General features: G+C 35.7%; 1 protein-coding gene, 1 long non-coding RNA gene, 1 other non-coding gene and 2 pseudogenes across 4 annotated transcripts; 4 read left to right on the forward strand and 1 right to left on the reverse strand.

The window, feature by feature from the left end:
• Positions 1–61,243: 61,243 nt before the first annotated feature.
• LOC139439307 (uncharacterized) lies at positions 61,244–178,277 on the reverse strand. Its single transcript, XR_011649244.1, has 8 exons — positions 177,904–178,277; positions 172,402–172,484; positions 164,808–164,866; positions 73,117–73,196; positions 72,321–72,390; positions 72,106–72,229; positions 70,854–70,920; positions 61,244–65,101 (listed from the first exon to the last, which is right to left on the reverse strand). It is a non-coding gene; the product is annotated as an uncharacterized lncRNA (long non-coding RNA).
• On the forward strand, positions 87,686–88,451 carry LOC139436132 (Y-box-binding protein 1 pseudogene; annotated as a pseudogene).
• LOC111758643 (max-interacting protein 1 pseudogene) lies at positions 88,812–96,001 on the forward strand (annotated as a pseudogene).
• On the forward strand, positions 110,503–110,638 carry LOC111760137 (small Cajal body-specific RNA 14). The gene has a single exon (XR_002793917.1). It is a non-coding gene; the product is annotated as a small Cajal body-specific RNA 14 (non-coding RNA).
• A 54-nt stretch (positions 178,278–178,331) lies between the features above and the next one.
• Positions 178,332–202,910, forward strand: ZSWIM2 (zinc finger SWIM-type containing 2). Of its 2 annotated transcripts, none has more exons than XM_058300524.1 (9): positions 178,332–178,559; positions 180,030–180,106; positions 181,595–181,635; positions 190,635–190,845; positions 191,706–191,957; positions 195,533–195,617; positions 196,971–197,083; positions 200,216–200,369; positions 201,334–202,910. In XM_058300524.1, the coding sequence occupies exons 1-9, from the start codon at positions 178,395–178,397 to the stop codon at positions 202,144–202,146; spliced, it is 1,911 nt and encodes a 636-aa protein (XP_058156507.1). In that variant the 5' UTR covers positions 178,332–178,394; the 3' UTR covers positions 202,147–202,910. The 2 variants fall into 2 exon arrangements, with proteins under 2 accessions (XP_058156507.1, XP_071072326.1); XM_071216225.1 differs by having other exon boundaries at positions 178,422–178,559; positions 190,646–190,845.
• The last annotated feature ends 14,316 nt before the right edge of the window (positions 202,911–217,226 follow it).

Genomic DNA, 217,226 nt, shown 5'->3' on the forward strand with positions numbered 1-217,226 from the left:
ATATCCACTGGATAAAGTAAAAAAATATTTTTTTCTAACACAAATCCCTACAATGAAATCAACATGCTTCAACAAGAAAATCAAGTTTGTTCTATCTCTAATTCCTTCTCCTTTGTCCAAGTTTCATGGAATATCTGTATGTGGCAGTGATATTGAACTCAGTGTATTTGCTACAATTGGGGGATTGGATTGAGTTTTCAGTGGGAAATAAAAAGGATGGTTGGAGAGGGAATAGGTTCACTAGTAAATTAGAGTGGAAGACAAAGTCAGGTAATGTAATTGCCAGGGGTGAATGATATCACAAAACTTTCTCAAAACTGAATGGCAGGGTTTGTTTGTTGCTGTTGTTTGTTTGTCTGCTTTCTTTTTCTATTTCTTTTTTGCCCTTTATCTTAGGTAGGATTCCCCAAAAGCAGGGCCTGAGATAGGGATTCAGGCACACATGATATATTGAGGAAAATTCCCTCAGGAAACACCTATATGGGATGCTAGGAAGCAGGAGAGGGAAGGGGAAAGAGCCATCAATTATGTCTCAGGTAAAATCTTGCCTAGAGGATAAATCACGCTGGCAGAGTTATCCCACCTCAAAAAAGAAAGGGAGCTGGACCTTTGTATCCTGTATTGGCCTGTCATCGGATACACTTCCCATGTATTAGCCAGTGAGGATCCAGTCAACCAAGGACAATTCTCCAGTTACCTGCAACTCTTATCCAGCTTGGGGATGGCTCGAAGATTAAGTAAAAACAGACTGGGAGGACACCAGTAATCTTCTACATACTTCTTTCCTTCCTTCATTCCTTCTATCTTTTTTCCCCTCTGTCCTTCCTTCTTTCCATTCCTTCCTTCCTCCCTCCCTTCCTTCCTTCCTCTATTCCCTTTAATATTTGCCCTTCTTCACATTGCTAAACCTCCAAATATTCAGGACTTATTGGAAATATACATCTATAATCCTTAACTAATGGAAAATTTAGTGTCTTTCTGCTCAAACTGGTTAACATAATCTGACATCTGCAACTAAACTCTACTTGATGCCATTATATAAAACATTCAGTTTCACACCGTAAATGCATGTTTTTCAAAAATTATAATCAGGTCTTGGTGATACAAGGATCAAATCCTGATATGTAGCCTGCCCAGCTATGATTTTTGCCAAATCAATATGCTGAATTCTATCTGTGTAATAAATGCTGCAATTTTGAAGCACCCTTCACTCAAAGCATGGTACCAGGTTGACAGGCCATTGATAATGCAATCACCTGAAAGTTGCAAGAGGAAAATTTTGGAAACATCTGTCAAAACATATATATATATATCTCCAAGTAGACTATGGGGTACAACTAAATTCTGAGCATTTTTTTATCCTTCCATAAACTGAGCTCAAGCATCCTTAAATATTGGTAGACAATGAATTTAGAATGTAATTTATTTACATTTTGCAGTAGAAAAATTCCAGATTGGAACTCAATATCTGGAAGACCTGTAACAAGTCACTCATCTTCTTATACTTCATTTCCTAATTTAGAAAATAAAGTTTAACAAACTGACCTAAAGAGTATTTTCCAGAATTAAAATGCTATAATTAAATAACTGTTTCTAATTTGATATAATATACAGGGTAGTACTCTGTGTTATGACATCATTCTTTGGCTACATTGATAATTCAGCTGTTTCCGTTCTGAATTAAAGGGTAATGTGAAACAAATGGGTTGTTTTCCCTTTGAAGAAGGATTAAAAATCTTATTTTAAAAATACCCTGTTTCTGTAATCACTACATCAAATTGTCACAATACATAATTTATGAAAAAAACATACTGGGTGATTCTCATAACTGACCAGTTAATTTCTTTTACTGTATAAAACAATAACTCATAATAATAATTATAATTTATGTAGATCACATTTCTTAACCCACTTTGAAAATATTTTTTTTCTCACAAAAATTCTTGTAATTTTTATCTGCATTTTATATGCAAGTAAGGGAATAGAGACTAAGGTCATATAGTATATCAGCCCTTGCAGCAAGATTAGAAACCATGATTCCAAAATTAGAAACCATGATTCCAAACCATGGCATGCCCTTTCATCATAGATCTCACATAGTAAACATTTCATGGGCATCACACAGTTAAACCACCTCTTACTAAGAAGAATTATTATGTTGATATTCATTTAGAAAAAAAATTTAAAGTTTCATAATTGTGCTTATACTCTTAAGTCAACTATGTGTGTAGGGCTAACATTGTCATCCATAGATCTGAATGGGATATTGTCAAGTAATCCATGTTTTCAGGTTCCCAGCATCTGTCTTCCAATATATTCTACTCCACTTGACCCACCTTGCTGGCTTCTGATAATCACTGAACTCCCTCAGGGCGTTAATTCTGAAACAATATAACAAGTTTCAAATTTTACTTCCCAATCACCAATTTGATTAAGAGTACAATAAATGAATATATGAGAATTGTGCATATGTTCAATTCATACGGTAACTAAAAGAAATGAGCCCAAGCCACTGTACATTTATTTTTTTTTTTTAAGATTTATTTATTTTATTTTATTTCTTGCCCCCGCAACCCCGGTTGTCTGTTCTTTATGTCTATTTGCTGCATGTTCTTCTTTATCCGCTTCTGTTGTTGTCAACGGCACGGGAATCCGTGTCTCTGTTTATTGCATCATCTTGCTGTGTCAGCTCTCCGTGTGTGTGGCACCATTCCTGGGCAGGCTGAACTTCCTTTCCTGCTGGGTGTCCCTCCTTATGGGGTGCACTCCTTGCGCGTGGGGCTCCCTTATGCGGGGGACACCCCTGCGTGGCAGGGCACTCCTTGTGCACATCAGCACTGCGCGTGGGCCAGCTGCACACAGGTCAAGGAGGCCCAGGGTTTGAACCGCAGACCTCCCATGTGGTAGACGGACGCCCCAACCACTGGGCCAAGTCTGCTTCCCCCCACTGTACATTTAATTATTTCATTTTTCATTCTGCTTCACATGTCAGAATCAAATTCAATTTCAAATCTAAGATCCCATAAACAAAAATTGTACCTTTTCAAAAATTATATGGTAAGTATGGTTATTAATGCTACACTATATAAACATTGGGTGCATAATAAAGTGAGATTGTGAGAGAAAATGGATTCGACAATGTCAGATAGCTACTGTGAATCATCTTTTCACAAGTCACATTCTATTGTTCAAAGTTCCTGGACATGCATGTGGTTTTCTAATAATATGTTTCCCTTTTCTGTAAATCATATACATTAGTAACTGTGGGTTACTTCTGGTAGATGCCAAATCAAAATAGCTTATACACAGTGACTTTTATTACCTCAAGAAAAGAAAAATTATAGGGATAGACTTCTAGTGTGGCTGTATCAAGATTTCAAAATATCACCAATATCCATATTCTTTCTATACATCTCTTGGTTTTTCTCTTCCCCATACTGACTTCACTGTCAGAGAGACTTCTTACAGCTAAAAAATGCTTCAAGAGCACAAGAACTCATTTACTGTAAAGTTAAAGCCTAGAGAAAAGAGTACAATACCTCTTCCCTAGCATTTCCAGTGAAAGTTTGTCTTTTGACAGTTTTGAGTCCCATGTCAATCCTCAACTAATCACTGTAGCCAGCGAAATGTCCCACACTGAATTTTCTAGGACTGGGTCCCATGCTCCATGCCTGAGCAACGGTGCAGCCACTCCCAAGCCAATGGGTAGAAGAGAAGAAGGAGTGGATTCCCCAAAAAAATTGATACTATTGCCCAAAGAACAGGGATTAGTGTCTGGAAACTAATGGCAATGTCCATTACCATAGCACTCTTTTAAAAAATGTATTTACCTTTCCCCAGTTCTTATATACATATTCTAAACTCTCAAGATGTCCAATCTTTTAAAATATGCTGAACACACTACAATTGCTATTCAAATGCCAAACCTGAGAATCATTTCCAAACCATATGTCAGAATTCTTCCCTCCCATGTTTTGTTCTTCTGTTAGTAAGATATTTAATTGAACATTGCATGGTATTATTCTTGTAATTTATGTCAGCATCCCTGAACTGGTTTTCAGGTAGATGATTCCTTTACTACATTATCTTATTTTAAATAGGTTTATCCAACAGTGCTTCACAAATTTTAACATGCATTTTTGGAAATGAATTCTCATACAAAGTATCAAGAAACATATTCAGGAAAATGGTTTCTTAGCAAATCATAATCTTATGAAATGTGAATAAATTACACATTAAAATATGAAAGGGCATTTCAGTCAGTGTTAATAAACATGCTTTTGTGTGGTCATAGAGTAAGAATGACTGAATTTCAGAAGTATTAGATTTCAGCAATGTCAAAGAAGAGTACAATTTAGATATCAGTACCTACATAGCTAATGCAACAACTTTGATTTTCTACCTTCAGCCTAAGTCATTTTAAGATAGAAAGCATACAATAATTTAACAGAAAAAAAAATAACAAAACAGGACATGAAGAATATGTCACAGGAAAAGGTATTCAAGGTTTAAAAGTGTTAGTTGATTTGTGTTTTTAAAAAAAGATGCTGTTCATGAAAAGGGGGACACATGCTTTGAGTTACATTTTCAGATAAGATGATTGACATGTATCCCTCTTCTCTTCAGTCCTCTTCATCCTGGGTAATTATTCACAAGGGTGTTGATGGGCTAGACTGTGGTTATGGACATAGAAAATAAGGAACTACTCAAAATAGGTCTCATAAACATGACTGTCGTCATTAACACAATAGCTCTCCACCCTTTTTGCATGTGGTTTTGACCTTCAGGAACCCTCCTGAGAAAGAAGCTCATTTACACAATTTGCATGGTTTTATGTGTAAGAGACAGCTAATGACCAATTGCTGCTAAAACAGTGGTTCACACAAAGGGGAAGTTCCCCAACCTCTGACGCAAATACATTTAGAAATGTCTGGAGACATTTCTGATCATCAAAACTGGAGGAGGGAGAAACTTCCAGCAAGTGTGGGTAGTAGTTAGAGGCTAACACATAATGCACAGGACAGTCACCCATAGTAAAGACTTATCTAGCTAAAAAGACAAAAACGCCAATAGCATCAAGGTTGAAGAATACTGCTTTAGATATGAAAATATTTTGTGGCCCTTGTATCTCACACATCACTGTTCTTGGGAGCAATTTCAAACCAATAGCAATAACCAATCATATTCATAGATAGGATGTACACAGGTGTTTGAGTTGGCCATCTAATGCACTTTTTTTTTTAAAGATTTATTTTTATTTATTTTCTCTCCCTTTCCCCCACAGTTGTCTGTTCTCTGTGTCCATTTTGCTGCATGTTCTTCTTTGTCCGCTTCTGTTGTCAGCAGCATGGGAAACTGTGTCTCTTTTTGTTGTGTCATCTTGCTGCGTCAATTCTCCGTGTGTGTGGCGCCATTCCTGGGCAGGCTGCACTTTCTTTCGCGCCGGGTGGCTCTCCTTACGGGGCTCATTCCTCGTGCATGGGGCTCCCCTACACGGAGACACCCCTGCGTGGCAGGGTACTCCTTGCACGCATCAGGACTGCACATGGGCCAGCTCCGCATGGGTCAAGGAGGCCTGGGGTTTGAACCGCGGACCTCCCATGTGGTAGACGGATGCCCTAACCACTGGGCCAAGTCCACTTCTACTGACAGCACTAATTCAATCTTTATGCATTTAGAGATGTGGTAAAAATCAACACAATTGAATATTATGCAATTAATATTAATATTTTGGCTGATTTTTAAATGATGTACATTATCTGATAATTAAAGGAATCATTATTTTTAAGTCTATTATAACCCTAATATATAGGTTTATATGTGGGTATTATATTTCACATACACATAAATAAAATATTCATTAAATGTCTATCAGTGATATGATTTACAAGTGATTTTAATTCACTTCTCTGTACTTTTTCAATTTTCATAAATGATTTACAATAAGTACTAATTCAGCAGAGTTGCAGTTCCTACTCTCTGATTTGTTGGACTTGCACAGGTTGGCTAACAGGGAGGTGAAGATGGTCAACCACCACACTTGGGAACCAAGACTGCCTACAACTGCAAGCAGAAGAATCACATCCATCAACCATGTGGGATCTAAGCCCCCTCTCGATATAGAGGTGGAGTGGACATCACCAACCCAGGTTCCACAGGATGGAGGATAAAATATGTATTAGAGTGAACTTACTGGTATTCTACTATAGAACTATTGTGACTAGCAATGGAAGAAACTGTAGCATTGATCTGGAGAAAGTGGCCACCGTAGTTGCTAAGGGCAGGGAGAGGGAAGAAGTGGTGTGATATGGTTGTAGTTTTGGGACTTGGAGTTGCCTTGAGTGATACTGCAGGGACAGATGCAGAACATTATATATCCTGCCATAACTCACTGAATGTACTGGGGGGAGAGTGTAAACTACAATGTAAACTCTAATCCGTGCAGTGCAGCAGTGCTCCAAAATATATTCACCAAATGCAATGAATGTGCCACAATGATGAAAGAGGCAGTTAATATGGGAGGAGTGGGGGGGGGAGGGTAGGATGTGGGGTAGATGAGAGCCGCTTATTTTTTTTAATGCAACATATTTTGTGATCTATGTACCTTAAAAAAAAAAAAAGAAACTGTGTTTATGGTATGTTTCTGAAAATGTTTTCAAAGTTTCTTTAGATAAATGTGGCTATTGCTGACACAGAAAATGGTATCAGCCATGGTAAAAACAAATTAAAGGGGAGCAGGTCTAGCTCAGTGGTTGAACACCTGCTTCCCATGTACAAGGTCTTAGGTTCAATCTCCAGTACCTCCTAAAAAGAAATAAAAGATAAAAATAAATTTTAAAATTTTAAAAACAAATTAATCTGTAAAAATATTTTGAAACAAATTGTTTCTTTCAAAATAGCATTAGAGGAAAGCGGACTTTGCCCAGTGGTTAGGGCATCCATCTGCCACATGGGAGGTCCACGGTTCAAACCCCAGGCCTCCTTGACCCGTGTGGAGCTGGCCCACGTGCAGTGCTCATGAACGCAAGGAGTGCCCTGCCACGCAGGGGTGTCCCCGCATAGGGGAGCCCCACGTTCAAGGAGTGCACCCCGTAAGGAGAGCTGCCCAGCACGAAAGAAAGTGCAGTCTGCATAGGAATGGTGCTACACACATGGAGAGCTGACACAACAAGATGATGCAACAAAAAAAAACACAGATTCCCGTGCCACTGACAACAACAGAAGCAGACAAAGAAGAGCATGCAGCAGATAGACACAGAGAACAGACAACTGGGGCAGGGAGGGGAAGGGGAGAGAAATAAAATAAATAAATAAATCTTTAAAAAAACAAAACAAAATAGCATTAGAATTTAAAATTGTGAAACACATAAGGAAAACAATTTGTAGAGGGAAAATGAGAAACATTCTCCTCATCCATTCCCCACCATTCCCGGAAACATTTAAATATAGGAATAGTAAAAGATTTCAAAAATAAAATCAACAAATAAGGCTGGACATATGCAAAGTCTCTTTAAGGAGACTTAATGGTTTCTAGGCCATCCAAATTTAACTATTATTAATTAGATGTTATCATCCTTATTGTAGAAGAGAGGTATTATTTACACACACTCACACACAAGCAAATACACATACACACACAAATAAGCCTTTTTAGCCTATTTTTACATGCAATGGAACCAGAAAAATGTTCACTATAACTGACTTCAAGGAGTCAGAATCTTCAAGGAGTCAGAATCTTAAGAGAGTCAGGGATGATTTATCTAGTTTAATCAAATTATCCTTAATCCTAGTGCAATGTTTCTTAAATAATGACTGAATAAAATTCAGATTTCTAAACCTCCTTCTCAGAAACAGTGCCAAAAGCCCCGGAGGTGGGGCTTAGGAACCTGTAAGCACTTCCTGCAAATACTCACAGGAAGCCCTAGGCCTTGAGAAGTGACCTCACAGTCCTCAGTGTTCTACTGAGTTGTCCACCTGGACGTCTCTCTTCCCTGCTTCCTCTCCCAACCATCAGTCCTATTAATCCCTTCTCTCCTTCCACAATATCCCACTTCCTCTGATGTAGGGACTACAGCAGGTACTTTGCTGTTCTTTCTCTCTGACCAGGTACTAAGCTGAATAGGGAACAAGATGTGAAACGTGGAGGGGTAAGCCTAAAGGTAGAGAAGAGAAGAGGTAAAACTACTCTCTGGTCTGGCCTCAGAATGGTAAATGTACTGCAAAGACTGACCTACTGCTTGCAAATATTTTAATCTTCATTAATATACTGAAAGAATCCAAATTCTTCCTTAGCCTTAGGGAATCGTTAAAAAAAAAACCTCTTTCTAAATCTTTAAACATTGCATGTACCAACCTCCAGGAAGTGGTAAAAACTCCCTAAATGTGTACATCTGAAAAGGATTCGCTCTATTTCCTTAATACAAACTACAGCTAAAAAAATAAATAAAAATTAAAAATTAAAAAATCCTTGAAACCATTTCCTGGGTTTACCTTGATTCTATATTCTCTCTCCACCAAACATCCAAGAAGATTCTCACTTTGTGAGATAAACTCCCTGAAATAAGTTGAGTGAGATGAACGGAGTGGTTTCTAAGATTTTCATATTGATCAAATGGGCATGGTTCAACAAGATTGAGATATACGGCTTGAGGGAGAAAAAATCAGACTGGATAATGGAGATAATTATCTAAATAATTCAAGCACCAAAACTTTCATTTAAAGGACTCTGAGGTTAAAATATACATCTTCTCATGTAAATTGCTTCATCCATCTTAACATCTCATGTAAACAAAATTGTACTTAGCTTCATAATTGGAAATATTTTTATATCTAAGAGTAGATACGGTGGTGAAACAACCAGAGGCTCCTTGAATATGAAACAAGAAAATAAGAAAAGTTTTAAAAAACAACAATAAAAAAAGTAAGACAAATAATCAATCCTATGATTCTAAGTCTCTTAAAAAAATGGATCAAAACATTTATGCTCTGAATGTGCGATGCTGGGAAGCAGATTTGGCTCAACTGATAGAGCATCTTCCTACCATATGGGAGGTCTAGGGTTCAAACCCAGGGCCTCATGACCCGTGGGGTAAGTTTGCCCACGTGCAGTGCTGATGCACACAACGAGTGCCCTGCCATGCAGGGATGTCCCCCACGTAGGGGAGCCACACACACAAGGAGTGCACCCCTCAAGACCCGTCCCTTGCGAAAAAAGTGCAGTCTGCCCAGGAGTGGCACCGCACACATGGAGAGCTGACACAACAAGATGACACAACAAAAAGAGACACAATCCTAGTGCCTCTAAAAGGAATGCAAGTGGACACAGAACACCACACAGTGAATGGACACAGAGAGCAGACAATGGAGGGGGAAGGGAGAGAAATAAATTTTTAAAAATAAATCTTAGAAAAAGAGAATGTGTGATACTAATACAAGTTTGTAAGAATAGAGTGGCACATGAGACAAGAATACATCTGATGTAACTAATGGATGACAGAACTATTTTAATAATCTTTCAGCAATTGTAAGAAAGGTAACTACTATTTTTAAAATGAACAATTATTTTTTCAATAAGTGCTATCATCAATAGTAGCAAATTTTCCACACCAATGCAAATGCAGAGTGTTGGTGTATGCAAATCCCATATTTTATGTATGATTGTTTTGTAAACTCACAACTTCTCTAATTTAAAAAATAAAAATAAAAAACATTTATGCTGGACCTTGGAAATACCCTTCAGAAAAAAACACTCAGATCCACAAACAGTCCCTGACCAAGAGACGAAAAGATGAAGAGCTAGACTTGACCACAAAACAGACACCCTGGTAAGTGAACCCAACAATGTCTCTGAAAACAACAAATATCCTGAGTTCTTGGGAATACTAATGATTTACTACTTTTGACAAAAGTACAAAAAAAAGTCCAAAATTATTTTGTGTGGTTAAATGACAAAACATTAGTGGGGTTGAGATGGGAACAAAATTATTTTTAGTGCTCCTAAATTTGTCCCCATTTAAACATATCAAATTATGTTTCCTTTTTGTGATCCTAGCTGTTTAACAAACTTTAGAAAAAAATAACATTTTGAATGCTTATTTAAATTACGAAATGAACAATTATGTTTATTAAAATTAACTCAAAATTTAGAAATGGTTAAAATTGCATTTGAATAATATTGTTTCTTTAATTTTAAATTGATTTTTGTATCTTTTGTAAAAAGGTACTAAATTCCTTTTATTCTAGATAGACAGTATGTTATAGCAACACCACTTATTAAATAAGCATCTTTTTCCCATGAACTAAAAAATGCCATTTTTGCCATACATTAAATTTAGCGTATGCTAAGATCAATTTCTGTTTAATCAATGTTTTTGAATACTCTCAAACTTAGCTTGAAGTTATTTAACCAATTCTTTATAAAGAAAAAACTATTGAGCTCAATTTGGAATTATATTAAGTTTATATATTAATTATGGGAGAATTGGCATTTTATTAATTCTATGTAAGAAACATGGATGACATTTTCATTTGCTCACACCTTTAATTTCTTTCAATTTTATAAAATCTTGTGATGCTCTTAATGAAGTTTTATGATTTTTATATAAGTACTCATTGCTTTCTTTTTAAATGTATTCATAAGTACTTTATAGGTTTTTGCTAATGTGAATGAAAAATAATTTTCTTTTTCCAAGTACTCATAGCTAATATAAAGAAAACCTATACTTTATATATTTATTTTATATGCATTTACCATACTAAATTATTTTATTATTTTTTTACTAGGAGCTCTATGTTTTGTTATGAAATGTACAATTCACAAAAACAATATAGTGTCATGAGCATAACCTCTGGAATGGGCTCCTGATAAACTTTGAAATCTCTTTCTTAGCCATAAAAACTCATTTGTATTTACCATTTCCCCCTTATGGTCAAGGTTTTTTTTCCAGGTGCATTGCTAGTTGAGTAATAATCCCTCAGTGCCAGAGAGGCTTATCCCTGGGAGTCATGTTCCACACTGGGGGTGGGGAAGGTTGTACATTTATATGCTGAATTTGACTTAGAGAAAGACCACATTTGAGCAGCAAGGAGGCCCTCAGGACATAACTCTTAGGCAACATGTAATACTAGGCTAAGTTTCAGTTTCATAAGAAAAGGTTCATAAGTACTATCACCAGTAATAAGGGCCCAGTACAATGGTCCTTCCACCTTCACTAGGCACTGCCCCTGTACTTGATAGATTCTTGCCCTCCCATTACAGAATGTAGCAGAACTCCCTAGGATGGGAATTCAATATTCTTTCAGTTATTGTGTGGATCTCCACCTACCATGACAATGCCCCATGAACACTGGAACACATTCACATGCCTTAGATGCATTCCCCAGATGAACCCCCTCCCATGCATCACCCCATCACCAACACCCACACAAATGATCCTCCCCGTCACAGTCTGTGACCCTTCTGTGATCCAAAATTTCTCCAAAGATGAAGCCAAGAAAATAACCAAATAAAAATAATAAGAAAAGGAAATGATAGTTTTTAAAATAACAAATACAATTTTTCAAAACTTTTTAAATAAAATAATTTTAGACATTATGTCTTTCATTACTGTAAAATCTGTTGTCTTGTATGTACAGTAACATTTTCTTCCATATATTCCCCTGGTGTCCTATTTTTTTTTTCATTTTATCTTTAAAGAAGCTTTAGGTTATGGAAAGTCATGTGAAAAATATAGGGGGGAAGGAGATGTGGCTCAACAGATAGGCATCCACCTACCATATAGGAGGTCCAAGGGTTTGATCCCAGGGCCTCCTGGCTCATGTGGTGAGCTCTCCCACATGTAGTGCTGCTGCATGCAAGGAGTGCTGGCCCATGTAGGGATGCTCCCATGTAAGGGTGCCCTGTGCACAAGGAGTGGTCTCTGCACAAGGAGAGCCACCCCACACGAAACTCCATCCCACCCAGGAATGGTACAACACACACACACAGAGCTGATGCAGCAAGATGACATAACAAAAAAAGACACAGATCCGCAATGCCACCTGATGAGAATAAAAGCAGACACAGAGGAACACACAGGGAATGAATACACAGAACAGACAATGGGGGGGGGGGGCAGAAATAAATAAATCTTTAAAATATATATATATATAGGGGATTCCCATATACCCAATACCCCCCCGCTTATTCTTTCCCCTATTAATAACAAACATTTTACATGCAGATGGTACACTTGTTATGATTGCTGAACAAATATTGAAGCATTGCTACTAACCATAGTCAATGATTTACATTATGATTTACATTTTGGACTGTATACTCAAATTTTGACAAAATTTAAAATGGCCTGTATTGTTATTACAAGATCATGCAAAACAATTCCAATGCCCTAAAAATGCCCTATGTTCCATCTATTCTGTTCTTCCCTCCTGCTCCCTTCAACCTATGGTAACTACTGAGTTTCACTTTTTGAAGAATAAGATTCATAGTTACTTGCAATAATATTGAAGGATTGACATATTGGTCTGTTTTCTTTTAAAAGGTACCGCATATGTTCTTTACAGATTCTTGCCCTTCTACTTGAGAACATAGCTCAACTCCTCAAGATGGGAGTTTAATATTTTCTTGTATATCTCAGCAGAATCTCATTGACTCCACAGTAAATAGTGCCTCAAATAGCAGGGCTCCTGAGGGCTCTAGAGATATCCAGACACAATAGGCAAGGCAGAGAGCTCAGGAGTTTGGCAGCCTGTCTGCTGGCCTAATTTGAAATATATGCTCCTTAGTGTGATAGAGCTGGACTCATTTGTGGTTTCCCTACACATGGTTCTTCTGCCCCTTCTATTTGAACCTATAGTTAGTACTAGACTTGATAGGTGTATGTCCAAGAGACATAAACCTTTGGTCTGTCCATGTGCCAGTTGGGCCCTGAATCTCAGCAGAGTTGTAACACCCAATCTCCAGTTCATTGTACTCACCTGGGACGATTAACAAGGTGGTGATGATGGACAACACCCATCCCAAGGAACAGAAAGAGTCTACAACTGCAAGCAAGATAGTCCCATCCATCTGCCCCATGGGATCTAAGCCCCCTCTCATTTAGAGGCAGAGCGGGCATCACCATCCCAAAATCCTCAAGTTTGGGGAATGAACAATGGACAAAAGTAGGACTTACTATTATTCTACTATAGACTTATTGTTAATCAAGCAATGGAAGAACTTTTATCATTGATGTGGAGGCAGTGGTCACCAGAGGTTCTCAGGGGAAGGAGAGAGAAAAATAGGTGTAACGTGGGGGCATTTTTGGGAATTGGAATTGTCCTTCATGATGTTGCAATGACAGATACAGGCCATTATATATTTACTTTACAAAATTGCATGGGACAGAGTGTAAACAATGATGTAAACTATAATCCATGGTTAGTGGCAATGCTTCAAATGTGTTCATCAATTGTAACAAATTACCACACTAATGAAGGCTGTTGTTAATGTATAAAGTGTGGGAGGGGAAGGAGTAAGGCATATGGGACTTCCCTATATTTTTTATATACCATTTATGTAATCTAAAGTTTCTTTAAAAAAATTAATTTTAAAAAATTTTTAAAAGATACACTTTCAGTTATTCTTTGCCAAGATCTGTACCAATAATTTTTATTTTCTTATTGAATTTCCTAGAGTCTCCAAAACAAATATTAGAAAATGCTTGATTGCAATTACATGATTTTAATGTGTTGCCCCTTTGAATAGTATTTGCTGTAAATTTTCCAGCTTTCATTAAAATTTATTTATTTCATTTTATTCTTACTTAACTCAGTGTTTGCATTAGGAATCCTTGTTCAATATTTTAAAGTGTTTATTCAGCACATTGATGAGACCATATAATTTTTCTTCTTTAATTTTTTTATATACTGCCTGATAAGTTCCCTGATAAGGAATATCCTTAATAAATTGTCATTCATGATAAATTATAAGGTACACTGCTAGAGTCTATTTACAAATATTTTATTTAGGCTTTTCCAACTTTTATTTGGAAGTCTAAATAAAAGGAACAAAATTTTCTTTTTCACTTATTTCTTTCTTTGAAAAAGTATCAGTTTTGCTTTTTGAGAAAATCTGTCTTTTAATGAGTGAATTAAGTTCATTCATATTTACTGTAATAACTGATAAGTATTTATTCTATTCCTTCCATCATTCTTTATTTACTATTTTTCTTTACTGTGTTGTTTTTCTTTTCATTAATTTTGCTGTTTTATCTAATTGTTATTTATTTCATTTCTCATTTTGTCCTTTTTTTAACGCTATTTAATTTCATTATTACACTTTTATTGGTTCCCTTTTCTTTATTTTTCCTGGCATCATAATCAGAACCATATTGTACTACCATTTAAAAGGAAAAAAAACCCTATTTCCCCCATTAACAAACTCTTCCTACTTGCTTCACATCAATAAGATGAAGCACATATAATAAATTTTCTTTTATCCTTTTTCATTCACAGTTTTCCTGAAGTAGTATTATGGTATTCCTTTTAGCATGTCCCCTCTATATCATTTTTTTGGACTTACTTTACACATTCTTGACCCATCACATTCAGCTGTAACTATACCCATGTTTACATTTTAAAGATTTTCACCTAATACTTGTTTCTTCTATTTATCTTCTTAAACTATGATGAGAATTGTATTTTGATTCATTTGTTGTTTAATTAGACTTGTTTCCTCAGCAGTTTCCCTCAGATAACTAATGTGGGTGATATACACTCTGAATACTTTTATATGCTCAACTATTTTTCTTTCCTTCTGACAGATAAATGTAAAATTGGCTTGAACTGCAGTTCTCCTATCAATGGTCTATAAATTTTTTTCTACCACATTCTAACAGCTGGGGTTGCATACAAGAAAAGGAAGGGTCATTTTGGTTTATTTTACCTCTTTACTAATTAAACGTTAAAAGTCTAAATGGGTAACTTTTATTGTGAAAACTGCGGAACATTATCTTTCTTTATCTGAGTGGAATTCATTAAATAATTGTTAATTATTGCTCCTCCTTGACATGTTCTCACTTCTAGAATCCCAGTAGTTATATTTTATCTTTATTTTATAATGTGTTCTGTCATTATTTTATTTTATTATTCAAACATTTTTCAAGTTTTCTACATGCATTGAGAACTGTCTGCCACTATTTTGGGTCTTAACATTAATCTTTTTCTTCAATTCGGTTCAAAAATAATGCTTTCTTAAATTAATTTCTTTAAAAAGTTCCAGGGAGCCCTTTTTCTATTGCATTTGAATTTTATTAAAGCTTAATTTGTTTTTTTTTATTTGTTTGTTTATATTGTTTTCTCTCACATCCAGAGGTTTCATTTACTTGATGTCTGTTTTGTAATCCCAGGCATAATAGGCCTCATTTCACTGTTCAGCTTCTCCTTAATGACTTAGAGGCTAGATGACATGTTTTAGGGTCCACATTGGTCTTAGCCTAAGAGTCAAGATCAAGCTATTCTCTGAATATTGATAATGATCCCAGGATTTTCCACCCTTCTCCACATTTTCACCTCACTTTTGTGTGAAATCTTTTAGGCAGGCTCAGCCAGTCAGACCTCTCTCATGGCCCAAGACCTCACATGCAGTGAACTGCCAGCCATCCATAAATGCTAAGGAATAGATTAATTTTGAGGGTGAACAAACATAAGAAATATCATAACAGGTTTCCATCTTTACATTTTGAATCTTTAACTTTATTTTACTGGGTTATAGAATAATTTACCATTTTGCCTTGGTTTCAAATAATCAGCTCTTGATTATATTATTTGTTATCCTTGTTTTCTCATTTTGCCTTTTATCTTTATCAGTTCTGTCCTACTCCCTTGTTTTGTTGTCTTTTTAAATGCTAATCATTTGAACACATTTTTAGTTGAGGCATTTCTTTGCATTTTTTCTTGCTTGTAACATAGCTACTAAGCAATTATTAATGCAGTTTTAGTCATATCACTAACTTTAGTTAATCTCATATTTCACGGTATATCATTTTTTTCTTAAATAAGTTTTAGGTATTTTTCCATTTTGCTTTCCTTTTAACCCCAGGAATTATTTAACAGAGACAGAATGCTATATTATTTATTTTCTGTCTTTTTTCCTAATTACATTATTTATTTTAAAGATTATTATATTATGGTCAGAGAACTGCACTGCACTGTTTATTCTCTCATCTATTTATTTATTTATAATTTAACCAGATTAGCATTGTGGCCCAAAACTTGGTCAAACTTTAATATATCCCATGGGCATTAGAGGAATCCTGTATTGAGCAAGAATGGGATGTCACAAATATCTGTCATGCTAAGCCATTAGATAGGAGCAGCCTGGGGATAGCTTGGCCTCATCAGTCACAGAGACAGTTATGGCTGGAGGCTGACAGTCAATTACACTCCCTGCTGCAGGTTTTCTTTAAGAGATTTCTTAAAGAAGATCATCTTCATGATGACCATACACAGGCACAATTTAACTGAAATACAAATTTTTATACCACACAATTAGGCATTTTGAGTTGAGAATTGTCTCCTAACAAGGAAGGGCAGAAATTTCAGCAAACAAGTTTATTTTGTTCTTTCCCAATAAAGTTTTTGTTCCCACAAAACTTTGGGAAGTTTCTGTATTGTTGGAAATGGACTTGGGAAATCAATCTTCTTTTAAAACTTAGAAAGTCTCTGTGAAAGGCTCATTCTAGTTTGAAGCATGTTCAGAGTAAAACATCACTGTATGTTCAGGTATACAGCATGCACCAGTAAAATCACTTAAAATTCTATCAAAGTGTATGCACTGAGAGAAGCAGTTAAGCTTCAAGTTACTAAAGAAGACTAAAAGGACCCAAACAGGCAATGCTTACAAAGTTAATTTCAAGAAAATTATACTATATACCAATAGCATTAAAGATGTACATCACAGCCAAAGGCTGTCTCATTGCAAAGTGTTCAGAGAGCCAGGTGGGAACTCCAATTGTCTTTCCTCTATAAGAGATATGGATTTCTTTGGGTATATCCTATTTGGGGTTTACTGAATTTTACCAATTTGGGGAAATTTTCAGCCATTATTTCTTCAAATAATTTTTAAGCACTGTACTCTTTCTCCTCTGTTTCTGAGTCTCAAATGACATGGATGGCAATTTGATATTATTGATGAATTTCAAAAAGAAACATTATGCTTTTAAACTGGTCTTTTCCTCCAGGCATGATACCCTTTGATTGTATTAAATGCAGAGGTTTCACTTTTACTTGATTAAATTAAGATTAGGGCTTTGATTCTGCCACGTCAGTAGAACACTGAGTCCCTATCCCCTTGGTGGGCAAAGACTCACCAGAAAACAACAGAGAGAGCTTAGTGTTTGATGCCGGAGTCCCAGGGAGAGAGTCAAACCATTCATCTGATAGTTTACAGCTGGCCTTGTAAAGAGAGCAGAGCGGCTGAGCCCAGAAAAAAATGAGCCCCAGGAAGAGAGAAGAGCTTTATGCCAGCCTACAACTGAGATCAGAAGAAGCTGGGACGATGGAGCCTTGAAAGGAAGAGGAAGAGGAATTCTGAACCCTCACAGAGCCCAGCAGCCATCTTGCTCCAACATGTGGCAGCAGACTTTGGTGAGGGAAGTAGCTTACTCTTTATGGTTTTGAGACTGTAAACTTCTACCCCAAAAGCATTCGTGATTGCTTAGCAAAGTATTTTACATAGCTGTGTTCAAGCCTTTGTCAAATTATCCCACCCTCTGTATCATCTTTGCATTGGTGTCTCTTGACTGTCTTTTTTCATATGAGTTTTTTCTGGTACTTTGTATACTGAAAAATTTTAGATTATAAACTGGACATTTTGAATATTATGTTATGAGACTTTGGGTCTTGTTTAAAACGTTTGGAGAATGTTAATATTTTTGTTTTCAAGGGCAATTGACCAAATTATGTTCAGACCTACATTCTGCAATCTATAGGTCCAATGTCAGTTGAATTTTCAAAGTACTTATAGTGCTAGTATGATCTATCATGTGTAAACCACCCAGTGAGCAGTCTGGGAACTGGTCAGTGCCCTGTTTGCTTCTCAAAAATGTTTGGTATGCTCATTCAAAGCAGGTATATGCACATGCAGCTCAGAGGTGAGCGCAGGCATTTTGTGTACAATTTTATGTGATCACTTACTCAATATTCTTTCTCTCCTTGATCTCCTGAGTTATTTTATGTTCCCTAGGGTTCCCCCTTTTTTGGGTCCAGGCCAGAAAGCTGGCTTTATTTACCCTGTTCAGCCACATACTTTCTCCACTGTGCTCATGTTCAGGATCAAGTGGCAGTAGGACCAGATGCAAAGAAATTGCAGATTTACTATGAATTTGTTGATTTCAAATGCTGGTCTTCTTCGCTGATCTGTCAATTGCTATTTACTTTTCACAATGCTCAAATAGCTGCTTCATGCATTCTTTCCAGGTTTTACAGCAGCATTCAGCAGGAGAGACAAATATGTTTACTCTATCTTATCTGGAAGTGGAAACTCAGGTTTTTAAAAGAGATAAAACATGATGGATATTTTTGAAACCCCTTCCATCCTATTCCATTTTCCTTGCTCCTATACAGGGAACCACTATCCAAAATTGGTATGTATCCTTTTTTACCGCATTTTAACCTTTTCATATGTTTGTTTCATAAAAACACATACAGGGGAAGCAGATGTGGCTCAAGTGACAGGGCTTCCACCTACCATATGGGAGGACCTGGGTTCAGTCTCTGGGGCCTCCCAGTGAAAAAGAAGAAGATAAAGCATGCCTGTGTGGTGAGCCACTGCCCACATGGCAAGCCAAGTGCCTGCACAGTGAGTCAGTGACCACACAAGCAAGTCCCTCAGCAAGGTAATGATGCAACACAAGAGAGACGGAAGGGAGAGTCAAGGTGAAGCACAGTAGAAACCAGGAACCGAGGTGGCAGGGAACCTCTCTCCACATCAGAGGTCCCCAGGATCAAATCCCAGGGAATCCTAGAGGAGAAAAAGTGAAAAAGAGAAGACAAAAAGAAATAGATACAGAAGATCACACAGCAAATGGACACAGACAGCAAAAAAAGCAGAGCAGGGGGAGGGGGCGGGGGAGAATAAATAAATACATCTTTTAAAAAAAAACCATACAGTGTTATTTGGTTTATTTTTAAAATTTACATAATTCTGATGTCATATTATATAACTTCTTAAGGAAATTTGATTTTTTTTCTTTCAACATTAGTTTTGGGTGCATTTTTATGGCACATGTAGATACGTTTTATTATTTTCAGTATCTTTTGAACAAACATTATTTTTAATCTATTCCCAAAGTCATTTAGATTTTTTACATAATATTTTTTTCTATGTAAAATTATCAAAGAGGTTTTGAACATCGTCACTCTCTCCAAAAAAAATCTTTGGCACTGTAAAAAATGAATGGGTAGATGAAGGTATAATATGGTCTTTGATATCTACAATATTACTCATTCCTTTAATCATTAATGCAAAATTCTGCTGCATTAGCATATTTTGTACTCAACTGCTCTTACTTGATGATTTAAATTAATAGGATAGGAACAACTGCATTTGAACCAGTATATCTTCTTTTTATAATGAGCCATTCATTATTTAAAATTACAGCTAATTTTCACTAGAAATATATATTGTATACAAGTAGACTGGACTACAGTTTTACCTATTTTAAAGGTGAGAAAAAGATTGTTTAGAGAGCTTATGCAAATGATCCAAGATCACACATCAAATAACAGAAGAGTCAGGACTCATATCCTAGAATAAGTTCTTAAATAGTAAAGTGTATTTACTATTATTGATTGATTATTGCCTCCAATAATCAATAAAAGATCCAAGATGGCAGAATAAGGAATGGTAGACTGGCCTCCTTCTCCAGAAACTGTAGGAAGGTAGGCACATTTACCTGACAAAAGGAAAGCTGTAGGACCATGGGAGCAATCAGAGAGGGCAGGTAGAGAAGGGGGATCCAGTTGGCCAGGGAAGAGGGAAGCTGTGGGAGATAGCACAGGAATACCTAATAATAACTATTGCCTAAATGTTACCTCCTAAAAACCACCTTGTTACTCAAATGTGGTCTCTCTCTAAGTGAAACAGCAAATAAACTCACACCTAAGCCAAAGGGGTGCTGATGCAAAAATAGCAGAAATTGGTTGGTTTCTATAAAGGGAATTTATTTGCAGTAGGAGCTTACAGATACCAGGCCATGAAGCATAAGTTACTTCCCTCACCAAAGATTATTTTCACGTGTTGGAGCAAGATGGCTGCCAATGTTTGCAAGGATTCAGGCTTCCTGGATTCCTCTCTTCCAGGCTCTTGCTTCTGTTTCCTCTGTAAGCTTACTTCCCAGGGCTCCGGCTTAAGGCTTCAGTGTCAAACTCCAACATCAAAACTCCAACATCAAAAACCCCAACTCTATCATTTACCATGCTTTTTATCTGTGAGTCCCCACCCCTTACGCCCTATTAGCACAAGTGTTTTATATAATTACTTAATCAAGTAAACCTATGAATCCAATATAATCTAATATGCCCAGAGGAAAAGATCAATTTACAAACATAATCCAATATTTCGTTTTGCAATTCATTAATAACATTAAACTGCTACACTCCCCCCAGCCCCACCCCAGCATAGGACATGACTCTGGGGATGAGCTTCCCTGGCACTGAGGGATTAGTACCAGACATCAGCCAGAGATGCATTTGGAAAAAGATTTTGACCAAAATGGGGAAACATTAAATACAAAAGAGTTTTTAAGGCTAAGAGATTTCAAAATGAGTCAGGAGGTCATTCCAGAGGTTACCTTTATGCAAGTCTCAGGCAGATTTCATTGACATACTGTAAACAAAGCCTTGAATGGGGGTGCTACCAGGAGCTCTAAAGTCATCCTGGGCAAGGCACACACCCCTTGAAATCAGCACCCTGTCAGTGGGCCTTACCCTGGAATATATGACTATCTATTTCCATAATTTAACAGAGACTCATTTATAACTTCACTACACATGATTCTTCTACCTCTTTTATTTGAGTTTATAATTAGCACCATAACCATTAAATACATGTACCAGAGACCTGAATCTTCTGACTGTTCATAGGCTGGTTAAGCCCTGAATCTCAGTAGAGTTACAGCCAACACCTACTTTTCAGTTCTTCAGACTTGCCCAGGACAACTAACAAAAGGATGATGATAGACAACCCCCATCCTGAAAAACAAAGAGTATCTATAGCTGCAAACAAAACAGTTCCTTTCACCTGCCCCATAAGATCTAATCCCCCTGTCAATCTGAGGCAGAGGGGGCATCACCATCCCAAAATCTTCAAGGTTAAGGAATGAACAAACAAAAGGGGGGAATTCAATCATGGACAAAGTAAACTTATTAATATTGTAGTAAAAGAAGAATATGTAACACTGATATAAAGACAGTGGATACTAGAGGTTCTGAGGGGAGTGGGAAAGAATAATAGGTGGAATATGGGACATTTTTAGGGCATTTGAATTAAGTGTAAACCACAGTGTAAACTATAGACCTTGGTTAGTCACTATGATTCATTATTTATTCATCAATTTAACAGATGTACCACACTATTGTGGGGTGTTATTAATAGGAGAAGATGTGGGAGGGGGAGAGTTGAGTTAAATGAGAATCCCTCATACTTTTGATGTAACTTTTCTGTAATCTAAAACCTCTTTACAAATAAAGTTTATTATATAAAAATAATAATTAAGGAAAAATTATTATCCATGATTTTTTCAAGAGAAAATATAGATGAGTGTAATATTCAGATTGCTATGGCCTAAAAGAGTCAGCATATACATTCATATATGTATACATACACACACATACATATATATAAAACTACCAAAATTAAACTACAATAGCTGTTCTTAGAATGTGTGATGGTTAGGCTAATGTGTCGACTCAACCAGGTAATTGTGCCCAGTTGTTTGGTCAAGCAAGCACTGGGCTAACTGTAATACAAGGGCATTTATGGACTTTAGTCACCATCGACTTTACTGCAGTGGTAAATCATAGAAAGCTGATTACAATTCCATTAAGCAGGGATACTGCCATCAGCAATGAGTGCCGCTTTATCCAATCAGTTGAATGCCTTAAAAGGGGCAGTGATTCCAGCATTGAGTGAGAATTTCCCAGCTCATCTTTGGACAACGAACGTCTCCCAGAACTCTTTAAGAACCTTCATTGGACTTTCATCGGAGCCTCTGGTTGTAGCCTGCTGCAGAACCTGGACTTGTGCATCCCCATGGTCACTTGAGAGACTCTTACAAAATTGACAGATATCTCTTGTTGATTCTGTTCCCTAGCTAATACAGAATGACAGTAAGGAAGAAGTCACTAGGAAAGTGACACATGAATTTTAGCAAGTCCTTTGATAAACAGCCCTTGAACATCAAAATAACCATTGTCTCAGAGGCACAAGGTTATCAACATAAATGTTTCTTGTTTCAAAATTAAAGATGCCTAAATAAATTTCAACATCGAAATTTAATGCAGGGGTCAGCAAACTTTCTGAAAGAGCCAGAGAGTAAATATTTTTGACTTTGTGGCTCATATGGTCTGTCCCAACACAATCTGCTGTTGTGAAAGCAGTCATAGATAATATGTAAATGAATGGATGTGGCTGTATTCCAATAAAACTTTATCTACAAAAAGAGGCAGCAGGCCAGATTTGACCCATGGGCCTTAGTTAGCTGACCCCAAATGTAATGAATAAGCCATAAAAACAGGTTTATTTAACACTCCTGGGCTCAAGAACAAGTGCTCTAATTATAAAATCTAACTAATAAATAAAATTTACTCAATTCTAGCAGATTTAAGTAGCATTATATGCTGCTAATTAGGAAAGAAGCAATACTGTTGTCATGGCAACTGTGCATGGACATCACATTGCAGTAAAATCAAGCTATTTTAAATGATATGTATTTCATAATATATGCCCAAAACAGTTTAGTAAAAGAAGCATTCTAATTTTATGCAATTATTAATGACTTATAGGATAAAACTGACCTGATGACATATTTAGATTACTGTTGTTAAAAATTATTTTAGGGGCCATTGTAAACCTTTCTCTTTAATGCTATTCTCCTTGGATATATACACATATATATTCATAATTATATATGTATAAGGAATACTGAAAAATCCAGTCATACATATTTCTATTTATTAATAGTTTAGAATTATCTGGGATTTTAGTTTAATTAACACTGAAATTTAGATGATCATATTATTAATAATTTGAAAAGAAAATAATTCCTCTTTTTAAGATAGATGCCAACAAATATACATTTCTACTAATGAGACTCTGGAAATAGCAAAGAAAATACAGATAATCATTTCCCAATTCTATAATAATTAGAAATTATGTTTTAGAAAACCTTTTTAACAATTTGGGAAAAGGTTCATGATATGAATATATAAAGAAATCACTGTAGCTATAAAATTTTTGAATGATGTCATTGACTCATGAATAACAAGAAAGGTGAGGGAAGATCTGCTTCTCACCACTCAAGCCCCCAAAATGCTTAAAAACAGAAATGAGCCCCTGTCTCAGTGGAAATGCCACAGCTAGCCAGCCTACACCTCCTTTATTTTTTATGATCTACTAATCCACCAATCTGACCTACAGGAATATGGAAGAAATTTACACTGACTAAGCCATTTAAGGGAAATAACTAGTTCAAAGAGGCAGACCAAGAAAAAGTAGAACAAGTGTGAGAATAAAAGGTTCCTATTTCTCTAGAAAAAGACTGTCTGTTCTTTGGCCATAGAAACAAGTAAGCATTGATCTAAGTGATCAATAACTGCTTCACATCAGCATACTTGCCCTTGTGCTTTGTTTACAGAGACTGTGTCCTACAAGCACAGCACTCCCATGATTAGCAGCAATAAAATCAGCTTTCTGTTTAAGATATTGAGTAGTGGCCTTTTCCTTCAACAGGTGGTCCCTATTAAATTAGAAGAAAGAAAGAAAAAAAAGGAAAGAAGGAAGGAAGAAGAAAGGGGACTTTGATATAAAAATCAACATGCAAAGTGATGAGAAGCTATAGGAAATTAAAGAACCAAAATGACTTGCTGAAGCCAATATCATGATTTCTGAATTTTAAAATTCAACAGAGGATGTAGGAAAGGGGATGAATACAACTTACAACTGAATTTGTGATGTGAGCAGATCAAGCATGGGCACAGCCTGCAACACTATAAAGAAACTGAAGTCTCAGAGGCCAAATCTTTGAGCTATCTTATGGATATTCTTTTCTGAAAGGAGTAAAAGGAACAGATAGACAAAAAACAATAATAAAAGCAATGAAAGAAGATTCTTGTTAAACATGGGAAAATGAATGCATGACTACTGCCTCCAAAAACCCCACCAAACAAACAGTAAAGGATTTTTTAAGTGATTGACCTATAAAGACAAAGAGAATGAGAGTAGATAAGAGCAGATAATTAAGATTTTGAAAGTTGAAGATCAGGTGAATGAAGACATGCCAAAAGAGACCAAAAAAAATAACTTTAGCCCACAGGTGGAAAGAAACCATAAATTCATATCTAAGTTTTAGCAATAAACATGAATTTCTCATTTAAAAACTGTCTTTTAAAGATTTTTAAAACACACAACTAATTTATTTAGAAATCGGGGAAAAATTGCCAGAAACATTCCTTTCCCATCCAGGATTAAACTTCTACAATATCATAGAAATTATTCCATTTCATGTATCTTAAATTCAGTATACAGTTAATAATCATAGAATTTATAACATTTCTTAGCAAGAACTGTTATATCACAGAACATGAACCAACCCAAAACAGAAGTTGATTTGGTTTAATTAGTTTTCATTCTTAATTTATATGCATCTGTTTACTGAAATGTTTGTCTTTTCCTTAGATATAACTTCATATTAAGAATTATATAGATGCTTACAAAGTAACTATCAAAAGGACCCCTTAAGGGAAGCAGACTTGGCTCAACGGATATAAGCATCTGCCTACCACATGGAAGGTCCACTGTTCAAACCCCGGGCCTCATGACCCTTGTGGACCTGGCCCGTGCGCAGTGCTGATGCGCGCAGGGAGTGCCCTGCCACGCAGGGGTGTCCGCCTCATAGGGAAGCCCCACGTGCAAGGAGTGTGCCCCATAAGGAGGGCCGCCCAGCGTGAAAGAAATTCCAGCGTGCCCAGGAGTGGCGCTGCACACTTGGAAAGCTGATGCAGCAAGATGACACAACAAAAAGAGCCACGGATTCCTGGTTCCGCTGACAAGAATAGAAGCGACACAGAAGAACACAGAGCAAATGGACACAGAGAACAGACAACTGGGCGGGGGGTGGGGGGGGGGTGGGGGCAGGTAAAGGGAGAGAAATTTTTAAAAAAGGCACTCCTTAAGAAACATTTGGCGTTGTCTGCAAAGATTTATATACAATTTTCATTTCAATGCTATTTAAGATACCAAAACTTAGGAGAAATATTCAGTTAGAAGAAACAGATTGATTAAATTATAGGATATATAGTAGGGAATACTAAGCAAGCATATGAAATGATATTGTAGAAAAATAATGACATGAAAATATGTTCATGACATAATACAAAATAATATCCTAGTACAGCTTTCTTTAATGCATAAACTATATATGTATAAATGTGTATATGTGTATATGCATGTATGCATTGGTAGGTATATATGAACACATGTATAAAATATACATGCATAAAGAGAACAGAGGAGGAGGAAGAGAGGGGAACAGATAGAAAAGAATACAATAAAATGCTTAACTCCAAGGATGACAGAAGTGTTAGAAAGTACAATAAAGTCATGATAACTAAACTCTTTTTAAGTAAAAAAAAGTATGCTGCTTTCTACTGTGCTGGAGTTGTAGTTGGTGTTGGGGTTTAAGATATATTTAGGGGATCTGAATCTCTGGACTGACAATGTGATAGCCAGACCCTGAGCCTCAACAGACTCCAGCACCTACAATCTGATTTATTGGACTCACCTCACTCAGCTAAGATGGAGTTGAAGAAGGACAACCACCACACCATGAAGCCCAGAGTGCCTACAACTGAAAGCGGGAGGATTGCATCCAGTATCCATGTGGAATCTGAGCCTCCTCTTGACATAGAGGTGCAATGGACACAACTAATCCAATGTCCACAGAGAAAAGGTGGCATTGGAGTGGGAAAAGTGGACATGGTGGCTAATGGGTATGGGGAATGGCAGGAAGAGACGAGATGTGGCGGCGTTTTGGGGACTTGGAGCTGCCCTGGATGGTGCTTCAGGGGCAATCACTGGACATTGTAAATCCTCACAGGGCCCACTGGATGGAATGGGGGAGAGTATGGGCCATGATGTGGACCATTGACCATGAGGTGCAGAGGTGCCCAGAGATGTACTTACCAAATGCAATGGATGTGTCATGATGATGGGAATGAGTGTTGCTTGGGGGGGGGGGGGGGGGAATGGTGGGGGGGGGGGGAGGGTTGAATGGGTCCTCATATATTTTTTTTAATGTAATATTTTTACAAAATCAATTTTAAAAAAAAGTATGCTGCTAAGCAGTTATGTAACTCTCTGACCTTGCAATAACTTTAAGTACATTGATTTGCTCTTTTCTCCCTCTACTTTAAGTCACTTTGATCCTAATTACTTCCCTTCACATTTTATTTCCCACAGTTCCTCATTTCAACTGCAATATCAATATGCAAATATCCTGAGTTTCTTTGCTCCCTTCTTTTGCATAATACTCACCTGTAAGAGCCCCTGATGCCTTTATCTGCCGGCAACCAAATTTATGTCAATAAATGACAAAACTACATAGTATCAATAAAATTGCCTCATTATCAGCCCCAGATAGCCAAAACAGCCATGAAAAAGAAGAACACTTCTCAATTTCAAAACTTATTATTACACAAAGTTGTAGTAATTAATATAGTGTGGTACCGACATAAGGATAAATATGTAGATCTATGGAATGTAATTGACAGTTCCAGAAATAAATTCACATATCTATGTGTCAATTCATTTTTTATAAGATCATTCAATGAGGAAAAACTAATCTTTTTAACAATAATGCTGGGACAACTGGATAGCCACATACCAAAGAATGGGGTTGTACCCCTACCTTCCATTATATACAAAAATTCATTAAAAATGGGTCAAAACCTAAATGTACAAGCTAAAATTATAAAACTTTTGGAAGAAAACATATGAGTAAATATTTGTGATTTTGCACTAGGCAATGGTTTCTTAACCAAAAGCATGAGAAAAAAAGAAAAAAATAGATAAATTAGACTTCATCAAAATTATAAACTTTTGTGCAAAGGATACTCTTGAAAAAGTGAAAAGACAACCAACACTTGGGGCAAAGAACTACAAACCATATATCTAATAAGGGTCCAGTTCCCATAATATATAAAGAACTCTCACAGCTCAATAACTAAACATGAACAACCCAATTTTAAAACGAGCAAAGAATTTAAAGAGACATTTCTCCAAAGAAGATATACAAATGGCTAACAAGCACATAAAAAGATGCTTAACATTTGCCCTTAGGTAAATGCAAATCAAAACCAGGATGAGATAACATTTCACATCCACTAGAATGGCTACTACATAAAAAATGGAAAGTAACAAGTGTTAGAGAGGATGTAGAGATATAGGAACTCTCAGACATTGCTGTTGGGAATGTAAAATCCTGGAAAACTGTTTGGCAGTTCCTCAAAAAGTTAAACAAAGAGTTATCCTATGATCCAGCAATTCTACTCCTAGGGATATAGCCAAAAGAACGAAAGCTTAGTTCATGGAAAACTTGTACATAAATGTTCAAACAGCAAAATAGCCAAAAGGTAGAAACAACCCAACTGTCCATCAACTGATGAATTAATAAACAAAAAAATATTATTGGAATATTAGTTTTAATGAAATATTATCCAGCCATAAAAAGGAAGAAAGCACTGATATACAACATGGATGAACACTGAACTTTATGCGAAATGAAAGAAACCAGTCACAAAAGATCACATATTATTTGATTGCATTCATATGAAATGTCTAGAATAGGCAAATCCATAGAGATCAAAAATAGATTAATTGTTGTCAAGGACTGGGAGTTTGAAGAAATAGGAGTGACTCCTTAATGGGTATGAGATTTCTTTTTGGGTAATGAAAATATTGTGGAATTAGATAGTGGTGATGGTTGCACAATGTGAATATACTAAATATACTAAATATACTGTGAATATACTAAAAACCACTGAATTATATACTTTAAAACAGTTTACATGGTGCCTTTTATATTATGTGAGTTTTACCTGGATAAAATATAAATAAATAAAAAACTGTCCAGATGCTCCATGATTTCCTGAACCAACATCTCCAGCCTCCTCCTATGCTTCTAAGAAATCAGATTGTTCTCTCAGTCATTAAAATATGACTCTACCTTGCCTTGGCAGTTTCTTTACAGGCTGTTTCCTCTGCCTTGAATACTCTTTCCCCCACCTTGTATTTACAAATTCCTACTCATCCTTCAGGGCTCAGCTTAAGTTTCGTTTTTACAAAAAACCTGTCTTAGGTTTCCAGGGTTGCTGTAACAAAAGTACCACAGAAAAGTTGGCTTAAATAACAGGAACTTATTGCCTCAGAATTTTGGAGGCCACACGTTCAAAATCAAGGTGTCAGCAAGATCACTCTTTCTCTACAGCATTCTAAATCTATAGTGTTCTGGAGGTAGCTTGCTGGCAATCTGTAACTCATTCTCTGCCTCACGCATATGGTCATCTGTTTCGTTCTGTCTCTTACTCCCTGTGCCAAATTTCCTCTGCTTGTAAGGACTCTAGTCATATTGGATTAAGGCCCACCTTGATTAAGCTGGCCTCACCGTAAATAAGAAGATCTTCAAAGATCCTTTTTACAAATAAGGTAGTATCTGTAAGGCCAGGGGTTAGGACTTGAACATGTCTTTGTGGGAGACAATGATTAAAATCCATAATATCTTTTTTGAACCAAGAGCTTACATTGGGTCTCCCTCTTTCATTCTGCCATAGAATGGTATATTTTCCTCTATATTACTGTATTCATCAAATACATGATTATTTGTTTAGAGTTTATCTTCCAGGAACAGAGTTCATATTGTATGCTGAAGTATTCCAACACTGTACATGCTTGGCACATAGAAGGTGCTTTATACTTGCTGAACAGTGATGCCTATACAGAACTTGTTTGTAACAATATCAAAGAATCAGATCTGGGGGAACTGTCCTTCTCATATAACAGTTAAAATTATATTGGACTAAATGTTTTGTTCCAACATTTTCACTACTTTCCTGCCTTTTAAAATTTATGTCTTAATGATCTAATAGTATTTTGGACACACTCACACATTTAACACTACCACTGATATAGAATGTAACTTGCATGGTTTTGGGATCTTGAATTAGAAGCAAACTAAATATACAATAAACCTTACCAGCTAACTCTTAATGGGAAGAAAGGCAACCTAGCAACTATTGTAAAGCTAAAGTGATCATCTTTAGTGCATACTCACCATACTTCAACTGATTTGTAAATAACTGCCACACAAGTTTTCTTGGACTACATTTGGCAAGTTTTATGGGTACACTTAAAGGTAGCAGTGCCTGAGCTAGGTAATCTATGGGCAATTCTGTGGATGCCTGGTTATAAATGTCTATAATTTTTAAAGTTCAGGTTATAAATCATACTTATAGTATATTATAATATAAACTATAATTTAGTGTAAGGAACAGAATATTGGGACAGTATTTATCTATGTGTCTGTATATTGGAGAAGACGCAAATCAACTTTCTAAAGAGTATCTTTGCCCATAAGTCCTTTGACTCACCTCAAACCAAAGATGGTACGGTCTTCTCTTCAGGAATATATTCTTCTAAGGGTACTCAGAGTCCATATAATTGTTTATCGTACATCCTTCTACATGCCCACTAGCCTTCTGTACTTATCATAGCACGTATAACATGGTGCTACAATTGCCTGTTTAGTTATCTGTATTCCCCAATAGATAATAAAGCTCTGGGAAAACAGCATCATTTTCTCTCTTTTCTACAATTGCAATTCATTCTCTAACACAGCACAGTGACACAGTGAAAAAGCTCAAGATTATTTGAATGGCTCTAGTGAATAAAATGATACATGTGAAAAATAGTGCAAAATGTAATGACAACTTCTTGCATAAATATTCAGTTCAAATGGTCAATTAAAATATATTTATACATTAACTTACACTTTAAAATGCATTCTTATGTCAAGAAAATACAAAAGAAATTACAGAGAATGAGTAGCTTCAATGATTTATGTTCATGCTGTAATCAAAAATAAAGAGTTGACTAAATTATGGTTTTCACATGGCAAACTCAGATTTTAGGCATGTAATCAGATATACTGATGAGACCTATTTTATAATCTAAGTGAAAAAGCATTTCCATGCTTTTCCTTTGTTTTAATCAAGGATATCATCTGTTTTTGCTGGATATTAGAATGATATCAGATTGTGCCAAAAATCTGATTTTAAATGTGATGAAAAGGAGAAAATTAAAGGTTATATTCTATAAATCACAGTAACACAATGAAATATATCCTGATTTCAGAGATGCATGACCATTTTTATAAAGATAGGCAATTTGAAACAACATCCTCCAGAATTTTTAGCCAACTATTTACTATGCAATTTTTCAGAAATTTACTATTATAAGAAAGTTTTTTAATGTGGTCAAAAATGTAGTGAATATAGCTCATCAAAATCAGAAATACTAATGTTTATCATAGTAATCTTTTGAGTCAGGGTAAGTGTCTACTTAGCAACGGTTGCATTTTCAGATGAGCTTTAAATCCAAATAGATTGTCTAGGTGAAGTAGTAGAATCAGAGATCTATCAAAATATATTAAGATCTAAGATGTCAATAATAGGGGAAACTATGTATGAGGTTGTGGTGTAAAACTTATTGAAGTTTTCCAAAACACTATGGGTCCTTACGATGTCCTTATACCTTGTGAATCCAAAGGGGGTTGGAGGGATCATCTGATAGATTGTAAATTCCTTGAGAAAAAGATATGTAGTTGACTCATTTTCTTTTTCAGTTTCTAAAGATATACAAAACTAGGATCCTTGGCTACAGTTAACTTCACATTTATTAAATATCTGTATTCAAATTGGAGGTCCATAACTTAATAGCAATATGACCATGGATAAACTGTTGAGGATTTTCTGAGCCTTAATTTCATCAATGGGAATGGGAATCTGTCTCACAGTTTTGTTGTGAGTACAAAGGAAATTCTGCAAACAAAACATTTAGCTCTATCTCACAGTTTCATTTTGAGCATCAAATGAAGTTTTGCGAGGGCGGCAGACTTGGCCCACTGGTTAGGGCATCTGTCTACCACATGGGAGGTCCATGGTTCAAACCCCGGGCCTCCTTGTCCCGTGTGGAGCTGGCCCAGATGCAGTGCTGATGCGCGCAAGGAGTGCCCTGCCACACAGGGGTGTCCCCTGCATAGGAGAGCCCCATGCGCAAGGAGTGCGCCCCGTAAGGAGAGCTGCCCAGCACAAAAGAAAGCGCAGCCTGCCCAGGAATGGTGCCGCACACATGGCGAAACGACACAACAAGATGATGCAGCAAAAAGAAACACAAATTCCTGTGCCACTGACAACAACAGAAGCAGACAAAGAAGACAGAGCAAATAGACACACAGAATAGACAACCGGGGTGGGGGGGGAAGGGGAGAGAAATAAAAAAATAAATAAATCTTTTTTAAAAAAATGAAGTTTTGCAAACAAAACATTTAGCATGGTACCCAGTACATTATGAGCACTCAATCAATATTAGCTAGTAATTTTTAATATTAATTGGTTATATAGTTCCCCTTACCTTTCATAATACACTACACTAACTAGTTATCTCAGTCAATGTGGTCAAACTGATAAAATTCTGCAGTCAGAGTCAAGAGTTGGAGAGAAAGTCCAGTGTGGAACTTTGGGGAGCTAAGTGTAAATGTTAGTCTACCTTTGATATAAGGACTTCAGCTTCAGACTTTTTACTTTGTTTCCTAAGCTTATATTGAGGAACATCTTTATAACCAATATTCCCTGTTTCTTAAAGGCAAAACATATCATTATTTTTAAATTTCTTCAGAGAAATTGACAATATAAGCCAAAAGAGATGAATTATACAAGAAAATAATTGGATCAAGCAATTGAGTAAATGTAAAATCTTAATAGTATTTGGAAATGTTCAAGGGGGTGTTTTTATGAAAACTGAAGATTTCAAGAAAAAAAATGTCTTGACCACAGTTCTAAGTAATAATTAATAAGAGTAATTGTACTAACCATAAAAAATAAGTTGGCACATTATTTGTAGTAAAATTTAATAGGAATTTCAAAATGCAGTCTCAACCCAAACCTTCATTATCAAAGTTTTAACTTATTTTTACCAAATCAAAAGATCTCAGATACTTTTTTTTTCCCTTTTCCATGGAAAATTTTAAAAACACACTAAAAAATAGAGGAAAAGGTACAATGAACCACCATGTACATATTATACATCCTCAACAACCACCAACTCAACCACACTACATTATCATATCCCCAAAATTAACTATAATTCCTTATTATAACCAAATATCTAAACGAGGTTTGTTTTCCCAATTATCATTTAGTTAGTTTGAACTTAAAAAGGCTCATATATTTTAATTGTTTGTTACATCTTACCTCTTTTCTCTACAACCTTTCTCTCTCTCTCTTCTCCTCACCCTCTCTCCCCCTCCCACTTCACTCTCCCTGTGTCCATCTCTCCTTTTCCTTGAATATTATTTGTTGAAGAAATCAGGATCTTCAGGCTACAAAGTTTCCCCCAGATTGGATTTTGCTGATTGCATGTCATTCACCATCAATTCACTTCTGTTTATAATACTAGAAATTATCTTTATCACATTATTCTCAAACATCGATATTAAAGGAACATAAAACTTCTATTTCACTCAGATGTAAGAAGAAATCTCAATTTCTATACATTTCTTAAAATATATGAGTCTTTCAAGCCTTATTTGCCAAAGACTAAAATAGAATAAATTTGCATTCCACTAATACTCAAACTCAGAGTCCCCACAATATAAACACAAGAATCTTTCCTTCTCCTTTTAAGGCCTTTGACTGAGTGGATGAGACTTCTCTCATTATTAAAGGCAATCTCCTAAGTTGACTGTAGTTGTAATCAGCCATAGATGTAATCCACTTACGGATAAATTAAATCCATGAAATGTCCTCACTATAACAATCAGGCCAAACAACTAGACACCATAACCTGACCATGCTGACACATGAGCTTAACTAACACACATGGATTATAGATCTAAATGTAAACACTAAAACTATAAACATTTTAAAGAAAATATTGAAAAATATCTTTGCAAATTTGGAATAGGCAAAGATTTCTGAAAGAGGAAACAAAAAGCATAAACCACTTAAGAAAAAAAAGAATAAATTGAACTTTACCAAAATTATAATTTTCTATGCTTCAGAGCACACTGTTAAGAAAATTTAAAGGCCAAGCACAAGCTGGGAGGAAATTCTGAGTAATTTGGTTTTAAATAATACTGTGATATCCATCAGATGGATGATGCCCATCCCAAAAAACAGAGAGTATCTACAACTGCAGGCAAGACAGTTCCATCCATATGCCCCATGGGATCCAAGTCCCTTCTCAATCAGAAACAGAGTCGGGGGAAGCAGACTTGGCCCAGTGGTTAGGGCGTCCGTCTACCACATGGGAGGTCTGAGGTTCAAACCCTGGGCCTCCTTGACCCATGTGGAGCTGGCCCATGCACAGTGCTGATGCACACAAGGAGTGCCCTGCCACGCTGGGGTGTCCCCCATGTAGGCAAGCCCCACATGCAAGGAGTGTGCCCCAGAAGGAGAACCGCCCAGCGTGAAAGAAAGTGCAACCTGCCTAAGAATGGTGCCGCTCACACAACAAGATGACACAACAAAAAGAAACACAGATTCCCGTGCCACTGACAACAACAGAAGCAGACAAAGAAGACACAGCAAATAGGCACAGAGAACAGACAACCGGGGTGGGGGAGAGGAGGAAGAGGAGAGAAATAAATAAATAAATAAATCTTAAAAAAAAAAACAGAGTCAGCATCACCATCCTAAAATCCTCAAAACTGAGGAATGAACAAACATAAGGGGAGAAATGCAACTACGGACTCAAGTAGGCATTATTATTCTAGCAATGGAAGATCTTGTAACACTGATATAAAGGCAGTGGTCACCAGAGTTTCTGAGGGGAGGAAGAGGGAAGAATGGGTATAACGTGAAGCATTTTAGGGACATTGGAATTATTCTGAATGACATTGCAATGAGGGATACAGGCCATTATACATTTTATCAAAACCTATAAAAATGTGAGGTGCAAAGTGTAAAGTATAAGGTAAGCTGTTGACCATGGTTAGCAGCGATGCTTCAATATGTGTTCATCAATTGTAACCAATGTACACACTAATGGAAGATGTTGTTAATGGGGAAAAGTGTGGGAGGGGGCGGGGGCGGGGTATATGGGAATCTAAAGTTTCTTTTAAAATAAAAGAAAATAAAATAAAATTTAAAAAATAATACTATGAGCAAGGGCATCAGTAATCCTGCACATGTGCAGTACAAATCTACTATTACAGTCCCTTAAAGCATGATGTAATGCCTGCTTGACCTTCCCAGAGACTTCTGCCTCAGCTCCTCTTCACTTGTGAGCCATGTTGATAAAGTCTTTCAACTGACAAGAACACACTTGAGTCTGGGCATATATAGATTATTTAGAAACGCAGAGGTTTATTAAGTATATGGCTAGCCAGCAGTGCAGTGTTTGAGTCCAAATTTTAGAACTTAACCCTGACACAAGCCTTCTGTCCTACCCAAGAGTAAGGAAACCTCTAACAATTATTTACTGAGTACTAAACAATCCATCCACAATATAAAAACTGCTTGAGAAGACTATGAAATAAAATCTCAGCTGTGCATAAGGGACACCTTGTCACCAGCTGCTCTGAGAAATATCATAATCCTTGGTTTATGTCATATTTACTTTTCTGTTTATATCTGATTAAATATATTGGCCAATGCAGTGGCTATTAATTTTCAATGTATTACCCACAATATGGTTTCAGCAAAGCAATGTAAATACTTTACCTAAGCAATTTACCTAATCAGGTTAGTGGGACAATATAACCTTTTTGCTCATATTATATAATAGTTATTTTATAGAAATTCCATAAAGAACTTAAGCTACACTAGCCAGGACCAATTCCAGCCTATCCCTCAGACTGAACAAAAATAACACCCACATCTCTACACGAAACTAAAACCAAGCAAAGGAAATAGCTTCCCAAGGAAGCAATAAGTCTAAAGAGACATAACATTGACTAACCTGTACTTTCAACAATTTATATTGTCATCAGAACTCTTAGCATCTTAGGCATATACATATACATTCTAGTTACTTCACACTTTCACCCCAGCAATAGTTGGATACTTTCTTTAAAATTTTTTAAGTGAAGGGACACAGGAGATCTTTCCAGAAATAAGTTTTACCTGAAAGGTGAACTCAAGTTCTCATATTCTGCACTGTTTACAGCTAATAAAAAGCAGTTGTTTGGATTTGGTTTGTTTAGGTTCTGGTTTAGTTTTGTTTTCTTCTTTCAGCTTCACCCCATCAGTGTTTGGCAGGAAAAAAAACTGGAAAAAAATGACCACATTTTTTGTTAGTGCACCCTGTTACAGAAAAATAAACAAATGCAGATTCCCCTGAAGAACACTTGGTTCTCTGCTGAGGAGTTTTCTAATTAATGGAAACTTCATTTTTAGTTTTAACATCAAAACTTTACATCAGCTGGGAAAATAAATAAATAAAAGGAAAGAAATATGTGGTGTTTGTTTTGGCTTTTTTCTACTTGTTAAACAATGGTCACTCTCAGTATATCAAGGGGATTGGGGACAATATTTTCTCATTTTAAATATTGCCCCTGGGAGATAGCATGCTGTATTGGAAAGAAATGGGGCGTTAAAATGAGAAATGAGTTCTAACCCTGAGTTTCCCTTAGTTAATATAAGCTTTTCTGAGCTGTAGGTTTCTTGTTTGTTAAATGGGGATAATTATATCTGATAAGGTTGCTAGGTGATAGGGAGACAACTGAATATTCATCCTGCCTCAAATAAGAACTAGCTCTTTGATTATGATATTTTTATCTATGGGTTTCCTAAAATTTTATATTTTATCTATGCATAAAAAATTTTTAAACCTCCAACCTTAACAAATCCAAATTATTATGAAAATAATCAATATTTTCATTATCATCTTTAGGATTCCACTGAAGGCTTATCCAGATGACTATTTAGCTGACTCAGAATCATTCCCCCTAACCCTGAAGTAAACAATATTTTATTAAAAAGTTTCAAACATCTTAAAATGGTACCTTAGGCTGTACAATTCTAGAGATAAGAACCCTGAAATAAGAACCAAAACCTTTCTCCAAAGACTGATTCAGCTCAGGAAGAAATAGGAAGGACCAAGTTTATACTTCAAACAATGTTTTTTTACTGTGAAATAATTATTTAAACTAAACATTGGAAAGTTATGGAACAGTTCAACTTCCCGGAATGACTTCCCCAGGCTAGATTGCAAGAATATATTTTGCTGAGCCAAAAATAATTATATTCTAGGAACATTCTATACAGCAAATTTTACTGAGCAAAACAGTGAATGCAATAGAAGGAAACAGTTTTTTTTTTAAAATACCAGTTTTACAAAATCTGACAAAACTCTATTCCCCTAGAAGTCATGTTATATATTTACATGTAGGAATGATTACCTTGGTCTACTCTAAACAAATTCTTACAGTTCCATGCATGTGAGTCAGCACTCTTTAGCCCTGTGCTAGGTTCTTCCTTCTGTCTAGCTCATGTGCTCTCCCTGTTTCCATATCTACTGTAACATCGATTCTTACTTATGAAAACCTCAGATCAACAACTCAAACTGACATATTTTTCCCTGGACCCTATCCTAATTTCCCAAGATAAGAATATAGCCCTCTTTATATTCCAATTATTTTTTGAAAAATTATCTCCTACCATAACAATTCAGCCAACATTTAAACAAATTCAGTTATTTTCAACTGGGAAGAAAGGATAATAAAAAAGAGAGGGTGGTTAGGATACCTCATCCCACCCACACATATATTTGGGAGGAGTATGTCAGAAGGTTTGACAGGCTATATTCAATGTTAATATTTGAAAAAATATCCATATTAAATTTGAAAAATCTTAAAAGAGATATTAACATTAAAATATATTTAATACATTTTAAGAGATAGCAGACCAAATATTAGTATTTTAAAATAGAATTTACGGTACAAGAATTATCCCTTTCCAGGATAGACTATACCCAGACTATTTTAAAACAAGTGTAAATGTTTTTCCATTGAATAGATGCATTGCACATTTAATAGTACTAATGTTATAGCATGGTGAACAAACCTAAGCATATGGTTTTTAATCAGATCAGTCTATTTACTTTGGAAGGTCTGTTTTCAAAACTGTTATTGCAAGATATGTAGAAACTTTGAGACTTGGTAGGGAACACATTCAAATTTTGGATCCAGAAAGAGGAAATAAAACCAGGGTGAAATGGATAATGGAGGAGATGCCCAGGGTCCACATGAAATATAGATGATGAGGAGGGTAATGTTAATCTTATTTTGATCAACATCGCACAGCCATATACCAGACCAAGCACTTTACATGCATTACTTCATTTAATCAATTTTACACAATAGGTACTATCATTATATCCATTTTACAGATGAGAAAACTATGTTCCAGAGATAAAGTGATTTTCCTAAAGTCACCAGCAAGTAGGAGGTAGAAATAGAATACAAACACACACCTGTCTAACTCCATTTAACCCCTTTAGAACACTGCCTTCAATAGACTGATTTTCCTGGGTCCATGGGTGTTGATATGTGGGAAGAGTAAAATCATTATAACTTGGGGAACAGGAATCATTGAGGCTGTTGAGACACAGCCTCAATGTCTGAGCCCTTTCTTTAAAACAATACTTTCTAGATGTTTGCTGAGGTACAGCCACCATGTTTTAAGAGAAAGACATAATGCAGAAAATGGGTCAAGCGGAGCATATGTGGGAGCTGGTCAGAATGACGAGAGGACCTGCTGCCGTATCTTTTAAAGGACAGATGAAGAAATGTGTGGTGATTAGTTCAAGAAGAAACATCTATAAACATAGGACAGCTGTCTTAAAATATTTGATAGACTGTCACATGAGAATAGCATTAAACTTATTCTAATGTAGCTATAGACAGGAAACGTAGGAAAAATGGAATGATGTTAGAGGAAGATTTTTTCTGGAACAATAGAAAACAAATTCATAAACATAACAGGGTTTCATAACATTGTTTCATGCCTTAAGCCCTTTGGAAATTTGGTAAAACTTATAAACATTTCTGAGAATAATGCTTTGAAATGCATAAAATAAAATACAAAAAAAGATGTAAAAACTGTAAATAAAAATTATATAACTTTTTAAAAATACATAAATTATATAATATGAACTGTACCAATATTGACTTTATCACCTCTGAACGGTGGGTGAGACAGTTGGCCCCAGATTGTTTAATGCTGTAATAATTTCAAAAGTCTAATTCCCAGGTTTTACTCTCCATTGTGAATAAGCCACTTCAAGTTAGTTTAGTTTATTATTTCAATTAGGTTTGTTTTCAAAATACCCACATTGATTCACATTTTTCTAGGGTGAATTAAATACCCCAAGTATATTATTTATTCATTAGGAGCAGGTTAAAGACCTGTAAAGAACTATTGCTGACCATAGCCATGGCATGTAGAATGCTTGGTTAGCCTTAGATTGTTGAATAGTGTCATTTAAGTGTTTAACATCAGAGAGGATTTATGTATGGAAAGCAATACTTAAAATTGCTTGTGTTTTAGCTTATTTATTAAGATGAAAAATCTTTACTTAAATTTTTCTTAATCCATTAGGTCAACACAAAATTTCTTAAATCTATTTAAAATTAAAATGACAACTTTTAGCTGACCTTTAAAAAAATGTAATACAGCCAATCTTCTCTGTCACTCCTAACTCCTGATAAGGCAGATCTAAATACCTAACAAGCAAATTACTTCTAAGTGTTTAAGCAACTTTTGTAAATCTAATAAACTAAATATAAATATATATCAATTTCTCTTAAATATACAAATAAATTTCTCTTACACATTTCAAATTAAAATCTAACAAGGCCAACATATTTGTATTTCCACTCTGTCATGTTCTTTCAAATGTTTTATATGTTTTCATCAATATATATTCCCATTATCACTATTATTTAAATTTTAAATACCAAAATATTTGCATTATGGGATGGTTTTACTTCAGCGTATATCTATTTATTTTTCTTCTCTTCCTAAGTTTCAGTGTCCAAACTTATCTAACCAAGGTGAACACGTTTATTATCTCAGTCTGGCTAAGTTTATCACGACTTTTTTTAAAAACATTTGTCTGATCTGAACTGATGAGATTATAAACTCTTACTGATCCTTGGATTCTGCATCTTAATTTGTCCTGCAACCACTATTCTATTTTTCAACTTTCAGTCACTATTCTATAATCACTTTATTGACAAAGGAGTTATAGCTGCTAAGGTATGTAGCTTGCAAAAATCAGCTTGCTAGCCATCAGGTTTGGGAAGCACACATGATGATTCCTTGGTACTACCTGTCTCAGCTCTAGACAGCTGAACATGAACTCAGTAGTGTAACTAAATCCTGAGCCATCAAGCAAGTCTAGCTCTATACAGTAAATGGGACAAGTCATAGGAATGACCAAGACTCTACTTCCCCTTCCCAAAGATTCTTATCATAAATCAGATTTGAGTTCATTTTCAATTCTCAATTTAAAATATAAATAATAAAAATACAGAGCTGAATATCTCAGTATGACAGGAGGGGAGTATTTGAAGGGGAAAGGAAAATAAGCTGATACATAAGACATAAGGGTATAGGGAGCCAATCACACAGCAACTTATTTGCCAGTGTGACCAGCTGAGCTTGGAGTGGAGCCAACAAAGGATTTAGCAAGAGGAGGGAAGTGGTCTAACTGCAAGTTCAAAAGATCATATTTCTGTTATACTGCTCAGGACAAAGTCAGCTAAAGGGTGGACATTTGCCTTTTCTTAATCCTGGGTTTTGATTAATGAGAGTTCTTTCAAGCAAGTAGAGAAGACAAGAAAATGTGGATATTTAATTATGTAATTTATTAATTAAAATCATTCTCACCAAAGTTAAATGAGAAACTAAGAGGTATCAGATAACTTAATTTTAATTCCAACTGGTCAGACTCCAGCTTTGCTTGTGAGTAAAAAAAAAAAATTCCTCTTTTTCTCTTTGTTTTGTCCATCAGCCTCTTTCTTTCCTCAAAATCTGACTTACTTGCATAGTTTCTCCTACATGTATGGGTTCTACTCCTGCTTCTAACTAACCTTAATGCATTTCTTTTCCACCTATACTATATAATCACAATTTGGTTAGTACTTATCAATACTACTGTTTTAGTTTGCTAAGGGCTGCTAAGACAATATGTTTGCTTTTATTATTTTCAATTTATTAGTTTGAAAGCTTACAGTTCTGAGGAAAAGAGAGTATCCAAATTAAGGCATCATCAAGAGATGCTGACTCACCAAGTTGCAGCTGTAGGCAGTCAGGCACATGTCTCAGGATGCTTTCTCCCCAAGCTCAGCTGTGGGCGATCAAGCACATTGGAGTAAAATGCCTGCCGTCTCATCTCTCCCCTCTCCGCCAGGCCTAGTCTCTTCAGCTTTGAGCTACTCCATGGACCTAGCCTCTCAGGAGCCTCTTCCCATGCCTCTGTGCTCTGCTGATTCCAGCTTCCAGCCTCCAGAACCTCTTCTTCTGTCTCTGAGACTTTTTTCAGTGTGTCTCTGCATTTAGTCTTCCAATTATAAGGACTCCAGGAAGATGACCAAGATTCACCCTGGCTCACGCGTCACTGAAGCAATCCAAACAAAGGGCCCCCACCTGAGCCCAATCCAATCAAATGCCCTCCCCCTCACAGGAATGGATTAGCTTCAAGAACATGGTCTTCTCTGGAATCCACAAAAGCTTCAAACTGTCACAACTACCACGTCAAGTTCTTATTGTCAACTTTGTCCAAGGAATTTCATCAAAAAATAACCAACTACTTTTACCTATATAGTGACTACCAAATTGGAATATTCAAATTAATTATTGCCCCAAAGTTATCACTATGATGGTCATAGATACACAGCTACATTTTATTGTTGTACTATTTAAATAAGGCTCTCTTATCCATAAATATTGCCTATGTTGGAGTTTATTTCTAGTGAGGAACATGTGAAAACAGATGTAATACACTATTTTTTTCTTAACTATGAAACCCTACATATGCTAGCCAGTGAATTAGGCACTGGATATGCAGTCTGAACTACCAATCCCTTGTTTGACTCAGCAATGTAGGCAGATGAGCAAAAACAAAGTTAAAACATAATATGTTAAGTAACATCCATTCATTCAACCATTCAAGAAACGTTCATTATGCCCACTTTTTGTTTTAGGCCTGAGGCTAGGGATATGAGAAGACAAATTGATTTCAAAAAGGCTGCATGCTAGCTAAGAAGAGAAAAGATGAGTAAACCAAGAATTAGACTATGAAGTATGTAAACTATTCATTCAATCACTCATTCAACAAACATTTATTGACAATTACTTTGTTCCAAACAATGTGACAAGTGCTTGTTATATAAAACTGTAATTCATGATCCTTTCCTTCACATGGAACCCATAGTTTCTAGCACATTAAGATATGGCAAATTTGTGCAAAAGCACAGAGGCAAGAGAAAGCAAGGTACATTCCAGATTAGATTAGAATATAGTACAGAGTAACTATAAAGAAATAGCAAAAATGAGGCTAGATTAGGTAGAGACTAGATTTTGAAAGGATTTATACTAAAAGAAAGTATGTTTATATTCTCCAAAATCTACATATTTCTAGAAACTTTTTCTCACCACATTACACAAATATTGTTTACTTTATAATTTGCATAGATATTGTAGAGTGTCAGGAAATGGATTTTAGGTTCCCCTTGAAAGCAGAGGCTTAACCTAGGAGCTGTGTGCAGGTAGTTTGTGAAATGATTCCAAAGAAAAGAAAGGGACCAGGTAGAGTGAAAAAGGAAAGGTGGAAGGCCAACTTGAGGGTGTGTCACTGGGTTGGCACCACTGTCGGCAGCCAGAGCTCAGTCCCACTTGCACTTTTTCTGGGGAGCATGTAGAAGTATTCAGCTAGCAGCTCCCGTGCCCTGCTGTTGATAGGTGCCCTAATCCCCCCTACTCTTCTGGGCTGTGTTCATGTGAGCCAAGCAGGCTCCTTTGGCATCCCCTGCTGCAGTATCAGAGAAGACAGAGGTAGGAATTAAAGGTAGTGTAGTAGAGGAAAAAACAAACCAATACTGTCAATGCGAAGTAAGTCATGAAATTCCTAAGGGACTAACTGTTCCCTAGACTGAGGCTAGTATCAGATCTGAGACTGAGAAGGATATGAGAAAGGAACATTAACAACATCCTTCATTAGTGTGGTACATCCATTGCAATTGATGAATACATTTTGGAACACTGCCAATAAGCATGGATTAAAGTTTATGTTGTAGTTTATACTTTCTCCCACTCAATTCTGTAGGCTATGGCAAGATATGTAATGGCCTGTATCTGTCATTGCAGTGTCATTCAGGACAATTCCCAAGTCCCAAAAATGCCGCCATTCTATACCTGTTTTCCCTTTCTTTCCCCTCAGAGCCTCCAGTGGCCACTGCCTCCGCGTCAATGGTATAATTTCTTCCATTGCCAATCAATTGCAACAAATGTACCATACTAATGAAGAATGCTGTTAATGTGGGAAAGTGTAGGAGCAGCAGGAAGTATGTAACATTTATGTAACTTAAGTATCTTTTAAAAAATAAAAATATAAAAACAAAAAAATTTTTAAAAAGGCATGAGATGCATCTGATGTACTCGTTATTTTACAAACATATACTTGAAACGTCCCCACAAAATGTGACAGAATAAACTTTGACCCCCTCACCCTGAAAATAGTATTTGTCTCTAGTGTTAACCTATTCAAGTAAACTTTTTTTACTTTTTATTTTTTTAAAGAAGGTTTAGATTATATAAATGTTCCATAAAAAATATAAGGCATTCCCATATACCCCAGTCGCTCCTCCTCCCACACTTTTTCACATAATATCATTAGTGTGGTACATTTGTTACAATTAATAAAAGATTTCTTGAGTAGCAGTGCGGGGGGTGGAAAAGTTCAATGACAATGAAACTGAAAGTATTAGGGTTTAAACCAAAGGAATGGCAGAAATATAAAGATCAAAAAGCTTCTTTAGGAGATAAAATTAATAAGCTGGAGAACAATTCACATAGGAGAGAGGTATAATTCATTTCACACCAGAGAGACCCTATGCAGACACACACAACATACAAAAGTTTTGCAAATAACAGCTACATTACTACATACAATACTCTCTAGCATGTTTTACATTCTGTTGTTTCTTTATTAAAATGTTGGCTGCATAAATTGATTATATTACCACAGTTTTTAAAATGTTGATTTAGGGTGATTCCAAGCTTTCTAGATTGGCAACGGGGAAAATTTGATGAATATAACATCAAGGTGAGGAAAAGAGAAGAAGGAAGGAAGAAAAGTTTTTAAGGGAAGAGTTCAGCACTGGGTATGTTAGGGACTTTTACAAACGTGTCTTTTCATCTTTAGAGCAACCCTAAAAGTTTTTATTCTGATTTTAAATATGAAGAAATTAAGACATAAAAATTATGGTAACTTTCAAAACTTGTACAGGCAGAAAATGTAGAGAGGTTTTAAAACTCATTTTTTAATTCCTATGTTAAAATCAAACACTTTTCATGTCCCCACTTTAAGTTAACTAATAGGAACCTTGTTTTATATTTGAAAAGCTAAAAATACAAATAAATAATCCTATTAAATATTTGGCTGTCTCTATAGTCTATTAGTAGTAATGCCTTGTTAATTTATTACAGTTTGGTAAAATAAATTATTTTCTAGTTTTTATGTGTCACTCTTCATATGAAAAACATGAAATCATGATTCTATTTGTTCTGTGAATAAGGTAGGAATGAGACCTGAGCTATTTTTTTCTCTGTACTGTCCACTTTTATAGCATATTTAAACTGGAAGAGACTATAGAGATCATCTCATTGAGACATTAATTCCTTGGCTTCACAGAAGAGAAAACTGATATCGTCTGTTAGTGGCAGAACTGGGTGTGTAGGAAACAATAGCAAATAATGTGTTCTGCCATTTAAAAGTTGCAATTTTTATTTAACTCCCATCTCGGTTCTGGAAACCTTCTAATTGCTCTTTCCAGAGAAAATATCTCTAGTGTCCAGATCACAAAATAGAACACCAAAAAAGATTAAACATCAAGGAGGAGGAAAGGGTGGGGTTATTAATATCCTCCCTCTTCCTCCACTGGGTTCAAAGCTATTTTTTTTTCAATCCTACTTCAGTACAGACAAGCTGAATCATCCATGAATGGAGCCCACACTGTTTTATCTCTAGGTCTTAGAGACGGAAAATTATTTCTTTTTGTCCTGATGGTTGTATTCAAGAGACTGGTGTTCTGCTTCACCTTTCTTTTTCTCTTTTTCCCTTCCACTTTCTATTTAACTACTACAGGTTTGTGTTCATTGCAACTCTGATTCCATGGGAAGCCCTTGACACAGGACCTCTGATTCTACATATTATAGAAGGGTAGAAAGCTATAGAGAGGTCACATACAGAGGTATTTGACTAGGCCTTAGGGAACCGTGTTGTGTCCTCAAAACTCAAAATATGGAGAATTCTTTCCAAGCTGTGCATTAACTAGAGTGAAATTATTTGGGGCACAAAAGTGCCCTGATCACCCAATATGTCCTAGGTGTTTGCAAAAGTTTGTACATGTGGACTGTGTTAAAACAGTTGGATATTGTGAATGTTGAATTCAGCTGGCTAATGGCCAGCTAATTTTTCTTCTAACAGCCAGAGTAATTCTCTACTATCGTAAGATAATGGAATTGTCTTAAGTTAAAAGCCATCACTATGGGGTAATTTTAAATAAACAACCATTTTAATTATTTTAATTCATCTGAACAGCTAATTCTGGTAACACACACCTATTTTTTGTCAATAATCACTTGATTTTATATAAAAGAAAAGAAAAATCTATGTAAATTTTTGGATTCACATTTGATACGTATGCCTATGTGTTTCTGAGTGAGAGTTTAATTGACAAAGATGGAAACTAAAATTTAGCATTTTATTTTTGAAACTCTTTAACTCAAACATATATAAAAAAATCAGGGAATTTAAAGATTTAAATGCAATTGCAACATCAATACATTCACTGGGTTATATACTTTAAATTACATAGAATAAAATAATTCAGGAAGAGATAATAAAACTACTCCATATATTAACATATGCTTTTCTAGGAAACAAAGAACAGTATTTTTCTCCTAGCTGTACTTTGCAAAAACTTTGAATTTTCTAAAGAGAAAATTAAGTTCAAAAAATACTAGCAAAATGTGATTGATTAGTATAAGAAGCACATGGTTACATGAGTTATGTGAAGAATTATATAGGTATTTGGTTTTTGCTTTTTTTTTAATAATGAAAAAAGGCAGTAACCTCTCTTACTGTTGTTTTGACTTCTCAAGTTTATACATTCCCTCTGTGAGGCTCAGCTCTGGTTCACATGTGCAATCAGCAGAAATTTGAAACTCTTTTCTGGTCAACACTACAGCTAATAGAGCTGTACATCCTTCAACAACACAGCATACATAGAAAATTGTTATACCTCTAATCTATTTTCACATTTTCCCCTTTGTAAGAAATATTTCAAACATTTAGCAGTAAGTTTCTGCCCAACACCCAGATTTAACAAATGTTACATTTTTAATTATTTCAGAAGCTTTTAAAAAGAAATGAAAAAAGGGCATCTACAGAGATTTTAAATCCTTTTATATCCTGTCTTTTTAGCGCTATTCCTCTCTATTTACATTCAGCCCAGAGATAATCAATACGTTGATAGAAAGCACATCCTTACTATCTAGGTTTTTATTACTTTTACCACATATGCGTACAGTCATCAAAATTATAGGTATTTTATATTTAAATTTCATTTAAATATATATTTGTAACTTAATTTGAAAACATAATTTCACAGTTTAGCAAAGTTGGTATATGTGAACCTATTCATTTTAACTGCTGATTGTATTCTATAAAATTAACAGGCTATATTTACTTAATCAATTATAAATAAAAATTTAGGTGATTTCCCAATTTTTTCTCTTAAAAATAGTGCTTCAGGGAGTAATCTTGTAAATTTTTCCTCATGTACACAGCAAGAGTTTCTCCGGAGCCTTGTTTTCATTTTCCTGAGCTTCTACCAAATAACACACAATGGGTTTGCTTAAACGAGGAGAATTTTCTGGCTCACAGTTTCAGATGCGCTGGCTAGAAGGCTTGCTTCCTCCCAGATCACTAAGGTCCTGGCGCTCAGGCAGCCAGGCACAGAGCTCCTGACTGCTGCCTGCTGACTTCTGGCTCCTCCCTGTGGCTTTCCTGGATTCTGGCTTCCGGTTTCTTAACTTTATAAGGCCTCCCTCTAGGCATCCAGATTAAGGCCCGTCCTGCTTCTGTCTGCCACATCTTAACTAAAAGTAACACCTTATTGCGCCCTATTTACAATGGATTCATACCCGCAGGAATGTAGATTAAGAAAATGTATAAATGGGGGTACATAAATTTACCACAAGCATTTAAACAGAAGTAGAATTTCATACTCCATTTTGCTTGGCACTATCTAATTTTTTTTCCAGAGTTGCTGCCTAATTTACATTATCATCCACAGGTATGAGAATTTGTTTCCCCATATCTCATAAAGCTGGGTATTGTCAGAGGTTTCAATATCAACCACTGATGGATGTGAAATGGTATTCTATTTTCAAACTCATGAGCATTTCCCCCAAAACTATTGAGGTAAAGATCTTTTCATATGTCTGCCACTTAGTTTCTTTTTTTTTAGAATATTTAGTTCATATTATTTTTCTTCTTTTCAATTGGGTAATTTGTCTTATTCTTATCCATTAAAGGGAGACTTTTTAATTATAACAGGATATCAATTTTTCTTGTTTATATGTGTTGCCAGCTGCTTCTCTGAGATCACTTTATATTTATGATCTCTTGTAGAACAGAGCTTTGCATTTTAATAGGGTCAAAATTATCAATGTTTTTTCCTCAAAACCTATGGTCCTGTTTAAAATAAGATATTCTAATATTCCCTCCCAAAAGTTTTAAAGTATTGTTCTCACATTTGTGTCTCTGATACATCTGGAATTTATTTTTAATGTGCTGTGAATTGTGAATTTGTTCATAAGAATATTAATTTTTCCTAACACCCATTTATTTTAAAAAAATTTTATACTATTTAGTAATGCCACCACAACCATCTACTGAGTTCTTATATATCCATAAGTTGTTTTCTTTTTCTGGGTTCTTTATTCCTTTCCATTGGTCGATCTGTCTAGACCCCTACCAATAGTAAAAAAATCATAAAACTTAAAATTTTTAAATTTGTTTTTGTATTTACAAAGAATTGCTTCTTACACAAGAGACTTAGATATTCTTATCCTTTTCTGTTCTATAGAAATGTTAGAGTCAGCTTAACTGACACTGTATAGGATTTATAAATTAATTTGGAGATAATTTATTTCCTTTTATATTGTCTTCCCATCTATTAACATCCATTTTTCTAGCATTTTTTATGCCCTTCAGTAAAGATAGAAGTACCTTTAAGTTTTCGTTCCTCTTATGACATTGGTCTTAAATTCTATAATAATCTAAGGGTGCTCTGAGTTAATTTTTGTGTATTGATTCTGTAACTAGCAGCCTCATATTTTATTAGTTCAATGTTTATATGGCATCAAAGTTTTTATATATAATTATGTCCTCTGCAATTAATGATCTAGTTTCTCCCTTTGTTTCTTATTCCTCATACTTATTTTCATTTTCATATTGTGTTGCTTACAAATTTAAGTAAAATTCTTGTCCATCTCTCTACCTAAGTGAAAATTTGTAACATTTCACCATAAAGGATATTTGCTACAGGTTTTTGATTGATATGCTTTACCAGTGTGAGCAAGTCCTATCTATTCCTTTCTATTCCCAATTTATAAAGTTTCATCATGAATGCGAGGTGCATTTGTTGCATAGGTTTTCTGCATCTATTGAGTTGATCATAATTTTTCTCCTTTAATCTGCTAATATATTTATAAGGATTTTTTTATGTTAATCATCCTTGAAATCCTGGAATATGCTCTATTTTGATGTGTTTTAATACATTGCTGAATGTGGGTAGCTATTTTTTATTTAATATTTTCACGTTTATGTTCATAAATATATTGAATTAGTGTTGCTTTTATTCACTGACCTTTTCTGGCTTTGGTATCATAAGAAAAAGAAAAAGAATGTCTAACATTAATTTTATACTTACTATAGGTCAGACACTTCTCCCAGCATCCTTTTTTTGTCACTCAATCCTCACAGTTCTTTGATGTGAGTACTATGGTCAATATCCACGTTTGGCCAATGGGAATTCTAAGCATTTATCTAGTTGCACAGAGCTAGTAAGTCAGCTCTCCTCAGCATCTAAAGGCCAGGCAACGCTCCACAGCACGTGGGTGAGCCTGCCTTCACAAGGAGGCCCCGGGATGCAAACCCAGGGCCGATGGGAGCCCAACTAATTGAGCCACAAATGCCTCCCTTATTTCATAGATTTTTGACTACTGACTGATTTCATTTCCTTAATTGATATAATTATATTCAGCTTTCTATTTCCTCTAGAACTAGTTTTGATGTGTATATTTCTCTATAAAATTGTTTAACCTACATTGTATACTAAATTATAAATGAATTATTTACTATTAAAGTTGTTCAGAGAATCTCAAAATTTTTAAAATTTCTAGTGAATTAGTAGTTGCTTCTCATTTCTCATTGCTAGTATTCTATAAGTGTTCTTTGGTTTACTTGATTAATATTGTTAAAGATTTGTATATATTTTTAATCTTTATAAAGAATAAACTTTATACTATGCTGATTCTCTCTACTGTGCCTTGAATTTTCTAGATTTACTGATTTATATTATTGTTATTCCTTTCCACTTTCTTAAGATTTGCTCTTTTTCTAACTTTTTGACTTAAATATTTAGCTCCTTATTTTATGATCTTTCACAATATAACACTGAAAAGTTTTCCTTATAAGAGTAATTTTTGCTTTCCTTGTTTTTCAAGTCTAAGTAGTTTATAATTTTCAATGTGATTCCTTCTTTGAACAATGAAATAATTGGAAGTGTTTTTCTTATTATCTTCTTATTCTACTATCTTATGTCAGAGAACATGGTCTGTGTACTATCAATTCTTGGTGTCTTTCTTTGTGGGCAAATGCATGAACAGCATTTAAAGATACTCCATGGATGGAATTCTGGTGCTATCCAAGATGGAGTAAGCCTGCTGCAGCCTATCTTCCTCACTAATTACAACAAAAAATTCTAGGCAAATTACAAAAAGCAGCTATCTGAAGACTCTGAAAAGTAAATAATGAGAAGCTTGAGGAGGATAAGCCAAAACTAAAAAAACAAAAGACCAGTACAGCAATCATGAGTTTCCAGAGATTTTTTTTCCTCCTTTATCTTCTGGCTTTGACTGAAGAATGGGCAAAATCAGAGAAGAGCACAGCAGGCCCAGACCGCAAGAACTTTGGGAGAATCCTGTTTTTCTTGCCAGAGAATTAGACAAAGTAGCCCAATATATTTTCTCTCTCTCCTCTTTGTCCCCAAACTCTGTTCAATGCCAGCCCTAGTCAAGAACAGCTCTGCTGTGGAATCAGCAGCAGGGGAGCAGACACCTAAAATTCAAGGAAAAACTCATCTCCCTAGAAAAATCTCTCTATTTTCTCACTACTTCTTCCTGGCATTGAGCAACTGTGTGTTTGGCAACAACTTTGAGAGAAGCCTATCTTTTTGGCTAGGGGAATTAGGGAAACTGGCCTCTGGGAGCCAGAAAATATGAGAGAAAAATCCTAAAAGTAGAGAACTGGACAAGAGAATTTCCAGATTCACCCAAACTGCAGGTGCACGGAACACCCAAGGAATCATAGCAAAAACTTCAAGAACTCATGGTCCAGTCTCAAAGTCCTAACTAATCCTCGAATGGTTCAGATAGCATAGTAAAGGCTTTAAAATATCAACTGATATTGGAACCACCACAGAAAGTAAGATAGAACTGGCAGCCTGAACCTAACCAAGCTGATTAATGGGTAAAACAAAATATTCAACATGTCACAATTTTAACAAGATGCATAGCCTCACAACACACTATTCAAAATATCCAAAATAATATCCAAATTACTCAACAGAAAAATCAACCCTTTGGATGAATTGTATACTTTATTAACATGTATCAATAAAATTGATTTGTTAAAAAAAAATCTGACCAACTTTCTGGGGAAACAATGATCAACAGATGCCAAATCCAAGATGTCCCAAATGTTGAAATAAAGATTTTAAAGTTGCTAATATAACCATCCTCCATGATGGAAAGTTGAGAATTCTTGAAATGAATGGAAAAATAGAAGTTCTTAGCAGAAAAATAAAAACTCTTAAAATAAGAAAAGTAACCAAATAGAAAGTTTAGAACTGAAACATACAATATCTGATATTTTTTAAACATATGGAGGTTCAATAGTGGATGATGGAGGAAAAATCAGTGAACTTAAAAAGAACAAAAAAATTATCTAGTCTGAAAAGCAAAGAGAAAAGAGGTTGAAAACAAAAATTATTAGAGTTTATAGGATATATGGACAATATCAAAAGATCTATTGTTTGTATCATTGGAACCTACCTATGAAGTTGAGGAGAAAGAGATTGGTGCAGAAAAATATTTGAAGACCTAGTGGGAAAAGTTCCTCCAACTGTGGTGAAAAACATAAATTTACAGATTCAAAACATAGAGCAAACCCAAAATAGTTTAAATAAAAAGAAAAAGTATGCCAGATACAACATAATAATACTCAAAGTTAAATAAAAAATTATGAAAGCAGCTGGGTAAGGGGCAGGGAGCAATATTACATATAAGGTAAAAACAATTTAAATAAACATTCATTTCCAGTTAGAAATCATAGAGGTCAGAAGACAGTGGAATGGAATATTTTTAAGCTGTTGAAATAAAAGAACTATGAACCAGAAGTCTATATCCATTGAAAATATCCTTCAGGGATAAATGTAAAACAAAGACATCTTCAGAGGAAGGAAAATCAAGAGAATTCATTGCCAACAGACCTGCTCTAAAGGAAAACTAAAGGAAATTCTTCAGTTCAAAGGGAAAAAATACCAGAGGGAAAGTTGGAACTTTAGAAAAGAAGGAAGAAAAACATAAATGGTAAATACCTAGATAAATATAATTGGCTGTTTTTATTCTCTTAAATTTATTAAAATATGTATGACTTTTAAAAGCAAAAATTATAACATTTTCTGGGGGAAGGGGTTCAGTGTATCTGCATATAATAAATGGAAAAGCAAGTAGACAGAAAATTAGCAATGCTATAGACTATATCTAAACCTATTGAAAATTTAATTTGTAGCTAAAATCCTTCTAAAACAGAAAATTATTATGAACTAACTTAACCTAGTAAACCGTAAATATTTGTAGGGCACTTCATCCAATAATCAAGTATACACTTTCACCAAGAGAGACCATATCCTGGGCCACAGAACAAACCTTAAAAAATTTAGAAGTATTAAAATCATATAAACTATATTCCCTGTACATAAGTAGCAGTAAAATATCTATATAGCACCTAAATATTTGAAAATTAAATAAAACATGAGTCAGGGAATAAGTCTCAAGGGATCTTGAAATATATTTAGAATTGAATAAAACTGAAAATACAACATATGAACATTTATGGGCTGCAACTAAATTAGTGCTTAAAGAGAATATTGTAACTTTAAATGCTTACATTAAAAAAAGAAGGTCTCAATTCAATAACTAAGCTCCCACTTTATTATGGAACAAAGAAAAATAAGGGCAAATTAAACTAAAATCAAGCAAAAGGGATCAAATAATAAAGAAAAGAGTAGATCTCAATAAAATTGAATACCACAAATCAGAAGAGAAATCAAAGAAACCACAAACTGATTCTTTTAAAAATTACAGTAAAATTGATGCACATATATGCAAAGAGGAAGAAGACACAAATTACCAATATCAGGAATGAAAGAAGAAATATTCCTATAGATTTTGCAGATACTAAAATGATAAGTGAATATTACAAACTCTAAGACAGTGATTTCAACAATTTAAATTAAATGAACCAGTTCCTTAAAAGACACAAACTACCAAAAACTACTCAATAATAAAAGGTCTATATCTATACCTATTGAAAATGGAATTTGTAATTGAAACATTTCCAAAACAAACAAACAAACAACAACAAAAAATAACTCTAGACCTGGAGGATGGCTTCACTGGTGAATTCTACCAAATATTTAAGAAGGAAATAATACCATTTCCACATAATCTCTTACAGAAAACATAAGAAGAGGACACTTCCCAACACATTTGAGTCCAGCATTACCTTGGTACCACAAATAACCAAATAAAACTACAGACCATATCCCTAATGAATATAAACAAATTCTCAACAAATTGAACCCCGTGATATATTTTTAAAATATTATATGAAAATTAAAATTATAATGAGATACCAAAACACATCTATTAGAATGACTTAAAAAAATGTAAAAACTAAAATAGACAATATTAAGTGTTAGGAAGAAGAGCAACTGGAACTTTCATACATTGATGACAGGAATGCAAAATGGTACACCCATTCTATAAAAAAGTTTCTAATAGAATTAAACATCTACTTACTATATGACCTACCAGTCCATACTTTGGCAAGTGAAACAAAAAACTATATTAAGGGAAGTGGATATGGCTCAAGCAATTGAGCTCCCACCTATCACATGAAAGGTCCCTAGATCAGTTCCTGGTGCATCCTAAAGAAGACCGCAAGCTGGTGCAATGGGCAAGCATGGCAAACTGACACAACAAGATGATGCAACAAAAGAAACAAGAAGAAAAACATAATAAGAAACACAACAAAGTAGGGAATGGAGGTGGCTCAAACTATTAGGTGCCTTTCTCCCACATAGCAAGTCCAAGTTCAGTTCCCAGTGCCTCCTAAAGAAACAAGGAAGACAAACAGAAACAGCAAGTACAAATAATGAGGGGTTAGGAAGAAATAAAGAAAATATTTTTTAAAATTACAGTAACTTTAAACAACTGTATTAACTTTCATCACAAACCAGAAATAACACAAATGTCTCTCATGGATAAATAACAGTGGTACATCCAAAGAAGGTAATAAATAGTGTTACACAATAAAGAGGAACAAAATATTGATACATACAACAACATGGATGAATCTTAAAGGCATTATGTTAACAGAATGAGGCCTTACTCCAAAAGTGACGTATTATTCCACATAGATGACTTTCTGAAAAAGGAAAAATGAATCTGTGATTTACCAAACATTAAAATAGTGGATGAAATGCTTGATGACAACATGTAGCACTAAGTAATATTTTGGGGGGTGATGGAACTTTTCTAAATCTTGGTTGTGGTAGTGATTATACTACTGTATGCATTTGTCAAAGCACACAGTATTATATACAGCAAATTTACTGAATGTAAATTTTTAGAATTTTTAAAAATCCATGTATGTTTGAAAACAATTTGCATCCTCTATTGTGTAGTGTTCTATATGCTAGCATTTGAACAAATTTGTTAACTTTGTTATTTAAATTTTCTGTAAACTTTTTAATTTTTTAAGTTATTGAAGTATATCGCTCATACATGAACATGCATAAACAATGTGCATAGTAATAGTTGTGAACTTACAAAACAAACATACATAACATCATCCAGGGCTCTCATACCTAACCCTATTATCAATATCTTGCATTGTTATGAAACAGTTTTAACTAATGATTAAAGAGCACGCTCAAAATATTACTATTAACCAAAGTATTTTCCCCCAAACCACCCTACTATTTTTTATATCATTTATACATGAACATACATAAACAATAAGTATATAGTAAAAGTTGTGAATTTGAAAATCAAACATGTATAACATCATACAGGGGTCCCATACATCAACCCTTCAGCAACACCTTGCATTGTCGGGAGACATTTGTTAGAAATTATGAAAGAATATTATTAAAATCTTACTAATTATAGTCCTTTGGTGTATTTTTCCCCCAACCCACCCTATTATTTTTTTTTAAATATATTTTTATGACGGAAGTTGTAAACTTACAAAACAATCATACACATCTGCGGAATTCCCAAACAACTCTATCAACACACCATACTGTGGTGGAATATTTGTTACAGATTATGAGATAATATCATCTGATTATTACCAAGTCCATAGGGTACATTTGGCACAGATTTTCCATACCCATCCCATTATCAACACAGTACATCTTTGGCATAGATGCAAAGATGTAATATTACATCTTTGTAATATTAGTCCATAGGTCACTACAATTGTATTTTTCCCATGCTTCTCCACATTCTCACCACCCTGCAATAGTGATGTACATTTGCTCTAGCTCACAAAGGACACTCTTTTTTTTTTTTATTATTGATTTTGTGATAATATTACATTAAAAATATATATGTGAGGTCCCATTCAACCCCACCCCCCCACCCCACCTCTCCCCCCCCCCCCCCCCCCAGCAACACTCATTCCCATCATCATGACACATCCATTGGATTTGGTAAGTACATCTTTGGGCACCTCTGCACCTCATAGTCAATGGTCCACATCATGGCCCATACTCTCCTCCATTCCATCCAGTGGGCCCTGTGAGGATTTACAATGTCCAGTGATTGCCTCTGAAGCACCATCCAGGGCAGCTCCATGTCCCAAAGACGCCTCCACCTCTCATCTCTTCCTGCCTTTCCCCATACCCATCAGCCACCATGTCCACTTTCCCAATCCAATGCCACCTCTTCTATGTGGACATTGGATTGGTTGTGTCCATTGCACCTCTATGTCAAGAGGAGGCTCAGATTCCACATGGATGTTGGATGCAATCCTCCCACTTTCAGTTGTAATCACTCTAGGCTCCATGGTGTGGTGGTTGTCCTTCTTCAACTCCATCTTAGCTGAGTGTGATAAGTCCAATAAATCATATTGTAGGTGCTGGAGTCTGTTGAGGCTCAGGACCTGGCTATCACATTGTCAGACAAAGGACACTCTTGCATCTGTACCATCAACCACAATTCTCATCCACCTCTGAGTTCACTGTGCTATTCAGTCTCTAGATTATTCTCTAGCATTATGTCAGCTGGCATTTACATCCCTAGACTACCATTTTCAGCCACATCCCCATTTATAAACCAGCTGTTACTGTAATGTGTTACCATCAACTCCGTACATTTCCACACTTTTACAGTAAAGCTCATTAAAACTTCTACATACATTAAACATCAGTAGTCCATCTCAGTCCTTCTCATATCTCCTTTAAGAATCTTACTACCAGGACTTGAAATTTTTCCTAAATTTTCTTCTAGAAGCTTTATGGTCCTTGTTTTTATATTTAGGTTTTTCATTTTGAGTTAACTTCCATGTAAGGTGTGAGATAGGGGTCTACTTTCCTTCTTTTGGCTATGGATAGCCAATTCTCCCAGCACCATTTGTTGAATGGACTGTTCTGCCCAAGCTGGGTGGGTTTGACAGACTAGTCAAAAATCATTTGACCATACATATAAGAGTCTTTTTCTGAACCATCAATTTGTTTCCATTTGTCTATATGTCTGTCTTTATGTTAGTATCATGCTGCTTTTACCACCTACCTAGGTAATATGATTGAAAGTCCATAAATGAGAGTTCTCCAACTTTGCTTTTCATTTTTAAGATATTTCTGGCTATTCAGGACCCCTTACCTTTCAAAAAATTTTTGATATTAATGTTTCCTATTTATTTTTAAAATGCTGGTGGAACTTTATCAGGATTTCATCGAATATGTATATCAATTTGAGTAGCATTGACATCTTAATGATATTTAGTCTTCTAATTGTGAGCATGGAATGTCCTTCCAATTATTTAGGACTTTTAAAATTTCTTTTAACAATGAGTTGTAGTTTTCTGAATACAAGTGCTTTACATCATTAAGCTTATTCCTGAATATTTGAGTTTTATGGGTCATATTTTATTTTCACCACTCTTTTGACACTTTTAGATAATTTTATTGATATAATCTTCATTTCTAGACTCTCTTCCAGGCCTCTCTTTCCTGTCTTTTCTTTTCAGGCTCTAGCACACCCTTTAGAATTTCTTGCAATGTCAGTCTCTTGGTTACAAATTCTCTCAGTTTCTGTTTATCTGTGAATATTCTAAACTTACCCTCATTTTTGAAAGACAATCTTGCCACATATAAGATTCCTGGCTGGAAGTTTTTCTCTTGCAGTACCTTAAGTATATCATACCACTGTCTTCTTGCCTCCCTGGTTCTGGTGAGAATTTAACATTTAATCTTATTGGATATCCCTTATATGTTATGGATTACTTTTCTCTTGCTTCTTTCAGAATTCTCTGTCTTTGGCATTTGACATTCTGATGTTTCTCAGAGTTGGTCTATTTGGATTTTTTCAGATGGGAGTACATTGTGCTCCTTGGACATGGAGATCAGTGTCCTTCAATAGGGTTGGGAAATTTTCTACCATTATTTCTTCAAATATTCCTTCTGCCCATTTTCCCTTCTCTTCTCCTTCTGGGACACCCATGACATATATGTCTCTTGCTGTCATTTATTTCCCTGAGAACTTGTTCAAATTTTTTCCATTCTTTTCTTCATCTGTTCTTATGTATGTTCACTTTCAGAAGCCATTTCTTTAAGCCCACCAATCCTTTCTTCTGCCTCCTCAAATCTGCTATTATATGATTCCACTGTATTTTTAATTTCACTAATTGTGCCTTTCATTCCCATAAAGATCTGCTATTTTCTATGTATGTTTTCAAATTTTTCCAATGTCTTCTTAAAATCCTTAATCTCTTTAGCCATCTCATTGAATTTATTAAGATTTGTTTGAACATCTATTGTTAGTTGCCTCAACTCCTTTATGTCATCTGGAGGCTTATCTTGTTCTTTTAACCAGGCTATGTCTTCCTGTTTCTTGGTGTGGATTATAATTTTTGGATGGTGTCTTGGCATCTGGCTTACTAGTGTATTTATCCTGGGTACACTTTTTCTCTTTAGTTTAGGGCTTCCTACCCTTTCTTCCTTGCTCATTTTGTAGTAGGAGCCAAGGATATAGTTGGTGCTATAAGCTGTAGAGGCTCAAGCTGCCCGCATTGTGCCAGGGACCAATGAAGCTTCTCCCAACTTTCTCCTTCTCCAGGGATGGGGATAGAGCCACAGCTGTATGGAATAATCCTAGTAGAACAGACCTAGACTGTAGTTACCCAGTAGTTTTTTTCTTCTCTTATACCTCTCCAAGTGGAGGAAATGTGATGTCCCTCCTTAAAGCTAGGAAAGGGAGAAACAAAGAGAATCACTAAAACAAATTAGTGAGGTCCACAGCATTTATTTTCCTCTTAGTCTGGTACTCATGAATGTCCCTCATCTAAACAGCCAAGGCGCTGGGGTCAGGAAAGAGCCTGTTGTTAATGGGTGTGAATCACAGAAAGGAGAAATCATGAAGATAAGAATAGAGAAGTCAGTGAAATGGTGACACTTCCACCATTTCGCTTTACTGGGAGTGAGTTTCTCATCATTTGCTAAAGGTATCTGGCCCTGAGCTGTCTTTTAATTACACTCCCATGAAGTAAGAGCTGTAGTAAGAGCTAAAGAGGAATGAAGATATTAGAACTGAGTCCAGATGTCCATATTAGAGACAATTCAATGGAAAGTAAGTTTAGGGATTTACATAGTTCAATCCGAGCAAGTACTTAAAATAAAATTGCAATATCTCAATAAACAAATAAAATCTAAATAATATTTCTGAAAGGTATAGAATCACAGGTTTCTATTTTTGTGTTTGCTGGGGCCCCAGTCAATTTCTTAACCTAGTTTTGTGTGTAAAATATGAATGAAATCAATGGCAAAGTTTAGCATTGGATTAGGTTTTAATTTCTCTGAGATAACTGTTTTTCTTCTTAAACATAATTCCTGATTTAAAAAAAAATTACTCCTAATTCTTTAAACTAATGGCAAAATTTGGCTAGCCTCTTTTTCAGATAGAGAAGACCTTCCAAATTTTGTCTTTGAGCCCTATTGCCAATCCTCATTTAGATGCTAAAATCACAATCCTTAATCTTTAAGGCCTATCTATAAATCATACCTCCCTACTACATAGAACCCCATGATTTCAGCTCCCTCTTATTGTTTTGGATGGAAAGTCCCTCCTAATTTCTGCCACTTGAGTACCTCTGTTTTTCTTTAACTATATATTGAAAAAATATATATTTATATTTATCCATCATTTGTATGTTGTGTCAGATCAAAACACCAAATATCAAAAGCATGGATTTGTTAGTTAATGCCTTATATCCTCCTGAGATTGGGTAATAACAGTATATTTAAATAAGCTCACAAACACATAATTAACTTTTTATAAGTGAGCCAAATTAATGATATTGTTTGAAATGCTTTCAAATTTTAGGCTCTATGGCAGATTTTCTTAAATAAAATATCTTCAGTGGAAAATGGTATTTTGATGTTAAATGAAATTTGTCAGTAAAAAAATTAAAATATCACTTGTAACGGTGTAAACACACACATGCATGCACACACACATTTACACTAAATTGTAACTGGCTTCAACTGCATGCTAGTTGTCTCCAAGATTGGGATGTCGCTCTCATTGCAGTCTTCATTGAATTTCTAAACTAAAGAAAATGAGAAAATTTTAATAGTAGCTAAATTCATGTTCCAAACAAGCAGTTTTCAAGTGCTGTTATTTCATCACTGGACTCCTCCCAAATAGAGTTTGCCAAGGGTCATTCTGAAATCAACACAGAAATTCACAGAAGACCAAATTCAGGTCATCTGACTCATTCCACTTGTGACTTAACATACATTTGAACCCACATTTTCAGGAGAGAAAAATTAGTTACACAGTTTGCAAATCAACTAATGTCACTTGTTTCAGGGTCTTTAAAAATTTGAGTTGGGGAGGGAGCAAGGTGGAGAGAGAAGAAGAAGAACGAATCTTTTTAAAAAGAAGATTTACAAATAGCTGAAAATAATTGCTTTTATATCATTTTGGAATTTCATCACCTTTTTAATAAAATATTATAAATCATTTCTAAAACAAGAAAAATAATATTTTTATTAAATTTCCTTTTTTGATATACCATTTCTGGGTACAAAAGATGCACACTCCAAAAGATCTAGAACTAAAGTGTTAAACATTCATAACTGATTTATCCTTCTCTAGATGAAACCTCATATCCTTTAGTTTTACACAGTTGCATTGTTAGAGAACTATTATTTTAATTATGTTTATTACACAAAAATATTGGAGTTAAAAGTAATATTCAAAAGCAATCATTGATATCGTTAAGTCATGTATTTCCAAAAATATAGTTAAAAGTTACTAGCAATCATTTCTACTTCAGACACATGAGATTGTTGAAAATCAGATCTTTGCTTCAATGTGTTATTTTGTGGCATAAAAGACAATCCTGAGAGTAACTGAGAATGTTCTTCTCTAGGTTTGCTGCACTACAAAACCACTGTTATAAGACAGAGATGAGCTTTTGTTATTGAATTTTCTGCCACTAAAAACATTAGTAGAACAATCAATTTTATTTGTTCATTCTTGTCTTTGCTTAAACTCTTTTCCTCATGCTTCCTTTTCTCATCTTTAACCCTGTTGTCTCCTGATTCTTTGATGAGTATTTCCTTTCCTTCTTTATTTTCCTCCATATCTTTTCCTATTCAATCAGTTATTTTGCTAGCATAAAGACCAAAACATCATAATGTTGTAATAACAATCTCTTTTCAAACAGATTCCTCTTCTTCTTTTAAAGAATAGCTCTTTTATTGAATGACTGATAGTGGATATGCAAGTGCCAATTCAGCTGTTCACACAGTAAAGCTGATTAAGTTATTCTTCCCTTATCATGTAAGTATATTATTTTTAAAAAACAAATAAAAACTATGTTTTATAGGTTCTTAAAAAGTCTTCCAAGGATGATTGAAATATTTTTATAAAAATTATGTTATGTATTTCCCTAAAGAGATTAAAGGTGCATAATTATAATACTTTTCTGTTAGCTTCTCTATGATACCCTCTGAAGAGGTACTTTAAATGGTCTTTATTGATGGATGAATAAGCAACAGTGCTGTAACAGGTCTGGGAGAAGAGAACAACCTGGTATGGAAACTGATATGTTTTTCTGGAGAAGTGCCACTAATGACCATGGAGCCACTCTCCAACCACTTCCTATTTTCCAGGTTCTGAACTAAACACTATACACACATTATTGCATCTCATCCCTCCAACCAATCCTGCAACTACATGTATTTTTATCGAGAGTTAATAGATGAGGAAACTGAGCCACAGATAGGTAGGTAATTTCTTCATAGTCAGATGACAGCAAAAGGAGATTCAATCATAGGTCTTTTTGTCTCCAAAGACCATGTTCTTGGTTGCCAGGCAAATCACCTCCCTGCTGGAATGTGGAGAAGTAAATTCACTATACAACAGGAAAAAGGAAAAGCAGCTATGTGAGTCTAAATCATTCTGAAAGGTAAAAACTGAAAAAACAAACCAAAAAAAAGCCCCAAGAACATTGCAGAAATAATATATCATTTAACTTCCAAGGCTAGATTTAATGAATTCTTGACCAGTGGCAAACATTATTTATATATAAAACTAAAAACATGAGCAATTCAAATTCTTAATGAAAATGTAAGGCTTTTATTTAAAAGGTCTCTCCTATATAATAAAAAGATATTTATCCTTTCATAATTCAAAAACAATACTTCTATATTAAAGCAGAATAATTAGAAGATTTACAAAGTGTTCAGGACTTTAAACTTTGGTCAATAACACCCTTCTGTGCATTCCTTGCACACAATATCAAAATTAGTTATGAGTTGTATATATATGTTTAAAATCTCTAATTATAAAGAATACAAAACTGCTGATCAAAGGTTATGGTTAATTTTACTGTTTCCCATATTTTGCTATGCTTTTTTAAAAAAGCAAGATAACAATCACTTTACTAAAACATAATTGTAAAAATGTCCATGGGTGTTGCTAAAATATCAAAAAAAAGACTGATTTATTATCATTTAAAATACACAAGCTAGTGAGAGGGAACATTTCCTATATATATTTATTCAACCATAATCTAAGGGAGTCCTCATTTGTAGCTTATTAAGATTGGAACCATCTAGGGAACCTCAGAGTAACAATCGAAAGAATGGGACTCTTCCTTTAAAGATAATTTTCTCCCATCAGGAAATTAACTGTTTCTCCTGGCAGCAAGCAAAGTACACAGAAGAATGTAGGCTCACACGTATACCTCCTCAGAGCTAATCACAACCAGGGTTACCCAAGGTTCAGAGTAAAGGGAGGGGCAGCCTCACTCCTTTTATATTATTTAAGCATACAGGCCAATTTATAAGTATTAGCCAAAAGGTGTTTTTTCCTATAGCAGGACTTTATGAAAGATCTAATGCAGTAAACTATAATTATACTTTCTTTATATTGCTAAGGAGGGGAAGGAACAAGCATGCGTCTTAAAGAGGCCCCAGGTTACAGTTTGTGTTTAAAGTTCTAATGTTCGAAGGGATGTAAGGACCCACAATAAGTCAAAATATTTATGTAATAAGAAAATATGAATGCAATAGACAAAAGTGAAATCTGTTGGTCTAGGCAGAGGTGGTTTTATACAGAGGAAAGAGCAATGGATTTAGAATCAGAGAATCAGTGAGTAAATGTGGTGTCTGTCACTAGTTACCATGGCAACTTATGAATGTTCTATAGCATTTCTGAACCTCAGTTTCTTCAACTACAAAAAAGTTGACGTAATAATACCCACCTTAAAAAAACTGTGAGGACAAAATGAAATGACAAGGTCGGAGCATTCTACAAACTGTCCACTATTGTATAAATGTAATATAGTATTACCAGTAATAACTGTAAGTAAGAAAGTGCCATATCAAAAATTAAGCCAGATAGATACATGAAATCTAGGAGAGTATACTTTATAGAAAATGTGCTCTCTCCTCAGGGCCAACACTGCTTAAATAAATGTCTCCTTTCTCTGGAATCTAATACAACTTCAGGCTGAACTTGTCCATGTGAATAGAGAACAAAGTGAAACTGGCACTAGAGAGACATCTAGTGTTTGTCATAGCAAAAGATCAGATTTGGAGATTGAAATAATTTTTTTAAAGGAAATAATCTGTAGCCAAAGTAAAGCCTGCTTTCAGGGAATGCACTGAATCACTCTACTGCCTCATATGAAGTTACCTCAGGTTTATATAAAGAATGGCACTGCAAAGATTAAAACATGCTTGAACCCTTATAACATTAAATTAGCATTACAATAGTGTTCCTACACCATTTAAAATCCTCTAGAAATGTCAAAAATTTTAATTAAAATCTCAATTCATAAATAGTTATTTTTAAGAAGAGTCAGGAGTCAAGAAAGATAATTCCAGAATCTCTCTTTTTAAGACATTTACCAACTAACATGGTAGAATTTGGAGCAAAGGGGAAAGCAGATAGGTCTGGAAAGAGGATTAATGAACAGCAGAGGGAGATTTTGATAGGCATAAAATTTGGTGAAGAAAACTAATTGGGACTGATTTTGTGGAAAAGGTGAGAAGGGACAGTGGGAGAAGACTGGGCAAGATTATGCACTGCTATGAGTGAAATTTGTTGACTGCGATTTAATTAGCCTCATGTAAGTAGTGGTGCATCAAGAGTAATTTAGCTTACAGATTTGTGTAAGTAAAGATCAATGAAAACAGGCTACAACTTAAATAGTCAAGAGATTCTATTAGTAGGATCCCAGACTCCTTCTAGATATTTGGGAAGCATCAATAAAAAGAAAAATCAAACAGATAAAGATCCCTATTCACGGAGCTTCCATTCTAGATAAGAAGAAAGACAGTAAGAAATAAACATAACAGGAAAATAAAACACATAGTATATTAAAAGGGACAGTAAAGGGAATAGAGAGTGATTGGCAAGAGGGAAAAGGCAATGCAAGTTTAGCTAAGGTAACTGAATACCTAAGAGAATACTAAGAAATAAAAAGTTTGAATAAACAGAATAAGTTGTTTGTCCAACCTCAGGCCATCAATGCCAACAAAACTTGATAGTCGCTGTTCATGGTAGCTATTCAAGGTTTTTTTAAAACAAGTTAAAAGATAAAGCAATTGTATTTATCTTTCATTCCTTATGGAAGTTTTCCTTATTTCAAAGTTCTCAACTGACATTTTTCTAACTTCTTTTATTTCAATTCATGCACCTATCAGAATGCCCTGTCCACAGCAATGATTCTGAATGGATTTTGATAATAGTAACAATAAATCAAGAAACTTTTTCCTTTAAGTTACATATTTGATTAATGTCTATGAATATATTTTCCTAAATACATAGACAAAATGTATTACTTACTTTTTTCTTTCCTAAACTCTAAGAATTACTTAAATATAGTAACACCAAAGAGAAGGGGAGAAAGATGGCTTAGCTTTTCGATAGCAGAGCCATTAATCTGTGAATTAGGAGCTCAAATTGATTGGCATCTCCAAAACTCTGGAACATGTATATATGTCATTCTCAGAATATCAAGGTACATGATAAATATCTAGAGAAACTATAGAAATCTCTGGAAATCACCTATTATCAACTAAATTAAAAATAGCAGTGGCCATGGCTTTACTTAATGAATATAATAGATTGCATGACCCATTTCAACCAATTAAAAATAAAATGTTTCATATCTGAGGCAATTGCATGATAGGAGATCATATCAATCAGAACAGTAACTGAGGCCATAAAACAAGATCCAGGAAAGATAATTTTTACAAGAGAAATAAAGCTTGGTGAAATATTGATAAGCATAAAACTGACCCAAACCTTTGAAATACTTATACCTTTGCATATTCAATAAACATACATGAACTACCCAGGTTTTAAGTTCCCAGAGTTGACAAAGTATTTCTGTCAAAACTCAAACGACACTAAAAAAGCTGACACAAGCTGGTATTAAACACCAACCATGGAATTGTGAATATATGTAAATCCATAGTTATTACATGGTAAATATAACAAGAATTGTAGAATCACAAGGCTTGTTTTTCTGTTCTCTTTCTCTCCTTCTGGAAAGGCTGATGACCAATCACCATAGCTAAAAGCCAAAAGCTTATCAAACATGGATTTTATACCAATTCACATGCACTTTTAGTCTTGCTTTCATGTGAATGGATATGTGTTTTTGAGTAGAATTAGTTAACTTCTATCCTAGACTCCATCCAGTGGACATTGGAGAGCTCATGCAAAAGATAATTACACCTGTAATGTTCACAAAAAGTATTTTTTTAAATAGAGAGGAAGAATCTAATTTACTAAGGATAATGATTCTATACACAGTGATATGCTGGTTTTCTTAAGTTAGTTCATCTCATTTATACATAGTTTATTTATAACTTCAAAAGCAAGGGAGCAGGTGTAGCCAAGTGGTTGAGCTGCTGTTTTGCACATACAAGGTCGTGGCTTCAATCCCTTGTAACTTCTGCCAAAAAAAAAAAAAAAAGTTGGTTTGATTTTAACTTTTCCATAAAAATGCTTATTCTCAATTAAGAAAGGTATTTAATTTATAGCTACCCTCATGAATGTTTTAATGTAGGTGTCTTGCAATAGCCAACAAAATAGAGAGACACTGAACAACTGTAGGGAAACACTGAGACAAGCATAATTTATCTAAACTGAAAGAGAAGGCTATTTTATTTAAGGAAATATATGATTAAAATGCAGTGAAACTCATTCTGGTATTTAAAAAACTCTTAGAAACATTGGTTGAAGATATATGTTATTGTTCTTTGGCATCAAATCATTAAATTTATAATACATGAAATACATAAGGGACATATATATGTGTATCATTATTGTAAATATCAAACGTGGCAAATATTTTTCAATAGCTTTTAAGATAGTAATTTTTGCCTAAAACATCTGGAAATAATAATATAATCTCTCTACTACAAAAGGGCTTTTCTCCATCACAATGGGGTGTTATTCTATAACATTGTCATTTTGCAAATGTATATCCAAAATGTTCCTCTTTTATAGCTTTCATCTCTCATAAACTAACAATGGACATAATAATTTTCTGCTATATATGTGGTGAGAAGTGTCATGACTATTTTTCGGTGAACTTCGGCTACCACATTTTCTGCATTCTGCAATAAATCCCAGATTGTAAAGTTCAATATCTAAAACCCAATACCTAACAATTTTGACCAAATCTGCCAAAACATTTTATTTTTTCCTTTCATTTGTGAGAGAATTTACTAATATAACTTTAGTAAATTTTAGAGTTTTCTCCTCTAAAATGTCCATTTACATAACCAAAAGTACTTAATATGCACAGAAGTTCATAGAGAGCTCTATTCTTGCTTTTAATTACTTATAATGGAGTTATATTTATTGATTCAAAAATTTACTATATACATTGTGTAAAGTATTATATTTCCAGTTTCCCTCTGGTCTCAGGCATGTAATGGATATTTAAAATTCAAAATGACATTCAGAAGTGTCTAATTGTTAATGAGAGAATTGAACTTTTCATTCTGTCAGTAAGTGGCATTTATCATTAATCCTTTTCTCTTCACTTACAAGAGACACCCCCTTATAATTTCAGACTCTGTAGCAGAAACACACACACACAAATATAAACAAGGAACAGAAATTTGAATAGAACAATTATATGAAATTCTCTTTTCTAAAATTCAGAGCATTTCTTTTCATGATGTAATCTGAAAGAGGCTCATCTTTAATGTCCTTTTATCTTGAGTTCCTGTCCAGTAGAAATGTCATTTATAGCAATGAATGTCATGTTTAAAATGGGAACATCACTGAAATACTGACCTTTTGTGCATCCTGATATGATGAGATTCTTTTTTATGACTTTACTTAGCTATGGAAGATTCTAAGCTGTTACAGAAAATGACTCATTTCCTATGTTATCTACATAATATCCATCATAAAAAATGGCAGTGTAGGATTTTTTTAAGTTAACAGTCCTGAGATGTAACATCATAGAACTAAATTCACCACTTATCAGAAATGCCTTTGGAGCATCCCTGCTCATAACAGAGGCTATGATAATCCCAACATTAACATTTTTGGCTGGTCCTGTGCTATTGAATCCCACTGAATCATACAAAGACTCTCCTAAGGCAAACTATTGGACAGGAAGCATCTGCCTACAATTATGGAAGCTGATAATAAAAATGTACTTATCTTGCAGAATGGTTCAACCATATACTTACGAAAGAAGCCCTTAAATAATGTGAAAGCTGTGGATCATCTAAAGTTGAAATTTCAGAACAGGACTAGATGTATCAAAAAATCATTACTAAGAGCTGTGTAACCTTAATTCACTTCATAATTGGATACTTACAGGCTTGGCCAAATTGCAAGATAAACAAACAAAAAACGTTTTATCTATTTGATTTGCTGGTTTCATGTCTGTAATAAAATTACATAATAGAACTAATAATACTGGAGCACATTTCAACCACCTACTCATGTATTATTATCATTAATTATAAAAACAATAATCACAGCTATGAGTGAGCAACATGAATCAATCAGAGAGTGATGCATTTTAAGACAACTAAACTCATTTAATAATCACAACACCCTATGAAGTAGATACAATTCCTCTTCTTACAGAGGAGAAAAATGAGACAGAATTTAAGCAAATTTCCCAACAAGGAACTAGTTGGCTGGATTCATAATATCTAAGCTCTGTTGTCTCCAAAACCTATATCACTAACCACCATACTGTACTGGTGTCAAGAAATGAAATGAGTAAATGTCAATATCTAAATATTCATACCTGAAACCTAGCCTTAATCTTATGTCTATAAGAGGTATCAAAAGTTGGAAAACAAAGGGAAATGGATGTGGTTCAGGCAGTTGGGCTCCCGTTTACCATACAGGAGGTCCAGGGTTCAATGCCCAGGGCCTCCTGGTTAAGGCAAGTTGGCCCACACGGAGTGCTGACCCATGCAGGAGTCTCACCCTGCATGGGAATGCTGCCCCGCGCAGGAGTGCCACCCTGTGTAAGAGTGCCAACCAATACAGAGAGCTGCCGCAGCAAGATGATGTAACAAGAGACACAGAGAAAAGGCAATAAGATGTAGCAGAATAGGGAGCTGAAATGGCACAAGAGAATGATTACCTCTTTCCCACTCTGGAAGGTCCCAGGATTGGTTCCTGGAGCCACCTAATGAGAATACAAGCAGACATAGAAAGAACAAATAGCAACTGGACAGAGTGGAGACAATGGGAGTGGGGGGCGGGGGGGGGGGGGATAAATAAATAAATAAATAAATAATAAAGTTGGAAAACAAGTTAAAATGCAAACCAGAAAGTTTTGTCCCTAGATTAATGCTCCTGGTGTTCAGAGACACAAGCATACAGTAGGCACTCAATAAATGACTGAAATATTGAATAAAGTTATCCATCAAAAGGTAAATTTGTATTGCTGTATTCTTAGGGACAAAGAGGCACAATGGAATAAACACCATATTAAGCCAAGCCTGGCTTCTCTTAGCAGTACCACCTACCAGCTGGGAGATCATAGGCAACGAACTTAAACTCTATTTGCCTCCATTTCCTCAGGGAATAATAAAATCTATTTTATATTTTGCAGTGAGGATTAAGTGATGCTATTACATAAAGCACAGTCAGAAAGTGCCATGAGTATTACTATCTCTAAATGTGACTTTTGAAAATAAATGCATTTGTGAAATTTTATTTAAATAATTATAGTAATGAGTTTATGACAAAAGAGATTTCAAAGTGAGTTGAGAGGTCATTCCAGAGGTTACGCTCATGTACATCTCAGGAGGCTTTCATTGACTGCCACAGTAAACAGTGCTTCAAATAGCGGGCTTCCTGATGGCTCTAGAGACATCTGGACACTACAGGCAGCGGCAGACAATCTCAGGAATTTGGCATCTGTCAGTGGACCTTACCCACTGTAACAGAGTTAGACTCATTTATAATTTCTCTACACATGGCTATTCTGCCCCCTTTATTTGAACCTATAATTATAGCACAATACTCATTAAATATATATCTCAGAGACGTAAATGTTTGGTCTGTCCATATGCCAATTGAGCCCTGAATCTCAGCAGAGTTGCAACACCTATACTCCAGGTCATTGGACTCGCCCAGGACAACTAACAAAAAGACGATGATGGGCAACGCCCATCCCAATAAACAGAGAATATCTACAACTGCAAGCAAGACTGTCCCATCCATCTGCTCCATGGGATCTAAGCTCCCCTCAGTTAGAAACAAGTAGGCATCACCATCCCAAAACTGTCAAGATTGAGGAATGAACAAACATAAGGGGGTAATGCTGCTATGGACTAAAGTAGACTATTATTATTATTCTATCACTGGAAGAACTTGTATCATTGAATAAAAGCAGTGGCCACCACCAGAAGTGGCCTCTTCTGAAAGAGGGAGAGAGAAGAATAGGTGCGACATGGGGGATTTGGGAGACATTGGAATTGTCCTGCATGACATTGCAATGACTGATACAGGTCATTGCACATTTTGTCAAAACCTATTAAATTTTGCAGTGCAAAGTGTAAACTATAATGTAAATTATAGACTATATACTACAATGCTTCAATATGTGTTCAACAATTTTAACAAACGTTCCACATGAAACATGAAAGATGTTTTTAATGGGGAAAGTATGGGAGGGATTCTGGGTGGGGTATATGGGAATCACCCTATATATTCTTTTCTTTTTTTAAAAAAAGATTTATTTATTTTTCTCTCTTTTCCCCCTCCTCCTGTTGTCTGCTCTCTGTGTCCATTTGCTATGTGTTCTTCTGTGACCACTTCTATCCTTATCAGCGGCACCAGGAATCTGTGTTTCTTTTTGTTGCGTCATCTTGTTGTGTCAGCTCTCCATGTGTGTGGCACCATTCTTGAGCAGGCTGCACTTTTCTTTTGCACTGGGCAGCTCTCCTTATGGGGCACACTCCTTGTGCATGGGGCTCCCCTACGTGGGAACACCCCTGCGTGGCAGGGCACTCCTTGCACTCATCAGCACTGCGCATGGGCCAGCGCAGGCTGGGTCAAGGAAGCCCAGGGTTTGAACTGCAGATCTCCCATTGGGCCAAGTCTGCTTCCCCCCTATGTTTTTGATGTAACATTCATGGACTCTAAAGCTTCTTCCAAAATAAAACAAAATAAAAAATTAAACATTGAATTTTGCAAATCATACGGTTATTTTTTAGGTCATATGTATTTTTTAACTGTTGCATTAATATATAGATTAAACTTATGGTTCACACTGTAGTATAGTTTTATGGATTTTTTAAAAAATTTATTCTGTTACCATATACATAATCTAACGTTTCCTCTTTTACTCATTTTCAAATATAACTTTCAGTGCTATTAATTATATTCACAATGTTGTACTACCATCACCATCCATTACCAAAACATTTCCATCATTCCAAGCAAGAACCCCGTACACTTTAAGCCTTAACTTCCCGTTCCCTATCTTTATTCCATTCCCCTCTAGATTCTCTCAGTTTGTTTATTCTAATTGTCTCAAATCAATATACCCTTTTGTGTCTGGCATATTTCACTCAACATGATGTCTCGAAGGTTCGTTCATGTTGTATATATCAGGACTTAGTTCCTTTTTATAACTGAGTAATATTCCATCTTATATACATACCTCATTTTGTTTACATATTCATGTTTATGGACACTTGGTTTGCTTCCATCTTTTGGCAAATGTGAATAATGCCACTATGAACATCGTGTGCAACTAGCAGTTCCAGTCCCTGCTTTCAATTCTTTGGGGTAAATACCTAGTAATGGGATTGCTGGATCTTATGGTAGTTCCATATTTAGCTTTCTGAGGAACCACCAAACTGTCTTCTGCAGTAACTATATCGTTTTACATGGTCACCAGCAATGAATGAGTCTTCCTATTTCTCTGTTCTTTTCAACACATGTTCTTTTCAATTTTTAAAATAGCAGCAAGTACAATGGATGTGAAATGGTATCTCATTGTGGTTTTGATTTACATTCCCCTTTGTCCCAGGGGTTGAAACAAGGGCTGCTGCTGCCTTTATCTGGGGCAGGTTGAAATGATAGCTGCCCTCAGAGCCAGGACCCAGGGATCCAAATTCACTGATCAAAAGTCTTTATCAGTGATCTTGGCTATGCCCACCACTGTTCATTCAAAAGAAGTTTCTTATGTCCTTTTCTGTTACCTGCAGTTTGCCAGAGACTGGACCCCATAATGGCCTGCCTTGAGAGTGGCGTAGGGTGCTGGTAGCCCTGTGGGAAAAGAGCAATTCACAGTTCTTTACTGTAATTTGTCAACCTCTTCCTCCTGCTCTTCCCTGGAAGCTGTACAGTGTACAGGCCTCCAGAATTTCAGAATAGTTGTTTCAGACAGTTACTGCCTGTTCAATAATTATATTGTTGGAAAGACTGAGTCCTAGAGCTCCTTCTGCCTACTCAGTCATCTTCCCTGGAAGTTCCATCCAATTACATGAAAATTTTGATCTGCTGAAAATTGATTTCTGAACCACAAAATTTTCATCAATCTTATCTTTCTAACAACAAGCCCACTGATATGCTGAAAATACCCCCAAAATCCTTTAGCTCATCCACCACGTTTTTACAGAGAATGGAACATCAACCAGAGATTAAGTAATTTTCCCAAGGTCTCACATCTTTCTGATTCCTTATCTAGGGACACTTCCTCAAATAGCCTCCCTTTTAAAATGCTTTTTTTTAAAAAAATAATAATTTTAGACTCAAAGGAACCTGAAAAAATAGTATATGGAGCCCTGTGTACCCTTCACCCAGCTTCCCTCAATAGGGCATCTTTTATAGCTATATCAAAACCAGAAAATTACATTGGTACAATACTGTTAAGTAGACTACATACTTTTTTTGGTTTTCACCTTTTCTCACATGCATTCATTCGTGAGTATGTATGCACACATAGTTAGTTGAAATTTTATCCAATGTAGTAGAGGATACTTTTGCAAATGCAGCTAATGGTAAGAAGCACTGACAGCTGGATGACAGGTGGTGCCAGAGGACTGGACTGCTTGTTATCTTAAGTTTTCATGTTTCATAAATCAAGTCATTATGTATTTACAAAATTTACTCCCACCCCTGATTGGAAAAGTCTCCACAAATAACTAGATTAAAGACTTTGAATGTCAATTTTCCATTCCATGGATAAGAAAATTATTTTAAAACACTCTGGTTAACAGTAGAAAATTGGTCATATTATTTGAGGCTATCTTCATTAGTATGAAAAGAAAGAAATTAGACGATGATGCCTTCACACATGCTTTATCTCCAGAAAGTCTTGCCTCAGGCTTCTGTGTGGAGCACACTGCACTGTCATCTTATGAGCTGAGCTCCATGTCTTCTTTGCACTGCCTAAGAGAACAGGTGACTCTTAGCCGCCTTGTGTGTTAAACTTCATACCCTTGACAGTACCTCCTGTGTTTTTTAATTTCTGCAGATGTATCACAAGAAGATTGAGTCGATCTATGTTTGGCTCTTTCTATAAATATCCAAGCTGATTTTATGAAAGCATATGTAGAAAATAAAATACTGCCTCCTACAAACACAAGAAAACATTAAAGTGTTATTTTGAGAAAAGTATTTTGATAAATAATGATAATAAGTAGTTCAAATGAAAAATATCTTACTATTTGTTAATTATTTGCAGAATGGGTTTCTTCGATGCTCCCTTTTCTGCATCCATCATATAGATTCTATCTGAATAAAAAGATATTTATTGCGCTGATTCCTATGATGAATTAGTAACCAAATTGAAGACTTCTAAGGAATGTATTTATCACTGTCTAATTTTTATCACCCATCTACTTATTAGGCCTATAGAGGCTGAAAAGTCTCCAGATTTTATATATGTGTGTATATGAGTGTAAAAATTTGTTCATATAGATTTAATATAAAAATAAGACACTGTTATTTTATGTCATCTTTTCAAAGATTTGAGAACTATTTAACCACAATGGATAGTCTAATGAGTTGTGAGGTTAAACCTCAAAGGCATCAATCTAAAACCACTTTTGAGACTTTATCTCATTAAAACTATTTTGTAGATAGCTAATAAAATAATAAGACAACTAGGCTGTTTAATATGTTTTTAATGAAAATGACAATTTGTTTTGATAGTTAATTGAGAATAAATTAAGGAAATGAATGGGGGAAAATCCTTATAGTCACATAAGAGAAAAAAACCTGATAGACATAGGTTTCTTTTTCAAATAATTTATTTTCATTAATCAGCAATACCTTTATTCAATCAAGACACTGTTCATTGAGAAAGGGCTTCACCATGAAAGATTGTTTACACTCATGTTTTACAGTTTAGATCAGAAAGCTATTAACAATTCTAGTGTTTTTCAAAACTTTCATTTAATTATTCATTAATTCAACAAATATTTATTGAACATTTATAAATATTTATTGAGCACCTACCATGAGCCAGGCATTGGGCTGATTCTGAGCATACAGTGGTAAGGCAGAAGACAAGGTCCTTCCCTCAAGAAGTCTTAAATCTAGTAGGGTAAGCAGAAAAGAAAAAAAGACGTCACCCTAGAGCTTAATAGCATTGAAATAAACATTTATTTTCAATTTAGCCCTCAGTCTCTTCTCTTAGGTGTCTGAGATTATTCATAATTCAATTTTCTTAATTGAAATCCTGGAACTCTTACACTTGTAAAAGCATAGTGCTTTCAAACAGGTTTTTAGTTTCCTATGGTCTTTTAACGGTTATGAAATATCTCAAATTATTTCTATTATTTGACATATGGTTATCAAACATAATTAAGTGATATGCAAGAATTTGAACTATTCTTACACTTATGTGACAAAAGGTTATTTAAGATAAAAATGCCCAAACATTTTTGTCTCTTATTTCCCAAAGACTTCATTTCTCCCTGCCCTTTGTCTTCTGTTAAAATGCTCTCTTGATAGTAATGAGGAAGAAACTTCCTCTTTCAGAGATTTAACTCCATTTTATGTTTTCATCTCTTTGCCTTTCAAAACACTTATTTTAAAGTTTAGCATGAGTGGAAAGAGTATAAAACCCATAGTAGGCACAATGACACTTGAAGTCATTATTAAATGATATGAAGGACAGAACCTAGGAATACATGTATAAGATGTACATTTGAATAATCCTTTTGGACTCTGTCTTAGGTCAGAGCTTCCACTGTCAGTACCTGTGACTTCAGACCAGATGGGGAGAGAGTAGTAAGTGGGAAGGGAGAGAAGCCAAAGCATTAAAGACAGAAATCTCTTCCTATCACCATCTCACCTAACTCATTCCTCTTGAGAATACTGGTCCAATGCTGAGTCACTAACCCACCTGGAAGGCACATCCTTGCATTCAGATGTGACGTGTAATGACATATGGAAGGATATAGTTGTTACTTCAGCTTAATGCAGTTATGCTTTGAAATTTCTGCTCTCATAAACTAAAGATGAAAGGTTTAAATATCTGATATATTAACAAACCCCCACAGTTTATGAGGTGATTCACAATCCCTTAAGTCCCCTGCTTGTGTTTCTTCTGACCCCCCCAAAAAAATGCTATTTTTGTCCTGCCTTTTGACGTTGCCTTAAACCTGACAACTTTGCTTTCTGCTGAATTCCTTACTTTTGTCTCCTAGCCACTCAAGTATGAATTCTCTGTTACTATTATTTATTTCCAAAATCATTTCCTTCTACCCATTTCACCTTAAATATTAGCTTCCCTTTTAACCACATATGTTCTTACTTATGATACCTTGGACTCTACCTTGTGACTAAACATATATATTTTCTGAATGGCTTCTTTCTTGTATCTTTTCTTAACTACCAACCTATAAATAGTTACTAGCTCTAAATAGGATGCAGGAAAATATAAACATGATTTGATACCTGTGAATTCATATAACACTGATATACAGAATTACATCCTAAGGTAGAAGCCAAAATACTGAAGATGGGTAAAAATCATTTTAAAAATCACTTAAAATACAACTTCCAATAGCATTTTGTTTTATCTGTAGAACATATTATACTGAACATAAACAAGGGAAAAGAGGGGAAATGATAAATATAAATGTTTGTAATTGTATTGATCTTGGGGATAAAGAAATATAATAATATCTGAAGAAGAACCAAAAGATCAATTATTTTGACTATGAAAATTTATGCTGAGAAGATTAAGAAGTTTTATCTGGTCAGTGTGTTTTTTGCTGATATAGCCTAAGTCTTTGAAATAGAGCTTGGCATAATATATTCACTCAGTAAAATTTGTTGAATGAACAAATAATTCATTAAAACACTACATGTTTTAGTTAATCATCCCCTAATTAAAGTTTTGCTTGTATAGTTGAGCTTTGCTTTCATCTTCTGAAGAGCCTGTTTATTACTAACTCTAAACACCATTGCAAAAATAAATCTCTTAGAACTAGATTTTCTAGTCATAAAATTATTTTTATTTACTATTGCAAGTGTCTAAATTTTGCTTAAGGGTTTATGATGTTAACATTTATTCTGTTCTGAAGAAATTTCATTAACTGTGACTAATACTGACCTTTCAACTCGGGACTTTGTAAATAAGTCATTCTTAGCAATTTTTATTTCTTGTTAGAATGGGTCATGTTTCTTATGGTTTTTTTTTTTTCTATTTGATAATAATAAATATGAACACTCATATTTTTCTTAAATTCTTTAATTTGTTGTTTTGAAAAAGAAGACTTTGAAGCCTAAAACTATGGTTAATTTTACAAACCACTAGGGGAAAAAAAAAAGTATTCAGACACAAATTTTTAAAATTCATATGTTCAGCATTAGAGGAAGGGGGTGAGGTGGGGCAGATCTGGACTTTTAAGTCAAGGTATTGAATGACTTTGAGTTATCTCTAACAACCATAAAGTATACAAAATTAACAAGCAAAATTCAGTAATGGAGATGACAAGATTTGACAGGATCTTTTTAAGGAAACTAAATTTCTCTTGAAACTTTCCTTTTTTCCTATCTACTTTTTACTCTCAGTATTAAATTCAATCTCTTTTCCTTTTTGTCCCTAATTAACATTAACTTCCCTATTCTTCACTCTCACAAAATCCAAAATAGCAATTAATGGTAGAGAATATATTAGGGAAAACCATTTCAGATCATTTACCCCCACTTAAATATCTCATTCATTTAAAGTATTCTTATCAGCTTAATATTTTATGAGTAAAAAGATAAATATTAGATCATTTTAACCAATTTTTTCCAGCCAGAAGTAATCTACAAAGAAAAGCAAGCACATTTTCCATATATACATAGCTGTTTCAATAATATTTCCTAAATTTTTAAGATATTAGAAGCACCATGTAAAATTTTTCCTCAGGCAAAGAAAAATTAGAATTCAGTAAAGTAAGGAGAGATGTTTCTAGTGTGATACAAACACAGATACTATGATGTTAAATAATGAGAGATGAAATTTCACAAATATTTAAAATATCAGAGCAGAAAAAATAAATTAATAACATAGAAAACAAATCCAGGGAAAACGGACTTGGCCCAGGGGTTAGGGCGTCTGTCTACCACGTGCGAGGTCCGCAGTTCAAACCCCGGGCCTCCTTGACCCGTGTGGAGCTGGCCCATGCGCAGTGCTGATGAGCGCAAGGAGTGCCCTGCCATGCAAGGGTGTCCCCCGCGTAGGGGAGCCCCACACGCAAGGAGTGCGCCCCGTAAGGAGAGCTGCCCAGCGCGAAAGAGAGTGCAGCCTGCCCAGGAATGGCGCCGCCCACACTTCCGGTGCCACTGACAACAACAGAAGCAGACAAAGAAACAAGATGCAGCATATAGACACAGAAAACAGACACCTGGGGGTGGGGGGAATTAAATAAAATAAATAAATCTTTAAAAAAAAAAAAAAGAAAGAAAACAAATCCACTGCTTCTGTCCTATAATATTGATGGCTGTATAAAAAGGTATGATTTTTCTGGAGCACTACGTGGTTACATTACTATAGTTATAGACTCAGGTATTAGATTCAAAGGTAAATACTGATACAGATTATGATATAGACATATATACAGATATTTAAACTATGTTTATGCCATGCCCCCAGAAACACCACTTTAAGAAATTTATCTCAAGGATATAATAAGAATAAAAAGACATTTAGGAAAGAAAAATTTATATCAGGAAAAATTAAATTAACCGAAGTATCCAACAAAGGACGATAAGTTAAACATTGAACATTTATACCTGTGTTAGACAATAATGCAACCATTAAAAATGTTGATATAGTTGTGTTTTTATGCATCTACATTATAACGTTAATTTTTAAAACTTTGTGAACAATATATGTTAATTGTATCATTCTAGTTTCCTTTTTAAAAAGATATTTATGTGATTGTAAATGTGGGCACACATGTAATAAAAATATTCTGGAATAATGATAATTGAAATGCAAATAATGGTTATCTCTGATTTGAGAGTTGATGGGTAATTTTTTCTTTCCTACTTTTTTCCCTACTTTTTTTCTTGTCTACTTATATCTTTCTACAAACCTGATTTTTTCCCAAAAAAATTTTTTTTTCACATTGGGAGAAAAACATGTGCAAGTAAAATCAATGCTTTTGAAAGCAAAGTTGGTTTGTTTTTTTTTTTTGGACTATATATCTAAGTTCTTCTCTTTTTAACATTTTTATTCTAATATAATTTAAATATTTTACCATTGATTATAACATAACACATTTTCATTTCATTATTGTGCTATCTAAATTCCTTATTTTTTTAAAGTTAAACTTATACAGACATTTTAAATCCTTTTAATATTTGAATTTCTTAATTATGAGGTTCTCAAATCATACCCTGAAAACAAATCTACTTTTTTCTCTTCTTTCCCTTCTTTTCACTCTTTCCTTTTGAATGTCCCAGAACTCTATCCCACAATCATCTATGATTTCCTAGGTCCTCAATGATCCTTGAAATTATGCTATATTTCAGAGATCCCTGAAATTGTGTTATTTGTGCTAGCAAAGTGAGGGCAATAAAAGACAATAATTATGCATCTCTATAGAATATAAAAATTTAATAATACTTAGCAACATTTGTATTTTCTCTTTAAATATGAATTATTATATATGCTTTTATTATTATAATGCATTTTTCCAGAATGCTTTCCAAAAATTCTTTTTATATAGTAATTAAAATACCCTCACAGATCACAGCATAGTACTTATTTACCACAGACTTCCTAATGATGCCTACCAATTCTTTATTAGAATAACTAGACACTCACAATATGTCAATGTTTTGCATTCATCTGATATTTAATCTTGTTGGAGATTTGGACCTGAAGGGTATCAGGAATGAAAGAAAGAGAAAAGGGAGAGTGAAAGAAAGAAAGAAAGAAAAAGAACGAGAGAGCTGGGATCAGGGGGTCTGTGAGGAGAGACTCATCAGACAACTTTATTGTTTACAAGGGGCTCTCTATGTACCCCAGTCTACGTGACAACAAGCAGGAACATGTAACCTACATGACAACAAGCAGCAACACATAGCCTACGTGACAACAAGCAGCAACATCTGGTTAACTATCAGCATTACTCAAAGCCTAAGTGATATAGCCTGTGCATAAATTCAAAATTGTTTCCAAGTATATCTAGTCCCCAAAAAGCCCAAATAAGTAATATAGGCCCTACAGTCTTTGAATGTTCAGAAAGGATGTAAGACTGAAGGTGTATTCAAGGTTGCATCCAGATGGAATGTGGAAGATATGCTAAATCCAAGCTGGCCTGGAATGTGGGGAATATGCAACTCACCTGGAGGAAATAACCTATCTGATACTCAGATCAAACACTGAAGAAACTAACCAAAGGTCTGTTTGCATACCATCACCCTTTATAAAAGGGACCGAAAAATGCTATTTGGGGCTCGGTTATTATTAGGACAAGAGTGCGTCGAGTCCAGCCGGTCGAAATAAACCAACTTCCTTCTCAGAGTTCTTGTGTCCTGGCCTTCAATACTGCGCACACCCCACTTCTCTACAACATAAGGAATTTAAAAAATTCTTATCTCAAGGTACAGAGTCTAAGTATTCTATTTACTACAAAAGGTATGTGCTCATCTTTTCTTTCAGCCTTTAACATCTTTATCCCATTTGTCCAGAACTCTTAATTACTGCATTCCTTAGGTTGCAAGTGTAGCTATGGAGACAGCACGTCTCTCCTTGTGAGGCCACTGTGCCTCACTTTCCAACAAATCTTCCCCATCCTATCTTAAAGATAAAGAAACTATTACTCAGAGGAGTTTTATAACTGTTTCAAACTGGAAAGTGGAAAAATCAAAAGGTCACATCTAGAGTTACACAGCATACTATTAGATAATTTTTGGAAAAAATTTCCTATTCCAGGTTTGTATAATAATAATTGTCAGAATTCCCTTCAGGACTCTAATTGAGAATAAAGGGAAACATTAAATACCCAAATTCAAAATAAGTTATGATAGCAGACCATTCCAAGCAGCTCTGCTCTCTATTTTTTAATAAAACCCTCACAGAGAGCAATCTTTATCCACAAAATAAGAGCTGGCAATTTTACATCAATTTAAGCCATATCTTAGAATAGGAACAAAAAGTCTGGAATGGATTCATTGCTCTTTTCAACAGAGATGGCAAAGCTATCAAAATTAGTGAGAAAAGAGTATGGTGCTACCTAGAAAAGTAAGGGAGTCAGACTTGCATGTGAACTGGTATGCTTCAAAGCAATATCATTGTCATTTGTTTTACTCTTGCCAGAAAACTAGTTGCTGGCTAGTGGGTCCATAGGGCATCTTTAAGTCTGCAGAGGAAATTAATGGCAGAGGTTCACAAGTAGAACTTTTGGGATCTGACTATATGGACAACAAACAGTCACAATGGATGCTGGCCAAACACAGGAACAGGTTTTGAGTAAGGAACGTCTGAAAGATGTACTTCAGGAAAAGTACAATGGCTGTAGAAGGAAAGTACAATGCAATAGGAATAAGGAGTTAAAAAAAGAGAAAAGAGTTGAGCAAATCTAAATACACATTGATTGTATAAAACAATAATAGTGTCCAATTTGTGGGATTATGAAAAGCAGCATAGAAATAAAATATTGGGCAACAATAGCATATCATTTGAGATAAGAAAGATTTAACTAAAGCATATTAAAATCCTTAAACAGTTTGGGGGAGTATAAAAATATTAAATTTATAACAATAAAGTAAAATATGCATTTTTAAATCTCCAGAATAATCTCTAGGAGAACAAAAAGAGATTATATAATTTCAAAACAAATTAAGGGGGAAATGGAACGGTGAGAAATTGTAATCATACCGTAAGAGGTAATAAGGGAAAAGATGAAAAAAAAGAGCAGAAGACAGGGAGGGGAAGAAAGAGAGAGAGGCAGGGAAGAAAGAGAATTACCTTATATTCAAACACATAAGTATATTGAACCTAAAATGATGGAAAAAAGTATACCAAGCAACTATCAACCAAAGGAGAACTGAGGTAGCTGTACTAATAGCAAATAAAATAGACTTTAAGCCAAAAACTCCTATGAAGGTCAAAAAAGGTCAATATATACTGGTATGGGGTCAATTCAACAATAAAGCATAAAAATTACAAATATATATACACCTAACATCAGAGCCCAAAAATATATGAAGTATATATTTGAATGAGTTATAGATGGTTCTACATTAATGGTTGGAGACTTCAATAAACCACTTCCAATAATGGATAAACCCTCCAGACAGAATATCAGTAAAGAAATAGAAGACTTGAATGATACTTAAACCAAATAGACCTAAAAGACATATATAGAACACTTTGCCCAATAGCAGCAGAATGCACATTCTTATCTAATGTGCATGGGTCATTCTCCAAGATAGACCATATGTAAGGTCATAAAAAAACTCAATAAATTTTCAAATATTGAAAGCATACAATATATCTTCTATGACCACATAGAATTGGAATGAAGCTAAAATTAAATACCAGAGAGAGTACTGGAAAAATCACAAATACTTAGAAATTAAACAATGCACTCAAAAAAATCAATGAATCAAAGAAGAAATCCAGAGAAATTAGGAAATATCTTGAGGAGAATGAAAATGAAAATACAACATATTAAAACTTATGGGATACAGCAAAGGTAGTGCTGAAAGGGAAATTCATAGCTCTAAATGCAGACGATCTAGAAAAAGAAGAGAAATTAAACTGAAAGCATGCATTAGGAAGGAAATACAAAGATTAGAGCAGATATGAATAAAATAGATAATTAAAAAGCAACATAGAAAATCATTGACACCAAAATTTGGCCTTCGAAAAGATAATAAAAATCAACATACACCATGGCAATCAGAAATGAAAGGGGGGACACTACTCCTGACTCCACAGAAATAAAAAGAATTATAAGAGTATACTCTGAACAACCATATGCCAACAAATTAGATAACCTAGATAACAAATAATTCAAGAAGAATGGACACAAATCCTGCTCAAACACTTACAAAAATTGAAGAGGAAGGAAAACTTCAAACTTCCTACTGGTAGTTTGAGATTATTTATGAATTCCAAAAAGACAGATTATGTTTGTAAACTGGTCTGTTCCTCTGGGCATGATAACCCTTTGATTATATTATTAATAGATTCAGCTGAGATATCTGGTTAAATTATGTTAAGATTAGGGCTTTGGTTCAACCACTTCATTCAAGTGTGACTTAGCATTGAGTCCCATCCCCCTTGGTGGGCTGATAAAATAAACTCACATGGAAATACATACACGGAGAAGAACAACACAGAGGAAGAAAGACAGCTCATTTGACATGGCAGAGGCCCCAAGAAGAGAGATGACCTAGGCTTTAATTTGCTTTACTGTAAAGGTATGGAATGTATAAAGTGAATGGTAACACACAGTGAGTAACAGCTAGTTTATAAATGGGGATGTGACTGAAAATGGTAGTCTGGTTATGTAAATGCAAGTTGACAGAATGCTGGAGAATAATCTAGGAAGTGGATGGCACAGTAAACCAAGAGTTGGATGAGAATTGTGGTTGATGGTACACATGCAAGAGTGTCCTTTGTTAGCTACAGCAAATGTATATCACTACTGCAAGGTGTTGGGAATGTGGAGAAGCATGGGAAAAATACAGCTGGAGTGACCTATGGACTGTGGTTAGTAGTAATAATATAGTATTCTTGCATCTATGGGAAAGATGTACTGTGTTGATACTGAGGCAGTATGGAAAATGTGAGCCAAATGTACACTATGGGCATGGTAACAATCAGATGATACTATTTTATCTGCAGCAAATGGCACACCACATTCTGGGGGTGTTGTTTGGGAATTCTGCACATGTGCATGACTGTTTTATAAGTTTACAATTTCTATCATAAAAAAATATATTTAAGAAATAATAATACGGTAAGTTGGGGAAAAACACACCAAATGTAAGATAGGGACTATGATTAGCAGTAACATTTTGACAATATTTTTTCATAATTTGTAACGAATGTCTCATGATAATGCAAGGTGTTGGTGGAGGATTGATGTATGGGACTCCTGTATGACGTGATGCATGTTTGCTTTGTAAGTTCACAACTTTTACTATACACTTAATTGTTTATGTATGTTCATATATAAATGATATAAAAATAATAATGAGATTGGTTGGGGAAAAATACTTTGTTTAGTAGTAATATTTTTACAATTCTCTTTCATTATTAATTTAAAAAGTTTAAAAGCAATGCAAGTTATTGGTGGTAGGGTGAGATGTTATATAAGTGTGCTTGATGATATATGTTTCTTTTGTAAGTTGACAACTATTATACACTCATTGTTTATGTATGAGTGATATATTTCAATAAATTTTTAAAAAATACTATTACAGCAAAACTGAATCCAACAACGTGTTAAAGGAATTATACACAGTGATCAAGTAGGATTTATCTCAGGTAGGGAAGGGTGGTTCAACATGAGAAAACCAATTAATGTAACACAGCACATTAAAAGAACAAAGAAAAATAGCACATGGTTATCTAAGTTGAAACAGAAAAGGCATTTGACAAAACCCAACACCCCTTCTTATCTTATATATATGAAAATTTTTAATGAAAATAAAAATGTCTAATCAAGTCTTATAGAATGTAAATTCTTCAAGAATAAAGATTTTCCCATTTTATTCTAAGTGCACCATTAACAAAAAAGTATTAGTATTGCTAATAATAAAGTATGCTATATAGTATAGCATATTAATAGCTATCATTATAATAACTTTAGTATATTAATGTACACTATAGAATATATTTTTAATAATAATAATAAAAGCTATAATTTACTAAGATTATTGCATGCCAAAAACCTTACTGAACCATTGCATGCACTATGTTTTGAATCTCACAGAAACTCATTGAGGTATGCAGGAAAAATCCACAATTTTCCAGATGATGAATGTGAATTACAAGAGTGCTCTTTTATAGAAAGAATCTTCCTGCTCCTAGGTCACTGTAACTTGCACCTCTCCACACCAACAAGCCACCTCACTCTGCATAATGCTGGGAATAGCTTATTGAATCTTACTCCAAAGCTACTTTAATGATCATAATATACATTTTGATTTTGCTATCCTTTTCACAGAGGGCCTATATTGTTAATAGTCAGCCGAAGGGGTGCTGATGCAAAGTACCAGAAAAATGTTGGCTTTTATAAAGGGGACTTATTTGGGGTAGAAGCTTACAGTTGCAAGGCCCTAAAGAGTACAACTTAAAGTTACTTCATCACCAAAGTATGTTGCCGAAGCAAGATGGCAGGCAACATCTGTGAGGGTTCAGCCTTCCTCTTTCCTCTTAAGGCTCTGTGGGCCCCCCCCCCCCCTTCTTCCTATTTCAGCTGTAGGATGGAGAGCTCATTTCTTTCCCGACCTGCTTATTTGCTCAGGGCTCTAAACTCTTCAGCTGCAAACTATTAGGCAAATGGCTCATCATGCTCCCCTGGAGCCAGAGGATCAAAGCTCGCTCCTCAGCGGGTCTATAGAGCTCTCTTCATCCATTGTGTTTCTTCTGTATCTCTTTGACTGAGTATTCATTTACATAGACGACAAAGGGGTCAGGGACTCAAACTAAGTCACTCTAATGACTAGTCAAATTAAAGCCCTAATCTAAATTTAATCAAGTAATCAACACCATAAGTGACAAAAATCCTGCAAATATTCTATGGTAAAATGATCAAATATTCCAAAATATATAGTAAAGACTTAATTTCAGGGATCTGGCCCTGCCTTCCTCAAAAGCTACTGAAAGCATCCATAACTTCCAATATTTTGGCATCTAAACAATACAGCAACTGTGCTGCCTCTCATACTAAGAAACAATATACACATTCTTTAATAAATATGCATTCTGATATTTTACTACAGTAAACATATAGAATTTGGCCTAAGTATTTTGGTGGAAGAGAAGGGGAATTAAAAATATAATTGTTAAAACCTGGTACCAACATGTATCAAATAGATTGTGGATATTCATATATTCACAATGATTTTTATGAAGAGTCTAAAAAGCAATGAAAAATGTGGATCATATGAAAACAAATGAAAAAGAAGATATTAAGTATATAAGCAGTGTGATCTCAAATATGTTAGAATATGAAGGCATATTTTTTAAAAGTACTAGAAAATACCAAAATGGTAATAGTTATTTAACTATTATATCTTAATCTTGGGATTTTGAGTAATTATCACCTTTTTTAAACTTTTGTGCATTTTCAATATTTTTATAATAAAAAAAGATGGTCTAAATTAAAGAAAATGGATAGCTTATCAAACAAACTTTCACCACATACTTTACATCACTAGGGATATTTTGGAAGGTACTGTGGCCTCAATTAAATTCCTTTCCTTTGCTTTTTAACAATTACTAAAAAAAGGTTATTATGGATATGTATATTATAGAATTTGTCATTTTAACCATTTTAAGTGTACTGTTCAGTGGCAAAAATTAATTACATTTACAATGTGCTACAATTGCCACAATCCATTACCCAGTCTTTCTTATTACCCCATACAGAAACTCTGTACCAAATAAAGAGTAACTTCTCATTCTTCCCTTACCCGCCTTCCTGGTAACCTTTGATCTACTTTGTGTTTCTATGAACCTGCCCATTCTAGTTATTTCATATCACTGAGTTCATACAATATTTTTCCTTTCATTTCAGGCCTTTCCCCTCAACATGATGCCTTCACTGTTCATCCATATTGTTGCCTATACCAGAACTCCATTCCTTCTTGACTAAATAATGTTCCATTGGATGTATATGCCACAATTTATTCATCCATTCTTCTGTTGTGGACACTTGAGTTGCTTTCACCTTTTTGCTATTGTGAGCAATGCTTCTAGGAGCATTGGCATACAGGCATCTGTCTAAGTCACTGTGAAAACTATCTTTTTTTTTAACATATCCATTTTATTGATAAATATTAATGAAGCATATATCCACACAAAGTGTACAATCAATGGTATTTCGTATAATCACATAGTTGTTCATTTAGCTCTTCAATTATTAGGGCATTTATTATTCCAATAATAATAATAGAACAAAAAAACAGACAAACAAAAAGAACTCATCACTTTCTCAGTTTCTCTTTGCTTCCCCTGCCAAACATAGCTGATATTCTGTTTCAATCTCTCTAGTTTATTTGTATTTATATTTTGTAAAAAAGTCATGTATGAAGCATTACCCATATTCATATTTCGCATGAAATTTCACAGTTATGTAGTTCCATGGTACATTTTTTAGCTTTCCTTCTAATAATATATATATCCTTAGACTTTCACTTTCAACCACCATCATATCATATACTAGCTCTGTTGGTTACAAACACTATGATATACTTTCATCATTTCTATTCATTTCGAAAGGTTTACAACAACCTTTTTACCAATTCCACATAGATTAACACTCAGCTTTCCATTCTCTCCCCTTCTTCTATTTTCTGGTGATCTTGTTGTAGAATTTGAGAGAGGTTCAATTATTTGCGTATAGAAAGCCCAGGACTCTGGAATGATTTTGAGAAGGAAAAATGTTTATTGACCGCTGCCTCAAATAATATTTTCAAGTTCCCTTTATACAGGGTGGGGAGTCAAATGGTGCTTTTATCAAAGTAAACTACTTTCTTTGTTAGTTAAGTCTTTGCCTGAGTACCAGATAGATTTTGAATTAACATATCGCCCACATCTCAGGTGAGCTTGAATTAGCATCTTGCCCACGTTCTGTCTGGATGCAACCTTGCAACCTTGAATACCCATTTAGTCTTACATCCTTTCTGAACATTCAAAGCCCATATCACTTAACTGGATTTCTAGAGAATAGGCACACTTGCATACAGAATTAGATAATTTTGAATTTATGCACAGTCTATATTATATTTCCCATTTGAGGCCAAGTCCAAGTTCCCTTAAGTTTTGGCATCACCAACATCAGTTTCCCTGGACTGACTGGTATGTATATAGAGTTTGCATTGCTAAATGGCCTCCCAGGACTGGAGTTGTTGCCATGGTCACCAAGGGCAGGACTGCAGCCTCTTATCTTCCCACACCCACAAGTCAGGACAGACAGCTTAGGTTATTTCCAAAGAGACAAATAGCCTCCCACCCCATAGCCCACATAAATCTATATTATAACTATTAATTCCATGAGTTTATACAATATGTTTAGTTCATAAAAGCACAATCGTTTCCAATGTGCTACAATTGCCACAATCCCTTACAGTATCTGTCCTTTTGTGTCTGGCTTGCTTCACTCAACCTAATGTCCTCCAGGTTAAACCATGTTGTCATATGCTTCACAACTTCATTTCTTCTTATGGTTGCATAATATTTCATCATGTGTATACACTACAATTTGTTATCCATTCATCAGTTGATGGACACCTGGGTTGTTTCCATCTTTTGGCAATTGTGGACAATGCCACTATGAACATCAATGTGCAGATGTCTGTTTGTGTCACTGCTCTCAGTTCTTCTGGATATTGCCAGGTCACATGGCAACTATATATTCAACTTCCTTAGGAACTGCCAAACAATCCTCCACAGTGGCTATACTATTCTACATTCCCACCAATAACCAACATCCCTTCTTTATAAAAACACTTGGAAAACTAGAAATAGAAGGAAACATCCTCCACATATAAAGGGGCACACACGCACCATATATATCCCACAGCTAACGTCATACTCAATGGTGAAAGAATGAAACCTTAGTCTCTAATATCAGGAACAAGACAGGGATGCCCACTGTCACCAGGGTTATTCAACATTGCACTGTGAATTCTAGCCAGAGCAATTAAGCAAGAAAAAGAAAACGCATCAAATTGGATGCTTTTGCAAATGACATGGTCCTATAAATAGAAAATCCTGAAAAATCAACAACCAAGTTACTAGAGCTAATAAACTAATTCGATGAAGTGGCAGGATATAAGATCAACACACAAAAATCAAAAGTATTTCTATACACTAGCAATGAACAATCTAAAGAGGGTATCATGGGGGAAAAAAATCTCTTTACAATAGCAACTAAAAGAATCCAATATCTGGAAAAAATTTAACCGTGAATATAAAGGACATGTACGTGGAAACAACAAAACATTGCTAAAAGAAATAAAAAAACACTTAAATAAATGGAAGAATATTCTGTGTTCAAGGACTGGAAGACTAAGTATTGTTAATATGTCAATTCTACCCAAAGCAAGTTACAGATCCAATGTACTCCCAATCAAAATTCCAAGAATCTTCTTTACAGGGATGGAAAAGTCAATCATCAAATTAATATGAGAATGGAGAGCCGACCCCAGAGAGCTCTGAGCAGACCCACCTCCACCACTGGCCTAGTTACCAGCACACCCCCAGGAAGATCTGCAGCTGCCACAGCTAGCCCCATTCACCATCACTACAACCACGAACTGAGAGGCCAACGCCTACTCACAGCAGCCACCCCTAACTACCACCACCCCCATCCTCACCACTGCCAACACCATGTCCTTCATAATGGACAATATCTCACAGAGCAGAGGTCCAGGATGTCCTCATTTCAACAGCACCTGCCAGAGGGGACAAGGCAGTCATCACAACAAAGGTTTGGGGAAGAGTAAAACAGTTTAATGTAAGAAATGTATATGGTTTCATCAACAGGAATGACACAAAGAGATGTATTTGTACACCAGACTTCCATAAAAAAGAACAACCATCGGAAGTACCTTCACAGTGCTTGAGTTGGAAAAACTACGGAGTTTGATGTTGTTAAACCTGAAAAGGGTGTGGAAGCAGTAAATGTTATAGGTCCTGGTGAAATTCCAGTGTAAGGCAGTAAATATACAGTAGACCATAACCATTATAGATGTTATCCACATCCTAGGGGTCCTCCACAGAATAAAAAGAATAGTGAAAGTTGGGAAAAGGAGGGATCAGAGAATGTTCTGAAGGCCAGGCCCTACAGCATCAACTCTATTGTAGGCAACAGGTCCTATCTTACCACATATGAAGACCCTATGAACATCAACCACAGTACTCGAACCCTCTTGTACAGGGAGAAGGGATGGTGGGTGCTGACAACGAGGGTACAGGAGAACAAGAACAAGGTAGACCAGTGAGATAGAACATGTATTATTGGGATTATAGACCATAATTCTGCAGAAGCCCTCCTCTCTAAAGATAGCCTAGAGAGGATGATAATTATGGTGGCTTACAGTTACGTGCCCAAGAAATACATGTTCTTAATCTTAATCCATTCCTGTGGATATGAAACTATTGTAAATAGGACCTTTTTATGAGGTTACTTCTATTAAGGAGTGATCCAATGAAATCAGGGTGGGTCTTGATCCTATTACTGAAGGCCTTATAGAAGACCACAGAGAGAGAAGCCACAGGGAACATCTAGAAGCTAGAAGTCAATGGAACCCAGAACAGAAATAAGACACCACTGTGTACATTGCCATGTGACAGTAGAGCCAAGGAATCCCAAAGACTGCCGGTCAGCCAGAAGATACCAACCCATGGAGGAAGCAAGCCTTCTAGCATCTGAAAGTATGGGCCAATAAATGCCTGTTGTTAAGCCAGCTCGTTTTATGGTATTTGTCTTAGCTGATAGGAAACTAAAACAGCAATGAAGAGGATAAGGAAAATCAAGATGATGAGAAACAGTCAACAGCCACCTCAAAGTTGGTACTGCCATAACTCCAATTACCAATGCAAATGCATATAAAACCCTAAACCACATGGTGGCAAAGAGACAAAAGCAACTAATCCACCAGTTGAGAATTCAATAGTTCCCAAGGCAGAGCAGGATGGGGCTAAGAAAATGCCGGCTTACTATCTTTACTATTATATGGTTTAATCGTCAAGTAGATATGAATAGAATTCCAACAATAAGAAATGAACAAAATATTGGAGCTAAACACCTTAAGTTGCTTGCTTTTTGCTGACTGACCAGATGACTAGAACTATCTGCATTGTTCTTTCAGCATGAGGTTTTTATAATTTTTTCAATACACTTTAAAGAGTTTTTAAATTGTTTCATATCTGGTCAAGTTGAGATTTTTAAGGACATCATTTTTAATTTTTAGTAAAGGCTTACTACTTGACTTTTTTCAAATGAAAATAAACTGCAAGCACCTGTTAATAGAAGTATAAATTAATAATAATAATAAATTTATATGGAATGGCAAGGAGCCCTGAATAGCCAAAAACATCTTGAAAAAGTTGGAGGACTCATGCTTCCTGATTTTAAAACTTATTGCACATCTACAGTAAGCAAAAAAGACAGACAGATATATACACCAATGAAATCACATTTATAGCCACCTGATTTTTGATGAGGGTGCAAAGTCCACTCAATCAGAAAAGAATAAGTTCTTCAACAAATGGTGCTGAGAAAACTGAGCATCCATATGCAAACAAAACAAAACAAAAACAAACCCTGCCTCATATCTTATAAAAAAATTAATTCAAAGTGGATCAAAGTCCTAAATATAAGAACCAAAACTGTAAAACTCCTAAAAGAAAACATGGGGAAGCATCTTCAAGACCTTGTGCTAGGTAATGGTTTCTTAGACTTTTACACCAAAAGTATGATAAACACAAGGAAAAATAGATAAATGGGACTTCAACAAAATTAAAAATTTTCATGCATTAAAAGACTTGATCATGAAAATAATAAATAAAATTTAGTAAGGCCAACATGAAGGCAGTCATCCTAGGCCCCATGTCAGCCAAATTTGTTTCTATTTCCTATAAATGCCCAGCTTAACCAGGAAACAGAATTTAAATCAGCCAGTCAGCTATCACCAACTCCCTATTCTCATACCAGCTAATGTCCTCATTCCTAAGCAACTGCCTGCACTAACTATATTTGGAAATGTAGTCATCATTAACCAACGAAGATTTCCTCCCAATGTACTCCCTTTTTCTGTCTATAAAAGCCTGTGGCTTTTTTTGTTCAGTGGAATTCCTCTTTACTTTATGGTGATTGGAATCTCCCCAATTCATAAAGTGATTCAATAAAACATTGAGATCTAGGCAAATTTGCTCAAGGTTTTATTTTAACAAAAGTAAAAAGACAACCTACAGAAATGGAGAAAATATTTGGAAGTCACATAAGTCATAAGGGTTTAAAATCCAGAATATAAAGAAATCTTACAACTCACCAACAAAAAGACAACCCAATTTTTAAAATGGGCAAAAGACTTGAATATATATGTCTCTTAAAAAGATATACAAATGGGGAAGCAGCTGTGGTTCAATCAGTTGGTCTCCCATCTACCATATGGGAGGCCCTGGGTTTGTGGTCCGGGGCCTCCCTGTGAAGGCAGGCTCGCCCGCATGCCGCTGAGTGCCACCCAGCCCACAAGTGCCGTGGAGAGCCAACTCAGCAAGGTGACCCAACAAAAAGGGGGACAAATAAAAAAAACACAGAAGAGCATGCAGCAAATGGACACAGAGAGCAGACAACAAGCAAGCCCAAGGGGGGGTGGGGATAAAAAAAAAGATACACAAATGGTCAAAAAGCACATGAAAATGAGTTCAACATATGTTTTAGTTTCCTGGCAGCTAAAACAAATACAAAACAATGGATTGGTATCAGTCTTGAGCCTAGAATTCCAAAATAGAAGTTTAAACAAGGTGATGCTTTCTTCACAAAGACCGTGGTATTCAGGTGCTGGCTGCCAGGGATATTTGGTGTTATTTTGTTCTTCTATCACATGGAAATGCATTTGGTGTTCTCTTCTCCTCTCTTCCCAGGTTCCACTGTCTTCCAGGTTTTAACTGCTCCCCATGGCTCCTTCTGCATCCAATTCCCTTTTCTTACTTCTTATCAGCCATATTGTATTAAGGCCTATCCTCATCCAGTTTGAGCCCACCATAACTAACAACATCTTCACAGGTCCTATTTACCTGTGGGTTCACACCCACAGAACCAGGATTTTGGACCTGAACATCATTCTTGCAGAATGATATATGTATTCACTCTTAAGTTTTGAATTTATCACACAAAGGCCCTGTCAAGAGTTTGCATTTTACCATCAGATTAGCAGATCCTTGAGGACGGACAATGTCTACCTTGTTCAATACTACTGTCTGCATCTCAAAATATGTGCACATAAATTATAACAACCCTATCATGAAAGCAGTGGAGATATTTTAGCCCAACCTGACTGAGGAATGGGACTAGAACTAGGTGTCCCCATCCCGATTCAGTGCTTTTACCTCTCTTGAGGCCAGGCATAGATAATTACACTAATACAGAAAAATGGATATTGCTCGTACTAATACAATTAGTAACTAAAGGAAAATAAAAGGGAACAGGAAATCATTTGTTAGGAAAATGAAATATTTTTCTTTGATCATTTTTCTCAGTGATTTCTGGAATGAAATTATCCAGGACTCTTAAAATATTTGTAGGATAGTAACTAACACTGACTAATCCTATACAAAATGGGGACCCATGAAGTGCTTTAGCTCATATTGGTTTTTGGTTTTTGGTTTCAGTTTTTTCCCCCTTAATTCAGTGTTAGTATAACATACCAAAATATGTCAAAATACTTTTGAAATTTTACAATGTATTCCAACAAATCACCTCACTCCCTCTAACCTACAGCTGCCTCCAAATACAAATGCTACTTTTATCTTAAGGGTCCAGGATATCTGAAGAAAAGTAAAGGCCTGGTCAGCATTTCTTTCATTTTAGGAAACTGTAAAATTCCAAAGACACACCATACAATATGACTCTTATTTAGAAAAGGAAGAGAAACTGAAGACATGAGACAATATATTATTTGTTTTTAGTGTTTCTTACACTCAAATTGACTTCAAGCTGCAAGACACAAGGAGAGATAACCCCATATGAAGCTCCCCTTAAACTTCAAAACTCTGCTAAGGGTTTGAGGACAGATGTAGGATGTCTGCTGGCTTTGATAAGAAACTGTAAAAGAAAAGACAGAGCCTTGGGAAGTGGAAAGAAACACAAACGTGTATTCATACCCAACTTAGTAAAATTATGATAAAGAACTGTTGCACTGTTTGCTAGGAGAAAGTTAGCTAAAATTCTTAAATCCAGAGCATGCCTTTGTCCCAGCAGCAAACTGAATTTTAATAGGAGGACAAGTAAATATCCCTCTTTTTAAAACTTTTTATCAAATATGCAAAATTATAAACCTTATTTCCATTGATTTTATTACTTAAAAATAACTGAAATGAAAGTCTTATATGGAGAAAGTTGTAATACATTTTATTCAAGGCTTGCTTTTATTAAAAAGAAACATTTTTTTAAAACTTTTTTTTTTCAAATATACTTCTCTCCAAGGATTATGCCAAGTATGAACTTCAAAACCTGTTTCTCTTTGATGAGAGCTAGATACAAGTCAATCTATTGTCAAGGGTTCTTGGAATTCATTCACAACACATTCATTAATCTACTAAAAATATTTATTGAACAACTACTATAGGTCAGGCACAGAGATTGCACTATAAAGATGGAAAAATCTCTCTGTCTCATATTCTCAATATCAAAAGCTTTCAATGTTTGCTGTAACACCAAATTCTTCCACACTTCACTTTTTATTGATATGTAAGGAGGGAAGAAAATAGCAAGATATATTTTTCCAGAGAATGTGTGTAAAATATTTAAAGCTATAAGTATTTGTCTCTCAAATACATTTATAACTAACGGCAATTTTCACAGTCTAAAATAAATGGTTTTGCTGTTCCCTGTGTGTTTGATTTCATAGACAGTGAATAATTCACAGTACTAAAATGAATTAAATTATAACATTGAGAATTTTCTACTTATTTGATCATATTAGAATTGTACATGATTTTTTTTAATGTAGAGTAGTTTAGTTGGTTGGATTACTTTCTTTATAATTAAATACAGACAAAACAAATGCTAAAATGAAAGTAAATATAGATCAATACAGATAAATAATTTCAATTTAAAATTTTTTAAATTATAATTTTTAAAATATAATTTTAACATATAATTCTAAGAGCAAATTATCTTCATGGTGGAAACTATTCCCTTTTCCAGAATTTGAAATAATTTTTCATTTAACTTAGATATTAAATCATTTTCTCCAGTAAAAATGACATAAAATCACACTCCAATTAAAGCTTTTAAAATATTGACCTAGTATAATAAGGTTATCTAGGGAAACAGAATAAAACAGGAGATATCTGTAAATAGTACGAGATTTTATTACATTCTCTCACGTGACCATGGGGATGCACAAGTCCAGATTCTGCAGGCAGGGGCGCTAATGAAAATCTAACAAAGGTCGTAGATGAGTTTCCAGGGGATGTTGGCTGTCCAAAGACAAGTTGGGAAATTCTCTCTGTGTCCTGAAATCACTTCCTTCTTTAAGAGAGATATAGGAACAGAGAATGTGTATACTATTGAAGCTAAATTGGTATCTTTTCAAATTACTAAGCTATAAATGTACATTGTGTATCATAAACCCCAGGGTAACCTAAAACAAAATATATTTAATATACAGAAACAGAAATGAGAAAAGGATAGTCAGATACATCACAAAAGATCAACTATCAAAAAAGGAGGTTGCAATAAAGAAAAAGGGAGATGAAAAAAGATATGACATATAAAAACTAAAGGACAAATAGCTAAAGTAGGTACTGCCTTTACAGTAATAAAATCGAATGTTAATGGATTAAACTCCCCAATCGAAAGACACAGAGTGACAGAATGGATAAAAAAGCATGGTGCAAATATATGTTGTTTACAAGAAATTCACCTTAGACCCAAAGATACAAATAAGTTGAAAGTGAAAGGCTGGGGGAAAAAATTCCATTCAAATAGTAACCAAAAAGAGCTGCAGTAGTTATTTTAATATCAGACAAAATAAACATTAAGTCAAAGACTGTTATAAAAGTCAAAAAAGACACTATATATTAATAAAAGGGGCAATCCACTAAGAAGAAATAACAATCATAAAAATTAATGCACCTAATCACTGGACTCCAAAATATATGAGGTAAACACTGGCAAAACTGAAGGCATAAATAGCCACCTCTACAAAAATTGTTAGAGACTTCAATACCACACTCTCATCAAGAGATACAACATCTTGCCTGAAGATCAATAAGGAAACAGAAAACTTATAATAATATGCTAGACCTCACAGACATATAGACTATTGCATCCCAAAATGGAAAGAACATTCTTCTCATAGTGCACATGGATCATTCTCCAGAATATACCATATGTTAGATCACAAAACAAGTCTCAATACATTACTGAAATTATGCAAAGCATCTTCTCCGACCATAATGTCATGAAGCTGGAAATCAATAACAAGTAGAGAATTAGAAAATCTGCAAATATATGAAAGTTAAATACATTCTTAATCAATGGGTTAAAAATGAAATTGCAAGGGAACTCAGTAGATATTGTGAGATTAATGAAAACAAGGATACAACATATGAAAATTTAAGGGATGCAGCATAGGCAATGCTGAGAAAGAAATTTATAGCCCTAAACAAATATTTTTAAAAAAGAAAGAGCTAAAATAAAAAACCTAACTACATTTCTAGAGGAACTAGAAAAAGAAAAATAATCCCAAAGCAAGCAGAAGGAAAGAAATAATATTAGAGCAGAAATAAATGAAACTGAGGGGGAAAAAAATGAGAGAGAATTGACAAAACTGAAAAGTTGGTTCTTTGAAAAAGATCAATAAAATTGACAAAATCCTAACTAGACTCACAATTAAAAGGAAAAACAAGAAAAAGAGAGAGAAGACACAAATAAATAAAATCAGAAATAAGAGTGTGGACATTACTACTGATCCAACAGAAATAAAAAGGATCATAAGAGGACTCTATGTACAACTGTACACCATCAAATTAGACAACCTAGAGGAAATGGACAAATTTCTAGAAAAGCAAGAACAACCTAACTGACTCTAGAAGAAATAGAAGACCTCAAAAATCAATCACAAGAGATTGATTCAGGCATCAAATATCTTCCAAAGGAAGATATTTCTGGCTGGCCCGCCTGCCCTCTGCACTTGTCCCAGGCGCTGGACTGGAGTCGCCTGCGGCGCTTGCTGTAGTGGAGGAAGGGGGTGTGGACAGGCCCCAGTCGCCACCCGCGGTGCCCACGCAGAAGGTGCGGGTGATCAATGTGCTGCTCCTGCTGGGGACAGACGAGTTTTGCAGCAGCAATAGCAAGAGTGTGAATATGGTTCTGCCGCAACGTCACTCCGTTCTATACCAAGCCCAGGGCTGCAGCATTCAAAGCCCCCACGGAGGTTGAGCTAGGCGCAGAAACACAACAGTGGGAGCAGCAACACCAGCATTGCCCACAGGCTACACATGATGAGCTGGAAAAGAATTGACGTGCTCACCTGCGCCGGTGTTTAAAAACGCTTAAAGGTACTGATTCCACTAGGACCAGACTGCATCAGACATAGAACACTCGGATTGTGCAACAAAGCCAAAGCATACATGAAGAAACTTTAAAGAAGCTAAAAGGAAGAGCCAGCACTAGCTTAAGAACTTGGAAGGAGAACAAAGATTTTTAAAGCGGCGATTGGAACAGCAGCAGGTTCCTCCGAAAATGGAACGAATACAAATGGACAGCACTTATCAACTATTTTGTCAGATCGATCTGATTCAGAGCAAGAGGAAATTGAAGCTGATGTTGAAAGCACAGAATTCTCCCGTGGAGAAGTAGACAATACCAGTTCCAGCAGCATCAGTGTTGTTCATAACCACAGCAGCCTCTGGAGCATTGAAAGTGATGATTATTCCAGGGCCAGTGTCGCACTTTCCTTCCCTTCCTAACTCAGTGCAGGGCAAAACAGTCACTGGGCCAATTCAATCCAATTTCTTAAATTGGGTTCATGATGCAGTCTCCTCTTTAAAACTAAACAAAACTGTTCTTGAACAAAAGAGTCAAAAGACCTGTATTTAAGCAAATACTTAGCAAAAGTGGGGCAGAACCTCCCCAGCAGAGCAAATACTCATAATATTTGTATTTGAACAATCACAATTTCTAATGGCAGCAGAAAACTTTTGTGAAATTTCCTTGATTATATTTAGTTGATTGAAAAGAAGACATTGGAAATTCCATCCTCTTTTTCTTTTCTGGCTTGCTGATAGTGCATTGAATAGACACGAATAGGATAGGATTATGAACCCTTTCTCAGCTTTATGCTCCTTAAAAGAAACAAGGTCAAACATATAGTAACAAGACAAGATAATCAGGCATTAATCTTGGATAGCCTGGACTATTACAACTCAGCCTGGGACAGCTTATCATGAAGCCTGTGGATGATCGATTCTTAAAAGAAAAAAAAAAAGCTCATTTCATGTTCTGCAAGAGAGACTCTGCAGGAAGCCACTTGAAAGAGATCATCATGCAGCTCAACTTTCTTTGGTAAGAGCCATGGCTGCATTTTTATTTCAGATTTTGATAACTGTTTATATGTGTTGAAAACCAAACTGACATCTTTTTAAAGCTTGCCCATTAAAAAACATAGATGGGGAAGCAGATGTGGCTCAACCAGTTGGGTGCTCACATACCACATGGGAGGTCCTGGGTTTGGGTCCTGGTGCCTCCTGGAGAAGGTGAGCAAACAGTGAGCAAACAGACGAGAGGACATCTGGGGGAAGTGGGTGATAAATAAAGTAAATAAATAAATCATTTTTAAAAAGGTATATTAAAAACTGCCATGCCCCAATCCAGGCAAGACTATTGATGGCACGGATCATTCAGGAATGAAGGTTTAAAATAAATAACATGTCTTTTACAGTGGAAATACATATGGGAAAAAAACATTTATTTTGAGGCAACATTTGATTATGATAAAATACTTCACACCTCACTCTTTATAGTGCACAAAATGACTGAGGTCTGGGCTAGGGAGAAAAAGGGTCAATGCTTATGTTTTTGTTTTCATTTAGAATCCTTTACTCTTGGCCAGCTTTTAACTGTCTGATATTTCTAGTGGATACACTATCATAGTTAACATAGTTAAGTTCAGGACTTATCTCATTTTAATGTAAGAATTTGCTTTCATTTCCTACAGGCAGTTTTCTCCTTCCTCACAATCCTACTGTGCAAGTGCTATTTTTGCTCTTATGAATATTTCCAGAAATGCTATTTTCTTTAAAGTTTTCTTAAAGCCTTTTAAAGCCTACGCTTTGATGTTATGTGTTCACTTTGTCTTTTAAAATCTGGCCTTCTCCTTTACCCCAGGAAATCTTCTTGGAGACCTTACCCCTGGCTGTTTGAACTTTGTATACTTTATAATCCAACTACCCTTAATTACTTAAAAAAATTTTTTATGATTTTCATAACTCATTCCTGATTTTAATGGGTTGTTCATTTCAGTCCTTTAGTTTTATTTTATGTTTTAGATAGGGCTGGGCAAGGAAAAAGAAAATAAAGACAACAATATTTAGCAGTGTGGTTGATTTGCATATTAATATTAGACTATCCTTTGTAAGTAGCATATAATATCATTCACTGCTTCTGTATATGAAGTGTACCACCTTGGTCATACACAAGGCCTCAGCATACACTTTCCTGCTCCTGTGTTCTTCCTGTCCCTCCCAAAGTATTCTGTCTTTGATTGTGCTAAGTTTGAGGGGAAGAAATTCTTTGAAGTTGTTGTGTGTGAAAAACTACATGCCTTTAGAAGTTCATTATTAGAACTTGCTCCTTCAGTTGCTGGGGACTTAATGAAAAACATGATAAAAAAAAATTCATTTCTGTGACCCAGGTAAATTATTTCTGGTTTTGTTTCCAGCTGTTGTTCTCTGTATTTTCTTACTTTTTACTTCCCCAAGGGAAACAATTTGAAGGCCATTCTAACGACCATGGAAAGTAAATGGAAGCCAATGACCAAGGTTCCATTTTGTTATTCCCTGGATATTCATTTGTGTCATTTGGCCTAGGGCTGGAATTTGGGACTTCATTCAGGTGAACTTGAGATGCTGCCATTTTGTACTATATGTACAAGACGGTGTGCTGGAAAGCCTTTTTATGAACCTGCAGTACATATTTTAAATGCCTCCTAAATTACTACTTCCCTGGTTCTGTTTTCCTTGGTGGGGGCGGGGGGGGGCATAAATATTTTATATATATATATATATATATATGATGAGTAGTAAGTAGTAATTTTTAAGTGACAAATCAGTTTGAAGATATAAAACTTTATTGCAAGAAATAAAAATTGCAAGTGAAGGAAAAAAAAAAAAAATACAAAAATCTTCCCAAACAAGAAAAGCCCAGGGCCATATGGCTTCACAGGTGAATTCCAGTCATTTCAATAAGAATTTAATACCAATGCTGCTCAAAATCTTCCAAAATAATTGAAGAGGAGGGAAAATAACCCATCTCTTTTTATGAGACCAACATCACCCTAAAACCAAACTTAGATCAATACCCAAAAAACAATAGTGTTTCTATGCAATAGTAACGGGCAGTCTAAAATGGAAAGTGAGGGGGAAAAAATCCATTTACAATAACAGCTAACAGAATCAAATATCTAGGAGTCAATTTAACCAAGGATATAAAGGACTTATACACAGAAACTACAAAACATTGCTAAGAAAAAATCAAAGATGACCTAAATAAATGGAAGGATATTCTACTTTCACGGTTTGGAAGACTAAGTATCATTAAGATGTCAATTTTAACCAAAATGATTTAAAGATTCAATGCAATCTTAAGCAAAATCCAATAACCTTCTTTGCATAAATGGAAAAGCCAGTATCAACTTTATTTGGAAGGAAATGTTTTGGTAATGGATGGAAAGTTGGAAAAATATCTTTAAAGAGAAAATAGAAAAGAATGTCCACTTAGAAATGTATAACCAGTAAAACTACCTTTTAAAAAAAGGTCAAGGTGGTTTATCACCAACAGAATTTCATGAAAGAAAGAAAGTAAATGATCCAAGAAGGAAAGTCAAAACTATCAAAAAAATTCTTGTGTGCTGCCTTGGCATCTATCTTATTTTGGCTAAGCCACTTGCCTCACACTGAACTTTGGCCTGCTTAATAAATGGTTTTCCAGCCCTGAGGCATAAATACCCCAGAACCCAAGCCCACTTCTGCAGCCCCACAAACACCACCCATATACTTCACCCAAATCCCACAGCTGGTCCGAAATGATAAGCTAATCGTCCCTACCTCTCAAACCCGGCAGCCCCTTTCCCCCTGGCTTGTGTTTGCTTTAAACTAACCAATCCCTGACTTCTGTGTGAATCTATTTCTCTATCTTTTTTTGTGCATCATGGCCTTGGTTGCCCATTGTTTTGCACCTGACCTCCACCAGGACCCAAATTTAAAACCCAACTTTAATTCAAACCAAGTAAAGTCTGAAATTGAAAAGAAATGGGAGGAAATGCATGAACAAATATTGCTATGAAAAACAATAAAATAATGCCTAGTTAGGGGGATTAGGAGTACAAATTAGAACTGTATTACTCGACAGGCTGTACATTAGTTAAGAGGGAGTGGTCATTGTTAAAGAATTATATAAATGTCATCTTTGGGACAAGGGAGCAGAGATTGAATTTTTACTTTCTTAGATAAAATAAACATGTCAAAGTTACTAGGGTAACCAAAAGTGGGGGATGGGAATGCAGTTAATCCATAAAATGGCAAAAGAGAAAATAAAAATATGCCTAGAAACAGCAGTATAAATAAAAATAAACTAAGATGTTAGAAATGATTACAAAGACACAAATATTCACAATTTATGGAAACAGACTAAACCCAACAGTCAAAAGACAGATATTGGTAAACTGGATAAGCAAATAAAGTCCAATTCTTTTAGCACACCTAAAACATAAAGGATGAAAAACTATTTACCAGGTTAAAACAATGAAAATAAATCAAGTGTGGGAAAACGGACTTGGCCCAGTGGTTAAGGCATCCGTCTACCACATGGGAGGTCCGTGGTTCAAACTCCGGGCCTCCTTGACCCGTGTGGAGCTGGCCCATGCGCAGTGCTGATGCGCGCAAGGAGTGCCGAGCCACGCAGGGGTGTCCCCGCGTAGGGGAGTCCCACGCGCAAGGAGTGCGCCCTATAAGGAGAAGCCACCCAGCGCGAAAGAAAGTGCAGCCTGCCCAGGAATGGCGCCGCCCACACTTCCCCTGCTGCTGACGACAACAGAAGCGGACAAAGAAACAAGATGCAGCAAATAGACACAGAGAACAGACAACCGGGGGAGGGGGGGTATTAAATAAATAAATCCTTAAAAAAAATAAAATAAAATAAAGCAAGTGTGGTTATGTTAGCACACAAATTTTAATATACAAAATTAAAGACATAACCCATTATTAGAGATAAAGGATAATACTGCATCATAACAAATGTTTAAAATCCCAAAATAGTATATAAAATTTATTAACTAGCAATAAAATAGATTTAAAATTTTGGGGAAAACCAAAAGAACTGCAAGGAAAAAGTGACAAATCCATCATTACAAGTAGAGATTTGGCACCTTTCTCAGTAACTAGCAGTACTGGAAAAAAAAAAGTATAAGGAAGATTTAAGCAATGCAAATAAGATTATTTCTGTATTTCCTTCAATCGAAGAATTAATATCATCTCATAAATTTTAAAAAAAGAACAAATTAAATCAAAAGAAAGTTAAAGAAAAAAGCCAGCAAAACAGGAATTAAATAAATGGAAAGAACTATAAAAAAGCAAAAGTAAGTTTTGAAAAATTTAACAAAATCGATAAACTCATAGTAGGACTGCTAAAGACAAGGAGACAGTATTAAATATAAAAATTTCTAAGATGACCACTAAAATAATAGAAATCAAGTACATAAATTCCAAAACAACAGAGGGGGTGAAGGAATGATTAAAAAAAAAAATCCAAAAAAAAAGCAAGAAAGAATAAATTTTTTAAAATGGGTCAAAAGAAAACACAGAATGATATAATAGAAATGAAATTAAATATATCCAAAATGTCAGTACATTATAAATGGATTTAATTTACAGTTATAAACAAAAATTAACCAACTGGCTATTAAAAACCATTCTCTAGGATAGAAAATAATGTACCAAACAAATATAAAGCAAAAGACTTTAACTATAACTACAAATAAAATAAAATAAAGGTAAAAATATATCAAATGATAAAGGTATCAATACATATTTAAGGTTCAATTTCCCAGAAAGTATAATAATTTTAAACAAATAATGTAGCAGCAATGGACTTGAAGAAAAAAATTGGCAAATCTATATCACAACGGGGTTTATTTCTCATGGTTCTTGGTAACCATAGGTTAGGATATACACTATTTGAAAATCACATTTAACAAATTTGGCCTAATGAATATTTATACAACCTGATAAATATAGAGATTTTAAGGAAATATTTATGATAAATGAATGCACACTAGGCCATAGAGCAAATCTCTATACATTCAAGCAACTAGTGATATCCTTTATCCCACACAATTAAATTTGAAATTAATAGAAAAATTGCAAATGGCTATTAAAAGATAGCATGCAATTAGAAACTTACAAACCCACATCTAAATAAAGAGTTGAATAAATTTCAAGAATAAATTAGAAATTGCCAACTACTGAATGGTAATTTAACTGCTACATACCAAGACATGCAGAATGCAGCTAATGTGGTTTTTAGAGAGAAATATCTTGTCTTAAATGCTGATATTAAAACAGAAGAAAAATCTGGAAAAAAGTCACATACATACAATATAAAAATTAGATAAAAGGAAAAAATAAAATAAAACCAAAGACAATAAAAAGGAAAAAAAATCACAACACAAGAAAAAATGTGTTAATGAAGTGGTTAACAAAGGCAGAACATTATTCTTTAAAAAGACTAATGAAATTGACAAAACTCTGGCAAGACTAATGAAAAGAAAAAGAGAAAAGCACAAATCTACAAACATGACAGAATTTGTAAAATCTAACAACAGAATAATATTTGTTAGAGGTTTGCAATAATTAACAAGCTGTAGCTCAATTTCCCCTGATATGCACTGGGGAAAGGCTAACCCCATCCCCCATAAGCCTACATGTCCAAGGGCAAGGCACTTCCCCACAGGTTAAAGAAGAAAACCACATAGAGATGGGAGTAAAGGGAAATGGAAACCTACCCAACCTACACACCAGAGGGAGATAAAATTCCCACAGAACAAAGAAACATCTGCTCCTACAGCATTCCAAGAAACCATAAATCCCTAATCCACTATCTTCTAGTCACTCTCAGGGAAAATTTTCATCTCTAAGACCTTCTATTGGCCCCTGCACTTCACTCGGACCCTCAACCCCCTCCCACCAACTATCATTCCCCTGCCTAGGAAAGTTCTGTATAAATTCACCCCCCCTCCCTTCCGGAAATGGGCTGAAGTCTGTTCTTCAAACCCCCTCCGTTGGGAGAGCTTCTCAATTAATCTTCCTTTGTCTATAGTCATTTCAGTCTCCATGTCCCAGTAAACATCGTATTTTCTCCAACAATATTAAAATTATTTGACAATATTGGAAAAAACTGGAATGAAATTGAATATTTCCTAGAAAAAATATTACTTAAAATGACAAGGCATTAAAATCTCCAGTGAATTAATAAGGAAAATTTTCTTTTCTTTATTAATTCAGTGGAGTAACATGGGCAAGAGCTATGAAGAAACATTTCACAGAAAAGGAAACACAAGTGCCAATAAACATATATAAAAAGATGTTTAACCTTATTAGTAATCTTTACAATACAAATAAAAGCCACAATAACAAATAATTTTGTTCCTGCTTGATTATCAACAAATAAAAAATCATAAATCTTCAGATGTGGAGCTATAAAAACTCTCATATAATGTTCATCAGATCTGATAAATATTCTTTGGAAGTTACCGAGTGTTAATCAGTCAAAGGGGTGCTGATGCAAGATACCAGAAATTGGTTGGTTTTTATAAAGGGTTATTTATTTGGGATAGGAGCTTACAGATAGCAGCCCACAAAGCATAAGTTACTTCCCTCATCAAAGTCTATTTGGAGCAAGATGGCTGCTCATGTCTGCAAGGGTTCAGGCTTCCTGGGTTCCTACGTTCCTAGGGCTTGCTTTTCTCTGGGTTCAAGGTTCCTTTCTTCCTGGGGCTGGCTTCGCTTTCCTCTGAATGTTGACTTCCCGGGGCTTCAGCTTAAGTCTTCAGCATCAAACTGCAACATCAAAACTCCAACATCAGAAAACCCCCAACTCTGTTCTTTGCCATGCCTTTTATCTGTGAGTTCCCACCCACCAAGGGGTGGGGACTCAATGCTCTAATCATAACTCAATAATGTACAGATCAGATTACAAACATAATCCAATACTTCTTTTTGGAATTCATCAATAATATCAAACTGCTACACCTAGTATATCAGAAAGTGGTCAGAACCCATAATCCAGAAAACCTACTACTAGGTATGTATCTGAAACAGGAAAACTCTGCAGTTGGGAACTCAGAACATGATATTGAAACAAATTATACAGCATGGATTTTTAAGAACATGTAACAGATAAATAAAAACTAGAAAGTCAAGAAATATATGCAAATGCACATGGAAATACAGTGTATAACATAGAAGGAAACTCTAGAGTATAGGTTACTAGGAAATAGAATTTGGGTTGAGAGTGGGAGCTGATGTTCAGTATATGCAGAATTTTTATACAATTTATTGCAAAGAGTTGATGGTAACACATTATAGTAAGTATAACTAACACTGCTGATTTATAAATGAGATTGTGTCTGAAAGGGTAGTCTGTGGATATAAATGTCAATTAAAAGAAAACCAGAGAATAATCTAAGGTATGTATAACAGTGATTTTGGTGGTAGATGATTGTGGCTCATAGTATTAATACAAGAATATTCTCTTACAAAGTGTTAAAATATGGTGATATACAAGAAAATTACAGCTACTGTAACTTATTGACAATAGTTAACAGTAATATTGTAATATTTTGCAGCAATGGCAAAGAAGATATTTTATCAATATTAAGAGACAACTATGGGGGGAGGGCTATAAGGAGGTATGGGATTTTCCCTTTAGGAGTAACAAAAATGTTCTAAAATTGGCTGAGCTGATGACAGCATAACTCTGTGAAGAAAATGAGAGTCACTGAGTGCACACTTCAAATGGGTTTTACAAAACGTGGGACTGTATAATACAGGGAATCCAGTGGTGGAAAATGGATTGTAGTTAACAGGACAAATATGAGAACATTTTCTCATGAAGTATAGCAAATGTATAGTACTAATACAGGGCATTAATAATCAGGTGGTGTTGGGGAAAAATACACCAAGTGTAAGATATGGGCTATAGTTAGTAGTAATAGCTTGACAATGCTCTTTCATAGTTTTTGACTAATATTTCACAACAATACAAGGTGTTGGTGGTGGGGTGATGTATGGGAGTCCTGTATAAAAATATGCTTATTTGTTTTGTAAGTTCACAACTTTTAAAATATACTTATTGTTTCTATATGTTCATGTATGAATGATATACTTCAAAAAAATTTTAAAGGAAACTACTTCAAAAATAGAACAGAAGAAAATGCAATAAATGAACCTAGAAAAATTTGATAAAACTGAATTCATACTTCATGTCTTACATTGATAAATTTAAAATGGATACCTGATTTAAATGGGTAAAATGGAACGATGGTAATTATAAGAAGAAACACTTTGACTACTTTAAAATTCAGAGTAGAAAAGGCCTTTCTAACTATGGTACAAAACACAAGGCTAAAAAAATTTTACTATATTTTTTAATGCATGGCAAAAAGTGCCTTGAGCATAATCAAAAGGCATCAAAAGAGAAAGTATTCACAACTCATACCTCTCAAATACAAATAGCTCCTAAAACTCCATAGAAAAAAGACCAATACTGAATATAAAAATAGACAAAAAAATATGTACAGTTCACGAAAAAGAAAATATACTTATGCAATGTCATTAATATGAGAGACACAAATTGGCCATGCTGAGATACTATTTTTTACCTATTAAATGTGTAAACATTGAAATTGATTCTATTGTCTAATTATTTTGTCTCTGCTGCCTTGGTTATTCAAAATTTTAGCTTATAAATTAATCCATACTATGGGGAAAGTCTTCTAAAATGTGTCCTCCTATCAGGTAGTCCTGGGAGTATAGTGATTTTTATCACTACATCATGAAAACCAGCATAGATTTACAAAATCTGGTAGCTACTGATTACTACATGATATTCTGAGATATCACGTCAGAATATACAAAATATCTGCTTCTGGAAGCTTAGAATCCAAGAGTAGAAACTTCTGAAAAGTCAATAAAATATTAATATTAATAATTGTAATAATTATACATCATCATCTAACAATATAATCCCATAAATATTAATGTTGAATTCATTACTGAGAAAGATATAGTCTAATTGTGGGTCTAATCTAGAAAATTTTCATTGTTCTAGAGGAAAGCAATATAATTTGACCGAGAAAAGTGGGAAATCATTCATAAACAAAAATGAGAATATTTGTTGTTCATTGGAAATGAAAATTCCAATTTTAAAAATCCTTTAAAAATTAAAAAAAAAATAGAAAGGGGTTCTTCTAGAAGCAAATTCTTACTCTTGTGAAATTTTATATTAATGTGTTCAGCATAAATACTAGATAAAATTGTTAATTTCATCTCACTAGCACAGCCATTATATTGTCTATACTCCTGCCCCAAAATAGCCACAATGATGTTTGGGTTCAGCATAGTTCATTTTGTAGTTGTTTTTCAAATTGTTGGAAGGAACATCTGGGATGAGTATGTGATTTGCTATTCTGTGGAAAAGAAAACATCTCCATGCTCATCATATCATGGTGTGGCCACTCTGTATTCAAGGATGGAGATTGCTATACAGGATAGTAAGCACACACTACATGCATCATTGAATCAAAATCATTGTATGCCTGATGATGTCAGCTCTAGCACTGACAACATGAACCATTAACTCAGGGACATATATCAAGAACCATATAAACAATTTGTTACACCTGGATCACCTTCCCCTACCCTATTTTAAAAAGGGGGGTTATGGGTGTACAAGAACAGTTATTCATGGTTAGGAGAGAAGCTGGTCCTGCCACTCAAAACAGAAACATTGTGTTCCTTTAATTGCCCTTCCAACTAAATATGTTCTTATAGCTAAAGCATTTCCAGCTCCATCAACCTCTTCAAATAAGATGACTCTAAGGTCCAAGCAAAGCCACGTCTGAATGAATACCTAGATTATTATCTTGAAGTCTGGTTATACAAACTTAAACAAAGAGAAGAAGCTAATTTTATTCAGTTAAACATGAAGTGCATCAGCTAACAAGTGCTGGGCAAGTACATGAAAGCTTAAGAATGGTTAGTTTTATCACACTGATAACCAATAACATAACATATCTAATGCTTAAAAGGAACTCTTAGCATTGCACAGAAAATTCTTGTGAAGACCACAATACTTCATGTGACCTACCAAAAGCACAGTCAAGATAAAGGGGGAGAACTTGTTTCACTTAATTCCAATCTTTTCATTTTAGACCTAGAAAAGTTTATCCTAAATCAAACATTAATTTTTTGTTCTGCCTTCATTGCTCTTCCGTATGATCCTATATAAAATCCTATTCTTAAAGATTTTTCTAGCCATTATGAACTATTATCTAACAACATTATGAGGACCATTCAAAAATTTATTATTTGTTCTTACTACTCCCAGAAGCTTTAGAATTTAATCTAAAAATGCATCTAGAATTTGAAAACACTAGGGAAATGGTGATATTCCCAATTCCAAATCTGGAGAGAGCTTTTTGGTTAGTGGGGACTTACCAAGGGTTGTTTAAAGAACTCCACATGAATGCCTGACCTGTGCATATGCTGTTCTTGAAAGGAAGGCAATAGTATAGCAGGAAACTTTCTAGGTCTCAATTCTATTTTCTAATCGATAAGGTACTTCCCTGATCTTCAGTTTAATGTATTGCCTCAAAATTATCTTAACTATTTTACTAGGATAAATAAAGTAAGTATACTAAATTACTTTGTAAACTAAATGAAAAGCATTTTCATATTTTTTAAACATTTTCTCATTAAAAACAACAGCAATACTAATCAACTATGAAGACTTGCTACCGTTTTGTCATCATGAAAATTGAATCTAATAAGAATATGGATCTGAAGCATGAAATCCATTCAGACTGAAATTTGTGATTGAATTTTAGGCAGCATGACACTTATGAAACAGTCACAAAGTAACTTTATATTTTGTAGGAAATGAGTTACTAAACAGAAAAGTGTGAATCTATTGTCTAATTAGCTTCTAACAACTAGAATTTCATAACTCTTATCCCAGCAATAATGCTTAAAGCTAAAAATGTTGGCTGTGTGTTTTTACAATATATTCTACTTGGACATAAACAACATTTATCAGTACTCTATAAACAGCCTCCTCCATCATTAGATGGACTTATTTTTTTTAATTTCTAAAATAATTTTAATAAATTTCTAATAGAATTAAGATTCAAACTTCATAAACTTTAAAGTCTGAAAGCATCTTGACCTTTCAACAGAATCTAATCTCAGATGGTTCAATTTATTTAGGCATTGGAAACATTTAACATCCTACTGGAGAAAAAGTTCTTCATGAGGAAGAAACAAGCTACTAAATGTTATGAAGAAATAGTGTAATTTTGTAAATACATTCATGAAATGTTTAACTTTACAAAACTTTAATTTCCCTCATGCTAAGTCTATGTTACAATGATTATTTCTCTGCACAAAAAACACAAATATGTCAAAATATGTATAAATATAACTCAAATGAACTGTCATCCTGAAACAATCATAAGTTTTTACTTTAGACTGATATTAAAGATTAGAATACCTTTGTAAATGAGGACAAAAATTAACCACTCACAGGTTAATAGTACAAATGCAAGAATGTCCTTCTGTGAACTAGAATGGATATATGTCAATGCAGGGTGATAGGAATGTGGAGAAGCATGGGAAAATACAATTAATGTAACCTATGGACTATACTTAACAGCAATACTAATATTCCTGCATCAATGCCAAAGATGTGCTGTGTTAATAAAAGGGGGGTATGGAAAAAAAATATGTCAAATGTATGCTAATGGGCCATAGTTCATGGTAATAGTCTGATGGTATTATCTGACAATCTGTAGCAAATATTCCACAAAGGTATCGTGTGTGGTGAAGTGTTGTTATATGGAAATTCTATACATGTGCATGATTGTTTTATAAGTTCACAACTTCTGTAATAAAAATATATTTTTTTAAAAATTAACCACTCACAGGTCTAATATCTATAAAGAAATATAACTCATGGCTATAAGTTTTTAATAACTTAGTGATGATAGCACAATATTGTGGATATAATTAATATCACTGAATTGTACACCTGAAAGTGGTTAAAATGGGAAATTTTGAACTGAATATATGTTACTACAATAAAAAATTAAGAAATTAAAAATATAAAAGCCTTTTGTTATGTGAAGTGGTTTTTGATACAGGTTAAATAAGAAGTGTAATTTTTACCATATTATGAATTTACTTATAAACAGGTATGGAAAAAAGTCAACAGATACAAAAAAATAGGTTATACATTTTATAAATCTATGAAAGTTCTGAACAATATTCAGCACTTTTATACAGTATCAATTCGGTAAAGTATCTATAAACACATGGTGTAGTTTGCTTCATTCTCAGCTTAAATAGCCATTCATTTTAAGATATTCTCAGAAATGACTTTCCTGATCACCTCATCTAAACCAGATTCTCTCTTTATTCCCTCTGTTTCCTTCATCAATTATTCCAATTGTGTTTGTTTACTTACTTACAGGTTCTGTTTCCTACTAGGATATAAACTCTGAGGGAGGGGACCTTGTCTTTCTTATTTGCCACAGGATTCTCAAGGCATAGTTTATAGTCTGTGATCCGTATTTGTTGGTAAACTCTCAAGTATGATTGCAAAAAATGCATGCTGAAGAGAGCCCAAAGTGCTGTCAAGATGGGTTTTGCTATCAAGAGTTCGGACACACTCCACAAACAGACTCACTACCTTCACCCTGACATGGGACATGACACACACAAATTAGGCTCCCAGGCACCGAGGGATTATTTCCAAGCAATAACCAGCAATGCATTTGTAAAAAGACCTTGACCAAAAGGAGAAAATATTTTTTAAAATAGAGTTTATATTCCAAAGAGATTTCAAAGAGAGCTGGGAAACCATTCCAGAAGTTACATTTTTGCAGGTCTCAGCCAGATTTCACACCCTGCAACAGTAAACAAAGCCTGAAAAAAGAATTCTCCTGAGGGCTCTAGGGACGTCCAGACACCATAGACAAGACAAGTGGCCTCATGAAATCAATAACCCACAGCAGGCTCTATCTAGGAGTATATGAAAAGCTATTTCCCCAACGTAACATATTTATATTCATTTATAAATCCACTAATAATGATTCTTCTATTTCTTTTACTTGAAACTATGAGTTCCCATTTATGTTAAGTGTATTTCTCAGAATCTTAAAGCTTTTGAATTGTTCCTATGCTGGCTGACCCCTGAAGCCCAGCGGATATGTGGCCAACCCTCTCTCTACAGTTCTTTGAGCCTATCCTGGACAACTAACAAAATGATGATGATGGGCCAGTCCTATCCCAAAAGCAAGGGGTACCTTCAACTGCTAGCAAAACAATTCCGTTCCTCTGCCCCATGATATCTACATCCCTTCTCAGCTTGAAGACGAAAGAGTAGACATCGTTCCAAATCTCTCAGTATTGAGGAATGAACAAAACTAAGCAGGGGGTGTGGGATGGTGAAACTGCTGACCAAAGTGGATTTATTGTTATTGCATTTATTATCTTGTATTAACGAAGTAACTTGTAACACTGATATAAAAAATAAATTTTTAGATATGAAAAAGATTCTGGTGCTGAAATACTTACCCTTATAGAAAATACCTTATAAATCTTATTTCTGCATAGGTTTCTTATATTTTACTGCCAAATTTAATATTATAGTGATCTCTGATCTCAACAGCTCACAAATAAAAGCTGTAAGCCTTTACAAGATTATGACAAAGTAAAGTAAAATATTGGAGCAGATGTTTGATTTGTTTTATTTATTACTTTTCTTGAAATTTTTAGTGTCCTGTTTCTGAAATATATAGCCAACATATTAGCAAAAGTAATTTTTGCTTTGGATACAGTGAAAAGAAACTGTATGAAAAATTTGAAGAGTTGGCTCACTTTAAATGAAATCCAAATTTATCTTTTGGGAATAAGAATATGTTAGAGGCATGGTATTGATTGTGTTTGTTAGTTGTACAATGCAATCATAGACAAGTCACACATATTAAAACAGATGGTTCCTGCCAACAGGGTCTGTATAGTCATCAGATTTTCTGTGTGATGGCTCCATATATATGTAAGGAGAAAAAAAAAAAAAAGAATATGTTGGAGGTTCACAAATTGTCTTGAAGATACAAACAGGAAAGTTACTCCAGTTATCAGAAGAATGGCAATATTTTTCCCTTTTTGGCAGAAAATTACCTCATGCCCAGAATATACAGCTTACACACACAGACATGCACACACATGCACATGTGTGTGTACATATATATATGCAGCACATATAGCAAATATACACAAATAACAGATACTACTTAGAATGTCACAAAGTGATTCATAAATATAAATGAGGAAATTAAATTATCTAAATTAAAGGATATCAAAAGTGATTCAAAAGCCTATGGAGGGCAGCAGATTTGGTTCAGTGGTTAGGGCATCTGTCTACCACTTGGGAGGTCCGCGGTTCAAACCCCAGGCCTCCTTGACCTGTTTGGAGCTGGTCCATGCACAGTGCTGACGCGCGCAAGGAGTGCCCTGTCACGCAGGGGTGTCCCCCGTGTAGGGGAGCCCCACGCACAAGGAGTGCACCCCGTAAGGAGAGTCAACCAGCTTGAAAGAAAGTGCAGCCTGCCTGGGAATGGCGCCACACACACAGAGAACTGACGCAGCAAGATGATGCAATAAAAAGAAACACAGACTCCCGAGCTGCTGACAACAGAAGCAGACAAAGAAGACACAGCAAATAGACACCGAGAACAGACAACCAGGGTGAGGGGGGGAAGGGGAGAGAAATAAATTAATAAATAAATCTTAAAAAAAAAAAGCCTATGGAGGGGAGTGGATGTAGCTCAAGAAAATGAGTGCCTGTTTCCCACATGGGAGGTCCCAGGTTTTGTTTCTGATGCCTCAAAAGAAAACAAAAAAACAAAAACACTCAGGGGAGCCAATGTGGCTCAGCAGTTGAGTGCCAGCTTCCCACACATGAGTTTCAATCCCAAACCACTAGTACCTTAAAAAAATATCCTATGGAAAAAGAAGCAACAGAAAAATGTATACAATTTTCAAAAGTATTTTGGCTTTGGGCAAGTTCATTTGGGATTGCTAGGAGATAGTAGTAAAGATGTCTAGCAGGCAGGTAAATACATGTCTGGAGGCCAGGGAATATTTTCAGATAGAGATATGCACGTGGGAGATACACGTGGGATACCCCATCATTTAGACAGCACTTAAATCAATGGAAAATGATAGCATTATCTAGGGAAAGCAGGAAGAGAGAAGGCATCAGTGAACCAAGTCTGAGCCATGAAAGATTTAGAGCCATAAATACTTAGAGGCCAACAGTCAATAAGGAACCTGCAAAGAGTCTGAAAAGGAGCAGCCAGTGAAGCAGGAGAAAATTCAGGGAAGTGTAATGTGAATGGAATCTGAGAAAGCAGAATGCTTCCAAAAAGGAGGGAGTGGTCAGTTGTGTTAAACGCTGTATCACAGGCTGCTCTCTGCCTGATTAGAACAGAAAAGAGTTGTTGGTTGCTGATCACTTTGACAAGAGTAGTTTCAATAAAGTAGTGGAGAGGAAGCTGTAGCATACATTTGAACCACATATATGGGGTGAAAAGTGTAGCTAATAAGGATATACTAATCATTTGAGATGTTTGGATGTGAAGAGTAATATAGAAATTATTATATATGAGTAGCTGGGGAGGAGCATGGGGTCAAGATTTTCTATTTAAGACAGGAATTACTAGATCATGTTTGCATTCTGAGAAGATGATTCAGAAGGAAGGCTTGAGGTTAATGATGTCAGGGGGTAAATTAGTTATTGCCTCAAAAGTTTTAAAATATGGAATATCCGTTTTTGCATTTTAAGCTTCTGTTATTTCTTTTGTTTATCAAGTAAATAGCAAGATGATGGGTTGGAATTAATTTATGAAGTCAACTATGTGCTAAGAACTCTTCTAGGAACTAATGAGATAACAATCAATAAGTTTCTTGCTGGAAGGAATTTACATTTTAGTGGAAGGATAAAAACCAAAAAATAAATTTAAAAGATAATTACTAAGCACTATTAAAAAGTCATCAGGGACAACCAGCAAGATGGCAGTGGAGTAAGGAGCTCCTAGAGTCAGCTCCTGATACAGGGCAGTTAGTAAATACCCAGAGCTATCTGGAGCTAGCTGAAGCACCTATTTGGGCACTTCGGGAGCCCAGAAGAGCATCCTGCAAAATACCTGAAGGAATGGAAGAAGACTGCCATCTGCAGAGAAGACTTGTAAGTAGATCGCTCCACGCCACAGAGGCTGGTGCCCATCCTCCACTGGAGGCACAAGTCGCCTCGGGAACTGTTCTGCACCTGGAATTGAAAGCTCCACTTCCCAAAAATGGGGGAGAAAAAGACGGTTGGGCACCAACTTCAGCTACGGATGAGTAAATTTGGCAGGCTAAAGTATAATCCTAAGAAAGAACAGCTAAAGTTTGAGCCTGTCCAAGTCAGAAAGAGGTCAGTAGCCGCCATCTTAACTCTGTGCCTGGCACGAAGGGAAGTGGGGCAGACTGAAAATCAGTGCTGGTAGGGACCGGCTTCTTTCCATCCAGGTCAGACTGCAGCTGTAGCCAAGGCCCCAGTGCCACCCCCAGCAGAAAGGAAGCTGCAGGGATCTGTGCTGGCCTCTCTGGGAAATTACCGGTCAAGTTACAGAGGCCAGTTATTATCCTACTCTGGTAGCTCCACTGCCCTAGGAGCTATTCTGTGGCTGGAATTGACAGCTCCATTTCCCAAAAACAGGGGATGGGGAGATGGTTGGCTGCCAATTTCAGCTACTGATTGGTACACTCAGCTGGCTAAGATATCACCCTGGAAACAGCTGGGGTGTGAATCTGCCCAAGTCAGAAAGAGGCCGGTAGCTGCCATTATGCCTGAGGGGAAACCAGGCTGATGGAAAATCACAGTGATGGTAAACCAGTTTCTTTCACCCAGATCAGCCTGCAGCCCTAGACTAGATTTCAGCCCCACCTCTGGCAGGGAGGAGCTGGCAGGCCCTGTAGCAGCCTATCCAGGTAACTTCAGGTAGCTTTGGCTGTCACAGACTGAAAATTAGAAGTCTGCCAGGGCAACTGTGGTCATCTTGGACCTGCACTGCGTAGATTGCTCCCATACCTGCAGCTCCATCCCTGTCCCAGCCAGGGAAGAGAGGGATGTGAAGCTTTACCAGTCTCTCTGGCCAACTACAGTCTAGGCCTGTATGACTTGGATTATTCCACAAAGCTGTGACTCTGTCCCTAACCCTGGCAAAGGAGAGAGTTGGGCGAAGCCTCATTGGTCCCTGGTGCAATGAGGGCAGCTTGAGACTCCACAGCTTATAGCATCAATTACAACCTTGGCTCATACTGCACAACCAGCAAGGGAGAAAGGGTAGAAAGCCCAAAACTAAAGAGAAAAACTACACCAAGAATAAATACTCTAGTAAGTCAGATGCCAAGACACCAAAAAAAAAATTACAATCTAAACCAAGAAACAGGAAGCTATGGCCCTAAAGAAACAAGGTAAGCCTCCAGATGACATAAAGGAATTGAGACAACTAATAATAGATGTTCAAATAAATCTCCATAATAAACTCAATGAGATGGCTAAAGAGATTAAGGATATTAAGAAGACACTGGAAGAGCACAAAGAATTTGAAGGCATATATAGAAAAATAGCAGACCTCATGGGAATGAAAGACGCAATAAATGAAAATTTTAAAACATTGGAATCATATAATAGTGGATTTGAGGAGGCAGAAGAAAGGATTGGTGAGCTTGAAGAAATGGCCTCTTTCTTCTTTTTATATGAAAGTGAACATACAAAAGAACAGATTAAGAATAGAAAAAATTGAACAAGGTCTCAGGGAACTAAATGATATTAAAAGGCATGCAAACATATGTGTCATGGGTGTCCCAGAAGGAAGAGAGAAAGGAAAAGGGGCAGGAGGAATATTTGAAGAAATAATGGTAGGAGATTTGTCAACCTTATTGAAGGACATAGATATCCATGTCCAAGAAGCATAACATACTCCCATGTGAAAAAATCTGAATAGACCAACTCCAAGACACATAATCATCAGAATGTCAAATGTCAAAGACAAAGAGAGAATTCTGAGAATAGCAAGAGAAAAGTAATGCATAACATATAGGGGATACCCAATGAGATTATGCACCAATTTCTTACCTGAAACCATGGAGGCAAGAAGACAAATGGTCTGATATATTTTAGATACAAGAGAAAAACTTCCAGCCAAGAATCTTATATCCAGTAAGACTGTCTCTCAAAAATGAGGGCAAGATTAAAATAGTCACAGATAAACAGAAACTAAGAGAATTTCTAAGCAAGAGACCAGATTTTCAGGAAATAGTAAAGTCTGTGCTAGAGCCTGAAAAGAAAATACAGGGGAGAGAGGCTGGGAGAGAGTCTAGAAATTAAGACTATATCAATAAAAGTAACCAAAATTGTCAAAAAAGCAGTGAAAATAAAATATGACAGATAAAACTCAAAGAGTCAGGAATAAACTTAACCAAAGATGTAAAGCACTTGTATTCATAAAACTGCAACTCAATATTATATCAAAAAAGTCCTAAATAACTGGAAGAACATTCCATGCTCATGGATTGGAAGACTAAATATCTTTAAGATATCAATTCTACTCAAACTGATAAACAGATTCAATGCAATCCTGATAAAAATTCCACCAGCATTAAAGAAAAAATTGAAAACATATCATCCAATTTATTTGAAAGGGTAAGTGGTCCTAAATAGCCGGAAACATCATAAAAACAGAAAAGTGAAACCTCATCTCCAGACTTTAAATCATATTACCCAGCTATAGTGGTAAAAACAGCATGGTACTGGCATAATGACAGACACAATAGACAATGGAACCAAAATGATGGCTCAGAAACAGATCCTCACCTGTATGGTCAAGTGATTTTTGACTAGCCTGTCAGACTCACACAGTTCAGGCAAAACAGTCCATTCAACAAATGGTGCTGAAAGAATTGGATGTCCATAGCCAAAAGAAGGAAAAAGGACCTCTATCTCACACTTTATTCAAAAATTAACTCAAAATGGATCAAAAACCTAAAAATAAAAGTAAGAACCGTAAAACTTCTAAAAGAAATTGTAGGAAAATATCTTCAAGACCTGGTGGTAGGTGGTGAATTCTTAAAGGAGATAAGAGGAGGACTGAGATGGAATACTGATGTTATGTATATGGAAGTTTTAATTAGCATTACTGTAAAAGTGTGGAAATGTATAGAGTGGATGGTAACACATAGTGAGTAACAGCTAGTTTATAAATGGGTATGTGGCTGAAAATGGTAGTCTAGGTATGTAAATGCCAATTGACAGAATGCTAGGGAATAATCTAGGAACTGAATAGCAAAGTAAACCAAGAGGTAGATGAGAATTGTGGTTGATTGTATGGATGCAAGAATGTCCTTTGTGAGTTAGAGCAGATGTACACCACTATTGCAGGGTGTTGGGAATGTGGAAAAGCATGGGAAAAAATACAGCTGGAGTGACCTATAGACTGTGGTTAACAGTAATAATATAATATTCTTGCATCCATGCCAAAGATGTACTGTGTTGCTAATGAGGCAGTATGGAAAATGTGAGCAAAATGTACACTATGGACATGGTAACCATCAGATGACATTTTCTTATCTGTAGCAAATGTTCCACCACAGTGTGGTGTGTTGATAGAGAGGTATTGTTTGGGAATTCTGCACATGTGCATGATTGTTTTGTAAGTTTACAACTTCTGTCATAAAAAATACATTTAAAAAATAATAATACGGTGGTTTGGAGAAAAAACACACCAAATGTGAGATAACAACTATGATTAGTAGTAAGATTTTGACAATCTTTCATGATTTATAACACATGTCTCACAACAATACAATGTGTTGGTGGAGGGTTGATGTATGGGACTTCTGTATGATGTTATGCATGTTTGCTTTGTAAATTCACAATTTTTACTCTACACTTAATTTTTTATGTATATTCATATATAAATGATATAAAGATGATAATAGGGTTAATTAAGGGAAAAATACTTTGGTTAGGCGTAATATTTTGACAATGCTCTTTAATCATTTGTTAAAAAGGTTTAACAACAATGCAAGTTATTGGTGGTAGGGTGAATTATGAGAGTCCTGTGTGATGTTAAATATATTTTGTAAGTTCACAACTATTATTATACACTTATTGTTTATGTATGAGTGCTATACTTCAATAAATTAATTTTTTTAAAAAACTTATAAGATTGTGTGGTGCAAAGTGTAAACCATAAAGTAAACTATAGACCATAGTTAACAGCAATACTTCAATATGTGTTCATCAATTGTAACAAATATATCATACTAATTAAAGATGTTGTAATAGGGAAAAGTGGGGGGGAGGCAGTGAGGTACATGGGAATCTCCTATATTTTTGATGTAATATTTATGTAATCTAAAATTTATATAATAATAATAATAAAATAAGTTAAATGACAAAAAAAAATGTCATCAAGAATATGTAAAAGAGAATGCAATTTTTTTAAAAAGATTAAAAAAAAGAAAACATCACTAAGTTCAAAAACAAGACAAATATCTCCATAGATCAGAAGCAGGTAGTTAGTAGTTTAGAGCTGGCCTCTTACAGGGTATAAAGCATAAATATTCTCTGTAAGGCAGGGACAGGCTCACAGCTAGAAGGCACAGGCCATAATAGGGTTTTTCTGCTCTTTATGAAAAGAGCCTGAAAAAGTGGTGACTTGTTCTGCTGTTTGGTGCCGAAGGCTTACGATTCAAAAGCAAGTGTGCAGAAGCTATCCAATTGCTCTATGTTTGCATCTGTGAGGTCTCAATGTCACTGCAGAGTAAAAGCGTAAAATCATACTCTATGATCCCATTCTGAATGGGAACCTCCAGAGGAGGGAGAAAGAGAAACAAACAGTAAAAAGAAAACTGCCACACAAAATGAATTTGCAATCTAAAATCCCAAAAGAGAATTTAAAAATTAATGCTATGGAAGACACCCAAGGAAAAAAAACCGTAACAGGAATTTATTCCAGATGACATTATTTTATGAAACAGACTCATGGAGACTAACAAGTATGTTTTTGGTGTTCAAATAGACAAAAGAGTGCAGTTTTTAAAACAAGCAAGATAGTATAAAGCACAAATAGGAAGAAATAAAGTAAGCCCAAGTAAGCCTGAAAAAAAGAAAGACCCAGCTAGAAAAATTGAACAAAAGAAATGAAGACACTGAAAAAAAATACAATAGAATAAACCCTGGACGGGACACAAAGAGCACTTTAGTAAGTTAGAAGATAATTCACATTGGCCATAATATCTAGTTTTGCTGCTATTTAAACTACAGCTTCTATTTGAGCTGCTTTCCCAAAATTTAACTAATATTCAATAAAAGACAACACAAATCTAGCCAATCTACCCACATCCAATTCTTTATATGAAAACCGAATAGCATTACCTGTCAAGAATTAGATTCCAATAAATTATATATACTATCTTCCTGTATATCCTACACTTATCCCCAGCAATTATCTGACTCATAATCAAATCACAAAGTACAAATAACAGGGACTTGAAGAAAAAGTGAAGTAAAACAAAAAGAGAATTTATTTTAAGACGATATACAGGGAAGCAAATTTGGCTCAACTGATAGGGTGTCCACCTACCACATGGAAGGTCCAGGGTTCAAACCGTGTGGTGAGCTGGCCCACATGCAATGCTTCTGTAGGCAAGGAGTGCCGGGCCATGCAGGGATGTCCCCCGCATAGGGGACCCCCATGTACAAGGAGTGCGCCCCGCAAGGAGAGCCACCCTGTGCAAAAAAAGCACAAGCTGCCCAGGAGTGGTGCAGCAAACACAGAGAGCTGATGCAGCAAGATGGCCCAACGAAAAGAGACATGGATTCCCGGTGCCACTGATAAGAATGCGAGCCAACCCAGAGCACACAGCAATGGACACAGAGAGCAGACAGTGAGGGAGGGGGGGCAAGGGAGGAGGGGGAGGGGGACAGGGGAGGGGGAAGGGAGAGAAATAAATAAAAAATAAATCTTTAAAAAAAAGATATGCAATCTTCTGTGTGTGTCTAACTGAATTATCGGTACATTAAAGGCAGTAAACCATATTTTATTCTTTGTGTCTTTCCAAAAACCCGAATACTGACTCAAAATTAAATCCATTGATTGGCCAAACAAAAAAAATTATCTGGGAGTTTCTTCCACATTATGTCCAAGGACTGGTTTTTTATCTATAGATGCCATTTGCATGTTCTGCTTCTGTTACTTAACTCCCATCACTGTAAAAACCTGACATAAGTACATGGCCTACAAAACTTTTTGTGCTGGGACCAGTCTGCCCATCTGATTCCATATACAGCCACTGCCCCCCATTAGTCCTTCCCAGAACCCACTCTTTATTTTCCAATAATTCCAAATGATTCTAAGCATTTCACCCAAACATGCCAAACTGTCTCCCATTCCTCACCTGCGCACATGTTCTTCCAAACATCTAAAATCTTTCCGTCATCTTTTCCACTGGACAAGCCTTAACTCATTCTTCAAGTTTCAGCTCAAATTCTGTGATGACTCACCAAGCAGCATGGGCTGCTCTTTTCCTTGCCCACCCTGTACACTGAAAGACTCTCACTGTACCAATTATTTTACTCTTATAGCAATTTACTTGCTTCTTTATTTCTGGCACTAGACCATAAGTTCCCAGACGGCAGGAGATCTGTTTTCATTTTTCGGTGTTCCCAAAACTCAGCAGAGTGTTTTGCCCATGTTGCCTGCAAAAAAAGTGCTTGTTTCACCTTCACTCAGAAAGAGCCAAACAGCTCTTAATGGAAAAACACCAGTCTGGTCAATCTGATTTTTTGGCTTTCTTCATCACATAATTTTAAAACTGAAGGTGCTCTTAAAACCCAGTTTTTAATATTGGTATTTAACAAAGGCTAGTTAGTGGTTAAGAAGACTGGCTTTCAAGTCCAAGAACTCAGATTTCCTTATCCCAACACTGGCAATTATAAAGTAACCCCAAGTAAAATACTTAAACATTCTAATCAATAATAGCTAACATTTACTGAACACTTAGTTTTCCCCAGGCACTGTTCATTCATTAATTTCATCCCTCCAATAAATTTGTGAGGTACGTGTTATTTACTCTACATTACAGGTCAAGAAACGGAAGCACAGAAAAGTTGGGTAAATTAATCAAGAGCACATAGTTTGTATGTGATAGAGCCAGAATGGAAGCAATCTGGCACCAAAGCCATCATTTAAATAGGGACCTAATTCTGCATCTCTACCATAATATCATCTGCCCCATAAGGTTATTATGAAGATTAAAGGAGATAGATACATAGCTTAGCACATGGTAGGCCCTCAGCAAATGGAAGTTACGCTTATTATCAAATCAACAGATCAGCCTTGCTTTTTAGCTCCAATATCAGGTACTGATAATTCTGTATTTTACTTAATGCTAAAACCAGTGGTTAGGGCGTCTGTCTATTACATGGGAGGTCCGCGGTTCAAACCCCGGGCCTCCTTGACCCGTGTGGAGCTGGCCCATGTGCAGTGCTGATGTGCACAAGGAGTGCCATGCCACACAGGAGTGCCCCCACGTAGGGGAGGCCACGCGCAAGGAGTGCACCCCGTAAGGAGAGCCACCCAGTGCAAAAGAAAGTGCAGCCTGCCCAGGAATAGTGCCGCACACACGGAGAGCTAACACAATGAGATGATGTAACAAAAAGAAACACAGATTCCTGTGCCGCTGACAACAGAAGCGGACAAAGAAGACGACGCAGCAAACAGACAAAGAGAACAGACAACTGGGAGTTGGGGGGGTGGGGGAGAGAAATAAACAAATAAATAAATAAATCTTAAAAAAAAAAAAAAAAAAAACACTAATGGCTTGGGTATTACTTATGATAGATTTTGGTCCTAAATGGTCTTAGTAGATCTATGCACATAGAACTCAAGCTATGCCCAATAAATTCAATTCAATAAAATGTTAATAATTGAAATGGAAAACATAAGCCAAAATATTGATTGGATTTGTTTAACAAAACTTTCTCTCTTAGTAAATTTCCAAAGTTGTCTTAATATCACTAACAATTTGAATTTTGAGCTTTAGAAGTGTTGAAGCTGGCAGGCAGTGTTAAAAGCATAATTTCCACTCTAAAATCATTACTAAAACCTTCCAGAGTTGATTTCAGACATAGGTCGGAATTAGAATATTCATGTGATTCAAGGTTAGAGGTGAGATAATTACAATAGGATAGAGCTTTGGACAAACAAGTGTAGCTGGAAGTACAAGAGGAGAGGGAGTGTTCATGAGCTATACAACTCCCTGGAGAAATCAAGCAATCCAATAGCCTCATCTAAGATAATTGCAGCACTGGAGTCTCTGCCCAAAAGAGTTTGATTCCCACACTCGCAGGGTGTGCCCACTTGGAACAGAAAATATGTAAGCAAATGGCAGAAATAGCACCAGGATTCCCTTTCACAAAAATTTCTATGGTAGGAAGGAAGATATGGAAGATGGAAGTGTTTCTACAATCTCAAATTTAAACCTGTGGTTTTATTAAGTAACTAGAACTAGATTATCAGTACTGTTTCAGAGATAAAAAACAAAACATTTCAACATATTGTATATAATAGAATTGACAGAGTAATTGACTATTGTATGAGCAATATATAAATAAGCCCTCACATGGAAACAATAAAAGGTAAAAGGAAAGCTACTAGAAAATTGTGTGGAGATTTTAATTGAATTGATTTAGACTAGAGTCACTAAAAACAAGGTTGAAGTTTGGTTTTTTTTTTCAATTTTTCATGTGTTTTTTTTCATATACTTTTTTATTTTTATTTTTTAAAGAAACTTAGATTATATAAATGTTACACAAAAAATATAGGGAATTCCCATATACCCTACTCCCTAGCCCTCTCATATTTTCCTACATCAGCAACATCCTTCATTAGTGTGGTACATTTGTCACAATTGATGAACACATCTTGGAGCATTGCCACTAAGTAATGGTTATAGTTTACAATGTAGTTCACACTCTCTCCTGCATATTTTTGCAAGTTATTACATGAAATACAATGGCCTGTACCTGTCATTGCAATGTCACTCAGGATAATTCCCAAGCCCCAAAAATGCCCCCAAATTATACCCATTTTCCCTCTTCCTCCCCTCAGAACCTCCAGTGGCCATTGCCTCCACATCCATGATGAAAGTTCAAGGTTGAAATTTTAAACAGTTCCATGTTATATGTCAAAAAATAAGGATTAAAATGCCAGATTAGTTCTTTAATTTAAATAAAATTGCATGAAGCGAGTGGAGATATGGAGCTTATAAAGTAGTCAAAACAGCAAATTTTGATTGCAAAAGGCAGTGAAGCATACATCAGCCACTTAGATTCTGATTCTGTGTCACTTACATACCTATATCTTTAAGCTACAAAGTATATTTCTTTCTACTTTCTGCCACTTAAAACAAACTAAATATTATTCTATGATTTTAATGCGAATTTCACAATCAATAAAGAAATTGCAATGTGTTAGTAGATGCTGGTTTTAAAAGTCTGGTTAAATAATTTTCAAACTAATAAATGAGTTTTTATGGGTGACAATAGGAAGTCTAAGCTCTCCATTATCACTGACCCTTGTTCTTATCCCATTTTCACCATTCTATTCCACATTGCTTAATTTAACTGGAGAAGAAAAGCAATGTCAAAGCTATTCAGTATGCTTGAAAAATAATAATCATACATATTTAAGAATGTCATTTTGACTTCCATAGGAAAAAATGGTTTATTTCCAAACTGAATTCTCCTTCTATAGAGTCTACCTCAGTTAGTGGTGGCATCATCAATTTATTTAATCAAGCAAACTAGAAACACACATCAGTTCCTACTGCTCCATCATCTCCCACAGCTAAGCAGTCATCATGCATTGGCATTTTATATCTTAATTTTCAAATATGTTACTTTCTCATTCATTATTTACCACTTTACTAGTTAAAGTCTACCATCTCCCAATTGTATTGTAGGAGCCCCACAAGTAATTTCTCTTCCTCTAAATTTGTCTTGTACAGCTACCATACCAATTCCTCTAAAACACAAGTCTAACCTGCTCAAATTCCTGATTAAACTACATGAATGGTTCCCATTACCACCAAGATAAATTACTGTATCATTAATAGGCTACTGAAAGGCATCTGTGTTGTAATCTGAGCCTGACTCTCCATGATGGCACAGATTATTTATATCTCACTCCCCATGGTATCCACAGTGCCCAAGAAAGTTTATGATGAGTAATAAACATAGCTTTGTATTAAATAATAGATATTGCTTAATAAATTTTGCTGATTAAATACATGTCTCAGTTTTCCAGGCTGCCATGACAAATACCACACAATGGGTTGGCTTAAACAATGGGATTTATTGTTTTACAGTTTTGGAGGCTAGAAGGCTTGCTTCCTCCCTGGGTTGATAGCATTCCCCTGGAAGGCTTGCCACAGTGCTTGAGGCTCCTTGCCTTGAGCTCCTGCCTCCTGTCACATGGGATGTCCTCTCTTTTCTCTTCTGGGTTCACTTGAACTACAGTTCTGTTGGCTTCTGGCTTTGGCCTCTTCTTGTGGCTTTCTTTACGTCTGAATTTCTTCTGCTTATAAAGGACTCCAATAATCCAGATTAAGGCCTGCCCTCATTCAACTGGGCCTCACCCTAACTAAAATTAATATTTTCAAAGGGCTGTGTTTACAGTGGGTTCAAGTCCACAGGAATACAGATTAAGAATAAGAACATATATTTTGGAGGGTACATCGTTCAATCTACCACAGTACATGAATGAATAATTCTCTAGGGGTCATTGCTACCATTCCCTATTAGCAATTTGTTCTCCAGCAACATTAAAGGGCTTCTAATTCTCTACACAATCCAGGCTGTTCTTCTCTGCAGTTCCTTCTCCATCTTCTTTGCCTGATTATCTCCCGTTTAGCCTTTGACATGCAGCTGGAACACTTGCTACTCCAGAAAGCTTTCCCCAAATTCTCCACCCTTCATCTGGTCTCCCAAAATACCATGAAAATTTTTCATAACTGAACTGAAGATGTCATGAAGTTATAAATCACGTTTCCATCTTCAACACCTATCTCATGCCTAGGACACAGTGAATGTCAAAGAGGTGGTTGCTAATAAATAAGTAATTCAAATCCAAATGTTTATATTTATATATACATATGTTTCACTTATTCAATGTTAGAAAACAGCTAAAAATCATAACTGTTTCTTCATAAAATTGCAGCATTCTACAAAATATAATTAAATTCATAAATTCTGATTTAATATTTTCAAAAACAAAGATCTAGGCTTTGGTTTACCACAATCAAATTTTGATCAAAGGTTTATATTTACCATCTCTGATTTGGTCAATATTCTTAGAACAATCCATTTATGTGATATTTACACAATCTTAAAAGTGCAAGGAAATAACCATGGAATTGTTGTTGCTAATACATGTTTCATATGCCTTTCATGTATCAAATATGTGGATGTAATCATTCCTTGGTCACTCAGTTAAGACCATTCCAGTTCCCAACCACTGATTCACCCAGACACAGAAGAAGATATACATAAAATACTATAAAATTAATCATAGCATGGATTCATGTTGAACTCTCTTAATTTTATAGTACGCTGATATGTTCAAAATATCAGTTTATATAAATACATAAATACTAACACACTATAGAGATAGGCATAGAAATAACCACCACAGATTGTTTTTACAGATGTACAAAATACTTGATTTTCCTATTAAATCCAAATTTAATATTAATTTCTTTCATAAGTTATCTCCAAACATAATATTGGAAAAATAATTTTACTATATATATAATTGCCAAATTTTTGCAATGAAAATTAAAGAACATAAGTGCAAATTGGTATTTTCACAAAATGCCTACTCAGCAGGAAACTTAAAGGCATATTACTTATTTAAACTGCCCAATTCATGTATTTGATGCTTTCTACAAGTATTTTTCAACACATATTATGTTCAATGCATAGTCCAGTAAATACCCAGAAGCAATAAAGAGAATAATTTGAGGGGACAAGACCAGCTGGAACGACTACAGCTCTAGTTCAACAACAAAGCAATGAGGACCTGTGGGATTATATTAAAGATGGATGATTATGATCTACCTACAAGAATTTTTTTTTTTTTAACCTATTGGGGATTGAATCCCAGACCTTGTATATGCAAAGCAGGTCCTCAACCACTGAATTACACCCACTCCACATTATTATGTATCTTTAAATAGCATCAAAAATCTTTTATTTCCTCCTCAGAAACATTTTCCCCACAGCATTTTGTGTGCACACAATACTTTGTCTTTACTTGTATCTTATCACCTACTGTGTCTATCTCCTTAACTAAATCACAACTCCTTGAGAACAAGGACTGAGCCAAAATCATTTTTGAATTTCCAAATGACTGCAAAGAAGTAGAAACTTGCTATAAAAATGTCATAGAAGATGTTCTGCATTAACTTATGCAGTGCCATCTCTATGAGAACTCAAAGGAGAAACTGGATTATTTTTATCTTATGAACAATTTAAAAAATTAAGTTGCATTTCCTTCTTTTCCATTGACTGTTAGAAAGCTTAAAACCTAATTTACACTCCTCAGTAAGTCGAAAGTATGCTGTGGCATTTATTTTATATAAAAAGCTCATTTCCTGTGTCCATCTTACTTTTGCTTCCTTATTTCCACTTGTTTCAATCCTTCCACTAATTGTTCAGTTATTTACATTTATGTAAATCATTTTAAATTCATTTTTAAACAAGCTGGATTAAAACAATTAAACAAATGGCAGGTGTTATACAAACATATTTTCAAGAATTGAATACATTATGAATTTAAAATTGAATTAATTTTCTTTTGAAAAATCTCTTGACTCAGGTAAACTCATAATTGTTCTTTAACTTTTGTCATCTATACAAGTTCAATAACAAAAGTAACAGATATAACAAAGACCAAGTACTCCATATAGGTATTCTATTCTAAATTTGTAATATGTAATGAAAAAATTCAGAGTATAATTCTAGTCATTAAACAATTCACTGAACAATGAGATTTTGGAATTGTGCTATTTAAAATTAAAACTCGTATTCTTACATGTAAAATAACTGATCTAACTGCTCAGACCTTTTATTTAGTCATTTCTTTTGAATTTTTATTACAAATGACACATCGTATTCCTACTTTAATAAGTTTAAACCACATGAGAATTCTTTTTAACTGTGGGAAACTTCAGGAGTAGTGGGTGGAGTGGGAAGCACTGACATTTCTTCAGAAGAGTCAGAAGCTTGCATGGGGTTAGCCGACACATATAATAATTATGGCCTTAAAAGCAATAACATGTGCTTCTTTTGCAGTTTAAATTTCCTACTACAAAAATAAGTCTACAGAGAAGGAACAAAATTTCTAGACTATTTGATATCTCATATTTAGCCAAAAGAGAAAGTACTTATATACTATAAGTATTGGGGAATTCTTTCCTTAAATAGGTATTAGATACTTGAGAGAAACATTTTCTTTTATATGTGAGGGGAAAGAAGAAATTGTTAAGAGGAAATTACATCCATTCGGTCAAAGACTACAAAGCAAACACCCAGGTGTTATCTTTTGAAGACCTAAACTCTGAAGAAGAGATTGCACAAATTTCCATTTCCTTAGAACCTTTATGAAGGTCAGAAATGAGGCCCAACGTATAGTTTCCACAAGAGATATTTTAAACTTTTATTCTAAAAACTACTCAATGGGCTGTGAAGTATTAAGGTACATGAAATGATTGGGCACACTTTTGCACATAGTATTTTTACTACAGACATCCTAGAAAAGGGAATTTCACATGTTCTCCTAAATACTTGCTTTCCACTTTTGCAAAATATTTCATCATTCTCTTGAATCATTATCAATAAAACACATATTTGTTTGCAATAGCTTAAAATGGTGAAGTCATGGATGTCTGCCTCAGGCATGGTAGTCAAATAATATAAAAAATATATTCACATCTTTTCAGATCTTTGACAAAATTATCCTTTGTTAAATGTAAAGATTCTAGTAGTTTTTTGAATTTAGCCTTTATTATTTGTATGCAATGTTGTCAGCTGAAAATTAAGGACTGATAAATGAGTCCCTACATAAATTAGGCAGAGAGATCATATTATCATTAGAACTCAAGGGGGTTCTTTTCCACAACTTATCCTGGAAAAAGTTTGAAAATGCACAATATTTAGCAGAGCTCTTACGCCCTCTTGTGCCAGCTCAATGAAATATAAATGCTGAATCAGTGTTGCACTTTCCATGAAGTGCCTCAAACCTAGCTAGAATATTAATGTTAGGTACAATTATTTTCATATAAAATACTTTACACGAATCTTAAGAAATATATGCAGGGCAAGATGGTGGCTGAGTGAGCGCACCTGATAATCTCTCCTGCAAAGGAGTGGCTGGGCAGCGTTGGAGATTCTTCAGGACCAGGCTGTTTTGGGATTTTGCAGGGCAGGAGGTGTATGGACATCGATTTGGTGGGAAGGAACGGAGAAAATTCGTGTATAAGATAAAATTGAGGCTCTCTTACACGGAGGTGGGGGCTGCGCGCAGAATGCTCCCTCCTGGGGTGGGTGGAGCTGAAGCACCAGCACTGCGGTGGTGATTCCTGGAGGCTCTGAGGTACTGGGGAATTCATAAGCCCTGAGCAGACTATTGGGGGGCTAACAGGGCAGAAGGCCTTCACAGACCGATTTGGGGAGACAGACGGGAGTTTTATTGTGAGGCGGGGAATTTTTGATTGCGGACACAAATAATACCACTTCCAGCTACAGCCCGGCCCCCAAGGCCGGCTGCCGATCTGCAGCGGCCTTAAATTGCTCGCAATAAAGAGACGTCACCAGGAGGCTGTTTCAGGGACTGGCAGGGTGGGAGACGTCTGGAAGCTGATTAGGGGAATATTTTGCGAAGTGTGGGAATTTCAGTTTCGGACTCTGATATGGGCATTTCTGGCTGGAGCCCCGCCCCCTGGGTCTGGCTACTGATCCCCAGCATCATTAAATTGGCTGCAGTGTAGAGGCGCCCCCAGGTGGCCGTTTTGGGGGCTTACAGGGCAGGAGGTGTCCTGAAGTCAAATTGGTGATACAGCCACAGAAGAGACCCAGGTAAGAGGGTAAATTGCGGGGTTCTGACACATAGGTCAGAGTTTTCAGATGTGACCTCCCCCATAGGGCTGGCACCCAGTGGCGGGGATCCCTGAAGCCTGTGTTGCACTGCGATGCTCCCAGGCTCCCTGTTAACCAGATTTGAGGTTGCCAGGTCTGAGTCCCCTAAACCCTGGTGGCCCACACCCCAGAGACTCACACCTCTTGAGTCTGCAATATCATAGACTTTCCATCCCTGAATCCATCATGCCCTGAGGTCCATCTGAGGTCCTTGAATGTCCTAGCCCTCAAAGTTTGCATTTTTTCTTTTTTGTTTTGTTTTGTTTATTTTTATTTTATTTTTTATTGTCCTGATTGCTAACATTGCATTATCTCCTAGTCTTTTCTCCCATCGTATCCCCCAAAGTCTTTTTTTTTTCCAGTTATTTAGGGGGATTTCTGTTGTTGCTGTTGTGGTTGTTCTATATCTTTTTTTCTTTTCCTTACTTGTTCCCCTCCCTTTACCTACCCCCTTTTTCTTTCTTTCTTTCTTTCTTCTCCTTTTTTTTTTCTCTCTTGTCCCTCATTTTCTACTTATTTTATTTTATATTAATTATACAATAGGTGCTGCAGGGAACAACTCCCGTTTGCAAGGTTTCCTCATCCTCCGTTGCCTCATTTCTGTGTGAATTGATTTTGGCTACCTACACTATCCCCTTTCCCCCACATCTTGATATCCTCCATCATCTACTGTCTCTCCTATAGTCCACCTCCCTTTCTTCGATCCCCAAATTGTCTAACTCTTAATTTCTAATACCTTTGTTTTGTTTTCTGTCTTTTATCCACTCTTGAAACTATTGCCTTTCTTTTCTCTTTCCCTCTCTCACAAAAACACACTAGCTTTTTAATTCATACCATATTCCTCCCATATTCAGTCGACTACCTCATTATAGGTACTCTACCTACTGCTATAACTCTACACAACTTACATGAATCTAATATCCATCCTCCCAGATCTCATATTGTTGCTCTGTTAACATTTATTACCAATACTACTTTACACATTTTCCTTTCTTACACAATTGCCTTTCCCTGACCCTAATACTTTCCTTCAAAGTAAACTCAGCCAGCAATAAGAAATTAGAATAAGAAGAACAAAGTGACAAAGAGAAGATATAACACTTATGCAAAAACAACAGCTAATTAATCCCCAAGACTAGACAAAGAAGCTAAGGAACTGATTAAACCTGTCAAGATAAAATGATGACCAGACAACAACAAAAATCTACAAACCAGACCAGCAATCAGGAAAACATGGCTGAATCCAATGAACAAACTAAAAACCAGGAAGGGGAGCAGAACTTTGCACAAGTAATTAAAGATCTCAGAACATATATCACAGACAAATTTAATGAAGTAAAGGAAGAGGTTAACAATATGCAGACAACACTTGGAGGGGAAATGGCAGACATACGCAAAAAGATAACAGATATCATGGGAATGAATACCACAGTTCAAGAAATCAAAAATACATTTGCAGCAAATAACAGCAGATTAGAAGAGGCAGAGCAGAGAATCGGTGATGTGGAAGACAGTACATCAGAAATCAAACAGATAGTAGAATTGATCGATAAAAAGATAGAAAAAATCCAGCTAGGACTTAGGGACCTGAATGACAATGCAAAGTGCACAAACATACATATTATAGGCATCCCAGAAGGAGAAGAAAAGGGAAAGGAGTCAGAAGAAGTGTTGCAGGAAATAATGGCTGAAAACTTCCCAAATCTACTGAAAGAGACAGATGCACATATCCAAGAAGCACAGCGCACCCCAAACATCATAAACCCCAACAGGCCCACCCCAAGACACATACTTGTCAAATTACCCAACGCTCAAGACAAAGAGAAAATTCTGAAAGCAGCAAGAGAAAAGAAAACCATGACATACAAGGGAAGCTCCATAAGATTAAGTGCTGATTTCTCATCTGAAACCATGGAGGCAAGAAGGCAATGGTATGATATAGTCAAGGCACTAAAAGAAAAAAATTTCCAACCAAGAATACTCTATCCAGCTAAACAGCATTCAAAAATGATGGAGAGTTCAAAATATTCGCAGATAAACAGAAATTGAAAGAGTATGCCAACAAGAAACCTCCCCTTCAAGAAATTCTAAAGGGAGTTCTACAGGAAGAAAGGAAAAAACAGGACAGGCAGAGTTGGAGGAGAGTGTAAGAGCAACAAAAAAGACAAAAAGAGAAGAAAAACAAACAAAATATGACAAACACAAGTCCAATCAAAATATGGCTAACATAAATAATTCCTTGAAAGTAATAACACTGAATGTCAATGGATTAAACTCACCTATCAAAAGATTCAGACTGGGACATTGGATAAGGAAATATGACCTATTTATATGCTGTCTACAAGAGACACATCTTAGACCCAGAGACTCATGGAGGCTGAAAGTGAATGGCTGGAAAACAATCTTACAAGCAAACAATAACAAAAAAAAGGCAGGAGTAGCTATAGTAATATCAGACAAAATAGACTTTAAATGAGAAACAATTGTGAGAGACAAAGAAGGATACTAAATATTAGTGAAAGGGACAATCTGTCAAGAGGAACGAACAATCATAAATATTTATGATCCTAACAAGGGTGCCTCTAAATACATGAGGCAAATGCTGGAAAAACTAAGTGAAAGAATAGATGCATCTACAATTATAGTGGGGGATTTTAATACACCACTATCAACTCTGGACAGAGCATCTCAAAAGAGAATCACTAAAGAAACAAAATATTTGAACAGTATATTAGAAGAGCTGGATCTAATAGACATATACAGATCATTACACCCAAACACAGCAGGATATACATTTTTCTCAAGTGCACATGGATCATTCTCCAAGATAGACCATATGCTAGGCCACAAAGAAAGGTTTAATGAATTCAGAAAGATCAAAATCATGCAAAATAATATCTCTGACCACAGTGGAGTGAAGCTGGAAATCTGCAAGGGCCAGAGGCCCAGATTTCACACCAAGATATGGAAATTAAACAGCACACTCTTAGAAAAACAGTGGGTCAAAGAGGAAATCTCAAAAGAAATCAATGACTACCTTGAAACAAATGATAATGATAACACAACATACCAAAATTTATGGGATGCAGCAAAAGCAGTACTGAGAGGGAAATTTATAGCCATAAATTCATACATCAAAAAAGAAGAAAGAGCAAAAATTGAAGAACTAACTGCACATTTGGAGGAACTAGAAAAAAAACAACAAAGTAATCCAACAGCAAGAAGAAGGAAGGAAATAACAAAGATAAGAGCAGAACTAAATGAAATAGAAAATAAGAAAGTACTTGGAAACATAAACAAGACCAAGAGCTGGTTTTTTGAGAAGATCAATAAAATTGACAAACCTTTAGCGAGACTAACAAAGAAAAAAAGAGAGAAGATGCAAATACACAAAATGAAAAATGAGAAAGGGGTTATCACCACTGACCCCACAGAAATAAAGACTGTCATAAGAGGATACTTTGAAAAACTATATTCCAACAAAAATGACAATTCAGAGGAAATGGACAAATTCCTAGAAACACATAAGCAGCTCATATTGACAAAAGAAGAAATTGATGATCTCAACAAACCAATCACAAGTAAAGAGATAGAATCAGTCATTAAAAACCTCCCAACTAAGAAGAGTCCAGGGCCAGATGGCTTCACAGGTGAATTCTACAAAACATTCCGGAAAGAACTAACACCAATCCTGCTGAAACTCTTCCAAAAAATCGAAACAGAAGGAACATTGCCTAACTCCTTCTATGATGCCAACATTACCCTAGTACCAAAGCCAAATAAAGACACCACAAGAAAGGAAAATTACAGACCAATTTCTCTAATGAGCCTAGACACAAAAATACTTAACAAAATACTTGCTAATCGTATTCAACAACACATTAAACGAATTATACACCACAACCAAGTGGGATTCATTCCAGGTATGCAAGGATGGTTCAACATAAGAAAATCAATCAATGTAATACACCATATAAACAGATTGAAGGGAAAAAATCACATGATTATATCTATAGATGCAGAAAAAGCATTTGACAAAATACAGCACCCTTTCTTGATAAAAACACTCCAAAAGATCAGAATACAAGGAAATTTTTTGAACATGATAAAGAGTATATATGAAAAACCTACAGCCAACATTGTTTACAATTGAGAAATCCTAAAATCCTTCCCTCTAAAGTCAGGAACAAGACAAGGATGCCCACTCTCTCCCCTTGTATTTAACATTGTCTTAGAAGTACTTGCTCGAGCACTGAGGCAAGAACCAGATATAAAAGGCATTCAAATTGGAAAGGAAGAAGTCAAAATTTCATTATTTGCAGATGACATGATCCTATACATAGAAAACCCTGAGAGGTCTACAACAAAGCTTCTAGAACTCATAAATGAGCTTAGTAAAGTCGCAGGTTATAAGATCAATGCGCAAAAATCAGTAGCATTTCTGTACACCAATAATGAGCAAGATCAGGAGGAAATCAAGAAACGAATACCATTCACAATAGTAAATAAAAAAATCAAATATTTAGGAATAAATTTAACTAAAGATGTAAAAAACTTATACACCAAGAACTATACAAGACTGTTCAAGGAAATCAAAGAAGACCTAAATAAATGGAAGAATATTCCCTGTTCATGGATAAGAAGACTAAATATTATTAAGATGTCCATCCTACCAAAACTGATCTACACATTCAATGCAATCCCAATAAAAATCAACACAGCCTTCTTTAAGGAACTAGAAAAACTAACTATGAAATTTATTTGGAAAGGAAAGAGGCCCCAAATAGCCAAAGACATATTGAAAAAGAAAAAAGAAATTGGAGGAATCACACTACCTGACTTCAAAACATACTACAAAGCTACAGTAGTGAAAACAGCATGGTATTGGCATAAGGAGAGACACACAGACCAATGGAATCAAACTGAAAGTTCTGATATAGAACCTCATATATATAGCCATATAATATTCGATAAAGCCACCAAACCCTCTCAACTGGAAGAGAATGGCCTATTCAACAAATGGTGCCTGGAGAACTGGATATCCATATGTAGAAGAATGAAAGATGATTACCATCTCACACGTTATACAAAGATCAACTCAAGATGGATCAAAGGCCTAAATATAAGAGCCAAGACCATAAAGACCTTGGAAAGCAGTGTAGGGAAACATCTACAAGACCTTGTAATAGGAAATGGCTTCATGAACATCACACCAAAAGCATGAGCAGCAAAAGAACAAATAGATAAATGGGACTTCCTCAAAATTAAAGCCTTCTGCACCTCAAAGGAGTTTGTCAAGAAAGTAAAAAGGGAACCTACACAATGGGAGAAAATATTTGGCAACCATATATCTAATAAGAGACTTATAACTTGCATATATAAAGAACTCCTATATCTTGAAAATAAAAAAAAATTTTTAAAAACCATTTAAAAAATGGGAAAAAGATTTAAACAGACACTTATCCAAAGAAGAAATACAAATGGCTAAAAAGCACATGAAAAAATGCTCCAAATCTTTAGCTATCAGGGAAATGCAAATCAAAACTACAATGAGATACCATCTTACTCCCATAAGATTGGTAGCTATGAAAAAAACAGAAGAATACAAATGCTGGAGAGGATGTGAAGAAATGGGAACACTCATCCACTGCTGGTGGGAATGCAGAAGGATCCAACCATTCTGGAGGACAGTTTGGAAGTTTCACAAAAAACTAACCATAGATTTGCCATATGACCCAGCAATATCACTGCTGGGTATATACCCAGCACAACTGAAAACAAGGACACAAACTGATATATGCACACCAATGTTCATAGCAGCATTGTTCACTATCGCCAAAAGTTGGAATCAACCAAAATGTCCATCAATAAAATGTGGTATATACATACAATGGAATACTACTTGGCTTTAAGAACAAATACAGTATAAACACACGTGATAACATGGATGAATCTTGAGAACCTTATGTTGAGTGAAGCAACCCAGGCATTGAAGGACAAATACTACATGACCTCAATGATATGAAATAAGCAAGCTGCCTTGAGAGCTAGAGACTGGAAAATAGGCTTACAGGAAATCAGGGGGTAGAGGAAGGATGTAAGCTGACATCTACATGGGTGAAATCTATGATAAGCTGGCAGTAAGTATGTGCACAAGGAAGAGATAAAATGGGGGCATAGGGTTACCTTTGAGTGGGGCTTTGTGGGTTTGAGGGGGGCTAGGGATGGGCAGATGGGTAATACTGCCCAAGAAATTGGGGGGAGGCAGGGGCAACATACGATATTAGGAGATTGTCAGGTGTTGGTTGAAAGTAAAACGCTGAGAAAACCTTTTCAAAATATAATTAGGAAAGTTACCTGTTTAAGATACTCAAAGGGGATAATCTGATGCAGGACAGACTCCTAGGGAATATCTGAATGCTCATTTTGCCAGAGTGGGTTTTACCATTGGGTAGAGACCCATATAATGAGAGTGAAGGTAGACCCACATCCTAGGGAGGACTAATGTCATCAAATAGAGGGAACTGTATCTCTCAAGAGAAAGGGTGGCTCCCAGGGCATTAGGGCAGTTGAGCAAGTCAAGCCCTCAACACTGTTGCAAGTATCTCTGAACATGGCTCCTCAAGAAATGAAGATCGACTGTCACTGTGGGGCCCAAGGGGAGGGGGAAATAGATATTGAATAGATGGAACCAAAGTAAATGTGAGGGCAAAAGAAGTGTTTCACAAGAGTACACAAGGGTGGATATAAAACATGTAATATTACAGCAAAAACATATAGGGGACGACAGACTAAAAATGTAAAGCATAATGTAAAACATAGGATAACTAAAAAATTTAGAAAACTGTATAGCCTAAAGTATAAACCACAATGTAAACACAAATGTTACCTTGTTTGAAAGTTATTGTCTCAATATCTGTACATCAGTTTCAGTAAATATGATATGAATAAGTTAAAAGATTATCGCTGTGGAAGGGAAAAGGTTTTATAATGGATATGTGGGAGTACTGTATATTGTATATATGAATTACTGTGATCTAAGGCTCTTGTGAAGAGAAGCTCAATAATTAGGAAAAAAGAAAAGAAAAAGATAGGATGTAGAATTTTTCCGAATCAATATGTATTCTATATCTAACCATTAAACTCATCACTATATTCCATTTTACTAGTAAGGGAACCTGACATTATATTGGGCTTCATTTTTCAGGAAGTTTTGGATCACAGAGTGGTTCAAAAATGGCAGCGGAGGAATACTGGTATGGGATGTTATTGGCAGGCAATATATGGTTGACAGGGAGTTATACGGGCATGTGTCCAGGGTGCATGGAAATATTTGGATATACTCATAGTGGAAACAATTAAAAACAACAGCTGGGGGGGTACTGGGTTACTGGCCGGTGGGGGGGGCTCTGTCGTGGTCCCTAGGGGAGCAGCGGCAGTCCCCCAGGTGCAACGGTAAGGACCAGGAAGGAATGAGGGTCCAACACTGAGCCCGATACTAATGACTATGCTTGTGAGCCTATACACCTGAAATAAGAACAAGGCCTACAGCAGCACTGTGCCTAAGAGTTCCCTCCTGACAGCCTCCATGTTACTCAAATGTGGCCAGTCTCGAAGCCAAACTCAGCATGTAAATGTGGTGCCTTCCCCCCAGCGTGGAACATGACACCCAGGGATGAGCCTCCCTGGCACTGAGGGATCACTACCAAGTACCAGCTGATGATGTAACTAGAAAATGACCTTGAATTCAAGGTTCAACACGGACCAGCAGAATATCCCTGTCTACATATAATAACAGGAGTTAAAAATGCTGTTTGACCTAAAGTAAGGGGGAAATGGAAAGGACAAATGAGTTCATATGGCTATGAGTCTCTAAAAAAGAGTCTGGAGGTTGTCAGAAGGATTGCCCTTATGCACACCTGAGCAGAGTCTCAGAGACAGATAAAGTAGATACAACCCCAGGTATTGGTCCTTTTGAGGGCTAAAGAGACCCGCAGGTTCTATGGTCATGGCAGATGGGGTTCACTGCCATGTCAGTTGGCCCTTCTTTGGAGCTGGTGTTTCTGCGTGATGGAGCTGGACTCAGATGGGATCTCTTTTCACAAGCCTTTCATGCTACTTTACTGGAATTGTAGTTGGTACTGGGGCTTAAGATATATCTAGGGGATTTGAATCTCTGGACTGACAATATGATAGACAATATGATGACCCTGAGCTTCAACAGACTTCAGCTCCTACACTCTGATTTATTGGACTTACCCCACTCAGCTAACATGGAGTTGAAGAATCTCAACCACCACACCATGGAGCCTAGAGTGCCTACAACTGAAAGCAGGAGGATTGCATCCAGTATCCATGTGGAATCTAAGCCCCCTCTTGACATAGATGTGGAATGGACATAACCAAGCCAAGGTCCACAGGAAGGAGGAATACAGTAAGGATTAGAGTGGACTTAATGATATCCTATTCATGAACTATCGTGGTTAATAATCAAGAAAATGTGGCATTGGTGTGGAAAAAGTAGCCATGGTGGCTGCTGGGTGCGGGGAATGGGAGGAAGAGATGAGATGCGGAGGCATTTTCCGGACTTGGAGTTGTCCTGGGTGGTGCTCCAGGGACAATTGCCAGACATTGTATGTCCTCCCATGGCCCACTGGATGGAATGTTGCAGAGTGTGGGCTATGGTATGGACCACAGGCCATTGGGTGCAGCGATGCCCAGAGATGTACTCACCAGATGCAATGGATGTGTCATGATGATGGGGGAGAGTGTTACTGTGGGGGGAGTGGTGGGGTAAGGATGGTGGGGGTGAATGGGGACCTCATATTTTTTTAATGTAATATTTTTTTAAAAATGAATAAATTGAGTAGAATTTGGAAAAAAATAAAATAAAAAACTTTACACTTCTTAAGACAATTCATGGAATAAGTTTGTGACTTAGTGACAATATAAAAAATTTATTTTTGCATGTTTTTTCTCCTTTTTATTTTCTTTCAGCGTGCATATTTTTAAATGTTTAAATTTCTTGATACACAAAACTAAATGAGAGTGCACAATAAGGAGTAAGCAGCAAAATTTTTCAAATAGATTTAACTAGAAATGTCTTGCAGCATAAAGTCCACCTTTTTGTTGCACTGTCTCCACAGACATTTTATACTTGGATATGGCTAAAGAGAGGTGGCAGGAAGAGAAGAAGGTTGTCGTAGAAAAGCCATTCTACCCAGAAGGACCTGGACTTGCAGAAATGCTCCCGGATGCAGAGATCTGGAGTCCCAACACAACTGATTCCTTTTGGGTTTTCTGAGAACAACTGAGACAACTCAGTTTAAATTGTTCTAATTTAAAAATACAAGGATTTTGAGATATATCTTAGTTGCAGTCTTTTCTGTTGAACAACCCTGTTCTGAGTCCAGCACTGAGACTTTATCTCCATTTCCAAGAATCCAATGTTCTCTAGTGACCCAGGACAAACATGAACATATAACTCTCACTTAAACAATGTTTTATAGCCCGAACTATCACACCATCCCTCATACCTGTCAAACGCTCATAGGGCACCTTATCCATTCCTTCAGTATCTGGCTCTCAGTATTTCTATTTCTTTAGAAAAGGAAACACACACACACACATGAACTGAAATTAACATGTAAATGTTTGCCTCTCACCTTAGATATTTGCATTTAACAAGGAGTTTCTGATGATATGATCCTTTAATCCAAAATAATTGTAGCATTTTAAGTACCCTTGTGAAAGCAGCAACAGTATGAGCACATACTTTATCAGATACTATATTCAGCTCTTTCACATACTATCTCATTTAACCTTCAAGAGATCCCTGTGGTACAAGGTTAATTATCTTCAGTTTATAGATGAAAAAAACTAAAGTTTATAAAGTAACTCACACAATATCACATGGTTGAGAGTGGATCCAGTTTATATACCCAGGTTTTTCTAGCTCAGAAGCCCATATTGCTTATATTTAGCAAAAAAAGAATTTTTTTTTGGCTCAAAAGATTTTTCAGGTGACTTTCAAACGTTAAATAAAGGTTGCTATCCACTCTACCTATACCTAATGATCATTCTGGTGAATTATGAGTCATCTCTCTGCATCAAATGTGGAAGAAATTTTCAAAAGTGAAAATGTGAGCCTGAAGTTACTATATTAATTTTCACATGAATCCCAGGGTTTTCATTACTATTTATAATCCTCTATTGGGTCTTTTATTGCATTATGAAATTCTGTGGAGTTCTAGCTGAATTTTTTTGTATGTTAGAAGCATTTGAACATTCACTTGAATTTATTTCAATTATTTATTGAACTCTATTATGAGCCAATTCTGTGCTAGGCAATGGAGATATAATGGTGAATATGTTTGTCATGGTACCAGGCCTTAGAGTGCTGACAGTTTAGTGGGGAATACATATGAGAAAATACTTTATTTCAAAACAGTGGGTAAGTATTCTGGTAGAGAGAGAAGAGCAAGGAGAGATAAAGCAAGCAGAGAGGTTTCGAGCCCCAGACAAAGTCAGAAAATGTCCTCCCAGAGAGAGTGATGCCTACTGAGTCAGTGAAGAAGGGATTCGAGGGGGACAATTTTCCAGGTAGAGAGAACAGTACTGAGAAATGAACTTAAATATTTAAGATATATAAGCAACAGGAATTTGAGATTTTTGACATAAGAAAGGAGAGAAAAGAGGACTTAGGGGTCATGTTCAGATTTCTGCCAAATGAATGAAAGTACCATTTGTAAGATACAAAAGAGAAGAAAGTTTAAGGGAAGGGACAAAAAATGAGAATTTTCAGGAGAAATGAAGTTAGTTTGAATTCTTGCATTCAGGTAGTAATTTTGTAGTGTGAGTAAAATGAAGCCAATTTTAAACGTGTTGTGGAGAATGAGAGCATGAAATGACTGACCAACCATAAAAAACTGAACTGGCATCAATGAGAAGCCAGATGTGATTGAAAATTTTAGGGTGCAACTCATCCTAAAATTTATGACCTAAGTGATTGTGATTTCTACCTCCAAGGCTCAGCAGGCCCCCTGTTAAGGCAAGGAGAGGACTAGAGTCTAGTCCAGGACAGGAGCTATGCTGGAGGAAAAGACAAAAAGTCATTGGGGCAAGGAAGAGAAGAAAATGAAAATGGGAGGCAGTTGAGGGTTCAATGGCCTAAACAGGCACAAAGAGAGTAACTGAATGGAAGGGTTAAAATTGTGGTTCTCAACCTCGACTGTATGTTGGCATCACCTGGGGACCTTTGAAAAATACTTCTTGTTTCTCACCTCCAGAGATGTTGATTTAATTAGCCTGGATCATGGCCTGGCATGTGTGAAATATTTTTTTTAAATTTCTCCAGGTAATTCCAATATGCAGCCAAGGCTGACAACCATTATGCTAAAAGATAGGAGATTGAGAATAGGTTCTTTGACTTTAACATTTGAAATGAGAAGTAGTACTGAGTGATAAAAACTTCTAAAATGAAAGTGAGAGAACAGCTGGTTGAAGTGCTAGGGAAGTAAAGGTCACTAAAGATGAGGAAGTTAAGCATCTGAACAGGGAGACAGATGGGTCACCTGCATGGACACTAAAGTCCCCCAAGGTGATGACAAAACTTGGAGTGGCAAAGATGGTTGTGAGTCAGATGCCTAGTTTAAGTTAAGCATAGATTAAAAGAGCAGGATAAACCAGGTGTTGATTCACCTTGCAAAAGAATACAAAATAACTCCTAAAATAAACCTTAAAATATTGTTTTATATGTATTCATTAAATATTTATATATTTTTAGGTATAAAAATAAGATAAAATGAGATGACCTGTAAAGCTAAACCTAAAGTATTAATAAAATAAATTCAGGTGACTATATTGACCTCTCCAGGGGAAAAAATATCATTAATCTATGAATCTATAAAACATAGTATATATAATAGAAAAAAGCAGTCTTCAGTATAGGCAAAAGTCCTATAATTAGTGTGGATTTTAACATGAATAAATGTATTTTTTTCAGAGCTTCTAATCACCTCATAAGAAACTGATTCTTTTTCTTCAATATTTACTTATCCCAAGCCACTTTGTCAAATTTAACTGTGGGAAGGCATTATATAGGCAGAAAATTTCTAGAAATTTGTTCCTTGGTCCAAGAAACACCCTCCTGATTCCAATCATATGATCCCCAGGGGGGAAAAAAATAACACTAGACATCATTTGACAGTATTAACTATTGTAACTGCAGTTAGTTTGGTTAGAAGTTAACTATTTGGCTCTTTACAGGACCATGTCATTTAGAAAGACTCTTAAAATGAAGTCCTTTGGACATTTCAATAGGTAAATTCCTTTGGTGAGGTTCAAGACTAATATTTTAATATTTTTGTCAATTCTGATATATTCAATGAAAGCCCATAATATGACTTACTTGGAACATATCTTTGACAATAATTGTAGAATTCAATTTCACAAGTATGTTTTCACTGTGTAAATATAGTTGTTAAAAACTAAATCAGGGAAGCGGATGTGGCTCAACTGATAGAGCATTCACCTATATGGCCTCCAGGGTTCGATACCCAGGGCCTCCTGACCCATGTGGTGAGCTGGCCCACGCACAGAGTTGCCTTGCACAAGGAGTGCCATGCTGCACAGGAGCACTCCTGCGTGGGGGTGCCCCACATACAAGAGTGTGCCACACACATGAAGAACTGACACAGCAAGATGATGCAACAAAAAAGAGACAGTTTCCTGGTGCCACCAAGGGTGCAAGTGGACACAGAAGAACACACAGCAAGTGGACACAGAGAGCAAACAACATGAGGCAGGGGTCAGAGAAATAAATAACATAAATCGTTAAAAAATCAATCAATCAGCACAAATCTTCCCCTAAGGTGGTCTAATACAACTTTTATTCTTATATTCACTCACCATAAATTGGAATAGCATTTAAAGACACTCAAAAAAAAAGAAAAAAGAAAAAAGAAAGATTGACTTGTAACTTGAGTAAATGTATTTAAAAACACAAAGAAAAAATAATCATGAGGAGTATGTCAACAATAAACCCAGAAAGACTAATTCTAGCACTGGCCCAACCAAGCAGTATTAAGTAAACAGGGTTGGCTAAGCCCAAACTGATTTCTTACAGAAATTCTCCTAAACCCTCAGTCAAGTATTTAACTTGCTCTGATTCCATGCTCACTGTAATGCAGGTAGAGACCCTGACCTGCCTTCTTCACCCATTGCAACGCTGGTGGTCAAGTCCAACCAATTTGATATTCCAGAAAAACCACATGGGAGCCCAGCAATGGTCATGCCATTATTACTTACTCATATACAGAACCTGGTGGCAGCAGATCAGGGGGTGCTCAGCCTACCTACAGGATCCAGTGGCAACTAGGCCACTGTATTCTGCATTCTGCTCAGCGCTGCCTACCAGCTTTCATAAGGTTACAAACAGTGGGACACAAGGGTTACTAGTTCACAATTACCAGACCTCCAGATTATTATCAAAGGTGTTCCTTCAATACTTATACCGAATTCCTTGTTCTTTAAAAGAAGAGATTGGATATAGCATAAAATATAGATATTCTTTCCTTCTGTCAAACAAGGTGTTTCTATGTTATCGACATAAACAATAAAACTGAACATTTACATTGACTTTCTTCTCCCATGATTCATTTACACAGCAAAAATCAGAAATTACCATAGTTACAGGTTGGTTTTTTTTTTTTACTGTGGCAATGCCTTTACAATAAGCAAATATTGTGTTTTCTAAAAGTGAAAGGATATCAAGCTTAATGAAGGGCAGATAATCTAGTGTATTTGAAGCCAAGGGTTTAAGATATTTTAATGGTATTATGGCATATGTCCAGAAATGGCTAAACCCTCTATTGCACATCCTTCCTTCTTGGTTGTGTGGCAGGAGGGGGACAGAAGAATTAACACAAGGAGCAAGAGGAGAATGAGAATCAATGATCACTTTATTAATAGCAGAACAAATACTGACCACCCAGTGCTGTTCTCTGTTCAAACTGTCAGGAATAAGGCCTGTGATCAGCCACAGAAGCTCCTTCTTTTCCCAACCATGTCCTCGATCCTCCATGTCCTCCACTCACACACACCAACTAAATATAAAGCTTATATACCTTACCACTTGTCCTGGTTAGCTGTATGGATAAAGAAGGCTGAGAAAATAAAGAGTTGACCATGGGTGAAATTACTATACAACTTTTAAAAGTCAAGAAGAGAAGGGAGCAGAGTCAGGTTCATGTCTTTTAAGATACAGGGAGACTTCCTGCTTAATTGTTGCCCAAACATATCTCTGTTTACTAACTGCTCCTCCACAGGGCATGGGGGCCATGAGTGTTGCTGGCTGCTGAGTGGTCAAGGGAGCATGTAGAGGTGGGGTTGGCACAGAGCAGGGGAGCTGACAGTGCTTCTGTGGTATAAAGGGAAAGACTTCAGATTTGGTTATCAGATAAACCTTGAGTTCAAGATCAGTTCACTCCTGATTAGCCTTATGATTTCTAAATGATCCTCAATTTCCTAATTTGTGAAATATGTATAGTAATCTCTACTAGGAATATTATAAAGATGCAAAAAGTGACCAAAAATAGTGGCTGGCACAAATTGTACAGAGTTTCTACTTGGGTTGATCATAAAATTTTAGTAATGAATGGTGGTGATGGTAGCACAAAACTGTGAATGTAATTAACAGTACTGAATTACATATTTGAATGTGGTTAAAAGGGGAAATTTTAGGTTGTATATAAATTACTAGAATAAAAATTTTAAAAAAACAACATAGGACTGTACAACACAGCGAACCTGTTATAAATAATAGACTATAGTTAATAGTTCAATTTTAAAATTGTTCTTTTCATTAACTGAAACAAATGTACCACACTAATGCAAGGAGTTGATAATAGGGTGTTACATGGGAACTATCTGTATTTTATGCATGATTTTTCTGTAACTCTCCAAATTGCCTAATTAAAATTATGTCTCTTATTATCAATCATTATGGGAAATTTGTTTGTGTGCTATATATATTTTGTTTAAAGAAGAGTTTATCTAAAAAATAAAGAACCAAACTCCTTTAATTTGTTACAATTCGTAATCATTTAGCATTTTCATCTCTACTAAAAAGCTTTAAAATCTTGAAAATGTCTTACCTTAGGTTTTATTTCTTTGACTTACTACCAAAATCAGCCTAACTAATAAGAATTTCACTTTTCTGTAATTATCTTAGAACTAAATGGTTCTCTCATATACATCATTCTCTATTAGTAGTTAAGAACTGCGAAGAATGTTCATTTTGCATCAGTCATACTAAATGTGTACTCAACCTACTATATTCATTTAGATAATTATTTTTGGTCACTAGATCATTTATTCTTCTCATGGAAATACAGGCAAGTCTTTTTTCATATTCTGAAAATTAATCTTATTCAACATCATCATCCCCTGGGATATAGAGTCATGCCAAAGGTTGCAAAGCATCACACATTTCATCATGGAGTTGTGAAATAAAGAATTAAACTGGCAAAGAGGTTCCTGGTAGAAAGTAGATGGTGAAATTCAATACCCTCTTACTAATGTATGTCCTCAGCAGCTTGTTTTTAAGACAGCAGTACCGAAGGTCACTGTGTGATTAAACTTGAATAAACCCTAATTTAAAGTTAGATTTTACCTAGTTTCTTTCCTTTATCATTATCATTTATCTCATATTTACTTTTATGTACAGAGACATCTCAAAAGAAAGGGTCGGTATGGTGAAAAAAATATCATAGGATTTATAGTTAGAAATCATAAAATTAATCTCTCTGGTTCCACAAATTCTAGCTTTGTGACTTTAGGCAAGTTACTTAACCACTCTCAGCTTCACTTTCTCACCTGTACAATGGAAACAACATGTACCTTACAGAGTTGTACAGAGAATTAAATAAAACATCTGTAAAAAGTCTAATCTGTATTAGGTACTCAACAAATGCTAGATTAATTCTTCTTTCCTTCCTTCCATCTTTTCTTTCTTTTCAATGAGAATAACTGCCTTGTCTATTTTATAGCTTTTTTTAGAATATGAAGAACATGGTCAATTTAAGGAAAAATCAAATTAAGAGCACAACTTTAGCTAATATCCCATTAATTTTCACTCATTTAAAACACTAATATCAGTTTTTGTTACAGAGAGGATTTATATATCTCAAAGGTTGTAAAGATAAGAGAGCTCCTCCAAAATACTGAATTATTTTAAATTTATATCTGTGCATGGCAATTGGCAAGTGGTCAATAAACATTTGTTGAAAGATTGTTTATTAAAGACTTAATGAACACATGAAAGTGAATATTCTTGGTAAACTGTATTAAATACACACACAGACACAAAAATATTCACTACATTCACAACTCCATAATAAAATAAATCTATTTAGATGACTCTTCCTCTTCATTTGTCTCCCTTTTGGTTTGACTTGAATGAAAAGTTACCTTGAAATACATACAAGGCCCCTAGAAATTACAACTAATGAAATAAATCTTTATGTACCACAATTACATCAATTACATTTTCCATGTATCAATGACGAGAAAATATTAATGGAACATGAATTGCTGGATGACTATCTAAAGCTTAACCTATAGTCACAATAATAGAATTCTATTAAATTAAATCACACTAACTATAGCAGTTTCATAAATAGCATCGATGTTCTCGTTAAACTTTTGCTTTTTCTTATTTCTGCATTCTACTCATTCTGTGAAAAGACTTTATAAGCTCAATAGCATCATTATATATAAAAGTTTTAATCTGATTGTCAAGCCTCTTCTCTAACCAAAAGAAAAAGAAAAAGGGAAGAAAAAACAGGCAAGTAGACTCAGCAATAATAAAATTTAATGTATTTTATTCCAACAAGGCACAGAATAACGTTCCTAGGAACCATCATAAGTACTCTCTACTAAATCTTTTTGAGTTTGCAAGATTAACTTTGCCCTAAGGACTAAGTCATTCTTTAAGTATTTTGAAACAGCTGCTCCATAATTCAAAGAAAGTCTGTGGCAAGTATTAATAGGAGTGTTTTTAAATGTTTTTAAACAAAGAATTACATGAATTGGGATTTTTTACAATTGCAATAATCAATACACTGATAAATAAAGCATCTGTAATACAAATAATATTCTCAAAATGTAGACTTCTTTAAACTGACAAATGAGTTGGAGATTCTTCTTTAATATAAAAATATTGGCATAACATTTGCCGTTTGACTTCTAAAAGAAAGTGTAACATTTCTCAAACTGGCTGCCAGCTATTAACTACATATGTGTAATGCCAAGAGAAGGCAAACTCTTTTTCAGCATTCAGGCTGTGTAGATCAGGTTAACATAAAGTCTCAAGAGATTACTTCCCAAGGAATGCGAGTGGGGGCGGGCAAGAGAAGTAAAGTACCGTAGACCTGCACCCCTCAGATCTAAGGACTCTTAAGCATAAGCACTCCACCCACACACAGCTGCATGGCCCAATTTAAGCATGTGATCTTGCTCTTGCGAGGAAAAAGTTGGGGGAAAATAACAAATTGCTCAATTCCAGAGATTTTTGCCAAAGTGCTTCCCAGCTTGCCCTAGACACCCCAGATCTTGCTGAAAGGGCTTTCCTTGATCTCCACAAAGCCAGAAGCAGGGTGGCTTTAGCAGCCAATTGATTCTCCTGGGTGGATTAGACCCAAGTTCAACAGCCTTGTAACATCTGGGATGCAGCAGAGAAAGATACTTCTTTTCTTTGTTGTTGTGTCCAGCATCAGCCCAACAAAAAACTTAAGTAGCTAAATAATATAATCTATTGTTCCTTTGATATTTCCAAGTATTAATTTCCTAAATGAAAATAGGGCAAGGTTTTTTTTTTTTCAATTAAGCAGTGGTAGAGTGGTAGTAAGCATCTCCATTTATTTATATCGTGTTTTTTTAAAATTACTTGTGATAGAATATTAAATATACTTACTTAATGGTCAAATATTTGAAAACATATGAAAAAAATGGAATTCTCCAATGGTAAAATCCTGGTGAGGAACAAAGGAAATTTAGAGTTATAATGGAAAAGCATTATTCTGCGACGGTTTGCTCGGTCGGTAGAGGTGGGGTCTGGCTGCGGACGAGGGGTCGGTCCAGCTTGGGACGAAGGGTCGGTCCCGCTTGGGATGAGGGGTCGGTCCCACTTGGGACGAGGGGTCGGTCCGGCAGCAGACGAGGGGTCGGTCTCACAGGGGTTGCGCGGCTTGGTTGACGGGGTCGCCTGGCGAAGCCGGCGACAAGGGGGTCGCCTGGAGAAGCAGGCGACGAACTGGGGACAAGGGAGGCCAGGCCCTTGTCGGGGGCTCTCAGGACTGGAGGGCGCACAGCAGAAGAACTACCGCGGAGACAAGGTAAACACGCAAGTCCAACTTTATTGAGGAAGAGGCAACAGTTTTATAGGGGCTGGGGAAGGCTGATTGGTCGAAGTCACGCTCTGTTCTGATTGGTTGCCGGAGAAAGGTCAGTGGTAGGTACTGGATGGGGGAGGGGTGGTGATTAGGGATTGGCTGTTGCTGTTGCTGGGGGAAGTGACAGGGTTTAGGGATTGGTGGCTGCTGTTGCTGGGGTAGAGGGCAGACTGGAGTTTCCCGCCCATGCCTGGCTGTTGCTGCTGTCGGTGGGGGGGAAGGGCAGACTGGAATTTTCCACCCTGCACCTGCGCAGGGAGAAAGAAGAAGAAGGGTGTTGCCTCATAAGGCATAATGTGGCGCTATCCGGGAGGAGGGGCGGCCGCGGAAGCATGGCTGCCGAGAAGGAGAGACCCAAGGGCACTCTGCGCCCATGCCAAGCTCCCTTCAGGGGTGGTGGTGAGTCCGACCAGCCACCCTAGCCTACTACGGCTGCTCCCCCGCCAGGCCAGCAAACCACACTTCAGCCCGAGGGGTGACCGCATTATTCTATGAAGGTTTTAACTATCATTTGCCTCCAAAGTCTACTCTTTCAGGCAAAAGATTCTCAATAGCATCAATGTATTTGAATTTTTAAAAATGTGGTTGTGAAGTTCTCTTCATTAAACAAAAATAAAAAAAAGAAGGAAGGAAGGAAAGAAAAGAAAAGCAGGGAAAGGAAAGGAAGGAAAGGGGAGGGAAGGGGGAGAAGTAAAGGGAGGGGAGGGGAAAGGAGGAAAAGAAAAAAAATAGAAGGGAAAAATAAAGTGAAAAACAAAAATAAAATTTCATTTGTTCCTGGAAATGACATGCACTCTGTGATAAATGTGTGATGTGCATTGGGAATTTTGTGTTGGTACTTCATAAGCAACAATCAGAGAAGATGTTCATCAAAGTTTGTCTATTAGAATTGGTACCCCAGAGCAAGAGAGCACAATCAAAAAGGATTTTTTCCAACAAAAATACATGTTTAAATATCATAAATGACCTAGTGGGGTAGGTAAGACCTCTAGTCAATAAAATAGGCTAACACACGATTATTCTGTTGAGAAATAAAAAGCATAACCTTTCAAAAAAAAATATCTAATGAACCACTCCTGCCCCTGCTTCTGTAAATCAGCCCATGAAAACATGTCCTTGCAGGAAAATATCAAATGACTCCTGCCTCCCTGGTTTCTGTAATCTAACAAACCACTCCTGCCCACCCTCACCCCACTTCAGTAAATCGGCTCGCAAAAGCACGACCTTACACCTGCCTTCTGTGTCTAAAACACTGCTTGCAAAATTTCACCTAGCAATGTTAGCCAATGGATAATAGTCATGTGGATCCCACATAAAATCCTATGTAAACCTACAACAACTGAAAAAAGGGGCTCAGAATTTGGAAATTAACTCTTCTCTGGGCCCGCATGTAATAAATCTGTTCCTCCACTTCTGTGAGTGCTGTTTTGGGTTTTCTGCCACTCAAAACTCCTGACTTTGCTGCAACAATTTTAGTAGTCTTTTTACTTATTAGCCCTTACTTTATGACAGGGGAACCAGCATAATTCTGCTCCAAGTGCCTGGATGATAAATATTTTAAGCCTCTTTAGCAGTCTACAAACTCTTGCTGCTTGAATACAAACTAGAAATGGATCCTGCATTTGAATGGAACCAAAACAACTCCTATGCAACACTATTAACACTCTCCTGAGCCTCTGTTTGCCAGGGCTGCTATAGACTGGTTGTCTTAAACAACTGGAATTTATTGTCTAAATTGCAGAGGATAGAAGTCCAAGGTCAGGGTGTTAGCAGGCCATGCCTTCCCCAAATCGGTAGCATCCTGGTGGTAAGTTGCTGGCCATCCGTAACGCAGTCTCTGCCTCTATCACCTGGCCATCTCCCTACTTCTGTCTCCTCCTTACTCCTACGAATGGGTCCAAATTTCCTGTCAGATTGGATTAAGGTCCACCCTGATTCAGTTTAGCCTCATTTTAACAGGATCTTAGAATATCCTATTTACAAACAAGTTCCTTTCCACAGGACTGAGGGTGAGGATTTGAATATGTCTCTGTGGGAGTCATGATTAAATCCATAATACCTAGCAACAACTTCCTATTTTACTATTTAATTATTTTACCTAATGGGCATGTACATTATGATAACTTCACTTCATCCAATACCTTCCTCATATGATATAATCCTTCCTGATCAGTCTCCATAATGTAATACAGGATATGTAGAGGCACTGTCCCTAAGGGAACCAGAAGATTTAAAAGTGCCCTATAAAGAAAGACATTTACACATTCCTACAATTGTTCACTTAATAAGTAAAATGGCTTGTTCAACTGAAGCATTTTCTAGCCATTAAAAATGAAGATATGAAGAAATACAAAATAACATGAAAATACTTATGATGTTCTACTAATTTATAAGAAAAAGCACTAATCAAAATTAGAAGTGTATTTATATATTCATATATAATGTATATGTATATATGTTTGTATATATATCTACAATCTTGAAAATATGGAAAGAAAATTGAGCAAAATATTCAGTGACTGTATCAGAGTGGAGAATTATATCATTAATTTGTTTCTCCTCTATTCTTCAAAAAGTTTTTGTAATTAATTTTATTTTATAGTTTTTTTTTAAAAGAAGGGTTTTGGAAGTCACTGTACAAAACTCTTCAGACCATTTTTTTAACTGGTGCACCAACAAAAAACTTTATTGGTAAAAACCTTTAGAATATATCCACCCCAACTCAGATAATTCCTTAAAACCAGATGTAAACCCCAATTAGAATATACAAAATAAAATCCCTAAGTAAAATGAGTCACTGGTTTACAAAAGGCAAAAGGCAAATTATTTATTTATGGCAAAAGTTCAATGACAAAATGGAAACCCCCTTTTCTTTGGAAATGAAAGAATATAATTAGGAATTTTGATCATACAAAACAGAAGGGAACAATTTCAAAATTAATAAGAATTTTTAATTGTATATTTTAAGTAATTGCTATTTCCTAGCATAACTGTTTTTATTTTAACTGTCATTTTCTTATTAAATATATGGGGTCATCTATTCCAAAGAGTGGAAGATAAAATGGCTACTATTTTTTGTATGTTTTTTTTCAATTTTAAAGATTCCTAAGACTTTACACTGAAATCTAATCAAATATATCCAGTTCTGCCTGTAATATTATTAGCATAATATTCTCCTAGCACAGCTCTACCAGCTTTTAACCTGCCTGACACTTTTCCTGTATTTGTGCTCTGTTTAACACAAGCAAGCCCACAACTTCCTGTGTGATGGTGATAACATATGCCTGGCTTTGTTGTTGGCTGCTGGAGTGAAGGGGAAGACAATGCCCTTTGACCTGTGTAAAGTAAAATGAAGCTTATCAGATCCTCTCCAGATATCACCAAAGGAAATGGGCTGAGAAGGCTGCCTCTGGTAGGAAACATATATTTTAGAAAACTGTCACTGCTAATCTTTTTTGTTATGCACTAAAAAATCACTTCTGCAAATTTTGATCCTTCTAGACAATGAAGCCATACCAAGGTAAACTGAAGAAAGTAACAAGAAAAGCAAAACAGGCAATAAATTACCCTCTTGTAATTACTATGGCAAATACTTTCACCAAAAGAAAGTACTCACTATAATTATTGAGTATTAGGTCTGGAGTCCATTAAGTGTTTAAAAGAAATAATGTAATAAAGTTTTATACACATATTTTACATAAATATAAATGTATATTTTTATCTATATTTGATTTTCAATATGTATATTCCTACTCAAGTTTATTCCATGAGGCAGAATACTGTTGGTCACACATTGAAATCTTTTTGCCTCCTACCCCATTCTGCCCTCACATTCACACCCTCCTACCCAAACTGTGCACAGGGAAGAAGCTATGCTGTTGGACTATGTCATAGTAGGTGGAACTGGGGCAAAATGAAGAGAGCATGCCCCTAAGTAAAGATGGTAGCTGTTATTCAATTCCAAACTATTGTTATCTTGAAAGAAATTTGAGTCCATTTGCTTAGATCTTCAGATAATTCAGAAGATTAGAATCCATTATTTTTCTATAAAAAATCCAATTTTTAAGTGTTGGCAATATATTAAAAATTATTTTTACAAACGCTGAGCTAGAAGAGCAAAACAGAATGGATTTGTAAGTTGAAATTGACCCCATTAGCCGCCACTTTGCAACCTCAAGCCTACAATGAACTAAATGACACACAATTAGATACCTTTTCCACATTATGTTGAATAGGGTGTCTCTACTCTTTGTGATTTATTTTCTTGTTACTGAGGCTAATGGGGTGTATTAGTCAGCCAAAGGGGTGATGCAAAATACCAGAAATCTGTTGGCTTTTAAAAAGGGTATTTAAAAAGATAGAAGCTTACCGTTACCAGGCCATGAAGCACAAATTACTTCTCTCACTAAAGTCTATTGCCACGGGTTGGGGCAACATGGCTGCTGACATCTGCCAGGGTTCAGGCTTCCTGGGTTCCTCTCTTCCCAGGACTTGCTTCTGTCAAGGCTCAGCTCCTCTGCTATCTCCACAAGGCCAGCTCTAGACTTTCAGGCAAACAGCTTCTTTCTCTTCCCAGGGCCTTTTCTATTTCCTCACAACCAAGCTCATCTGTGTGCTTCCCAGGGCTCCACCTCAAAATCTCCAGCATCAAGACTACAGCATCAAAACTCCAGCATCAAAACCTTCTTCTCTACATTGAAGAGTACAACTCAAGGTTACTTCCTCACCCAAAGTCTATTGCCACATGTTGAAACAAGATGATGGGTGATGTCTGCAAGGGTTCAGCCTTCCTCTTTGCTCTTAACGCTCCATGGGTCCAACTTCTTCTGATGTCAGATGTAGGCTTACACGGGGCTCATCTCTCCTCCCAGGACTCATTTTGTTCTGGGCTTAGCTGCTCTGTTCTCTTCCAAAGGTCACTGTAAATTATTAGGCAAATGGCCCATCTCTCGACAGGGCCTCAGAATCAAAGTCCTCTTCCATGTCAATGGAACTCTCTCTTTTCTTGCATATCGGCTTCTGTGTTCTTGATTGAGCATCCATTTATATAGCCCACCAAGGGGGTGGACTCAACCCTGCATGCCCCAATGATGTGATGGTGGAATCAAAGCCTTAATCTTGATTTAATCAAGGAAACATAAAGCCTATGAATTTAAATCAATCAAAGGGTGTCATGCCCAGAGGGAACTGAATATTTTATAAATATAATGAATATCTTTTTTGGAATTCAAAAATAATATCAAACTTCTACAGTACTCAACAAATTTTTGATATCTTACAAATGTTAAGTAAAAGTACAGTTCTTTTTCACTGGACCTCACCCCCTTCCCCAACTGACACTTTGCTCCCACTCCCAGCTCTAGGATTCTAGAACAGTGTTACACTTCTGTCTCTAAATCTGGCACATATTCATTCTAGGATCTCATATTCATTCTAGGATTTCAACACAATGAGGTGAATTATAGATACTTATTCTCTCCAGGTTTACATTATTTCTGCAATGCAGATTTTTCACTTCCAATTATATGTGCCTTGTTAAAATGCTACTCTGTCTGGTATTCCTCATGCCACATAAATAGCTCCAATAATCTCTTGGTAAACCTCTCTGCAGTCTCTACCCTCAGCTCATGACTTCCCAACATTTTAGTAAAGACTCTGTGTTTAATGAACCAATTTAAGGTGGAGAAGTATATGAGCAATCCCTCACAACCCAAAAGCTTGAAGAATACCAGACCTGAGTCTGAAAAACTGGAATGAGAAATTATACAATTATTAGTATCAAGCTTGCCCTCCATATATGTTTCTTTCATTGTTTAAGAGCATGACCTGGGTCAGACTACCTAAATTCAAATTCTTGCCCTACCACTTACTACCCACATGACTTTGGACAAGTTATTTTATCGAGCTAAGCCTCATTTCCCCAAGTACAAGACGGGAATTAAAATAGTTCCTACTCAATGAAGTTGTGGTGATATTTGAGATGCAAAGTGTTTACTATATTGCTTGTAGTAAGTGCTCAATACAGATTAGCTATCAAATTATTATCTCTGCTTCTTTCTGCGTATATACCATCGATTTTCCCTTAGTTCCCTTAGTTGAATCACTCTGGCCCCAAGTCTACAATCACCCAAAATCTACAATCACCACCATTGATCCTTCCCCCTAACTGGCTCACCAATCTATTTGAGCCATGCAACAGAAACAACGAAATGGCTAATATTGGTTCAGCTGTCCTTCGCTGGCCTAAATAACACTGGCCACAGACAGGATCATGAGACATGAAGGGTAGCCCTATCTAGGAGATGGCATTCTAAACTCAGACAAGCAGTGGAACGTACATAGTGTCCTGAATTTATAAACTACATACCCTTGGTAAGTTACGGGTCAAATTCACAGTCATTTTCCCACTTTTTCCAACAAATGTGTGGTACGTCTAGAGCTAGATCCCACGTGTCCTGATTCCTACTACAGGACTCTTTCCTCTACCCTAGGCCTCTAACTAGTTGTTTTATGTTAAGCAAGTTAGTTCACTCTCTGACCACAGACTTTTTCAACTGTAAAATGTAATTTATTTAGAACAGTGTTTCTCAAACTCTATTTCCATGCAACCATGTCAGATGGTGGCTCACAGGCGCAGTAGTCTCCCGTGGGCTGAGGCATAGATGAACTTCATCCTCTTTTCTCCAACTCAAGAGTATATTTATTAATAATTGAGTAATAGTGACATTTTAAAAATAAACAATTTACAAAAAATACACTGTCATTGGTTGTAGATTGCAGTTATTTCATAACTGATTTAACACATCAATAGGTATGTCAGAGCACTTGAAACCAATTAAATAGATGATCTCTAAGACCTCTTCCAGGTCTATGTGTTACAACTCTAAGGAAGCTCAAGACTTAATCTTAGAGGATCTTTTGAAAATCTAAAGTAAAATTAATTCTTTACATTCTCCAGCAATACGTTAGCCTTATTACACTAAACAAAGATCTGGATAAGTATTCACAAGAATAAGTGTTTCAGACTTACTGAGAAAAAAATCAAAGTGGTTTTCACTTAGACTAGTTGAAAGACTAATAAAAATCACAAGATTATTCCTTAACTAGTAATATTCGCAGAATTATTTTATTAAATATTGACAAAGAGATATGGAGTTTATTATTCAATCCCAAACCCAGCCTATTTCCTTATTCTTAGCACTAATTCGAAAAAATAATACCATGGAATATCCTAAATATAAAGGAATAATTCATCTTTAATATCTTTCAAGTTTATTTTTGGGTCCTATTTGATTATAGGACACTTCCTTCAAGCAAAAAATTTTGGCCCACTCTGTAAAACAGTTGACATAAAATAGACTTAAATCTAAAATTATCTTCCCTCTGAATTATTAGGTTTAAAATATTTTATTTAAAACTATGCTTTTATATTTTTTAAAAATGTTTTATTTTAAAAATATTTCATAGCTTTATATTACCTTATTCTAATATTTCTGCAGTGTCAATTGCCCTTTCAGAATATTCCCAGTGGGCATATCCCTGTGTTAATGGCAGAGAGAACAATTCTTTAAGCACAGGATTTCCTGTTCAGTGATTGCAAAATTACAAGGGCCTTGGTCTGGAATAACTTTGGGCCAAGAAACTAATAGTAAGTAATAATAGAATATCTTTGACAGACCCCAGATATAAATGAAAGTTTACCTAGAGAAATTTCATTCATTTCCTAATTTGTTTTAAAGACCTTAACTTATCTTCCCTCAACTCCCCAAAGTAAATGTTATATAGTGTTCTTTATCTTAAGATTAGATATGCTAAAGATAAGAAAATACACCAGTTGAACAATTCTATTTTAACCATTGTGAGAACACAATAATGGATAACATGGACAATATATTCCAAGCTAGACTCATTAAATGATATGTTTATTTATGTCCTCTTTTTAGAGAACTCTCTAAAAATCATGCTTAAATTTGAGTCCAGAAGAGAACGTAAATACCCTAATCGGTGAACCATATAGCTTTCACAGGTCTGAAAATGGCCCAGAAATTATTTGAGCAAGTTTAGTTAGTGGATCCCAAGGCAAATAGTAAAGGTTTGGAATTATACTCGTTTAAAAATACCCTGGTAGAATTACCCAGGGAAGGTCTTAGGTACAGCTATTAGAGGTACAACATAAAGTCACTATCGAAAGTAGTAATGGAGATTTCCTAACTATGATAATCAGAATTCTAAAAGTGCGAGCTCCAATTATAGCCTGAACTGGCTTCTAGCCTAGATGACATCTTTCTCAGCAAGGAACACCATCAATTATGAATAACATCATAAAGTGGCTTAAATAACAAAAGCACTCACTTATCTCACATAAGAAATCTGAAGCTAGGCAGTTCCAGGGTATGTTCAGCTAACAAGGAAGTTTCTATGACTTTACCTCTGCAGTCCTTTTGGCCTTTCCTTCATGATTGCAAGAGGCTGCCATAGCTCCAGACATCACTAGTCTAAAGGCAGGAATCTGGGCAGGAAAGGGAGGGACCAATGGGATTAATGTATGTTAATTTTGTGTTTCTACCTTCTTTGCACAAATAAGTTTTAAAAAAAAAAGTCTTTCCTAGATATTCTCTAATAGATTTCCCCTTCATTCTCATTTGTCTGAACAGAGTCACATGGTCATTCCTGAATATAAAGAATGATGGGAAAGGAGCTACTTGGACAAGGGAAGTGTGATTGTTATGATTGGCTCAGACCACTTTTGAGACTGAACAAATAAATTTTTATTCCATTAGCATTAAAAAGGGGTAAGGCTCAGCAAAAAAAAGGAATAAACTACTGATACAATGGATACAATGCAATAACATGGATGATTCTCAAAAGCATTTATACTAAGTGAAAGAAACCAAACTCAAAAGGCCACATACATATTAAGATATTTCCAAAAAAAAAAAGGTAAAATTAAATGAACAGAAATTGGATCCACCGTTTTCAGTTTTCAGGAATTAGAGGTCGTGGGAAGGAGATTTACTACATAGGAGCATGAAGGAGACTTTTCAGATAATGGAAATATTCTGTATCTTGAATGTGTTGGTGGTAACACAACTATATAAACTGTCAAAACTCAGAGAACTGTACACCAAAAAAAGGTGACCTTTACTATATGCAAATGATAACCAAATGTAAAGAAGAGAAGGGGAATTTCTCTTGCAAAGGAAATTCACAGTGATTACTACAACCCCCTCTTTATTTCTCCCTGAGACCCTTCAACATATTCTGAAACCCCACCTGGGATTCCAGAGTTAAATCAAATTTCTAAAACTCCTACCCCAAACATAGTCTCATCTATTTCAGTAGAGACTATTTAATTAAGAAAAAAATTCAGGTGTGCCAAAAAGTGCCTGGAATAATCCTAGCATTTGTTGTAGCCAAAATCTGGTTCCCATAGTTAACAGCAACATGTGGATCCAGACTTGGCCAGAAAATGCTCCTCTCTGCACTCTGTGTACAAAGCATTCAGAATCCCATGTGCCTTTAAGCAATGGCTAGTTAATATAATACTGTGATTTATTACACATAATAGCAGTCACATGTCAGTATAAACTTTTAGAAAATTTTAATCTTACAAAATTTCTTTATGTAGAAAACATTTTAATTTTAAGATGTTTCCTCTTTATATTCCAACTATTTCATTAATACTTTAGTTCAAGAAAATAAAATAATAAATATTTTCTTACAATAATTAAATGCCAATATTTAGCCTAATTAAGAGGCAAGATTAATGCTTGTTAGCTTATTTTGGATTTTGATGATGCCTATGAATCTACAACTAACATCATGTAAGATAAAATTTTAGACATATTTGTAAATGAGGATTAGCCATTTCATTTGGGTTTAATGTTTGAATGAAAGTTTTTACAATAGGGAATTAGAGCAATCTACTAAACTAGGCAACAGGCCAGAAGGCTTATAAACAAATTTCTGAACATTATTCCTTTCAGTTTGGTTCCTATGGAGTTTACAAAGTTACTAACATGCTAAGTATACAGAATAGTAGGTTTCAATAAAATATGAGAAATTGGATCATTTCTATGACTTTAAAAATCCAGAGGTTTAAAAATCACATAGACTAAATATTCATATATTTGAATATTTCTTCTTGCAATCATCCAGATGTTTTGGCATTTTCAGTCCATATTTCTTGCTGCTAATTTATACTTTTATTCTTGTACTACAGGGAGGAACAGGAAAAATAGGAGACACAGCAGCACCAAAATGAACCAAGTAGAATTTTTTTGAGTAAATTTTGAAAAACAGTCTCTAGAAATTTAAATGAACATATGTGTGTTTTTTGAAACAATTGACAATCTTTATTATTTTTTCTAAAGCCTGAACAGTAACTTACTACTACCATGTATCCATTCTCTTAAGGTTAATCTTGGAAAGGTCATTTAGAGATTAAGAGTACCTCATTAGTTTAGCTTTAAAATGTTCCACCAAGTTTCCCAAGCTTCTCTTCAGTGAGATATGTTAGTCCTAGCCCTAATAATCACAACAGTTCTGCTGAGTAACCAAACTTATACTCCAAAAACAAAGCATTTGTATTAAAATAACTTGTTTGGCACATCATTACAGTTGTGTTATTATTAGTTCCAGGCAAACAGATGTCTTCCTGGATAAAATCCAAGTCAGGCATCTTTTTTTTTTTTTTTTGGCAAGCCAGTAACATGCTAAATTATACTTTTTCCAGCTCAATAGTTTATAGCTTTAGAGAGAGATGCAATTTTACAGTCCCCTTGGGCTTGAATTTCTAACCTCATCTTACACAGTAAATATTACAAAATTTGATTCTTTACACAGGCAAGATAGTAAATTCCACCTTTAAAAAAAAAAAGGTAGACACACCAGCAAATGACATAAAAAGTATGAGACCAAAATACTTATAATCCTTTTGAGAACATCAATATCATCCTTTTAAACATTAAAGCAATGTTTTAATCTTCTTCCTAAAATGTGCATAGTAGTGTCAAAAATCATAGTATCCCCCAACAGTGTCACCATATACGAAGGATTTTAAAACATGCTAAGCATTTAAACTGCAACTTTTTCTTTTAATATGGAAGCAGAAATTTCCTTTTCCATTTTTCCATATAAATAAGAACATTTTAGCAATGTTTTTCATAGCAAAATCAACATTTAAAATCTATTCAAGGGAAACAGATTTTGGCCCAGTGGTTAGGGCATCCGTCTACCATATGGGAGGTCCGCGGTTCAAACCCCGGGCCTCCTTGACCCGTGTGGAGCTGGCCATGCGCAGTGCTGATGCACGCAAGGAGTGCCGTGCCACGCAAGGGTGTCCCCCGCATGGGGGAGCCCCAAGCTCAAGGAGTGCACCCGTGAGGAAAGCCGCCCAGCGTGAAAAGAAAGTGCAGCCTGCCCAGGAATGGCGCCGCCCACACTTCCCGTGCCGCTGATGACAACAGAAGTGGACAAAGAAACAAGACGCAGCAAATAGACACCAAGAACAGACAACCAGGGGAGGGGGGGCAGTTAAATAAATAAATAAATCTTAAAAAAAAAAAAGATTAAAAAAATAAAAAATAAAATCTATTCAAGTTCTTACAGCTAAAAGTTAAGCATTACAGAGACAAACACTTGTCACATTTGACATTCTTACCTTCTTTTAATAATAGAATCCTCCTGAATTTTAGCTCAACATACGTTTGGCCCACTAGATGTCATATTCCCCAGCTTCCCTTACCACGAGAAATGGCCATGTGACTACATTCTAATTAATTAGTGTTAGGGTTAGGGTATGAATGGAAGGGATATGTGCAAATTCTAGATCATTTCTTTTTTTTTTTTTTTTTTAGAAGGTACAGGGGATTGAATCCAGAGCCTTGTATGTGGGAAGGAGGTGCTCAACCACTTGAGCTACAACTGCTCCCCTGAATCATTTCTTCAAAGAGAATTTACTTTCCCTCTATTTCCTCTTTCTTCCTTCCCATGGGTTGAGACTGATTAACTACCTTTAGAACAGGGAATGAAAAAACAAAAAAATAGAAGGAACCTCAATTCTGGATTGGCCCTGTGAAGAAAAGCCACCTACATTCCCTGAACAACTTACCTACTCCTGAAATGTTCCTAAAGAGACAGTATTGTCTAAAACACTACATATTTAAGTTTCTTTGTTATAATTGCTAGTCTGTGGTACATCAGTTTTCACAACATGGTTAATCTGTGCTAATAAAAAACATTAAACTACTTTAGTGGTCATATTATTTTGCCTGCTAACAATCTATTTGGGGAGCATTTTTTATCCATGTGGTTCAGGTAAGCATGTCTCTATTGCCAACTTTTTTGCAAAGGGGTAGTGAGAAATCAACTCTGGTCATTCAGAGTATTGTATTCTCCTGATATCATGACTTTTTCAAGCTTGGACACACGGCCCATGCCTGGCTCATAAAAGCCCTCTCAGCTTTTTTTGTTTAAAATTGTCAGAAAAAGACACACATTCTCCTTCAAAGATTAAAGGCACTAATTACCAACCAAACTTGGAAATTGTGAGCCTCTCTTGGCCATGAAGCTGGGAAGTCAGCCTAGAAATGAGTGCGACAAAAAAGTCAAGAAGGCCAAGAGAGAAAGAAAGGAGGGGGTCATGATGATATCATTTAGGCTTGTACATTGTGCTAAAGCTAGATGCACCCTGGGTATCCCAATTTTATGAGCCAATAAATTCCACTTTCGGTTTAAACTAATTAACATTGGTTTAAACTAATTAACATTGGATTTCTATTATTTGCTATTAAATAACACCTGACTAGAACAGTTGCCAATTCTAGCCATTTTAATTGACAGAAAATATCATCAAGACTTAATCTAAAAATAGTTCTTAATTTCAAAGTCTTCCCCATGTTTCCAAGAATGCCATTTGGAGATTGTTGCTAGTCTTCTTACTTTACATGATCATTCTGGCCTATTAAAATCTATATCTGTGGCCTTTACAACTAAATTACACCAAATCTGATTAACTCTTTTCCTTAACAGTTTATGCCATATACAAATAATTTAATTATGGTGTTTAGAATGGAATTTAATATTATGAGTTGAATTATAATTTATGTTCTCTATTTATTATAGGTAGCACCTCTGTATCTTTTAGCTAATGAAGGAAATAAGTGATTTATTTGGAAGAGAAGTTTCCAACTGAATTATATAAACATAAATATTATAATTGGGCCAGATTGTCACCCCTTTCTATGTATAGTGAGCAAATAATATATAAATTCAAATAAGTTTCAATACAAATTGGCAATTTAAACTAGGTCCACTAAACAAAGATGGGAGTCTTGGCTACCTCCAATCACTGCCAATTCACTCAATGGAAAATAGTTGAGAACCCTGTGACAAGAGATCTCAAACAATGGGAAAACTGCACTGGAGAAGTTTTATTTCATCAAGAGGTAAGTTTTCTCAGATCTACTAAATCTTTTTCTCATGACCTGGTAAAGTTCTCTTCAGTATCCATCCATCCCATCAAAGCCTATGTTATCCTGAGTACCTTCCTAAAAGACACTAAATAGCTCCCCATTGGCCTTATAATTAGAATACCAAAGAAAGATAGAGTCACAGATATCTGACTCATTGGACTGCTGACATCACCTGAGGCCTCTTTCTATATTCACTTACAACCCCAAACCTGAAGGCACTAATTCCATCATATCACTATTTTCCTAGTTCAGAAGAAAATGCAAGTCCCTCAGTGACTTTCCTCTCACATTCTCTAATTTCCCTACCATTCAACACCTCTTCAAACCTGACTCCCAAGGTTGTACTCTTTCCCAGTAGTTTACTCGGTACCCTCTGGAATTCTTATTATATGGTAATTCTCAGACTCAGTTTCTTAATTAAAATGTTATCTCCATCCATGCTAACTCAAGTCAGTGTTTCCCAATTTCAACCATTCATATACCACCATCATTATGCATGACTTATCCAAGGATCCACTATTATTTGCATAACATATTTCTTTTATTTTGTTTTGTTTTTAAAAGATTTATTTTTATTTATTTATTCCACCCCTCCCCCGATTGTTTGCATCTTGCACTTGGCAAGATGGCTGCTGACATCTGCCAGGAGTTCAGGCTTCCTGGGTTCCTCTCTTCTCAGGTATCCATTTCTCTCTGGGCTCAGTTGCTGTATTTTCTCCACAGGTCCAGCTGTTGACTTAGGTGAATGGCTTGTTTCTCTTCCAGGGCCTTCTCTCTTTCGTCACTACCAAGTTCCTCTGTGTGCTTACTTCCCGGGGCTCCAGCTCAAGACTCCAGCATCAAAGTTCCAACATCAAAACTCCAACATCAAAATTTCCAACTCTTTGCCTTGTCTACTGATATGGACCAATCAAAGCCCTAATCATAATTTAATCATGCCCAGATACAGACCAGTTTACAAACATAATCCAATATCTATTTTTGGAATTCATAACTATATCAAACTGCTATATCATCAATACCAATTTTCCTTTTGTTTGGTGTTACAGTGATTTTTAGACACTGGGGGGATGAACACCAGAATGGGTATAGATGTGATTTGGTTTTGAAAGTGTGATTGTAAGAGGAAAGCAGGAAAAGAAAACAAGCATGATGTCTCAACCCAAGTTCTAAAGCCAATTAATATTGGGAAAGAATGAATATAGAAGTTGAGAACTTAAGCATTGCATCTCTTAAAATTACTCCAAGCCCATATACTTTTAAAGTCCTTGTGGACCTCAAGAAGTGCACATTTCTCAGTTTAAAGACTTCTGATACATTGCCACATAAGGTCCCAGGCTTGGATCAATTGGCTTTAACAAACCTTGAGCTGCTATGTTCTCTTTCACCCTTCTTTTAATATCCATGTTACATCAATATATAGTTTATACTCACTGGCTTCTATTCCTCACCTTCTACTTATTCTGCGAACTATAACCAGTAATTCATTCTCACAACTGCACTGAACCACCTTATGTGAGAATCACCAACAATTTACCAATTCATAAATCCATGAACTCATTTTAATTTTAATATGGCTGAATTGTTTGGCAGCATTTGACACTGGTGACAAATCCTTTTTTCTTGAAATTCCCTAATCTCTTATCATGCCTACAGCTTTATCCCTTCCTTTCCAACCTATTTTAAAGGACTGTCTTTCATTGTCACTCCTAAAACGTTGGTCTTGTGCAGGGCTTCTGCCTTGGTTTTATTCTCTCCTCATTCAACAAGCTCTGTTACCTCATCCATTTCTCTGGTCCCTCCTACATCATGAAGACTTCTATGTCTCTAGGGCAAACATTTCTCTGAAATGCATATATTTTTACAGCCAATGCCTGTCAGACATTGGCTGTCTTTGCCTTTACTACCTGACCTCAGAAAAGCCAAAATTGAGCTTGTTTTCTTTCCAGACAAACATGTGCCTCTTCCTGGAGTCCTGAATTTTGATGATTCTACCACCAAGGTTTTTAAATTAGAAAACCCCAGGTGTCTTTCAGAACTCCTCAAACCTCTGCATCTATAAGTGACCAAGTCTTACAGAATAAATCTCTTACACCTACATCTTCTATCTGGGCTTCATTAATTCATTCTTTTAACAACTTTTTAACAAACAAGAGATAAAGCTAGATATGTTTCTTATATTTTTGGAGGATATGATAGATATAATTTTGGTAATTTTCCATCTCAGAATTGTACTGTATAAAATGTCTTCAATCTAAATTTTTAAAAGACTGTTTTGATGCCTTTAGAGAGATCAATTTACCAAATATTTCTCTATACTCCTTCCCTATAGTATGGTATAATATAATATCATAAAATTTCTATAGACTTTATTATCTAATACTGTTTTTATTATATAATTGGTTAATTTCGTGAGTAAAGTAACACTAAAATAAATATTTTGCTATTAAAAAAAATAGCATGGAGAAGCAATTTCCTGTATATTTTGGGAAAGAAAGCCAAAGGAAAAACTCCAAGGTTATAATTGGAAATTAACTAACAAATGAGAGATTTACAAAACTTCATCAAAATCACAATACCCTGCAAATAAAAATTCACACTGCCCTTCCCCCTCACTGAATACTTATTAAAATGTTGACCATATCTATCCCAACACAGTACATTTTAATAAATTTTATGTAATATTATTTGAAAACTACATTGTCATGTTTTCCTTTGAAATACAGTGACAGTTGTATAAGGCAAAATGACAGATCTTATAATTAATAATAAAAACAGGACTCGATATGACACAACTCATATTCAGCTATTTCTGTCCTGTAAAGATATGACCCAAGGCACATACTCACTATTTAATATGCAAGGAAACGAATGTTCAGGTAAATCAAGGTTATAGCAAATCATAGTCAAGGCCAATGATGCTACATTAGATAGTCAAAGGAGAAAAAAATAAGTTAAAAGATCTAAGTTATGAATTCCCCAACATGTCCTCTTAACAAGAAAGCCAATCAGTCACCAGGACACTAAGCTAGTCAATTATTGCCCATATCCTTTAAAACATATCTATAAACTAGATAGTGGAAGAGAGAAATCTTATACTTTTGACCTTCTTCATCGGCCAAATGGCTTTCACAGCCTATTGCAGAAAAAAGCTGCTTACTGTAAAAACAAAATACAGAGGCAGGAAACATACTCATTACTGTCATTTCTAGTCCCTGGATGTAACTTAAGACCAAAGCTTACCTAGTTTGAGCACCTAGCAATCTAAATAGGTAAAGAACAGATATGAACATTTGAGTAGGTAATAATGATTACAATACACAAGACGATTTCATTATCAAATCTAAATTTTACTTCATCATCCTCAGAAAGATAAATAAAAACATTTACAAACAAGTAATGCTTTAATAATTAGTTCGCCATTTAAAGCATTCCATGTCCCTAAATTTACGGTTCTATGTTAAAATATATGGTGATATACTGACACCTAGTGGAATAAAAGCAGGATTCCTATGCTCCCAAGCAATCTATATTTTTAAGCCTATCACAGTTAAATTACCCAATAGAATAAATTAAGAATGCACACACACATTGACATACATGATAGAATTTTCAGAACTATATGGTAAAATACTAGATAGCTGGAGACCCACTTAGTAAGAAATTACTTGAAGCAACTGAAAGTGGACGATACTGGATCTCAAATAATAAAAAATACCTCACCAAGTTCTACGAAAATTAGATTATTGAAAAGCAGTCAGTGGAGTTTTCTTTATTTGTAACTTGGTCAAAGTTTTAAATGAACATAGTTTAAAGAATCAATGTTTGTTAAGCAAAACAATGGTCCCTGCCCCTCTACCTTCCAATTAATTCCCCATCCCCAGAGGCAAATACTTTTTAGTTGATTCTTTTTGTTTTTTACATCTATATCTTCAAATGGCTTAATTTTTCTATTGACTTCTCACTATGAAAGATAAGGATTTAGCTTTTTCTCTTCACTTCCTGACAACGGACATACATACTTCCCATCCTTTTAATCTCATAAAAGACATAATTTTAGTTAGGCCAGGTATTAGTCAGTCAAAGGGGTGCTGATGCAAAGTACCAGAAGTCTGTTGACTTTTATAAGGGATATTTATTTGGGGTATATGCTTACAGTTACAAGGCCCTAAAGAGCCCAACTCAAGGTTGATTCACCCAAGTCTGTTGCCAAGTGTTGAAGCAAGATGGCGGGCAACCTCTACCTGGTCTCTCCTACCTTCTTCCTCTTAAGGGTCCATGAGCACAGCCTCTTCCAATCTCATTGTAGGCTGATATAGGGTTCATCTCTCTCTCTGGGTTTAGCTGTTCTGTTCTCATAAGGTCAGCAGTAAACTATCAGGCAAATGACTCATATCTTTTCCCACGGCCACAGGATCAAAACTGACAAAGTTCTCTCTTCTGTTATCTATGGAGCCGCTCTTCCTACATGTACCTTCTTCTGTGTGTCTTCTTGAGTGTCAGTTTATATAGCCCACCAAGGGGGTGGGGACTTAAACTCAGTTACACCGTACTGATGTGGTCAAATCAAAGCCCTAATCTTAACATAATTTAATCAAAAACATCCCAGCTGAATCTAATACAATCAAAGGGGATCACAGGAACAGACCAGTTTACAAACCTAATCTCTTTTTCTGGAGTTCATAAATAATCTCAAACTGCCACAGGTCATGATTCAGTATTTCAAATATCATGAGTATGGAAATGCTCATCAGAGTCAAGCCATGTAATTACTATGATTATGTTTTACATTTCTGCACTGTAACTAAGAACTGTTGAAAAGGTCTTGTTTGTTGGTTTGTTTGCCTCTCAGCCCATTTCTGTAGAAACAAGAGCCTAAGGTAATACTTGAATGCCAATATTTCACTGAGAGGTGAACAGCCAGGAAAATAAGGGCAGGAAAATATTACAGAAAAAGCAAATATGAGGAAGTAAATGTTTGAACTGACCTCCACTTGGTATCAAGCTCAGCTGACTCCTTCATCTTGCAGGACCATCTTCAGAGAGTCTGTATTTCAAAACAGTCTGGGTCAGGGACTGGGGAAACCATTCACACACTAGTTCTTATCTCCCATTAGTTCCCTCAGGGATGTTAACTCCCCAGCATTTTTTAAGTCCAGTCCTACTGATTTGCCTGCATGTGACTTTCCTAGGTTTAGAGTTGAAAGTTCTGCATCCCAAGGACTCCTCTTAGTCTGCAGGAAACCAGGATGTTTGGTCACCTGAGAAGCATCTCACACCTAACAGCAATAGTTCAGCCCCAAGAATGGAAACCCAGAGGTGTGTGGCTGGACATGAAATGAGGCTCTTTTACTTTAGGATCACCTAAGGTCAGTTAGTCTGACCACTGCTGGAGTGAAACAGTGCCCAAGGATCCCTAAAAGGGCTAGGGCCAACATGACTGAAGTGGGATATTAGATGTGTCTAATGCAGTTTGTTTTTAAGTTTTCTGCCCTCCTCACTAATTCAACCCCAAACTCTGATAATTAAATAAAAATCTCAAAACTTTTAGACCCATCACATAGTCTATCAATTTCATGGAAAAAAACAAATCTGGAATTTACTGAACCACTCCAGTCTGGACTGTTTTACTTCTATTCCTTAAGCATAGTAATTATCCTGGGGATTGCCTTCACCTGTATCATCTGTTAGATTTCCTGTCTCCTGTATCCTGTGTCTTTCTCCTTCTTGGTTTACTTCTTTCTTTTGGTGGAACACATTCCCTGATAGCTTCCTAAGGTAAATATCTTGAGCACTTGAGTGTCTGAAAAGTTTTTATCCTATTTGCATAATACTAAATTTGTCTAGGTATAGAATTCTAGTCTGGGAATCACTTTTCCTTAGAATATTGAAGCGTTATTCCATGTCTTGCAACTTCAGTGTTGATGAGAAAGCAATTCTGATTCCAGATCCTTTAGTCTCTCTCTCTCTCTCTCACTCACACACACACACACACACACATACACATAACAGAGAGTGTAGGATCTTTCCCTCTCCAGGAGTATGAAATTTCACAGTCATGGGCCTTGGTGAGGTATGCTTTCTGACACTGTACTAGGCATTCAGGGCCACCATGTATAGCACACAGGCTCTGCACTGTGTAACTCTTCCACTTATGCATGTGGGGAGCCATTTTGGAGAGGTCCGGTGTCCAGCCTATACACACACCCTCAGCTGAAGTGTTAGACTTGATGAGCCCTTTCAATCAGTTCATGCCTTTTAGTTCCAGGAAATGTTATTGAATTCTTTCTTTAACGTTTATCCTCCCCTTTCTTTACTCTGGTCTATTTCAGGAATTTCTGTTAATTAGATAGTGGACTTCTTGTACTGTCCCACAATAACCTTTTCTGCCTTGAAATTTATTACTTTTTGTTGTTGTTGGTAGTGTTTTGTGGTTTTGTTTTGTTTTAGTCTTGGAGAGATTTCTTCACCTCTTACAATCATTCTGAGTTTTCTATAGATATTTTTTAATTTCCAAAAGCCTTTTTTCTCTTAATATTTCTTTATTAAAGTCTTCTATTCTTTTTTACAGTTTCAATAAACTGTTCTCTCTTAAAAGAGTATAAAAAATGTTTTCATATTTTCTTCTTCCTGCAGAGTCTCTGTTTCTTCCTTAAAGCATTTTGCTTTCAGCTTTTTTGATCACTATGTTTTATGTTAAAGACTTCCCTCAGGTTACTAACCCTTGGTTAACAGCTCATATTTTAAGGTGAGGAGTGGAAAAATCCAGTTGGAAACTCTGAGCGTTAGGTGGGGCTTGCAGACTGTAAGAGTCACTACAGGTGGTGTGACTAGGCCACATCATTGGGAGTCCCTCCTGGTAATAACTTCAGGTCTTTAATCTTGGTCTGGCAAGTTCCCTAGTAAAGATTTTCCTCTCCTTCTAGGAAGATAAAAGTCTGAGAACCAGTGGTACAGTTGTAGAGTAGAATAAGTATCAGGGATTCAGACTCTAATATGCACATGACTACCTAATACCAGTTTTCAATACCACCGCCTTCAACTATGCGTGGCCTCCCTCAGTGTAGAACCCCTCTGTTTTACCTCCTCTAAAGAATAGAGCTCTGCTGATTTCCCTGAGTAGACACAGTGGCCTAAATACTCAGATTGAAGGACATTCAGATTGGGATTTAATTTCTTCCTAAGTAGTTCTCAATCAATTTTCCTTATTTTAGGACAACATCCCACTATACACCCCAACTTCCAAAGGTAGCTTTGACCCTTTTATAATTCAAGATAAACTGGATTGGTTATCATCTTTTGCAACTCAAGTTCAGTACAGAGCTTTTACCAGCCTGCTTTGATACCTATGACACATCAGTAAGGCTATTTTCCAAAAATATGTTTCTGTAGTCTCCACTCTCATTCCTTTTGTACTTGTGGGCCTGTTTTTGTTTTGTTTTGTTTTTTTATCAACAGTAGATTTATTAGATGACCAAAGAAGTTAAAAAAAAATGGATGTTAACAAATTAGTGGTAGATATAAGCAAAGGAAAAACAATTTTCATGCACTCTTCTTGCTATATTATGCTTCCCTAAAATCTCATAGCCTGGGCCCCTATGGTAAGTCTCATAACCTATTCTATATCAGGAATTCTACAGACATTATTGGTAAGATAGTGGTGAGCATAGTTAAGTTTCAGGTGGTTAAACCTGTATTGAATTCTTCTCCAGCTCAGGTGCATTTTCTCAAATTAAATACTGATTCTGACTCCTCGAATGGAAGTGGGGTCTTCATGGCATTAGAAGCATCTAGAGATCTTCCACCTTGCTGCCTCAGTAGCACATGCAAGTGGAGCCCAATCTGGGTTGTTTAAGAGATTCTGGAGTGCCTTCAAGAATGCTAGAGGGAACGATAAGAAGAACCAGACTATGATGAGGAATGGGAACTAGAGTACTTTTGAGAAAATCAGAAGTTTTCTCCTATAGTCTCTGTCTTCCCAAATCTAGATCCTTTTTTGGTCATTCACTGATTTCTGCTTTCATTCTTCTTCCTGAGTCTTCTCTGCAGACAGGTAGTCTCCTCCTTCCACTCCTTCAAGGATGTTGCCAGATGCCCGCCTCCTGAAGCCCCCAAACAGGTGCTTCAGCTAGCTCCAGAGAGCTCTGGGTATTTGCTAACTGCCCTGTAGCAGGAGCTGACTCTAGGAGCTCCTTACTCTGCTGCCATTTTGCTGTAATCTCTGGGCCCTTGTCTCTTAAAACATTCCTTTGCTATAGCCTCATTGGGATTTTGGAAGGTTGCTTAAGTAGGATTCATGTGATTCATTTACCCAGAAACAACCTTGTATCTCCATTTAGCCAAAAAGACATTTTATTTCTTGGGTCACTGAAAATGAAAGCCAAAATACACTACAGATAACAGTTAATACATGTTTCAATGCAACAGAACCAAAGGTGATATCTAGAGAGTCCCATTGGCCATATCCACAACTAAATTACCCTGGAGACACCATAAGTTCATGATCAGTTCCTCAAGTTTGTGCCTCCAGACACACAATTTTTTTAGTGGCTCAGAAATGCTCAGTCCTTTGGCAACTAGCTTATACTAACAAAAATCACAAGGGATGTTATATAAAAAAGGATTATAATTTATTGACTTAAAATAAGAAATAAACTATCAAATAAAATATGTTCAAGTTTTACTAATTGCAATCTGTGCCAAAAGCACAGAAAAAGATCCAAATAGTAATGGTATTTTAAAAGAATGAAATCTTAATCATTAATGGCATATTATACTAGTTTGATGCGCTCTTACTATATCAATTTGCCATGCAAACCATTGTCAAAATCCTTAATTATAAACAATTCAATTTAAAAGAAGTTTCAAGTCAATTAAGACTGCTTTCTGGAAGAAAAAAGAGCTATTGCATGAAGATGAATCCAAACTGATTTTTCCAACTCTCTGATACACATTTTCACTGAAAGTCCCACAGGCACCACAAGTCTACCATGTTTAAACCTGGACTCAAAGTCTTCCTTCTCAACCCTGTACTTTCCTCTGTGTTACCCATCTCAAAGATTTGTGACTCATCTCTGACCCTTTCCTTTCGCTATCATCCATATCCTATTGGCTTCTAAGGCATTTTGATTTGATCTCAAATCTCTGAAACCTATTATTTCACTTATCTCCACAACCATTACATTAATGCAGAGCCTCATTTTAGTGACTCATTTGGTCACAATAAAAAACAGAGATTTACTTAAGCTAATTCAGCATATTGGGGAATCACACACTAATCTGGGAGGAGTGACTGCATATGGTCAGAGCTCAGTGACGCTAGAGCAGAAAAATCACAATCTTGCCATGAAGTGTGGATACCACCTGCCCAAGGAGAACATGATTTCAAGCCACCTGCTAAATCTGGTGGTCCTGTAGTGACAGCTGCAAAGTTTGTGTCAAAATTCTATAAGTCTGTTCCTAGAGATATTGTGTACATAAGTCCTAAAAATTATAGTGCAGTATTTAAACTGTAAAAAAAAAAAAAAAAAAAAAAAATCACCATCTTGGAGGCTAAAAGGAAGAAGTAGAACAGGATATATTTTCCAAACAATTTATACAAAATGAGGAACTGTTTTATTTAATATTAATTTAATTTTTATTTACATAAAACCTCATGACAAATATTTACACTGGTGATGTTATGAACCATGTGGTCCACAAGAAAGATTCTTCTATGAATAAAACACTTACTTACACATAGAATACAGGAAGTTGTATATATGTTTAGAGGAGTCTCAAAAAATGTTTTCATGCTGATTTTCCTTCAATATAATAACTAATATTTTCATATATATTTATAGGAAAGATTTATGAATGTTACTGAAAATTGGATCATAAATCTTTAAATGTGTCTTTCATGGCAACTGAACAGTTAGAGGCAGTGAGTTTATATAAGCTTTAAAACAACGTTAATCTACATAATTATAGACTCGAAGTTAATATGCCCCTTAGAAGATATTTAGACCAACCTCAAACTTGTGCAAGTAAACTTTCCACAGTTTTTCTGATATATGCTCACTCAGTATCCTTAAACGTTTTCTGTAATGGGAACCTCCAAATATCATAAGAAAGTCAGTTCATTTTTTGACAGCTAAAATTTATCCAAAAGTTCCTTTTATAATGAGCCAAGATCTGCCTCCTTAATACAAGCCCTTTAGAATAAGAGAGATCAAATATTCCTCCCATCACACATGCATATTTTTAAAAACTCTTCCCTCTTAAGTGTTCTAAGAATACCTTTTAAAATGCAGAGACTCCTGGATGCAGTTGACATCTAAAACAAAGGCATCTGACACTGCTTTATTCCTTCACGACATAAAGATTAAAGAAATACAAACAATGGGAGAAAATCTGGAACACTGAACCACAATATTTAAAGTGAACCATGCAACGGAAACCAGGAAAGAGGCACTGTATAGGCTATGATGGTAAGTAAGGGACTTTTCAATGAAAGTCTATGATTCTAACCTTGACTATGAGAGCTGCAGCAACAGTGGGAGTTACAAAAATGACTTCAAGAATGGAAGTGTCAGGAGACCTAGAGATAAAGAAAGCCACACAAAATAAAATAGTGCCATTAGTAAGGAGTTCCTCCCTTTAGCAACTTGGCTCTTCTTTGATGCTGTGGGCAACAGCCTTAGAAAGGTAAATGGACCACACTGGGTAAATAAAACCTCAGAAAAAAGTTTGTTCCCCAAGCATGAGAAGAAACCTCACAGAGCCAAGTTCCTTTATGGTATTGACCACAGCCCTAGCTTCTTCCTATTCCTGGATCACTGAACTGTGTTACAAGGCTTAAAAGAAATTACCACCATTAAGGACGAATTAGAAAGAAAAAAAGAGGGCACTAGGAAAAAAATAACCAAATGGCACCCTTCTTAAGAGGTAGAGGAAGGATACAGTTTTTAAAAAGAAATAGTAAATATTACATAGCCTCTGTTTTATATATGATAAAATACTCTAAACATAGACTCTTTAAAAAGAGTTAAAAGAAAAGGTGATAACTGTCTTAAATCACAAGATAAGTAGCAAAGATAAAAGGAGAACTGTGTGACAAACAGGTAGGAATAAGTGTGAAGTTTTGTGTGGTTTTTTTTTTGGTTTTTTGTTGTTTTTTTTTAAGCGTGGAATAAACATGCAATGGCATAATTTTCAAATTAGGATCAGAAAAAAACTCTCCCAGAAATCAGGGGAAAAGATTGAAGAAAAAAATTAGTAAAGACAAAATAATAGATAAAACCAAAAACAAATACATGAACAAAATCAGGTATAAAATAAATTATTTGTATTTCTTTAAAAGAATCTAAAGGTCTAATCCCCATTTCATTTTTGACTGCCAGCTGGCAGACACGCTTTTCTTTTAGAGGCCCCCATTATTCCTTGCATGAGACCCCTTCCATTTTCAAAGCCAGCAATGGCACATCATATCCTTCTCATGCTTCAATTTTCTGATCTCTCCTTCTGCCATCAGAGAAAACTCTCTGCTTTAAAAGGGCTCAAGTGATTAGATTAAGTCCACTTGTATTTTCTCCCTTTTGACTAACTCAGTCAACTATTAGTAACCTTAATACCACCTGCAAAATCTGTTTTGCCATAAACAATAATCAATAATATAGAATAAAACCCTGTGCTAATATCTAAAATTTCATATCAAAGATTCACCAAGTGCCAGGAAAAGTTAATGAAAAGATCTTGAAGTCATTAAATATAAAGAATTTATAAGCTTCCAGGAGGAAAAATGCTACTGATATATAAAGGTTGAAAAATTTGACTGGTCTCAAATGTATAACCTCTGTATAAAAGATCACTTGTAGAGTAAATAATACTATCTTTTAGGATTAGTGTTTCATAACCAAGCCAAACTGTCATTTGCCTGTGAAAATAATTTTAAAACAGCCCAGGTTTTTTCAAAACTACAGAAAGTATATTGCTCACATTCTCTCCCTATAAAAATTATTCAAGAAATTATTCAAACCAACCAAGAAATGATCCTGCTAAAAATATAAGAATAGGGAGGCACTGATACAAATGGACAGGAAGTGACAATAGAGACCATTTAAACTTAAAATTACATATCCCCAATTTTGCTGGTAAATATTCTCTGTGCATTATATAACATTTATGTAATCTAAAACTTCTTTAAAAATTAAAATTAAAAATTAAAAAAAATAAATGGGGAAACATGTAAGATTCTTGTAGATACTGGGGCCAAACTTTCAACTCCAAGCCCCATACTACTAAAATAACAGGTTCCTCAGTGTCAAAAGCAAATTACGATAGTGGGGTTTAGCAATAAAGACCAAAAGGATTATCTATTCCAACCAACCCAAAACTTCTTAGACCTTTTTACTGAAAAACATTCCTTTTTGCTTTGTGACTCTGCCCCCATAAATCTTCTGGGGAAGAGACCTGCTATCAAAAATGAGAAGCATAATTAGCTTCTTCCAAGAGGTAGAATTCTCTTTAGAATTCCACAAAAACACTGAGGCAGACCTTACATACTCTTTACAAACTTTAGTAAATGTTGATGAAATTACTCACCACACCACTGACCTCTCTGCTACACCAGAATCTTTATGGGCTATATCCGGTACTGACATCCTGGAGAATCCAAAGTGCCCAACCTATAAAAGTACAAATAGACATGTCCAAACCCTGACCAAAACTTCCTCAATATCCACTTAAACCAGAGGCCATTGCCAGCCTAACCCCAATAGTTAAAGACTCAGTATCTCAAGGACTAATAATTTCCTGCACTATTCCTTGTAACACCCTTATTTTACCTGTAAAGAAACTTAATTGTCACAAATGGCAGTTTGTTCACGATTTAAGATCCATTAACCAATTAGTCATCCCTCATTTTCCTGTAATTCCAATCCCAAATGCCTTGTTATCCCTGGATCCCCCTGATTCTAAATGGTTTGTGGTCTGTGTTATTCAGCATTCCAGTAGATTGAGATAGTCAATATCTATTTGCCTTCACATGGAATAATCAGCAATACACTTAGACCAAGTTTTTTAATTTACTAGGCTGCTGAAATGCAATAACCAGAAATGAGTTGGCTTTTACAATGGGAGTTTATTAGCTTAAAAGCTTACAGTTCTGAAGTCATGAAAATGTCCAAATCAAGATATCATCAGGCAATGCTTTCTTCCTGAAAACTGGCTGCTGTCAATCCTGCACTTATCTGTCATGCGGCTAGGCACACAGCAGCATCTGCTGGTCTCTCCCTTTTCTTCTGGTTTTTGTTATGGCACCTCTGGCTTTCTCTCACCTCCTGTGGCTTTTTTCCTCGCCATATTCATCCAGTTTATAAAGGACTCCAGTAAAAGGATTAAAACCCACTTTGGGTCACACCTTACTGCAGTAACCTAATCAAAAGTTCCCACCCACAATAGGTTTACACACACAGGAAAGGATTAACTCTAAGAACATAATTTTCTGGAGTCCATCCAGCTTCAAATTGTCACAACAGTTATGCCTCAAGGTTTTAATGAGGCATCTTCTTATTTCTCTCAAGTGTTACATGAGGACCCAAGCACCCTACAATTCTCTAATGGTTCTAATCTGTTACAATATGTGGACTATTTATTGCCCTGTTCCTCTGCGAAAGAGAACTCCTTTAGAGTGTCTGTTTACTCCAAAGCACACTCAAAAGGGACATAAGGGAGCAGATGTGGCTCAAGCAGTAGAGCACCCACCTCCCACATGGGAGGTCCCGGGTCTGGTTCCCAATGCCCCTGAAAAAACAAAAACAAACAGCAAGCAAAACAAATGATAAAACCAACCCAGTAAAGCTGATATGGTTCAGTGGTTGACTGCTGGCTTCCCACATACAAGGTCCTGGGTTCAATCCCTAGCCCCTGGTACCTAAAAAAAAAAAAAAAAAAGACAAAATCTCTAAGGAAAAGCTATAGCTGACTTGGGCCATGATTTGAATGCTGAAGGAATTCACCTATCACCCAAAAGAAGAAGACTGATCCAGTAATTTTCTAAGCCCACAACAAAAGGACAATTAAAAATATTCCTTGGGCTGGCAGGTTACTGCTGCTCTGGGTTCCAAATTTTTCTTTCTTGGTATCACCTCTTTATGAATTAACTAAAGCCAATACACCTGAACCTTTACCTTAGGCTCTCTTAAATAGGCCTTTGAACAACTTAAGATAGTTTTTAGTGCCCCCTGGTTTGGAGCTACCAAACAATTCTATTTACTCTATTCGTTCATGAAAGAAATGAACAGGCTCTTGGCTTACTAGCACAAGAACATAGGGGGAAACTAATACCTATTGTCTTAAAATTACATGCTGTGTCTCGAGCAGTAGCCGCAGGTGCAGATATAGAAGCACCTTCAGAAACAACACTAGACAATGATATATTTTTACAAACCCCTCATGTTGTCCAAAGCCTCTTAAACTCTGAATTTGCTCAGCATCTATTCTCCAGCCGATTGGCTTCCTATGAAATCCTTGTACTCTCACCTAATTTAATTCTAAAAAGATGCAATACCCTTAACACTGTTACTCTTTTGCCTTTGCCAGACAAAGTAAATCCTCAAAACTGTGAGCTGATTACCTCTCAGTTAGTGACTTCCCATCCTAATTTATAAGAAATAACACTGCATAATCCTGATCTTATTTTCTTTGCTGATGGATCCTATAAATGAGGAATTAATGGGAAACTTCAAGCTAGATATGCAGTCACAACCTAATTCAAAATAACTAAATGAGGTAACCTATCTCAATTTATCTCGGCCCAACAAGCAGAATTATTCACTCTTACTAGCACCTGTATACTGTTATCTCAAAAAACAGTTAGTGTTTATACTGACAGCCAGTAAGCTTTCATGATTTTGGAATGCTATAGAAATAGAGGGGTTTTCTTACCTCAACTGGATCCCCTACAGAAAACTAACTAGTCAGTGACTTACTAATTGCCATCTTACTTCATCAATCTATCCTTACTAAAACTGAGGCTCAGAGTAAAGCAAAACAACCAGAACACCAAGGAAATGCATTAACAGGTGTCCACACAAAGACAGCTGTAACCAAGCCTCTTCAGACGTATTCACTGAATTTTCTAATTTAGGCGGTTCAATCCCTAATTTTAATCAAATATGCTCAGAGCACCTGAGGGTAAAACAAGACAGGCCCTTATGGCCGTAAAACAAGACTGGCTAGATAAAGGATACAATTTTATTTTCAACAAACTTTTTTGGGAGATTAAGGCCAGCTGGCTTTATACTTCCCTCAATCTTTAAAGGAACCAGTCCTTAAAACCTTACACTCCTCCTCTCACCATAGTGCCAGCAAAATGGCTAAAATACTAATAAATATTGGTGGGGAAATTTTCATAAGGCTGCTACCTGCATTTTACAATAAATGCATAATTTGTCAACAGCACAACCCAGGGAAAACCATCCCTGTCTAGAGGTTATACACTGCCACCTTTTGACCCTTTTGAGCATTTACAAATAGACTTCGTTCAACTGCCACATAGCATGTCTCATTCATTGATCATTCTCAAGATGGACAGGGGCCTTTCCTTGTCTTAAGGCAAATGCTGTAACAGTTGTCAAAAAACTTAGAGGGGAGTGGGTGTAGCTCAGTGTTTGAGCACCTGCTTTGCATGTATGAGGTCCCGGGTTCAAACCCCAATACCCTAAAAAATAAAAAATAAAAAATTTTAGTATTCCCCACCTGGAGAATGCCTTCAATTATTTCTAGTGACCAAGGGACTCATTTTACTGGGCAGGTCATTAAAGCTCTAAGTAAGATCTTACAAACAAGTTGGCCTTGGGCCCATTCCCAAGAGGTAAACACAAACTCCTGTGCTCATTGCATGTTTTTCATCCTTGAGAACCAGAGCACTACATCTACTCCATCTATTTATCTGTCTCCCACTGGCGCTGCTATATATATTTCATGTTTAGACATGGCACTAAGCCAAAAGCTGAAGTTTCCTAATAGCCTGCACCTCCCTAACATGATTACAGAAGAATGCCCTGCCTCCAACCCTCCCCAGGTGTTCTCAGGTTTTCCCAAGCCTATCTGAATGTTTCAGGCCACCCCTTCACAAAACACTGCCCCCAACCCACCATGCACAGGTCCATGCAAAGAATGGTTGACTCCTTCCACTGACTTGTTAGTCTCCTTCCTACAATCCACCAGGACCTTTTCTTCCATGAAGCTTCAAGTTCTAATGCACTAAGGCCCAGCTTTTTATATGTTAAGTGAGAGCCATAATAATTTATTAAACCCTGTCTTTTATGACCAAATTGCCTGGCCAAAGAGGCTAAAAATTGATCCATGAGATTCAAAGCTTATCAAGGATTTCTTTATTCCTGGCAGTAACTACCTCTCACTTCCCAGAGGCAACATACCTTAAAATATACCTTGACAGGGAGCACTGCCAATATCAGAGGGAAATTTAATGCCCTGATTTCATATTTGTAAAATATTACTCCTGTCAAATACTCTTAAGAGATGAAATAAACATATGGGATAGTCACCTCGCTATAAAAATATTTTTAAACTCTTAACCTACAGATATGAAAAACAAATGTCTTACAGCTAGACTGAAGTTCTGTCTAGCAATCTGTGCTTTCTCTTTTTGACTTCCATGACAGCACAAATACTTTTACCACTTCCAACAATGTGGCCTTTTTCGAAAATTTTGTTGATCACTTACACATGGAGTAAGTACATTATCTAATTAAACAATTTTATTAATTATTTGCTTTTCTGTTTTTCAAGTTCCTTTCGAGCTAATTCTTAGTCAATTTATAAATAAAAGCGTTATGTGTATGTGTGAATGCAGAGAGAGCAGAGGAGAGAATGGTGGCTGAATAAAGTGCTTCCATTCCAAAACCCAATTTAACTTGCTTATGGAAAGTGTGGCTTGCTTAAGTTTTTAAAATTATGAATATTGATGAGTAAAATAAGTGTATATAAGTTTCATTTATTTTTGTTCTCAATATGAGGTTTTCTTCTAATTTATAAGGCTTCACTATAACATCTAGCACCACTAACTGATGCTAAAGTTCAGAGTGCTGTAATCCATACATGCTAGTTGCTATTAAACAGAACAGGAGAGTAGAAATAAAATAAAATTCTAAGTTAAGGTTAGCTCTGGGGCATGATGGTGTTTATCAAGATATCTCCCATATGAAAGCTGCCATGACCATCATCTTCTTTCATCTTGTGGCCTTTGCCATTTTCTCCTCTCCTGCTCTTCACATAATCTAGCTGTGGCTTCCTCATATTGAAAAATGGGACAAATTTCCTCAACCATGTTTATGTTACTGAGCTGCCAAGCGGTGCTACCTCCTGATTTCAATTTTTCAGAGATTACAGTAACATGGCTTCTTTACTTGACCTTTATTACGGCTCTCCCTCTAGAATGTGTTAACAAAGCTCAGACTATTTTAATTCTTAGATCAAAATTATATACTTAAAAATCTTATTCCAGGAGCCTGCTGTGGCTCAGTCAGTTGGGCTCCTGTCTACCATAGGAGGCCCTGGGTTTGCCTACCGGGGTCTCCTTGTGAAGGCAGGCTGACGACACAACAAAAAAAGGAAGATAAGTAAAAACCTCAGAAGAACGTGCAGCGAAAGGACACAGAGAGCAGACAGCAAACAAGCTGCAAAGGGAGTGGGGATGAATAAAAATAAATATACAGACATGGAAGAACGCACAACGAATGGACACTGAGAGCAGACAACATACAAAAGCCTCAAGGAGGGGAGAATTTTTAAAAAATCTTATTCCATAAAAAAGCTGTTTTATAAATTTAGGCCATATACCCATAGTTTCAATGGATTCCATCCCCAAAAACCACTCATACCCAAAAATACCATTTAGAGATGCTCCCTCAATTTAGGACCATCTCCCACCACTCTCGGTGATACCACCACTCTCGGTATCACGCCCCCCCCCCCCCTCCTGCCCAAACACACATCCCCATTTAAGGCTCTAGCTCCCCAGGAGTTAGATGTCTTCTACATCTTTTCCCTCAGCGACACTATCAGGATTAGAGCATGCACCTAGTGAGCAATCTGTCAAGGTCTGTGGAAGATAACCGAACGTCAACAGTCACGCTGGGCTTCTGATAAAGACGATAGATCTTCATGGAACGATTTCAGCATCCAGAGCCAAAACTGCGACCGGTTTTTCGACTGTCCTAACACATACACTTTTTACCAGCACTGCCTGCGAAGACAGAGCACAAAGAAAGTCGTCTGCAAGAGATTTCACTGCTATGCTTTCGGCCGCCAGATTTTAAATCAACCATTTGGTGATTAGAGACACTCGGCCAAGAAGACCACTTCAGGAAGGAGAGGAAGTCGGTCCAAGTGCAGAATCCACACCCACCCTACCTTGGCCGCCAGCCCTAGCTGGGAGCAAGGCACGCCGGGACACCGCGTAGCCCAAACGCCGTCACCAAGGCAACCGGCCGCTACGCTGTTGTCCTGGAGACCCGCGGGTGCTGCTGCTAGCCTAACCCACAGACCGCCTCCGCCCGCACAGAGATAAGATGCTTCGGGGAGGCTATAAGAGCTCTGAAAGGAGAAGGCGCGTGAGCGACCACCTCAGCTGGCAGCAAGACCAGGCGCTGAACAGTAGAATCTACCTCCTACGAGAGATGGGCCCCACAGGCTTCCTGCTGAGGGAGGAAGAGCCGGAGAACAGGGATTTCCGAGTAACTACCTCCCCCTACTCGCCTATCCTCTGCCCCGCCCCCGAGGCCAACCCTGTATTTTTCCTCACCCTCCCAATCTCTATGAATACTCCCTGCCTTGCCCTAAAGTCGCATCGCCGTGAGAATTCCATACTCCACAGATGTGCAAATTATAGAGGGAAATAGTATTTGTTAGGAAAGACTCTTTTTTGGAGCATAGGACCCCAGTTTGCATGCAGGTCTTTTAAGATATTGGCCCTTGATCTTTAGGCCAGTAAAAGTGGTTTTATATAAATACGTGATTTGCATAGCCTGCGTTCTTGGATCTGTTAGCGGTCCCTAGCCCTGTAAATCGTATGCTATGAAAATCCTGCAATCTGCTTACATAATGTAAATATTTGCTAAATAAATATATTCGGCTTGCTGACTCTGAAATCATAACAAGACCCTTTTTAAAGTATGGTTTAAAATGGCTGTGTCTTGGAAAAGTCTTAATGAATCAAAGTTCTTTTTTTTTTAAATTTTCCTGAAAAACTGCAAATATTTCCTATTTGTATATCACACCCTCACCACTCAAAAATCATTCACTGCACCACCTCCCAAGGGTTGACTTGGAAATTTTTCGTTTGTCCTCCCTTTTTTTAAAATAAAATTTTATTGAAGTATATCATTCATAGGTAAACACACATAAATAAATAAGTGTATAGTGGAAGTTGTGAACTTAAAAAACAAACATGCGTGTCATTATACAGCACTCCCATACTTCACCCCACCACCTTGCATTGTTGTGAAACATTTGTTACAAACTGTAGTGTCATCCATTTTAAACACTAAAAATACAGTTACTAGTCTGTTTATTTAAGATGTTCATTTTTTTAAACTTTGTTGTTCACAGCACAACTGTTTTAGCCAATGTAGTCTTAAAATGATACTAACTTTTCTTGAATACAATTAAATTTCAGAGAGGAAATTACCAATTCAAAAACACAAAACAAAAATCCAAGATGAACTACCTTACAAAAGGTCTTTAGCATACACACCCCTCTCAGAATTTCCTTACAAGAAGAATTTTAACTTTTTAAAATTAGATGTGTTTTCATCTGCCCATACAGGTCACTTAAATAGTGTCTTAACTGATAATGCAAGTTGTTGATCAAGACAAAGAATGTGGCAGTGAAAATCAGCATAGAGATTGGTTCAAGAGTTAAAATTTCTCAGTAGACTCTATCCAACCTCTTTTTTTAAATTTTTTAAAAAGTAATTTATTAAAGTATATCACTCATACATAAACATAAACAATAATATACACTTGTTTATGTATGTTCATATATAAATTATGTAAAGATAATAATAATCTATCCAACTTCTTGAGGTCACCTAAACCAAATTACCTTTTCAAATCTCTTATAATCCAATTTTTTTTCAACTAAGGTTTTCTCTAGCTCTGAAAATTAACAGGTACTTTTTTAAGTATGCATTTTTCTTTTAAAGGTTTTCCTAGGAAATCCTCATTCTTGTAACTGTTCCACATTTCTGAAAGGAGGGGATCTTTGTAAGCATATTTGTTGGTAAGTGACTCTGTACTAAAGATCTTCCACAGAGAAAGTGTTTTGTTTTTCTCATGGTATGAGCACTGCAAAATTACAGAAATTTGGTGTTCAAGGAATACAAATTTAAAATGGCCATAGCTTACAAATATACTTTTTGGTATTTTATTTCATTTTGCAAATTGAGTAAGGTTAAGTTGAGAAACATACCACCATCTCAACATGTTTTTAATAAGAAAAACAAATCAATTCTTAGATTCTCTTGATGCACAAATATAAAATCTAAGTTTAAAACTGAAAAAAACTACCAGATTCACATCACTGATGGTAATCCTCCAGTTCATTATGAGACGTTACCGTGCTTCAAGAACCTTGTGTTCCCAAAAACACATTTTGAATGGAAATTCATTGTCCTCATTTTCCATGTATAAACACAGGGAATTAAAGTATACACCTTTAACATACTGGCCTAGGTTGATCAAGTTTCAGAAAATTTTCATTTTTAATGAACATTTGATTATGAACCTTTCAAGATAAAATTAGAACTTTACTGGAGATTACTTCTGTAGAATCTGAAACTTTTCCTATACTGTCAGAACCAATTTGTTTATGTAGGGATCCCCAGAAAGAGGGAAAAAAATTTTTTCTCTGAATTTAGTTTAAATCCAATTCATTTGTTTCACCTACCTATTCTGATACCAACAATATAAAATATATTACTATAGAGAATTTATAATGATATTTGAGGGAAAACATCAAAGAGGAAATTGAGAAAGCAATGTATAATGTTCCTAGTGCTTTTATTTACCACGCTTTTTATTGAGTGTCTATTAAATAAGTTACCTACTCTACTTGGCACACAGATAAAAAATATGGTCTTTCTAAAACTTACAGTTTGGTATTATGGTTATACCTAAAATAGGGTTTTCCCATTTTTATTTTATGTCACCTTCCTCAGGGAAAGGGCATTCTGTTCTGATTTTTGTGGAGTGTATTTTATTTTGTACAGTGTATTAACCATAACCTAAATGGTAATATAATTCAAGTATTTAACATTTATTTCCCACTGAAAAAACAAAAGCCATGTCCATTTTAATTGATGAGATTTTAAAATATTTTTCTGTCTTTCATGAAAGTGGCAAATGTAGGAAAACAGTCATTTGATACTCCACTCAGAAAATTACTTCATTCCCAGGGACACATAAAGGACACTGTAAATACCTAAATTCCCTCACTAACTTCTCTCTGTGTGTGAAGAAATACCCCAACTCTTTAAAACCTCCTTACTGAAAATGTCTTTGGCTTCTATTAAGCACACTTTTTCTAACATATGCTTATTTTAAAATAAAATGTAATATTATAAAAATAAGGGTTTTAAATTGATTCATAACATTGCCGGCAATATAAATCTTATACTGTCATTCCTATTTTAAAATTAAAACTAAATAATGTCTTTTGAGGTTATGTCAGAAATATTTTAAATTTTGTTCTTCTACTTGTGAATATTAGGATTTTGTTGAAAAAATTCAAGCTTCCAAGGAATCATGAATGTAAGTTATTTTCTTTTTACTTACTTGATGTTAATAAATTTAAGAATTTTTTATTTGGACATGTTGTCAATTTAGACATTTTTCTATGGGATCTGATGACTATTGGTAGCCCAGCTTATTGCTTTTAAGTCAGAATGTTTTTCTTCCTTAATATAAAATATAACTTTCTAAGCCTTTTTAAAACTCAAAGGCACTTAATAAAAACGGGGTGAAAATGGTCAGCTACTGGGTTAAAAAAAAAAATTTCCTCATGTTCTAAGCAAAGAAAGAGCAAGTATAATTTTTTAGATCTCTGAAAAAGGCAGTTTGATGTAACACATAATTTCATTCAAAATATTTACTGACAAAAATTTTTATGCAAAATAATATTTTTTTAGAGTGAAAAATGGGTTTATGTCAGTACTTAATTATGAGTTTAGAGTCAGGAATATAGTTGTATGATTTTAAATTCCAGAGTCCTCAAATATAAAATAAAAGAGAAAAAAGAGTTTTTATCATTTAACCTTGCAAATTTTTAAATAAAGATATTGCCATTATGGAAATGTTCCCTGCAGTAGAGTTGTTCGACTTATACTAGACACATCTAAGAACCACACTGCATTTTATGTTTATTAATAGATGTTCATAAATAAATTGATAATCAGTCTTCAATAGTACATCTTCAGTTCAGAGTCTTGACTTGATTTTAACATGCTTCATTTTCCCTTTACTATTATATGTTATACTCATAGTAGCCACACTTAAAAGGATACTGAAGGTATACTAGATCATAAATAAATATGATTTTATTGTTTCACAGTGATTTTTCTTTTCTACTCTTCTCTCACTCTGTGTACATTCCCTTAGAAATGTCTCCCATTTTTGGTGCCTCCATCTTTGTGATTTCACATCTTATAAAGAACTCATTATTTCCAACTACCTTCTGGGCAGCTCTATTTCGTTGTCCCAAAGGCATTTTAAATATCTATTTTTCCCCATATGTGTTCACCTCTTGTATTCCTTTATCTCATATATTGACTTTGTTTTTTATTTAGTCACCAAAGCTAGAAACCTTGGAATGCTCCTTGATTTTTTTCCTCTCCCAATCTCATCATTTTTAAGCCATTCTATAAATCCCATTTTATATCCTGTCTCTCAAATATTCCCATCTCTCCAATCTTATTCTCACTTCTATTCAATTTTCATGCTCCCTTAATACAATTTTTGCGGCCTTTTGTTTCCAGTGCCTGCACTTCCTAATCCACATTGTTAGGCAAAAGGTTCTTTCTGAAATGTAACACTCTCCTCCATCCTGTCTCCTAATTCCTTCATGCCCAGTGATTAGGTTGTGTGATAATATGTGCATTTTTCATTTCTCTATTTTGTCCACCTGAAATTTAATTTTCACCTTTTCTCCAAAGTCTTAGTTGTTCTCTACATGTTTTCCCATAACATTTTGCACAAACATCTTTATTAGGACTGTCCAATAGAAATATAAAGCAAGCCACCTGTGTAGTTTTAAATTTTCTAGAAGTCACAGTAAAAAAAATAAAAACAAAAATTCCACTTTAAAAAATAAAGAAATAAAAAATAAAAACAAACAGGTGAAAATGTGTTTGATGATATATTAATAATTTAAATACTACATTTTAATTTAACCCAAATATAAAAATATTATAGTGTCAACACATAATCAACAAAAAAATGAGACATTTTACATTCTTTTTTATACTAAGTGATCAAAATCTAGCCTATATTTTACACCTACAGCACTTCTCAATTTATATACTATATTTTTATAAAGAACATTTGATCTACATTTAGACTTCATGAAATTAACAGTTTAAAAATAGATTCACAAAGTACCCAAATTGTTACAAACAAGAGTTTTCCAATAAATATAAATTATCAGTTTTGAAATTTAAATCCATAAATAATTAAAAAGTCAGTTTCTCAGTTATATTAGTTGTATTTCAGGTATGCCCACTGGCCACAAATGACTAGTGGCTACTGTTGGACAATACAGCTCTATACAATTAAATTCAGAATATATTTATTGTATCACCTATTAGCCAAATGCACTGCCAGGTGCTTTTTTATAGATTGAATCATATGAACTGCTAATATTTGAATATTTTTGACATACAAAACACAGAGTTTTCATATGGACCAATCTAATACTTTATAATGTATTAGCCTTTGTACTTCTTGAAAGCAGAAACCATATCTTATTTTTAGTTACTTTAAATACTTTTAAACTTTATTCTGTATGTTAATTTTGAAAATTTGTACTTCCTACTGAAATAAAATATTTTTCATATCTCATATACCTAAAGGAATTTTTAGTCAACTTTGAGAAATTCCTAGGTGCACAATGTAATACTAGAAAGTATAGAAATATTTGAAGAAAATAGAAGTCTTAGTTAATGACTTTGATATGTATCATTTAATGAAAGCACACACATTACAATTAAATAAAGCAATTTAAATAAAGCTATAAGCAATTATGCATTAGGATTATATGAAGTATGTACATAAGTATGGAGGGGATGATTAATAGTAACAATGGAGGGGTGTTTTCAACATCATTTGTGGAATTTTTTCTAAAATGAATTTGGAAACAATTATTTGCAGATGAGTTTAGCATATAAGGAATATGACTCTTATTTTTGAAGACCTACAAAGTTGAGTATATGGGAATTTTACTATGAAAATTACCAGTTTTTGAGCACTGAACATTCTTTTTCCCATTGCCCAACTAATGATTTGTACCTAATAGTGTCTTCTAAATACAATGACTAGTAAAGGCCATCTGTTCCTTTTTGTAATAAAATAAAGAATTGTTTTAAATTTCAAAGATATTATAAATTTTATTTTCTGTTTCCTTATGATTTTATATATATGTATGCCTGAGAGCCTGTTACAATTCTATGTTCTGATGATATCATACATTGTTACTTTATAAATATTTTTGATGTCATATAATCTCCATAATTAAATTCATCAATGGTTACATAATATTCCACTGAATATGTATATCATGACTTATTTAATATTCTTTCATAACTAGGCATTTAACTTATTTTTGATACTTGTTTTATTTGTACATGAAGCTTTTTCTTCTTTTTTATTATTTCTCTAGCCTAAATTCTCATTAGTTGAACTTTCAAATAAAGTATTAATGTTTTTATATCTTCTCCCATTTTTATTTCCAAATTGCTCTTTAAAATAATTGTGTTGATTTATAATAATTTCAGTAATATATCAATTTTCTGTTAGCTCTGTTTGTTTTTGGATTTATATTTTAGATACGTGTTTTAGTTTCCTAGGCTGCTTAAATTAGACACCATGAAATGGTTCAACTTGAACAATGGGAGTTTATTAGTTTACAGTTTTGTGGCTCAGAAAATGTCCAAATCAAGGCATCATCAAAACCATGCTTTCTCCCCAAAGACCAGCTGCTGGCCCTCCTTGGCTTCTCTGCCACGTGGCAAGGCACATGGCAGCATTTGCTGGTCTGTCTTCCTGTTTCATTGCTTTCAGCTTTTTACTTCTGTGCGTTTCTCTCTCTTTCTCTCTAATCATTTAGTAGGAAGATTAAAACCCATTCTGCGTTTCTCTCTTTCTCTCTAATTATTTAGTAGGAAGATTAAAACCCATTCTGAATGAGGTAGTCACACCTTAACCTCATCCAAAGATCCTGCTTACAATGGGTACACACACACAAGAAGAATTAGCTTTAAGAACATAATTTTCTGGGGTATAGACAGTTCCAAATAGCCACAGCACTTTTTAACCATATTGTTTAAGTGTGTGAAGAAAGCATTAACAGCATATTTAAGTCCCCCAAAGAAAATAAAGATATATAGAAACATTTTGACAAACTAAATATATTTTTATAATTTTAGAAAAAAAGTCACAAAAACCAGGAAAAGTGCCAAGTACAAGGTTCATAGTCATCTATTTATTCCTAGTAAATTAAATAAGAAAATAGTTTTTATTCTCTCAAACATACTTTTTTTTTTTAAAAAAGATTTATTTTTATTTATTTAATTCCCCTCCCCTCCCCCGGTTGTCTGTTTCTGTGTCTTTTTTGCTGTGTCTTGTTTCTTTGTCCGCTTCTGTTGTCGTCAGTGCGGGCGTCGCCATTCCTGGGCAGGCTGCTCCCTCCTTCGCGCTGGGCGGCTCTCCTTATGGGTGCACTCCTTGTGCGTGGGGCTCCTCTGCGCGGGGGACACCCCTGTGTAGCACGGCACTCCTTGCGCGCATCAGCACTGCGCATGGACCAGCTCCACACGGGTCAAGGAGGCCCGGGGCTTGAACCATGGGCCTCCCATGTGGTAGACGGACGCCCTAACCACTGGGCCAAAGTCCATTTCCCTCAAACATACTCTTAAAAGATCTAAAATGTTTTCAAAAAACTTCTAAAAATACAGCAAGAAAAAACAAAACATAACATTTTTTTTCTTGCTCTGTAGGTATTATTCAGTGCCAGTGCTTCATTCTTTTTTAAAAATTTTATTTTTTTAAAAAGATATTTAGAAAACATAAATGTTAGATAAAAAAATATAAGGGATTCTCATACGCTCTGCTCCCCACGCCGCCCACATTTACCCACATTAATAACATCCTTCATTAGTCTGGTACATTCATTGCAATTGATGAACACATTTTGAAGCTTTGCCACTAAGTATGGATTATAGTTTACATCATAGTTTACGCTCTCTCCCACACAATTCTGTAGGTTATGGCAACATATATAATGGCCTGTATCTGTTGTTGCAATGTCATTGAGGACAATTCCCAAGTCCCAAAAATGTCCCCATATTATACCTGTTTTCCCTCTCCCTGACCTCAGAACCTCCAGTAACCACTGCCTACACATCAATGATATAAGTTCTTCCATTGCTAAAATCACAATAAGTTGATAGTATAATGCCAGTAAGCCCCCTCTAGTCCATAGTTCATTCCCCAGTCCTGAAGTTTCTGGGGTGGTGATGCCCACTCCACCTTGAATTGATAGGGAGCTTCTGTCCCATATGGCTGATGGATGGGACTCGCTTGCAGTTGTAGACTCTCTGTTCCTTGGTATGGTGATTGTCCATCATCACCTCCTTGTTAGTTGTCCTGGGTGAGTCCAATAAACTGTAAAGTGTTGCAATTCCATTAAGGCTCAGGGCCCAGCTGGCACACTCAGTGCCAGTGCTTCATTCTTATTTTAATTCAGTTTTCTTCTACGTTAATGAAATTGAACATCTTCTATTAGAAAGTACTATTTGTACTTTCTCAGGTGTGAATTGTACTTTGGCTGTTATTTATTGGAATAAAATTATAAATTCATCCTAAATATTACAGAGATTAACTCTTCAATGCAAGTATTTTCCTAATCTGAAAAATTATAATTCTTTTCTGTATAGCTTCATTAAATTTTGTTATATGCATTACCTTATTTGTGTTGCTAAATCTGACCATTTTTTTCCTTTCCTATGTATGGTTTCAATCATTTAAAGGTATATTTTTTCCATAGTATTGATAAACAATCTTTGGGCATTATGTTCTCCTGGATTTCCTATTATTTACATTTTTATTCTTCATTATAGCATCCATTTGTAGTCGTGTTGATAGTGTTGATATGAGTTCGAGGTTGGTATTTGGTTTGAATTAATAAAATTTTCTTCATATTGCCACACAGTTATTTCAGTAACAGTATTAAATAGTGCTTCTTTTCTCTATCTCACAATGTTTATTATTTAGCGAGTTCTTATATGTTATTATGTATATTTGTTTTATTTACAAACACTTTCCCTACGCTCATTTCCCAGTAACCTCTAATCTGCTTTCTCTATCTGTGAATTCATTATTTGTATTCCTGTCTTATAAATGATATCATACAATATTGTGCTTATGTGCTCTATTTCACTGAGCATTATGTTTTCAAGGTTTTTCCATAGTACAGCATGTCTCAAACTTCATTCTTTTTCCTGGTCAAATAATACATACTCCCTTGTGTGTATATACCATATTTGTTTATTCACTTGTTGATGGACACTCTGGCTATATGCAGCTTTTGGCAATAGTGTATAAAGCTGCTATATATATCTGTGAACAAGTATCTGTTTGCAACCTTGTTTCACTCTCTTTGGGTATATATGTAGAAATGGGATTGCTAGGTCATATGGTAATTCTACATTTAACTTCTTGACGAACCCACCTATTGCTTTCAACAGTAGCTGCACCATTTTACATTTCCATGAACAATGCACTAGAGTTCCAATTTCCCTGCATCCTCTCTACCACTTATTTTCCATTTTTTAAATAATAGCCATCCTTGTGAATGTAAAGTAATATCTCATTGTGGTTTTGATTTGCATTTCCCTAATGGGTAACGATGTTGAGTGTTGACTGGCCATTTGTATATCTTCTTTGGAGAAATGTCTTTTCAAGTCCTTTGCCCATTTTTCAACTTTATTGTCTCTGTCTTGTTGCATTGTAAAGTTCTTTATATATTCTTCATATTAAGCCCCAGATATATGATTTGAAACTTTTTTCTTATTTTTTTTTTGCTTTCTTGATAATTCCCTTCAACGCCCAGAAGTTTTTAATTTTGATGAAATCTAAAATAGCAAATGTTTCTTTTGTTGCTCATTCTTTTGATGTCATATCTAAGAATCCATTGCCAAATGAAGAGTTTCCCCCTATAGTCTAAGAGTTTTATATTTTTAGCTCTTATATTTAGGTCTTTGATCCATTATGAGCTTATTTTTGTATATGGTGTGAAGCAGGGATATAACTTTATTCTACTGCAAATGGATATCCAGTTTTCCCAAAACCGTTTGATGAATATATTATGCTTTTTCCACTGCATGTACTTAGCACTCTTGTCAAAAATCACTTGGTCATAAATATGTGGTTCTACTTCTTGACTTTCAATTCTATTTCACTGATTAATTTGTCTATCATTGTGTCAAAACCACACTGTTTTGATCCCTGTCACTTTATAGTACAATTGGCAAGTGTGACTATTCCGGCCTTGTTATTCTTTTTCAAGATTGTTTTGGCTATTCAGGGCCCCTTGCAGGTCCATATCAATTTGAGGATTCAAAATTCCATTTTTCCATTTCTGAAAAAGAAAGGCTGCTGGAATTTTACTAAGGGTAGTGTTGAATTTGTATATTGCTTTAGGTTATATTGATGTATTAATAATATTCACTCTTCTAATTCATGAACCCAGGTTGTTTTGCCATTTATTTAGGTCTCCTTTAATGTTATTTAATGTTTATTTTTAGTAAAGTTAACTGCTTTGTTTTTCTCCCTCACAACATTCTTTTTTAGTTTCATACATTAATTTTTCCAAAGAAATTTCAGAAGAATTTGTTTCTTCCTTTTATTTACCCAATTCATGTTACAACTCAAGAACAGTGTTAATCTGCTCCTATTATGAACTTTCATGCCTTTATTCCCAAAAGCACAATCTTTATTATTCATTTTCTTCCCCCTTTTTAGGAGCAGATGTTGGTGTGTCTCTGTGACAAACAGCCCTTCTCCCCCAAATTAATAGTTAATTAAAATATGATATCCTCCCACATTTCACCTGCCACCCTACCCAGACAAGGAAAAGAGATTTCTATACTGAAACACAACTATCATGTTTTCAGTATATTTAGTGTTTAAGACAATGAAGGTCTTCCCAGGGAAAAAATGGAGATTTTCATTATCTTGCAAGTAATTTTTAATCTATATGCATTAAAGAATGTGTAAAATGAGTGGAACTTAGAGGGAACAATAACAGCTCAATTTAAATTATGAAGCGTCAGGAGACGAAGAGGAAAGGGAGCAAGCATGAGGATAGGCCAAGGACTAAAAAGTCTAGAATGCTGTGATCAAAACTGTAAGAAGAGCAGGATGGAGAAAATTAAAAATTCAAAGAATGCACATCTGAAGGGTACCAGCTGTATGGTTCCTGGTGGATTGTCCTGAGGGATACTGACCAATCTGTGAAGGATGTGGCTACTGAGACTCGTTTTGTCATTCCTGAGACAGGAAAAGAAGTTCTCCCATTATCCATTCATTCACTTATTCATCTAACTAATATTAATTACATTAACTTCTCAGACATCCCTGTTTCCCCTTTCCCTCTTTGTGTTGTTTCTTTAAATAATCTCCTTATCTATGTATCACCTTTTTATGTTGATGTTTTAGTTTCCTAGCTGCTAAAACAAATACCTTACAATGTGTTGGCTTAACAACAGAAATTTATTGGCTCAAGATTTCAGAATCTAGAAGGATTGTTTGCTTAGTATCTTCTGGCAGGCTAACAATCTTTGGGGTTCCTTGCCTTTTCCCTCACATGGCAATACATGTGGCAGCAGCTTCTCCTTTCTCTTCTGGGTATTGACAACTAGCTTTTGGCTGATTCTGTGGCTTCTCTTTCCATGTCCAATTTCCTTCTCTTGTTAGACTTCAGACATATTGAGTTGAGGCCCTCCATTCAGTTTGGGTAAATCTTAATTAATAACATCTTCAAAGGCCCTATTTACAAATGAGTTCACACCCACAGGACCAGGAATTGGTCATTCCTTTTGTGGAGGACATGATTCAATCCCCAACAGTTGATAAAATATTTGTTTATGAACAAGTGAACAGCTCAAAATGTAAGACATGATATGACATCAATTCAAAGATGAACACTAATTATCATATAATTAATCCAAAACCCTTATTAATGCAACATTTTCTTCCACTGAAGAAAAAATTTCCATTCTTTCCATACATGACCCTTTTCTGTCCTTTCGCTTCTGCAAGGAGTGCAGAGAAATGTATTCTGATATTTGAAATATTTCCAATATTTGAAAGAAAATTGAAACATTACATTTCTATATCTCCATTTTGCCACTGAATTTTTTTTTTAGGAGGTACTGAAGATTGAACCCAAGACCTTGAACATGGGAAGCAGGCACTCAACTGCTTTAGCTATACCTGCTCCCCATCCACTGAATTTTAATACTAGGATTTTTCACTAGCCGCTTTCCAGTTAGGTCTCGTGGAAGGAGAAATCAGTGACTTGCTGCGGGGGATACATCGAGTTCAAACTCCTCAACTAGGAACAAATGACAAAAATTCACAAGTTGAAGAAGATGGGTACATTAAACAGAAGGAAATTGGTGCAGAGGATATCTGCTCTATTTGTCAAGAAGTGCTTTTAGAGAAAAAGCTTCCTGTCACCTTTTGCAGGTGATGTATTTTTTCTTTAGATTCTAAAAACCTTATGGAAAAATTCTTATTTAATATGTTTGTAATTGATTGTGTTATGAGGCATGTTGACAGGGATGCAAACGAAAGTTTCATCTAAAGTCAATTTATATTTAATTTGGCACTTTTATATTTCCTAACTTGTAAGTTCTGAGACGTCCTGTTTTAACTCTATTTCTGAACTACATTTTAAAGGATGGAAATTAAAACAAAACTCCAAAATTATCCTACTAATTATCATACTAAAGTATGATAATTTCCATGTTTTTTATTTATTTGTATGAATATTTACAAACATTTTCTAAAAGTAGAGATTATTTTACTTGGAAATTGTGAAAATTCTTTGTAGTTTTTCAAAATCCTATCTTTAAACCTTAACACTTTGTTAAAAATTTTGTTTATGCATGAATGTTTATTGAGAGTCCCTTATATTCCTACTATTCCTATAAAGTTTGAATTGGAAAATGTGGGCAACCCTTTGCTATTCAAACTTTATTTTAAAAAATAATAAATAATTATTGTTATAATTTCCTTTGTGTTAAGGCTATATTCACTGTCATATTACAAGTGAAAAATATTTTAGGATACAAAATCCTTCACTAATTCATTCAAAGGGGAGATAATTTATGTTTGGGATTCTGATATACTAAATTAAAGATAGATTGAGGATACTTAGAGAGTGTGACAGAATGTATATGTGTGCATGCAATCAAGGTATACCTGGAAATTCAGTTCAGAATCTGTTTTTATGAAAAATAAAGATGGTTTCTCAGATAAATATGTATGTGTGCATATTTATTGTTTTCTGTATACGAATGTTAATCTTGAATTTTATTTGACAGGTATGGCTGTGGCAATAGTATTCATATCAAATGCATGAAGATCTTGGCTAATTATCAGGAAATACCAATGAACACTTCCATGTTGAAATGTCCTCTGTGCAGGAAAGAGTTTGCTCCATTAAAACTTATTTTAGAGGAATTCAAAAACTCTAGCAAACTTGTTACTGCAGCTGAGAAAGAACGACTGGACAAACACCTTGGAATTCCCTGTAATAACTGCAAACAGTTTCCAATTGAAGGGAAGTGTTATAAGTAAGTGTCACCAGCAAACTTATAATCACGTATTCTAACATTTTATTTTTACTTTAGGAAACTTCATATGTTAGTGTTCCTATTCTTTAGCATGGTTTCTTCCTCCAGCATATATTGTGCTTGTCCTACATAACATTTGCTTATTTAGGATTTCTAGACTGGTGATCTGTTTCAGCCCAGTACCTCAGTAACTCCAATCCTATTTTCTTCACTTTCACAAGTATATTGGCTTTTCAATATAGCCTACGTTGAGTCTGAAATAGCACCCCAACACACACACACACCCAGAAGCACTGAACACAGGCTTTGTTGCCTTTGTCTGGATGAGCTTACAAGTTCAGAGCTTACTGAACTGCTCCCTCACTGTAAATTTCTTTGATCCAGCAATGAGCCATTGCCAAAATCCACTAGGATTGAGCTGGAGGGATATTGACTAGATTGAGTGAACATTTAATTTGCTTCCCCGTACTCCAAATTGCAGTGGGTGTGGGTTGTGGTTTTTTTCTTATTTTATACCTCAACAAGAACAAAGAAAAAAGAAAAAATAATTGTCATTACTTTTATGAATAGCCCCAAACTTTCCCAGTTTCCGTTTTTTTTTAAATCAATTAATTATTATGTATGTCTGGGAAATTATATTTTCTTAACAGTTAAAATTTTAGGGGAAGCATATATAGCTCAAGTGGTTCAGCACCTGCTTCCCATGTACAAGGCCCCAGGTTTGATTCCTGATACCTCCTAAAAACAAATGAGAAAGCCAACTCTCATTGGGGAGCAGATGTAGCTCCCTGGTTGAGCATCTGTCCTGGCTTCAATCCCCAGTATCCCCTAAAAAAAAAAAATTAGGGATAGCTATATGTTAAATACATGCTTTTTTGTTCAATCTTTGTTAAGAATCTTTCTAAAATGCATTGGTTTACTTTTCAGTCTTCGTGGAGTTACATTATGATGAACTCAATTTAAGTCATAAAACTTTATAATTCCCAACAGCAAATATCTTTCTCCTTTGAATTGTTTTTGTCCTTTGTTTTTTGGTGTTTTTTGTTTGTTTGTTTGTTTCAGTATATGTCACATATAAGAAAATCATCCATAACACCTTTAATAAAAAGGGAGGATTCTAACCTGAGGAATAAAAACAAATTTTTCACAGAAATTTAGCAGGATTAGTTGTTTAAAGAGGGTTCTAGGAAAAAGGAGCAACTGATCTTGGGGATTAACAGCCATTGGACAATTTAGATTTTATCAAGAAAGGTGGATAAATTTAGGGGCTAAGGTCATATGTGCAAGCTAGGTTTGGGAGGAACAGCTGTGGGCAACAAGGACAGTGCAAAATTCTCAGTTCCGTACCGTCATGTATTCCTCAAATGGTTAGTGTGTGGTCAAATCTTGCTTATAACTATTTTGTTAATGACAGTACACTCCTCTGTAACTCTGAGCTTCCTAGCTGCTCCTTTCTGCCCTCCTAGACTATTCTTTCTACTACCCTCTAATAACAGGCATTCTCCACAATTCTCCCCCTGCATGCTGCTCTACATTCTCCTTTGAAAATAGCTTCTTTCCGTAAGTTCACCCCCGTGGAGTTGACTAACAATTATTCACCTCTATCTCAATCCTCCTTTACAAACTAAAGAACCTGTTTCCAAAAATAGTGACTTCACTCTCTTTCCAATCCCTTAAGGATTGACATTTTAGTCATCAGCCTGAAAAAATAAACTATTTCCAATGGTTTTAGGAATAGATTGAATAGGAGATAAGATAAACTATAAGTCTTCTTAGCTCCTTCTTCATGAGAGTTTCACAATATAGCTACTTTATCATTTAAGTTATTAATTTGAAAAATATCAGATACATGTTAAAATATAGAGATCTTTAACTTTTTCTAGCCCATTTATATTTTGCCATATTTATTAAACTGCTCCATTGATCTTAACGATGGCTGTTAATTATTAAGACTCTCCCCTGTATGCATAAATAGTAATATTGAATAAATGATCACTTGCCTTTCCTAAGATGTCAGAAGGATATATTTTCCAAGATTTCTCATGGAAATAATATTCTAAATCTTTGATAACTTGAACAAGAAAATATGTTTATTTGATTAATGCTTAGAATGCAATTTATTTGATGAGTATTTCTGCAAGTAAATTAAAATGCTCTACTTATGAAAAATTTTTATAAATAATGTAAGCTTGAGATTGGACTTTTTGGGGAGGTGAAGAGTTGTGTTTTTTTAATTTATCAATAGTTTTTACTGAGAACTTTTTTTTTGAAGATTTATTTTATTTATTTCTCTCCCTTCCTCCCCCCCCCCCCGCCCCCACCCCCAGTTGTCTGTTCTCTGTGTCCATTCACTGTGTGTCCTTCTTTTTTTGTCTGCTTCTGTTGTTGTCAGCGGCATGGGAATCTGTTTCTTTTTGTTGCATCATCTTGTTGTGTCAGCTCTCCGTGTGTGTGGTGCCATTCCTGGGCAGGCTGCACTTTCTTTCACGCTGGGCGGCTCTCCTTACGGGGCGCACTCCTTGCGCATCCCCTACGCGGGGGACACCCTGTGTGGCAGGCACTCCTTGTCCGCATCAGCACTGCGCATGGGCCAGCTCCACACGGGTCAAGGAGGCCTGGGGTTTGAACCGCAGACCTCCCATGTGATAGAAGGATCCCCTAACCACTGGGCCAAGTCCTCTTCCCCTGAAAACTTTTTATGCATTACTTTATTCTGTTACATCAGGGAAGAGAGGTAATATAGTACAATACAATCCTTGTTTTCAGGATGCATGCTGCTAAGTATAACTCTGATACTCAAGAAACAATTGAAAAGCAACACTGGATAATCAAATAGACTAATAGCCTATAAATACTATAGGAATTTAGAGAAAGAGATAAATGAAAGCTAAGGTAATCTGGGAAGGCATCCTGAAAGGGCTATGTGGGAAGCAAAATAATGCCCCCACAAAGATGTCCACATACTAATCCTCAGAACCTATATATTAGGTTGCTTGTCAAAGGGGAAGTAGATTTGTGGATGACATTAATATTGCTAAATCAACTGACCTTGAAATAGGGAGTATATCCTGTATCATGCAGGTGAACCCAATATAATCACAAGGATTCTTAGAAGTGGAAAAGGGAAGCAGTGAAGAAAGTCAGTAGGAAATGTGATTATGGAAAAAAGGCACAGAGAGATGCAATGTTGCTTGCTTTGAAAATGGAGGAAGGGTCCAAGGGCCCAGGAGTGTGGGAAGCCTGTAACAGCTAGAAAGGGCAAGAAATGGATTCTCCCCTAGAACCTCCATAAAAGTTAAAACAGGCTGCCTGACCCCCTGATTTTATCCCAGTGAGACCTGTTTTGGATTTCCATTCCATAGAATAGAACTGTTAGGTAATAAATTTGTGTTGTTTAAGCTGCAAGGTTTGTGGTAATTTATTACAGCAGCAATAAGAAAGTAATGTAGGGTGTATTTTAAAATTAGCTTTGTCGTATCTAGATAGTTCCCAAAGAGTTATGGCCAGAATTTTTCACCAAAAACCATCAATGCAATTGGGTTTAAAAACACTTTTTGTGTGTTTTGCACTTTTAGGTGTACTGAATGTATTGAATTTCACTTATGCCAGGAATGTTTTGGTAGCCACCGCCATCCTTCCCATACATTTGTATCTCGTGAGGTACAGTATCCATCTTAAATTTAATTTGTATTTATACTGTTGTAAATCTAAGTAAATATAATAATAATAATAGATAACATTCTAGAATACAGCTGATTCTTTTTTTTTAAAGATTTATTTTTTATTTATCTCCCCGTCCCCCCATCCCCACCCCCCAACCCCCGTTGTCTGCTCTCTGTGTCCATTTGCTGTGCGTTCTTCTGTGACCGCTTCTATCCTTATCAGTGGCACCAGGAATCTATGTTTCTTTTTGTTGCGTCATCCTGTTGTGTCAATTCTCCATGTGTGCGGTGCCATTCTTGGGCATGCTGCACTTTCTTTAGCGCTGGGCAGCTATCCTTACAGGGCGCACTCCTGGTGCATGGGGCTCCCCTATGCGGGGGACACCCCTGTGTGGCAGGACACTCCTTGTGCGCATCAGCACCATGCATGTGGCCATCTCCACATGGGTCAAGGAGGCCAGGGGTTTGAACCGCGGACCTCCCGTGTGTCTGCTTCCCCTGACTAGTTTTTAATAAAAACCTTAGATCAAATGTTTAGAACTCTTTTTTATAGGGATACATAAGGCAACCAGTTCTTATATAGTTAACTTATAGAACTAGACATAATAACAAATATTTGATGGCATTATATGTAAGTCTCAAGTACAGAAATTGCAGCCATCAAACTTGAAAATTAATTTTTAAAAAGATCTCTATTTTGGAAGTGGATGTGGCTCAAGCAATTGGGCTCCTATCTACCATATGGGAGGCCCCAGATTTGATTCATGGGACCTCTTGATAAAGGCAAGCTGGCCGGCCCTGCTGCAGAGAGCTGAGAGCACACAGCAAGTCCAAACAACATGGGTGGGGGGGCGGGGGGGGGAACAGTAATAAATAAATAGAGTAAAAGTTTTTTAAAAATCTTTTTAAAAAAAGATCTCTACATGAAATCATTACATTGATTTATCATAGCATTGCTGGTATTTATGATTTTCTCTTAGAATTTCTTACATCAATAATAATGAAACTCATTGAATTTTTTTGAGATCTACACTTGAAAGGTAGTAACTCCTGATGCTGAATAATAATGGTGCCCTCCTCTTACTATACCACATAAAATAAAATAGCCATACTTATCATATTTGCCTGATATTTTTACCTTAAAAAGTAATGTCATTAGCTGTGTGATAGCATATTAGACACTAATGTTTTTTAAATTCTTTAATGTGGTATAAAATAATAGATATGTTTAAAATGATGAGTCTTAATAATTCATATTATTATGTTATTGATATTAGGCTACAAACTGTAATCCACCAAATAAAAGTTTCCATGATTTAACAAGTTAACAGCTGGTTTTTCCCTGTTATAGAAGAGAAACCAAAGATGGAGATCACTAGAAAAAAGATCAGATGGAATTGTAAAATATACAGATATTAAAAATGAAATGGAAAAAAGGATACCACACTTTCAAGAAAAGCAATGGTAAGATTCTAAGTAAAATTTACATTTCTTATATTACTTGGAACCTATGAATAATTTTTCAGTTTGAATAAGTTTTAGCCATGATTTCATTCAATAAATATTTATTGAGCACTATATTAGTCAGCAAAAAGGGGTGCTGATGCAAAGTACCAGAAATCTGTTGGCTTTTATAAAGAGTATTTATTTGGGTAGAAGCTTACAGTCTCAGGGCCCTAAAGAGTTCGACTCATGGTACCATAAGAGGTACTTTCTCACCCAAAGTCTGTTGCAGCGTGTTGACACAAGATGGCAGGCAACATCTGCGAGCGTTCAGCCTTCCTTCCTCCTCCTAAGGCTCCATGGTTCCTGACCACTGATCTCAGTTGTAGGCTGGCATAAGAGTCATCTCTTTCCCTGCGGCTCATTTCTTTCTGGGCTCACCAACTCTGTTCTCTTCACAAGGTCAGCTGTAGACTCATCTCTTTTCCCGTGGCCACAAGATCCTCTGTGTATCTTTTCTGTGTATCTACTTTTCCGTGTTCTTGATTGAGCGTCCATTTATATAGCTTACCAAGGGGGGGTGGGGACTCAGCCCTGCATGCCCTAATGACATGGTCAAATTCAAGCCCTAATCTTAACATAATTTAATCAAAGTCATCTCAGCTGAATTTAATACAATCAAAAGGTATCACACTCAGAGGAACAGACTAGTTTACCAATATAATCAAGTATCTTTTTTGGAATTCATAAATAATATCAAACTGCTACAAACACCTATTACATACTAGGAGACATTATCATGTGCAAGTTAAAAGCAAGACTTTAGAGTTAGATGCCTGAATCTAATACTAGTTCAACCACATTTTGGCTGTGCAACTTTGGGTTAATTACTTCACTTCTCTCTGACACAATTTCCTCATTTTTAAATGGGATAATTAATAGAACCAACCTCATTGGAACTTTGTAAGCATGAAATCAGTTAATATTTACAGCAAGCACTCAAATAATGTTATTGATTATTTCCTTCATCATCACCATCACCGTCATCTCTGCTACTACTACCAGAGATTACACTATGTGGTAGGGATATAATGATTTCCTCACTGTTTTAGTTTGCTAAAAAAGCTGCTGGGAGCAAAATACCAGAAATGGTTTGGCTTTTATAATGGGAATTTATTAAGTTAAAAACTTATAGTTCTGAGGTTATGAAAATGTTCAAATCAAGGCTCATCAGAGATGCTGTCTCACCAAAGGTCAGCTCTTGGCATCCTGGACTCCTCTCTCAGATGGCAAGGCACCTGGAGGCATCTGCTTCTCTTCCAGATCTCATTGCTTCAGCTTCTGGCTGCTCCATCTGTGACTTTCTTTCTCCTGGATTCCCTCTCTCCATCTCTGTGGCTTTTTCTCTCTGTCTGTGCTTTCAGTCCTCCGTTCATTAAGGATTCCAGCAAGAATATCACTCTGGTTCACCCCTCACTGAAGCAACCCAGTCAAACAATCCAGATAAAGGATCCCACACCCAATGGAATGGGTTAGTTCCAAGAACATGATCTTTTCTGAGATGCACAAACAGCTTCAAATTGTCACATCCACTAATCAAAATGACAAATTTACTTATGTCAGTAAAATTGAAACTGACATAAGCTACATTAAGAAAAGAACACAAGGGAAGTTGAGATTTGCCTTGGAGGTAATAGGCCTCTCTCCCTACTCTTCTACTCCACTCACATAGAAGAGTGCAAGCTAATTGCTCACATTTCAGAACCCTGATTGGGCTGTACCTTGTGCACAGGCCCTTTTTTTTTCGGTGTGCTCCTTATCAATTTTTAAAAAATGCTTTGTACTGTAAAACACTATATATGCTGTAAAACATATAAGAGAACTTTAGAGGATGAGCTAAAGTTGAAATTAATTTTTTAATATTTCACTTAACCAAAAAATTATACTTTTCCCACTAAAAAAATATGTATTGTTAGTTTCTATCCAACCTCCATTGGATATTTAGCTCATGTCCTATGGGAACTCCACACACTTTGGACACAACTCCTGTGTACTATTAAATGCCTTGAGCTTATAAATGAGCCTATACAAAGCCTTTTCATTTCATTTCTGCTGGCCCTCACCTAGATATCATGCTTCAGCCTATTAGAGTAATAAAGTATATAACAAATGATTAGGCTTAGGAGATTTTTGGGTGTGGTGGAGAGGAGAAAGGAAGTCAGGTTAAGAAGGACATCCTAGACAGAAAAAGTGGAATAAAGGGAGGAGAGGGTTTCAAGATGGCTGAGTGGTTGAAATCTTCAAAGAGTACTAAAAACAGTTTTTTATAAATTATTTAACAATTAAATGAACTTGGTAAAGTAATTTCTGTAGCATGGTGGGGCTATATCTGTAAAGTAGTGAGAAATATGAAATTTTCTGAAGAATATAGTTGGACTTTGTTCTGAATCTCTTTTGAATAATAGGGATGCATCTGACCTTTAAATAAATATTTATTTTTAAATATTTTTGTTTTACTGGCTGCTATGATATCAAATAACAATTAATTCACATTATATCATCTTAGCATGTTGATTGGTACTTTTGGTACAAAAAGTGGATTGGTGCTTTTAGGGTTGCATTAACATAGTTTAACAATACTGGAAGAGTAAGCATATACCTAAGGAAAAATAATTTCCTCTTAGCTTATGATCTCCTGATTTACCATAGTAACTTGGAATATATATGGGTTACTATACACATCACTTCTCACCAGATGACAAAGTGAATTGGGTTATATTTTTCTAAACACTTGCCTAAGTGTTGGCTCAGGCAGAAAGAATCTGAGGATAGGATTCTTATTAAATTTTTGTTATACCTCCATTGACGTTAAAATATGCCAACCAAAAAATTTCGTTAGTAGTTTTACCTGAAATAACTGATTAAATTAAACTTTGTTCTTGATGAAGGTGAGGCTAAAGTTAAATCTGTCTCATTCAGGATCAATAAAATAGGTTTTTAAAAACCTTAAAACATGAAATTTATTATCTTTACTTTGAGGAAAACTTAGGTTTAGTTGCACTACTTATATGGAGGTTATTATCTGTGCTACTGATTACTTCCTGATCTGTAATCCTCTATGAACATTCATGTCTTTCTTTTATTCTCACTTAGCTATGTTTATACACCAAAATGCGTTGTAAAGTCACTGCCTCTTTTACTGATTACAAAGAATAGTAAGCTGCTTGCTCCAGGCATCCAGTGTCGACTTTGTTTGAAGGCATTTTGTCTTGGTCAACATGCAAGATTGCTACCATGTACTCACAAGGTAAAAATCACATCATTTTGGTTTGAATCTCTCTGTAGGACCAGTTTTCAAAAAAGAAGCGATTATTTAAGTCTCTCATTGTTAGTTGTGCATTATATGCAGGGATGTTCAAATTGCATAATATAGGTAGACGAGCCATTGCAGAGATTAATAAGGCAGGCTCTGCTCCCTCAAGATGTATTCCTATTGATTTATATTCATTTCTATATGTACTATTTAGGGAAGATCAAGTGACACTCTAAGTAAGAGTTTCTTATCTACTTTATTACCTGTAAAAGGAAAAAGTTTATAGAATACTAATATTTTGTTATTTTTACTCTTTATTAAAATATCTTATATTTTATTATTTCTTTGGATGAAACAAAATGCCTAAATTGGCATAGACTATTATAATTTCATATGCACTCAAAAGAATCAAAATCTAATGTTGCTTGATCACTATATAGTTAGACAAAATTTGATGACCAAGTTCTTTCTGAAAAAATAATTGTTTTAATAGACAAGCATTTGTATCTTCAGCATCACCCTTACTTACAATTTGTCTGACAGTTTTTCTTTTCCCAAGAATGTGATGTTATTTTATATCTTACTGTTATCAGATCTATTTTCAACTCTATTTGTTAATTTTATTTTTAAATAATTTTCATTAATTAAAATAATTAGACTACAGTGAAATTAATGGATTGAATAAGTGATAAGTTTTAAGAAAATTACAAAAGTTATATATATAAGAGGATTTCCATTTTAATATTGAAAATGGAGATAAGTTCAGAACCATAACCAAGTATTTATAATAAACTCTTCAAGTATTTCTATAAAAGTTGATAAATTATGATTATCTTCAGTTTTTGCTATGTAATTTTAATAGTCACACAGTTATGAAATAGGATAATTTATAAAAGTAATATATTTCATAAAGAATATAATTATAGCTCTGATTAACTTATAAGCTCTTTTTTTTAAGTTTCATAGGAAATGTATTGACAGTTGGCTACTACACAAGTGCAATTCATGTCCTATTGATGGACAGGTTATCTATAACCCTTTAATATGGAAAGATTCAGCAATAAATGAACAAGTACATCAATCCAATTCAAATGCAGACATCATTCAACTATCAAAGCATGAAGAAGCAGAACTTTTTATTCCTGGCACTGGATTAGTTTTAAAACAAAATAGAGTTGGAATTTTACCCAGCATACCTCAAAGAAATTCTGAAAAGCTGAATATAGCACAAAGTTCACCAAATGCATATCAGAATATAACAATAGATAATCCACAGTCTATCAAATTGGATGATTCAAATTCAAGAAAATTAATCTATGAATATAAAATTAGCCAACATTTCCCCAGGTATCTTCAAGATTTACCCACTGAATCATTTGGGAAAATGACATCTCAAACATTTCTTCCTTCTATTGCTCATGAAAAGATTATCCATCCTACTAGAATGGAAAGCACATACATCAGTGAAAAATATCACACTGGTCAAAGTCAGAAGATGACCAAAGACTGTAAACGTATCAATCACAGTCCAAAAATGACTCATGGTACTAAAGCAAAAGAGAACAATAGGAGATCAAATACCTTACTTCCAGAGGATTTAAGTCTTTTTGTCAATTGGAGTACGACTAAACTTAGTTTATCAAAAAGATATAAGAATTGTATGGGGAAAATTAGACAAAAATGTAGTCATCAGTCTAGAAGGCCTACATCTCGGTCCTTTAATACAGAAAGTACTGAGCTATCTTTAATAATGGAAGGAGTTCAATTGTGAAAAAATATTTTGATTCACATCAGAAAATTATTTGAATACTGAACATGTTCACTTTGTACAACATATAAAACACATATATACTCTTGGCAAATGCATATAAAATTTCTGTGGTAATTTTGCTTACTTGTTTCTGAATAGTTTGTCACTCTTAAAGGAAATGACCCCATTCTTTTTAAGACTTAATGTATTTCGTATCTTTATGCATATGTTCATATTATTGTGAAATATAAACAATTTTAGAGCTTTTATATCTTACTCTGATTTTAAATTTTTTTTTACTTAAAGAAGTGTATTTACCTTGCTTTGAGTAACTGTTTTTGAATATTTCCCTTGATATCATACAACATGTAGGGGCTATTTCCAAGTACTTGTGTATTTTTTATATTTTTCTTGCATTAAAAATTACCCCATAAACTTTAGGAATATTTAGATGGTGATTTTCTTTTTATTATATTTCCTTAAAGGAGTTTTCTTAAAAAGGAAATTAAAATACACTTATGATATTTTAAGCAGTGCCACATTTTTAATGGCTTTACTATTTTATTTTCAAGAAACATATTTTAAGTACTGTCAAATTTCTTGGTAAAAGCAATATTTAAAGATCTACTTTTTAAACCTTGCTCTATTTATTCCCAAAATAACCATTAACCATTGTTTTGAATGTTCACTTGAAAAATAGACCCCTTTGATTCTTGTTTTGTTTATTTTTAAAATTTTACAGTTCAGAAAAAATAATAAAGAAAAAATAAACAAATTCTACAGTTTAGTAGCTTTTCCTATTTTATTTTTAAAACATCATTGACGTAACAAGGAAAAACACCTCACTTTATATTTTTTATGTGATAATGGAATGCACAGTTGCAGGAAACAAATCTTGAAGATAGCAAGCAAAGAAAATTCTTTGAAAATAGCATTTGAATTTAAAGAAATAATTAATGAAGTTGTGGTTAATCACAGATAGTAATTACTAAAATATATCAGAAACAGTAACCGAGTTCATTAGAATGAGTTACATTTGAAAAAAAATAAAGCAGTTTGGCTTGTTTCTGGTATAAAAATGGATGGCAAATATATTTGGTAACAATCAAGTTTATAAACTGATTTTTTTTGTAAGATAGGGTTAAAGAAACTGCAACATAATTTTCCAGTTTATCAATAGTATTTATGTTCTAATAGATATTGTGCTCCCCTTTTGAAAAGAAATATTCAAAAAAGAGGGATATTACCCAATTCTGTGAACATACTAAATATCATTTAATTGTACACTTAAAATGGGTGTTTTGTGTGGTATATGAATTATACCTATAGTAAAGCTGTTAAGAGACCAAAAAAGAGGGATAAAAAATGCTTGAGAATGTAAAACATTTATGTGCAAGGGTTATAAAAGAACTGTAAGAAACTGGGATGCTACTTAAGAAAAGCAACGAACAATACCTAAAAATTCATTTCTCAGTTCTAAGAAAGACATAATATGAACACTATTCCTATAATAGTCACATTTGTTCATGATGATTCTGCAATTATTATAAGTTTTATTGTTGTAGTATTATATTACATGCAAAATATTCTACCCATGATTACAAAAGGAGAATACATACTTATTACTACAGTAACAATTCTGTATGACTGTCTAGGCAAGCTTTGCCCATAAAGGGTCCAGATGTGAATTAGGTGACTCAAAGGGGGAAAGTTAAGCAATGCCTTGATTTCTTATTTACTAGACAAAGGAAATTCCAAGACTAAAGGTCATCCTCTGTGTGTGGAAGAAGAAATGTATGGAGATTAGCAAAATGCAAACTCAAGGGCAGTAATGAGTGAACTGATTGGCTGATAGACCTAGAAACAGAAAGAATGAAAGATTGCAGACAAGAGGTCTAAGGTAGAGACATATGGGTGAAGGCAATGCCAAAAGCTCTGCCCTCTAGGAGTATTTTCTCTTAGCTCTGGCTTTTAAGGCCATAACTAGTGAAGCTGCAGGGCAGCTGCCATGCACTTCTAGTTTGCACCCACATACCCACTGACCCATCCAAAAATAAGTCCCAAGGTGTGAGCTGAGGCAGGAGCAGTGGTACAACAGTGGTGGATACCATGGTAGACTTGACTCTCTGCTCATGCAGCTTGCTTGTGCCTTCTGATAATTGCATATGCTTAAGTCCGGATGACCACTCCCATAATATGATGGATGGTTACTGAGTCCAACCAACTTGCTGACTGACAGACTCCACCTTAAGGTGTATAATGAGGAATGTGTGAGCAATCACTTGGTGTCCTATTGTCAGGTGCTCCATCTCTACCAAGGCATGCCACAAGTTGTTTTTCAAAGTGTGCGTAATTCTCTGCTTCAGATTTCATGGCTCCCCAACTTCAGAGGTCCACATATGATTCCCCAACTTGGGCTTTCCATAAACTCTACATGTTATCTTTACCCCACCACCAATATCTCTAATACCATAGAGTCGGCCAGGTGTATGGCCCAAGCAGCATTGCTGCTTGCACCAGTCTAAACCTGCAGCAGAGCCTTCTCCTTGCCTGGGTCCAAGCAAAGCTGGCAGTCTTTAATGTTATACTGCACATGGGTCACAGCAGTATTCCCAAGTGTGGCCTATGCTGTCTTACTAACTCAGACACCTACCAGGTGTTGAGCTTCCTTAGTGGTGGGAAATGAGAGATGTGATAGTATGCTTACTTGCAGGGGATATTCTGGCATGCCCCTATCCACTGGACCCCTTAAATATTTTCTGATGTGAGGGTACCTATAGAGTTTATCTCCCCTTCCCTGGAGCTCATGTTTTATCAAGGCCTCCAACATAATAGTAACTTTTTTATTTATCTGGCCCAATGAACAAGAGCGCATTGATATAGTGAATGTTTTGCAGGAAAGAATCATTGTTGGATGCCCACCTATTTTGCTCCTAGTGACTCTCTGTTTAACGAGTTCTGTGGCTGCTCTGACCCTGCCCCTTATTACAATAATTGTATCCACCTGGATTCTGGCACTTAAGTGCTAAAACCTGGTCTTTATTGTCGGAGAAGATAGATGAACTGCGGGGAGTAAGGAATACCCCTTGCTATCAGTGAACCTGGTTCTCTAAGAGTCTATTAAGCCCAGCACATCCCTGATTGGGTTATACTAGAATCCTTTTAAGGAGAGGCAATTAGGAGAGATGCAGATGACTGATGCAGAAATAGAGAGTTGGCCATGTGTCAAAGGCAGAGACTGAGTTATGTCATGAATAGCCAACAAGGTACTCCCAGAACTCTATAGGCTTCAGAGAAAAGCATGATTGCAAACTTCTAACCTCCAAAACTGTGGACAATAAATTCCTATTATTTAAGTCAATGTACTTTATTACATAGCCCTAGCAAACTAAGACAGTAACAGAATACTTAACTCTTCTGTTCTCTTTTCTTCATAGCACTTTTGAAGGCTATGAAAATACTTGATCCCTCCTCCCATTAAAATATAAAGTACTTGGGGGAAGGGACCTTGCTATTTGTTCACTGTTAAATGCTCAGCGTACAGTGCTTGACATATGTAGATGTTCTGTAGTATTTGTTGAACTATTGAATATATGGAAATAAATGGCCAGAAAGATAGGAAGGAAAGAAAAACAAAAAATGTGGTATTACAAAACCAAAGAATTGGTCAGGTAAGATAAATGACAAAAGAGTGCACTTTTCTCATAGCAATAAGGAGGGCATTAGTAACCTTAGATAGGACAGTTCAGTGGAGTGATAGGAACAAAGACCAGATTGGATTGGGCTGAAGAGAGACTGGCCAGGTGAGGATGTGAAAACAGAGGTATACACAACTCAAGAAGTATGGTTATAACTGAAAGGAGAGAGAAAATAGTAGCTGAATGGGGTTACACACAATTTTTAAATCCAGGGATTTTTTTAAAAGCTGCAACTTGAATGTGTTTAAATGTCATTGAAGATGCAGTTGATTTATGTGATAACTGATAAAACAACACTCCTGGGAGGGGAAGGATCTAGAACACAGGTCTTAAGATAGCCTACAGAAGGCTGCTGCAGGGACAGAGCAGAAGGAAAGAGGAAAGACTATAGATGATGGAGGTTTGCTGCAGTGTAGGTTGGCAGTGAGTAAAGAGTAAAAAAGTTTGAAGTATTGGAAAAGGATTAGAGAACTTTTTCTCCCCCAGAGAAATGGCAACAGAGCTGACTAGTGAAACATGATAGAAATCCAGGAAGTTTTAAAGGTCTTTTAAGTTTGTTGGCTAAGTATTCATTTAGTTTCACCACTTTGACTTAATAAATATTGCAGGTTGAATTATGTCCCCCAGAAAAATACATGTTCTTAATCTTAATATATTCCTTTGGGTGTAAACCCATTGCAGACAGGATCATTTGAAGATGTTATTTTTATTTAAGATGTGGCCACACTGCATCAAGTTAGGACTTAATCTTATCCCTGGATGCTTTATGAAGACAAAATCACACATAGGAGCATATGCCAGAAATCAATGGAACTTAGAACTTGGAGAGAAAGGAAAAAACACTGCCATGTGCATTGCCATGTGACAGGAAAGCCAAGGACCCAAAGATCAGCAGCAGCCAGTCCTGGAATGCCACAGTCTTTGGGGAGAAAGCATCACTGTGCTGGTGCCACAATCTTGGACTTCTCCTAGTCTCAAAATCATAAATCTTTTTTTTGAAAATGGCAAATGAACAAAAAAGTTGAAGATCTCAATAAGACAGAGGCTGAAGAGATGGACTGAGGGACTCAAAATCTAAGTTAGATGAGAAGAGAAGTGAATAGGAGGGGGTTGACCTATAAGGTAAAACAAATGAATATGGATTTACTTTTTTTTAAGATTTATTTTTTATTTATGTCTCTCCCCTTCCCCGCCCTCCCCCCAGTCGTCTGCTCTGTGTGTCCATTCACTGTGTGTTCTTCTGTGTCTGCTTGCATTCTTGTCAGTGGCATCCAGAATCTGTGTCTCCTTTTGTTGCGTCATCTTGCTGCGTCAGCTCTCCATGTGTGTGGTGCCATTCTTGGGCAGGCTGCACTTTTTTTGAGCTGGGCGGCACTCCTTGCGCGCATCAGCACTGCGCGTGGGCCAGCTCACCACACGGGTCAGGAGACCCTGGGTTTGAACCTTGGACCTCCCATGTGGTAGGCAGATACCCTATCCATTGGGCCAAATCTACTTCCCTGAATATAGATTTAGAATATTAAATTAGAACACAGAGGTTGGTCAAACAGGCAAGCCGTGAGGATAGAATGTTTGGATCAGAGAATGTTGTGCATGATAAAGAGATTTCAGAGGTGAAGCAGGTTTGAGTCATGTTCCAGATATGGCCATGGGATGATTGAAGTGGCAGAGATGAGGACACAGGAGTGGAAAACATTACGGGAACTGAGATACCTGGGTCAACCTCTTAGGTATTAAAGTTTTTCTTGACAACAATCAGTAAGAAGGAAAGATAAATTGTAAGCCCAGCACCAAAAGTCATCAGTGAGTGTGAGGGAGTGTCCAGAAGGTATTCAGATGAAGGGGTATAAAAGTAGAGGCATAAAGAAATGACATGACCCTCAGACCAATAGTAAACCCTTCAAGAGAACTTAGGAGTACAAAGCTATGACCAGAAAATGCTAAAAAGAGTAAGGAGAAAACTGTCCCTATCCCAACAAGGACAGCATGAGAAAATAGTCTGCCTGAGAGGGCTGTAGGGAGTGGAGTCCTTAGGAGAGATGCAGCTTAAGAAAAGGAGTAGGGGAGAGATGAATTATTTTATGAAAAAGTGAACGATGTAGAGTTCGTGGTGGTGGAATCAGAAGTCTAGAGAAAAATGTAGAGGGTTGGGTTGCAAAGAGGAGTGTGTTAGGCTCAAGCAAAGGAAACACAAAGCATTATAAGGATAAAATGAGAGAGGAAAGATGAATGGGACTTAGGAAGTATCTATGAAATGACTATTTGAAGCAGGGAGAACAGGCAATTTCCAAAACTATTAAGATTTTTAGTCCCTGGTCAGTTGTGGCCAGGTGGAGAAGCCCAGCAACTTGATGTGGGACTAGCATTTTTATACTACTCACTCTTGAGTTATCAGGACAAATTTATGGAGCCTCATGGTGCTGCCTAGTATTGTGGCAAAGAAACCACATAATGAGGCAGCAGGAGTCTGAATCCACAGAAGAGTGGTGGCTGGTTGGGGCTAAGCAATGGTGGGAAAAGTAAACTAGAGCCAAAGAGGGAGCATGGTGGGTGGACTGGAGGGCAGCAGTTGGGACAAATCCTTTTGCTTTTCTCTTTATTTTCCTTGTCCCTTCATCAAAAGTTACAGAATTTAAGAGCCAAAAGAATTTTTAGAGGTTATCCTATATTTTTATGAGAAAAATGGTTTAAAGGGTTTAGTGTCTCATCCAAGATCACACAGCAAATGAGCCGAATTTGGGAAGAAAATCCAAATTTATTTGCTCCCCATCTAATGTTCTCTTCCCACCCTGCACCCCTTCTCCCTCTTCCCCCTCCCCATTCTCTCTGAGATTTTAATTGAGGGAATATTATATTATCCAATTTTTAACTAATCTTTCATTGATTATAGCTAGAGAGTGTTTCTGGAACCCATGAAGGCAAAACATTGTTCCTAACAACAGAGTGCAGTTAATTTATAGAATCAGTATTATACTGAGCAAATACCTTCATAAGTATTATGATTAATTACCACATACATAATATATATTGCTTGTGTATATGGCAATAAATATTTTATTCAAAGAATACATTATAATGAAATATTCAGAGGTACATGTTTGCAGGAACATTTCCAAAAGCAATTACAGGATTAAAAACTGAAGGAACTGCTTTTTTTTTTTCCTAAGTGGTGACTACTGTGGAACAATTTCCCCATTTAATGGGTTCTTTGAAGAGGATGATCAAGTTTTTAAAGTTAAAATGTTATTATTATTGGATGAGTGACTGATCTTTCTAGGGTGGAGGGGTCATTTTTCAAGCTAAGAATAAGGAAGAATGATTTATATAGAGAGAGACAATTTGGCACATCACAGAGGTTTTAAATCCCTGGAAAGGCTTGAATGTTTGAAAGTTTAATTTCATTTTGTAAATGAACTGCACTGTTTTGTGCCATCTGTTTCATAACTGAAACGCATTTCCAAGATGTATGCTTGTTCAAACATTGGAAAACCTGAGAGTAAGAAATGGAGGATATAAAATTGAAAGTCAAATTGTATTTCAAACATGTAACTTCAATTTGGTAGGTGTATGCTAGTATATTAGTCTTATAATGAAAGGTAGCAAAGAAGAGTTAAACATTTTAAGTAGTTGTTTTTAGTTCAAATTGTCAAAAAGAGACCGGAAGTATGCTGTTACAGTGCTATTTCAACAATTTCTGTACAAGACCAAGGTTAAAATGTTAAATATTCTTCCCTTCAAAAAAATACTACCATATACATGGGTTATGACTGTAGGAAAAACATATGCAAGGTGAAAGCAAAAATTCGTTTACTTTTACATTTTATAAAACCACTAAAATATAATAAAGCTTTTGTTTTTGTTTTTTATCCCCCTCCTCCCACCCCCATTGTCTGCTCTCTCTGTCCATTTGCTGTGCCTTCTTCTGTGTCTGCTTGTTTTCTCTTGTCTTCTCTTTAGGCAGCACCAGGAACTGATCCTGGGACCTTCCAGAGTGCAAAAAGAGAGGTGCTCAATCTCTTGTGCCACCTCAGCTCCCTGGTCTGCTGCATCTCTTACTGTTTCCTTTGTCTCTTTTTGTTGCATCATCTCCATGCGAGCCAGCACTCCTGTGCAGGCTGGTCCACTCTGTGGGCCAGCTTGCCCTCATCAGGAAGCCCCAGGAATCAAACCCCGAACCTCCCATATGGTAGACAGGAGCTCAATCGCTTGAGCTACATCTGCTTCCTATAATAAAGTTAATGTCTCAACATTTCATATAGTCATGTCACTGATTCTTTACAAATAAAAAAAATTTCTTCTCATAGATAACAAAATTAATGATTTAGAAGCTAAAATTCTAAATGTTTGCTCTCAGAAGAAAGAAATAGAATAGGAATATAATAGTCATGGTTCTCAAATGCAAAAATTTCACAGAATCAACTGTTATGAAGAAAAAGGCAAATTTTTACAATAGATACTTTGATAATGATTATTTCAACATATTTGTAAGGCTATGTAGTTGCTTTAAAATAAAAAAAGTGAAACAACTATAAATGTGGTATGAATTTTGAAAATAAAATATGGCCCCAGCACTGATTTATATTCTTTCATTTATAAGAAGACTCTCTCAAAAACAGAATTTTTTTTAAAATGCCAGTTCCTGACTTAACTGTAAACAGTAGAGTGATAAAGAATTGTAAGCAAAAAAAAAAAAACAAGTATATGATAGTAATTCTCAAATGCAATACTTTTTCTTTTTTTAGGAGGTAGTATACATACATACATGCATGCGAAGCAGGCACTCAACAACTGAGCTGCACCTGCTCCACAAATGTAATATTTTAAACCTTCAACTAATTATTTTGAAGATAAGGGAAGTTTTAAGATATATTATTTTCTATTGTAACCTGTATAAAATTTACTCAAATTTCCTCTGGATAACTAGTATTTTATCTGATGCTTAAAAGTATTTTAAAATGAAATCTGAAATGCATCATATCTCCCTGCATCTCTAGCTTTCCTGTGCCTTCATTATTTTATAGGATGATATAAAAAATAACTTCCTGTTTTACTAGGATCCAAAGAGTTCTAGACTTTAATGCAAGAGTATTACATAATTTAATACAGAAGAAAGGCTTTGAAATTTCAGTGAATAGAAAGAAGCCAGTGGAACAGTGGTAGAAAATGAGGCTTTCATAGGAGCCAGGGAAAGAAAGGACCATGGGATTCACATAGAAAGGCATTGCCTTCTCAGATGGTTGAATCTGGTTCCCATAGCATGTAGCTCAGATCATAACAAATTATACTTGGCAATGATGGAGTATTAAAGTCAAACTTCTCAAACTACATTGTGTTTACAAATCACGTGGGGAATATTGTTAAAATACAAATATGAATTTAATCTGTCTGGGGCAGCACCTAAGATTTTACAGTTACAATAAGTTCCCAGGTGTTGCTGATGCTGCTGGCCCAAGGACCACATGTGAGTAAGAAATATCTTAGAGCAGTTGTTCCCAAACAATAACTAATATTTACCTAGTCTGTGCTTTTCATTCATAACATTTTATTTCAGTCTCACATCAGCCATGTAAATGTGGTATTACTATTGTTATCCATGTCAAACCCATCTAACACATGAGGAAACTGATATGTCCTAGAAAGACTTGCGTCCACATCTCCTGACTTGTGCTCCCCTGTTCATCAAATGTTTATCAAAGATCTATGTTAAGAGAAGACTGTGCAAATGCAATATAGAAAATTCCAGTTTAGTGACCAGTTAAATATAGGAAAGGAGACCTAAAAATAATTATCCACCACTTATTTTTCAATAAGATTCTACTTACAAAATGGAATGTATACCAAATTCGAGATGTATAAAAAGATAAAGTCATGTTTATGAAATTTAAATGGAGACCTTGAGGTGATTTTTTTTCTTTTAACTTAAACATATACATATCAGTTTATCTATAAAACTTGATACTCTCAAATAGGTTTGCTATTTTACTTATCTTTTTAAGTTGTTTTTAATTACACAAATAATAAAATCAATGGAGATATTTTCCCTCCATACTCTTTCTGGGCCATCCCACTTTCACCTTCAGTTTGCCAAATTTCTAATTGCCTGAATCAGACCTAACATCTGATGTTACTCTAATGTGTAAACCCAAGACTGATGCATAGGTACACAGGAAATTTCCTAGATGTCCTACTGTCACTTATAACTCAAAGCATCCAACAGAAAATGACAAATTTTCCTATTTCCCCCCACAATCAACAACTCCTCCATCCACCAACTTATCCCAAGTAGAAAATGGAAGTCATCTTTGACTCTTTTTTCTATTATACTGACTTGGTACAATTTATCAGGTCCTGCCAGTTAAGAGTCCATGAGTAGAATTTAATCTATTTACTTCTTGTATACTCACTGCCACTCCTTTAGGAACCTAGCATCATTTAGACTATTTCAACAGATTCGTAAACTGTGTCAGCAGCCTCCCCATTCACTTTCCCATCCTTAGCAGAATTTGTTGTGGCGCTGATGAGGTTTAAGCCTCATGGCCTGTCACTTGCAGAAACACCTTCCAAGGTCCTGGAGAGAACTTCCCAGTGTGTTCAGATGGTGATAGATTTTAGTAAAATTTGGAAAAATAAAATATTTTAAGTGCAATCAGTAAGACTACTGTCTGCTTCTATTTGTACTTATCCTCCCTCATACTTCACCAATAAGAAAGTGCTGGGGTGCCCAAGGGCACCACTGGGATCCAGGTAGTGAGAGAGTTTCAGTTATACTGCTAGCCTTCCTAGTGCGGACTGACCAAGGGTCATGACTTGAAAGTTCATATCCAGAGGTCGTAGCAGGATAAGAATGTGTTCTTCTATGCTTGGCATCAGAAGGACATGGTTATTGGAGGAGACACAAGTTATCAAACATCCTGGATGCTATTCTGGAAGTTATTCTGTGGAGAATTCTCCCAATTTTGAGACATATATAATTATAAGTAGAGGAGTCTCTTCTAAACAATGCCTATCAAACGGGAAGTTTTCTTCTGTCAGGAATATAGGCAAAAATGCAGCACATATATTGTATTTATAAAGACATGACTTATCTTTTTTGGGGGGTGGGCAGGTGGGTGGAAATCATTTTAATAGAATCTATGAGAATGCTTGTGTTTATATGATATAAACTTGTAGCAGTACTACAAAGTGTGAAAATACCTATGTTTGAAGTCTTTTATGAACCTCAATTATCTGTAATAAAATTTTGAACAACCATGCTAGAAGAAAAATGTATCATCCTATTCTCTCTATAGAACATATTACAAAATTGTCATATGCCAAGCTCAAAGAGTATGCAGTCAAATGTTTCCAAATATAGGAAAAATATTGTAGACTATATAAGGTTAGGAATTTAATAACTATTATTTTACTTGTCTGGACTTTATCATGCTTGTGGTATTTATTAAAATTTTTAATTTATAATATATCATGGTTTCTTTCACATTCCATGAAATATTTTCCTACCCTAAATTTGCAACATTGCATTACTTAAAGAGAACCCCCAAAATTGCATAAGCTACTTCTCTGCCAGACAAAATTTGCATCTTCCCTTTCTCCCCACCTGCACCTAAAATCCATTCTTCTCATTACTTTCTGAGCAATCTAAGAACATTTTGTCACACCACTTCTCTCTTAAAACCCTTCAGTGGTTTGCCAATGGATAAAATCCATTATCATTCATTTTAATCAGTAAGTCCATTACTCAATATTTATTGCTATCACAGGTACTGTTGGCAATAAAAATAATTATAAAACATGGTCCTGTCCATAAAGACCTTAAGATCTAAGGAGACACAGAAAAGCAAGACAACTAATAGTTCAATACAATTCAATACATGCCATAAGTGCATGTGTAATTATCTAACAGAAATTATTTTCTTTAGAAGTTAATTGGGAAATACATCTTGGGGAAGAAGGAATTTAAGAAATTCCCTGGGAAGCAGATTTGGCTCAATGGATAGAGCGTCCCCCTACCATATGGGAGGTCCAGGGTTCAAACCCAGGACCTACTGACTCATGTGGCAAGCTGGCTCACACGCAGTGCTGATGTGTGCAAGGAGTGCCGTGCCACACAGAGGTGTCCCCCACGTAAGGGAGCCCCATACGCAAGGAGTGTGCCCCGCAAGGAGAGCTACCCCATGCAAAAAATGCACAGGCTGCCCAGGAGTGGCGCTGCACACATGGAGAGCTGACGCAGCAAGATGACACAACAAAAAGAGACACAGATTCCCAGTGTTGCTGAGAAGAATGCAAGTGGACACAGAACGCACAGCAAATGGACACAGAGAGCAGACACGGACAGGGGTGGGGGAAGGGGAGAGAAATAAATAAAAAATAAATCTTAAAAAAAAAAAATACCCTGATTCAGATTACAGTTGCTTTGCTGAGGCTAATTTTGATGGTACCAAACTTCACCTTGACTTCTAAAAGAAGAAGGAAAAAATAGATACTGTCCCAATACTAAGTAGCACAAGCATAGTTCATTGCAGCTAGTTCTTATGTGTCTGATCCTAGAAAAATAAAATTATGAACTGTAGCAAGTATTATTTTTTGAAAAGCCAGGGTTCAGAAAACATGTATGTGGTAAAGATCAGTAGCATAACATTCACTCTGACAGACTTTTTTTTTTTTTGCCATTTATGTACACACCAAGAAAAAATAATTCCTGGTTAGAGAAATAATTACTTCTTTTCACTTCTTTGTTTTATTGCTTAAATGCAAGCACCCTATAGAAAAGATTGATAAATACCTGAATTCTAAAACCTTTGATATTTGTCATCAACAGCCTGGAAAATGTATTCAAATTAGTAGCATTCTTTGTTGAATCATCCATGAAAACAATGAAAAGTACTCAAGCTAGAAAAAAAATCACTAATAAACACTAAAAGAAAAAACCTATTTGCAAAAGTATACGTTGATAATTAAATTTCTTCTCTGTTTCAATAGACACAAATCTTTCAGAAGTTATCAAAATTAGAAATCAGGGCTTCAAATGGTACTTAATAGAGAATGCTGGCAACTAGAGATAAATTTAAGCTGATTTTTTAAAGTAAAACAAAACTATATTTCATGGAATGAAATATTGGAATATGTAAAATGAAAAGTATTTTGAGGTATTTAACCTATTTGCCTCAATTACGTTTTCCAGTATCTTACCTATGAAAGATTTCTAACTAAGCTGTTCAAGTGTAGTACGAGAAGGCTCTTGGGAGTGTAATTGTCTGGTTTGTTTTGAATCAGACTGTCTGCAGTTAGTCTGGTGTTTTAATAAGGTCCTCAAGGATTAGACCCAGTCAACATAAGAATTACGAAAGCCCTAGTCAACCTGAGGAAGAACAAAAGAAAAAGAAAAAAAAGACCAACTCACGTGGGAAACTGGTGTATCCCAAAGGGGCTGTTAACAGGTCAAGTGTAGTTTTGAAAATCAGAAAATATAGTGTTCAACTAAGAAAGATTTTGTCACCTAAGAGGAAAAAAAACAACGTATACTTCATATGTGAACTTCCTTGACGGAAATAGGAAGGCTTTCGTCGACGGTAGCTAACAATGTGGAGAGAAATGTTATGGCAAAGTTTTGACAAACACTATAGGTAATAAAAAATGTGATTTTTATGCCTAGCTATTTTAGAAAATAATGGTTATAGTGGTTTTTTTCGTATGAAAGTTTCCGTGTATATATTTAATGAAAATGTTTTCCACCATTTGTAATTAAGGTTATTAACTTTTTGATATTTAACACTATAAATGGTGGTTGGTTTCTAAACTTTTTATTTTTTATTTCTCTCCCTCCCCCACCCCCGCATTGTCTGCTGTGTCCATTCACTGTGTGTTCTTTTGTGTCTGCTTGCATTCTCAGTGGCACTTCTGTGTCCACTTGGCTTCTTGTCAGTGGCACCAGGAATCTGTGTCTCTTTTTGTTGCATCATCTTGCTACGTCTGCTCTCTGTATGTGCAGCGCCACAGGTGGGCAGCTGTGCTTTTTTCACACAAGGCTGCTCTCCTTATGGGGCACAATCCTTGTGCATGGGGTTCCCCTTTGCCCTGCATGGCACGGCACTCCCTGTGTACATCAGCACTGCGCATGGGCCAGCTCACCATGTGGGTCAGGAGGCCCTGGGTTTGAACCCGGGACCTCCCATATGGTAGGCGGACGCTCTATCAGATGAGCCAGATCTGCTTCCCTCTAAACTATTTTTGTCTAGCCAAACCCTGAAGATGTTTTTTAAAAATATATTAACACAAAGGACAGAAGTCTACAGTCCCAAAATAAGTTGAGGCTCAAAATAAAGGGAAATTAAAAAAAAAGGTCAAGAAATGAATATTTATTTTGTGGAGCCAACAAATCCACATCTAGGACAACAGGGCAGTTTTCTCAGAAGAAATTTACTCTACCAAATGATTTAAAGAGAGCTTACTGATGGAATTAAGCTGATTTACTATGTGTCATAATGAAGGAATCCACCTATGAAAAGGAAGGCAAAAGCTAGTTTTACAGAGTCCAGATAAAGGAACACTATAATATAATTTGTTAATGCTAGATTTTTTCAGCTTGGAGTTCAAGGAAGGAATCCCTGATTTGCTGCCAGAATTATCAACTACTGTTAGGTGAATCGCTTTTGATAAACTGATTAAAATATCTCTTAACCCCATCTAACTACCTTTCCCATACTTCTTTACATTATTTTATTTTTCATTTTTTAAGTTTTTATCCCCTATACTTCTTCAGTACCAGTCTTCCCACGAATATTCCCTTTTCTTATGAGAATGTGATAACCGGCTCACGAACATCATCTCTTGGGTAGCTGTGTTTCTCATTGTGATCTATTAAATGTGTTTTCTTTTAAAATTCAGACCTATGCTAGTTTGAGTGCTGTGAGACTCTTCCAGGAGTGACCTCATTCCTGATAATAACGCCAGTCTCTTCTAGGTGGAGCCCAAGCCCTGAAACAAAGGTGGCTGCAGCCTGGCTCCACTCCGCAGGGCCCCAGGTGGAAGTGAGCATCCATCATAAGGCCAGTGGTGGGGCTCATAACCTCCACAGTTATTTGTGAAAGTGGATTCAGACCCAGAGTCCCTTCATACTAACCAAGGGTGTTTCCAGTACCATTTTATTTGCATAAGTTATATAGGAAATGTCTAAAAACATTGCTCCTGAAAAGTATTGTAGTCTCAAATGACAAATTACCTGAACGTACATATTGTTCATTTGACTGACCAGAAAGGTTCTTGGGGGAATTCTAACAATATAAACAGTCCTGTGTAATTTAGGTCTAAAGAAGTCTGTTGTGGACTGAATTGTGTCCTCTAGAAGGATATGTTCATGCCCTAAGTCCCTGTGAATTTGACCGTATTTGGAAATAGGGTCTT

The sequence above is a fragment of the Dasypus novemcinctus genome, chromosome 7, assembly GCF_030445035.2.
Source record: "Dasypus novemcinctus isolate mDasNov1 chromosome 7, mDasNov1.1.hap2, whole genome shotgun sequence".
Classification (NCBI taxonomy): domain Eukaryota; kingdom Metazoa; phylum Chordata; class Mammalia; order Cingulata; family Dasypodidae; genus Dasypus; species Dasypus novemcinctus.

Coding starts and splice junctions, on each gene's coding strand:
- ZSWIM2 (XM_058300524.1), top strand. CDS start 178,395: ATGCTTCGGGGAGGCTATAAGAGCTCTGAAAGGAGAAGGCGCGTGAGC. Junction 180,107..181,594: donor CTTTGTAAGCATATTTGTTG/GTAAGTGACTCT, acceptor TGTGAATATTAG/GATTTTGTTGAAAAAATTCA. Junction 181,636..190,634: donor GCTTCCAAGGAATCATGAAT/GTAAGTTATTTT, acceptor ATTTTTCACTAG/CCGCTTTCCAGTTAGGTCTC.